Source organism: Salarias fasciatus, chromosome 13 (assembly GCF_902148845.1).
Source record: "Salarias fasciatus chromosome 13, fSalaFa1.1, whole genome shotgun sequence".
Lineage (NCBI taxonomy): Eukaryota > Metazoa > Chordata > Actinopteri > Blenniiformes > Blenniidae > Salarias > Salarias fasciatus.
The window spans coordinates 24,904,169-25,170,466 of NC_043757.1; the positions used below are offsets into that span (position 1 = coordinate 24,904,169).

The 266,298-nt window shown below is 45.4% G+C and overlaps 6 protein-coding genes across 7 annotated transcripts; 4 read left to right on the forward strand and 2 right to left on the reverse strand.

Moving 5' to 3' along the window:
• Positions 1 to 3,677: 3,677 nt before the first annotated feature.
• On the forward strand, positions 3,678 to 40,985 carry sertad2b (SERTA domain containing 2b). 2 transcript variants are annotated; one of them, XM_030107231.1, is made up of 2 exons: positions 3,678 to 3,778; positions 36,289 to 40,985. In XM_030107231.1, exon 2 carries the CDS (start codon positions 36,293 to 36,295, stop codon positions 37,538 to 37,540), a length of 1,248 nt encoding a protein of 415 aa, XP_029963091.1. In that variant the 5' UTR covers positions 3,678 to 3,778; positions 36,289 to 36,292; the 3' UTR covers positions 37,541 to 40,985. The 2 variants fall into 2 exon arrangements, with proteins under 2 accessions (XP_029963091.1, XP_029963090.1); XM_030107230.1 differs by lacking the exon at positions 3,678 to 3,778 and adding an exon at positions 25,394 to 25,547.
• A 4,424-nt stretch (positions 40,986 to 45,409) lies between these two features.
• On the forward strand, positions 45,410 to 66,673 carry slc1a4 (solute carrier family 1 member 4). Its single transcript, XM_030106940.1, has 9 exons — positions 45,410 to 45,927; positions 52,531 to 52,573; positions 54,175 to 54,240; positions 55,970 to 56,136; positions 56,221 to 56,454; positions 57,069 to 57,263; positions 57,352 to 57,486; positions 58,037 to 58,291; positions 66,662 to 66,673. The coding sequence occupies exons 1-8, from the start codon at positions 45,410 to 45,412 to the stop codon at positions 58,275 to 58,277; spliced, it is 1,599 nt and encodes a 532-aa protein (XP_029962800.1). The 3' UTR covers positions 58,278 to 58,291; positions 66,662 to 66,673.
• LOC115399520 (stromal membrane-associated protein 1-like) lies at positions 62,891 to 153,287 on the forward strand. The gene is made up of 11 exons (XM_030106941.1): positions 62,891 to 63,182; positions 77,488 to 77,621; positions 78,586 to 78,671; positions 81,585 to 81,654; positions 93,242 to 93,316; positions 96,683 to 96,757; positions 120,479 to 120,539; positions 134,467 to 134,579; positions 147,532 to 147,727; positions 150,581 to 150,798; positions 152,997 to 153,287. Exons 1-11 carry the CDS (start codon positions 63,065 to 63,067, stop codon positions 153,123 to 153,125), a joined length of 1,275 nt encoding a protein of 424 aa, XP_029962801.1. The 5' UTR covers positions 62,891 to 63,064; the 3' UTR covers positions 153,126 to 153,287.
• A 3,211-nt stretch (positions 153,288 to 156,498) lies between these two features.
• On the reverse strand, positions 156,499 to 198,281 carry b3gat2 (beta-1,3-glucuronyltransferase 2 (glucuronosyltransferase S)). The gene is made up of 4 exons (XM_030107343.1): positions 197,731 to 198,281; positions 178,122 to 178,266; positions 166,017 to 166,165; positions 156,499 to 156,624 (listed from the first exon to the last, which is right to left on the reverse strand). Exons 1-4 carry the CDS (start codon positions 198,271 to 198,273, stop codon positions 156,538 to 156,540), a joined length of 924 nt encoding a protein of 307 aa, XP_029963203.1. The 5' UTR covers positions 198,274 to 198,281; the 3' UTR covers positions 156,499 to 156,537.
• An 18,581-nt stretch (positions 198,282 to 216,862) lies between these two features.
• On the forward strand, positions 216,863 to 225,192 carry ogfrl1 (opioid growth factor receptor-like 1). The gene is given in 8 exon segments (XM_030107372.1): positions 216,863 to 217,064; positions 217,066 to 217,101; positions 219,164 to 219,250; positions 219,365 to 219,443; positions 219,725 to 219,803; positions 220,532 to 220,598; positions 221,701 to 221,846; positions 222,889 to 225,192. Coding segments are annotated over 8 exon segments (1,176 nt in total). The 5' UTR covers positions 216,863 to 216,932; the 3' UTR covers positions 223,439 to 225,192.
• A 9,498-nt stretch (positions 225,193 to 234,690) lies between these two features.
• LOC115399377 (E3 ubiquitin-protein ligase TRIM39-like) lies at positions 234,691 to 236,337 on the reverse strand. Its single transcript, XM_030106702.1, has one exon. The coding sequence runs from the start codon at positions 236,335 to 236,337 to the stop codon at positions 234,691 to 234,693; it is 1,647 nt and encodes a 548-aa protein (XP_029962562.1).
• Between the last annotated feature and the right edge of the window lie 29,961 nt (positions 236,338 to 266,298).

Consider the following 266,298-nt stretch of genomic DNA (forward strand, 5'->3'; position numbering starts at 1 on the left):
GTCGTCTGCACAGTTAGCCGCCAAGTTGGCTCTTGGCCGTGGGTTTTTTGTTGTTTTTTTTTTTCCCCCAGCACAGCAGCGGCAGCCTCTCGTCAACAGGCTTCCCTCTGAGGCGTTTCAACAAATTACTAGCGGTAAATGAGCAAGATTGCGCACCTCCTCTAGCAACTTTAGCGTTGCAGAGTTTGCATTCTGCAAAGCTCGGCTGGTTTTTCCACACCGGCCAAGCTTTGGTGAGACGAGCAGCCGTTCTCGCATTGTCACTCCTGTTGCCTCTGCGCTGGATGCGACGCTCATGGAGAAGGCAGCCCGCTGCAGTGTGGCGCTCCGCGCCTGTCGGCGCCACCTCCCAGAGAGGAGGGCTTCTTCATCTTTCGTGTTTAACGGCAGCTAGCATCCCATTCGGTTGCACTACCGGGTATTATTGTCACCGTCACGTTGTCTTCACTTAACCCTGTCTTCATGGATCCGTGTGCTTCTTGCAGGCTGAACGTGGCAAAGGACCAAGGGGGGGGGGGGGGCAAACCGGACATGCAGCAGAGGACTTGTTTTTCCTGAAGGACTCAATTAGGAGCCTTTCATAATTTTCATCATTTGTGTTTTTATTTATTTATTTTTTTGTGGGGGGATTGATCAAGGGGGGAGGTTTCACAGTGTCGATTTTTGTCTTGTTGTGTGGGGGATCCATCAAGGGGGAGGGGGGGCGGTGGTGTTCGTCGTGTGTGTTTGTGTTGTGGGTTTTGTTATTGGGTTAGGGTTATGCTGTTCAAAGTTTGAGTGTTTTGTTTGCGTTGTATTAAAATACTTTTTGAAGTTCATACCCGCGTGAGGTGTCTGTTATTTAAAATGCACTACAGGTCAGTCCTCCATTCGCATGATTCTGGTCATTAGCCCGGCTGTCCCCGGGCGCTCTCCGCAGCTGCCCACTGGTCCTGACAGAATGCTTCGCCGGCATCGATGGGTGGGTTAAATGCAGAGGAAGAATGTCCTCGTCCATTCACACTGCGTGTGTGTGTCTGTATCTGCGTTGAACTTTGTTTCTCTGTTGGTTTTGTTGGTTGGAGCAGTCAGGTGACAAAGCAAAAGGTGAGCATTTTGATGTGCTACACTCACTGTAGACAGGCCTGCTCCCAGTCGGTCTGGGGGACGTGGACACGGGGCAGCGGTCATTGAGACGTGACTTTTAGATCCTTCGATGTCGGCCCTTCCTGTCATTGTGAAGCAGAATTCACCAAGCGTAGGATAGTTGACCCACTTCATGGGTGGAGATCGCGTCAAGAGGGTCTCCAGCTGTACATTCCCAGGAGGATCTGACTTGAAGTGCCAACGCCGAAGCCATCATTACACTAAACCACGACTGATGCTGCTGTACCTTTTATGTAACTCTGAAATTTACAATCGGATGCTGTCTGACTGATGTAAATACTTAATTTTGTTATTATTAGGTTGTGTGTGTGTGTGTTAATGAGCCTAAATGGATGGAGACAGTGCAGAACGCGGAGCAGCAGCAGGCGGTGGAGGCCTGCAGGCTGTGTGGGTGGAGGATTCTGCAGCTCCTCCACATCCTGCATGCGGTGGAGGCACAACGGCCACAGCTGCTTTTTCATTGTCATCGAAAATCGGATGAGTTTGATCCTTTTTTCAGCTGGAAACCTGTGTCTTGGATGGACAGGAGTTTGTGGACAAATCAACACCGTCGAGTTCTTAGTTATCAGAAATATGAACACGAAGGGCAAATTATTTCTAAACCAAATCTGAACCCTGTCAGACCTGAGCTCTTTTAGTCAGATTCTTAAAGCTCCGTTTGGACATTTAAACTCTGTGTTTTCTTGCATTAAGAAAGGTGGAAATAGATTCTTTTTAGGGCTCTTTGTACTCACACCAGCTCTTAAATCCAGAGCCAGCCCCTTTGATGTCATTTGGGATTATTTACATTATAGCAGGACTCTTCAAACCCACCGTACTATTTCAAATGTTTGCACCACACTCTTTGTAAGTTTCAGGGAAATCAACATCACCAAAGTTAAAGATCATCTATCATCTCCGTTGTTCATCTCTCTGATGACGGCAGGGTGCTGAAGACACACCAGTCACTGATCATTTGAACTGCATGCATCGAAGACTGTGATCGCAGGAACAGGCCACATGGTGGCGCACTCCCCTCGCTGAAAGAGGATATCCGCTCCACTGGACGGAGGCATGGATGGATGAATTATGAACGCTCAAGATTAATTATATAAAAGAAAATTACAGGAAAAACTTTCAAGAAGAAATTATATTCAAAGCTTGGGTTTCATGGAAAGATTGTTTATTTGTTTTCAAGTTAGTATAAAAAAGCTACTTTGAATCAATAATGTATGATACAGTCATTTTGAAGTTTTAGACAATTCAAAAACACATATCTAATGTCAATTTAACTCAGTTTTATCCAAACTATTAGCCTAATCTCACTGTATAAACTATCACAATATAAAAAAAATCCTGTCATTTCCGTTAGTATTTTACTTTTAACCAGATATTTCCAATCAACAAAATTAAATACATTAATATTCTGTAATGTTAATTAAAAATACAGTTTTCCTTCGACTATGCAGAATATTGTCATCTATCTATCTATCTATCTATCTATCTATCTATCTATCTATCTATCTATCTATCTATCTATCTAGGTGAGCATGGACCCGCCCACTTTCCTTTTATGGGCATGAAGAATTGTTTCCGTGCACTAACCAGGCTGAGGCGGTCGGAGGTGGGAAGTGGGAAGTGGGAAGTTGGGGTGGTCACTCACTGTTCGGGAGCTGCGTGACCGCGCGCCCCTGTCCTGCTCTCCCATTGGCTGCCTGGCTCCGTGTGGGCGGGACATGACGCCTCTGACTCAGCTGTCTGTCACCGCCGAGGCGTTCATGGACTGTGGGAATACACGATCACCTCACAGTCGTGTCAGAGTGAGAAACAATAAAGTGAAAAATCATTCATCTGTCCAACTTTTCAACAAGACACGGTCACGGTGACCAATTTAACCCACATGCATGTTTTTTGTGTGAAATACAGAATATTTTAAGAATATTTACCCCCAAATAAACCCGTGATATGAGATTACTTCACTGGTAAAGAGCTGATTGAATATGAATGTGTTTGTTTATGGCACATATTATCCATTTGGATTTTCTGTTGTCATGTTAACATATTACCTTAATATTTATGTACTTTGAATTTATGTTTTTTTTCTTTTCACGAGTTTGACCTCTCCATTGCCATATTACATAAAGTTGTTCATCCTTTTATTGTGTTCCATCTCGATTCTGTGTAAATGTTTTATTATTTTAATATTTTGTCTTGTTTGAATATCTTCTCAAATCTCCATGCATATATTTTTATTGAAATAATCATAACACCTTTAAATATGCATTTTATTATTGTTATTTTACACCTTCATTTTTTCTGTCTCTCTGTTTTTCTTATATCTGAATACATCTTAAGATCTTTAAAGTGTACCATAGAAGGTGTAAATACAGTTTAATTGATGCTCAGACAATAAAAAGGAGGAGGTGTGATGGGGGCGCTGCGCCTTTGGGAGCCGTTTTGTCCCACGACTCGTGAACGCAGCAGCAGCAGCGGCAGCCTGGTCTGTGGCTCCGGAGACGTCGCGCGTGCTCCATCACTGGCATTTCCTCCAGAAAGCCCTCATCGGCCGTCCCGATCCCCCTCAGAGGCGTTCCTCCCACACCTGCAGCTTTCCAGAGGAGCACCGTGCTGGACGGACCTGCCATAGAGGAGGGTGAGTGTCTCCAGCTGCGTCCGCAACTCTCCCGCTGGAGGAGGAGGAGGAGGAGGAGGAGGAGGACGAAGAGGCTTCTGAAGTTACGCTTCCGTGCTCTTCTCCTCGTGCGGTGCATCTGTCCCGTTCTTAAAGCCCGCGCGTGTCCAGAAAGTGGATGTTGAAAGGGAAGCTGTGCGTCCGGTGCGTCAGCTGTGCGCGCAGCGCGGACGTCCCGTTACGCACGGCGGCGGCGCAGCGCGCGAGACCCGACTGCGCCGCAGAGACACGCTTCTCTCGAGCTGACATGTTGTTAGTTAAACTGATGATAAAACCGACAGATGGACGTGATTTTTTTTTGAACAGATTCCCCCCAAAATCTGTAAAATGCAGTTAAATCATGTATAATTCGCTTTTTGTTCAATTCTGACTGCGGCTTAAAGTGGCAAATTATCGGAAAGAACCCAGTCAGTCAAGTCAAAAAGTTAAAATGATGAATTTATGTTGTTTATTGCAGTTTTATTTATCACAGAGCTGTTCGATCAATCTTGTTGAGTTTTCATCCCAGCATGACATTCAGTGATGTGCTGCTGCTGCCCGCATTATATAACCAGCTGTCTTTAAGCTCGATCACACACACACACACACACACACACACACACACACACACACACAAATGCACCCACATGCACACGCTCAGAGAAAGAGACGCCTGATGTGCTGCTGCAGAGCATTGCCCACCTGAGCCTGATGTTGCTGTGTGTGTGTGTGTGTGTGTGTGTGTGTGTGTGTGTGTGTGTGTGTGTGTGTGTGTGTGTGTGTGTGTACACTCAGGCCCTAGTGCCCTGAGATTTCGGGATATATGTTGTTTCAGTCATGCTATAATGGGTGAATGAACAATAAATCACTTGTTTCTTTATGGTTAAATGTGGTTCAGTTCGCTCTAAAAGTGAGTTTTCTTTCTCCTTCTGTAATAATCTCATACTTGACACAACTGGTCACTTTTCTGCAATGGGTTGCAGTGGTCTTGTGGTTGGATTTAAATGTTGTCCACCTCTTTAGGTGGTTGTCTTCTGTTTTTACCTGAACATGCAGCAGATAGCAGGAGTTATAGTGCCCCCTAGTGGTTGTCTTCAGTGTGACAGAAGCACAGTAGAAAGCCACTGGATGAAGCACTGGAGAACCATCATCCAGGAGACCAGTGCTTGGATTCATAATTCGATGCCATGATATTAAATGTACGACTGAAAGTGAGCAGAACTTGCGGCCCATCCGTGGAACGTATGGAGCGTGTCGGACGGGGGACAGGTGCTGCGTCCGGGCCCAGAACCGCTGCTGGTTCCTTCTCCTTTTAATGCGTTTGGCATTCAGTGTGGAGAATCTGACGGCGAGGGGAGGGAGAGGAGGGAGAGCTCTGCGAACTATAAATAGACGGTGGGAGAGTGGCTGTGATGATAGCATCACCACACAATAATCCCTCAGTGAGACCGGCGTTACTCCACTCCACCGCCCCGACCCGGAGCAGGTAGCGACTCCTGGCGCCCGTGCAGTCAGCAGGGTCCTGCGTGTGTGTGTGTGTGTGTGTGTGTGCGCGCGCAGTGTGTGTCAGTCGGACCGAAGGCGGAGGTGCCGGTGGAGGTGCCGGCGGTGTTCCTGCGATGTCGTGGGCTTGGCGCTGCCATTTGTTGAACGCCGTGCCGGACTCTCTCCCAGGCCCCGGAAGCGCGGCTCCGGAGAGGCGTCCGCCGAGGCGCCGGCGGACAGCGCGTTATTGTTCCTGCAGAACGGACAGTTGGCTAGTCCCACTCCGCCTTGGTGTTGCTATAGCGTTGCAAATTGCTATTTTGGGCCCGCGCCGATCGCTCCCATTCATTTTCTTTCGTACAAAGTTTGGTGACTCACAGATGCGAGCGTCTGCGGCTCGTCACGTTCTGCCGCCACGGCCATCAGCAGCGGGACGGGCTGTGCTTCTGTCACAAAGGCAGCGAGAGGTTTCTGAATGTGAAATACTTACGAGGAAAGTCAAATTCATCTGCAAAGTGGCTCAAAACAGGCGTTGAGGAGGCTTCTAATTGATCTCATGTAGGGTTTAGTTTCTATACTCTCTTCTACTTGGTGATTCTGTCGTGTTTGCTAACCTGTTGCTTCAGCCTCAGGCTCAGAGGTTCAGACTCTCCAGGAAGCAGGTTTTCTCCGTCCAGATGAGGCCACGATGCTAACGGATCGGGAATCCTTCGGCAGGTTTCACTGGAGGACGGCTGAATGGCGAAACGCTCCGTCATTAGCGCTGCTCCAGACGGCTAATGCCCCCGTTTCCCTTTAATCAGACGATGAAAATGATTCATGTATTTCACCTTTTATGTCGGAAGCCTTTGTGTGGCTCCGATAATCACCGCCGCTGTTTGTGTCGTGATCCTCGCGGTTATTTCCTTCATCCGCAATTAAGCCCAACATGTTTCTGTTAGCATGACTGACACGCGCCCGATGAGAAACTGATGAGCGACGGGCTAACTCTCCTGGTTTAGCTTTTGCGTTATTGTGTTTTAGCTGTGTGTGTGCTTGTGTGTGTGGCAGCTTCATATTCTCACTGCCTTCACTTGGAGCCCCACCCCTTCAGGCACTGACCTCCTTTTCATTATTCACACAAACAGCACCTTTCTCCCCCCACCTCGCTCCTCTTCCTCTTCTCTCCCGCACGGCGATCGCACGTCTGCGATCTGTGGATTCGGCGTTCGGTTTATCGCCAGCGCTCACGTGCACGGCTGTACCATGTGAAGACCGCCCTTTCTTAATTGCTACCACAGATGAGCGGCTCTGAAGCGAGCAGGTCCCAGGAGAACGGGGGCCGGGAGTCATGACACTCCGGATTCCACCGTCGACGCAAAGAAAAGTGTGTTACGGCCGTGGCGCACAAGGGCAGTAGTGGCGTTTCAGAAAAGTTGCGGTTTTTTTTACATTTTTTAATTATTTTTTTTTTAATGTATTACAGCAGCTGTTCTCCTGCTGGACCGACAGGATCGCTCAGTCATGACCTGAGGAAGGAGTGTGCAGCTCTCAGAGATCCTTAGGAGACAAGACAGAGCAGGCAGAGAGCCTGAGCACATGCACTGTTCATGCAAAATACACACACACACACACACACACACACACACACACACACACACACACACACAGAAGCACACATTCAGAGAGGGATCGGATGTCAGGAAAGCAGCGTTTGCAGAGCAGGCCTCTTAGCAGGAGCCAAAAAACCGAGTATTAATAATGGATGAGGCTGCACTCACATAGATAGATAGATAGATAGATAGATAGATAGATAGATAGATAGATAGATGGCGTTACATCACGTACTGCTGGAATCCCCCCTCCCACACACACTCCTGCTGTAGACTCACATCAGCGGCGTCCTCCTCGCTGCTTGTGTTTTACTGTCCAGAATGTCTCTCTGATTACAGTCAGTTGGTAAGTTGTTATAATTATTACCATCATATAAATATCTTATATTTCAAGTGAATGTACTCATTAATAAATGCCGCTGCTAACAAAGGCCTTCAGATCAACCACCCACGTTATCAAACTGTAAAACTTTTCCCAGCAATTCAAAAACTCTCACTGTTTCTACATGAGCAGGTCGATATTCTGTAGAGTTTAGACTTAAAATACGAAGGAAGGAAATCAGCAGTCTGAATAAATTTGGCTGTTTCATCCAGGATGTGTAATGGTTCGATCCATCTATTCTGAACACGCCTCCCGCTGTGAAATATGCTGAGTTTCATTGTACAAATCACCGAATTGTCTCCGCTTTTCATTCCTCATGGCTTACACTGGGCCCAGTAAAGTAAATGAGGTGATTCCTGTCCCATATAAGCACAAACTATGAGTTTTAGTTTTCCAGACTCCATGTTTGTATTTTACTCAACGGCAACGGGAATTATTCAACCAACGTCGTGGATCCTGATGTTTTAAGGGCAACTAAGTTGAGAGAAGAATGTCTGGAGTAATTTGAATAATTATTATTTCACAGAGCTCTGGGATCCAGCCGTCTGTGCTCAGTCATTCTGGAGTGGTTAATAAACTATAAAGCTCATAAAGCACAGCCCACTAACCGTTACCGATAGCAGGCCAGTCGACGCCCCCTAGTGGATGAAGTAGGAAAGTCTCTGCCGTTTACAGCACAGTGAAAATATACGGCAAATTAGCGAGGTTACTTCACATTTGAAACGGTTCATTCTTGTTTTAACCTAAAACTTGTTGTTCTTGAATATGAACCAACATGGTCTTTCACGTTATTCTGAAACATATTCATGATTTCATTCAGTCCAGACCGAACCCTGTCAGGTTCACCGTTTCGTGTGCCCGACTCGAGGAGTCCCTGTTGGGTCCGTGCGGACGGAGACACTGAGAGTTTCCTGAGACACTGACACGGCGCTGCCTGTTGAAATAGCAAACACTGAAAGTGGATCCTAATGATTTACATGCTTTATGTAAGAGTCTATATTCAGGACAGCCTGCCTTCCTCCAGCTTGCACTGCGCCGCATACAAAACAGTGGGGCGATTGTGGCGCGGCGTGGCGTACGAGGCCGGGGAGCGCACGGCGGGAACAGCCGGCCGTGGCCAGTGAGCGAGGCGGCGTTAGCGGGCCAGCCCCGATAGCGGCGTATTTGGCCGGCAGCCGCTGGATGATTACGGCCTAATGATTATATACTTTGTTATACGGTGCTGTGTCAGCTTGGCAGCCGGTCGGGAGGCTGATATCTGTGTCAGTGGTGCAGAGTAGCATTTGGGGAGATTATTGTTTGGGTGCCTGGCTGAATGATGATGTGTGCCATCGCCGTAATTTGGGCTTAGCGTGGAAGCGTGCGCGCACGGACCGGAGAACTCGCAGAACCCACATAAAACAGGTGAACTGGGACAGAATCCATACTATGCCGTCTGTGAAGGTGATGGAGTGATTCTCCACGAGCCAGATGGCTCCGTTTCAAGAGGGAAGGCGTGATTTTAAAGATTGGTCTCAAGCTAAGTGAGAAAATAAAGATCAGTTGTAGACGGAGCCTCCCACTGCGCTTCACAGAGCTCGTAGTACGGCGAACGCTTGTGCCCAAAGGCGAGAGGATCGGTCTTGGGATGTGGAGTTCACGTTAACCTTTAACGTGGCTGCGCTCTGCATCCAGGAGCTGATAACTCAACAGAAAAGCATCAGAGCATCAACACAAGTATTTAAATGTTCCTTTGAGGTTCTCTGTAATTCACATGCAGCCAGACGTTACGACAGCATGGCCCGGTTTTCATATCGCAGTGAAACTGTTTCCTTTATGAACATGAGTTCATCCACATCTTGGCTTATACACTTTGTCATTTGTCCACACATATTTGTTGTCCTTTGTCCTCAAATGAACAAAAACACAGCTGGGAAATGGGATTTCCTAACTCTTAACTGTCTCTTCAGGATTTAGGTACATTTTGCATCATTTACCTGAACAGGCAGCCAGTCATGAGCATGATGCTGCCATCGCCGTGCTTTGAAGGTGGTTGGAAGGGAATTTTCCTTTTTTCACAGATTTGAATATTCCTTCTGAATTGACACCGTGAGAAGTGTGTTTCATTCATGTCTGTTTTTTTTTTTTTTTCATTATTCTGTGGATTAAATCATTGAGATCAGGCCTGAAAGAGCTAGAGCCATATGAAATCCGTGTTAACGGAATCGCGGACGGAATCGCGGAAATGACCAATAAAAACGGAATTGGAATAAAACGCGGAATATTGCGGAATTCGTCCTAATCTGGTCTGGAACCTTATAGTGCAAAGCAAACATGCCGGGGGACCGCCCGAGCTGCTGCAATGTGTACGTTACTTCCACAGCGCTGCTAACATGCTAAAGCTGCGTTCACAACGCCAAATGCTTTCCGCGATTTTGCGTCAAAATACAATTGAAAACAAATGTGAACGCGCGTTCCAGCCACGACGAGACGCGATGCAACAACACGATGTCCAAGCGAGCTGCTCCCTCCCCTCTCACACATTCAAAAAAGTTATGAAACTCCACGCTAAGCGCTAAATACAGAGCAGAACAGTACACGGACTTTTATGCCTCAGGGGAAAAGCTTTTTTGTAAATACTGTCAACGTACCGTGGACTGGACTCGCAAAGACGCATGCGACTAATTAAAAAGTATTTCTTTGTTGCAGGACTTTAAACATTAAATGGACTGTTATATCCTATTAAATTGTGGACATTTATTCATTTCCACTTACCAGACACCTTTTTTATGGTAAAAATGAGCATAAAAAACAAAATACCAAATTCAGAAATATTAAATTGGAAAAAACGGAATTGGGGAAAAAATAAAACGGATTTCATATACCTCTAAAAAAACCTCACCTGACTCCGGCGTCTCTTCAGAGCTCTTCGGGGACCGAACGTCTTCGGTTTGATGAACGTGAACTGAGGTGACGATGGAAGTTAGTGCAACATTGCAGGGATGGCTGTGAGTTTTCATGACTCGTGGCTCTTAGGTGGATGTTTCTGTTCAATAATTCATTCAGAGGAAAGCCAGCGCATCGCTCTGCTGTGTACAGCGTGTGTGTGCATGCATGTGTGTGTGCGTGCGTGCGTGTAATTAGGTGTATCAGCGTTGTATTGTGTTTCCTTGTGTTCACTGGGACTGCTACTGGAGGTGATATCCGGTGTGAGGTCTTTGGTTCACGCTGGTTTTTCTTTTCTCGAGGCTTCTCAGGACGGATCCACACCTGGATTCACTTTAAACTAACGCTGATTGTCGATCAGGTGGACAGAACTGGAGCCTGCGTGCGCCAAGCTGCATTTCCTCAGTATGGACTGGATTTATTTTGGATCATATTCTTGCAGTTTTCCATTCTAGAAACACACTCTCAGCTTTTCCATGTTGTGTTGCTTCCCCCGAAAAAAGAAAGAAAAGAAAAGGAAAAAATCTCACTTCATTTCATTTCCCTGGTATTTGTTTGCTTGAGCAGTTTGGGCTGAAAAAGCTTGGAAGCTATAGCTTTTTTTTTTCTTTTTTTTTTTTTTCGTGCTGGTTTGGTTTGGATGAGAACCTTCTGTGCCAAAAGGAGAAAGTTAAACAAAATATTTGGTAGCCCGGTTTGTTTTTCTGCCCCTGCAGCCGCTGCCTCGCTCTGTCTGCCTTCCCTCCTATTTCAGAGAGATGCCTTTTATTTAGTTGTGCAATCGCGGCTCCATTTTAGTCTTTCTGCTTGAGCTGTCTGCTAAAACGAGCTGCCGTGGAGCTCGGTGTTTGTGTGCTCAGGCCGGGGGAAAAAAAACAAAACAAAAGAGAAGCGCAACATCCAGAAATAACAAGAATTCACTGTACGTTGACATCCATGTATCATTAAGATACCTGTGGTTGATATTTCTATACTCGTGTTATAATAAATTTAATCTAAATCGTCTTGTTTTGTGAGGGTCTCTGGGAAAGAAATGACTTTACGTACTTTTCATGGTTCCAGGTTTTGTCAAGTGAAAATGAAACGATAGACTGAGCCCCTAAAAATACACATAAAATTGGCGAATGAAGCTAAAATAACTAAAAACGGGTCATAAAAAAATAAAAATAAAAAACCTGCTTAAAGCTACTAGAACAACTACATAAAAAGGCAAATGTTTAAAATATAGTCATGAAACAACAGACATGGTATCTTTGAACAAACAGACGTTTCTTTCAATAAGTCGCCATGCAAACGTTAACTTCTCCTGAAACGTAAATGCAAAAACTAGTCGTCTTACCTGATTTCACACGCAGCGTCTCTAACTTGGTCAGCTGGAAAATAAATTCTAACCAGCAGACCTGAAGTCAACAGTAGCCACGTTTACATGGGGCCCGATAATCCGCTTGCAGGGTGGAGCGGATTGTAAACGCGTCATGTAAACGCCCGAGCGGATCCGCTTCACTCGGAGCGGATTTTATGTGAGATCTGATTGTAGGAGGTGGTGGTGTACGCCGGATCGATAATCCGCTCCGAGTCTCATATATACGGTCCTTGACAGCGAAGCAGATTAAACGAGGGATTATTTATTCTGCGCATGCGTCCCCTGGTACGTAGTGAGGTGATGATGTGCGCAGTAAACAGGAAGCAGGAAAGTCAAAAACAAGCAGAACTCGACGGTGGTTAAAGGAATAATCTTACGATTTTGGACCCACGCCCTTTCCCTATCATTGACAAAGTGAGACAAGCTCAAAAATACCTTTTTTGTGTCTGTGCGTCCAGTGGCTGGCTCCCAGCTGTTAAAACATCACAATGCACCTCCGAGGCATGATGTTTTTCCTTTCACCAAAAAAGTGACTGGTTTACAAAACTCACAGGGCGCACTTTTATACACTTCTACTCCTTCCGGCTGCTACTGCTGTGCACCGGTATATATCCTTCCACCGAGCACTGCGCATGCGCAGGTCTGTGTGTTTCAAAACATTATTTTAACGGGTTGAAAGGAAAACAAGCCTTTTAAAATAATTATAACCATTTGGATTTACTTCACGTGCTAATACGCCGTCCCCTGGACCACTGGAAGGAGTTTTTTGTCCACTTTCATCAGTCTGGCTATGCCTCCTATTGACCTCCACTAATTGAGCTAAGCTAACTATGATGCTAACAGCTGGGACCCAGCCACTGGACGCAGAGACACAAAAAAGGTATCTTTGAGCTTGTCTCACTTTGTCAATGATAGGGAAACGGTGTGGGTCCAAAATCGTCAGATTATTCCTTTAAGAAACACTTTTTTAGTAAAAATTCTGAGAGAACAAATCCTGGAGAGGCGAGATGACCGCAAATCGCAAAACAGCTAGTTGTTCAAAGAACTCCGAGGCAGACTACTAGCAGATCGAACAGCCGGTGTTATGGATTGACTGGTTCCCATATTAATGAGTGACCGTGGAATTCTTGTAAGAGCAGATGTTAAAGCAAGACTCATGAAAGACTCTACACTTATAAATTTACAGTAATTGTAGATAACGACGTTCACTAGAATGTCTACAAGTTTCAGTCAGTATTTCAACATCTGTTGGTCACAAGTTAACTCAGACGCCAGTTAATTCTACACATCGGCAGGTTGAGTCCCGGTGCTCTACACCAGGATGTGCCGGGCAGGGCTGGACTCCGGCCGGAGCAGCGCCCGCTCCTTGAGCAGCGTCTCATGAAGATGTTGGAACATTTTTTGAGCAGAGATCCAGCATACATGATGACCCAGACACATGCTGCTGACGCTGTCTTCTTCTTCTGTGTAACGACAAACTGAATATTCCACCAGTGACCTATTCCTTTCTGTGCACGCCTTCATAAAGTAGTGACTAAGAAGTTCCTGCAGGTTGTTTCAAACCTCCCGACACGATACGACTCTCAGAGTGACGACTTTCAGACAAGACGAACGGCAGCACGGGTCGGTTTATCAGCGCCGGCGCGCCGTATCAGCTGACTCGCTGCGACCTTGGATGGATTCGTTTTGTACGTAACCTCGAAGACCAAACAAAAAAGGAAAGGTGTAAGAACTGCGACTGGTTCGTCGGTTGCTGGTTGAAATCCCGATGGACTCTGGGTGCTGAAGAGCACCTTGAGCTTCAGGTGGATGAAGAGGTGTAGGAAGAGGAGGGAGGCTGCGTGTGTCTGAGGCGGTGCCGCGCTGCAGCCGAGCTGGGTCTGGCGGTTCCTCCGGGTTTCAGCGGCAGCACAAGCGCCGCATTGAACCGTGCGCATTGTGTGTCCTTTTTTTCAGGACCAACACATGTTCATCTGTTTTTTTTTTTCCCCCCCGAAATATGTCTTTTTGTGCGTGTGTGTGTTCTCAGAGCGGCGTGTGGACAAAGGGCCGGGTGTCTGGAGAGGGTGCTGGCCCGGGGGGGGGGGGGGGGGGGGGGAGTCTGCAGGGGACGGCTGGCCGGCTGGCTGCCTGTTTATGGATGTGAGTTTGGGAGGGCAAAGGTGGGGGAACGTGTGTGTGTGTGTGTGTGTGTGTGTGTGTGTGTGTGTGTGTGTGTGTGTGTGTGTGTGTGCGTGTGCGTGCATACATCTGCATATCTGTCTGCGTGTGTCTAGGAACACGCATACACTCATCTGCTGGTGAACCTGTGCGTGTGTGCGTGCGTGTGTGTGTGTGTGTGTGTGTGTGTGTGTGTGTGTGTGTGTGTGTGTGTGTGTGTGTGTGTGTGTGTGTGTGTGCGTGTGTGTTGCCTGCCTGTTTGAAGGCTTGTGTGTGAGTGTGTGTGTGTTCTTTTGTTTTGCTCTGGGTTGCTGGGTGATGGGACCAGCTGGGAGGGCTGAAGCCATTCACTTCCCTTCTGCTACCCTGAAGGCAGCCAGCAGGGAGGGAGGGCGAGAGAGAGAGAAGAGAGAGAGAGAGAGAGAGAGGGAGAGAGAGAGAGGGGGTCGAAAGAATGAAATGAAGAAGAAAAATCTGTGTGTGTGTGTGTGTGTGTGTGTGTGTGTGTGTGTGTGTGTGTGCTGTGAGGGTATCCACAGTAGAAAGGAGAGTTATGAAATAGGGCGAGCACAAATCAGATAAAATGAGAAAAAGAGCAAAAGTGGAAGTTTTGAACGCAGCTCGTCGTGAATGAAGAGATTCATGAAGGAAAGTTGGGGGGGCGAGAGAGGGAGGGAAGGAGGGAGGGAGGGAGGGAGGGAGGGAAAGTGTGTCAAGCCTGAATCGTGATAGAGCAGCGGCGCTGACTCAGCCAGTCTGGTCTGGTGTGGGAGGCTCAGCAGCCAGGGAAGAAGCAATAGACTGCTGCTGCGTGAGGATTACTACGTTCACGTTTCAAGAATTGTTCGGGGGGGAGGCATCACTTCCCATCTCTTGCACTGGACTAATGTTTGCTTTTGTTTTTCAAGTTGAGTGATTTAAAAACCAGATTCTCACGGAGGACAGTTTCACTTCATCACAGGATTTGACTTTTTTGAAAAATTTGAAAATTTGAAAATTCTGAAATTTCACCAGTTATTTAATATAGAAACGTTGTTGTGAATAACATCAGTGTTATTTTCAGTTAGCAGTGAGCGAACACGGCTTAATCACAAAAGCAATGAATGATGCTAAATGAAAAAGGTTGTAGGTTCAGAGCTTAGGATGCCTTCCACTGCAGCTCATGCAGACACACAGGAACAAGCCTAATTGGACAATACTATTTAAGTCAGTGCAGGAGTTACTTTCATCAGTAACTAATGCCTTTTCCCGGGGCGGTGGTTAGCATAGTGGGTCCATTCACAGCCTGTTTTCAGTGAACCTGGCGCCTCGTGGCTGAGCGCTACGCTGGGTTTGTAGCAGAGTGCAGCCGCTGCGTGGGCCGGGCCGCAGACGCACGTCTCTCGCGGCCGTCCCGCTCAGGTAGGCGTCGTGACTCAGGCCTCATAACTCAGCATGTGTCATAGACACTTTGAACCCCCCCTTCCTGTGAGTTTAGCTGTGCTCGGTTGTCTTTTACTCTTCCAGTATGACTGCTGACTCCGGGTGGGTGGAGCATGAAACTGTGAGTCACGGATGCTCTTCCTGTTTGGCCCCAAAATGAAGAAACTTCCTTCCAGACATGAATGCAACAGAGGAGAAGGATGAGAGTTTCATTTAGAAAAGTTGGGCACTTGATGAATGCAGCATCGGTTTTCAGTCTGAGAAGCAAAACTTTTGTTTTGCGGACAAAATTTTATTCGATGGAAAACTTCAAAAACGGCTCTTTTGATCATAACGTTTTCAGACTCTTCTGAAAGGTGTCCATCGACTCACAGCACCCACCGAATAGCCGCCCTCGTCCTACTTTTGGGTCGCCACCCATCGGTTGACACTCGCTGGTTCAGGGGAAACAGAAAGTGTGAATTCTGACCTTTAACTTCCAGCTGGCAGCTTCCGGTGTTGCTCTTGTGAGTTTGAAGAAAAAAAGCAGAGACGAGAAGCTGTGAGGATGTCGAGGCTGCAAGATATTCAGGAGTCAAGAAAGAGAAGCGAGAGGGAGAGAGAGAGAGAGGGGGACACTCTCCCTCTCTCTCTCCCTCTCTCTCTCTGGAGCTGCTTCCTTGTGTGCCGTGACTGGCCGGCCGGCTCTCTTTCTGTGGAAGATTAATGACCTTCCTGTTTTTCTGCTACAGTATCTCCCTCTCTGCAGAGTTTGCACTGCAGTTGGTTTTGACTCCGAGTGCATGTTTGAAACGAAAACCCGCCGCAGAAACCCATTGTTGGAGCGAGGGAGATCTCCCAGATATGCACGGAGGAGAAACGATACAACAACAAACACTCCTGTTGTTGTCGATGCGACTGCGGACCCGTTAATACGCCTGTTCACTCCAGCGCTTCAGAAAAGTTGCTCTTCCTTCCACGGAGAGCGATTGTTTTCGGTGGCTCTATGAGCGCCGCTGTGGTCTGAGCGGGTCCGGATCCCGGCGGTCCTGCAGCCTTCAGAGAGCCGGGCCGACCTGCGACCCAGTCCTCACCGTCAGTGTGTTGTTGTTGAAGTGGACAGAGGTATCTGTGTCCCGTAATGCTGAGCTGTTCCACTGGAATGTGTCACACTCACCAGTTTGCTATGGATGGTACACACACACACACACACACACACACACACACACACACACACACACACAGTTAAAAGGAAGGGTGAGCCTTTTTCACATCGCTCCCAGCTAAAACACACAACGGGTCTCTGTGCTGGAAGTCTGGGACGGCGATCACGGCGTCTCGCAGGGTTTCCACTGGCTCAGCTGATCTGCACAACGTCCCGCGTACACTTTTCCAACTTTCACTACAGATCACACCCGTCTGTGTGTGCGCACGCGCGTGCGTGCGTGTGTGTGTGTGTGTGCAGTTCTGAACTGCACTCGTGAACAGAAAGAAACGGAATGAAAGCGAGAAAGAAACAACCCGTTTTCCTGTAAGTCACCTGACACTGAAGGCGTCGCAGCAGCGGTGAACAAACACACCTCCTCCTCCTCCCTCTCTCCTCCCTCCTCCCTCCCTCTACACCTCCCTCCTCCTCCCTCCCGTCTTGTTTTCAGTCAAGGCTTCTCACAAGATGAGAAGTTTTGTTTGGAGTGCCCTCTCCGGTTGCTATTTTTAGAGCGATGTGCCTAAATTCTTCACTTCACACGCCGCTCAGAAACCCTTCAGCGGCGGCGTTTTATTCAGGGATGAGACAGGTGTTGTTCTCCTTTCTTCGCTTTTTAACAATAAAAGGAAAAAAAAAGCTGTAAAAGTGTGTGTTAGTCGACTCACAGAAGCTCATCCTTCCCCCAGCTCGGTGCTTATAGAGAAGGAAATCATACAGTTTTGATGATTTTCATCTGTGATATTCTGTCTTCCTTCCTCTGTGATGCCAGAGTCAGAAAATGACTCATTTCAGTCGTTAATAATTAAGATACATGTTTAAGATGTTGTTGAATATTCCGAAAAAAGCTGAAGAGTTTAATCATATTTTACTCAAGCAGGAAAAAAAACTTCATTTGCAGAGGACTATTCCCTCCAGTTGATGCTGAGATGCACCGCTGCCACTTTTTGAAGGACCAACACGAACATTTAGCTGCTTGCCGTTCTTATTTAAATGAAATAAAGCCTAATTCATACACAAACGATATGTTGGCAAGACCCACCTCGGTCCAGATGTGTGGAGGTGTCCACATGTGCCACTTTCGACCTCTTGGTCACACTTACTTACTTACTTACTTGGCCTTTAAACCCCTAGAGGGGCATAGGCCATCCACAACAGTCCGCCAGCGTCCACGGTCCTGGGCGATTCGCTCCAACTCCCTCCAGGTGTAGCCGGTCTGCTTGGCGTCCGCCTCCAGGTCTCTTCTCCAGGTGTTCTTTGGTTGGCCTCTCTTTCTCTTCCCCTGAGGATTCTAGGTCAAGGCCTGTCGTGTAATGTTTGTTGATGGTTTCCTCAGGGTAGGCCCTATCCATTGCCATCTTCTCCTCCTGATCTCTTCTTCTGCTGGCACTTGGTTGGTTCTTTCCCAGAGATCTGCATTACTGAGGGTATTTGGCCAGTGGATCTTTAGAATTCTTCGCAGGCATGAATTGATGAAGGTCTGGACTCTTTTGATGGTGGTCTTTGTTGTTCTCCACGTCTCTGCTCCATATAGAAGGACTGATTTGACGTTGGAGTTGAACAGACAGATTTTGATGCGAGATGTTATAAGGTTGGATTGCCAGATGTTCTTTAGCGCTATGAACGTTGTTCTTGCCTTCCCGATGCGGGCCTTGACATCTGCATCTGTTCCTCCCTGCTGGTTAATAACGCTTCCAAGGTAGGTGAACGTGTCGACCTCATCCATGTTGTTATCTCCCAATCTTGGTCTTGGTCACACAGTGTGTGACAAATAGTGTTCACTTCTTTCTTCTGATAACAAACAATACAATCCAAGACTCCTTTTTTGTATTCTTACGTGAGGTTGTCACATGGACATGAAATTTACAGTTTGACGTGGACCCACAGTGTTTCTATAATTGTTCCGATCAGCCTGAAGCAGTCCAGATATCAGGATGAATGAGTGAGTCACCGATGAGCCCGGGTCTTCATCGTGTTGCATCAACAGTGTCGTTCCAGCGTGATCGGCTCAGAAATACACACTTTGTCATCTTGACTGACGTAATAAGGTCACAAGACAGCAGCCAGTGTCACGGCCTCCTGACGGTTGCTTTGTCGTCGTGTAACTACAGCGGTTATTTATTAGTTCGTGCTTGTTTTCATGCATGGAACTGCAGCAGTTTGGCTGACTCTATTGAGAGAACTCAACGTACCTTAACTGGGTTACCCAGTTCATGAATCACATAATGAACAATCACATGCATTTTTTTTAATTAACCGAGAGTATCAGTGATACTTTAATCATGATTAGCATGTAGCATCACTGGTGTGTGAGCCCTGAAGCTCTTTAGCATGTAGCATGTAGCATGTAGCATGTGGCTCGCACTAAATCCTCCTGACCCACTAATGATGATTTTGTTCTGGCTCTGCTGGTCTGAATGTCTCTGCTGATTGGGTTGCTGGTTCCTTTACGGACCTCTTGATATTTCTGCAGAACCTAATCGTCTCTGATAGCAGCGGCGCCGGACGTGTTCTGGTGATGAAGCAAACTGCTGGACTCCAGACGAATCCTGCAGGTTCAGTGTTAACCTGCAGATGAAAGCAGCTCCACTGTGTTTAAGGAAGCAGATCTGATTTTTTTTAAATGGCGGCTCGGTGGGAGGCCCACGCTTACTTCCCCCTTTTTGAAGTGTGCGTGTGAGTTGGTTCACTCAGCCGGCGTTTGAAGTCTGGACGCGGCGAGGAGAGGGGAAGAGATGCGAGCGGAGAGATTCCGGCGGGCCGCCGCTTCCGCGTCCGGCCGCCGGTCGCGGCGGCGTGGGCGTCTGGCAGAGAGGAGCGGCGCTGCTAATTGTGGACGCGTCGTCCTATCAGGGAGAGGCCGTCCTGTGTGGGTGTGTGTGACGGAGGCAACAGCTGTGAGCGGGGCGGAGGTGGAGGGGGGGTGATGGACACTGAAAGAGACTGGTAAAGCGACAATGGGAGAGAATTAGAGGAGGGAGAGACAAAGAGAGAGAGAGAGAGAGAGAGAGAGGGAGAGAATGGGAAAGAAAGCAGATGGATGTTGCCCCCCCCCCCCCCCCCCCCCCCCTGCTCCCCACTCCTTCCTTCTCTCCATGTACGGCCTGCGAGCCACACCCATGTCTTGTGGCGGTAATGATATTCACTTCCCTCACACCCTCCACTCGTCTGCACAGCTGCTTTCTGCTCGTCCCTCGCTTCGAATCGCGACACTCTGTAGCTCGCCTGATTCAGAACGTTCAAAGCTGAACGACTGGAAGTGAAATCGCCCCCGTGATGGAGCGTTGACCCTCCAACTCTGGGGGTGATAACCAACGCAGTGCTCGTTAAAGCGTCGCAGACCGGCTCAGCATTTCCCCCAGAACCTTCAGAAGCGCCTGCGGGGTGGAGCCTCCTCTGTGTGGAGTTTGCATGTTCTAGATGTGACTTTGTGAACCGGTGCGCTCTGGAAACTTGAAGGTGGTTTTTAGCTCAAACCGTCTGTCCGTTTGATGCTGCGTTCACATCCATTTTCAGTGATCCAGTCTGGAAATTCAGAGGATTTCTTTGAATGTGTTTGGATGTTCTGTTCAGTAACCACACTGTCTGCTTCTGACTGAAAGTCACTGACTACGTTTACATGCAGCTAATATTCGGGTTCAGGTCAATATCTGGGTTTCTGAAACATTAGGAAAACCCCGTTTCCATGCTTTAACAGACAGAGTTCCCCCGTTTACAAGTCAGCGCATTCAATCAGGATATCCCTTTCCAAACCACGGCGCACGTCATGCTGTTCTCAAAACAAAACAGCTCTGACCGGAGCGGCTTTGTGTTGCCAGATTGGGTGGGGATTCCGCCAAAGCGAGCTTCTTTTTTGAACACGTTGGATGGGTTGATGAAATAATTATGTGTTTATGACGTGTTTTTTATCATACAAATTCGGTTTTAACGTGCATTTTCAACCGAGATGGAGGTTTGGGCTGCTTTCTACGAGTTTCAGATTTTTTTACGGCCTAGATCGACAGATCTGGCAACCTCCTCCACTGGACTGCAGAGGCAGTGCTGCGGTGACTCCGTTCTGCAGACGGAACGCAGACAGAATCGCCAAATTTCAGAAGGAAGCATGTGCGATGTGCGCGCTCAGAATAACAGTTCGTATCGTGCATTGCGGAAGCCTCACACGGACAAAAGTGTGGTGAGTTTCGCGCCTACTCTTTGCTGGACTCAAAAGACCATGATTCATTGCGGATGGAGCATGCGCAGAACCAAAAACAATGTCCCGTTACTCGATATCTGTTTACACGGCGGCACTTTCGAGTTTGAAAAGGAGTAACCCAGCGATCTTTATCGGGTTTTACAAATCTCGAAAATGAGCTTTTCCGGGTTTTGGCGGCTGTTTACATGGCCACGCGCTACTGGATTATTGCCAACATTCGAGTTTGAAAAGGGTTTGAAAAGGGTTTGAAAAGGGTTATTGGCTGCATGTAAACGTACTGAATGAATTTAAAGCGCTCAATATTTTCTTGATTTTAGTCGTGGTTTGTCAGTAAGTAGTGACGGTTGAAGATCAACCAGTTTAGAATCACTGCCAAGACCAACTCTAGAGCTGATTTAGACCTCAACGCCTACCCACTTTAGATGTGATTTAGACCTGATTTGAACCTTAACACATAGTTAGACCTACTTTAGACCTGATTTAGACCTTATTTAGACCTTAATACCAATGGTAGACCAACTTTAGATCTGATTTAGATCTTATTTAGATGTTGAAGTCTATTTTAGACCTATTTTAGATCTGATTTAGAAGTTTACAACTACTTGACATCTTAGCACCTACGTTAGGCCTACTTTTGACTTGTTTAAACCTATTTTCTTCCATAACACCAACTTTAAACCTGATTCAAACCTACATTAGTCCTGCTTTAGACCCGCTTAGACTTTAAGATCTCCTTTGACCTACTTTGACCTACTTCAGACTTGATTTAGACTGTTATACCTCCTTAAGACCTGCTTTAGATCTGCTTTAGACCCTGGAAACACTGCTGCTGCTGCTGCTGCTGCTGCTCATGGGCACCAAGGCCGTAGAAAATAGTTCTTCTGCACACGCCTGAGCAGATAGACACTAACAACAACGTCTGCCTCCAGAGTGTCATGACACCCGGTCCATGTTCTCCTGGGACTTGGCAGTTTCATGGTTCAGTCCAGCTTCCTCGTCTGTCCGTACGAATGTCCCTGTACTGCCAGTGTTAGTATTTACAGCGTATTCTTCTCTGCATGCATGCTTGCATCATTTCATTACAAAAACTGTATCAGGTTTTCATCCATTTGCATATGCGCAACCATTTTGCAGATCATCTCCTGGGTCCTGCAGATCAAAAAAGATTTAAGGTCCCTTGAAATTGCACACACTTAATAAAAAGGAACCCACAAGGTCCTTTGAATTATTGAAAACTTCCTGCACTTCACAAACGCCACGACTGAAACGGGAAGCGATGGCTGCTGCACCAGAGTTTAATAAACCCTTTTGATTTAGCAAACTGTTACGGCAGTGAGTAACAATTTGACAAATATGGATCCATTCAGCGCTCACGTAAACAAAGCCGCTGAGCAACCGGCACACATGAGCAACAGTCGACCGCTTTCCGCCCGCGTTAATTCATAGACGTTTGAATGTAAGCGCTCGACGGACGGAGTGATGGATGACGGCAACATGTAGCTTCATGCAGCTCTAAGCTGATGAGTGGGACAAGTGAACACATCGTGAGTCACACTCACACACACACACACACACACACACACACACACACACACACACACACTCACACAGAGGCAACCTGATACGTAGACCAAGACAAAGGCATCGTGGACGTTCAGCAGGTTTCACATGTGCTCTTTTATAGAGAATATCAGTCTTTCAGATCAGTCGTTGAGGTGTTTATGGTCCCAGAATTCCTGTCAAGCCCATTGATTTGACATGAGAGCCTGAATGAAGGGACTGCATGGCAGGAAAGCACCGAGTCGGAGAGAGAGAGCCAGAGACAGAAAAATAAAGCAAAGGAGAGGCAGATTTTTCACGGCGAACGGGGGGGAAGAAAGAGCGAGGGAGAAATAAATAAAGATAGATGGAGTGAGGTGGGAGGGGTGCTGTGGGTGCAGCTCTCCAGTTGGTGTTGCTATGGCCCTGCCCTCCCTGCTCACTGAGCCATTTCCTGTTTTTGACCTGAAATCTTTATTTAGAGCCATCCCTCCTCTCTGCTCGGCATTCATGAGTCAACTCAGGAGTCCAGAGAGATGAACGCAGGGCTGAAATCAGATCTCCATTCACCGCGGCGGCTACGCTGCGCGCGCACGCACGCTCACGTGCACGGCCGTCCCGCCCGTGCGCCACGCTGCAGCCGCCGCTTTCATTCAGCCCCAACTGTTCCCGTGATGCCGGTAGATTGAGATCCACTCCTGCCATTGAGATCCACTCCTGCCTGCACGCCGCCGCCGCCGCCTCTGCTGGGAGGTCAGTCGGCTGCAGCTGCTGGTTCGAGTCCCGGGAGCAACATGAGTCTGCCCCACGCTTTGGTTTGATGTTGAACTTTGCGCGTTTCATTGACTCTAAACCAGCAGATGAACGATTCCCAGTTGTGCTGACAGTGCTGAAGCACGGAGGCCAGACAGGAAGGACCCAGCGTAACCTCATTTTCCCAAACGATTAGAGCAAAATTAAGATGATGGTTGATGATTAAAATGCAACATTCTGAATCTTTCCTTTGTTTTAAGCTCCAAATGAAAAATTCTGCCTGAACTCACCCCACTAGCCTTTAACATCCTCTGGATCAGAGGTGTCAAATAGAAGGCTTGTGGGCCAAAGCTAGCCCACAAGCAACAAATCTCCATGTGAACTGTAAAAGTTTCAAATAAAAAATATTTTTAAACAAATTTCTTAAGAGCAGCGGACACAACACTGAGTTATTTTTGATGCTGGTTAAAGATAATAAAGCGGCTTCATCCTCAAAGTCACGCTTTGAGACCGAGTTGGTAAAAACATGCATAAAGTAACAGTTTTAGAAGCTTTTTTCTTAACATTCCACTGTATTTTGCACCTGAAGGTTTCGTTAAAATTGATTTCATGTTGGATTGTAATCTTCTTCTGTCGAAATTGTTTTTTTTTTTAATGAAAATATAGACATTTTCATCACATATATTCTTCACCACAGCAATGTTATTATAGCACTCTTTTACCGGTCTGGTCCACTCGAGAGGAAGTTGAGCTCTGTGTGTCACTGAACTGAGACGTGTTTGACAACCCTGTCCTACATGCTGTCAGCTAAATGGAGGTGGATGGAAATTTATCATATTATGATTACTCATCACAAATAGTAAATACCACTGTCACACATGAAACGCAACCAGAAAGTCCCATTTAAGTGGCACTCTTATGCTCCTCTTCACATTTTTTTACTTAATCCTCTAGAAATTGATTTTAAAAGCTTTTTCTGATTCACAACCCCAAAAAGTTTTTTGTTGTTGTTTTTCCGGGACCCCGTGCACTCTTCAGTTTCCTGTCAAAAACAAGCAGTATTTGATCAGAAAATCACATTTTCTGAACTTTCCAGAAGCTCTTTTTTAATGCAACAGTAAAGGATTGTAATTGGACACCAGCATCACCATGCCATTTGACAAAGCATGGTTTATTATTTTATCTTGTGCACCCTCAGACTGTACGGAAATGTGATAAACCTACTTCCAGACCCAACTGTGAGCCAGAGAGAGTGAATATTAACCGTTTGTAGTAAAATAAAAGAGTGAAATATGATATTTTGGAGCAACATTGACAATGTAGAACATATCAAAGCCCCCAAAAAATAATTGAGAATGTGTAATCTTTTGGTGTACCTGAGGCTTATTATTATTAAAGTGTTATTGTGCCGTATTAGTGACAGTGCAGTGAATTAAAATGAGTGTAATCCACTGCGATGTGTTTTTATACATGATAAAGCATGTTTAAAAGTATTATAGAGAAAACAATCACATGTTTCATCATTTCTATCTTCGGAAGTTGCTAAATGGGATCGGGTTTTTGTGGATTTGTGTGACAGATCATCTCCATGCCCTCTGGCACTGCTGTCCTAACATGTAAAGTATTACTATGGCTCACTTAAAGTATCAGGCATAAGTTTGAAAACAGGCACTAGGTTTATGTGTCAAATTTTCTCGCTTTATTTAATGATGTATTTTCAAGTTATATGCATTAATTGAATGAAGCAAAGGGCGCTTTACCTGCTGCATCAACCATCTCTTACACAAACGCATGATTAATTAAAACATGTATAAAAATCAGTTTTTTCATCACAGCTATTCAGAAACGCAATAACAACCCAAGAAAATGATTTGTTTAAAACAGATCTGATTACAGACTTTGTGCCAGATTGAATCTGGACTCCAAAAAGATGGAAATACTGTGATGTCTTGCAGGAACAACTGGGCAAATGTGTGTAAATGTGTGAAGAGGGGAGGAGGGAGAGGGGGAGATGCCCACTCCGTGCCCCGGTGGTCTCAGCTGGGGTTTGTTTGAGTTGTACTGGACAGCACTGTGCCATCTGCTGTGGGCCAGCACATAACATCATTAACCAAAGTCCACAGTCTCCCTGCTGACCGCTGATGTGAGGCGAACGGAGAAAATGAGGCTGACAGCAGCGGAACATGCAGAGAAGTGAAGCAGCGTCGTGTAGAAAATGGCTTCTGCAGGAGGTTTTAACTGTTTAAATGTTGCTCATATTTTAATTTTGAGAGAGAGTTGAGAGAAACTGTTACAGAATACAGCGTGCGTGCGTGCGTGCGTGCTCGTGCACGTGGGTGGAAGAGTGGGCGGAGCGAACGTGACGCCTCTCCTTGGGGCAGCTCGTGCTGCCTTCAGGTACTCCTCGGAAACTCAACACCCGGTACGAACACTCATTCGGCTACAAGAATACAGCGCCAAGAGTTCAAGTCGATTTTACGATTAATTCGTTTACTTTAAGGCTTTAGATGCGTTTATTACGGTTGGATGAAATAAAAGAACGCGTTTTGTGTCGAAATGAGACGGAGCGTCGGGGATCGCCGGGAGGGTCCGTGAAGGCAGCGCGGCTCCTGCGAGCGGAGGCAGCTTCTCCTCCTATCAGCGCCATTGTGTGTCAGAGTCTCCGGGAGCGAGGACGACCCGTGTTTCTGCCAGGACTGTTTAAATACCCCCCTCCATGTTTCTCGGTAGAACCCCGGCGGACCTGGATGTGGTGAGGCGCTGATTTTAATTTCCTACGGGTTGAGGGGGGGGGGGATCGAAGTCCGGAGGAGATGGCGGCGCCTGTCCAATGAATAATAGAGACGGCGGCGGCGGCGGCGCTGGCGCTCCGTGGAGCCGAGCGGGGTCAGAGCAGAGGGACGACCGCGGCTCCCGATCGCAAAGTTCCCCTGGCTGAATGTGCGGGGAAATGCCGCTGTCCGTGTCCTCTGCACTTCCACTGAGAGCCCCGTCTCGGAAGAGCTGCTTGTTGTTTACGGAGCGGCGGCAGCGAGTTGAGAAGAAACTTTTCATTCGCGAAATAACAGTGAAAAATGCTCCCGATCCGCCGAGAGCCACGACTGACGCGGAAAACACCCGCTGGAACTCACAAACACCGTCCGGTTAACTTACAAGAGCAGAATACACCTGTGTGTAAACAGCGTGTCGCCACATAAACACGTAATTACTCGCATTTGCCTCGTCGTGACCAGTCTGCTGCTGGAGATAATCTCAATAATCGCGATATATCGTCACAAACAGACACTTTTTTGATTCCTATCTGCTTTGTGGTTTGTAGTAATTCAGGCCATGGTTTTATATTTCACAAAACACAGCCACACAGCATTTGTTTTCCTCAGTTTCTTTTGTATTTCCATCAGTTGCAGAAGTTGGAGCATTTATTGGCTTTACTGGAATTTCATCATCATTGTTTCCTGATTTTGGCTTTTGTGGTTCTGACTTCAACAGGTACATAATGAAAATGAAACAATGATTTTCAACGCAGTCCACTGCACTAAGGCTTCTTCTGATTGTCCAAATGTGTTGACGTGGAATGATAACTAAAAACTAAAAGATACGTGTATCATGATAGTTGATATTGTGATAAATGTGTAATTTATCACGCAGCCCTTGTTTTCTTGGTTGTAGGTACACAGCAGCTCTTGGAAAAAAAAAAAACTTTGTACTAACATGACAAGTACCACTAAATGAACTTTCCTTATTAGTCCGTTTGGGAAAATTTCTTCTTTTTTTCTGAATTTAACATTTCTATTTGAAGGATGTGGAGATGCACATAATGGCGCTCCAGGGGGCTGATGGGGGTCAAGGGTCATTCTCAGTGGTGACCCGCCGGCTGTGGGATTTGAACCTGCATACTCCTGCTTCTCTAACCTCAAGGCCACCACCACCCTGAATGTTTATCCTCACTATTCGCTAGCCAAGTGCTAAAAAACCCAAACCGATTCACACCGAATTACTTTGTTTTCTTCAGATTTACATAATTAATTTTCATATATCTTGTGGTGTTCACTCCCGGTGTGGCTGTTTTAGAGTGAGAACGACAGGTTCTGTGTTCCTCATGTGGAGTTCTGGTTGATTATCTGTGTGTAGCGTGGTTGGGGCCATGCGCGGACGCTGCTGTGGAGTGTGAAGTGATGTTTGGAGACGGGGGTCAGCGTGGCTGCGGTTGGTGGGCCTCTGGTTTCATAACGCGGCTCCCGCTCGGGGGGTCTGGGCGGACCGTCCACTCCAGCAGCCACACAACGCACAGGCTCCTTTGATCGGGACCTCGAGAAGCCGGGCAGATGTTCTGCAGGGTTACACAACTGCACACGAGTGGGATTACCACGGCTGATGAGGCAAAAGGGACGAATCCTTGGTGTGTGTGAAAACCCTGTGATAGGTTCCTGAACTCCAGGTAGAAACCGCGTAAATAACAGAGAAATAGACCCACAGAAATGATCAGCTAACATACTTTATTTTATGGTAAAAGAGGATTGTTATAAGGTTAATTTATTATAGAGTTAATCATAAATCATTACTTTTCTACTGCGTGTGTATTAATGCCATCATTCTGAATGTCAGAGCTCTACGTTTTCCCACTTTACAAAGTGGAAGTTTCGAGTTTGACATTGTTCAGTCGTGTTGTTGCCTGGCTCGGGAATGGGACTTTTCCTACTTCGGAATTCCTCCTGAACTCAGTGTATGGCGCATTAACGAACCGAATACAGACTTAACTCCGGAGTGACTCGTGATACCACCTTGTGGCTGAAGGTAGCACTGCATGTACACTGGGACTGCTGAAACAACCTTTGAGAAAAGACGTTTGGTTACAACGCAGTCATGAGACCTTAAGATCAAATCTCTGTAATGATCTCCAGCTCAGAATTAAGTTTACCCCATAGTTTATTGAACATTTAATCACTGCTCCACTCATCATGATGCCTGAGAGAAATCCAAAAGTACAACCATCCTGAAAATCTGCACGGCTCCACGTTTGACCTTTCAGTAGCAGATATGTTTGACGACGTGTCTTGACAGCTTTTCACTCAAAATGATGGTTTTAGAAAAATTCCGTTTGAAGAAACAGAAACCTGTGTAATAAGTCCAGTCAAGATGACTTCTGTCATCGGGGGCGTGGACGCCCAAGACTAAAATCACAACTGAAAGTACAAACGCAGCTCTCCAAATGTCACTGATTACGGACCAGTAATGGATCATAAAATGAGTTTGCACCAGTAATTATCAGGTATGCGCTAGCGGAGCAGTTTGCAGTAATAGGTGGACACCTACTTGTTGAAATGGTGCTACAAACCAATCTGTGGACAGTGTGCTCGTTCAGATAGTTCCCCTCTCGGTTGTTGAAGCTAGCCGGGTTAAAGCGATCTGCGTTGCGGCAGGTGTCGCCGCAAGTCACAGAAACTTCCAGAGATTCCGCCGCTTTGCAACCTTCACTTACCGTTATGTCCAAATCCAACAGAAAGCACAACAACCAGCTGAACTGTTGTTGCGAAAACGCCCTCCATTTTTAATCAGTCATTCAACAAAATCATAAATTACTCATCTTGTTTTTAGTTTTTATGCCAAAATTTACCCCACATATTGGTGCATTTCTTACACTAAATGCCTGAAAGTTACAGACTGATGAACACCGGAGCAGCAGCGTCTGGGCTGCACAGGCTGCAGCTGCTCTGCTGCAGCGACGGGGATTATGGTGGAGCGGTCCGGGAGCCGCCGGGCACCGTGGGTAACGGGGGGCCGATTCTGCCGTCATCCGGCGCACGCTGCAGTAATAAGGCAGGTACTGCAGTAATAAGGAGGCTCGGCCGGACCGTATCGGCGCCGTGGATTCCTGAAGCTGGAAAAAAAGCGTCAGGCTGTTTTCTCCCCCGGTGGCTCGGCGGAAAGAGCGGGAGCGCTCGACGGCATGTAGACACGTCTGCTGACCTAAATCTGCTCTCTTCTTCTGCCTTTTTATTTATAGACTTCAGAGTGTGTGTGTGTGTGTGTGTGTGTCTGAGTGTGTGGATGCGCTGATGACCACATGCTCGCCGTGCATGTGTTCGTCTCGTTGTGAGTCACTGAGCGATTGTGTAAAAGTGACACGCCGTGTGAAATGTCAAGGATTGTCCCTTTAACTGAGGCCGTACATTTAATCCCGAAGAATGAGGCACCTGTCAGCTCGGACCGTACACACACACACACACACACACACACACACACGCTCACACACACGCTCACATTGTCACGAGTGCACCCAAGAAAATCTTTGCAGGACATTTCGGGACCATGTAATCCTGATGATGAAGGTTTTGTTTCCAAGAAATGACACATAAATCTCGTGTTTTGTGTCATTCTGAACATTCGATCAGACCCTTTTTCCATTTTTTTCTTTCTTTTCTTTTTTTTGGTGTGTCCTTCTGCAAACTGTTAAGATAAATGTTATTTTTTCCACCCGAATGTTTGGTTTCTTCTCCCAGTTACTGGACCGGATTGATGCATTTTTCCAAAAAGATGTGGAAAACTGTGCTTCAACGCAAGGAGCGTACAAAGAAAACAGCAAGTCACAGGATTTCCTTTTAAACGTCCAGCAAGTCCAGTGTGTTTTTTGTGAATGACACATAATAGTAATGCTCAATGAGGCTATTTTTAAGGAGAGCAAAGCCCATTTCAATATGGTGAAATGTGTATGATTTTTCTCAGTTTTGCGTCCCTTGTCCAGAACGTTGAGTGTATGATTGGTGCATAATGTTGCATTTTTGTCAAAATGATGAATAATGAGGCTTTGAGGCTGTGGGATGAATCGTTACACCTTCCAATCCGTCAGCTGGGAGTCAGAGGATCTTGGTATTTTGAAAGTTTCCAGCCTGGTTTTAGAGTCTCAAGCGGAGCTCGTCTTGTTCTGACATTCAAGCTCCGCTCCTCTCTTTGATTCCCAAGTTTTCGCCGCCATCACGGACCGTCTGAGGCCTTCGGGGAACAAGAAAAGTTTTTCTTCCTGGTGTGAAAAGAGATTTTAAAGTTTCTCCATGGATTTATTGTCACTTAAGATACTGGTTTCCAAACTTTTCATCACAGTTTGGAAACTTTGTGGATTTTAAACACCATTTTTTGCCTCGGTTCACCAGTCCAGAGTGTCCTTGGAGACGACCTTGAACGTTAAATCTCTTGCCTGGCTGCTCTGTTGCTTTTGGTGGTGTGACCGATGGAGTGCCACAGAGCCCGTGAAAAAGCTGTTCAAATTCACTTAAGCAGTGAAAATGACGTCCGGGACATGATGACGGCAGCAAGTTAAGTCCGAGAGCAGATGGGTCGATGCGCCACGTCGACGTTCTCCCCCTGCAGGTAGCCCTTCCGGCTGTGTGAAGACGACGAAAACTCCCCATTTAACACGTGCATTTTATTGAAAATTCATGCAAAAGTCGTCTTCGTTGTTATTGAAATTTGTTGGATTCTGTTGCAGCTTCTTTGGGACGTAGTTGTTAGATGTTTTTGTTTTTTCTGAACAACCCTGGACATTCTCACCTATGCAGCGCTGCACGTCATTAAAGAGCAGATTTAAATAGTGTTGCCTCCTGCGGGAAGCTTCCATTGAAAGTACAGCGCAGTAGCAAACCACACGTAGCAGCAGCTGTGTGGGGCTTCATCGTGACTGGGGGTCTGTCGCCGTTTCTTTGTCCCTGACTTCTTCCCTTCTTCCTCGCGGCGCGCTACAAGATCTGAACTGCCTCGTCTTTTACCCGATTTAAAGGATCCGTGCTCTCCGAGCATCCGCCGAGCCTCTTGATCACCGGGAGGAGCGGCGGTGTTTTGTAACCTCGTCTGTCATTATGTAAGAGAGCGGAGTGAATCCCCAGCGCGATACCCTGTTGACCTCTGTCATGTGAGCATTAATGATGGCGCGCGCACGTTCGTGGCACGCGTTTATTTTGGTCGAGTCCCCGCCTCCGTCTGTCCTCTCTACTTGTTGCTTCTTAGAAGACACTTTGGGACGCGTTTCCGCCAAAGCAGGAGAGCTTGCAGCACAGGTTGGGGTCAGAAATATAAGGCTGCAGGTCTTTTCTTGGAGAGTCGGCCGCTGCGCCTAACACACACACACACACACACACACACACACACCCAGCGACCTTTCCCACCGGGGTTCTACACCGCATGGCACGAACTCAACCTCGATTCTCTCCACGGAGGGTTTCCAGCAGTTCACTGCTGTCACTTCCGTGTTTCAGGCTGTGGAGAGCCACGCATGCTTCCAGAGAAACAACACACACACACACACACACACACACACACACACACACACACACACGCACACACACACACGCATTTTATTACCCCGCTGCTGCTATCTGCTTGTTTTATTGCACACCAATGCAAAATGAAAAGATTCTTGATGCTGGATCGGTCAAGCGGGTCTAAACATTTATATGAGCAGCGAGAACAGTAGTGGAAGTAGTAGTAGCACTAGCAGTAGTAGAAGTATTAGTAGTAACAGGAGTAGTAGTGGTAGTAGGAGTAGTGATAGTAGTGGTAATAGTAGTAGTAAGCGGTGTAACTGTATCGTCTTCGGCTGTGTGTGGAAACAGCTGTGACTGAGCTGGTCTGTTCATTCTACAACGCGCTCTTCCTCTGGTTTGGTCTGGAATGTGTTTACTAGTTTCACAATGAGTGTGTGAGAGAGAAAGAGAGGGACGGACACACACACACACACACACACACACACACACACACACACACACCCATACGCACGCATACAAACGTGCACACACACACCCGCCAGAGGAGTGAGTTAGGCAGTGTCGTCCTCGTGTGCGGAGCTGGGTGCACTACAGCGGCGAGCAGCAGAACAGTCTTGACTGCAAGTGCACTGCCGACTGGTGCACATACACACACACACACTCACACACACTGAGCATGCAGCACAGTGCTGCTGCATTCACACTCCTGCAGCAGCACAGGCACAGTGTCTGCACCTCGCTGCATCCAGAGAACCTGAAATAGCCCGATGGGGAGGCTTGACGGAGAGGGGGAGGGTGTGTGTGTGTGCGTGTGTGTGTGTGTGTGTGTGTGTGTGTGCGCAAGTCAGGCATGGAAACCAGCGTCTCCGGTTACAGGATCATAATATCACTGCAGCGTCAGTCCACTAACACTGCACTGCACACACACTTCCACGCACCACAGCGCCTGCTGGAGTAGTACGCTCAGTCCACATGTCTGTTTGCAGGTACAGTTGGCAGGCTAACACACACACACACACACGCACACGCACACACACACACGTATACACCTGAGCTCCCTCCTCAGTGGAAACTCTCCTCGCCATGATCGTGTGGCTACATTTCATTCATGCTGGCTGCTCCCGCTCCGTTCTTCATAATTTGACGGCGAAGGGCCCGCGTCTCCGAAGGCACCGGCCGTTTGTTTACAGAACACACACTCAGCCACAGCAGCCTGTCTCCGGCTCTGGTGGTGTGTGTCGGTGTGTGTCCCTCACCGAGGAGAGAATGCGTCTGCAGAGAAAGCGCAGTCTGCTTTGTCTGAGGACTTCGCCGATATCCGAGGCTGCGGGCGAAGTCGGAGACGGCTTTTTATTTCTAAAAATGTTTCCTGTCATGATTCGAATCACTCGACTGGAAACAAACGCCGAGGCTGAGTATTGATTGTTTTCTGGCGTCTCCTGCACAGTTTTCAGCTAAAGGAAGAGTGGAGGAAATATAGAAGATTATCAGGCTGGGATTTTGATCTAATTCAGTTTGACTGATTGCTCACTTTTGGGCCCACCATGGCTCAGTTGATGGAGCGGATTGTCTTCCGATGCCTCGGTTTGCTTTCCTCTCACTCACACCGTGTGTCCTTGACCCCGATTCAAGTGAAAACGCAACACTTTCATAGCGTTTTGGGTGTCTACACGATAACGGTGCTCAGAGCCGCTGAAAACGCAACTTTATCTGAACAGCTCTGCTTACGTGTAGACAGCAGAAACACCGTCTGGATGGAGAATAAACGTGAAACTCCGCTGAAAAGGAAGCCCCAAAACCATTGTGCTTCTCTCAAATTCTTCTCCTATGAACGTGGTCTCTGTGTCTTCCAGCAAAACACTCAATCCACACTTTTCTCCCGTGGTGCAAACAAAAATCCAAAAAACACAGATCCTGGAACTTTTGTTGCTTTGTTTCTGATTTGTTGAGGTTTTATTTTTCGTGTTGTCTTTTTTGTTTGAACAAAATCATTCCAGTTCCAGGTGATGATGCCTCCAAGCGGCTCAAAATGTAGTTGGTGAAAATAATGGTAAATCAGAGGAACCGGTGCAGCCACCAGTTCCCTGGCACCAAACCTGCTTTAACCTTCGTTTTACAATGAACCACACCCAGGATCTGCCCCACTTCTGAGTCTGGAGTCGGACTTGATCAGCAACCCAGGTTTACATTTACAGATGGTTTCTTCACTAACAGTGTTTTTTCTGTCTCTCTCTGAACAGTTTAAGTCTTAGCGGTTGTTGAAAGGCCCTTCCTGAGCCAAGATGACTGGGAGACTAAACAAATCAGCTGTGGTGTTGACCTTCAGACTATAGTCATAGCTGGTCACTCGGTCTCGAAGGTCTGAGGATTACCTCCACGGGTTGACCTTCAGGGAAAAGGCAGGTTTTTAGACCTTCCTCTACCTCCCGTCTGCGGAGCGCGGCTCTCCGCCGCGTCCTTCAGGCTCTTCTGAAGTGCAGGACGGTTCTGGACCCGCCAACTTCTGACAGTCGGAGGGGGGAAGAGGGCTGCTGCGACGAGAGGCGGCGTAAAGGGGAGGAGGATGAGGAGAAAATAACATAAAACGCAGAGGGAAAAAGAAAGTGTGAGCAGAGAGGAGGTGGAAGAGAAGGAAAGGGAAGAAGAGGATAATGAAGTGGAATGTAAGGGGTGGGGCACCTCTGGTATGTCAGCCCTGCGCTGTGTCTCCGTCTGTGTGTGTGTGTGTGTGAGTCAGACATGCGCAGCTGCTTCGGCTCTCAATCACACACCCGCAAACTGCTTTGAAACTATCTCTGGCGCTCTCTCTTTGATTCTCTGTTCTCCCTCTCCCTCTCTCCACCCGATTCGCCATTTTCCTGGAAGATCCTCAAGCAGCTGCAGAAAATATGGAAGCTCAGGCGTGATTTCACTTTCACCCGCATTGCAAACAGCAAAATCATTTCAGGGTTGTATTATCATGTGTTGGTTTTATGATTCAAAGTAGCAGCGTTCAGACGAGCTGGACGGACTGAGGCGTCCCGGCTCTCCTCCGGTCTGCTCCGTTATAAGGTACATGTCCAGTAGGAAGAATTATCTGCCACATGCTCGCTCTCCTGTCAAAGACACGGTGAATCTTTTTATACGACCTGCATCTGTTGGATGTGTGACACCTCGGGTTTCACATTTTAACTCATTTGAAGAGCTCTGTCCTTTTGGTCCACCAGCATAAGAATGATTGAGAAGGTCCGTGACGTTCGTTTGAAGTTCAGTTTCTCCGCATTACACCTGATACACCGATATCACTGATGTGTTTGTGGACGGCCGGCAAGATGAAGTGAGGTCCAGGACTCTGTGTGATCGGTTCATGGGTCAAAGTGCGGGTGGAAGAGAACGTTTAGGGACATTTTGTGATCGGAATCAAAAGAGTCCTGAGCTCAGCCGATACTGCTGGAGTACCTGCTCTGGAGCCGATCCCGGCCGACCGCGGGTTCAGGCAGGAGACAGCAGGTTGCAGCTCAGCAGTCCATCGCAGGTCGGATAAGGAAAGGTTCCACCTCCGGAGCCACTTCCAGAAAGTTGCGTTTTCTGTGACTCCAGGCTCGGGTGAAGAACACACTAACCCCGGCCTCATCGGATTCAAAAGGCCCGCCTCGCCTCCCGACTCCTCCATGAGGGGGCTGGTGGGTGGAGGCTTTAAAGGGCGGTCTGGTGACAGTCAGACTGTGTGTGTGTGTGTGTGTGTGTGTGTGTGTGTGTGTGTGTGTGTGTGTGTGTGTGTGTGTGTGTGTGTGTGTGTGTGTGTGTGTGTGTGTGTGTGTGTGTGACTCATACATCTGGGGTTTTGGTGCCTTGCTCAAAGGCTTCACACTTCCTCCTCTCATCTCTCCTCCTTTTCGTCTTCCTCCTCTTCCTTCCTGCACCCGCACCCAGCTGCACCGTCTCCTCCTCTTCCTCCTCCTCCTCCTCCTCTTTGTCATCTCTTTGGGTGAATTCCCAGCTGACTCCGTTTGTCATGGCAACCAACCAGTCGTGGTGACGGGGCCTGCAGCTCACACTTCCTGTGCATGTGTGTGCGCTGCGAGGAGACGCATGCGCAGTGTGTGTGGTTTTCTGTGTGTGTGTGTGTGTGTGTGTGTGTGTGTGTGTGTAGACAGCGACTGGCTGCAAGAGCCTGTCATCCTGGATTAAAGTCAAACGCACTGCAGCAATTCTTTCTCTCTCTCTTTCTCTCTCTCTCCCTCTCTCTCTCTCCCTCCCTCTCTCCCTCTCCCTCTCTCTCTCTCTCTCTCTCCCTCTCTCTCCCTCTCTCAGTAACTCAGTGTGCTGTTCCAGTGTGGCAGGAGGAGGGAGCGTGGGGGGCGCTTGGGCTTTAAATCTGGCCTATGATCCTGTGCTACAGCAGGGAACACTGCTATTACATAACTCTGTGTGTGTGTGTGTGTGTGTGTGTGTGTGTGTGTGTGTGTGTGTTCTGTAAGCTGCCGCTGCATGGAAGCAGCTTCTTGATTCTCGGTGGAAGAACCGCAAGGTTTTAGTTAAAGAACTCGATTCTCAACAGTTTGATGGTGTGACTTGATAATTTGGATTTTGTTGTATTAGTCTGACTTGTTTTCCTCTGGAAACAGCAGGACAGAATGAGCTCTAGTTTTTTAATTCTCAGTCACAAAAGTTGTGCGAATATACCACCAAACCTGGACTTTTCATTTTTAATTTAAGAAAGTTTTCAAACTGATCATGTGACTGGATTGAAGAGATCCGTGTGAGAACAGACAAACCCTGTTCATTTGAAGGAATACATTCACTTTCATGCGGAGTTTTCTCCAGTTAAATGCAATTTCTGGATACATTTCTATGGAAAATGTAGGCAATTTATTTGCCGTTCATATGAGTTAATCACACTCGTTGATAGGATTATCAGTCTTTTATTTTTGCAATTCCTTGCTCCTCAGACGCTCCATGATGCCCTCCCGATTATTACTGGATAAATTCTATTGCAGTTTTCACTACATTCCAAAGGCTGCAGGTTGCAGAAGGGATTGACTAAAGGCCAGAAGGACCAAGAACACTGAGGAAGTCATATGAAAATTCTTGACAAAGTCGTGACCTGTTTTTAGATTTCTAATCAATTGAACCATGAAATGAAGGTTCGCTCCAGATACAGAAGCTGCTCTTTATTTTCTCTCAAACGCTGAAATTGTGGCCGTGGTTCCAGCCTTCCTGCCTCCTGACGGCGCTGTCCTCTCCCGTCTCTTCCAGATATATGTTCGGTAAAGGTGCGAAGCGGAAGCTGGACGAGGATGAAGAGGGGCTGGAAGGCAAAACGCTGGAGGCGTCGGTGGCGGGAGGGGGGCTAGGCGCGGTCCCGGAGGGGCTCTCCAAGGTGTCGTACACGCTGCAGCGGCAGACCATCTTCAACATCTCGCTGATGAAGCTGTACAGCCAGCGGCCGCTGGGCGAGCCCAGCCTGGAGCGCCGGGTCCTCATCAACAACATGCTGCGGCGCATCCAGGACGAGCTGAAGCAGGAGGGCTCGCTGCGCCCGCTGCTGCTGCCGCCCTCGCCGCCGCCCGACGACCCCATGGACGAGGGCTTCCGCGAGGCGCCGCCGTCCTTCGGCGTCCTGGCGGCGGGCGCGCAGGCGTCCCCGCCCTCGGCGCTGCTGATGCCGGCCGCGGCGCCGCCGCCCTCGCCCCACCCCATGGTGCCTGCGGCGCCGCCGGCCTTCCCGGGCCGCGTGGAGGCCTGCCTCACGCCGGCCTCGCTGCTGGAGGAGGACGGCGGCGGCGAGTCGGCCTTCGGCGCTCCGTCCCCGCCCACTCCGCCGCTGTCGCCGCCGCCCGCCCCGCCCCCGCCTGCAGCACTTCTGAGCCATGCGCCCGCCGGCGTCGCCGCGCCTCTCGCCCCCAGTGACGCTTTCCCCCTGGAGTCGGGTCCTCCCACAGCCATAACCAGGACCGCAGCAGCTAATACTACGACCATGACTACCTCCCCAGCTCTCACGCCAACCGCCCCCCCGCCCTACCTGCCCCCGCCCCCCTCGGCCCCGCCCAGAGACTGCAGGACCAGCTGGGCCAAGACGGACACAGCGGGCGTCTTCCTGGTGGAAGGTCGCTGCTCCGAGCTCCGGCCGCCGGAGCCTCTTCCCGCGGCGGCGGCGGCGCCCCCCGCCGCCCTGGCGGACGTGTCGCCCTCGCCCTCCTCCCCCCCCTCCTCCGCCTCGCCCTCGGGGTTCCTCTCAGACTTGGCGCTGGACGACGTCCTGTTCGCCGACATCGACACGTCCATGTATGACTTTGACCCCTGCACGACGGCGGGGGCCGTGGGCGCGGCGGCGGCGGCGGCGGGCGGCGGCCTCGCCAAGCTCTCGCCGGTGGTGACGGCGGACGACCTCCTCAAGTCGCTGGCGTCGCCGTACAGCGGCCCCGCCCCCCAGGTCTCAGCCAATCAGCCTTTTAAAATCGATCTCACAGAACTGGACCACATCATGGAGGTGCTGGTGGGGTCGTGACTCCAGGACACCTCGGAGGGAGACACGGTTTGACTCCCACTTCAGACTGGAATGAAAAATCCGGGATGTTGTTTTTACTATTTTTGTTTGTTTGTTTGTTTGTTCGTTTGTTTTTAAACTCTCTTCAAAGGTCGGTAATTGTAAACATCGATGGTGATGTCAGTTAGTACTACTATGACAACTACTACTACTTCTACACAACACTGTGCATGCACTGTGCTCGCCTTTCCAAGTATGGAAATGAAGTTACCGGGAAACACACACACACACACACACACACACACACACACACACACACACACACACACACACACACACTCACACACATCTGTGTTTCCATGCCTGCGAGGATGTCCGTCAACGTCCTCCCTCAAACCGAACCTTGGTTTTAAGCCTTAACCCTGGAAGAGCAAGTGTAAATAGAAGAAGTGAAACTCTCCTGTCCGGACGGTTCGTGCAATCACTCTGTCCTTATGGGGACTCCTCACAGGTACAGGAACACACACACACACACACACACACACACACACACACACTCACACACACACTGTAATTATGGCTTTTAGCAGACGAGTGCCTTTCAAAGTGACCACTTATTCAATTCCTGTTTTTACAGTATTTTTTCTAGTTCTTTTCACTTTAACAGCCTATAGAGGTCACTCCTCAATGTTTTCTTTTTTTTTTCTTTTTTTTTAATTTATTGTATTGTATTAAAACTATTGTTAAGGAAGGTAATTTCTCATGATCAAATAATAATTATTTAATCTTTATCTTATTACAGATGCTATGTTTTATTTGTAAAGCGAGCATAAAGAGGAATACATTGTTTTTACCAGTGTGCTAGATTACATATTAGCTTGGCTATATAATTGCGCTTCTTGGGAGTAGCTCTGAAAACTCATCGCCTGGTTGTTTGTAAAACTCTTTTGGTAGAAGGAGACGTCTGTTCTTGTACCTATGGATTCAGTTCGGGGACACATTCATTCTTTCTTTTGTTTTTTTTTTTGTTTTTTATTTTTATCTTATTACTGTCAGGCACATAGTCGTGAACGAGTAAGTAAAATCCCATGAAGCACCAAAGTGCTGATCCTCACTGAAACCGTGCTTATCAACACAGGCGACCCTGCAAATCAGAAGAGATTCATACACATTTAGGATTTAGGCCAATTTAACTACATCAGTTTTGATCGCATCTTCACTGCTGGAATTTTTTATTTAATGTTTTGCAGGTTTAATTGATGCAGAATCTTTACAGTTACATGAACGTTGACCCTCTGAGAAACTCGAGAGCTTTCAAAAATATGACCCAAGCGAGGGGAAAATATTCCATCTTCTCTGTGAAGCTAACTTTCACCCGACTCTCCTCTCATGCAGGTCAATCCAGTGCAGTGTCTTTCATGCACTTTGATGCCAACAGTTGTAAAAACTGCCTGTGAATCTTGAAATATGTGTTAAAATCTCCTAAATGAGGAAAAATCAGACTCCTCAGTGTGAGCGCTTGTACCTTTTGTGACTGTTGAAGCCATTGGAAAGAGACTGCACCAGTTCCACCCGCACGGAGACATTGTGGACAGCAAAATTTGGGCAATGTCTTTCTAAACACCAGCAGTTATGAGAGCTAGTATTCGCTCGATCCAGCCGCCTGTGTTCATGGCCACAGTTTCAGAGAGAGTCCAGTGTCTGCTGGTTCATGTTTCTAAGCACCAATCACGTTGTTGAGCTGTATTCAGTTTGCACACGACTGTAGAGTAACTCTTTCACACGATAGTGGTCGGTCACAGCAGACATGAAATGAGCGCGTTTACAACAGAAGGAGGGGCAAACCAACCATGGCAGGTTGAATATTTTAATGAAAATACCCCTTTTTTTTTTTTTTGGTTAAATTTTTTGGTTTAGCAACACATGTGGCAGACGACCTGGAGCAGGGGCGTACAGTATTACATTTACAGTCCGGTGTGTTTACTTGTGTTTCGGATACGAGCCCTCACGTTGCCAAATCTCAGGGTTGCGCTCACGTCTGCTCGTTGTGCAAGTCTGGTTTTCGTGGCTCAACCGACAAACTCGTATTGCGGTTCTGAAACAGGAGCGGGCTGGGCTGAGTCCGGAAGTAATCCAGTGTTAAACCCGATACTGTGACCACGAGTTAGACCAGAAAAAAAGGTAATTCACATGTTTTCCAGCTCCAGACAGATTTTATTTGGGGGGAAAAATGCAAAACGCCTATTTCGGTCATAAAGGTTGCAGATTCCTGAGTTTGAGTTTTTTTGCTTTCTTCTTTTCGGGCAACTGAGTTTAAAACATACAAGAAGATCAGCAAATCATGTCATGGCTATGTTAAAAAAATACATACAAAAAACTAAATTTCTGGACAGAAGAAAGCAGCAAACTGAAGTCAGAATGAACCTAATGGAAGTATGACGAGTTCGTCTGCGTTGTTTGAACGCACCAACCCTCCCCCTGATATTCAGCTGATAAGAAGTTATTAGAAACGCGTCAGTGCTGAGATGTGCAGCGTTCATCCTTTCAGTGAACCGGTCGGATCGTGTTTTCTCACACAGTTCCACACCGGCTCCAGACCGAGCACGTAGCGGCAGCAGCAGCAGCAGCGAGTACAACTGTTTGCAGACGACTGTGTCTTCTTTCTCTCACTATGTTTGAATTTTTGGAGTGCTTGTTTTTTTTTTTGTTTTTTTTTTTTTTTTGTTTATGAACTTATTTATTCATCCTGTTTTCTCTTTTCTGTGTAAATATATTTATTTTTGATGTGAAGTGAACATTTGGATTGTAAATGTGTGTACAGAATGTGTGGTAGGAATGTACTTCAGGTAGGAATGTATCTGAGTGTGGAATAATGGGTGGAAGCCATTCTTTTTTATATATATATATATACACACAGGTTAGTTGTTTTATCTTGTTTGTTTCTGTCGATTTCTTTGTGGTGGCGGTGGTGGGAGGGGATGGCGGCCGTGATTCTTTTTTTTTTTTTTTAATTTTGTACTCCTTTTCGTCCATCACTTCACGCAGCAATACTCCACCCCCGTCCACCCTCCTCCTCCTCGTCTCCAAGCTTCAGATGTCAAAGACTCCAAAGCCTGTCACAGACGCTTCAATGCCAAAAGTTAATGTACATAGTATGAACAACATTCGAGCTCCTGAGACTTCTTCTTCTTCTGTTTGTTTTTTTTTTTTTTTTGTTCCTTTTTCTTTTCGATCAGTGTTTGTCACCGAATCGGTCCGAGCCGCAGACAAAGACTGACTGCAACATCCGAGGCTGATTCCCTCTACGAAGGCTGTATTTTACACAGACCTCAGAGCTGTGCCTTTTTCTATGCAATAGAACACAAACACAGAGAGAAACTATCAGATTTATTGGGATCCAAACATGGACTGTGGAGATATATATATATATATATATATATATATATATATATATATATATATATATATATATATATATATATATATATATATATATATATGAATGGACAGCTGTCTATGAAATTGAAGCAGTCTTACTTTTCTAGTTTTATATATATATATATATATGTATGTATGTGTATATATATATGAATATATATATACAATAAATTGTAAAAAGAGTATACCATGTCTGCCTCCTCCTTTTCTTGTTGTGTTGCTCATAAATCACACTCATATGTGCCGTATATAAAATAGAATACAGATACTATGTTAATCCCAGAGGGGAATGCCACATACAGAATAAATAGAAAGTGAAGTTAAAATATCAAATACGAATGGATGAAAAGTAAAGAAGTGATGATAATTATTATTATGTAAATGCTGAACAGCAACTACTGTAAGCACAATAAGCATCAGTCAGGGAAGAATTATAGAAAGTGTGTTTTATATACTAAATCATTCACTTTCTAATTTTGTAACTGCCCAGTTAGCTAAACAAGTTGTGTTAATGGGTTCAACTGGTGGCCCATGGGCTCTATAAGATCTTGGTATCGAAAAGTTGGGTCTTTTAAACTTGAAGTGAAACAATATTTTTTGTTTTTTCCCTCCTTTTGCGTCCACTGCTATGCAGGAGCGTAGTTAATAGTGTTTTTCCATCTGCATGAGTAGATGGACAATAACAAACATGGTGGCCTCCAGAGTGGCATGACTCATTACACAAAAGTTTCTGCTTCTGCGACCTCCAGAAGAGCTGTGAACAGTCCAACATGGCGACCTGCTGGTGTTTTCCTCTGGATCAGAGAACAGCATCATTGCTGTAAGTCTACTGGGCTAGTGTTAGGAATAGCATTGCATCAACACATCATCAGTAGGGTACAACTGACCTGTTTAACGGAGGTCTAAACCCTATTAGTGGGTGAACAATCCAACGCCTGGTGAATCAAGCATCACTTGAAAGCACAGTTGGACATATAGTCCAGAAAATTTTGGTTTGGTTTGGTTTAAGGGCTCCCGTCATCGTCGCCACCAGTAAACCTTAGACACACCACAAGGCCTGAATCAAACCCCCACACAGGGAGAAGGTGCAAACTGCACAGAAACCTCAGCGAGGCTGAAGGAAATCATTTGAATCCATTTTAAGGTGCACGCCCCCCATGCGTGGATCTGGACGTGCGGCGTGGGTTGGAGGTTGCCACGGCTCGCCTCCGACTCCCCAGACAATGCCTGAGCGGCCACCTGCTGCAGCGCTTCTATTTCCAGCTGTAAAGATGCGATGGATCCACGTCGCTGCAGTCCTCCTGGAGCGCCGCTGCCGCTTCGCCACGCGCACTTCAAAATGTTTCCAAATGAAGAAAATCAACCTTTTCTTTTCCTTCTTTAGAAAAGTTGTGGCTCGTGACATTAAAGTTTACTATTCACAATGAAAGATAGGGGAGTCCATTGAGGTGAATTCTCTTTCATGCCGTCTGAGAGTCACTGAACAAACAGAACAGACTCTCCTTTCTCCTTATTTTATTCTTATTCAGCAAAAACAATGTTGATTTTTTTTTTCTTTCCCCTGGGTCGTTTGAGAAAAGCTGAGTCTGGTTTTCCTGCAGCACAGAAGCTTCTTTCACCGGGAAGAGGCTCCAGGCTGAAGGAGGACCCAGACGTAGCCTGTTAGCCTCCGAAGAGCTAAAGACGACTAAATACCAGACTGTGACGAGTCTGCGCAAAGCAGAATTCAGAATTCCTCTTCTTCCTGAGGTTCAGACCTGCTGGGTTCTCCCGGTTCTCCGTCGGGACGTCTTGGCCTCAGTTCCACAGCTTCTCCCTGTTTTCTTGGTGTTTTCCTCCAGTCCGGAGCGGCGGCGGCGCAGCGCCAGCGTTAAAGAGCCGTGACTCCCGATCCGGAGGCCGAGGGTTATTTCCAGCATGCGGGACAGGCAGCTGTGAGGGGAGAGGGGGACGGCCCGTCTCCGCTGGCGGGAGGGGGGAAAAGTTTCACTCAACTTAGCAACAGTGGAGCTAAGGTCAGCGAGGACGGCCCAGACGGGCGGAGGGCCGCAGCGCCGCCCGCTGCTGTCGCCTTCCGTTAGAATGACGGCAGGCGGCTGCTGGCAGGTGCAGCGCCGCACGGAAACGCTTAAGACGCTCAAAATGTCCACATCCGGAGCTGGAGCGTGTTTTTTGTAACAGATTATAGTGTATTAGAGAAATATATAGCATGGATGCTAACAGAAGCTAATGTAGTCTCATGCGGAGCACACACACACACACACACACACACACACACACACACACACACACACACACACACACACGCACATGCTTGCAGCCCTCAAAGAACTTTAAACGTGTGTTTTTGGAGCACAGACGCTCAGGGAGAACATGCAGACTCCACACAGAACCGTTTCGAACCAGGGAACTTCTGTGAGGCGGGAGAGCAAACCCACTGCTCCACCGGAGTCTCTGAAGACACGAGAAACCGACGTTCACCTTTTGCGTGAAAAACTTCTTCAAAATGAAGCAAGATCCCGTAACCTTTATTTCTCAAAGATCACACACTTAACAGACTTTCATGAGAAGAGAAGCATTTTAACCATAACTGACTATGAAAAGACAAAAAATTATGACAAACAAGCATCAAAGCACCACGAAGAAAAACATGAAAATCCCACAAACTGTGTCATGATTTAAAAAGGACAAAACAGGAGCAGAAAAAAGTGCCATAAGTGCTGAAAAACACATTAAACTGTCACAAAATCACCTCAAAGAGGCACCAAAAGAGCATAAAGTAATGATTCACAATATGAAGAACCTGCAGAACGACCAGGAGTCACAACAATCACATTAAGGAACACAAAACCAACACAAACACACGTTAAAGTCACAACACAGAGCAGAAATGAAGACGCACAGTGATTCAAAAGAGCCTTTCAGAAGTTCAACGATGAAGGTTTCAGTTCTAACTCTTTATTTTAGTAGCTTTGGGTTCCCTTTTGACTTACATCTGCCCGTTTCTGCAGCATCCAACGTGAAACAAAGGAATAAAATAAATACATAAATCACATTCAAATTAAAATGACTGAATTAAAACCCTGGCCTTGTTTACAGTGGAGTTGGAAGAAGATAATCCATCATGTCTTCGTACCTCTTTGATCAGGCCTGTTATGAAAGAATCCTCCTCCTGCTCTGATGAACGCTCATTCCACCCTTTGACAGCGGCGCCCCCTGCCGGCTGAAGGCCGGCGGTGCAGTGAGGAGCGCAGGCGGACGGATTTAATGTCTGTCAGAAGCGTTTCATCATCCTGGAGCTGCAGACAAAGAAGGAGCAGCGTGAAGCTTCTGCTTTTCATTTCATTAACACGATATGTTTTCGTTCCTCACAGGAAAAGAAAAAAAAAATCACTTTAACTACAATTCAGCCAGATATTAACTCCAGTCTCTCTGTCGTTACGTTTTGATAAATATTTCAAATACAAGAATAAACTACAAAGAAATAAAAACACTTCTTTGTTTGTGAAATCAGTTGGAATAATTATTTGATATCTTTAGTGAGGATGGATTTTCTGTGACTGTCTGGAGCTTCAGTGTGGAGTTTGCATGTTCTCTCTGAGTATGTATGGAATTTTGGATGGATAGATGGATGGATGGATGGATGATGGATGGATGGATGGATGGATGGATGGATGGATGGATGAATGGATGATGGATTGATATGCATGGGCAGGTGGATAAATATTTGGATGGATGAACAAATGGATGAATGATGTATAGTGCATGATAGATGGATGGATGGATGACGGATGGGTGTACATGATGGACGGATGGATGGATGGATGGATGGATGGATGGATGATGATAGATGGATGTATTGATTGATGCATGGATGAATGCAATGGGCAGGTGGATGAATATTTGGATGGATGAACAGTTGGATGAATGATGTATGGTGCATGATGGATGGATGGATGGATGATGGATGTTTCATTGAAGTTGCCCTTCCCTCAGACAGGCTCAGATGTGTCCAAGCTGTGGCCTGCGGGCCAGTTTGACCCCTGACCCGTGCTGGATGGGACCCTCGTGCTCCAGGAGGGGGAGGAGGAGGAGTGGGAGGCCCGGTTATCAAACAGAAGGGGACCGGGTGGATGTTGGTGGGGAGTTTCTCGGAGTGTTTGGAAAAGCGCATTCCCGGTGATAACGGAATTCCTGCACTGCCGGGAAATGTGCCACACCGGCGCCGCTCTTGGCAATCTCCGGTGCTCTTGCATCATTTGCCCCCTGATGTAAAGCGGCCGCCTGTGTGCGCATGTTCCGCCGGCTCTCCTCCTCCTCCATTGGCTCCCCGCACGCCGCTGCTGCGCGCGCGCACCGCCGCTATAATAACTCCTCCGAGCCGCCGCTCGCTCTGCAACAAGGAGAAGCGCGTGTGAGGAGAGCGTGCGTCCACTCCCGACCCCAAGACAGATGGAGAAGAAGAGCGAGATCAACGGGCACGCCGTGCCGGGCTCCGACTCCACCGAGCGCATGGTGGAGAAGAGCGCGCGGGAGCGCGGCGCCGGCGCGCGGCTGCTGGGCTGCCTGAGGAGGAACCTGCTGGTCATCCTGACCGTGTCCGGCGTGCTGGTGGGCGTCGGGCTCGGCATGCTGGTCCGCGGCGCGGGGCTGAGCAGAGCGCAGAAGACCTACTTCGCCTTCCCGGGGGAGATGCTGCTGCGCATGCTGAAGATGATCATCCTGCCGCTCGTGGTCTGCAGCCTCGTGTCCGGGGCCGCCAGCCTGGACACGCGCTCCCTGGGCAAGCTGGGGGGCATCGCCGTCGCCTACTTCCTGGTGACCACCCTGATCGCGTCGGGCATCGGCGTGGCGCTGGCCTTCATCATCCAGCCCGGCGTGGGCGCGGGAGCGCTCAACACCAACAGCCTGGGGCTGGAGCGCGTGAGCAGCGACAAGGAGACCGCCGACTCCTTCCTGGACCTGGCCAGGTGCACGCACGCACACACACACACACACACACACACACACACACACACACACACACACACACACACACACACACACACACACACACACACACACACACACACACACACACACACAAGGTACGCACACACTGATCCACACAGAGCGCACACACAGGGTGCACAGCGAACCCCCTTATACAAAGAGCGCACATACACACACGCGCGCGCGCATTGTGCACAGAGTACACGCTCATTCATAAAGAGCACCAACACTCACACAGACTCATATACACAAGGCGCACGGCACGCACATACACAGTGTGCACACACACGCAAACTCATTCGCGCAGAGTGCACACACCCACACACACACCCACTCACTCACAGAATACACAAACACACACACACAGCATGGACAAGCGCGCGCGCACACACACACACACACACACACACACACACACACACACACACCTGTAACCTCTGGTGTAAATGTGTGTGCTGCAGCGCTGAGGGAACTTTTTCTCCTGATCAGGTTCAGATGAAGGGAGCTTGTCTGGTCTCAGTGAAGACCTGCAGGCAGAGCATTTTAATCTCCACACATCCCTCTGGTGGAGTCAAGTCTGCGTCTGGGAGGTGCACAGGTGGAGGTGCAGACACTGGGAATAAAGGGAGGTGACCCCCCCGCCCCCCGCCCGATCTGTCTCGCCTCCAGTACTGATGTCTGTTTGAACTTTTAGAAACAAGTAGTTTCCCAAAGCACCTGCTCCGTCCCTCAGAGAGCCTCTCTCTGATGGGTGAATCCCTGAAACCTCGCAGTGCGGCGGCCCGCTGTGCGAGGTTTCAGGGATCGAACCGTGTCATAGCGCGCCGCCGGAGCGGCGCTCTGACCCGGAGCGGGTCAGCCTATCCTGCGGCCCGTCGGCAAACAGCTCCCTGTTTGTTTTGGTCGGCTCTCCCTCCGGCTCTGCCAGGTCGCGACCTCTCAGGGGTATTCACAGGGATTCTCACGATAACAACCGCTCAGAAAAGTACCGGCTCTGGATCTGTACTCAAGGGTGTCAAACATGAGGCCTGTGGGCCAGGAATGCCCTGCAAGATTTTCCACTCTGGCTGGTCAAACAAATTGCACGAATTTCAAAGAGAACGCTGATCTTTTTTTTTTTATTTAAACAAATTCCTTCAGTGCAAGGTGGACAAAACGGCACTGAGACCTGAGCTGAGAGATCAGCGATACTGCCTTCAAGGCTAGCTGTTAGCTTCAAAGCTATTAGCTTCACGTTGTCTGAGAATTTTCAAAGTTGGCAACTATTCAAGGCAATAAATCAGTAATTGATTAAACCGAAGTTTGTCTCTTTCGGCGTTCAGTCGCAACTAAATGAGTAATCTGGGTTCCTGCTGCTATCCTTCATTCTCTGCTAGTCTTCTTTTACTGCTTTTATTCTAATTTTAATTTACATTCTGATCTACGCATCTTCATTCGGTGTGTGTCACTGGACTCGTTGCGTTCACAGGAGCAGTCCGTGCCTTTACACAGGACTTTTTATTCCTCTATAAATCTGTATGTAAACTCCTGAAAACTTTGCTCAGAATTGAGTTTGAATCCGAGATAACGAAACGAGTTTGTTTGGTTTTCAGGCCGTGTCTTGTCTTCCAGCTGTTCCGTCACCGTCTGGCAAAGATTTGAAAATATTTGCTTGTTGCAGCCGCGAAAGCGCTTTGAACTTGTCCCGCGTGGCTCTGCTTGTGCAACAGTGGAGCTCAGAGTGCAATGCAGGGACGTTCTGTTTTCAGCAAATCTCTTCATTGCCGATGCCACGTCTGCATCGAGCCCCCGTCACACCGGCTCACAATCCACTGAGGTCTCGACGTTACGCCAAGGAGTCGTCACAAATGATGGACGTTGAATTTCTCTCCACACCTGCTGAAAATCCCTGAACTTCGTCTCTTTTGTGTGTGCATAAGTTTTGCATCGTCAGCCTATAAATATCAGCATGTCTGCGCCTAATAATAAGTTCCCACAGTGTGAGGGAAAGCCGACAGCTGTGGCGGGAGCCGAATGGGGTGGGGGGGGGGCTGTACAAACCGAAGCGCAGGCCGGGCGCTGTACAAACCGAACGGCGTCCGCCGCCGTCAGCACTTTGGCTTTATCACAACAGCAGGTTGGGGCTCCGCCTCCGGGGGCCACGTCTCCGTCCGGCCGGACTCACACCTCAGTAGCTCAGTTGGTAGAGCAGGTCGTCTTATAACCGGAAGGTTGGCGGTTTGATCCCCGCTCCCGCAGGGAGTGTCGTTGTGTCCTTGGGCAAGACACTTCACCCACCTTGCCTAAGTATGAAAGTTGTGAGAGTTGGTGGTGGTGGGAGGGGCCGATGGCGCAGACTGGCAGCCTCGCTTCCGTCAGTCTGCCCCAGGGCAGCTGTGGCTACAGCAGTAGCTTACCACCACCCAGTATGGAGAGGATGAATAATGCAATGTAAAGCGTCTTTGAGTGTCCAGAAAAGCGCTATGTGAAACCAATGCATTGTTACTATTATTATTATTACCTCGGACGGTCTGTAGATCAGTAGCAGGAGGGTCGGTCAAGACATAAAATTGTTGGACTTTGGCATCACCTTTGATTTATTAGCGTCTAATTTGTGGCATTAAAACTGTCTCAGTCTGTTTTTCTCAGGTCCGTGAAGTGAAGGTGTGGAATCAGAAAGATCAAACGGCGGTTTAGTGACGTGTGCAGCGTGTTGGAAAGCTGCGGCACTACCATAAACAGTCATTGAGTAACTAATTAATCGTCTGAGGCACCGTTTACAAGGTGTTTTCACATTTTCATCGTGCTTTGGGGGCCCGTTTACACGACAGTCCCGACTAGACGTCACAGCAGGGTTTGACTTTTGTCGTGTTTCGGGGGTCCGTTTACATCGGGGGGGGGTCACACTCAGTTTAGCTCAGGGGCCACATGGAGGGAAATCTATTGGCAAGCGAGCCGGACCGGCAAAACCATGGTATGTAACTTAAAAACAACAACTTCAGATTGGTTTCTTTGTTTTAATACTGTCCGAAATAGTGCAAACACAACATCACTATTGAGCATAACTCACTTCAAGTTATGTAAAAATTCTGAGGACAAATAACACACAAACACACAATGCCTCAGTGATTCACAGAACTGTTCCACAGATCGCATAACTGCGTCACATTTGTCCTTCAAATCTGCATCACACCGCCAGTCAATTATTTCAAGTTGGATGTTGACGGGCAGATCAGAGGGATTCACGGTGAATGGCGAGTCTTTCTCCAGTTCACCGAAGATCTGAAAGCGCTGCTCAAACTCCCGTAACAGTCCCGTTATTTTATCTGTGAACCGCTTCATGACCGCGACACGCTGGGTCGCACACACGTTTCAGACAGCGGAGGTGAGCTGGGGCGCCACCGGAGAGGTGCGTCTCCCACAATGACGGCTTCAACTTGAAAGTGCGTACGCTGTCGTAATGCTGTGTGACAACTTTGTTGCGCCCTTCTAGCCGTTTGTTCCAGTTATTCAGCTGCTCGGTAACATCCACCATCCGTTCTTCTGAATGAAATCCTAACGCCGGTTTGCCCTTTCCTTCCATGAACTGTTCAATTTCTTCTCGTAAGTCATAGAAACGCGTCAGCACATCACCTCGGCTTAACCCCCTTACCTCAGCGTGGCACGGCGAGCCGTAGAGGTGGTCTTTCTCTCTGTCAGACCGACGGTGACTCCGGCTTCTGGATCGGATGAAATTCGCCGTTTGGAAGACCACCGTCATGACGTTATCCATGTTTAATGACTTGCAACACAAAGCCTCCTGGTGCAAAATACAGTGAAAAGTCCAGAAATCACAACACCTGCTTTTCTCCCGATCGTTGAAACACTCTGCACTCGGCGTCCACTTGTCTCTTTTTTGACAGCGACATGTTAGAGCAATGAGTAAAGTAAGAAAGCAAGTAAAGGTAAAAGCAGAAGCCGTAATATAAATTGCGCAGGAAAAATACATCCGATTGGCTCCTGCTCGACCTACTTGCGCTGCCCTGTATAAACAGTTTGCTTGCCTAACGCAATTTCTGTTGCGCCATCCAGTGGATGCATTTAGAACAGCAGTTTATTGAAAAATTGCAGAACATATACTTGACATAATCATCTCTCGGGCCAAATTAAATCCTTTTGTGGGCCTGAACCGGCCCGCGGGCCGTACGTTTGACACCTCTGGTTTACATGACAGCGGTGCTTGGAGCCACTAAAAATCATGTACTCATGTAAAATTCATGCACTCAAACTCAGCCAAAGCTTCACCCTCTCATGGGACGGTGGTCCAAACTGCAGTGACTCTAAAAAGATTAATCCCGAACCTCGCCTTGGTCATGTGATGGAAGGAAACCTCAGCAGAGATTAAGGAAAAGTAAAGAAGCGCCGGAGTGGAGCTGACATGTCAAACAGCTGAGGAGGCCCCGGACCGAGGCTGGAGGTGATGGGGGTCATGGGGTTAGGGGCTGAACCGGCTCGCTGTGGTCTGGGAATAAATGCGAGCAAAGTCTGTATTTCTTTGCACAATACAGTGTGTGAACAACGGATAACCTTACAACAAACACGCGCTGATACATCGAAAAGGCCTGCAGGCTTCCAGTAATCCCAGCAAGATTATCTTACAGTATGGAAAGAAAACTCAGCAGGGAGTCTATACAGACAGCGTTGTTATAACAGATTATTACGCGTCCAAACTTTACCGTCTGCTGAAACAATACATCACGAGCTGCTTTCAGATCAGGAAACTATCACCTGTTTTTTGTGTTTAAACGCTGAATGTTTCTCCTCCTTCATTAACCCACATCAAGCTGCTCTGAAAGGACGCATCCTGCTGCACCGCCTGACATCCTGTCAACTCACAACCACCTGATCTGTCATTCATTAGACCGCCAGCTGCTCACGGTCTGGATCTACACGTCTGAACGTAGACAGACTGCTCGGTCGCCCTGCGGTGTAGCCGCTAGCACATTCAGCTCATTCGATTTCAGGCTCAGTTTGCGTACGTTTGGGCTTCGTTGATGAATGTGCAACGGTTGAACATTGCAGCCGACCCCTGTGTCTCCAGAGTGAACTTGGTGAATTATAAGCTATGTTTCAACATGTTCACGGTGAGCGGTGACGCACTGATTAACCTGGTCGCCTCACTGCAAGAAGGTTCCAGGGTCAAGGGTTAACTCTGCTTCCTTACACCTGCTCAGGTAAACTGTGCAGACAAACTTCTTTTCCGGTGTGTTCATGAAAACACACCATTGAATCACCTTGCCTTTAAGCCAGGAGGTCTTTATAACCGAACTCTGGCTTACAGTTTGCGATTGCGTCTAATTAAAGATGAAACAGCAGATCGGAGTCTGAAAGCTTCTCTGTCAGTGAACTCGATCACCCGGAGGCTTCACCCGGACCGTCCTGGGAGCTGAGCCAAAACACAGGAAGTGACCGATGGCAAACCGATTCTGTCGTCCATTCACTCTTCAGACTCCTCTGGCACACAACCGCAAAACACTAGTTCTTTTTTTCTAGTGCCGTGCGGCGGTTTTTTGTTCGCCGAACCTTTAAAGAGCAAGTGTGTATCAGTAGGTCTTGAAAGAGAAATGGCGATCTGATGGTTGTCGCTGTCCACTGCTGGGATTCTGCTTCACTGGTCTTTAATATTTACACTGAGGGGAGGATTTACTGGTTCAGATGTCTCTAATCTGTGGATCTGGAGCTGCATGTGGCTCTTCAGCCTCTCTGTAGTGGTTCCATTATTTTTTCGAATTGCAAGCATCACCTTGGAAGAGACACTGAAACTAAACAGCTCATTCAAGGTTTACGTTGAGTTTCCAGCTGCATCTGAGAAAGCTAACCCTGAACAGATGAATACAACTTCACTTGTGTCTGAGCCCAGGAGAGAAATTCACAACTAAAACATTTTCATAAAACTTCTAAACGGCCTAAAGAAAACTGCAAAATCAGCTAAAAATGGTAAAATATCTTATAAATATCTGGGATGTTAGCATATAAAAGTTCAATAGCAACTAGGGATGCTACGGTAGCACAGTTTTTAAAGGACGAGTACGAGTAGTGACCTTTAGCTACGTTTAGCTTTAGCTGTCTATTCAGAGCACAGATTCAAGTACTTAAAATACCATTAAGCTGAGTTCATACTTCGTAGGCAAATGCTATGTGAAGGGTACACGTTGCTGTGAAACTCCTCTGCACAGCCTCTCGTCGCTGCTACATGCATTTCCACCAGCCTCACGATTTACTGTACACATTGGAGTCCGGGTATCGGACCTTACTCTGGCATCTATATCGGTGCATCCCGATTGATCAGCAATGTTAATGCAAAAAAATGTCATTAAACGTCACGAGGTCTCAGCTTCACTACCTGAAATCCAGCAAAACGGTCGGTTTAATTTTTGAACGACAGGTTCATGAGACGTGTTCTGTTCCTTCTGAAAAATATTTTCCGGCAAGAAAAGGATATTATTTTATGTAAGGTGAGGAAAAAAATTAAAAACCGGTATTGATTGAGGAAGTCCTCATGCTGGCTCATCAGAAAACTCTGGAAGACTCCTCTCTGACTCGCCTCTCTCTTCCCCTCACAGGAATTTATTCCCTGCAAACTTGGTGGCGGCGGCTTTCCGATCTGTGAGTAACAGCTTTTTCATCAACTCCTTCCACTTTTGTCCCTGACTTTCCATCTTGCCCCCCCCCCCCCCCCCCCCCCCCCCCCCCCCCACCCCACCCCCCTGCACTCCATCACCGCCTGCTGTTCTGTGCACGCCGCTCGGACGCCCCTCGGCGGTCGTTTACGGCGGCTGTAAATCCCCCCAGAGCCTCGCAGTGCCTCTTAATGAGGAGACGTCCAGAACAGCTCCCCCCTGCCCGCCCGGACGCCCCTCTTTCTTGTCTCTGACCAGCCGTTACCATGGAGAAGCCATTCCATTCCCGCCAGCCTAGCAACGCTCCTCGCCTCGCTCACTCTCCAGCACGGTCCGCTCCACTTCCCAGAATTATGATCGCTGTGTCTTCGGGCTGAGACAGGAGCCAGGAAAGTTCAATATTTGGGGATGCAGAGATGAAACGTGGCTCTCTCTACACACACACACACACACACAAACACACACACTGAGCCACTAAACCAGCTGCCTTAAATAAGCCTGGGAATTATGAACTGGCCTCCAAGTCGAGCTTCAAACTCAGCCCGGTCGCAGAGTCCAGTATAGCGCGGTGCTAACACCCCCCCTCCGCCGCCGCTGGTCTATACGGTGGTAGAGCCCTGTGGAACCAATCCAACTGTGGATTAAACCAAGAAAGCAGTGGAGAGGAGAGATTTACACAAAATGACAAGCGGCGAGGCGTTTCAATGGAAACAAATGAAGTGTGTATTGAGATTATAGACGTGGCTGACTTTGTAGTTTCGAAACCACGGCTGTGTCCTCCGCGCTTCCACGAACATACTGGAGTCAAGGCTGTCAGGCCTCATTTAGGGATGTTGGGAACCTTGATGTGATCAATGAGAGGGAGCATTGTTTCCTGAAAAGACCGATGGACAGTTTCCAGCTGGATCTCAAATCTGCACACACACTGATCATCGAGCGGAGAGAGCGCATTGGTACGAAGCGCCGGCACTGCTGCGAGAGGAAATTCACAGAAAGTTCTCAAAAAGTTTTCAATACTCAGCTCTGTAATTCAGTTTTGTTTAGATATAGCTGCATATTTTGATAAAACAGTCATTTGAAAATGGTGAAATAGCTTTTATCAAACTGTATTTAGATATTTTTTGACTAGAAATTAATTTCAGAAAAGCTGCATTTTCCCCCGTTTCCACAGAGACGGCACGTTTTCAAAAAGTTGTACTTTCCCCTATTTTCCATGGCGATGGAGTTGGAGCCTTTTCAAAAAGTTCCACTCGGTTGCAGTATTCAAAAAGTTGCATTTTCACCGTTGTCGTGTAAACAGACACCCAAAACGCGACAAAAATTTTACTTATTCACGTGAAAACGTTAAACACACAAATGGCTGATAAAAATACACCAACTCACTTGAGTTTCGCTAATAAACTGTAGGAAAAATGGGAGTGTTCTGGTTTCTTGATGTATCGGGCACCAGTAGTAGCACTAATGTCAACAAGCTTCACAATCATCACTATTTACTTATTTTTTTCACCGTTTACTGTCTTCCTTGATACATTAAGAGCGTTGACGCTTGGTAAAGATGTGTCCCTGTTTCTCTCCTCCATGCTGCAGTACGCAACCGGATACAAGATGGTCCCTGTAGGGAATCTCACCAATGGGACGGCGCTCTATGAAAAGGTGAGTCCGAGGAGAATCCACCACGTCCGTTGTGCACATTGAGAGCCAAACGCAGCATTTCTCAACGAGGAACATTCCGGTCAAGATTGAACATGTGAACTGACCACGTTATTGTACAATGTTACCAGTAAAATACATTAATAAATAGATGAGAAAGGTGTAGCTTGTGCACAGTGTTTTGGAATCTGTGAAAATTATGAAGATCCACTTTTTTAACAGATGAGTAGAAGTATCAGTACTAACCTTTAGCGATTTGCAGCTATGCAGACGACTGCATCTACAGTTCGCGTAGCGCACACTGCCCGATGCTAACTGTTGAAAGGGACGGAGCTCGCCCTATTTATAAATGCACAATCAGTCACAACGCACAAGAACAGTGAAGTGTTGGCCGTATAACAATCCACACAAAGGTCGAAACATCCTGTCACCGCCTGTCCTTGAAGCTTTTGACATTTTTGGATTGTTTGTATGCCCTGATGTCCCCACATTATGTTTCATACGTCTACTTACTACGGCTGTGTAACAAAGTGTTTATCAACATACATGACCAATTTAACAAAGGAGTGAAAACTCATCGTTTTTATGTTTTCGTTTCAGAAAAGTTTCACATTTACATGACAACATTTTGAAAACGATGTCGTTTTCATGCTGGGCCACTAGTGGGGGCTGTTGTTTGTTTTTGTAACGAAGCCACTCACACGTGCGCTGAGAGAAAAGTATGCTATGAACGAGCAATGGCAAGAACGCGGACATCCGTACGGACAGATGAGTTTGATATGCGATTCCAGGTGACTTTAAAACTCCCAGGAGAGTATGGACAGAGAGCCATTGTTGTGATGTCCGTTTACTCACGTATGTACAGAACTATGGCGTCGTTGACAAAAACGTCAACATAGTTTGAAAAAGTGCAGTTAGCTTCTTTTTCTGCCGTGATGACTGTCAGAGAGTTGGCACATTAACAGGTCATTTTGACCCAGCGGTCGGCTCTCTGAGCCTGTGAGGAAGATGATGTGTCAGTCTTTAGAGAGGACAGTCCGCCTGGCACCCGGCTCACCGTGCCACGGACTTGTACACCAGCAGCATCGTGTCAGCGAACACAAGGAGCTGACTCCTACATGTTCAGATGATGGGATTCAACTCAGTACTTCTTCAGTACTGTTCAGTAATTTAAGAACTCTCATGAAGTCAAGGGTGTCTCTACGATGAAGTAATTAAAGTGTGATGCATATTGATAATCTTCTAAATCCTGACGGTTCTCCCCAGTGGCCTTGGATTGCCCCCAGTGACCCAGTGGGAGGCAGCAATCGGGGGGATCAGGTCTTGGCTTCGGCCCATGGTATTTGTCTATCAGGGGTGGTGGCGGACCGTCCTATCAGTGCCAAGGGATGAAGCTGGCGAAGCTGTGGGAGAGCTCCGTACAATGGGAAGGGACTGAGCTCAGGATTTATACTTGTCCTTCTTTATTACCCATCATCCAGTTCACTGAATCCTTCAGCTGCCTCCAGACCTTTGCAAGCATGCACTCACACTTTTTGTCATTCTTAGTGGCCGATGAAGCCGTATTAGCTGCTGCAGTCATATTCACTGTTTTGCTTTGTTTTGTTTCACTTTTTATTCTGGTATTGATTGTATTTTTCTTATTTGGTTTTTTAGTTGTCTAGGCTCTTTAACTCGGAGGACCTTTACTGCACTCGGTTTTCTCTTTAAGTCATGTGACTGTGTGTTTTAGGTTCCGGTCGGCACAGAAGCAGAAGGCATGAACATTCTGGGTCTGGTTTTGTTCGCCATGGTGTTCGGCGTGGCGCTGAGGAAACTGGGAGACGAGGGAGAGGAGCTCATCCGCTTCTTCAACGCTTTCAACGAGGCCACCATGGTGCTGGTGTCCTGGATCATGTGGTGAGTGTTTGAGGGTTATTTTATGGCACTCCTCCGTATGTCACTGTGTTGATTGATTTGATTGAATTCCTCTGCTCCTTTCAGGTACATCCCCTTTGGAATCATGTTCCTGGTGGGGAGTAAGATTGTCGAAATGGAAGACGTGGTTCTCCTCGTCACCAGCCTGGGGAAATACATTTTCGCGTCGATCCTGGGCCACGTCATTCACGGAGGCATCGTACTCCCCCTCATTTACTTCGGCTTCACTCGCAAGAACCCCTTCAGCTTCCTGTCCGGCCTCATCACGCCCTTCACCACGGCGTTCGCCACCTGCTCCAGGTATCAGAGGGTCTTAAGCACCAGTTCCAGCTTGATTGCTTTGAAAAGTAAATGGACTCAGACATCTGCTGAGTTTTAAAAAGCTTACCAAGTCACATGCTGAGGTTTACTCTTGGCGCCATGAACTTTCCCCCCCTCTTCACTCATGGATGATCAGTCTGCCGTTATATTAACTTCTATCTGGTGTCTTCGTGTGAACCAAGGTAATGTTTCATCAGACTGGATCTGTTTGACATGTGGCCTGATTTAGGTTCTGGTTACAAGAGAAAATGCTAAACTTTTGCTGCGTTTTGGGCGTCTGTTCCCACGACAGCAGTGGTCAGGGTTGCTGAAAATGCTGCTTTTTGAGATCCAGTCCCAAGGTGGAACTTTTCAAATATGGAAACAGGAGAAAGCAAGACTCCCAGTCCAGATTCTCCTGGACTTGGTACTTTTATCGCTGACAGTCACTGTAATAGCAATCCAACTTGGTTGTCCGTCCATACAGATATCTACGTACCTCAATCAATGTTTTTATGTCACGGTAACAGTTGAAAATGTCAGACTGGTTTGTGTCTTGAGACTTTGTCCCAAGCCAAAGCCAGTAGTGTTGACGTCTGTCCTCCTCCCACCAGCTCGGCCACTCTTCCCTCCATGATAAAGTGTGTGGAGGAGAACAACGGCGTGGACAAACGCATCAGCCGCTTCATCCTTCCCATCGGCGCCACGGTCAACATGGACGGGGCGGCCATTTTCCAGTGCATCGCCGCCGTCTTCATCGCGCAGCTCAACAACACGGAGCTGAACGCTGGGCAGATCTTCACCATCCTGTGAGCATGAACTCGTGACACAAACAATGGATTCTAATTGTTTTTTTTGTTTTCTTTACCAATGTTGCTATCCATGTTCTTCCTTCAGGGTGACGGCCACGGCCTCCAGTGTGGGAGCGGCAGGAATCCCGGCCGGCGGCATCATCACCATCGCCATCATCCTGGAGGCCATCGGCCTGCCCACCAACGACCTGTCCCTCATGCTCGCAGTCGACTGGATCGTGTGAGTAAAAGCTGTTTGGCTCCAGTTACACTGCAGGAAAAAGTGTCTCCAGTCTTATTTGACCCTTGTAACTATCAGCAGCTCAAAATGGATTTTTTTTTTTCCAATTCCATCCAAGTGGACTTCATATATCCAAAACTCACAACAAAGACAACCTCTGAAGCCAGTCACATCTGCACACACATTAGGGACAGGGTGAAACAGTTTTGTGTTTTCCCAGCACGACGCTGCTTTGTTGCAGCAGAGTAAACAGATGAGCTGGTTAAACATGAACAAGCGGAGTCAGCTCAGGCTGGAAAGGCCGCTGTGAAAGATGATTGGCATGTGGCGCAAGAAGGCGGCCTTCAGAGCTCTCTCCTCCTGTTTGTTTAACAATGACATGCTGTTATTGTGGCCTCAGTTCACATAGATAAGAAAAAAACAGAGTAGAGAAACCATATTAATTAATTATTTGAAATGTCAATTAGCTGAGGAAAAGCAGCAGTGGCGAACGTTTGCACCCCCCCGCAGTGAACTGACAGTTGTCTCCGCTGCTCTCTCTCTGGCCCAGGGACCGGACCACCACGGTGGTGAACGTGGAGGGGGACGCGCTGGGCGCGGGAATCCTCCACCACATCAACCAGCAGGAGCTGAAGAAGCAGCAGCAGCAGCAGGAAGGAGGCGGCGAGCTGGCCGAGGTCCGGGTGGAGGCCGCCGCCAACACGGAGGCGGAGGAGGAGAGCTCGCCGCTCGTCACCCACCAGACCAAAGCCCTGGAAGCCATGCCCGAAGCCATCGAGTCCGTTCTGTGAACCGAGCCAGACTGGTCTGACCATTTCACAAATGAGGACAGGAACCGGCATAGGGAGAGTCTTTTTAGAGAACAGTGAACCCGCGGTACGCCGAGAGCTGAAACGTCTGTGTCAGCGACATCTCAACACATTTCAACACAGGTTCTCTTGGGATGTTTTTTAAAGGTTTCAACAAAGCAATCAGCCATAGATAGAAAGTGTCAACTCGACTGAAACATTCCCATTAATGTCATTTCTCTGTTTGTCTCATGTGCCATAAGTTTATATGTTAGGGTCGAGCAACAAAACTAAAGATGGATGGGAAAAAAAAAAAACACTGAAATATCCGTAACCTCTCAGAATCCATGACGGAAACGTGTATTTTGTGAAACCAGGGCAGTGGAGGCTTCAGTTTGCTGACAGCCAGCAGGCGACGTCAAATATTAACTCCTTCAGTGACAGGTTAGAGATTTGGCAGGTTTTTTGTTTTTTGTTTTTCAGAAGAAACTTGTAGTTATTAGTTACCAGTGCGGTAAACCATTTTCAATATCTAAAAATCCCATGATCCCCGAGTCGAAACAACACTCATGCAGCTGGGAAGATGGAAAGTTACCATTCAGAAAAGCCTAATTTCACAGATGAGTGTAATGATACAAAACTTGAAGGTGTAACGCTATTGAAGTGAATATACTTCACTTGGAGACGAAGCAAAATCCTGCTGTTCGCCGTTAGCTAGCTAGCTAACGATGAAACGATCTCACTGTGTTTACATGAACTGCAATAAAGCTGGCTAAGCTTGGAAAGCAGGCTGTTAAGCACCTGGCATTCAGCAAAACAGCGACCGACAACAAAATCAGATCGTTTTAGCTAACAGTGTTAGCATGCATTAGCGCTAGCTTTGACTATACCAAACAATTCTTTGATTCCATGAAAGTTCTGCAGCTAATGTTCACATTGAAAATTCTCCTAACTTTAGCTCATGTAACAAGATGCACTCCTTTTCCTTGTTTAAAACCAGTTTCACCAAGTATCAATAAGAATGTCTGGTTTCTTCTAACTTTACATTCTTGACAATTGTTTTAAATAAACTGGGATTTTTTTTTAGATTCACGGTGAACAGTTCAAACTAAACAGATGTAATTTGCTATGAGAATATGTGTCAGGAATGAACAGAAGTTAACCAGGAATTGAACCGTAGGAGCCATTATGATACAACCCTACTGTGAATTAGACGAAGGCATCTGGACGACCTGTCGATGACGACTCATTTACAGTTAGCTGCAAATTTTCTGTGTTTGTAGAATCATGAAAACACTCCAGTCTCCTTTTTTTTTCTCGGTTGTGATCGACGAGCAGTTTGTCGGAGGGTCAGGAGGTCTCGGCGGTTTGTTTGACAGACGGAAACATATCCTCAAAGCAGCCACTCGAAAGTCAAGAGCTTCACCCATCGTTTACACTGGAGAAGTGGACCAAATCTCACTGTGATGCTGTCTGGCGTTCAGCTTCAGGAGGAGCTGCTCGAGCTCCTGCAGCTCTCTGATCATTTCAGTAGGATAAAGAGGCCACGGCGGCCATGTTGACCCCTCAGGTCTCTGAAGACTTGACATGAGCCAGTGATCTCTGAAGGACGCCTGAAGCCAGTCTGTGCTGCCCTCAGCTGGTGACAGCGTGGAACTGCACTATCGCTGCATGTCTTTAGCCTGGCGTTCATTTCAAAGCTGACGAAGTGAAGGATTATTCTCCCGTCTGTGTCGTGGACGTGTTGGCGTTGCTGTGAGAGGCTCATGATGGCCTGCTGCTGCTGCTGCTTTAGTTGTGTACGACAGCGAGGATGTCGAATTTACCTGCTCACACTAAAACTTTCACAGGTCACTTTTCTAAGCGAGGGTTAGGGTTAGGGTTAGGGTTAGGGTCAGGCTCCTTCAGTACACCTTACCTGGTACAATCACATACAATGTGGCTCTTGTACTATAAATATATATATTTGATATTAATTTATTGTAATTGCTTTAACTTTTTGTATTATTTGTACTTTCTCCTTTTGACACTTTCCCTCAGTGCGAAACTTTTTATTGTTGCGGTTCACTTTTTTGAAATGAATCCCTCTGCCAGTGTTCTTGATATGTAACCTGTTAGATTTTATTTGTACTGTGATTTTCTATTGTGTAGCGGTAGCTGCGACCTTGCCTGTGCCACGCTCATGTCTAACACTGTACACCTGCCTCTGCGTTGTTGCTCCTGCTTCCTGTCATTATTAAAAAGGAGGATTGTTTTTCACGCAGTCCGACTCAGAGGACGGATTTTTGTTTTGTCGTGCAGTTCATTTCAGGAAAGATTCATGTTCAGGAGGCAATGTTCTGAAAACAACGTCTGTTTACACAGAAATGGCAGGAAGACATCGTTTTCATAGAAAATCTGGGGAATTGTGACTTTTCCTCTCTCCTCTCTGAAGACTTGAACAGATTTCCTGCAGAAATAATGCTTTTAAATTCTATCAAAACAGTAAACTTTAAAACTGCTAAAGATTCCAGAGTCCCATCTTTTTCCATCCAGCTCTGTCTGAAGAGAGAAAACGAAAGACTGAATGACTACAGCTCAGAATAACGTATGTATGAGCTTTCTACCAATGACGGGAATGGAAAGTAAACTCCCAGCCTTTTGGAAAATAGAGCTTCTCATTATTCATCATAAGTAAAAATGTCAGCCAGATCAATGCCGTGAGAGTTGGAATAATTACCAGATTACAGGTGAACCACATAAGACAAACACTGAACTCTCATGAGAACCATAAAAGACCAAAACAAGAGAAGAAATGAGCCAAAACCTCAAGGTAAACGTGCCCTGGGGATGAAAGCAAACAGCAGAGGACTGGATCAAGCTAGCCAGAGTCCAGTCAGCAACAGAGGAGCCGGTGAAGTGAGTGAAGCAACAATCCAGTTACAAATGGAGCTCAAAGGGGATAAAGAGAGTCTTCACACACACGGAATTGAATATCTGAAAACACTTTACTCATTTTTGAGGATGTATTTGGCAACAGGATTCTCAGGGATCCCAGGATGTGCTTCTGGGCTGGATACTCTTCAAACAAAAGACTTAAATCTCTTCAAAATTATGACACTTGCATACAAACAAGTTAATAAAAAGGAAGTGACTGAAAACTGAAAAGTGACTCTGAATCCAGATCAATGGCAGGAAGAGATCTGCTCCATGGAAAAACATGCGCCAGTTTGGATTCTCTTTGCTGTGATGTTTTGTTATATTATTTGAAAAAAAAAAAACCAAATTGAAAAAAGGAGCTGAATGAAAAAAAAAGAAACAAATCCTAGCAGTGTGACAGGCTGATAGAATCTATTTGAAATCTCACTGAGGCATCAATTCATTCAAATAATTTGCCTACTGACAGACTTTTGCAGGTTCGACTTGACTGATCTGACTACAAATTGATTTTTCTGGAAATTATGTCTATATCTGTGAATTTTAGAGTTAAAACCCTCCAAAAATGAAAATGTTTTTCATATTTCATTTAAATACAAAAAAAGTTTTCAGAATTTTTTTAAAGTGTTTATTATTTTCTTTTTCTTTTGTGATGGGTGGAGTGGATCTGGGACATCTGAGCGACCTCTTACATCGATCACAGCGACAGCACCATCTACCTTGACCATAAACCAGTGGCTGCCTCAGGTCGCCCTGCTGAAGATGCTTCAGAGTCCCGTGAACTTAGATCAATTAGTGCCTGCTAAAATAAGAAAGAGGGAAAAAAATCAAATGCTGTGCATGGATCACGAAAAAACAAAAAACACTTTTGCCTTTTAAAAATGTCCACGGATGTTACACCCAGTGCTGGTCTGAGATTTGGAGGTTTTCTGTGCAAAACACCTGAATTCTATCTGAGATTGATCAAAGCAGGAGGGTTACATACAAACGCTGCACCCATTATCAGCAGTATTAAAGGTCCCATTTTATGCTAAACTCCCTTTATCGGTGACATGTTGCTGTGTCTGAGGCCTCAGAATGAAGAAAGTCATTCTGGTCACCAAACAGTCCTGATAGTTTTTAACAGTCATCATTTCTGTGGCCTGCAGAGGGCAGCAACGAGCAACGATTAGAAACCGGCAGCATGAGCAGGAAAATCCCTCCACAGTGTTTCAGATGCTCAGAACACACTGCCGACGGCTGAATGAGCGGCTTTATTTCCACTGTGAAGACACAGAATTTTCTGGATCATGTCTTCATGTAGATTTGTGGCTTCTCGCGATGGAGTTCCATCTTTTTGGCCTAGAATGGGTTTGCCTTCAGAAGCAATCTGGACATATAAAGGAAAAAGAAAAAAAAACAGTGTGGCACCATTCACCAAGAGGTTAGAGGAGCAGAATTGAAAGTTCACAGGTTCATGTCCCACAGTAGACAGGTCACCACTGTGGGTCCCTGAGCATGACCCTTGACCCTTGAGCCCCAGCAGCTGTACCATCCCAGTATGTAAGGTGAAATACAGAAGATGAATCAACATAAATAAAAAATATACTTCAAAGACTGACAGAAACAGTGCTAAATGTTTGGTAAAAAGATAAAAACTGAAAGTTGAGCGTGAGGGACGCCGTGGCTGAGATTTCCCACCGTCCTGAACGCACCAGGGATGCTGCTGTCCTCCATCCAGGCACCTTGCTGCTAGCGGGTCGCAGCTACAGCCGCGGCGGCAGCACGGAGCGTCTCCCCGGGAATGTCCCAGCCCCTGTAACCGAGCCCCGAGCCGGAGCACCCAGCGCAGCCAGCACACCCCGGGCGGGACCCGGCTCCACACTGCGGGGGACATGACGACGCGATCGGAGAGGGAGAAAGCCCAGAAACTGAACGAGCAGCATCAGGCCATCCTGTCCAAACTGCTGCGGGAGGAAGACAACAAGTACTGCGCGGACTGCGAGGCCAAAGGTAAGCCCCCCCAGGACCCCCTCAGCCGGGCTGTCAGCCGCCTTCACCTCCACCTGACACCCGGGGAGGGGGGGGAGGCAGCGGCTCTCCGGGCGCTAGTAGCCGGTAGCTGCGCTCCGTGAAGCGGTGAGACAGGCAGCACCACCTCCGAGCGGCGGTTCGATTCCGAACAACAACGTGTCATTTAAAAACACAAATGTTAATTTATTTATATCTGTTTTGTGCAACAGGAGACACATAAGTTCTGGAAAGCATATATTGAAGATGGAATGAATGATAGTGAACGACATTTGTTAAAATCACCACAAAATATCACAACTTCCGGTTTTCAAAATAAAAAAAAAACTTCGCTCATAATATTGCTAATTGGTGAAGTAAATCAACAAGGAACACATTAGGTCAATTTTCTGCCAAGAGGGTGACTTACATAAGCTTTTATACCAAGGTTCCTACTTTTTCATTAAATCATTACTATCGAGTTGACTATTACAATGTCAACATGAGGCCAATTTCAATGAAATGCAAAATATCATGAAATGTCTTACAGATGTTTCATTATTTACATGTCTTCACAAACTCACACTGACGCGTGGCTTTGAAGCGAATGCTGCTTTGTAAGCTTTCATAACAACATCGCTGATTTTTCAGCCTGCTCTGTCTGCTACTCTAAGAAATTTATTAGAGGGGGAAAAAAATTAGAATTATTTACCAATTGCGTGGGAGATTGAAAGGCCGGATGGTACCATTTTCTGTTCAGGTATATTTAAAATTACTGGAATAGAGGTATTTTTGAATTAGAATAACATTTTGTTTTATTTTATAGTTATATGTGGGTCTCTCAGTTTTGGCTTTAACGTCAATATTTCAAAATAAATAATTAAATCTGTTACTCCTTCGGAAATCATGCCCTTATGTTTTCCATATTATTTTCATTTTCGTTAATATTTTGACTTTGTTGTTCAAGTTAACGTCTAACATTTCGATTCAAATTGGACCGCGCTCTTTTATTCTGAAGAGCATCGCCGTGTGCTTCCGGTGTGTGTGTGCCCGCCTGCGGCGGCTTGAAATCGGCTTGAAGCGTCTTGAAACGTCCCTCATCCCTCCGTGTCGGTGTCATGTCCTCCACTGGATTATTAATGAGCGGAAAGCGTGTCCTGTGCGGACACCGTTACCGGCGCAGCTCGCGGAGTTTCCCGCGCTGCTCCTCGTGCTCGCCGACACCTGCACAGCCTCCACCAAACCCCATTCACAAAATGAAAAATTCACTCCTGCCTCGCACAGCGTTGAAGATTCAGTTTGATTAAAGATGTTCCAGAAAACAGTGGGTGTTAACTATCAATTCGGCACAGGTGTAAGATGTCAGTTTGATTTAAGAAGCTTAAAATTCCCAGTTTTTGCAGTGGATTTTGAAGGGCTCCTCTCAGGGCTACCTATGAGTGGGATGCAATGGCTCGTGCGTCATCGGCGTGACAGTGTCTGACCCCCCCACCCCTCCCTCCCAGCCTCATGGATTTACCAGTGTTTTATTGTCCTCATTGTTTCCATCATCACTGCTGTCTGCTCAAGCTTCATCTTCACCTAAGTTTTTATGATGTGTGTTAAGAGTGACTTTGTCCTGCCTGATCCCCTCCAGAGGCCTCAGAAGGAGAGAGCATACATATCGAACATGTCTAATATTTGTGACTAGAATTCCTGCAGTTTGTGGGGTGCTCCGAGAGGAGCCGAGCACACACAGCGTGTGATCCCACACTGTGGCTGCCAGCCTGCCCACGCCGTCGTAATAAGCCTGGTTTTCACCCCCCGGTGCGCTGAGCAGCTCCCACTCACCAAAGCGTTGGTGGCACTGCTTTTAAAAATCCCCACCTCGGCTGTCAGCAGTCCCGTTTACATGCCTGCTTAAATCCCACTCATTATCGGATTGTAAGTGTCTCATATAAACACCGAAGTGGATCCGATTTCATTTTATTTTCAATCCTACATCGTCTTTCCAAGAGGCTTTATTTTATTTATTTATTTTTTAAACAAAGCTACCAGACCGACTTGGCAGCGTGACTTCAAATTTCAATGCTGGTTAATGAACTTGAAGTTAATAAAGCTGGCAGAAACCTCCGTGAGTGAGGTGGCACCTCCAGAAGTCGAGGATTTGAGCTGAACAGACTGATTAACTCTTGATAAATAGTCTTAATTGTTCATGTTTACTTCAAAATCACCTTTTTTTTTAAGAAGTGTGAGTCAGAAACCAACACATACTACTTTGGTGGTCTTGAAACCGTAATAACCAACACTGACGGGCTTCTCAAACCATTTGGTCCTCAAAGATGGAGTACTAATCAAGTAATCAATCATGATAAAGGTCATATTTGATTGAGAGTGATTGCTAAATATATTTTTGAAGAGTGTGTCTTAGCTTTTCTTGATTGCATTGGGTCTGTGGGATGAAAAGCCTGAGTACCGTCCAGAGGGTCCCGGTCTTTTAGGGTTTGGATAAACAGCATAACTCCACTCAGGAGGTCTGCCCGAGTAAATGGGACTGAAAATCAAATCAAACCTGACGTTTAACCTCCTTTAACCCCCCGGGTCCTGTCCCCCAGCAGCACTCAGCCTGTCCCTTCACTTCATGAGCCAGTTCACTGGAGGCCGTGTTCAGACCTCGGACAGCTTCAACCCAAGAAGCTCCCAGACTAGTAGCTCCTCTTTCTGGTTTCCTAAAGGTGTCTTCAGCCTTTGAGTTGGAAATTCAAGTAATTTTTCAAACACATTTCTATGTTTGTGCTGCTTAACATGAATAAAATACTGGAAATATTCAGTGAATCTCCTCTCTTTAAGTCAGCAGAAGGAAAACCTGAATTCCAGTGAAAAGGCAGGGACAGGATTGATTCTGGGCGTCTTGGTGACTTGGAGGTGGGTTTTGTTTTTTGGCTTTGTGGTTTCTCGGTGTTGTAAATCATGATCATCCAGAACGCTCAGTTAGGTGGTCATGATGGACAAAAGTAAAGCTGGCACAAGTCAGGAAGCTGAAGGGATTATTCAGATTTCATACTAACAATTAAGGAATAGGTTTTTTTACCCCGTCAGCAGTGCTGAAGGAAAGGAGAAGTTCCACCATTTTACAACCTAATTTCCACCTCCTGCAGGTCGTCCTGCGTTACAGGACCCAGTGACCGCCGTGACATTTCCTGGCCGAGCAGAGCCCGTTTCTGGCTGCTGCAGCAGAGGGCTTCCACTGAGGCGGCGAATTAGCATTTTATGGTCTGTGTCTCTTGAAAAGTTTAGAAAGAATTGTAACACGAAAACATTACCAAGTGAATTTAAACAATTTTTTGTAAACACTACAAATTTATAGTCTGAAATGTCAGCGACACTGTAACATTGGATGACCTTGAGGAGACTGAACTGAGGTCGTGAAGCGGTGGATCTATCGTTTTCTCAGACTCCTTTCGGTTTGGAAGCAAACGGTTAATCGAGGAAATATCTTCAAGCTGCTCTCCAGTCTGATTTATGCTTTCTGACTTTGCACCTTGCAGCCGAGGGCGTCTTCCTCACCGCTGATGTTCACGAGGCAGCAGCATCCAGCTGTGCCCTGTGACTCACGCTGGAATATGCGACAGCTATTTTTAGGCAGACAATACACCGATGTTATGGAGAAGCCTCACGAAGCCCAAAGTTTGAAAAATCCCTAGTTTCACTGAGGTCTGGAGAATCAGAGACCTGAAAGTTTAATGTGTGAGAGTCAGGCTCTGTTTACACGACAACGTTCTGAGAACAGTGTGTCAGCTTGTAATTTGTTCACTCACTGGACGCCTCACATGCGAGTCTGCACTAAAACATCCATGAACACGATTGTATTGATTTATAAGCCGCGCCGGCTTCACGGCTGATTGGACGGTCTGGGCGCAGAGCTCAGGTTACACAGCTCGCCGGGCTGCCGCTGCGTTTGTGGGTGTGGTGGTCCCGCTGTGACCACTGCAGCGTGGTGACTCACCTTCAGCTCCTGGCTGTAATTCCACCCTCAGATCTGCCTTCTGTCTGCACGCTCTGCCCTACATTTCCTCCTTCTGTGTGTCTCCGTTACTTTTTTCTGTCTTTGTTGGTCCTTATTCTTTTATTGCTGATGTGTGTGTAGCTCTGACCTTGCCTCTTTATTAGACGCTGGTTCTAGATAACTGAAGCTGACAAAACTGGAGGTTCTCTAAATTACATCACATGAATTTTGAGGTTGGGGCTGTTCTAATGTCACGATGGGATTAAGGTTCGGATTCCGTTTAGGTTGGTATTCCAGCTGAATTCAGAGTCAGATTGCAGTTTATGAATATAAATCAGTGTCATGTCTCCAAACTGAGTTTGTGTTCATCTCAGTCTGTGTACTGCTTACCGTCAAGACGGTCTCTCCTTCAGTTTTTATCAACTGCCATTTTTCCAGTTTCACTTTAAATGCTGCGCGCACACACACACACACATACACACACACACACCCTGGTGTGCCTGGCCGTGTGTCAGTGTTGTGATTTGTGCTCGTGCTGCTGCCGCTCGGAGCTGGCACATGCTCTCCTCGGTGCTGGCACAGCACATCTTGGCATGCACCCGAGGGGCACTCAGCACTTTGACGACCTGTCCTTCGTCCCACTCTTCTGTCTCACACACACACACACACACACACACACACACACTGAGAGAGTGTGAAGGGCAGGTTAGTCCTGCAGTGTCCTGTGACGGCGGCCGATGCTGCAGCCTCCACTAATTCACTCTCACATGCAGGGAATTTTATACACATGAAAACGTTTCAAGGGAAAATGCATCGTTTTTGTCTTTTTGTTTCTGGGAAAAAAAAGCAGTGTTTGTGGAAAGTTGTATCATCAGTGTCTCAGAGCATCATAGTCATGTAGTCAAACACCAAAAATGCAACAAAAGGTTTTGGTTTTCACTTGAAAACGTCCTGTAAATGGGGCCTAAATGACCAATCTGGCAAATTCTTCACCTAAAAAAAATCTGATATCTTAAACAAAAGATTTTGAAGAGCTGCTGTTGTCAGTGTGTTATCCTGCTGTAAGTCGTCCTCAGTGTTTTTCCATTGAATTTTGATGATCTTTGAAACCTGTTGAGCTGAATTTGCGGGTTGGGACCTCATTGGATTCATAGATCTGTCTCTGGGCGTGATTTCAGCAGCTGTTTGGCTGTTACTCCAGTTTATGTTCTGGGAATGAAGGGAATCCTCGACACTGCCTTTTATCACCAGCAGATGGACTCCTGACTCCACTTTCTTCATCCTTCCATCCATCCTTTCCCTGTTTGAGGTTGGCTGTGACACTGCTGTCCACTACAGGCTTACTAATGCTCTCTGTTTTCTATTATCTCTTATTAATATGATTGAACAGTTCACCTTCCAGACTGCAGCTGGTTTATTATTCCAGATAAGTTTGTTTTCTGTGTGTTTGTGTGTTTCCCTCAGTCATTATACCTCTGATTATGCTTTTAATGTCGTACCCACCTGTTCTGATGTCTGGAGCGTCTGGATCTTAATCCAGACATTAAGAACCGATTAAACTTTTAATAGATTTCCCTTCTTTTGGCCATTAAACAGTCGACCCACTCCTCCTCCTCCTCGTCTGGCGGTGCTGAACCTCTCCAGTGCTCCAGCAGGGAGCAGCACAGCGCTTCTTCCCAGCCTGCACCGCTCACCCTGCTCTGCCAGCCCCTGCAGCCTGCCACGATTTACACAGAGGATGTTTCATTAATTAGGAAATGGAAGTTCTTGAGCTGCTCTCAGCACTGCAGGCTATGAGGAATGCTTCACTTTCTCGCCCGTGGCACGATTCTGACATTATGCGGTGCTGAATTAAAGAAGCCCATGAAGTGTGTTATGGTTGGACACGAAACAAGTCAATCACTCATTTGAAAAAAGAAAAAAAAAAACAAAACAAAAGCCTCTTTGAGAATATGATTCCTCCTGCAGAGTCGGCTGCAAAGAAAAGCCGTCTTCACCTTGAAGTAACATGCAGTCTGTCTCATCGAGAGAAAAAGGTTTTTTTAAACAGTGTGCTTCAATAGTTACTCTGCTTATGGCTGTGAAACCGAGACCTTCAAGTGAATCCATTATCCAGGCTTTCCAAAACAATCATAACAGAGCGCTCCTGCAGATCTCCTGCACCGATAGTGAAGAAAATGAATATGAACATCAGGAAATCAACACAAGAAGGCCTTCTGTGTGCCGTAGGGCGCTACGAGCCGAGGTGGTCCGGACTCTCAGATCCCCACGACTCCCCACCGGAGATCTTCCCACTGCTACGCAAGGAAGCGTCTGTCTGAACACGGTCTGTCCACGGTGTTGTGGGTAATCAGACTTCCCGGTGGAGATCGGTCCTGACGTGCCGGACGATCCTCCATCGTCCCACAGTTCACTACGCTGAGGTTTTACCGTCGCTCTGGAGGCAGGCGAAGCAGCGACATGGTTTTAAAGGTCAGTGTGTTCTGCTCCGTTCAGGCCGCTGGTGTTTTTACTGCGTTTACCTCACGTCCAGTCAGGAGCAAAGGCTTCTGGGGATTAACATGTCAATAACCGCCTCTTTTTCAACCCTCCGACTCATCTTCAGCAGGCTCTGGATGCAGCTAAAGTCAAGCAGTCTGGATCCGTTGGCACGAACTGAGCCACCTTACTTGACTTTATGCCGATAATTGACAACATGAAAGATCAGTCCCACTGCGATGGAAACAGAAGCTGACAGTCGCCTGTTTTAGTCTCAGAAGCAAAAATTTAACTGAAAACTCAGTATTTCTAACTTTCAGGAGGCCAGTGTATGCCAGGTACAAAGCTTTTTAGCTGCAGTTTCAGTTTCTTTATGCATCTGAAAATACAAAAAGCAAAGGAATATAGTTTCATCGACTCAGAGTTACCTGAAGACTAAATCAAAAGGCCTTGAAATCAAGCAGAGCAGAGTGCAAAAGGAGCCATTCAAACTAAAGAAGCTGGAAAAGGTGGCCGTGACATGAGCCGGGACTGATTCCTAGGCACTGCGCTTCAGAACAGATCCAGACTGCGGCTTTATTAGCGGCGGGGGATTTTTTGCATGAGTCAGCTCAGCCCAGTCTGCCTCTCCCAGCCTCAAGGAGCCAAACTTTCAGCATCACCGCCGCATCCCCGAAGAGGGAGTCCGCCACGTTTTGTTCATGCTCATAAATGTTGATCGAATGAGCTCGCTGGGAATCGCACCCGTTTACACTTTTTTTTTTTTCTTAATCCTTCCAACACTCTCACTTATGAGTTGCTCGGAAGGATCCGGACTCAGCCGGCGGCGCCGGATTCAGAGGCAGGTCGCATGAGCGGCGCGGCGCAGATTGATCTGTGTGGAGAACACAACTCACCTGACATCTGTGGCTGCCGTTCTCACGGGGCTACACACACACACACACACACACACACACACACACACACACACACACACACACACACACACACACACCTGTCAGTCGGCGGCGTCCTGACTGTCCTCAGGTTGACAGTCGGGGCTTTAATTTCATGCTCCGCTGGCCGCCCAACCCAACCAGCCCCCACTCCCCTCCCCTCCATCTCAGCTGGAAAGTTCCACTGTCACTCATCAGGCTCCGGGGTGTGTGTGTGTGTGTGTGTGTGTGTGTGTGTGTGTGTGTGTGTGTGTGTGTGTGTGTCTGCATGTTACTCAGCTGGAATGACTCTGGTTGTGTGTTCTGGTGTGTGATGATGTCCATATTAACAGAATTGAGAATGTATGTGGTAAGTGTTGGTGTACGTGTGTGTGTGTGTGTGTGTGTGTGTGTGTGTGTGTGTCTGTGTGTGTGTGTGTGTGTGTGTGTGTGTGTCCTCTGTTATGGTATTCTGCACATCGTGTTGGAACTAACTTGCCTCAAAGTGTTTGGAAGTGTGTGTGTGTGTGAGAGACAAACTCATTTGTGTCTAATCAGGTCAGCAGTCTACAAATGAGTGTGTGTGTGTGTGTGTGTGTGTGTGTGTGTGTGTGTGTGTGTGTGTGTGTGTGTGTGTGTGTGTGTGTGTGTGTGTGTGTGTGTGTGTGTGTGTGTGTGTGTAGACTGCAGGGCTCTCGTCTACGGAGAGAACTGAACTCAGCTGTCTATTTTTACCCAAACTTCAACGCCGAGCGAGTGTAAAGATGAATAGCACCATAAAGCTGTCGCTGCGTGTGAATTATGTGCTTGAGACTCCCATAAACACGCCGCCATCGCTTTAAAAGCTGTGCGACTGCTGTTCACTTCGTGGCGGGGTTTCTCCCACTGCGGCTTTGATGCGGCGAGCGCCGCTCAACGCCTCGCTGTTTTCTGTTTTGCCGCCCATGTTAACGGGTTCACGCCACTGCGCTGCCTGCAGGAGCCTCCAGCACAAGCGGCGCCACTTAAAGTCTGGAATTGTGGGTTCGGAGGCTTGAGTCTGAAGAGTTTTCTACGTCTGAGAATCCTGGACTAAAACTGCCGGATCACTTGTTGTTGGTGAACTGAACTAGTTGTACACTTGTAGCGCCGTTACCATCTCCCGTACCGCTGTCCTCGGGCTTTCTCGCTGTATCTCAACCACGCCACTGTGCAGCCCGGCGTCTGGGAACAAAAAAAACAAACAAAACCAAACTCACAAGTGGATAAAAACCTGTTTTTTTGTGGTGCGGTGAGCCAAGAGCGCACTTTTATTCCTTTTTCACGCAGATGTGAAGTATTGAAATTGTTGACATCATATTTCACTGGGGTGTTCAGTGGAGCTGCACAGCTGTTACAGGTGTTCACTGGAAAATGTGAAAAAGGACCACTTTCAAATAGTTAATTAAAAAACACTACTGAGAGAAATTGGGTGCAGAATCAAGCCTGATCGGATGTGTAAACATTTAAAACCACAATTTATATAAAGTTGGTCTTAAATCAGGTTTTTCTGCTGCTGTAGCTTGTGAATAAGTGAAAGACTGCCGTGTGCGTATTGCTTTTACACCATTAGCCATTGTGCGGGTCTGAACAAGCAGTCCTGAGGCCTCTCGTTAGCTTCCGGTTCCTGGAGGGGGTGCGGTGGGGCCAGCCGTGACCTTCTCATGGACACTTTCCCTTCCTTGGGCTACTTTCAGTAGATACTGACCCCACAAGAGCTGCAGCTCGCTTGACGTCAATACTTGCTCATATTCCTGCTTCTTATTTGTCAGTGTTGAGGGCAAAATCAAAAAAGAGAAAACCTCTACAATTAACAAGTCATCGAATTTTCTTTTAACTGAGATACAAGGATGTATTAAGACTTGTTAGAAAAAAAAAACTTACTGATATTAAAGTTTCCGAGTCTCTATAGTTTCCACAACAACAGATAGTTGTTTTGGATTATTTTTTGAAAGCGGTCGTCTGAGAGCGAAGCCAATAGATGAGGATAGATAGAGTCCAGCTTACAATGGCTGAGCGGCTTGATTTAAGCTTAACGCTCCGCCATCCCTGCCTTAATGCTGCTCTGGGCCGTCTAGCGCATTAGTGCCACTGCATTAACACGCTGATGCTCTTAGCCGAGACCGGCGAGCCCACCGGAGTCCCTGCGCCGCCCCGCACCGTCCAGCCGCGACGCCACGCTAAGCTTCACGGTCTGGACGGCGGTGGAGCTGAGGGTGACGAGCCACCAGCCCGCTGAGATGATCCGACTGTCGTTTCCATGCCACCTCCTGTTCATCCCCATCGACGTCCAGCTGAGCCGGCCTCGCTCTCAGCAGCTTCCTCCATGATGAACGGCGACTTCCTGATGTTTGAATTGCTACGAGAAACTCTTAACCTGAATTCTAAAAATGGACTTCCTGCAATATTCTCTAATTCCATGGATTTACTGACTTGTGAAGCTGATTTTCAACTACTTTCAACAAATAAAATGGGATAATGAAGTGTTTTTGCTCCAAGGCTAAACAGCTAGACAGGGTTTCCCTGAGCTATTTTTCCATCAGCAGGCTGTGAATTGGTGTGTGCTCCCACACAAATGTGTGTGAGTCACTGGTTTAGAAGGCTACAAACGGCTTTTTCTCTCTCATCTCTGAATGTACGTGTCTAATCTCATTTAACCCAGATGAAGTTGAAGGTGTGACATAGTTTAAAGCTCGTAGCTTCAAGGTCCTTTGTTATAAAAACTCCACTTCATAACGCTTTTCTAACAGTCATCTCTGTCCCCGATATCCTGTGTTTGAGGTCCAAGAAGTGAAGAAAGTCTGTTATCTCCCTCTCTTTTACTGATACTCTCAATAGATTCAGTACAACCTGAAAAACAGTAACAGTTATAGCATTAACTAGCGTACGCTACTTGCTAACTGTAGCAGTTTTAGAAATCACTCAGCCGGCATCGCATCAGATTTTATTTGCTTCAAATCCTTACTAATCCATTTTCTCTGCTTCTAACATCTTTGAGGACAAAATGTTTTTGCAGTTCATGAATTTATGATGTGGTATGTTACGCTATTCCTTTGATGCACATCAACAAACTGTATAGAAGATGGAAACGTTGTCTCCCCAGACGTGAAGGGGTATGAATATTTACCTGTCTGGGTTTGAATCAGTCTTCAATGTCATAGTGTTGTTCTTGTAAATACATCTGTATTTTTAAGGTGCGTTGGTCTCATGTGCGATACAGTGTCATCACATTCTGCGTTACTGACTCACCTTCTCGACAATATGGACTCTGATGGAAAACCTCCTAACGACGGTGGCTGAAGTTACCATTCGAGAGGCACACGGTGAACCATCAGCAAGCGAAAGTGGACTACATGCTGTTCTTCAAGTCTTGTACTCTGACAGAGTGGACGTGTTAAACCGGACATAAGTGCAAAGACAACAAGGTGAAAATGAGGAATAAGTGTAGACGCTCACTGCACCTGCAGCAGTTTGAACATCGGAGCGGTGATGGGACTGAGTCCATCGCTTGGTTTGTTAAAGGCTTCATGGTGACAGGTGGGCCGTGTCCACAGTGTTAAATTTAATTATACAAGGAGAAAAAGTAGTCAAAGTTTTCATTATTTAATGTGACCCTGCAGTCAGCAGTTGCTTGGACAATCCCCTTTTGTTGTTCAGCGAACGGTCAGTCCTGCGGTTGTTCTGTTCGGCTGCCAGTGTCAGAAGTGTGTTTCAGATACACTCAGTGTCGTCTCAAAGGCGAGTTAACTGGACTTCGGTTCACACGGATCCCTTTTGGGCCGAACGCTGGGGGGATAATTCATCACTTCCTTCTTTCCTCCCAGCAGACGTGGCACCAACATGTGTCAACAAGGATAGAATTATGCTCTCTCTCTGCCCGAATGCTGTTCACTTTGCTTTTTCCTCACGCTTGTGGCCTTTTTTTCCTCGACTGAAAGTCAGAAAACATCCCAACAAGCCGGAGGAATGACATTTTTCTCAGTTTTTACTTGTAAATATTGAAGCGATCTTTAAACCCATTCTCTTAAATTTCACTTGGAAACAGAAATGCAGCCATTCTGTAGAATGTGTTCAGCCTAAACGATTCATTCAGACTCATTTTCTGTGTCTTTGTGCTTTTCAGGGAAACTGTAATCAAACGATTTGTGAGAGTGATTGGGACGCCGCATGAGGCGCCTTTGTAAAACCCCATTAAGCGAGTATTGAAGGGATTTGGGATATTACTTCCTGAGCAGTTTTGATAAGAAAGACTTGGGAACGTTTTGGGATAACCTGAAGTGAGAGCGCCGGCGCTCTGAAATACTAAACTGAGCGAGACGATTTCACCAAAGTAAAAACAGGCTTTGAGTGTTTACGTTGTTTGGATTTTATCTCTTCACATTAGCGTCTCGGCTTTCTGCTGGGCCCTGATAGTGCACTGTATCGGCACGCTGTGGCACCTTCCGGAAATCCCTTGTCAGTCAAACAGTTTGTTCAGACCGCAACTTCTCGGCTTCAGATTCTGTGGACGGGAGCTGTTCTGCCGCCGTGGATGTAGCTGCTCCGACTCTGCAGACTGCTGAGAAACTTACAAACTTAGAACTTCCTCCAAAGCGGTTCAATGTTCGTATTTTTGGGTCTCAAAAGAAACAGAACTGAAAGATTGAATTGATTTCTACCAAATAAAGACACATTAACAACAACAACAACAAAAAGAAACCGCCTTTAGTGTGACAAATATTGAGGTTTGCTTCCAGAATCATGACGGGCGAAGCCGTCAGAACGGCACGAGCACTGGTTTTGATCCCCTGCTCTATATACCGAGGACACACTGCGACTCCATTCCCTCTCAAACATCCTCAGCTTTCGGTGTCATGGAGCATTTTTTTTTTTTATCTGTCACGGTTCGCGAGCAATAAGGTCAGAACCTTGACATCCCCATTAAGGGAGCTCGGAAAGATCCCGTTAGCTCCGGCTAGCGGATAGCTCCGTCCCCCTCCCCCCTCCGCCTGCGTCCAAATGGACGACAATAACCAGAGAGGATGGCGGCTCCTTGAAGCCTCCCAGACGGCCTCTCAGAATAGACTCATGTCTGCGGCACCGGACCGTCGGAGCAACCAAAGATATGAAAACTAGAGAACCAGAAGATTCATCCAGTCATAGTCCATGTTGGGTAACGCTCTCATAAGTTTACGTATGCATTTGGTTTCAGTCATTTTATCCACATTGTACCTCATTTCTGATGTAAGTCCTCGGTGAATTAAGGTAGTATCAAAAGAAAAAAGACATTTTCATGATAATATCTGGTCTCCTGGTAGTGAAGAGACCACAGTGTTAGGTTGGTATTCCTGCATTAGTGAATCATTTACTGCATACATGATTCATACGTCCACTATCAAGACTCATACACTGTTGCAAAATTCTTGGAATTCTAAAAGTCGGAGACTTTCCATGAGAATCACCAGAAATTTAGGGGAACAAATGAGGAATTTACTAAAGTGAAGTTCGTCTGAGGAGGGTCAAAATCTGAGACGTGTCCTGTCTCAGATTTTGATGATACTGCGTTTATTGACTCTTTAAATAGATTGAAGAAATGGGGTAAAGAAATGGGTCTTTCAAAATGAGGTCTCCCACTCAGCCGAACAGCTGCTCCCATTGGATTCCCTGTTAAACTGAGGCGTTTTGATCCTCCTGTTCCCACAGTGCAGCACCTCGGGTGATGATTCTGAATGACACTGTTTGACATTAACAGTCTAATTTTAGGGGGCTGAACTCAAATCTTGTTGTCACTTTATTGCAAAAGTAGTTATACAGAATGGAATCCAAAATGGCCGCCAAATGAACTTTTCCTTGTATTTTGGGCAGTAAGTGTCTCAGTAGACCAGTTATATGTTTCTGGGTGAAGTTCTCCTTACAGATATGTAAATATGATTTTATTGTATTAGTTTGGACAGATATTTATGCTTGGATATGATGCCCTTGCTTCAAATTCCCATAATTCCCATTTGGAATATTTCCAATATTCCCCAGCCTAACTTTTCTGGAAATTTTCCATAAATTCACCCAACATTTTCCCCGCTTTGCGCCCCTAATACCGGGTTCCCCGGAGCGATGGGTGGCGGCTCGTGGCGGCTCGTGGCGGCCTTGCTCGCTGAGCCCAGCAGCTGGCCGATCTGCTGACAGACGGCGTGTCGACTTCATGCCGTCGACGCCAGATTTCCAGCCTCCCATCTGCAGCCTCAACCAAAAGAGCCGTCCGTTAAATCCGGCCGCAGCTGTCCGGCTTCAGATGGCCTCTCGCGCCTCTTCGCCGCCTCAGATTTCTGTTCTTGGCTGACAGCGGCGGCGCCCTACATCGTCCCCGCCACGGGTTTACTTGCCTTCGCTTCTCCGTGCTCCAGCGCTCACTACAGTAGTGAGGAGCGGTCACAGGATCCGCTGGAAATCCCAGGAGCAGCAGCGGTTTGAAAAGAAGCTGGCACGGCGGCGGCGGCGCCCGCGGCGGCGTGTGCAGGCACGCGCCTGCTAATCGATGCCGCGCTGGATTCATTCCTGGAACCCACACGAGCCCTCATTGTGGGGCGGCGCGTGGAAAACCGGACCCCGGTAACGTCAGGAGCTACCTCCCAGGTTCTGAAGCGGCGCTTCAAAGAGAATACCCGCCGCTTGTTTGCTCTTCCGTTTCACTGCCGCGTTTTACTCATTCATCGCTTCCCGCTGCTCCATCCCTTCCGCTGCTTTGAGTTTGCTTGCAAAGGAAGTCTGAGGCTCGATTTAAAATGTGTCAAATGTCTGGGATGGAGCGCTCCTCGCCGCCGCGGCGCTTCAGAGGCAGTTAAACTGATAACGCAGCGGGAGTTCTGCATTAAAATTTGAGCCGTCGTAGCTTTAAAGTGGAAACTTCATTCATCCCCTCTCTTCCCTCTGGCTCCAGGTCCTCGGTGGGCCTCATGGAACCTCGGGGTGTTCATGTGCATCCGCTGCGCCGGCATCCACCGCAACCTGGGGGTCCACATCTCCAGGGTGAAGTCCGTCAACCTGGACCAGTGGACACCGGAGCAGATCCAGGTACGGAGCGTGGCAATGTCATATCTAATGACATTACCGATGTTTAGAAAGCTTTTATATGTTAGAAATGGAAGTTATGGTCGATCAGAGTCGACACAGGTAAAACAGTTCTTACTTGGAGATGGAGATCTCGAATCACTGGCAGGTTGATGACATTTGGGAAGAAAAGAGTTAAAAGTTCCATCTGCTTCAGTACAAAGTTTCAGTTTCCTTCCACAAAGGAAGGAATCCGTTTGAATCTCTGGATGACTATCGTTTCCTCCCTGTTTCAGGTGCAACTAATTTTATGAAAATTCCAGTCCCAATTTAAAGGCGAAAGCTGTGTTTTTTGTCTATGTTTATGAAAATATGCTAAACATTAGCAGTGGGAGAACACGTACGTTCGTATGGACGGACAGCAAAGTTGAATTGATAATACGGCGACTCGTAACTCTAAAACTGGTGCGGCCGTGTAAACGGACACCCAAAACACCAGAAAAGTTCTCTAGAAAGTCAGTATTCCCATTTATTCAAGTATGACGATAAACGAAAATGAAAAAATCGTCCAGTTCTCATCTTAAACGACTCAAAAGATCCAGTTTTAACAAACCCGGTGAGCGTTTTCAGGACTTGTGAATGCTTTGCCACCGATCCATGAATCAGACCATAATCAGCACGTGGTCGGCTGTGCTGCGCGTCGGATTGATTCCGTCACACACGAGAAGTGATGGCGGGCCGTTAATGTGTGTGTGAAGAGCGTGCGGCTGGTTTATCCCGTCGTCCAGCTGCGTCTGCAGTGAGGTGTGTGTTGGGTGTGATTAGAAACCCCTCCGAACGATTAACTCTGGATGTCTGATGATTCCGACTGTATCCTCCACTTCTGCCTCATGCATCACTCTGCGTGTGTCTGTCAGTGTGTGTGTGTGTGTGTGTGTGTGTGTGTGTGTGTGTGTGGAACTCACCGTCTCTCCCTCTCTCCCGGCAGAGCATGGTGGACATGGGGAACACCCGCGCCCGGCAGCTGTACGAGGCCCACCTGCCGGAGAGCTTCCGGCGGCCGCAGACCGACCAGTATCCTCCCTCCGCTCTTATCTTTCCATGAAAAACTAATTTTCTCGACACGTCGGGGTGAAAACTGCCCGCCGCCGCGCCGCCGCATGCAAACGACCCGAATTAAAAACCCGCCGCTGATGCAGAACCCGCGGCGTCCCCGCGCAATTTGCATAAAAGCTCCCCGTGTCCCCATATATGTCAGCGGATGTTTACACGCCAATCCGAAAGCGGCCCGTCTCTCCGGATATTTGCATGCACACCTGCTGCGTCACCATAAATATGCATGGAAACTTCTGACGCCGCCGGCTTTATTTTTGCCCCCGCCGCTGACTGAAGGCTCTTGGTGGCTTTGTGAGGATGTCTTCGGAGCGCACACCTGGAATTAGAAACATGACGTGATTTATTTTTACTGCTTTGAAAGCCGGGATGAGTTTAGCTGCCTGTGACAAGAATGGTAACACCGAGCAAATGAGAACCGAGGAATTCAGACGTAGAAGGCGAGCGAGCGACCCAGCGGCATGATGGTGCCTCCGCCGTGTTTTTTCAGTGAGCTAGCGTCGGGGGTGTTCAGCTCCTCTGCAGCAGCAACCCTGAAGCTTCATCTGTTGAATTTATTGTTAATTTACACTCAGGGTGGTTTAATCTCCCGGATTAAAAACAGCTGAGTAAGATAAAACAACGGAGTCAGACATCGCTTTGAGAAAAAGACAAAAAGGAAAAAAAAGAAAAAGGAGGAAAACCAGGATGGGTGGCGTTAGCAACGTGAGTATCAGGAGGAAGACTGCTTTATGTTGATCTTCAGGAAGACCTCGCTGCAGAACATTCAGTACAAGTCTGTGATGAACGGGTGAAGTTATGCACTCTGTTGTCCTTTTTCCTTGTAAAGAAGGATGAACTCGTCACCGCTGTCAGTAAATGTCAGCTTCGCCTCCGGCTGCAGATCGTGGTTCTCGTGGAGAAACCCTCGGCGGCGTCTGTGCCAGCGGTTTCCAGTCTGCCCTTTTTCCCCGAGACGAGACGAGACGAGACAGCTGTGCGGCGAGCGCAGCGGCATATGTTCATCTCCTCACCGGCAGGGTGAAATAAATAATCTCCCCGTCTGAAACGCTGCCCTAATGCCCGATCTGCTATCTGTTTGCGCGGGTGGTCATCGTTCTCCACTCCTCTGAAGTCCATTAGTTGTTCTGGCGGCGGCGCCGCCGGCTGAACGCGGCAGATAACAGACCCGGGATTAGGAGCTCCGACGCCTCGACGGGCGCCGCCGCTTTTGTTGCTCGCCCGTCGTTCTGTAAAGCGCCTACTTACAGCCCCAGCGTTGGTAAAGTGAGCCGATGGGAGCCGGAGTCCCGGCGGGTCTGCTGGTGTCTTCAGATGAAACCTTCATCGTTAGTGAGTGTTTCTCATCCAGCAGGCGGCCTGACGCTGGATTAATGCTCACAGCTGCTTCTGTTGTAGCCCGACGAAGCCGCCGGGCGCATTAGTCAGAGGCCGGTGTCTTCGGTTGATACGTCCATCGGTTTACCTGACAAACGTCTCGCTGCCGACCGGAGGAGAAACGATCAGTGCTGAAGGACAGACCTCGACATCCGTCTAACTCTGGAGTCTCCAGCCTTCATGGCCAACAGAGCTGCTTTCGTCATTTTACACCATTATAGCTGCTGTAGCTGTTTAAATACGCTGTGAGTTTTATAATAGTTGGCAGGGTTTTAAAGACACAATTTTTTCCCCCTTTTGTGTTACAATTTTTATCTTTTTTTTATTTCTTTTAAGATTCATTTTCTTTTTATTCTTTTTGTTTTCTTTCTTTAATAATTTTAACTATTTTTTTCTGCATTAGTTTTGAATGCTCTATTTCCAGCCAGTTCCTGCTGTTCTAGCTGTTTTAACTGTTTCAATTGTTTAGCTGGAGATTAAACCGTTTTTGAAAATCAGTGATCAACCCTGATGTATCTGGTTCATTGAACGGTTTGTCAGCGTTCTCTTTGAGATGCAGGTGGTTTCCACGCTGCTGAATGATGCTCAGTGTATTTTGACGTCTTCCTACAGAACCGAGGCTCCGTTTAACACGGCGACGTTTCAAGTGAAAACATTCTTTTCATCAGTTTTGCATCAATGCAGCATTTTGAAGTCGACGTCCATTTCCATGCATGTAGGGCGCTGTTGTTTACAAATGCCGTTTCTAAAAAAAAGTTGCGCTTTCGGTGAGTCTGAGCGCCGCTGTCGTTTAAACGGACCCTCAGAAAAACACATCGGAAGTTTTCTGTTTTCACTGAAACACGCGACACGCAGCCGAAGAGAGTGAAAAACGTTGCGTCGGCCCTGTGTTCTTTACATGTGTTCTCGTACACGCAGAGCTCCAAGCGTGATGCAGCTGTAAACGCTCAGAAGGCTTTCTTACAGATGATTAAAAACATTTCTTATTTTTTTATATTTTCATCCACATTTTTGCAAATTTGTTTGCTTCTGTAAAGACATCCGTCTCCCGTTTCATTCCATGCCGTCTTGGGTTATCGCTGCAGATCTGGTTCCGCCGCTCGTCCTCGTTTCACCTCCTCAGGAGTGGTTCGGACGCCGCCGTCCCCGGAGACCGGCGGCAGACAGCTTTCCTTTTGACGCGGCCTTCTCTGATTGGAGTCTCTGCTGGTGATGAAGTTGTTTTTCTCTCTCTGAGACAAGCAGTCCCGATGCATTAACCCCGTCACGGTCTTCTCAGGTCCGCCTCGTGTTCCAGACGCCGCGGCTGAGAGCAAGCCAAACGCTGATGTGACGCAGACTGCTTAGAAAAACACTTACTTCACACTCTCGAGCTCTTTTCTGTCCTCCTCTTTCTCAGGTACAACTTAATAAACATGTTTTTTGTAAATGTGGATTTTTTTTTTTTTGTAGCTTGATGACTTTGTGCATTTCCAGTCCTTGACCTTTGACCCTCAGAGCCGTGGAAGTCTTCATCCGGGACAAGTACGAGAGGAAAAAGTACTACGATAAGGAGGCCTTGGCCGCGGTGAGTATCAGCAGCGCCGCTTTACATCTCATCAGTCCACGCTACTGTTTCGAACCGATCGAACTCACCTCGGATCGAGTCAAGACGCAGACCAAGACCAAGACTGTGCTCCTTTCCCTGTTTATCTTCTTTTGAGTCCTTTCCAGTTTTTCGTTTCCTCGCCAGCGCCGCAGCTTTCCGCCCTCGCTACTCTTGTAGGCAGGGCGGTGGCTGAGTGGTTAGCGCTCTTGCCTCACAGCAAGAAGGTCCCAGGTTCAATCCCCGGACCGTGCGGGCCTTTCTGTGTGGAGTTTGCATGTTCCTCCCCGTGTCTGGATGGGTTTCCTCCGGGATCTCCGGTTTCCCCCGTCAACCGATAACATGCACCATCGGTCAATCCTCCAGTCAGGTGATTCTGACCATTAACCTGACTCCACATCTGGAGATGGGTCCCCGGGCGCTCCCCGCAGCTGCCCACTGCTCCATACGGAATGCTTCAGTGGCATCGATGGATGGGTTAAATGCAGAGAACAAAATTTCGTTGTACATTCACTGTATAATGACCAATAAAGTACCTTACCTTACCTTACCTTACCTTGTCTTTCACTCCTCGCGTCTTTTGAATTAATATTTTTTACCGTCGCTGACCTCTTCCACGCTGTTAATGTCTCACTCAGCCGATGTTTGCTCACTTTAAAATGTGTGCGGAAGGCGGCGGAATCCCCTTTCCGCCCTGATTGCAGCCCAAACTGCAGGCGTGCGGGATCTGATAGCGAGAGCCGCGGCGGGGAATAACCTTTACAAAAAAAAATACTATCATCTGATACAGGTCTTTATCTGGAAGTAGAGATGTCCGCGGACGTGATTGTGTCGAGGCCGAAGCTCTTTGTGTGGGTGAAGAAGAGAAAAGAGTGCAGTCATGTGGGAGTCTCTATGGGTGTGTGTGTGTGTGTGTGTGTGTGTGTGTGTGTAAGTGTGTGTGTGTGTGTGTGGGCTGCTGAGTTATGCACGGCAAGCATTAAGCATTTCAGATCCTCATGCACTCAAACCAGAGTCTCCTCTTCTCTTTTTAATAGAACGCTGCAAATTCCAGCATCAAACACACATTAACTGTAATAGTGAGCCTTGATTAGAATAATTGATTTTACTCATTCGAGGCTTTGTGAGTCCAATTAATCAGATTTTAATCACAGTTAAATTGTTAAACTGGTGGATGAATGCATCATTAAATAGATCTTGTTTAGTTATTTGGGATTTTTCTTTATTTAAAAGGTTAAATGTCAGAGTTTTGTGTCATTTGGAGGTAAATGTTGGAATAACCTTCACATCAGCTGGTGGCTTCATGTCTTATTTACACCAAGACTTGAATTTATTTTGATATCTGTGGATTCATCGTGGTGTTTTCACCACGGCCATGCTCACATCCACAGATTTTTAATCAGAAGCTTTTCTTTTCTGTAATTAACAAATTGTAATGAAGTGTTTAAATCCCAGACCTAATTAAAAGCTCTCATTTAAACGACATTCCCACAAACGTGTCGCGACCATTAATGGCTATTTGTGGGTTTCCAGTCACACAATGTCTGACCAGGAAGAAAGTGCATGGGAATATGCAATGCATATGTGTGATTGGTCAGGAATGTGAAGTGGGCGGGGCTTATGAGGAAACATGAAGCTGCTGATGTTTTATTTTGTTAAATCTCCTCCCAGGAATTTTTAAAGTTGGAAATAACCCAAAAAGAACTTAATTTATTCTTGTTTTTTATGCGTACATTTCTTCTTCCAAAGTTTTAACCAACTTTTAACCCTTAATGGAGTCTTGAAAACACATTTAAATGCTTAATGTATGGATTTAAAAATCCATTTGACAGTTTAACACTGAACAAAATGTGTTTAAATGGTAACTTTATGTCCTCGGAGAGCTTTCCCCGTCCTGCTGTCTCATCAATGTGTCTCCGGCACAAAAAGGATTTTTTTTTATCAGAAAACTGATGTGTAATTGTTTTACCTCCAAACAGTAACCTTTAAAGAAGCATTAAAAGCTGGATGCCACCTTTATTGTCAATGGAAGGGTTAATCAGAGGATTTTTTATGAAATAATGTTCAAGTGTGCAGTCTTTATCTCAGTTACCCACGTCTCTTCATGTCCTCTGTTTTTATTTGGAAAGGTTAATCCTGCCTTTTGTGCTCCATTTTTTCTTTCCCTGCTCTTAAATGCCTTTGAGAAATCACACAGTTTTGTTCCAGAAACACTGGAAGCAGCCACACATGGTGGAACCAGGCCCCCTCTGCACCGGGGAGCCTGGGTTCTGGTCTTGGCGCCTGCCGTGCCGTTCGCAGGTCCTCCTCCGGCGCTTGTTTGTTTCGCTGAGGCGTCTCTTCCAGTCCGGGTTCACCACGTTCTCCTCCTCGTTTCTCTCCTCTCGCGTCTCCCTCCGGTTTCTGCGGCTTTCTCTGAAGCGCCGCCAGCAGCCAGACTGTGATCTAGGATCTGTTTCTGCCTCCCACACAGACGGCTCGGCTTTTATATGCAAATTAATTATTAAAAACATCTCATTATCACTTTAAGCAGTTTCACGCAGATGGAGGAAGAGGAGGAGAGTGTGGCTGCAGTAACCCTGAGCGTGTGTGTGTATGTGTGTGTGTTGTATCTTTTTTTTCTTTGTTTGACTTGTTTGTTGTGGTTTAGTGGAACAGAAACAGTTTGTGTGCCTCACTGCAGTTACATTGCTGTATTCGTGGCTGTATGGGTTGAGGTCATTTCAAAATAGTATATAGAGAATTAAAAATGGAATGAATCATTCAAATTCAATTTTAATATTTATTTCTCCCACTTCCAAAACAGTCAGTTGGTTTTAAACACTTTTCAGCTGCACACTGGAGTCACACCGAAACAAGTATCAGTTTAACGATGAAAGAGTTAGGCCCGAATGACGTGTTATTCCCATACAAACGTGCACAATATGCATATCAGGAAATAAAAAAAGTGCACATTGATTAATTATTTTTTCATCATCTGCAAATTCAAAACGACAGATGATTTCAAATAGGAAACACTGTCCCTGATTCAGAGGAAGATGCTCTATAATCTGGATGTTAGAGAGAGGAAGATGCTCTATAATCTGGATGTTGGAGGAGGAAGATGCTCTATAATCTTTATGTTTGAGAGAGAAAGATGCTCTATAATCTGGATGTTAGAAGGAGGAAGATGCTCTATAATCTGGATGTTAGATAGAGGAAGATGCTCTATAATATGGATGTTAGAGGAAGATGCTCTATAATCTTTATGTTAGAGAGAGAAAGATGCTCTATAATCTGGATGTTAGAGAGAGGAAGATGCTCTATAATCTGGATGTTAGAGAGAGGAAGATGCTCTATAATCTGGATGTTAGAAGGAGGAAGATACTCTATAATCTGGATGTTAGAGAGAGGAAGATGCTCTGTAATCTGGATGTTAGAGGGAGGATGATGCTCTATAATCTGGATGTTGGAGGAGGAAGATGCTCTATAATGTGGATGTTAGAAGGAGGAAGATGCTCTATAATCTGGATGTTGGAGGAGGAAGATGCTCTATGATCTGGATGTTACAGGGAGGAAGATGCTCTCTAATCTGGATGTTGGAGGAAGATGCTCTATAATCTGGATGTTAGAGGGAGGAAGATGCTCTATAATCTGGATGTTGGAGGAAGATGCTCTCTAATCTGGATGTTAGAGGGAGGAAGATGCTCTATAATCTGGATGTTAGAGGGAGGAAGATGCTCTATAATGTGGATGTTAGAGGGGGGAAGATGCTCTATAATCTGGATGTGAGAGAGAGGAAGATGCTCTATAATCTTTATGTCAGAGAGAGGAAGATGCTCTATAATCTGGATGTTGGAGGAGGAAGATGCTCTATAATCTGGATGTTACAGGGAGGAAGATGCTCTTTAATCTGGATGTTAGAGAGAGGAAGATGCTCTATAATCTGGATGTTAGACGGAGGAAGATGCTCTATAATCTGGATGTTAGAGGAAGATGCTCTATAATCTGGATGTTAGAGAGAGGAAGATGCTCTCTAATCTGGATGTTAGATGAAGATGCTCTATAATCTGGATGTTAGAGGGAGGAAGATGCTCTATAATCTGGATGTTAGAGGGAGGAAGATGCTCTATAATCTGGATGTTAGAGGAGGACGGTGCTCTCTAATCTGGATGTTGGATTAGGAAGATGCTCTGTAATCTGGATGTTAGAGGGAGGAAGATGCTCTATAATCTGGATGTTAGAGGAGGACGGTGCTCTATAATCTGGATGTTGGATTAGGAAGATGCTCTGTAATCTGGATGTTAGAGGGAGGAAGATGCTCTATAATCTGGATGTTAGAGGAGGAAGATGCTCTACAATCTGGATGTTAGAGAGAGGAAGATGCTCTATTATCTGGATGTTAGAGAGAGGAAGATGCTCTATAATCTGGATGTTAGAGGGTGGAAGATGCTCTATAATCTGGATGTTGGAGGAGGAAGATGCTCTCTAATCTGGATGTTAGAGGGTGGAAGATGCTCTATAATCTGGATGTTGGAGGAGGAAGATGCTCTCTAATCTGGATGTTAGAGGGTGGAAGATGCTCTATAATCTGGATGTTAGAGGAGGAAGATGCTCTACAATCTGGATGTTAGAGAGAGGAAGATGCTCTATTATCTGGATGTTAGAGAGAGGAAGATGCTCTATAATCTGGATGTTAGAGGGTGGAAGATGCTCTATAATCTGGATGTTGGAGGAGGAAGATGCTCTATAATCTGGATGTTAGAGAGAGGAAGATGCTCTATAATCTGGATGTTGGAGGAGGAAGATGCTCTCTAATCTGGATGTTAGAGGGTGGAAGATGCTCTATAATCTGGATGTTGGAGGAGGAAGATGCTCTCTAATCTGGATGTTAGAGGGTGGAAGATGCTCTATAATCTGGATGTTGGAGGAGGAAGATGCTCTCTAATCTGGATGTTAGAGGGTGGAAGATGCTCTATAATCTGGATGTTAGAGGAGGAAGATGCTCTACAATCTGGATGTTAGAGAGAGGAAGATGCTCTATTATCTGGATGTTAGAGAGAGGAAGATGCTCTCTAATCTGGATGTTAGAGGGTGGAAGATGCTCTATAATATGGATGTTGGACGAGGAAGATGGACGTCACGTTTTAATGCTTTTAAAGACTTTAGTGGCCTCTTGTGTGTGTGTGTGTGTGTGTGTGTGTGTGTGTGTGTGTGTGTGTGTGTGCGCGTATCAGTGGACTAAATTGCCATTGACCACCTGTTATAAAAAGAACCCACAGATCCACTTTGAGCTGCTTTCCAGTGCGATTTACAACCACTGTGAAGAAACCGTCTGTGATATTAGTGTTCACTGCTTTTTCAGCTATCTGGAGAAGAATCAGAACAAAAATGTATCTGAGAAGCAGAAAAAAAGACCTGGCAGTAGGTTGATGTATGCACGTGAGAGGGCAATGTGTGTGTTTGTGCGGCTTGTGGAACAGCGTCGCTGTATCTCCAGTTTTCAACCGTTAAGAAAGGGAAAAGCAATTAGCCCTGAGGCTCGGATAGGAAGATAAATTCGCTCCTCGACTCAAATGTATCAGGAGTGCGGTGAGGTCCAACTTATCCACACACAAACACACACACACACACACACACATTCAGTTGCTAATTTTACTGCAGCAGCCTCCTGGTAATAGACACTGTGGAGACTTTTTCCTTTCCAGGTCCAAGGCCAACAGCAGCTTCAGGGAAAGCTGCCAAAAACATCCAGTGCAGGAGCTGAGGACTCCACTTGACTCATTTACCAGTATTTTTTTTATCTAAACGTTACTTTACACCTCCTAAAGTAGACCTTTCTCTGAATCTCCATCCGTTTTTATTGACAAATTACCAACATACTCACCTTTACAGGTACAAAGTTTTAAGCAAATTATTGTTGAAAGTGAATATTTGGAACATTCAGTGTCTGATATAATAATAGAAAAAAAGACAAGCCCCCTTATTGCAGAGTTTTTGTTGGATTTGCTTCAAATGACGCAAACGTTTTTGTAAAACTGCTGTTTTGAACTCTGACGTTTGAAAAGACGAAGCCGAACGGGAGCGACTGAGGCTGTGAGGAGAACGTATCTGCTCGCCGGTTCGTGGCTCTCCCGTCTGTCTTCGCCGTCCTCGCCGCTGTAGGTTTTCCGGCTGACCGTGAATCACCGCTCTGGGAGAGCGCAGTGGGATTCCATCGCAGCGCCTCTTTAATCCTCCCGTTATTGGCGCGAGTCTCCCGCTCGGCCCCGGCCAGCGCCCGCTCTCACACTACAAATGGCGCCGTTGAAAGGCGGCCCGGCAGACAAATTTCAGTTGAGATGTTAACCATCTCTCTCTCCGGCTATCGGCGCTCGCCGAGCCCGACCACAGCCTCTATCTCTGACTCCTAATATCTATTCAACCTCTGCTCATCCTCTCTCACCCGGCTCCTCCTCTTATCTCCCCTCTCTTTTTTCATCCCGCTGTATCCCTCCCTCCCCTCCCTCCCTCCCTCTTCCCCTCCAGCCTCCTTTATCTTCATCATCGGCCCATCTGTGCCTGCTTAGTGCTGTGTCGACATCTCTGGCAGCATCAAAGTCGGAACAGGGGGAAGTTTTTGAAACGGAGTGCAGAGAGGAAAGAAAGAGAGAAAGGAAGAAAAGCACAAACCTCTAAAAGACATTAGCAGAATAAGTAGGGAGGTAGGAAACACTCTGAACTCGCGTCTCGGCGTTCTCGCTGCGCCACCACGGGCAACAACAAGAGCAAACGGCCGTTTGATGGTGTAACAGTTGAGGGGGGGGAAGGATAGAAATGGAGACGAAAACACGTCTCTGTTCAGCCTTCAGAAAGGGAAGGCGTACTGTAGTCGGCGCCGGCGTCACCCCGAGGGCTTCAGAGAGCAGAGGAGGAGGAGGAGGAGGAGGAGGAGGAGGAGGAAGGGAAGGTTACTTTCCTTTTGTGATGCAACCTCTTCCTCTAAATGCAGTTTTCTCAGACTGATTTGAGCAGTGAGATGCCAGAGAGGTCTGGTTTGTGTCGTCGGCGGCACAGAGGAGCGGATCTCTGCCGTTCCTCGTCTTGTTTCTGCTGCGGAGGTTTGCTGTTCGACCTTCTCGCCCGTACTGATGCAGGTGCTTATAAAATGCCATTACGTCTAGTTTACAATCCACAAATGAATAAGAAAACGCCTCCACACCACGTCTGCGCCGCCGCCGCGTCACCCCCAGCAGCCTGGAAGGCTCCAGCATGAGACTGTCGCTACGTACCGGAGGTCTGCAGCCGTCCCGTCAAAACACCCGTTTTTATCACTTCCCACCAAGTAAAATTCTTCTGGAGCCACAAAACACATTTAATCAGGCGCATCCAGGATATTTCATGACTTTTCTTTTAGCTTATGTTGCCATTTTTCGCAGTTTTGATGTTTTTAGTCTTTAACCGATTCAGCCAGTCTGATTCTTTTAGCTATTTTGACTTTGGACCATTTTTTCTCTTCATGTTTGCCATTTCAGCCTTTTGACCTGTTTTTGCTCCATTCTTGTCCATTTTGAACATTTTCTTTCTGTTTTTTGTAGCAATTTTAGAAGTTTGAAGCCTTTTTTTGTAAATAATCTGAACTATTTTAGCCTGGAGTGTTCTTGAAAAAAAAAGCCAGGCATGCAAATAAAATTTTAAAAAGATGATAATAGGGTGAAAACGGTTCTGCATGTAATTTCCAGGAATCTTCAGAGAGCCACTGCGGACGGACTAAAGAGCCATCAGCAGGTCCCTGAAGTGTCCTGAAGACTGTAGACCGATACAAGGATCAATTAGATTCAGGTCAGGCGTTCACACAGGACACCTCCTGTTGGTGGTTGATCAGATCAGTGAAAGGCCCGTTCACCGCCTTCTGAATGCTTCTCCTGCTGCATCAAACTCTCTACTCGTTTCCTTTGATCTTGGCCGCGTCTCAAACCCAGAGGGTCAGTAGGAATAAGAATCCTGGGAGCTGGATCCCCGGAGAGGAAGAACGCCACATGGAGCCGTCACTCGGCCGATCAGGCCAGCGAGCCTTCATATCCTCGCCCTGTCCGGCAGCGCTCTGATCGACACGTGGTCGTTTCGTCCAGACCCAAAGAGTCCGCAGAGGACTGCAGTCGTCGCCTGTCAGTCATGGCGGACGTTTCACTGGAGTGAAGCTGGTTGGACGTGGTCCTCTTCAGTCTGCTGATAATGGACTGCGGTGAATTCGGCACAGCGCCTGTTGGTTTAAATTCAAATCTCTGATATGATCACGCTTTTTAACTGAACAACACTTGAGCTTTCAAGCAAGTCATTTGGCAGCTTCAGTCCAGCTGGTAACGGATTGGACCAAGGCGTTATATCCTTCATGATGGCTGTCTTCATCAAAATCAGTGTTGACACTGAACTGAAGACCAGGTATGAGATTTAAAGAATTCATCTTCTAGTGAAGCTAAGCCCAGGTCAACATGACGTTTCAGGCGAAACATATTGATATTTTTCTTGTTTCCATTTCAGAAAAAACACAGAAACCTTCTGAAATCGATGTAGTTTTTATGTCGGACCACTAGTGGGTGCTGTTGGTTGTTATTTCAACTAAACCACACACACATGCATGAAACAATGACTTTTGGCCGTCAAACCAGTGACAGCAACACTTTTGCTTGCTTTTGTTTGTCATTTTCCAGTGTTACAGTGTGTTACAGTGGTACAGTCTGTGGAGCCAGTCCGTTTCAGCATTTCATATTACAGCTTTTTCCCTGTTGGACATATTTTCTGCACGTCTGAGAGACAAACAACAAAAATAAGTAAATAATACAAAAAATCCCAGAAATAATAAAAGATTTTGTGTCAAAATATATATATATATATATATATATATTTTTTTTTTTACCTAAGGCTGGCCTTGTGGGTCTGGAAAGGAAGGAAATTCATGTTTTTGAGTGGAACGTCAGGAGGGAAAAGATTCAGATACAAGAAGTTTGTCAGTTCTGATCAAGGAAAACCTCTGCACTGCTGCAGAAACCGGACAGTGTTGTTTCATTCTTTCAAAGACGTCCCTCAGACTGCTGCTGATAAAGTCTGATAAAGTTGCAAACAAACCGTTTTCTCAGAGGTGGAACTCTGAGAACAGTCTCAGCTTTCAGTCGAGCGCCGCGTTAAACCCAGCAACAGGCTGGATAATGTACACAGAGAGTGACTTACTGAAGACGATGTGAGACACACACAGTGCGCTGCCATGCGCACATCCCCAGCAGCATTAGACACACGGCGATGTTTAATGTCTGCTGCTGACTGGTTTACACTTCTTATTTGATAGTGGAACGTGTGAGAAAGTCCTGTAATCTGTAAAACTGGTCGCTCGAACAGAAGCTCGAGTGTTTCTTTCCAAGTCGTCCTCAAAGTAAGCCATCTTGGCTCGGTCTGGCGCCTCTGCAGCTGCTGAAACTGGGAGTTCTGGTTTCATGTCTTTGAGTAAATACCTCATTTCTCCCATGATCCACCAGCGTGTGGATTTATTTCTTTCAGAAATATTGAATACGCTGCGGCTACATCCCCGTCGCAGCTTTAAATGTCTTAAGCGCTCTGGGAACGTACTCTTTGTCCTTGTCATTCTCATCAAAAGTGCAAAGAATTCTATATTTCGGTGTTTTAATGACCTGATTACTGGCGCCGCTTTTTTCGGAATAACGAATGAGTTCAGCTGTTGTGCGGAGACGAGCCACGAATCTTCAGGGAGGTAGCTGAAGCCGCCGTGCGTGCGGAGAGGCAGCAAACAGCCAGATGGCAAAGAATAAACACGGAGGAGATAAAGACGAGGGCAAGGTAGCGTCAGAAGCGTTTAGCCGAATCTGTTAACTGACGTGTCTGCCTGCAGGCGGGAGAGCTTCAGGAAGCCGAGCTGACGGGATCTGGCCCGCCACAGGGTTTTTCAGGGCAGATTGGAAATGGCAGTGATTATTTCAGAAATTCAGTTTTCGTTTCTCGCCTCGCTTTCATGATAGATTTAGCGCTGCGGAACGCATTAGCACGGCTTTTGAATTCCGTCAAGTGTCCTGCACACGAGAGCGCGCTTCCCGCAGATCCCGTAATGGAAGCGAACCCTTTCTCCACTTCCTCCTCCGAGGTTTTCTCTCCGTTCCCTTTTGTTCCTCCGTCCATCTGGCGCTGTCTGCGGAGAGCTACTGTACAGAGGAGGAGCGTCTGTGCTCTTTAATGAACAGGCTGCTCTCATCAGGAGCGCTTCGACGAGTAGAATACAAATTGTATGGTTTGCATGTTTCTTGAGTTTGTTTTAAAACCATGCAGATTTAGATAGGACGTGACTCTTATCACAGATGGAGGTTCCAGCGATTTGTGACCATGTACAGCTGAGGAGGTGGAGGTTCAAACTGCTGGAATCCTACAGCCGTGCAGTCATGCACTCTTCCCTTACCCGACTCAACCAGAGATTGTTGCAGATGTGTAGCAGACTTCTAGTTTTTTTTGGCTGATCTGTTCACAACCAGCAAGACCCAAAATGATCCCCGGCCTTTCTGGACAATATTCATGCTGGAGGGTGGAGAGGAGATCCAGCTAAACAGGATGTGAAATCTAGTCACCTTCAGACTAGAATATAACCAATGAAGCCATTTAGCTCAGTTTTCCAAGCACCATTGATAAGTTGGAGATGTGTGTGAGGTTCCCATTCACTAATTATCTTGAATCTATCGACCTGCGGATGTCCGGTGGCTGCGTTCAGTAACAAACCAAACCTTTTGACTCTGAGGTCCAACTGGTCCATGATCCGACCAGCTTGTGGTGTCGCTAACGGGCGAGCTGGCCCTCACTGTTCCAGCCCCATAGCTAAAACGTAATCAAACAAAACGTGTTAGGATTTTATAGATTTGAGCATCATAAAACTGTTGTTTCCCAACAGAGTATTTTGTTATTTCCAGTCGTTGAATTCAACGACGACAACTACCAGGCTCTCTGACGAGCTGTTTGAGAAGCGGCTTCCCCACTGCGACAACCTGACGCTTATGAAGGAGTTTGGTAACTGGTGGCTGAAAAACCCAACAGCAACCCTTCGTTTCCCTTCTCCGGAGTTGGAGGGTCATGGGAAGACGCTGTTGCTGTGCGATTGCTGTTTCCTGCTCTGCAAAGCTCCCTAATAAACAGAGAGAGAGAAAAAAAAAACAGCCAGCATGTGAAAACAATCGGTTCTTGTTGCAGAGTTCAATTTGAGCCCTGCTCTCGCAGGTCAATGGCAGGTTAATGGAGGTCGCCGCCGCTCTCTCTACCCGTGTGTGTGTGTGTGTGTTGGTGGGGGTGTGAGCCCCATTGAGATGCCGTTCACTGAGCGCAGCTGCCGGGCGGAATACAACCTCGGCGCTCAGCGTCTGCCGGAGCGGAGAGCTCGCTGCTGTAGCGGAGAAAATCCTCCCTCATTCCCGCTAATTAACTCACTTCTCCCTCTCTCTCTCTCTCTCTCTCTCTCTCTCTCTCTCTCTCTCTCTCTCTCTCTCTCTCTCTCTCTCTCTCTCTCTCTCTCTCTCTCCCCCCGTCTGTCTCTCCTCACGTCGAACTCTGTGTCTTCCAGCAGAAGTCGTCTGAATCCGCCGCTGCCGCCGCCGCCGCCTCCACCTCGCCGTCCTCCCAGGCCGACAGGAGCAAACAGGAGGTGCCGCTCTCTTCCTCACTCTGGCGTTTGACCTTCTATCTGTTGAATAGAAGGTCTTCGTTATGTGTGTTGTGGCTGATTTTCTTTCCTCTTAGACTCTCAAGAACAGATGTTTCATTAGGAGTTATAAGTTAATATAAAATGGACTCCTGCAAAATGAAAACCGGTCCGGAGCAGAGTGTGGCGTCGAGCCGTCCGGCTGCAGGAGACGATGCCGTTCTGAATAATTGATGAATACGGACTCGCAGCAGAACCGTCTGTGTTACTGACCACTTCCATGCGGTTTGGCTGATCTGATTACAGCTGGATCCCAGTGGGTCTGAAGTGCATCTCAATCCATCTTTTAATGTGTTGAAGCGCTAGTTCACTGAGATTGACTTATATAAAGTTTTTTTCTTCTAGACTTTTTTCATTCTCAATGGCAGAAGTTTCAAACTTGAAACCTCGACTTTAGTCAGACTAACCAGAATCCTTTGCTGTGTCTTTGTTCCCTTGGCCAAGCAGGCAGGAACTGATTAGATAAACAAAGTCGGACGCGAAGCCGGCATGATACGAGGAGGTGGATCCCGGCTGTAATTTGCTGTGTTATATTAGTGATGATCAGACGGGAGTATAATGGCCTGCTAATGCTGCCGACGCAAATTGGGCAAAGCTAGCCTCATTAGCTCCTCGTTAATAGAGCCAGAGACTTGGCGAGCGCCAGAGTCTCAGAGATAATACACTCCAGCGTTCCGATGGATATCTCAATAAAACTGCACGCAGAACACAGCAGAGCGTCTGTAAATCCACAACCAGGAGTGTCGGTCTATTAACAGGAGGGGACAGATACGGCAGCAGGCCTCGCTGCTCGCTATCTCCAGTCGCCAAGCCTTTGGAGATACCATCAGTAATGAGCAGAGGAGCGAAATGAAGCGTTTTCACCCTGCGACGAGGCTTCACATTTGACCCCAGCTCTGTCCAGCAGCTTCATGGCAGGCTCTGAACATGTCGTGATGCTAGCCCGCGATCTGTGACCTTTCTGGATTTCCCACCAAATACAAAACCTGCTAATTATTATGACATAAAGAAACAGCGAGACAGACAAAAGTCAGGTTGCGTTCATTGAGTTTGTGGCCATTTTTAGAGATTTTTATTTCTTTTTAATGGTTTTTTCCTCTTTAGTCAGCCTTTTTGTTTTCTTGTTTCCATGTTTTTCATTTCCTGGAAAAAAACAATTTATTTTATCATAGGCTGTGAGCTGTCCAGACTTCGATTTGTGACCTGTGGGGGGCAGTAATGTGCCATCGCTACATCGCGTCTGCAGAAGAAGAGTCTATCAGGGCAGCCATGATGCCGTCAAAGCCTGAAGATATTATCGTTAAAGACGCTCCCGCCACTTTCAAATCATTTCAGCAAACCCGTCGGTTCAGACTGCAGAGCCACAGGTTGAACCCCGCTGTGTGCAGAACAAGCTGCCGGCTCAACGTCATGGAGTAACAGCAGATTGTTCCTTCTGATCTGCGTGACTGTAAATATTGATGGCCCGGTGCCGCCGCTCATCGCGTCCTCCAGACGAACGAGCGGCGCTGCGTGAATCTCGATTAACCGATGAGCGGCGGGCAGAATAATCGAACTGAGAGCCGAGCCGCAGACACACACAGACAGTTATTGTTACCTTAATGGCTGGTTTGCAGTCTTCAGCCGCTGAAGCAGCCCTCCTCTCTTTTGGCATCCTGGCAGCCGTTAGCCGGAGTCTCATTTACATCCAGCGGAGCCAGACAGAGGCATTAACCTGAAAACACTACATCAAACTCTGCGCACGCTAATAATGTCTGCACATTAAATCTGCATTGTGAGTGCATTAAAATCACATTAAGAAAGAGGATCTAATTGTTTTCTACCTGCCATGAGGTGCGGAGAGTCTTTACCGGGGGTATTGGAGCTGCCGGCTGCGCGGCGTCATAATGGTGATTTAATGAAGGAAGCCTGCTTCTGTCTCTGCTCCTAAGCAGAATTCTGTGTTAATTACAGGAGAGAAACGTGGCGGCGGAGTGCGTCAGCGTCACGTCTCAGCATCGACTTGCTCTGTGGCGTCGGCAGCGTGGAGAACAGAGACATAATTAATGATTTATATATGTTATGTTCAGATTGAGCCTGTTTTGTATGAATATGCATCATGATCCTGAATAGTTCCTCCGGTTTTAAATGAGTTTTTTTTTTTTTTTTTTTTTAATTCTGATTCTGCGGATTAGAAGTAACTGGGAGGCTCTCCACCACACCAGGGGGTCCAACATAAGGCCCCGGGGCCAAAACCGGCCTGCGAGAGGCTCTAATCCGGGCCACTAAACCAACAAACATTTAAAAAGAAACATAGATTTTCTTGAACAGACTCCTTCAGAGTAACGAACAGAACACTGAGGGAGAGCTGGTTTTTATTATATTTCACTTTATTTGACATCAGGAGGCTTCATTGAAATCGGCTTCATGTTGAGTCATTTTCTCTAGTGAATATTTGGTTTTACATAAATCTTGACATTTTCATCAGGTTTATCTGCACCACAACAGAAACAAAAAAAAAAACTTTAAAGTTTAGATTTAAAAGCTATTGTGACGGTATTTTAGCGGTCCAGCTGTTTGTGGCTCCTTTGACACTCCTGCTTTACACACTTCTGCTAATACACTGTGAGCAGACAAACAGGTTTCTACCAGATGATACCGAATGCTGTGGTTTCATTGCAAACACAACCAGGAAACACAGGAAACATACATTGTTTGTAATGTCTGTGCCGATGCGGTGCAACTTTCTGAAAATAAAGCATCACATAGTTCACCACATGAAGCTGGAACAACAGAAATAAAACGGGAAACTCAAACTGGCTCCAGCGTCCAAGCAGGAACCAGTTCCAGCCGTTCATTTCAGAGACGTGAGCTAGAGGAACAGCAGCCCTTCACTGGAGACGTGTGGCTGTTTGAATCGACGGCTTCAGACGCCTCTCTTAAAGAAGACATCAGAGGCGTCGTTTCCTTCTGATCGGCTCGGCTTTACCTCGGGCTTTCATGTCGCTTTGTCCCGCCAGGCTTGTCATACATGAAGAGCGCCGATGCACTCGAAGGGAAAGTCACTTCTCCGTGTTCCTGTCCCGTTCCATTACAGTCAGCCGCCACGCCGGGGAGGCGTGCAAAGATCTGAACCGAAGATGTGGAAATTCCGCTCATGTGCAAATTGGTAGTTCTAAGTACAGAAAAATGAATTTGGTTGAAAGTATCCAGATGAGCGAGAAAGAGACTGTCAGATATACCAAACTCTAACCCTACTCCAGGATGAGTACGAACCTTTAGATACTTGCTCACTGCTTACAGGAATCCTTTTTTTTCTTTTTCCTGCAGAAGGAGCGTGAAAAGAAGAAGGAGGAGAAGAAGAAAGAGAAGGACACGGACAGAGTGGAAAGACACAGCACAAAGGTACGAACACGACAGGCCTTGAGAAGCCAGTGACTGACGCTTAAACCTTCAGTCGCTGGAGAGAGCTGAGAATGGCGGCGATCCGGAGGTAAAACTGGGCGATGTGAAGGTTTTCCTTCAGGAATTGGAACTGTCTGCTTTTGTGTTTGTCATCAGAAGTTCATTGTTAGAATCTGACAGCGCTGCGTCAGGAGAAGACGCTGCCAGAAGCTGTGAGTTTGGCGTGTGAATATATGTATTCGGATGTATGGTTTTACTTGTGCTCGATGGCCCTCTGTCACGTTTATTCCTTCTGTCAGGCGTACGGAGCGACGCGTCCTCCGGTATCAGCCCCTGTTAATCTTAGCATTCATCGTTGACCTTGAAAAGTGGTTTGTGAGCGAGCCTCTGGCTCGGGGAAGAGACGGGCGACGCCGCCGCCGCCGCCGGCGCTTCGTGTGCGTTGCTGCTCAGACATGGTGAAAGGCTGGAGGACGGCGGCGAGAGGCGCCGCGTTGCTTCCCGCCCGTGTGTGACGAACACGCAGTGTGTCACGGCGGAGAGGCAGCGTCCTCCCAGTCCTCCGGGGAGTCGGCGCCGAGTGTGACGAGTCCCAGTTCACTGTGGTTTCAGCGCCGCCGCGATGGCCGTGGAAACGTTTATGTTCCACTCCGCTGCGTCCCGAGTCTTCCACGGGAAGGAGGTGGACTTGACCTGTCTGGATGTGGATCAAAATAATAACGGTGGGAAGGGGGGGTGAAACAAATACAAGTTACATCTATGAAGTTGCTAAAACCAAAAATATCAGAATCGTGACTGAACTGGAACTTGTTTTTTAACATTCCCAAACTTAAAGCGAGCCTAACCCACGCACACGGCGGTGACTAGACAGGTGAATATCGGCTGATGATATCGGACCAGTTTTACTGATCAGACTGATACTGATATGTTAAAAAAACTAGCGATATCAACCGATGACGGCTCTCATCTCTATCAAAACAGTCTACTATGGCAACACTTCTCTCAAGACATTTCTTTTAGAAAAAAATCAATGTTGTCTTTGAATTTTCACAGTTTGCTTGTTTGTTTGGCCAGATTTTAGCCTCTTCTAGGCCCGTTTTAGCCCACGGGCCTTATGTTTGACACCTATGTTCATAGTTGGCATTGATGTCAGTACATAAATAACTGCTTCACCTTTGAAAATATTTACTGTTATTCCAAAAATCTCAATACACAGGAGTTATATATTACATATAGATGTATTTCTTATCTAGATATTTGATATAAATGCATTAAGTTTAGCCTGAACTTGTGAAAATAAAATGACATATTGAAGCACTACATTTTTCTGCATGATGTTTGGCATCTTGCTCATTTAGATATTTTCTGCAGTAACTGGAAATAAACACGGTTAAATCTCAGCGAGCCGGACTGAATGTGCAGCAGCAGACCAACGGCGGTCCGACTTCCTGCCCTCCGAGGCTCCGTGTGCATGACAACATCTCAAGTGAACACAATGAGCCTCGCACGAAGCGGTGAGGTCAGTGTGTGTGTGTGTGTGTGTGTGTGTGTGTGTGTGTGTGTGTGAGAGAGAGCAGGAGGGCGAGCGTTGGGGTGAATGTGTGTGTTTCTGGGTCATGGTTAGTAAATTCACAGTATTCCTATGGCCTTCGAAAGCACTGAGGGAATAATGCGAATCTCAGAGGTGTGTGTGTGTGTGTGTGTGTGTGTGTGTGTGTGTGTGTGTGTGTGTGTGTGTGTGTGTGTCCACAGGGAGCTGGAATATAGGCTATGAGCGAATGTACCGACAGTAAAATGTAATTTCACTGCCCCGTAGTGTTTCTTTCTATTCATAGCTGAAACTCCACTGACTCTCTGAAACCCTTTCAAATGTTTTGCCACATTTCTCTGGTATTTGTTAAACTCAAGAACACACTGATTAGCTTTAGCTGACCAGTTAATCCACCGTATGTGGAGAAATGAATTAACCCCAAAAGTACTGATATTTGATATGGAAGAACTGGCAGCAAAATCACGAATCGTCACCAATAAACTGGAACTATTGAGGTTATCAATGAGCTTTTTCTGTGAAATATGTAGAACCCATGATCGTGTTCACCTCCAGTGCCAAGCCAGGCAGCGTCCAGAACCAAGGGACACTTGGGCCAATGTCCAAAATCCAGAACCCGTCGTCGAAATAGACCGAAGCCGAGTTTCAAAACAAAAGCACTTTTATTCTGAAAGCCTGTAGAGCTCCAGTGGCCCGGCATAGTGTTTTGGTCTGGAGAATCAGTGACATTTTCTCGTCCAAACTCATGTAGTCTCTGAGAATTGTATCTGTGACTCCTGAAAAACCCGATCCCGCACGTGGAGGTCGTCTGACCACTTCTTTAATGTCGCAGCTCTGAACTCATCAGACGATCAATATCCATCAGCGTGTCTCGGTTTCTCCCTCTCTTGTCCGTTCAGACTCGTCTGCTTCACGGTTGTGTCTCCGTCTTGGCGGACGACTCGCCGCTAATCGCTCCCGCCGTGTCGCTGGTCTCAGGTTACTGTTGTGGGAAAGTATCCGACGACAGCGCTCTCCTCCAGCCGCTGAAGACGATCGGCGCTGAAACCAAATATCGCATTTTATTGTAATGGAATGAAAAACAATCAGCATATGATTATGACCGATCGATCTGGATGAAATTACCTCCAGACGTTACGCCGTCTTCCCGTACGGACTCAGAGCCTGGATCTGAGCGCTCACACAAACACTCCTGACTGCTCCGAACAGCAATGCATATTTACCTCGGCTGCTCCAGTAATTATTCCGGGTAATAAAAGGTTCAATCGGTCCCGTCGGCCTCCTCTAATTGGACAGTTGCTAAAATTAGAGCTGCAGTTTTAGGATAACCTTGTGAAGTATTGCGACTGCAATCTGATTTTCCATAACTGCAAACCCTCGAGTTATAACGTCTCCAGGTGGAAATACGAGCGTTTTCCAGCCTGACTGCAGCGATGGGCGCTGCGGTGCCTCGGAGAACGTTCTGGAAACTCTGGTTTGAGTCGACCGCCTCAGAGCTGCTGCAGTTTCTTGTAACTTAGTCTCCTGAATGTTCAGCACCCGAGGAATTTACAGGTTCTCACTAATGTCATAAACTGCTGCTGATTTTCCAGTTGTTAGAGTGAAGGTTGAGTGGCTCACTACACCATCTGGTGGTACAAAGTGGTATTGCAGCAGTATTTGTTTGTTTTTCTTGTGAAGGACAGTATGATATTTAACCATTTAGCATGTTTAACTGAGCAGACTCATTGAGCAGCTGCTCCTGTTCTCTTGTTGTTCACTGATTGTTCCATATGTTACAAAACTATTGTAAAAGATCTAATTTTCATCAGTGAAATCTGTGTTTCTTCATTCCTCTACGAAGGTGCTGCAGGAGTGCACGTGTTTGCATGCGTGTGCACGGAGAAATGTGGCATTGTTCGACTCCTTTCCATCCATCTCCTCCTTATCGGCTGTAGTCCTGCAGCCAGCGAGCCCCGGTGTCAAGGAGACGTGTCAGGACTGAGTGTGTGTGTGTGTGTCTGTGTGTCTGTGTGTGTATGTGCGTGCGCACGCTCGACACTTGTTAGTCCAAGTGCATGCTGACGTGCTGAAAGCTGTTTAATCTTCAGGATAGCGGGGAAACATGCTGACAGGCATGTTTTCTCTCTTCCCCTTTTCCCTCACTGTGTCTTCTCTCCTTCCATTCTCACCCTTCGCCGTGCACACGCCCGCCGTGCACGTGCCCGCCGTGCACGTGCTCGTCATGCTACGGCACCACTGCGCCTGTCTGCCCCACTGATCTGCCAGAACAGGAGAAAACTTCTATCTACTGACCTAATTTGGGCTGTTTTTGCCCTTTTTTTTAATCCCACAGTATTTTGAAATTGTTTTTTTTTCCCAGTTACAGAACAAAACCAGCTCCATGATGGGAAAATAGAAAACAATACTTTCAGAGATCATTTCCCGTAGAGCATTTGATAGCACATTCAGATGCAGATGTTCTGAGGTCTGCTGTTTCCTGATGCTATCGAATAGTCAGAGTTTAGCAACACTGCGATCCTCCGATCTGCGCAGCCTCACACGGTTTTACAGCCTCACCGTAATAAACATTAGCTGAGCTAATGGAGTCTCTCATTGTGTTCAGTTACATTAGTTACCGCATTTACTCGATAATGTGGATGGGAGCTCCTAAAAGAAATAGATTAGTGCAGTGAAAATAAAAAGAAGCTGCAACAAAACACCTAAACTACCCTCCTGCGAACAGAAAGACGTGACTTATCCAGGCCTGCTATTGTATCGCAGCTGCTGGAGCTACAGGCTAATGCTAGAAGAGTCTTCAGTGCTGCATTCAGGGTGACTGGGAAAATCCAGAATTAATGAGACGTTCCTTTCGTTGCATTTCGTTGAGACTTTCGTTGCATTTCCGGGGGTCTGTTTAGCGGACAGCAGAGTGTGGAGCCACGGAGAGAAATGGTTTCCAAGGTGGAACTCTTTGAAAACGCATCAGCTGGATTGTCTGCATTCAGCAGTGAAGTGAAATTTCTTTCCAGATCAGTGTTTCATGTCTGACTGACCTGATCGCGCCGCATGATTCTTAGAAAACTCATTTTCAGGATGTTGGTTCAGCAGCAGCTCCTAAAGCTCCAGGTCCCATTGAACCAGTTTCATAGTTGTGCTGCTTTAGGTTTAGACTTTAGATCTGACGTTCTGATCAGTTTTAATCTGAAGATGTACATTTACATTCCCTTTAGTCTTGACTGAGTTTTATTTTGAAAACTATTAGACTTCCGCCATTCCTTCTTTTCCTCACTTGATGAGGTGTTTTTCTACATCGTTCCATGGAAATGCTTTGTTGCTGAAAACAGGTCGGTGGTGCGGAAACGGCAGGCGGGCGCAGCACCAGAGGTCTGCCAGGAGCTAAATGCGTGTGCGCCGAGGACGCTGCGTCTCCCGGAACGTGTTGAATCTGTAATTGACGCCGTCTTCTTTCCGCCGTCGATCAAGCATGCCAACGGCTGAGTCCTCCCCCCTCGGCGTGCCGTAGCGCAGGTGTTCAGCCAGATGTTGAGCAGGCGCCTTGACAGCGCGTCAGTCTGAAGCCATCATCGGCTCGGTCCCTTAGCGGTAGTTTCACTCGTACATCATTTGTGAGGACGCTCCTCGTCTGGATCCGCCCCGGGCTTCCCGATGCTGGGACCCGGCCCCCGATCCTGACGGGAGCGCCGTCGGGTCACGTGATGGCGAGCTGCGATATGAGCTAATCAACAGGAGCTGCCTGAGAGGCCCATCGTAATGTGCTGCCTCATTGTCTCTCCGGCCGGCTCCGCTCCCGCTGATTGGTATTCACTGCGAGCGTCTGGCAGCGCCGCCGGAGCCGCCGAATGAAAGGTTGTGGAGGTCGAAGGCTGATGGCGGCGCGGCGGGGGTTCAGGGATGGCGCTCACGTTTGTTTAGCTGTACTTTTACTTTATTCGTCATCCATCACGCCGCAGATAACATGTGCGAGCGCCTCAGAAATAACAATAACTCTTCGCCCGTGCTCCGGGCGACGACGGGAGCTTCTGCACGGCAGCAGGGCTCCAGCTTTATGGGGTTATAAAACTTCTCATATCAGGTTTATGGCACTTTGCGGTAAAGCAACAAGACGTGTTTTATTGAGCGAGGAAGGAGGAATTTATGACTTCCTGCTTTGAATATAAGAAACTTTATCATTACTGTTTTTCCTACAGTATTTACTCAGGAAACCACAGATCTCTGAAAAGTCTTGAAGCTAGCTTCTTTTCATCAGTTTGATCGTCCCACATTAAAAACTACATCTTTTTGGTGTAATCAGACGTCGTTTTCAGTATGTTGTCATGTAAACACGTGATTTCTCTAGAATGAGACATTTTCCTGTCAATGGGGCCTCAGTGGTCGTGGTCTGTAATCCCTGAGGTGCTCCTGCACAGATGTTGAGGAGACGAAGCTGATTGCGTTACTTGTCTCGTACATTTTGGCAGATGTTTGTCACAAACCGGAGACTTTCTGTCTTTATTTAATCATATAAGGACTTCCTTGAGGAATCTGCTCCTGATGTCTGGTCGTGGCCTGATGTGCTTCGTTATGATCCGTTTGTTGGGGACTTAAAGGAACTGAAAACATTCCTTGTCAGATTAAAAGTGTGGCTGATTGAGGTTCAGTCCACATTAATGGCATCCTGACTCCATAATCTGTAAAATCGGCTCTGCATTAATTAAACCTTCATATATACAGTGTGCAAGTCACGGAGCAGAACCAACATCTCTCTTATTTTTAGCTCGGAGATTCATGATTTTAAATTATGGTGATCCCAAATTGCAATTCACTGGCCGGCGCCTCGGCTTCCTGCGTGACTCCGGTTCTCATGCAGGAGGAATAGGAGATGGGCGGACGGATTAATTGGCCCCACAGGATGCTTTCCCACTTCACCTCAGTCCTCGTTGAAGAAAGTTGGGTCCAGAGAAGGCAGCTGCGCCTCTGCTTCGTTTCCCAGGCATTCGTTCTGTATCTGTCTAAATGCAGGGTTTGTGCTTTGAGCTTGTTTTCAGCTTGAACTGGTGTCGTTTATCTGCTTTTCTTCTTCTTCGCACTGTGGAGTGACTGGACAGACCACAGAGCCTCAAAAACACATATTCTGGACTTGTTGGTGTCAGAGATTATCAAACAATTTGGAATTTTACAGCAAAAATAAAAAAAAAATCATAATTTAGGATTGAAAAAAATCTGAGGTACAAAATGCAAAATATGTTTGAATGAAAAGTTGTGGAGACTGACTGAGGTGTAGACGAGCTTCTGAGAAGCTGCTCTGCCATAATGAAACAGTGCGCCTTCTGTTGGCTAAATAATAATCAATGGATGTTAGTCGTGCTTCAGGTGGTGACAGCAGCTCCTCAGAGGACGCCCGGGTCTCAGACGTTTCCCTGAGTCACTTCTTCTAACGGTCCCGGTGAGGCACGGTCTGATTGCAGACAGATTATCTTCACATGATCTCTCTCTTTTTTTTTCGGTTTTGTTTTTGCACTTAAGCAAACTCCTCCAACATTATTTCGACCTCCGCAAACCACCGAGACGTCCCCCACTCCGACTTAATCAGTATTTTTTCAGTGTTTTGCAGCTGAAGGGCAGGCGCGGCGTCTTGTCTATTGAATGTGGGGAGGAACGGCGGAATATGTTGGGCATTTTAATGAAAACATTGACTTCTCTGTCTGCCCAAAATAAATGGACCATTACAAAGCCACCAGCTGTTCTTTTTTAATAAAGAAATACTGAGTTTATGATATTTGAAGATGTTTTATTCGACACGAGTTTGACAAAGACACAGGTTGTGGTTTCTATGCAGACTGCTGGTCTCACAGCTACAGTCCAATACTAAGTAGTTTTCCTTCTCTGTATTCAAATCAAGAGTTTCCATTCAAGTTGATTGGGGTTGTCAACGCTCGACTTTGTCTCCTCCTCGCTTCCCATGCAATGCCTGCAGGCACTAATTAAACTACAGCAGCTGATTGGAAGCCGTGTGTGTGTGTGTGTGTGTGTGTGTGTGTGTTACCTCACACGCAGAACACTGAGGAAAACAATCCATCCGAACACCCACCGATCCATCTGCTTCCTCCGCCGAGGACAGACGTCGATCCCAGACTGAAAAGGAGGAGAAGTTATGAATCAGTCATCAATCAGGCCGTCAGCAGGTCTTCAGAAATCCTCCCAAGTAAAACTCTGACTTCTTTCCGCTTCCTTCGAAGTGAAAACAATGGCGGTGACGCAGAGGGAGCGGCGGGGGGTTCAGTTTGTTGATTTGTATTTGTAAGTTTGGAGCCGGGCTCCTCTCGGCGGGAGCGCTTCCCCCCGAGGCGATCGAGTCAGACCAGGTGAACGACCTGACGCGAGCCGACTCCAGAGTGTGCGCTGAACGCCTCGTGAGGCGACGCCGTCGTCTTTTCCTCTTTGCTGCTTCTGAAGAATCTTCTGATGATTCAGATTCAGTTGGAGGTTTACCTGAAGCTAATACCACAGTATGGTGGTGACAGTGCCGTTATGCAAAATAAAAAAAAAAACTTTTAATGGTGTTTTCCTATCAAAAAAGACTCTTATTAGACCCTGCCTACATATGAAAACACTTTGTTTTTGTTTTTTTGAGAAAAAATGTCCCATTTACACAGAAACGTTTTGAAAATACGCAGCAAATGGCAGAAATGCTGAAAAAGATGTCGTTTTCATGTTGGGTACTGCTGTTTGTTTTTGTGATGAACCCACGCGACACACATGACTGTAATAGATTACTATTACAGTAGCTGTCAACTCTTAAACTACCAAGTTCCAGGAGAATCTGGCCGGGGAGTCGTGACACTCTGGAGGAAAACACCGTTATCGTCCATCTGCTGAGCAGAAGAACTACTGAAGACCTTGCTGTCGTGGAAACTCACTCCCAAGACGCTACGAAAATGTTGTTTTGACGTCAGCAGGGACGAATGAACTCGCGCTGAAGCTTGATTCCTCCACGTCTGCTCTCAACATGGTGAACAAGCCTGCCGATGAAGAGATGCACCGTATCGAATCGTATCAGGAGTTGGTGATAGCAGGTGTTTTCAGCTGGATGATCCCATGAGTGGAACGCAGCATCTGCAAAGACTTTCCAAATAAAATAAGTAATTTTTAAGTACTTTTATGCATGAACTGCTACTTTAGAATAATTCAGCTGAAACTCCAAAAACAGCTTTTCACATGTGCTTCAAGTGGAACTCGGAGTTTGCGGGCCTCTGAAAGCTGCTCCTTCAGTCCTCTGATGTATAACATTCACACTAATGACAGCCATGTATCTGGAGAGTTGAGCTGTAGTTTGCTTTGACAGACGTCCAATGACGAGGCTGATATTTTCTGAAAGCAGGAAGATGTGAAATTCCCCCAAAGCGCAAGTTCGCAATTATTCCCTCACTTTACCAAATCGCACACGGTCCTGCCACTCTGTGTAATCTTCTCTCTGAGCTAATTGAATTTTTTTTCCCTTCTTTGACTTCACTCCTTTAAAGCCGGTTGAAGGCCCCCCCGGAGGCCTGGTGCCACTTTGAGAGCCTTTCCCTTCGGTTTGGAAACCGGACTCCTGCATTATCGCCGCGTCTCCGCATCATTTCTGACACGCCGGAAAGAGACGCTGGTGACATCTGTAATTTCCTCAAACGGTGATCTTCGATACCAACATGGCTCCAACAAACCGATTGGAGGAACGCCGCCTGTCATGGTGGCGCCGTTTGCCTCGTTGTCAGACGTTCTGTTGCGAAGACGAGAAAACAGCCTCGTCCAGATCTGAGCGAAATCACGGCTCCTGCTGGCTCTGTGCTGGATTAACAGCAAATGTAGATTCACTCTGCGGAGCCGAAACGAGTCGAGAGCAAGACGGCGAGGAGAGAGGACACAGTGTACTCCACACACACACACACACACACACACACACACACACACACACACACACACACACACACACTGCTTTAACAGCAAGGGGACTCCATTATCTCTTCAGCCCTCTTCACTGTCTCCTCACCTCCATTCATCTCCATCTCTCCTTCATTTACACCCCCCTCCTCCTCCTCCTCCTCCTCCTCCTCTTTGTGCCTCCCTGCTCCTCATTCTCTGCCTCTATTTCTCACTCTACAAACACTAAATCACTGTCGTCCCGTTAGACTCCCGGCGTATGTTTTTCTTTTTTTTTTTTTTCCTCGCCGGCCCATGAATAAATTATCAAAGAGAACAAGAGGCTGCTTTTCCTTCATGGAAAACACTGGTGCTTGCCTTTGTTGCTGATAGAAATGTGTGTGTGAGTGTGTGTGTGTGAGAGAGAGCGAGTGTGTGCATTGATGTGTCTGTGTGTATCATTCAGTGCAGGGATTTGGGGAGTGTGTTATCGCTAGGTGCTCTGTACATCTGGACTGAGTTGGGCTCTCAAAGGTACCCTGAGATTGGATGTGGCACACACACACACACACACATACACACACATCAAAACAAAGCTACAGCAGCAGCAGCAGCTCGAGCCTATCTGTGGTCGATTGGAGTTGGTTTGAGCGGCTGGTGTGAAGGGCAGCCAAAGAAGCAGCGTTCTGTGACTAATAACGTGATGCACACACACACACACACACACGCACACACACACACACACACGCACACACACAGATAGCTGTGCTCTCTGAGGTCTAGCAGTCGGAGGATCGATCGCGCGGCCACAAGGAGGCTAATCAATACGCCGGGTTTGCGCTGCTGGAGGAAGAGAATCAAACCTGTTTCCCTCAAGAGAAGCGCACATAAAGGCAGAAGCAATCATAAAACCACACGTGCGCCTTCCCCCACCCCCAGCACGGGAGCACAGTGGCACAAATACAGCAGCACAGTCCCTGCAATGCTATATACGACCACACACACACACACACACACACACACACACACGTTTGCTACATGGCGGTGCAGCACAGTACAGCTCCTTCCTCCCCAGACGCAGCGGCTCTGGGCCCCGGGGCCCCGGGGGCTTTGTGAAATACATCACACTGCAGATTTCCGGCCCATCACAGACGAGCGTCAGGGCTCTGCTGACGTGTGTGACGAAGACGACGCTTAACCTCTTTATTCTGACAGCCGTCAGTAAATATCGGCGGCGACAAGCGGCCGCGACCCGGAGCTTCTTTCTCATCGCATTAGAGAAGCTGAGGGGAGCCGCCATCAGGAAGTTATCAGTTAGTGGCCCGATTCGCCGAGGTGAAGCGCTTCATGATGAATTGTGCTGCGTTGATTCTGTTCTTGCACATCATGAGTTATTGAGCTAAACTTAAATGTGTCCTCAGTGTTTTTGTTGATGGTTTTTCACTCGGTACGATGCAAAAAGCAAGTTTGTCAATAAACGCCCTGTGCTTCCACTTAACTGAAACCTTGATGTGTAACAATTCTAGCAGCGGAGGGCCCAGATGTTAGTCTGATGTGCTGTTTTGTGATTAGTTTAACTCTACAGGTAAAGCACGTGGTTGAAACAGGATTTTATCGTCTTAGGAATACATCCAGACCCGCCCGTGTCTCTCTTGAGCCAACATGACGGTGCTGATGCACGTCTTTGTCTCAAGTCGACTTTCTGGTCTTCTAAATCACCCCACACCTTCAGATTCTCCAGAATTGAGCTGCTCGTGTTTCGACAGGGACCAGAAAGCAGGATCGCATCGGTTTTAAGGGCTTTAATTCCATTTGATGTCAAGCAGAGATCAGGGTTTGTAGCTGTTGTTGCGCCGCTTTACAGAGGTGCAGATCTGAAAATGCTCAAAAGCCTTAAAAATGAATGTCTGATGAAACCACCGAAGGTAATCTGGGATCAAGTTGAGTTCCAGCGGGGGGAATTATGCCGGCCATCTCAATGGAAAAAGGACAATTTACCCCAATTGGGACTGGATGGAACAAACACAGGACCTTCCTTCAAACCACAGCTGTTTGTGTTTGATCAGAAAAGAGGAATTAGAATTCTCAAGAAATCACCTTCATCTTATTTTCATGTTTTCAGTCATATTTATCATTTAGTTGTTAGCTTTTGTCTAAACACTCAAGGTTGAAGACAAAGATGGAAAAAAACATCTGTAGAAAACATCAGCTTCCCTTTTGGTTAAACGCTCAAACAAACCGATCATCAGAGATCAAGCGTTCCATTAACCCTCTGGACTCTGTTCACGCATCTGGAGAAGCTTATAAGCAGAACACACACTTTAATGCAAAAAAAGCCTCTCTGAGCTGCAGCTCATTCCCATCAGTGCTGCTGGAATCTCGTTCATGCTCAATCGTGCTCATTAATGGAGTCGTTACTAACTCACATTTCTGACAGTCAGATGAGAATCAGCTGAAAACACACACTGGAAGTCTCAGCAAACCTTTGTAGAGTTTCAACGATGGCGCTCGAAGCTACTGGTAACGCAACTGTTGGAGAATGAGGATCACTCTCACACCATCAGGGTTTTAGCCAAGCGACTTCTTCGACCTCCGGTTCCCCAAAACGTTACGCTGAAGGACACGCCCACTCTCACCAACCCCAGGCAGAAAGCGGGGCGGAGCTTCCAGGTCTGCTCGACATTCTGGGAAATTTTACATAAAGGTACTCAAAAGTTGCACATCTGATGTAATCAGCCGTGAAGACTGAGACCAATTGCCAGTTTCTTGTTGTCTGACTGTTCGGCTTTGCTGGTGATTCCATGTAAACAAGCTCACATGCCTGGCAGTGTGTGAAACACCGTCCATCCAGTTCATTCATACAGAGGCTTTAAGGAGGGACGCAAAAATCAGAGGAATGCTTCAGCTTTCCTTCTGCTGCTGGAATTAGAGTGTGTGTGCATGTGTGTGTGTGTGTGTGTGTGTGTCCCACAGACGCACTAAAACGTTCCTTGATCTCCAAAGTTTAAAACCAGCGAAAACCAAAGGCAGAGGCAGCCGACAGCTGGAGCAGCGTGCCATGCTGCCACCAGCGCGCTAATCCAAATCCTGCCCCAAATCCCACTCTGTGTGTGTATGTGTGTGTGTTCCTCAAATCCATGTGTGTGCAAGTGTTGAAGTTTACATCAAGTTCTGCACGCCGCTTGAACCGGGGTGTGTGTGTGTGTGTGTGTGTGTGTACGGCGCTCCTGAACGTGCGCGCAGCTCTAACCAGATTCTCCCTGCCTGGAAAGCTCTCCTGTTCAGGGACCAATCAGATTCCATTCTGGAAATATCAGGAGTCGACCCGTTAAAATCGCAGCCTGTGTGTGTTCTGTGTGTGTTTTCATTTGATTAAGTATTCTTTCCCTGAACGGCGTCGTCACGCACCAGTCGTCAGACCACACCGTGACCTTCCACAAACGCCGGAGTGTGTGTGTGTGTGTGTGTGTGTGTGTGTGTGTGTGTGTGTGTGAGTGTGTGTGTCTGTGTGTTGTGTTTACCTGTGCGTTACATGCACACACACACACACACACACACAGTGCCCTGTTTGCACGACGATGTTTTTCAGTGAAAATGCAAAACTTGAGTTTCCGTTTGGCTGCAGTGTTTGAAGTCACTGAAAGCACAAGTCTGAAAATGAATTTCAATGGAAATTCCTGAAAACGCTCCGTTTCCGTGGAAACGTTGCGATTGTGCACGTGCACAAGTAGTTCTCCTGCAGAGGCGCGAGTAGCTAGAGACTGAAAGAGCGTCATGACTCCAGGTCAGTCTCAGCTGGATGGAGGGCCGTCAGGCTCCGCCCCCACAGTTTTCTGTATTTTCATTTAAGAAATTCAAATGAGAAATAATCACTTATTTTCAGTAAATTGTGTGTTTAAATTTGCAACAACATATCGTGTATTAACTATTAGTCATAATTTTCTTGGGGGAAAAAAACCCTTCTGAGCCGTCTAGACGTGAGAAATTCTGCCCCAGCGGCCAACCAATCACTGACGAGATTCACGCCTGGCAACCGGAATTCAGCCAATCAGTGTTGTGGATTCCGATGCCTTGAAGGTGAGAAGATTGCTGACATTATTTGACCGAATCAAGTGAAGGGGTGAGATAGTGACGCTGACAGTGTCTGCCAGAAGGGGGCAGTCAACAGCTTTGTGTGAAAATGTGATAACTTAATAATTTATTTGTTTCCAATTTGACTCTAACCTTGCGTTAGGTGCTATTAATAGGGGTTTAACGAAATGGTCGACTCACGAAAATGATACGAAATACCAAACAGGACTCACGATACGAAATACTCACGATACAAAAGAAAATCCCCAACAGTAGGAAGTTAAGCAAAAATCAAATTTTCTTTATTTTATTCTTTATGCAGACATACAAAAGTAATGCTGCATCAATTCAAAATGAATTCACTTTGAAAAAATACAAAAACTGTGAAAATACAAACATAAAATCTCAATTAAAAAGTGCTTTATTGCTATAATAAATAGGATAACTACAGCAAAACTACATTCTTGCTGCCTGTCTTCAGTTCAAAACAAAATGCTTTTTGAAAAAGGAAAAATTGTAGTGTTTATCCTTGTGGTGTTTATCATGGTAGTTGTCCTCCCCGCAGTGTACGGCGAACTGTAGCAGGATATTTTGCGGTTACGGTTCTTGTTTTATCCATATTGAAACGAGTGTTTTGCTACGGTAGGCGAGGAGGGTCAAAAATCATCATTCTCAGTGGTGCGCGGCGCCGTTTCACATTTTCTATTTTGTTCAATTATTTCGTGCGTCTTTGAGTTTTATTTCGTCATTTTTTTATTTCGCGTGACACCCCTAGCTATTAATATTGGTAAAATAACAGTAATAATGACTACTTCACAGAGCTGTGGCATCCAAATATTTATGCTCTGTTGTTTTGACCAATTTCGCCCGCTAGTGGAAATACAGGAAAACTACATTCTCAGTCTTTCTTCCATCTCTTTCTTTCCTGCCAGCAGTTGTTTTCCCAGCAGGAACATTTTGTTTCTCTTTCTCTTCTTGAAGTTGATATTCTCTGAGAACCTTCAGACGTCTTCAGAACGAAGCCAGTCCTCCGCTGGACTTGGTTTTAATCTTCACCTCCACCTGGTGGGCTCGTCCCGTCACCGGCTCTTCTTCTTCTTCTCTCCCACCTCATCATGTCTCCAGAAAAGCCTTAAAACCTTTCATCACTCACCTTGTTGCACTCAAATGGAAATTACAGCCTCGACCAGAGCCGTGTGACGGTTCAGCTCCTTGATATTTTCAGCAGCAGTAAAGCAGAACTGCAGTAAGTAAACACTTCCAGCACACGTTTAGCCGTGTGTTGACCTTTTTAGATAATTGGCTCCGAATGCTGCACAGCGCTCAAATTCGGATCATTGCCCAAAGGGACAAAATATTTTAAATCAATTTTTGTGTGTGTGTGTTTATGATAAATAGAGGGAAAAAAAACTATAGCATAGTGCGGCTGCTCAGGATTCTATCGCTGTGGTGTTTTTAAACCTCCTCGTGTAATAACATGAGAAAAGACACTTCGTGATAATCTGTTGATATTAGATATATATGACATGATTTGCAACAGACATAAGCACCTCTGTAGAAGATAATGTTATCTTAATGTAAATGTTAATGTGTTTGTTTCATCACTTGCCCCTAATTTACATCAGCTATGAACACGCCATGGTTCTGCCTTCGTTTCAGTTTTATTTTATGTGTTTCAGTTATTTTCTTTTGATTTGTCTTTCTCAATTCTGCCCTGTGGCCAGCGAGTAATAAATGATGAGGGTGGTCAGTCAGTTTTGTTTTTGTTGTTAGTTTTTCACGGTTTATTTTTAATTATTTTTTATTTGAAGTGCTGTTGTTTTAAATGTTCAGAGAATGAATGCACACAGCTTCAAAACTTCATTTATCACACTTCAATCAGTCCTGTGATGATGATGATATATATATATATATATATATATATATATATATATGTGTGTGTGTGTGTATGTATATCACAATTATAATAATATATATAGTCCAGTATTACAATACAGCATTATTTCTGATGCTATTCAAAGGTCATAGCTGTAAATATAACGAATCTCTTCAGATCAATCTGAGCCTCGTCCTGAAGTGATGGAATCAGGTCCGTATGGAGGACAGTCTGGACGCTCCGGACTCCAGATGTCCTCACTGGACGGTCAGAGGACACACGCCGGTCTCCGTACTGATAGCAGGACAAGTATTTACACACACGGTGGAGGGAGTGTTGACGTCATGAGACGAACGTCCGTCTGTGTAGGATAATTTATTTACACACACACACGCGCACACACACATTCACTCACCTCTCGTCATCCCCTCAGTCCATCCTTTGTGTCTCATCTTCTGTTATCTTGCTCGTCATCACTCTGTATGACAGCCCCCCTCCTTCACCCCCTCATCTATCTTCCCTTCATCTTTTTTTTTTTCTTTTCGTCCTTTATCGTCTGTGCTCCCTTCTTTTCCCCGCCCTCCCCTCTCCTCCTAATCGCCCCTCGCCCTGTGTTGGCTCTCCTCTCGCTGACCCTCCTCGTCCTCCGTTTCCTCCTCGGTGAGCTCCTTCCTCCTCCTCCCTCCTCCAGTCTCCGGCATCCCTCGTTCATCCCGCCCCTGGCAGTTTTATTATTCTCTTTTATAGTGTTAATAAGGCAGCTGCCAGCCACCAGCAGACACTCCGCTCTGCAGCAGCAGTGCGTCGCCCCGCGTTCTGCTGCTGCTGGTGACTCTGCGGTTACCACCGGTGATTGTCAAACAGACGCCGGCGTCTGCATCCGCCGTTCTGCAGGACTCCGCCACAGCGCAGACACTGATTCATTTCTTACTAAACTTCCTACTCTGATTTCTTTTTTTTTCCCAAGAGCTCTTAGATCATGAGTGTAAAAGAACCAAGGTTCCCACTTACATGTACCCTACAAGGATTTCTGTTCTTTATGGAGAGAGAAAGAGAAGGAAAACAACCGATACCATCATTATCCAATGAACCAATCACCTTTCAGACCTCGTAAGAAACTAACCTGCAGAGAGTTCAGCAGTCCGGTGTGGTCAGCTCGCTGTTCACCCGGTGTAACGGCAGAAAACCCTTCCATACTGGATATTTTCTTACTAGTTTCCCAAATACAACGGCACTGCTTCGCCCACGGCGTAACATCGTATTGTGAAGTGTATATCTAGAATATCTGCACTCTGATAGATATTATTATGATTTTGAAAGCGAGTGTTTCCGTGGTTTGAAGGCACTTCCACAGACTGTTCAAGCTTCAGACCGCTACTGATACCTTCCACATTCTCTTGTTTTAGACTCCAGAAACATTTGACAGGTAAATAAAAGTACTTTAGATTCAAAGCCGCGTCTCCTGGAAGCACCGTTCCCTCCCAAATCTCCCAATCTCCAGCTCGCTGTCAGCTCTGCTGTGAACAGCCCCGTGTTTTCTGCCTCCCTCAGGTTTCCGTCCTCTATTTCCCGCCGTCCCTCCTGGGTTCCTCCTCGGTGTTTTTTTCCCCTCGCCCCCCCCCCCCCCCTTTCCCCCCTCACCAATTTGCAGCCCTGGTCTCTTTCCACACTGTTTGCTTTCCGCCTCCCTCTTGGTGTTGTTTGTTTCACTCTTCTCTGAGGTGGAGCCGTTTGCTTCGTGCACGCCGAGGAGGACATGTTGAGTCAGGCTGTTGAGCGGCGTCCCGATGAGTCGCTGACCCCGAGTGTATAAATGTTGAACGAGCGCAGAGGTTGGCAGCGTTCGTTGTCGTGTAGAGTCTTTTCCCATCGGGCATGTATAGGTCGGCCTCGCTGGGTTTTTCTGGTCCAAGTTAAAGCAGCAACTGAAGGGATGGTCTCAGTTTTTTTTTGCATTTTCGATTTGGAAATTTTTCAGAAATCAGAGCATTTTCCAAAAGTTGCATCTTCTGCGTGAACAGGAATGAAAGAGCACAGTCACACATGATGCCTTTGTCGTCTCACTGCAGCGTAAAACAGTTCACTTTTAACATTCACAGGCACATCTCACGTCTCAGCAAGGTTTCAGAAGACAACAGACAAAAACAGACTCCGCCAGATCTGTGCACCAAGTCTCAAGAACTTTCTCCTTTACTCTGCTGACAGGGACAAATCAAGTCGAAGACATAAAGAGACACTTCTGAAAATAAAAAAAAAATAAATCAAGTGTTCCTATTGTAGTGACAGCTTTCAGCTTTCTGTTCAGAAGTTGTGCTAAAAAATTAAAGTCAATCAAGAGTTCAGTCTCCTCGAGCATGAGAAAACTTTAAGGGGATTAGAAAAGAGTTTTGAAGGACTCTCTTCTAAAGTCAGCGTGTCAGAGTATTTATTCCTTTGAATAGCAAAAACTGGTGGTTTTGAAGGGTCAGTGCTCTAAATATTTGCATAATTACTGCTTTGGAGATTATTTCCACTGCTCATCGGGACTGAACAGTGGCGCTCCTCTTTTGCCTTTGTGTGTTCGGTCGTCTGCTTTTCTAAGACAGTAGAAGAATGCCGTCTAAGAATGTCTTCCAGACTGACCGGGGTTGCGGGGTTCTGACCGGGCCTCATTCAGAACGACAGCTAGCTTCACTCTAAACCTCCGTCACGTCGCCCTTCGTCCCTCAAAATGAGTGGATTGGCAGTTGGTTTCCTCAGTGGGAGACTCCCCAGTCGAGACCATACCTGTGCAAGCTCTCTGGTCCTTTCATGTCCAGGGTCGGATGCATCGGCGTCATCTCCACACTTACCCTTGGACGGTCTTCTGAAGGAGTTTTCTGCTGATAACTGCATGCTCATGGGTTAAGTAGTTTCAGAAATGCCAGTTTGGAGCCGCTCCGTTTGCTGCCTTGCACTTAAATCGCAGTGGAGAGCCGGGGTTCGATTAAGAGAATGGGGTCTTTTTTTTTTGTCCATTTCAGAAAAGTTGCTGATTGAGGTTTTGGTCCACCTCGTGTGAAGTTTGTGTTTTTAAATCAGCAGCAGATAAAAAATGTTGGAAAACAACTCTGGACCCTCTTCAGAGAATCATTGGCTTCATCACAGTGATGCACTGGCGCTGATGCCAGCATTACTTTTTTGGCTTCAAAATCTAATATTTTGTACAATTATCTGAGGAGATGATGACAGATTTGGTAATATTTCTATTTTACTCTGTATTTATTCCAGGGATCTGCTGAAATCACTGCTGAAATCGGCTGCTGATGGACAATTCCTGCAGATTTCATCATTACAAGGACCTTATTTCTTCATTTTATCGCTTTCTAGGCTGCCTGGAAAGCAGCGTTTTTCTATTCCGTCTTCCTCGCTGTTTGACCTGGTGTTCTGCTTGTGCCAGAAGTGGTCGGGAGTTAAAAGAAACAAAAAAAAAACAACAACCCTAAATGTCATGGCATGTTCCATCCGCTGTTTTGCCTTTTAGCTGTCGGCCCCGCTCCGTCCGCTCAGCATAAACTGCACGGCGAGGCATAAAAGCCAGACGCACAAGCTGCTGCCTGCTTTCAAACTGCCGCTCATCATCACATTCTGCACTTTTTATAATGCTACTATTTCATGCTTCGATGTAATTTGGATGCGACGGGTACCTGGGGGATTCCAGGTCCGGTTTCATTCGCCTAATAAATATTTATGTGCGCTGTTATCATTTCTGGCAGCGCACTTTCCTGTCTTGATTAATGTGTTGCCTCATGAGTCCCCTGATATTTACTCCTAATGCTGGCTGCAAGAGTGTTTAATAAATACCTCGCAATCGTATCATATCACTCTTGTAACATCAGAAACTTGAATTTTTTTCCCACATTCAGCTTCACCTGGAGATGTAACTCTCAAGTTATTCAATTATCACACAACCGCTTGAGTACTGGAGAATAATAGGGCTCAATAATGCCACGTATCAGCCTTTATTATAGTTAAACTGGTTGTGAATTATCTCATAATTTAACAAGCTAAAGACAAAGGATGCTATTCAAGAAATGAGGAACCACATGGTATTACACCTTGAACGGGTGAAAAATGTTTGATTCACTTTTCATAAACAGCCACACCTGCACCAGACAACTGAACGACTGGAACTGATTGTATTAGCTTGAGTTCTTTCCTTTGGCCTCGTTCACATGATGTTCTCAGGTGAAATGTAAAACTCTGGTAGCGTTTTGAAGGTTTGTTTACAGCAGTGCTCAGAGCCACTGAACTTTTTAGTTTTAGAGTTGAAAGTGAACGTAATAACTATCCAACTTGGTCATCTGTCCATAGAAACAGCCGTGTACTCGTTATTGTTAATATATATAGTGCGTGGTTTTCATTACAAAAGCAACCAACAGCCCCAACCCGCGGCCCTGCATGCTGACTACGTCATTTTTAAGATTTTCTACATTGTTTACTAAATTTTGCCACGTAAGTGCAAAACTCTCCAGAAGTGGAAACACAAAAACATGCATTTCCCTCGAGACCTTGTCGTGTCAACACTTCCTTCTTTAAACAGAAAAAGTGCTCACATTTGTTTCCCAAAAGTTAAACTTCGATGAGATTCATGGAAGATAAACAGCAACAAAACAACCCTGATAAACTACAAATCTGGAGTCAGCCGTCTGGCCTGATGGAGGTAGGATAAGGTTGATTTAGCGCTGCTCGTGCATCAAGCTGCTGAGGAAACAGGATAATGTTCACGTTTGCTCAAGATTAATGAGCCGCTTATCATGTGCAGGAAAAAAAGAAAGATGCTTTTTAATGAAGACAGCAGGTTTGGACCCTGCTGAAGCTAACCGCTCTACATCTGTACAGTAACTAACGTGCTTCTGTCCGAAGTGGAAACCCTGAATCCGGTAGTTTCTCCTGGCAACACTGGACGTCACATTGTCTCCTTTCTTCACACCAGAGGTCCAAACCAGCGTCTTGGCAGGATTGATCTTCCTCAGTCGTCTCGCTCTTCATGGTGTCTGCATTCCGTGATCGTTGGCCTTTTTTTTTTTTGTTTTTAAATTTTGTCGATATTTGTTGTGGTAAGAAAGACTCTCTCGGTTGGGCCCGATGCAAACAGACCTTCCCACGCTGGAAGAGGGCAGACGTTCGGCTGCGCCTCGCTGTCACTTGGCTCGTTCTGCCGAGAGCGCCGGGGAGGAAGTCGGCAGCGGTTTGTGCCCCCGCTCAGACGGCGTTGGGCGTGACAGCTGTCAGACGGCGGCTTTGTCTGCCGTTGATTTGACAGTGATCTGATTTGACAGCCGTCGTCGGACGGTTCGGTTTGCTCACAGCTTTTCGTTCAGACTCGGAGGGAGAGGACTCTGTTCACCTGTTGGGGGGGGTGGGGGGGGCTTCCTTATCGATCGCCGGCCTCCGTCTCGATTCCACGCCCTGTCTTCTGCAAACATGACTGACCCTGACAGCCAATCACAGTCTGTCGCCGGTCGTCCGACAGCCCGGTCCCTCGGCGTCGCCTCAGATAACTAATTACCGGGGATGTCCGTCCGCCCAGAACCGGATTGTGGGCAGGAAAACCCAACTCGTCCGTCAGTGTCTCGACACCATTTTTGGCAGCGTGTCGTTCTAAATCCCTCAGAACGTACGGCAGGGAATTGAAGCTTTTCATCCACAGTGACATTTAAGAGGGTTTTTTTTTTCCCTCCCCTCTCTCTTTCTTCTCTGTTTTGCAGCAGCTGTGTGGGATGCAGCGTTGAGGAGCTATGTAATCTCGATTTGGCATCACTGTCCATGGTCTGAAACGTCTTAAATCCGATGGACGGCCGTGCCTTCGTCAGTCTGACTTCGCAAATTCCCCTAATAGATTTAAAGGAGTGGAAGAGGGATATTGACTTCACGAAGAGGAGCATGATAATCAGTTGATATTTGATGGTAAAGCTCAGGACTCCCATGTTTGTGCATCAGAATAGGCGAGAAATGAACCTCCAGCTCGTCCATTAATTCTAAATTGTGGAATGCAGAGCGGGAGCATTACTGCTGCAGCGATATCCGCTCAGCTCGTTATTTAAAGCTGCTCTGTTTGATAAACTGACTGAATGCGTCTTCGCAGTATGTTTTACAGGTTTTCCACTTATACAAATGAGCGTGTCTGGTGTTATATATCAGAAAAATACCTTCAAATAAAGTTGAATTAACTGTCACAATAAAGGAAGTAATGTGAGAAATCAACAGAGTAAATACTGAAACCATTCCACTGCCTCGGTACGACGGCAGATACACAAACGATGAAGAACAGCACTGTGCCGTATGTGATTCTTCAAGGAATAAAAGACTGAAGACAAACTATAAAAGCGTCTCTAAGAAAAGCTAAAGACGCCCCTTCAAAATAAAAGATATCAGAGGCTTCTGGTGCTGGTTCTATAACATGTGTCAGTTTTTTGTAACATGTGTAAATCAAATTCCAATAACCGCCGAGCAGGAAAGGCTCGAAGCCTGAGCCCAATATTGGAATCACTGATCTGATGCATTGTGATTTATGCAAATAACAAAAGCAAGGCAGTGTAAAGTAATCACATTTTTGCAAACTCATAAAGAAAACGCCGCCGCAGAGAGACGTTTTCTCACTCCAACATCCAGCTCTAGTATGAAACATTTGACAGCAGTGTTTTACGCCGCGTGTGGCCGGTTCATCAAGACAGGAAGCCAGAATTAGTAAAGCTACCAAACAATCCCAGTCTTGAGCTATTAGTGAAGATTCCATGCAGTGTTTTGAGGAATGACTGAGCGTCATGTGGTGACTTTAAGTATATCAGTGATCTCTTGTAACATAAATGAATTTATTGCTGACTCACCTATTTTTCAGTCATTAGAACAGGTGGAGCAGAACTTTAAGGTTCTGGTACATTAGTGAATGTGTGTGATCTACTCTTAAACAACCACCCTGTTTCTATATGGCGCCAACTTCTTCTTCACAAAATGGCTTCCAATAGATCCAGACAGGGAGTGTGTGTGCGGCCGCCCTGCTCTGCTGGTCAATAGGAATGCAGAGCACAGACCGACACAAACGACCTTCCTGCGGCGCTTGGCGTCTCCGCTGTTCAAACTTTGCTGCAGTCCCAACACACATCGCGGCTTCACAGTCGATGCCTTCTTGATTAGGCGTGGACGCGGTAATTGTTTTCATTGCCTTGGATTGGAACGACATTGAATCTAATGTGGTCCATCGATCTTTTGTTGGGGGGAAATTGGGTTTGTTACCGGCGTTGTAGATCCCTCCTGGTCCACGTGTTCGCCGTTTATAGCCTCTCCTCTCCATCACTGCGTTGTTTTCCTCCACTTTCGCTCCGTCTCTATCTGTTCCCGTCCTCCGCTGCTCGCTCTCCCGTCTCGTCCAGCCTCTCTTCCACTTTATCGCCACCGAACACGCCAGCTTTCTGCAGCTTCTCATCCACGTTCAGATTAAATCTGTTCGCTTTGCTCCACATCGGGAACAGATACAACTGAACAATACATATGCACTGATTTTTATGTGGTTTGCAAGAAGCAAATATCAATTAATCATCAATACTGAGACAAACTATAGCTGTTGTTCTACTGTATATTTCAAGATTGCTTGGTGGCAGACTATAAATTTGGTTAACATCCAGTTAATGTGGTGTTTAGCTGTTGATCTTGAGTTTGGGAACTCCCTCAAACCTGCATCTGAAGCACAGTATTGCTATTTATTTCCTGACAAACCAGTTGGTTGTCAGAGTTTTTATGTTCCGGCAACTGTTGGCCTCGACGTTTGTTATTTATAGTCACAGCCAGTGAATGTTGGCGTTGTCTCACGGTAGCTGTGTTTGTCTGCTAGCCATTAATCACAGAGAGGCTGTGGATCAGCTGGTAAAAGCCATCATGTTCGTTACTCCTCCAGTCAATTTATAATATCTTTCTTGACGTCTCGTGAAACCAGGCTTGGAATTTAGCACACAAATCAAGATGTCGGCGTTCGTTGGCAGGATTGAAGCCCCCCTGATCAGCCTCTTAAGAGAGACTTTCATTTGGAAACCAGATGAATGAATCGATGGATTTCCTCCACTACAGGTTGCCCTCTGACCCACTCAAGAGATCAATGAATTAGCAGCCTGAAACTGTTAACATCCACAGTATCTCTGGCTTCAAGCTTGAGCTGAGGAACACCAGCGCTGATTCTCGGAGACTGGTCTGGAGCGGTGCTGTCCGATAAATGGCTCCGGATGATTGGTCATAACAGATACTAATACAGTTTATACTTTATATTGAGGCTAAAAAAAACCTCAGTGGACGTCAGTGTAACTTTATTTTTTTCTCTCTCCTTCCTCAACAGTCTGAGTGCAGACCCAGTCCCAAGAGAAGCCCCGAACCCGCCGTGGACCTGCTGGGCCTGGGTAAGACGCAAGGACCCTCCTTCCATCCAGCGTAATCCCCCCCCCGGGCGATATCACCGCTTGTCAGACTGCGTTTAAATGTCTGCCTGATGCGTCAGATATGCAGATAAAAGCGGTTTTATTGGGTGATGTAATAACGCCCTGGATTGATATTGTAATAATTGCCAGTTAAGCAGTGTCTGGTAATATCATGAGAGCAGTTTAATGCCGTCTGGCTTCATTTGAGTCAAGTACAGAGACCTTTGGCTGCATCCTGATGACTTTATCTACTTTATCTGACTGGTAATACATCGTCCATCCTCCATTTCTCTGAAGATTGTTCACATTTTTCCAGCAGTTTATCATATTATATTTATCAATCAGCATGTGCTATAACTTCATGGAAAATTACTCTGAAGTCATCTCAGCAAGTGAAAAAGCAAGTTGTATTTAGAATGCGTGGTCTCTGGCGATACGAGGTTTATATGGATCCACGTATCCATGGAGACCACGGAGATGCTGAGCCGTCCACTGTTCCACTGTCCGGACCGCGTGCTCTTAGACATGAGTGGTGTAGTCTTTCAGACAAACACACGTTCCTGGCAGGATCACCGCGGTGCTTCCTCCATCCATCCATCCATCCATCCATCCATCCATCCACATCCCATGGAAACAGCCGTACTGTTGCTGTCATGCCGTATGCTTTCGACCAACACTCCAATTAACTGTGATTCATTTTGGCCTGCTGGCATCTTGATTAAAACAGTCTATGAGTAAAATAGATGGAGTCTCTCTCCTGTGATCCCGTCTTCTCATAACACAATAAAGATATTGATTTACATCTGCATATACCGGCACAGGTTTGTGCTGATCATGGCAAATGAAAATTTTTCAGTGTGACTCTCTTGACCGTGGCTGTTTCTGCTCTTCCTTCACCTCCACCGAAGCTGCTGATTGGCTGATCGGAGAGTGACGAGGGCATTTCGGACAGCTGCAGCTGTGTCAGCATGCACTAATTTCCCGAAATATTTTGGAAGATTGAAATAACTTTTGTTACTGATTTAGTTCCTTTTCAAAGCCGAGAGCAGAGGCGTAAAAACCAGACTGAATGAAGGCGATGTGGAAACTGCGTCGCTGCAGAGTCAGAGGGGGATTTCAGGAGGAAAACAATCGAGCTCAGTGCATTTTGTTGAGTTTAACGCTTCAGGATTTAACGTGAAAACGGATGAACGAGGACATTAAATGTCGCTGAGTCGACAGAAAGAGAGCAGGCGTCGTCCTGGTTAAACGATACGTGGTGGAAAAAGAGCGCTTGAAGGAGACGCCACATGGAACCAAGTAACCACTTTCCAGACCAGACTGGACGATCAGAGGTGTCGAAGAGGTACAAAGAGGATGACAGGAACACCTGAGATCAGAACCGATCCGAAAATGTCTCTTAATTTCTGTTCCTCCATTCTGAAACGGTCCTTGTGCCTCTTCAAGCAGCAGTTTGCAGCGTGAGAGTCCCTCGCTTTTAATTTGGCATGTTTCACCGATCCAAACAAATGTCACACCTGCGATTCGGCTTTGTTTGCAAATCGCTGCTGCGACACGGCCCGCTGGTTTCAATCCCATTTACCTTTAAACGGCAAAGCTGTGGCTCCTCGTCCAGCTCGCTCTCAGGCAGGACAGAGTCCATTCCTGTTTTAAATACCAGCTTTTGACTATGAAATGATGCACAAAAACACAGGAGACAGAGAGACGGTGCACGAGATGACGCTGAATAATGTATAACTTTCTGAAGTGCTGCTAGCTTGTCAGCTGTGTCACGGCCACGTTGTAAAAATTGCTCTGTCCCAAGGAAATGGGATACGTTTACCACGGTGCCGACCAAATTCCTAAAAATCTGAGCTAATGTCTAAAATAAAAGTAACAGCAGGACTGAACGATTTGCTCAAACCAATGCATTGTTGGTAAATGAACATAGAACACTCAACAGATGTTTCAAAAGTCATCGTATCAGCTCCTTTTCAGTTGTTGCCAGTGAGGGACATGATCGACAACAATACCAAGGCTGGAGTTTCAATCACACTCTCCTGATACTTGGATTCAAGCTTTCATGGTTTTTACACAAAGTTTTGAGTTTGGCAGCAGAAACGGAGGCTCCTCAGACGTCCTCTGGTCCAGTTCTGATGGGATTGATGTCCCAGTTTCTTGTTTTGAATCGGCAGCAGGGACACAGTGAGGTCTTCATCAGATTCAAGCTTGGTCCTCTGCAGACTGTTGTTGTTTTAGTTCCTGTTCCCCCCCCCCCTCTCTGTCTCTCTTTCTCTCTCAATCACACCATGTTCAAAGTCATTTCAGTGACCGTTCTTCTTCATTCTCATGCTGAGTTTGAGCTTCAGCGTCTCGTCTTCACCGCCTCGACAGTCAACGACACGCTGAGGTTCTGCCGTGTGGAATTAGCCATGAAGTAGTAGAACATAATGAAGTGGGCGGTGTGTAAATTACACTTGAATAAGCCCCTCAACACATAATCAGTGACTTGCTGTTGCTCATGTTTACTCTATCTCAGCATTTTGCCTTTGTAACAATCACACACTGCGAGTTCTCTCTACTTCCTCATTGGTTTTAAACGACACGATTAGATTCTGAGGACGTCTGAAGGTGACACCACAGCCGGTAATAACACACATGCAGACCAGCAAATTCTTGGATATGAGTTCATGAGAGAGCTCATCACGCCGCCTCTGTCTCCTGCCCCTTTGCATTTTAATGGAATTTTCGCTTTATTGACAAACACGGCTAAAAGATTGAGAGCGCCGAGGATATGACATTCAAAAAAGGTCACAAGCTGGATCCAAACCTGTGACATTTGGAGTGCGCGGCATGTGTCTTGGCCCGTTAATCGCCGGGACGCTCCGCTCCACGTTTATTGACCTTAATCCCGAACAGCGATGATGCAGAAGACGCAGCGCGGTCCTCTCCTCCATAAATTTGTAACGTGGAACCGGCCCGGTGTTTCCCCGATACGCAGCCGTATCACGGCGGATCGAGCCGCGCTGACAGGATAACGGAGCTGGTAGACGTGGCATTGATCAGAAATTCCTGTCTGCTGCGCTGAAGGGTGAGAGTGGACGCCCCGCTATAAATAACCGGCGCTACACACCTCACAGCCGCGCCGAGTGGATGAGATTTCACACATAATCAATAAGTCAAATACGTGGCAGGATGGCTTCAGCCCATCCCCCTCCTTCCTCCGTCTAGTCCTCCATTCCTTTGGTAACCTCACGTTCCAGCTGTCCAGCCATCTCTTTCTCAGCCTGTTCTGGTTAATTCTTTTCACGAGGGACTGAAATTAAAAAAGAAAATACTAGAGATCCTTTAGAGTTGCATTTTTACAGCGATCATCAGTCAATTCTTCCTCTTTTACTGATGGCTTCCTCCAATACGTTAACCTTCCTGTGAATTATTACACTACACGTCCATAAATATAAAGTTTGCATTTGGCCCAGATGATTTAATATAACTTGAAGATTTGACTAAAGAGCATCATGATTATTCATATTTCCTAAAAGTCGAGGTCAGGATGAATTCAGGTGCATTCATAGCTGAAGACACCATTCCAGATGTAGGAGAAGATAAAAAACGTGGTGATTAATCTGTATTCCTGCTATTAGCTGTTCACACAATGACGAGCGACTGAATGGGCATCTCTTTCAAAAGGATGTCCACATACAGACCCGTCAGAGATGCTGTAGTTTATTTGTCACACCACTAGTAGGCGCTGTTATTTTTAAATTACAACCACACATGCATTCAGAAAACAGCACGATGTAAACATTCACCCTTCTTTGGACTGTGTCTCCACTTATGCAGATGATGATGTAGTAAATGTTCACTTTCTTGGTTCTAATAATCAAAAGAGTGAGCAACATGAACACTGTGGATCCACCATCATTATTCTCAAATAGAGACAAAACTGACCTGAATTGACCTTCGTCTTATCAATTAGCCGCACATTCAGTGCTGCCGTTTGTGCTTTGACCACATTAGATTCCCTTCCTTTACCTAAACGGGGCGATGCTGTTCCTGTTCCGGGAGATCGATGGACTGCAGGAAAAGTGTGTTTTCTGTGCTGTAGTCATTATTGCCAGACGACCTGGTTTGACTGTTGCTGATCTCCCGCTCACTTACGGTTTGAAAAAGTATAAAGAGTTCCTGTGATTGGCAACAGAATGATGAGAGGAGTCAAAGGTGACTGACCAAATGGGTTGGAGCTGTCAGAAAAGTTCCAGTAAATCAGAAAACACCATTTCACAGCTGTGCACAGAAGCATCTTCAGATGCCAAGATGCAGAGCCCTGGGGGAACAGGTTTACCAAAAGTGGTGTAATAAACAGTCGAAAAAAAATCATTTACAGGACATAGACAGCTGTCAGTGTGATGTCAATACTCCACAGAGTTGTGGCAGAGTGGGAGGGTGTAGCGGGCAGGTTGGAAGTGGGCCAGAGCGTTTAGCTGACTTGGGTTGCCTCCCTAGCCTCCCGAGTCACCAGATCCAAATCCAGCTTTGAACAAAAAAAAAGGTCTCTTGTAGGTGGTTTGGCAGCAAACCGATCTCCCGAGTGTGCGGCTGACAAATCTCCAGAAAACATGTCATACGATCATGTCGACATGGATCAGAATATCCCACTGGGGTTTCCAAGATTCTGAGGAATTCTCGTCTCCAAGACTTCTGAACGGAAGAGGTCAGACTCTTCAACTCTTCAACTCTTCATATCCATCAATCCGGTCAGAGTGTTATTTGAAAATGTCCCCTGCTGTGTGAGGATGTAAATCACAGGTGGGTTCACACTTTTAGAGGGTCCACCACAGACTACACACAGTGCCGAAGAATGCAATTACTTTTGAGCCACTCACGCTGGCTTCTCGGCATTTTCAAGTATTGTTCTCGTCTCATTGAGTGTCACTCAGAAAGGTATTAGTGCTCACTTTGTGTTACCCAACACAGAGTGATCCCTGCTTTGACTCCCACTCTGTTTATCACATAATTCAACATGTAACACTGTGAAAGTGCTGGCTTGTTTTGCATTATAGTCACCATGAATCCTGTAATAATGTTTGGAAATTTTGTTGCCGAACACAAAAATCAGCATATAAATGACTCCCCTTTCAGTTAACCAATCCATATCGGCGCTCATTCATGAGACGCCCTATGAGGCGCTATCTTACTTCCTTTATCTCTTGTAAGCAAACATACTGCACCAGCAGTGAGCCGTTTCATGTCCATTTTCCACTCTTCCTTCTCTATAATGACTCGTTCTGCCAGCCGTTAATGGTTGCAGTCGCCAACTGGGATCTTTTTCCGGACTCCCAGAGTTGCTCACAGGGGAGCGGGGCTGACTTCATTTCATGCCCTGGTTGTGACTTGTCTGTTGGAGGGAAAGGAGTGTTGTGGATTTACATATCTCAAGGTTTGTGGCTTTATATCAGGGCTTCAAAGCCTGAAACCCACTGGCAGGAAAGAAAGATTGCAGACAGAACTTTGACCAACGGAGACACAAAATCCCAAAATGTTTTCGCATGTGTCTGAGTGATAAATAATCTGCTGCCTCACAAGCAACTCTGGGCTTCAGAGCTCTCTCACATGTGAGCAAATCTCACCTTTACATGCACCAAGGTACGTTTTATTTGTGTGGGTAGTGTTTTTAGTGTGCCTAGTTCCATTTCTTTTCTCTTATAGCTGTGTTTAGATGTGAAGCTGCCATTCAGTGTCAATATACTATATCAGAGGCCTGCAAACCTCTGATCAGACCCACCATTGTAGATAATTATAATAATAATGAACTCACCCTGAAATAACCCTAATAGTATATAATCTTGCTGTGTTCATGAAATTTTGAAACAACAATTAATCACTTCAGATTTCTTTTATTTGACAAAGTTCTTCGATTTGAAAATCACATTTCTCACCTCAGCAAAGGAAGAGCGTCACAACTCAGACAGAAATGTTGTGATCTCTCTTCAGAGCCATTTATATCCTCTCATATATCAACTTCATCCTCTATGTTGTCAATAAACGGAAGACTTCTGATGAACTGGTGATTTTTCACCTCACCAATAGAGGAAACTAATCAGATCTCAGGAATAAATATTAAATTTTGTGTTGCAGTTCAAACTGTGATGGCCACACGTCTGTGGACTTTAAGTCGTGTGATAGAAAAACACCGAACGTCTCGGTGCCACGTGTCACAGCCCACCGACAGAGTTTTTCCTCAGCGTTTGCCAGGTGGTCATAATGTTCTGGGTGATGGGGTATACAGCACGAACATATTCCGCTTGAATCGAGCTGAATTTGACAAACTGCAAAGATTATTATTTCGTATCTGCAGTGCAAAGTCACAACACCTGCATATCTGAACGGTTTGTCCTTTTCTCATCAAATAAAGTGGCAGAAATTCCTGTGACTCACAAACCTGCAACACTTTGACGTGAACTCCTGATTCAGACGATCTGGAATGTTCCACCTCTCGTGGCGTTCGCCAGGTCCCGGAAACCATCCAGACTGCTGAATGAAGTTGCTGTGCGAGCGAAAGGTTCCCGGGTGATTATACAACACATCCGCTGGCCTGCCTGGACCAGCGCTGGTGTGTTTCTATGGTGAAGCGGAGAGCGTTCTCAAGAAGCGTCGCCATCCCATGAAAAGGGACGGTGGGCGCACTGCCCGACACGGCAGCGACGGGGAGGATGGTGGGGCCCTATTCTTCCTCTCCTGCTCATTTCCATGGCAATGGGTGAATGAGTTTTTGGAGAGAGGGCAGGATTAGGCTGGTAGGAGGAAACTGACGCTCGCTAAATCCACTCTTCTGCTTTCAATATGGGACGGTGTGACTCACCTCTCTGTCTCCTCAGCCCCCAAACCTATCATCACAATAGACTTCATTCTTTCAGTGGGGTATTTTATTCCTCCTCTTCCTATAAATAGGGGCTTATAGAGCAATTTACCAGTCTGAATAAAATCCGGGCTCATAAATGGAGAGGAGGAAAAACACGACGGATGGAGGGCAAAGATCAGTGGGTCAAATATTTTGGATGGAAGACGTGGCAGTCAAAGTAATTCTTCGAAAATCAGTTATGGTAAGTGTCTTAAAAGAATGTGGAGTGGTCTTCAAGGCCTCGCAGCGGTAAACGCTTTTCCTTGTTCCCCACTGTCTGGCTAAAAGAGCTCAGTCTTGTTCACACTTTAAAAGGGCTAAATTATGGATGTTTCATCACAGCGGTTATATAAATGACCTCTGCTGCGCACTTGTTCGCCCGCTCTGCCGGTCCCCTCCCATCCACCCCCCGGTTTATTTCTTCTCTCACACCGATTCACCTCACGCTCTCCTGCTTCTCCATCAGTCTCTTTGTTTATGTGTGTGTGTGTGTGTGTGTGTGTGTGTGTGTGTGTGTGTGTGTCGCTCTCGTGACAGCGCAGAGTGCAGCACACAGTGTGTCCTGACAGCTTCTCCTTCAGCACCATGGGAACGACTCTGTCGGCACGCAGTATTTCCATTATTGCTATAGCTTAAAACATCCAGCAGAATTTCATATAATACAGAATTAAATCCCTTCATGAACTGGTTACCAACTTTACCTCAGGTTGCCAAAATGTTCCGGTGACGGACACAGTGAGAAGCCTCTGAAATGTAGAATAACAGGACGTTTCCTGGAGCCTCAGAAGTCATTTTGACTACCTTAGGGGTTTCCCACGAGATGAAGGAGGTTTCTTTGCCACAGATGAAGCCCGGCAGTGTGTCTCCGGCACCTCGTGGGCCGTCGGGTCATTCCAGGGAGTTCACAGTATTCCCGCCTGACATTTCCCACCATCAACTGTAAGTGATGGAATTGGAACCACAGCAGGGCGGAAACCTCGTGAAGCTGCAGAGCGGAGTGACCTATAGCGCTGAGAGGCATGGCGCTCAGCGGAGGCTAATGCTCCAGTTACTCAGTAACCACTGAGTTCTGAACGTCCTCTCACTTTAACTTCAGCAGAAGAAACCCGCCACGGGATCACTGCCTGTGTTTCTACCAGCAAACAGCTGTATGACCGAGCATGAGGCGTCACAAGAGCTGCTAGGAGCGACTGTTTGGGCTCAGATGTAAAGTTTGCTTGTGGAGGGATTTTGGTAAAAGCTTGTGTTTTGAGCGGGGCGGTCCTGAAGGAAAATCTCAGTGCTTCACCTTACCTGGAAAACCTGGAAACAGTGTCTGAACAAACAGTCAGATTGCTGAAATAAGGATTCTTTACTGGGGAATTAGACTCAGCCTCTTTCTTCACCTATCTTCACTCAACGTTTCAGCTTCTTTGGTCTCTTTGGAAAAATTTAGAACTGTCGACTCTGTGAGGCTGGTTTTTGGCGAGGCGTATCTGTATTCAGGTATGAAGTCAGTGAAGCCGTGGTTGGGTGGGTTTGTGCTTTTTGAAGGGGAACATTACCTGCCTGACTGCTTTAACTTTCCAACTGTGAAGTTCTGCTTGTATCGGGCCGATGGCGAGGGGCCGTTTTCCTTTCTTCCGTGCCACGGATGGAAATGATTTTGTTTCCACCTGCCAGGTGGATCTCTGGGCTCTCGTCTGTGTGGAAATGGTACGGAGAAGACTATTTTCCATTGAAGCCAAAGGCCTCTATAGCCATGGTTGAATGAATTTAGGTTTGGTGCCTGCCAGAAGATTGTGACCCGTCAGACTGTGCTGACCCAGCTTTAGGGTTCAGTGTCGGGGGGTGTAGGGGGGGTTACAGTGTTTGACGGTTCTTCATGGGAAAAGTCTGGAGACCGGTTTATCTTTTTCAGCGTGAGCTCCATAAAGATTCGGTTGGATATGAGTTTGACTTTGAGCAACACCTGAAGAACATTATTTTTCCAAATTCAGAGTAGGCGGAATGATATGCTGGTTGTTTTTCTTTAGGCTGCTGCAAATGGATAGAATCACTGAAATAATGTCATAATGGATAGCAACGCTGAAATAATGCTTTTAGTAAAAGCTCCTGTGGATATAATCAGTGGAGATGTGGGTGCCTTCTTTTAAAGCAGTCCAGAAACACAGTTGTTCAGAAACTGGTTTATAAGACAACTGTATTTAATCCCTCCATATTTTCTTAATGTCACATAATTTCAGTATAATTTCTCAATTAATCATGACCCTGATCATGACCCGTCTTCCTCTGATTCTGATTGGCTCGCCAGTCGTCACGCTGCACGGTAAACACACACTAACCAGTCAAATCAGTGAATACACCGAGCCCTGTAATCAGAGGCAGAGCGGTGTGGGTCAGGGCTTCTTCATCCTCGGGTAAAAAATAGGCAATCTGACTCAGAGATGCTGCTGAGTGGTGCATCATGGGGGATTTGGAAGTAGGTGTACGCAGCGCTGACTGGAAAAGAAGTGGAACTTGTGCTACACCACTGGAAGTAATAACTAAATAACTGGAAGTTGTGTTAAAAATGCTGTTTATGTATTTTTTTTTCATAGAGATGTTGCTGTTAAGTTCCCGCCTCTTCAGTACACTCGATGCTTTTGAAAGTCGTTCTACAACATGAGGTTAGAGAAGGGCGAGCGATGGCCTCCCTTAATGCGGTCATACGTTCCACACTGTCCTTTGTAAATCTGTGTTAAGCATTTGAAAAAAAGCTTTTCTGCTTTTTAAGATTGCTTTTCACATTATCACAGAATCCCATGGTTGATAAAACTAAACTTTAATACGAAAGAAATCTAAAACCGAATCAGCTTTCTGACAGAATGTCATAAATATTTGCAATTACTGATAATTAATTGGTAAGTGCTAATACAAGGACAAGAGGAGAAGCATGAAATGAAGGGATTTTCATGGTGAAGCCAGCCACTGAAGAAGGGCCGTCATTAAAATTGTCTTAACAATATTCCCATTAAAAAGCATGGTAATTGTAAATTGGGTCGTGAGGAGCGCATTTGAAAGCCTGTGGGAGTATATAAATCTCATAATTACTCTTGCTTATGTATGTAAAGGTCAGAGTGAATATTTCCCAGTGTTTTCGCTCTCGCTGTTTTCAGATGCCCCTGCATCTGTTTATTAAAGCAACAGACATGCCTCCCTTTTCACACAGCCGCTCCAATTCATTGTGTGAATGCTGAAGGCATTCACACCTTTACATTCCAAAACTTTATTATTCTTCTGTATTCTTCCCCCATTTTTTGGCACGCTTCTCCTCCTACAAATTTTGTCCGATTTGAACCATTCATATATCAAATTGTGCAGCTTTTTAAGGACATTCCGGCTATGTTCTAACTTTTTTATATCTTTTAAACTTTTTGAAATATTTCAACTTTTGTGCAACTTTTTGCCCCATGTTAACGGATGGAGATTTTTTCAAACTTTGGAACCTTATAACTTCTTCAAATCTTAACCGATTTTAACCATTCAACTTTTAAAATATTCAACTTTTTAAACCCTTTCTTCAACCTTTTTAAACTTTTTCAACTTTGTTCAACTTTTTGAAATATTTCAACTTTTTGAAATCATTTTTAACATTGAAGTGGATGGGAAAACCCTTCAACTGACAGTTCAACTCCTTCAACTTTGAACCATTATAACTTTGTCATACTTTCACATTGACATGTCATTTTACGTTTAAAACGTAGGCATTTTTATCCTCTATTCAGGTATGTAATATCATTTCAAGATCTTCTACCAAATTTAAACTGTGAGGCTTCAAGTAAGGAGAGAATTTCAGCCTTTTTTGGAGTTTACAATGGGTGTGTATTGGAAAAGCTAGAGTGGGAGAGTGACAGTTAGAGTGGGGGAAGCTCTGAATTTTAACCAAAAAAAAAATTATTTTCTCGTCCGTACGGCCACATTTCTGGCTCAATCTGCACAATAACCCCTCAAAACGTAGGAATTTTTCTTGTGACCCGTACAATTGAGTCACTTTGTCTTTATCTCAAACGGTTCTCTCTCCAGGGGCATTTATTTGAGGAGAGTGCAGAATTTTCTCCCATCCGCTCCAAGGCATTTTCGAGACGACTGAATGCAAAACTTCACTCGTGTTCGCACAATCGCCATGGCTGAATGGATGATCCTACAGACATGATTCCTGCACCATTACATTCATGAAAGGCTTCTGAATCTGACTGTGTGAAAATCTTTTTCAATTTTGCCTTTCGGTCCCTGAGAAACGCCATTTCTTCAACCATGCGCACTCCATTAAAAAGTGCTGATTCACTGTCATGGCTGCTGTGCAGCTGGTCTCCATAGCAACAGACACACCTGTTGTGCTGCTGCTACTTGATTAGTCTGGATTTTTCCATTAAGACTGGAGCTCTATTGATCCTCTGTTACTCTGACACTGACTCCACTGCTGTTTACTGTTCTCTCCTCCATTGTCAATTTTTCAGTTTTTGAAAATGTTTCAGTTTCTTCAAGTGAGTTTAATTTTTTCAACCTTTTTCAACTTTTTGCAGTCTTTTTTAACATTTTCTACCTTTTCCAACTTTTTCAACTTTTTGCAGTGTTTTCAACATTTTTCAACCTCATTCAACGTTTTCCAACCTTTTGCAGTGTTTTCAACCTTTTTCAACATTTTCAACTTTTTACAGTGTTTTCAAACTTTTTCAAACTTTTTCAACTTTTTGCAGTTTTTTCAAACGTTTTTAAACTTTTTCAACAATTTTTAACTTTTTTACAGTGTGTTCAAACTTTTTCAACCCTTTTCAACTTTATGCAGTGTTTTTCAACTTTTTCAATCTTTTTCAACCTTTTTCCACTTTTTGCAGTGTTTTCAACATTTTTCCACTTTATTCAACATTTTTCACCTTTTTTCAACTTTTTGCAGTGTTTTCAACATTTTTCAACCTCATTCAACCTTTTTTAACCTTTTGGAGTGTTTTCAACATTTTTCAAACTTTTTCAACTTTTTGCAGTATTTTCAACCTTTTTCAACTTTTTGCAGTGTTTTGAACCTTTTTCAACTTTTTGCAGCGTTTTCAACCTTTTTCAACCTTTTTCGACTTTTTGCAGAGTTTTCAAACTTTTTCAACCTTTTTCAACTTTATTTCAGGGTTTTTCACCATTTCTTATTCAGTTTTTCTGCATTACAGTTTAACATTTTCAGCTCAGCATTCACACTTGCAGTTTCTTCAGGAACTGCAAATTTTTTCTAGTTTCACTTCAGATTCAGAAATGAAACTGAACATTGGATAAATAAACAATCAAGAAAAGCCCTCAGGAAGTAGTTCAGTATGCGTGTGTTGGTAGACGTGTGTGTTCACTCAGAACAGCAGTGCTGCAAAGCGTCCCTGGAGTCACCATTGTTAATGTTGGTATCATATTGTTCATGCTTTTTTATAATCCTTAATCTAATAAAGAAAAGTTCAGACTGCTTTTTTTTTTTTTTTTGGTCTTTGGATGTTTGCAGTCATGGCTTTCAGACACTCCATTATTTTTTTTTTTGTAAAAATGTATTAATCACAGCTCTGACCACAGTCGTGATTAATCACATCATTTGTGAGCTTGTAGTCAACACACAAAATCACCAATTTAATGATCACAAAGGTCTTTATCTGAATCTTTTAACTTGAGTGGAGCAGTTTCTCCTCAGAAAACTCTCAGCTGTGGAACTGAACCATCGACATTTTAAAGATGAGATGCTCAAGGGAAGGCCGGCCCCGTTTTCTCTTTCAGTCCAAAACATAGACAGTCACAGTAGGATTTATTTCTTCTTTTTTTTACATTTTAAGTCTTCAAATGAAGAATCTAATCATCATAATTCAAATGACCTGCACAGGGATGAAAAAAACGACGACATCTCAATGACAGTAAAGTGACTTTTCTCTGCTGTTTCTTTTCTAATGAAGTCAGTTGGCCTGGCCCTAATTCTGTGATTAATGGCAATTTTAAAAGATTAATCATTGAAAGCCTTCCAACACTGAGAGTCAAGCTGAGACGTCAGTGATGCCGCCGCCAGAGCTAGCTAGCTAGCATTAGCCTCAAAGCCACGCAGTCTGGGGGAGGTTCTTACTCCTCTTTTTTTTTTTTTGACTTTTCACTGTATTTTGCTCCAGAAAGTTTCATTAAAATTAACTTTCTATGGAGATTATAGTCTGTTTCTGTAGCAATTGTTGTTTTTTGTGAAAATACAGACATTTTCATTATAGATCCTACACATACACAACAAACAAGAACTTCAGAGTTTTAGTTTAAAGGTTTTTACGACACTATTTTTACATATTTTTTGCGGAGATGCTTCGACAGGAATCAACAAAAACCCTGATTTCATCCCTATTTTAGGAAATGTTGGGATTTTCCATGTTGAAGTGTCGTTTTGCGTTGCGGATTGGATTTGGGCCAATGAATCAGAAATGTTGTAGAAAATGGGAAAGAAAGTGTTGGCAGTGGATTATTTCTGTAGCAGACCTTTAGCTGTAATTTCATGAAGTCCTTTCACAAGTCCACTGAAAATGATGAGACAAATATAGTTCAGGACGGAAAAGGTCAACAGGAACAGTGAAAAACATCAACTTCAGTCGTCCGTCGTGGTCGTGGATCGTAACAATCCTGAACGGCGGGTTTCTCCAGTGAAAAGAGAGAGCTGACAGCCAGCAGTAGATGTGACTGCGGAACAGGAAGGTAAATCAAGATGAAACGCTTCAGGCGTCAACAGGAACCACAGAAGTGAGATCAATAGATGTGGGGAGAGGTGCAGGATGTTCTCTGTAAGTTTGACAAACACAAAGCAAAGATTCACACTTTCTAGGAACGTTTTATTTTGAGAAAGAACAAATTCAACCCACACAGATCTGCTGTTTTGAGGTTTTTTTTTTCCTGTGAAGGACTCCAAAACCACGCGTACTGCCGTCCACCTGCTGGAGCTCCACTCTGACTGAGGACGGTTCCGTCTGTAGATATTAAAATGTTAAAAACCGTCTGAAACGTTCCGTCTTCCTCCAGATGCTCCAGAGGGCGGCGGCGGCAAGGGCGGCGGATCAGCCAGCGAGCTGGACATCTTCGGACCGATGGTCTCCAACCCCCTCCCCTCCTCCAGCAACACACAGCAGGCTCAGGTAGTACACACACACACACACACACACACACACACACACCCTCTCTGGCTTTCATCAGCTGCTTATCACCACAGGCAGCCAGCAACACAGGGAGTCTGCAGAGACTCCCCTGATGACAACACACACACACACACCCACACACACACACATCTACACACACATACACACAAACACTCTGCCTCTCCTGTTGGTGGTGACACACACACTCTCGGAGGATCATATCAAAGCGGGCTGTCACACTCTGGCTCTTATTGAATTAATGTGGCCGATGTCCTTCAAAGCGGAGCATGTGCTCGTCTGAAGCCCCACAATGAAGAGAGCAGCCGGCAGCGGAGGGGATCAAGGAGAGCCAACTTACATTCCCAGAATGCATCAGGGGATTTCTCTGCTTCAGCCTCCCATTCAGGATCCATTGTCTGGATACATCAGGAAGAGTGAAAGTCATTTTTTTTTGTGTGTGTGAAAAACCTTTAGGAGTGTTTCTCCAAAGGAGATCTTCTTTATGCTCGATATTTTGAGGTGAAAATGAAAAACATTCCTTGCTTTTCACAGTATTTTCGTTCGCATCCAGCTTTGACTCCCACGATGTGTGACTGTCTGCAGCCAATCAGATGTCTTTATTCCTTCTCAATCAATCAAAAATGTCTTCATTTGTTGGATCTGAATGTAAATGTGCCGGTTGGACGTCACCACAGCGGTGGAGCAGAATCTCATCACTGAAATGTGTTTACGAGACGGTTTTTACAGTTTTCCAAGGTACAGAAGATAGTTAAAGCCGAGCAGAGTAAAAAAAAAATGAATAAAAGGAAGTAGAGATAGGCTGTGTCTGGTGTTTACAGCCATATTGGACCCCTTTCATTTTCTGGGTAAAGAGGAAAAGGCGAGCAGAGTTTTCCTCGGAATGAGAACAGAGAGAGAGCCTGGAGGAGAGGTGGATGTGAGGCCGCGTTTGACTTTATTTGCCAGATATTTGTCCTCATTTTTCCTCCCTCCGTCCCTCTCTCTCCTTCAGCGACTCGTCTCGACGGGGCGAGCGAGGCCGCTTGAATTAAACATTTGGGAGGTAGTTTAGGATGCAGTCGGGGTTTCCTCCAGCTTGACCTCCGACCTCCAGATCAAGCTGGAAATGAGGACTTGTGAACTGAGGCGGGAACGCACGGACCCCGCCATACATATATTTACTGGAGCGTCGACACGCAGTGAGAAGACGCAGTGGTGAAGCTCAGTGCTGCCTGGTGACTGGCAGAACTGCACTGGACCCCACACACACACACACACACTCACACACACTCGTAACCGAAGCCCCATGGGATCCGACCAATCAGCGACCCTGGCTGAGGAACAACCCCGCCCTGCTGCGGCCGCTCGCTCCTCCCGCCGGCTCGGTGCTCTCACCTTCTCGCTCACCTCCACTGCGACTTCCTCCTCCGCCGCTGGCTCCGCCTCATTTCCATAGATCCATTACCCCGAGATTCCCCTCCTCAGTCCGCTGAGGGCCTCCTCGGGAACGCCAGAGATCACACACTTGCACATTAAATTAAGTCGCCGGCAGAAGTCGTTTCATTTAGCTGCACACGTGTGACATTTATTATCGCTCCAGGTTCTTCTTGAATTTTGCTTCTTTTTTTTTTTAAATCAAAAATGATGCGATTCCTCTTCGGGGGTGTTGGTTAAGGTTTTCACAGACAGTAGATGTTTCCTTTGTGGCGGGATTTCATTGACCTCTCGATGAAATCAGTCTTTCCGTTGACCTGTTCTCTGAGAAACGCTTCATGATTTTGGTCACGGTGTCAGTGAGTCTCAGCATTTGAACTCGCGGTAACTTGCACTGCGGTCTTTGGTTTATAGAAGTCAGGCTCTGACGCGCACGGTGTAATAGTGCTGAAGCTTCACTGCAGCTAAAAGATGCCGTTGCTTTCTGTGTTGGAGGGCTTCAAGAAGTTTGTGAGTTTTACTCTTTCTGCCAGGTTTTCATGGATTGCTGGCTTGTCTAGCTTTTCTTTTCTCTCTGTTTGAAGCTCCGATGTTCCCACTGCATGACTCCCTTCAGTTCTCTTCTCTTTGGCAGCTCACTTTTCATTTTTTTTTTTCCACAGTAATTTATTTCTTTACAGTCTGTACCTCCAGCACTGCCCTCCCCTTGCGATTCATCCCTCAGAAATCTTCCGCTACATGCTGTGCCTGGATGGCCTTCACCCTGCTGCTTGTGCAGCATCTTTTGTTACCTGAGTGCGGGCCTCACCCATCAGTGTTTATTTAAAGCCACCGGAGAGGGACCCACAAGTCCAAATTGGTGAGCTGAAGTGGGGTTTAGTTACAGGGGCTGCAAGGCTACCGGAACAAAGCAGTGAAAGGAGGCGGGCGGCAAACAGCAGAGAGAGATAAAATCTACAGAGCAGGCATGTACACATGATCAGGATCCAGACCAGCAGGCAGAGTGCAGGCGACACAGAGCCAGCAGTATCCTGGTGTTTACATGCTGCTGCTGCTATTAGCAGAGATCCCAGGAAGATCAGAGCAGGCGGCTTTAGAGCCAGAGCTGGAGGAGGCTGCCGGTGTCCGTTTGGTGACTCCACATGATGTCCTGCCCTCTGTTTGGTACAAAAAGAAAAACAAAAAAAAAACACTCTAATCGAGGAGTCGGAGTCTTCAAGAAGTTTTGAATGGGAGCAGAATACATCCCACTAATGTTGTTATCCGTTCGTCCGTCCATCTGTCCATCCATCAATCTCATTAGTTGTCGGTTCATCCGTCCGTCCACCCATCTATCCATCTACTCATCCATCCTTCCATCTACCCAGCCATCCATCCCTCCATCCTCCGCCCATCAATCCGATTATCCATCACTCTGTCTGTCCACCCACCCATCCATCCATCCGATTATTCATTCGTCCATTCGTCCGTCCATCAATCCGGTTATCCATCCATCAGTTCATCAGTCCATCAATCATTGCAGTTGTCCATTCGTTCATCCGTCCATCATTCCGCTTATTCATCCATTGATCCATCCGTCTGTCCCCCCTTCCACCCATCCATCCAGTCATCCATCCATCCATCCGTCCGTCCGTCCGCTCATCCATCCAGGGTACACCTCCTTTTTTCAGGTGAAACTAGATTTCCCAGAAGCACTTTGCAGTTTAATTTTCTCAGACAAGCTGCATTCTGGTCGTCTGTGCTGCCAACGTTGAAACAATGGAAACACTTGCTCCTCTGAGCGTCAGCCGTCGTCGAGCATCGCTCAGATCCACAACCCGCAGTCTCACGAGCCCAACAAGCAGCCGCGCTCAACAACATGGAAGAAACGTGATACATCTGTTTCACCTCATCACCCGTCGCCGTCTGCACTGAACCAGGAAGTGAACCAGTCGTCTGGCCAGCTCGCATCGACTCATATCAAAATAAATTAGATCTGCTGCGTGCCTGTTTTTTTTCTCTTTCTTTCTTCCAACAACGGACAAACAAGCTCTGATTCTGCACTAACTACCAATTACTTCCCCGCCAGGTGCCGCGGCGATGGCGCCGTCAGGGCCATTAACGTCACAACTTACTGTCTTTTGGGTTTCGACTGGTTATAAATCAGTTGGTTATTTATTTTTCCTTCAGTTTTCATGGGTCCATCCAGGGAGTGAGTATTAGCAGGGGTGTGGACTGGAGCAGATAAGTGATCAGATTACGAGTGATTATCGCTGCAGCAGTGCCGGAGTGTCTGTTAATGGCCCGGACTGTTACGCAATCCCGACTCCACTGCGTGTGATTTAAAGCAGGCAGCAGGCAGGCAGCTGTCACGTGGCCCTCCGCCTCTGGCAGCGCTGTCTGTCTTCCTGACTGTATTATTTGAATGTCAGACAGTGCGCTTTGTTTCTGCCACCGTTCTCCATTCAGAGGATGAAACTCTCAGGCGTTATTCTTCTTCTTCTTCTTTTTTTTTTTTTGGCCCTCCTTTGAATATTATTCACCCAAATCCTGCAGAGTCATGTTCGTGTCGCGTTTGAAGTCATTGGAAGCGAGATGTTCTGACTTTGTCTTTAACTCAGATACATCTGCAGTTTTATGAAGACTCACACTACTACATGTTTTCTCTTTACATGACAAGATTTCAAGTGTAAACAAGTCATTTTTTGCATTCCTGTATCAGAAAAGTCTTGCGTTTGCATTTCAAAATCTTGAAACCGACGTTAAAAACAGTCCGGCAACAGCAGAGTCACAGAGAGAGGTGTAGTTACATTCTGGGCCGCTGGAGGGCGCTGTTTTGTGTTTCTGTCATGAAGCCACACACATGCTGCAGACAACAATATCCTGTAAACACGAACAATGGGAGTACACTGATATTTACTGGTGCGTAACGTAGCAGTGTTTCTCATGTATTCATGGAATCTGAGCGTTTTCAGAAAGTTTCATTTTCCCCTGTTTACATGGAGCCGATGCATTTTCTGTGCCTCGGGGCACCACTGTCCTGTCAGACACCCAAAATGCAATGCAGTTTACTCCCATGGATGGATGGATGAAGAGGAAACCATTCAAATCATTTGTAGACACAGTTCTGAACCGATTCTGTGAGCAGGTTCATTCTCCCGATAGAACATTCAGTGAAGGTGCTCGTCGCCCTCCCCACCCGTGAATCAGCCATTTCGAGCGACATTCCTGCCGTACGTGTAGCTTTGGCAGTCAGTACACATCCCTCGCCTCTTACAGACTCACACATTCATATACAGGGCCCCGAATTTGGGATTCAGCAGGCGGATATTGCTTTATAGCTGTGATTAGCTGGGTGCGTGAAGAAAGAGGAAGCCGGCAGCCCGCTGATTCGGGCAGCTATTAACTGGCATCAGGGAATGCTCGCCTATCTGCGCATACGTCAATTATAAAAATGCGATTACAGCCTTGTAGGAGGGTGAGGATTTGTGTTATCCCCAGCTTTCAACCCTCTCTCTCTCTCTCTCTCTCTCTCTCTCTCTCTCTCTCTCTCTCTCTCTGTGTCTCTCGCTCTCTCATTTGGCCTTCCTAAGTGAGGAAAGTGCACTTGTAAAATAGGTTTTTTACTCAAAGAAAAAAAAACTCAAAGGGATGGGATGGGCGGTGGGAGTATGAAAGAAGCAGAGAAGAAGTTTCTGTTCTTTGACTTCCTCGCAGATCTGTAATTTCAGGTGGTGATGGCTTCTAATTGCTGCCTGTAGACTAAATGGTATCGAAATATACTTTTGCGAGTTCAATAAGAGCAACGGCTTCTCTCAGCCATCTCACAGATATCCTACCTTTGAACTTTGCAAAGCTGCTGTCGACTCCTTCAACAGAATCATCGATTCGCACTCAGTCCATGTGAGCTGTGGCGGAACACCCTTTTTTCACGGAGAATCTGGTGCTCATTTCACTGAAATATAAGCTTAATTTTTTTTTTTGTCCAGGTTAGTGAAATCCACTTTAGCTTTCTGTCTGAAGCAAACGTTACCTCAGAAAATCCACTGTAGAATGATATATTTATCAAAAGTGGTACCAAGCGTCTTTTTCAGCCTTAGTGCTAATGTCTGGAGTTAATTGTTTTTGCATTTTCGTATAGAACATTTTATTAGAAGCAGAAGCTGATTGTGAACAAAATAAAAATGAGCTACAACAGCAAGATGCCGCTCTCTGGATATGTAGGTGTGAACTGAACTCCTCTTTACCTTCAGATGAACGCCCCCTGTTCATGTGTGTGTGCAATCATGGGAGGTGATCATTAGCACAATTACCCCCAAATCCTCCCACATGCTCTAACAGGACCTGTTCTGCTTCATTTGAAGGCAAATTATTTTTTTTCCTCCAAAAAAAGCCATCTGGAAAAAAAAACCCCAAAACATATCCATTCATTGTCTCCAGTTTTGCAGGATGAGATAAATCTAAAAAAGAGTACACATGGTTCTCAGCCTGGTTGTCACTGAGCTCTATCCTCACAAGAACAACGAGCATTTTGATTTAAAGCCAGAACGCGTAAAAGTTTTGCGTGTACACGGCATCGTTATTGAAAACAATATGTCAATTTACACAACAGCAGAAACACTGAGAATGATGTGGTTAGCATGCCAGGCCTCTAGTGGGTGCTGTTGTTTATTTCAGTTGTGAAACTGCACACACACACTCACACAAACAGAGAGAACAATGCCTTATAAACATTAACAGTGGGAGAACATGGACCAGGGTGACTGTCAGCTGTAAAACTACCAAGTTCCAGGAGAATATGGACCTGGGCCAGAACCAGGGGGATCTAGACTAGGACCAGGACCTGGACCAGGGACATCTGGACCAGGACCAGGACCAGGGGAATCCAACCTGGGACCTGGACCAGGAGAATCTGAGCTGGAAGTCTAGACACTCTGGAGGAACTCTAGAATTCTCCAGTCCATCCAAAGTGTCCGATGAGGACCGGGTTGCCAGACGTTGCTCAGATCTGTTCCCACGCCTGCCTGAGGCCCATCAGGTCCCAACCACACAACGAACCCCGTGCTGCTTAGCTTGTACTTTATTGTGTCTCGACTCCGCTGATGGCACACACTCATACAGCACATAGTTTTTAAAGGAACGTCGGGTCGTGCAGGTAAGAGGCAGACGCAGTAATGACAGGAATTGGATAATGAAGACATGAGTGGATTTGGCTGATGGAGGCAGATTATGGCAGGAGCAGTAATGGGAGCGGGATGAAGAAGGCACAGAGGCAGAGCGAAAACCCAGGCAGCTACTTGGTAACCAACAATCTCTTTTGGCCTTTTTCCTGCTTTTATAACTTCACTTGTCTCTCATGTCCCGGTTTTCTGAGCTGCTTCTTGCTGGCACATTCAGCGTGTAGCCAGGATTTTCTGAGGCAAGCTCTGCTTTTGTTTTGGGGTAAATTAGCACAAATCCTTCAGCACACACACACACACACTCTCTCACACACAGAATCTAATGTGTTTTTAAAGCCACAGATGGTCTATCAGAGGGGAGTATATGAGCATTTCAAGCAGTGATGGAAAACCGTGGGGAGAAAGATAGGTGTGTGTGTGTGTCTGTGTCTGTGTGTGTATGTGTGTGTGTGTGTGTGTGTGTGTGTGTGTGTGTGTGTGGCTGTAGAGTTCTATGAATAGCGACAGTGAGGAAAAGGCTGTCAGAGCAGTAATTCAGAGCTGTGGCCGAGCCCATCAGCAGCGGCGCGGGGCAGAAGAATGGAGCCTTGTTGCAGGCGGCTTTTCTATCACACAATGTGCTGCTAGGAGCCCCGGAGCACGCCGCGCACTATGTGGCTGCCGCGCACGGCGTCGCTGTCAAGACGGAGTAAAGGGCGGAGGCGCGCGGTCAGGCGCTCCGCCTCGGTTTTGGGAAGAGAAGCCTCGATGGCGCTTTACGCCGCGCTGCACGCCACCTGTTTAGCATTGGCAAGGAGGCTCCGGACGGCTCGGTCGTTCTCTCAGTGCAGACGAAGCTAGTGGCACACACAGACGCCGGATCGAGTGTGAGGCCCGTGGAGGCTGTTTCAGTCTGAAGCTGCTGTTTTAATAACAGTTTTTAGACGAGACTGAGGTAAAGTCAGCTGATTGACTTCATGTCCCCTTCACTTTACTTTGAGAGTAACTCATTTTTTCACTTCAGGCTGATTTGTATAATGCCATTCATAACGTTACATAACATGACGACTTCCCATTTAAACAGGACAGCTTATACCTCCAGCTGGCCAGAATCTGAGCCGCATCTCACTGGAAATTAAATCACTTTGCCAATTTTTTTATCAGAATCCTTCTACAAGTTTTTGGTTTATTCTGTTGAAAGACAGCAGTGAAAACATGATGGAACTGAAATCAGAACTGCTCCAGGTCTTTCTCCTCTGCTGCATGTCTGTCGCTCCCATCAGCCGTCCGTTCGATTCCGTCACTGGCTCGGTAGCCATGGATCCGGTTCTGTGCCTTGAAATGGTTTTTGGGTCAAACAGTGCAGTGCAGAGTGGTCAGCATATATCAAAAACAGCCAAACGGTGACCAGATCAGCTGGTCTCAGAGCTGCCGTCACACAGTCTCCAAGCTTTAAAGGATTTGTTGCCAGCGTCTCAGCACCGGATCCCTGGACACACCTGGAGAGGTTTAATGGAGTCCTTAACTGCTGGGGGGAGAGCTCCGCTCAGTTTTAGACGTAACGTTGTGGTTGATGGGTGAAAACGGCGCCTTTCTGTGTGTGTGCTGCTTTCAGCTGTCCCTAACTGTTAATGTGTTTTTCCACAAAAATGAAGGATTCCTCAATTCCTCAAGGTTTTTCATTCTGTTTTGATTGAGTGACGCAGCTGAGGTCCCGCTAAATCCAAGTTTACTTAAAGCAGCTGTCTGTAGCAGTGTCTCCGTTTTTTTCCTCGTTTCACAAAAAAAGGTGAAGATAAAACTCTTGAAGAAACTTGAAAATTGGTCAAAACTCAGTGAAAAGGCAGAAATGTGCAGAATCTTTATTCTTGACTTTGTAATTTTCTTCACATACATTCATAGTCAAAGTCATGTTCATGATTAACTCTGAAAGCAGCGTTTACAGACGGAGGCTGAGTTTCTCAGTCAGCTGTCTCGTCATCCCGCTCTCTATATTTAATCTACACAACGATGTTAATTCGCCTTAGACAGGAGATCTCCTTTGTTCAGGTGTAGCTCAGGCTAAGATGGTTTGTGAAGGTGTAAACAGCACCGCGTCTATTTTTCTCTGTTAAATGTGTGCGACTACAGCCGCTCTGACGCCTTCCAAAACGCTCACCCCGTCCCTGAACGCCTCCCATTCAAACCCACGCCGAGCCCCCGCTGCTGCTCCGCGCCTCAACCTGCTCAAGGACAAACATTTCATTTCAGCGAACAGAAACACCTCCAGAGGGACATTTCCGAGGGAAACGCCAGAGTGCTGCGCAGTGTGAGCTCCACGGTGCCTGAATCACTTAAACCTTGTTTTTCTGTTAAAATAATGGAAAACGTTTCCAGTAAAGAAAAAAAACATAAACTTGTTTTAAATAGGATGCAACCAGCTGGATAACAAGCATGGACATAAAAGAGATGATGTGTTGACGCGGTGGCCATCTTGGATGAGGATCGGCTTCGTAATACTCAACAGTCACTGCATTTAAAACTGGTTTCCCCATGCTGCACACAGAGCGTTATGATCCAGGATGGTTTTGAGGATAAACCTGAATCTGCAATATTTGTTAAACCCCGAATAAAATTAACATATTTTTAAGAGTAGTTTTAGCCGAGCAGGCGCAGTAATGATGAGTCAGTCGGGCTCAAGTGTTCCGGCTAATGAATATTAATCTGGATTGTGATGAAGGAAGCAGCTCAGCAGGATAATAAAGTGGTAAAGCGCTAAAAATACACACCTGAAAGTTATTCACGAAGTCCTCTTTTGAACGGGACAGAACCTGCTCCACCTCCATCCACCTCTTCAGCATTTCTCGTTCCTCCTGAACCCTCCTCAGAGGACGCCTCGGAGTCTGCTGAAGGTGTTTTTTAGTTGTGTGACTGAGTTCTGCAGACCGGGCGAGTCGGCCGAGGACGGCCTCCTCTCCTCGCCTCGCCTCCTGTTCGCGCCGCCGTTCAGGCTAATGTGCTGCGGCTATTAATAGGAATCTCCGTCAACACCTGCCTCACCTTAACTTGCTCCTCTGGAGAGACCGCGGTCCCTGAACGCAGCACGGCGGCGATGTGTAAGCTCAGATAATGGGGAAAACAGTCCGGTGAGAACATGTAGTTTAGGGTTAGTGTTAAAGCTTAGAACAGGGTTAGACTGAATTCTTTTTTTCCACGTTGTTTCTTTGCTTGTGATTTATTCAGGGCTATTTTTCCAAAAGATGCTGTTGGAAAACCTTGATTTTCAGCTGTACTGAGCGGTGGCAGGTGAAGCAGATTTTAGGCCCCATTGTTGGATTTTTCTCCGTAAAAGTGCCCAGAAGTGTCTGTGTTGCATTCCGCGCTTTTTTCATAAATGTGGATGAATTTACATGTCAACATTCCATGTGAAAACACATTGATTTTGTGTTTCGTATTTCCACTCACAATGTCCTTTAATAAACAGCGGAAGCACTGAAGAGTATGTAGTTAGCATGTTGGGCCACTAGTGGGTGCTGTTGGTTGTTTTTGTAAAGAAACACTGTAAATATTAACATTGTGAGTGCATGGACATTCATATGGTCAAATTATGAAATCTACCTGGGAGCCATGGCACTCTGGAGGCTGACGTTGTTGTTGTTGTTGTTGTTGTTGTTGTTGTTGTTGTTGTTGTTGTTGTTGTTGTCCATCTACTGAGCATGTGCAGCACAACTGCTTATTTTTAAGAAGTTGCATTTTGAGTGGCTGGGAGCGCAGCTACGCCCAGAGCGCAATGAAATTTAAGAAGCAGCTCATTAAACGGGGCCTCAGTTAAAACAACTAGTTCAACTCTCACATTTGTCACCTCGAGTGTGTGTGTGTGTGTGTGTGTGTGTGTGTGTGTGTGTGTGTGTGTGTGTGTGTGTGTGTGTGTGTGTGTGTGTGTGTGTCCATTCTTCCTCCTTGGTGGTTTATCGCTCCTCTCCTCGCCTCCCTTCTTCCCCTTCACATTCGTCCTCTTCACCCTACTTTCGTCTTCCTTCACCTCCCTCTTCCTCCTCCTCCTCCTCGTCTTCTTCATGGACTTTATTTCCCTCCTTTCTTCTCCCTCGCTGCTCGCTCTTCCTCCTCCTCTTCCTCCCTTCGCTTTTCTCTCGTCGGAGGGAGTCAGCGGAAAGAGACCGAGGCGAGCAGCGCTGCCTGCTAAGCAGAGCAGGACAAACACACTCGCTGGTGTGTGTGTGTGTGTGGTAATGCATATGCTGTGTGTGTGCAGTGTGTGTGTGTGTGTGTGTGTGCGTGTGTGTGTGCGCGCGCAGTGTACTCGTGACACTAAATTCGCTGTGTTTATTCACTGGAGAGCGAGCTGCTGGAGCCGCTGTTCATCACTCTGTCTCTCCCCATCTTATTCACGGAGTCCAGTGTCTGTCCCATTTCTGCACACACACACACACACACACACACACACACACACACACACACACACACAAACGAGCAGGTGTTGCTCTTTTTGTCAGCTCCATCCATTAGACATAACGGGTGTGTGTCTGAAGGTTTTCTTCTTTCTTTCTTTAATGAAGGTGTGTGTGCGTGTGCGTGTGCACGTGTGTGTGTGTGTGTGTGTGTGTGTGTGTGTATCCCGTCTGCAACAGTTCATGTCTTCGCCTCTTTGCAGCGGCCTAATTAATGTGGTCTGTCTCACTGAGCAGACGAGGCTTCTCCTGTTCGGTCTCCCTTCCTGTCCTTTATCATCCCTCCTTCCTTCACCCCCGTCTTTCCTGCTGTCCCCCCTCCTCCTCCTCTTCACCTGTCTGTTTTCTTGTTTTCGTGCTCTGATGTGCACCCTCTGTATTCTAAGCTTGTTGTCGTTTCAGGCTTACGACCAAATGAGCAAAAACAAAGAATGAAAAAAAAAAAAAAAAACTGTCGAACTGAGACAATTAATGATTTTGAAAAACCTCGAGTGGAGTCCAAGTGGGCCGCAGTGCCAGAATCTCTCGAGGAGGACGGAGCTGTTGCCTTGTCTATCTGGATTTCAATTAAAATGTCCACAAAGCCCTCCGCGCTCGGGGTCAGTTCACATGTAAATAAGAGCGACTTCCCACAAGCCACTAGGAGCTGGGTGAGAAAGTGTGGTGAAAGAGACACCCACCTGTCTGTCCATCTGCCTTCTGTCCCCGCTCTGTGGACGCTGGGGTCACAGGGTCAGCGGTGGGCAATACGTTTCCCTCAGCAGCCACTGTTCCCAGAGCAGCCCGGAGGCCCCGTTTCCTCAACATTCCGTCACGCTTCAAGGTGCTGTTGGGGATCGCTGTGGTTTACAGTGGTCAGATTTTATGTCCATCGAGGAAAAGGCTGGAAATCACTGCTCTGGAATCAATTTGATGGGTTTTTGCCTGTTGCTGCCCGTCAATAGGCAATAAAAATCCACCAATTAAAGTTCTACAATGAACCCGAATGAATATCTGGCAAATATTTCAATTATTCCCTCCATCCATATCCTTTACGTCTTAGTCCGTCTGCGATCATCAGTGCCTCAATAACAGCACATTATAAATGCCATGAAAACATACATATTTATTTTATCATTTACCAGTTTACTTCAACAGTGTAATCATTTGCAACTTGGACTTCGGAGTATTGTTTCTTCAGTCTTTGTTCATCCATCTTCTCACCAAACCAGCCTCACAGTGGCAAAAAAAAAAAAAATACAGAAAAACACAGATATCTCTGACTGGTCAAACCTCTCCCAGCTCAAACCGGCTCAGGGGTAAAACCCGCTCCGTCCTCCAGACCTTGACCCAGTTGGTTTTTCCCTTCGACCCCTGGAGGCGTGGACCACAGGCGCCGTGGCGTCTCATCGGGGTCAGTGGTTCTGCGTCCGGCTCCTCCCACATGTCCAAACGTCTCATTCTTTCAGGAAGAGTGATGCCCACCGTCCACCGGTCCCGGCTGCGCTTTCCCGTCACTTCTCTGTGACTCTTGAAAGACGCCGGCTCCAGGTGTTTCTCAACATGAAAAGCCAACTCGACGCAGGAGAGATTCTTCCCTTCGAGCTGCTCGTAGCGTGAAGAATCGTTTCCGTCTCATTCACAGCGGCTTCAAAGTCGTCCGACGCGATCCAGCAGGTTAATTAGTTGGTATAGTGTTCCCATTAAACAGTGAGCGGCTAGAATGAATGCTGGATTGTTTCTGATGGAATCAAGGTCTAATTCATCAAAAGCAGCTAATTAATGCTGCTCTCTTTCCTGATTGGGTAAATAAAAAGCTCCGGGCTCACTGCGGGATGTGAAAGAGGGTTTTTTGTTGCACGTGTGCAGAAAGCCGACGCATCAACTAAAAACCACGCTCCGGTGGAAACATGCATATTTCATCACCTCCATTTGCTGTTTTCTGTCCCACAGCCTGCTTCCAGTGCGGCGCCTGCTCAGGTGGAGGCCTCCAGCTCCTCCGCTGGGACGTCCTCCACCTCCACCGCCACCGCCACCGCCACCAAGGTGGAGGAGAAGAAGCTGCTGTCTAAAGACTCCATCCTGTCCCTGTACGCCAGCAGCTCGGTGGGCGGCCAGCCGCAGAGCCAGCCGCCGGCCGCGGGACAAGGTAACGCTCCAGTCCGGCTCCGGAGCGCACGTTCAGTGTTTCCAGAGAGTTTCATTTTCATCATCGACGTATTTTAGCGACTGTGCGCCGAGATCAGCGGTTCAATGAGTGTCGGAGACGCGTCTCCTCTGTGGCTGCAGCGACAGACAGCTGTTTGTGCCCGGGCTCAGATTGTGTTCTGCGAGCGGTGTGTTAAGTGTCTGGTAAACAAACGCTCATCAGTGGAAGGAGGGAGGAGGCAGAGTGTCTGTTTCAGCCGGGCTGCAGGTTCAGCTGTGTCTGCATGCAACTGCACAATCAGACCCCGCAAATGAAAAATGACAGGATTTTTAACATGGAACCAAATGGGAGGCAGAAGAGCTGGTAAACCCCCCCCCCCCAAGTCACATCTGGCATTTCTATAGTGAATCACTGCAGCGCTGCCAGTGATCTGCGGTCCGGCCGGACACCGCCGATGCTTCCGGCTGGAGGGACTCTGCATGCAGCTCTGTGAGCAATACGTCTGTTATTCATGCATCCATGAAGCGGAGCAGAGAATATCTAACCGGACGGCAACTTGCTACATAAAAGGCAATCCCTAATTTGACCATTTTCCAAACAGTTCAATTCAATTTCAAATACAGCAAAGTCATTTCAAGGCGCTTTTACAGAGAAAAACCAACAATTTTAGCAGCAAGTTCCAGGGCCAAACAACGTATCGTCACATTACTGTGCTGATCCATAAACAACAACAAAAGGCACATCAGACCCTGACGTAGATCTTCTCTCATTAAAACAGAAGTGTGACTGCACTGGAACAAAAGATCTTGTGGGTTGTTTGACTGGCGAGGCATCAGGAGTCGCTCGCCGAGTGAACTTTAGGTTCATTAAAAATACAACACAATGGATGGCCTTTAGAATGCAGGGCCGGCTGTAGTTTGGCTCCTGTTCTGCTGCGCTGACCTCCAGTGAGCTCGTGGACAATGCCAATCACCGAGTCGGGCTTTTTATCATCCGCAGAGGGTTCCTCCTCAGTGCTCTCCGGCCACGGCGTCCTGAATGTTGTTAACTCTCCAAAATGTTCAGATGGTTTCAAATCTTCCTGCTGCAGCCGTGACGCTCGGCGAATCAGTAATTGTTCCTCCAATAACCTCAAAACTGCTTTTCTGATAATCTTCTCTCCCTGATTTCTTCATTTGCTGGCATCAGTCAATCACCGTGAAAAACAGACATCGACATCTGCAGACCTGAACGAACGAGCCTTATGCGATCCCTGCCTTTAAAGGCTTCAGGCTGCAGAAACCAAAAGACAAAACGGAGACCCTGAAAGTCTTTGCCGCTGCTGCCGGTGGCCTTTTAAACAGTTTAATGTGGGCTTGTTGTCAGTGACGAGGCGTCCCTCTGGGGTGATAAGGTGATATCTGATCCTCTGTCTGGATAAATAACAAATCACAGCAAACACCCAGAACGGGAGCGAGCCGGATCCGTCTGCGGTGAAAGTTCTCTGTAAAGTCTTCTGCGGTGCTTCGTCTGTGTCTGCAGTGTTGGTTTGTTTTTCAGGAGAAGATCTCTTTTGAAAATTTGCATGGAAATTCAATCAAAGCGCTTTTATGAGACAGGAAATAAAAAATGTAGTGGAGGGACGATGAGGCTGTGTCTGCAGCGGGACGTTTATGAGCTCTCAGCAGAGATTTTCTCCTCCCGAAGTTGATGGATGTAATAAAATCATCATTTGTATGATTAGACTTACAATCCTGGATTAAATTCGATATTAAGCAGAAAACAATTACAGAATCTTCTTTTTTTTTGACCTTGAAACTTGCTGGACTCGTCGGTTTTCAGTATTTCCAGACACGTCTTGCTTCCCGCTGCCCTTCACTGAAACGTTTGTTGGCTTTTCTGCTGTTAACGGCGTAAAGCTGGAGGCGTTCGAATGTCGTACATGTGAACCGCCTGAGAAAGGTGTGCAGTGGAGAAGCACAAAAGTGCATTTCCTGGTGTGTGTGTGTGTGTGTGTGTGTGTGTGTGCGTGCACAAACACACCACATCGCCGTTACACACAGACATCCGTAAAGATGGAGGCGATGAAAGGCCAGCGCGCTGAAGAGCAGCCAGCTTCGCTCGGCGCTGCGTTTACCGGAGTCCCTGTGCAGCAGTGAAACCGGAGGAGTGTCTGCACACTGGCTCTGCGCTCCCAGCCGTAATGTGGAGAGACTGAAGTGCCAGGGCTGTTTACGTGTGGGCGGACGCTCGCTCGCTCGCTCGCTCGCACGTGCGCTCTACATGCTGTAACGCAAGCATGTTTGCAGCGAGTGGGAACGCATTAGCGCTCCGCGTTTCATGTTTTCTCCGTGCGGCGGAGCGGAGCCGCTCGCTGCTGTGCATATTGATCACGCCGTCACATGTTTACGCTCGTATATGCAGGATTAGGAGCGGAAATCGAGATGAAGGGCTCTCCGCCGGCTGATTGTCCTCCCTGAATCCCAATAAATGCCGATGGAGATCAAAGCCCGGAGAGCCTCGCCAGGCTAATGCCCCAATCCCTGACTTTCATCCGCTGTGCGGTGCGCGAGCGTGGGCCGTGTGCAACTATACCGAAGTGCTGCTCGCAAGGAAAATATAGAAATCCCCAGAAAGCAAAGCGTGGTGCGCAGCGCTGTTCATACCGGCTTTATAGAGATGTTCTTCTTGAGTCTGTATTTGTTGAGGATTTGAACACCTTGACTTCCATCGGGGCCATGTCAGAAGGGAAGGCGTCCTTCGCCACCGGATTCTGGACTTTTGACCATAACTTCAAAGAGTTTATGACTTTCCTGAAACTATAAATACCCATAATTCCATCTTAACAGCACCTACCTACCCTCCTCTGTGCAGGTGTGTTCATGGGCCAGCCCCAGATGCAGTTCGCCCCGCAGGGCTTCGCCCCGGCGATGGGCGGAGGCGTCCCGCCCGCCACCGTGATGGGCGGAGGGGCCGTGATGCCCGGCATGATGCCGAACGGAGGCTACATGGGCGTGCAGCCGCCGGGCGGCCAGCCGCAGAGCGTGTTCGGCGTGCAGCAGCAGCAGCAAGGCCAGTGGAACATGAACCAGGTAACTGGACCACCGTCCAATCACAGCGAGGCATGGACACGCCTCTTTTTTCACTGAACCTGCTGAGATCCAGTCAGAACGCTGTTGGAATATTTTTCTGTCATCAGTAGATCAGATCAGAATAAGACCTAATGTGGCTGAAGCTGGATTTACATGGAAATTAATACCCAGAATCTGCTTAACTCTGAGTTTGGGCCAATTCCTAAAATATACGCTTAAAATCTGCCAACACAGCAAGGACAAGGAGGATTTCCACCTTCCACTCCAGCAGATTATTTCCAGCACAGCAATTAAGATGGCAGCCTGAACATTTGAATCTGTGAAAAATGTTTAATTTATTGAGTACTGGCGGCAGGACGGGAACGTTCAGGCAGTATTATTCAGGTTTCCTCTGTTTTCTGCACTCCAGTCAGATTCTGTCAGTTTCTCTGACAGCTCATGACCTTGTTTTACGCTTAAATAGCGTCTCTTCTCCTCCTTTAACACTTTTTGTGAACAAACAGCTTCTCGTTTTATGTGATATCAGACACAGAGGTGTAGGACAGGAGAGCTCGTCCACCTGTTCAGCAGGACTCTCTTCTCCCAGACTTCTACCTGAGACTTCAGCAGGATTCACTTATCATCTGGAAACAAGTGTCGTCACCTTCTGCTAACTTAGAATATATATTGGCTGCATCGTGTCTGTTCGCCCTCTAGTGGACTAAACATGCAGAAACAACACGACTATCAGCTGCAGGCTTCATTCCATCACAAATCATTGTTACGAATTCAACAGTAAGGAATGAAATCTGAGTAAAGACGTAGATTCCCGACCTGGTCTCCACCTCTTCATAAACATGTTCTCCTCATTTGATCCTTCAACATTTCAGCGTTTCTGCCGTCAGTGAAGTGGCCATCCGCTCCATGACACACTTCCGTCGTCTGAATCGCGGTCAATGAACCGATCTCGCTCATATTTAACCACCGAAACGCCCCCAGAGGAGTTAAAGTGCAGTTTCTCTGCCGGTCAGGGATTCCATCCAGCAAGACGTTAATTACAAAGCCCGAAGTGGCGCCGGCACACCGTTAATAACAACGTGAGCCCAGTTCAGCGGGAAGTCAGCATCAGTCCAGGATTGAAACATCAACGGCTGCCAGACAAACCCTCAGAGTTCGATGGCGTTGGCCGACTTCTCAAACCTCGTCGGCTTCTCCGTCGTCGGCGCCGACCTGCCGACTGACGTCCGGCCTCCGCCTCCTGTTTGGTCGCACTCAGCTTCACGAAAAGTCTCGTCAGCATCGTGAAGACGCGGGAGGTTAATGAGCGATCATAAATCACCACCGGAGCACTCGCACACTTTTTATACCCGTCTTGGGGGGAACATTCAGGCTTTCCTGCAGCGGTGGCGTTTTCTCTGATGGTACGAGTGCAAGAGCTCAGCCAGCCAAGACCAGGACGGAGTCAGCAACTGTACAGCGTATTTCTCACCTCAGATGTTTTCAGAAATACTTTTTTCCTGAACTGCTTGAGTACGAAAACAGAAAGTTTGTGACCGAGCTGGCATGTTGGTGCAGGAGAGTACGGAGTTATTGACAGGAAACTCCCACCAGAGAACAATACGCTATAGACGCTAACAACGGGCGAACACGGACATTCGTATGGCCGGACGAGCACGTTGGGTTGTTACTATGGTGACTGTCAACTCTTCATTCACCGCTTCAAACCACCGGCCTGTCGATGTTGAAACGTAACGTCACCAGTCCTCATTCAACAGTGTGTGCAGGATGAGAAAAATAAGAGCTGATGATTGAGGACTGACTTCACACACACACATACACACACACACACACACACACACACACACACACACACACACACACACACACACACACTCACACACACACACGCAGCTCTCAGATGGCCAGATAAGCGAGCAGCGCTTTCATAATAGATAAGACAGAGTGGAAGCAGGAAGGGAAGTAGGAGGAGTCAGGGAGAGGTGAGGAGTGGGGAGGAGGGGATAATGAACAGGGAAGGTCGGGGGTGGAGGAGGGGGAGGAGGAGGAGGAGGAGGGGAAACCTTTCAGAGCGACTGATGGAGGACGGGGAGCAGGAGACGTCCCAGCGCCTCCGACTCCACAGAGTGACTGTATTTTTCTGTGATGAACTCTCTGACTCCCCTCCTGTCCCCCCTCCCCCCCTCTCTCTCCTCCCCCAGGTGACCCAGCAGATGTCGGGCGTGGCTCTGAGCGGCGGCGGGCCGCCGGGCGCCCCTCCCGCCGGCGGCTGGCCCGCCGCCCCGCCGCCGGCGTCGGGTCAGACCCTCAGCACCCAGCTGTGGAAGTGAGCGGCGGAGGGGGTTCGCAGGGTCAGCCGGTGGGCGTGTCCACCGCTCCGAGTCAATCACGCACAGCAGGGGGTGCGGGGGGGGGCGCACCTTTCCTCCGGTCCCTTCTCAAAGCCATGGCGCCATCTTCGTGGACAAAAAAACAAAGAAAAAACGAAAGTGCAGCGGCTGTCGTCTCGTGTCTTTATCACTTCTTTTCAGTTCTTTTGGTTTGTTTGTCGTTATTGTGTGAAGACGAGCGACAGCAGTCGGGCGACGACCCCCCCACCCCCACCCCCACCCCCCGTTGTCTGCCCCCCTCGTATTATATCGCCACCCAGGACGGATAGTTAGTGAATAGTCCTTCAGTCCCTGCAGTAGATATGGCTATCTTGTGGTTGGTCTATACCCCCCATCCCCCTCCCACCCTCTCTGCAGTGTGTAATGCCCCCCTTTACCCCCCCACCCCGTCCTCCTGTGTGGGACGAGCAGTACTGTATTCATGTGAAAATGATGTGAACCTTTTTTCCAAGCCTCCTCTGCGAAGACGAACACCGACATGAGTTTCAAGCTCCTGTGGAAACGGCCTCATCGCCTCCGCTGCAGGTTCAGTTTATTCCCACCGCAGCCAGGTTTACCGGCCGCACACACCACAGCGCCAAGACACCCCCCCCCCCCATCCGCAATCCCAACATTCACAGTTCATGGTCCTGCAACTTCAAAAAATGCACAACGAAACAGTAAAAGTTCTGAGACTGAAGATCAGGTTCAGTGTTTGTCATTACAAAACATTAATAGAGCAATAAAACCCTGAGCCCGTTAGCTTAGCCTAGCTTAGCATAAAGTCTAAAGAAAGGGGAAAATCACCAACCTCTCTCAGAAAATAAGAAAAAGTTGTATTTTTCTTTCATCAGAGTTGCTCAGAAATGGAACAAATTAATGTCAATAAATGTGTTATTTTTACCTTATAGCTTGATGTTGATGAGCAGATTTAACAAAATCGTTGCTGCACTTAATCTTCATTTAGCAACATGCTAAGCTACGCTAGTTACCTCCTGTTTTCCACACAGGGCATTTAGATGCTAATGTTCTCAGCCAGGAACTGGTTAGCAGGCAGCGGACATCTTCTGTCGATGGCAGGGACGCACGTTTTTACTCCACCCTGTTTCCTTTTTCATCAATAAAATACAATCAAAGCACAGGTTTGCTTCCTCACAGGGTCAGAATCGTAGAGAACTGCAATAAAAACAGCACAATGTGTAGCTCACAGAGCTATCCATCACACTGACTGACAGGACACGTCTCGCTAGTCTGCTTTATTGTGTTTCACTACACAGAAGGAAGAACAGACTTCATTTCTTCAGTTTTCCTCTTTTTGTGCAGTAGGAATTCCACATTAATAAACCTTGTGTTTATTTCTATTATCCAGGTTGAAGAAATTTGAGCCACGTTTTGCTTTTAGAACAAAGAAATAAAAGTGAAGGAAGATTTAATTCAACCTATTTGGGAAAAAAAATGTACATCTCCAGATTCTGTCAATTCAGACAAAATGTCCTGTCCTGGTGCAATAAACAGGCAAAAGTCATTTGAAGGTCGTAGGTCCCCCCCCCCCACATCCTTCCCTTTGCCGTGTGACCGTGTGCTCCGCCGTCCGCCATCTTTGTCGTGGTGTTTGTTCGTCGTGTGAAGAAGCACAGTTAGTCTCAGTAAATAAACCTGGACGACCGGCGGGGGAGGGGGAGGGGCTGGACGGAGAGCGGACCTGTATGAAAACTTCTGGAGGGGTCCCAGTTCACGCCCTCCAGTCCCTCAAAAAACACACACACACACACACACACACACACACACACACACACACACTGCCGAGATCAGCGTGCGAACACAGGGTCCCTCTGCCATGCAATAACAGGTCGAACGTCCTCCAGGTTTATTTCCAGCGGGTTTTTATTCTCTGGTGCCTCGTAAAGACAAACAAAGTGGTTTTCTGTGTTCGTCTTTGTCCAGTGACTCTTAACCCTGTTGGATCTTTTCTTTTTTCTTCTTTTGATCCCGTTTCCTGTTCCAAGAGGGTCATTTGGAATAAAGGCTGTCGAATCCTGGACTGGCTCCTGTTTTCATTGTTCCGTCTCGCCTCGTCTCTCATTTCCATCCTGGATTCCGCTCGATTCCTCCGCTGGCAGGTGTGTTTTCTTTGTTGTCAGCCTGCAGATTTTACATTATTGATGACCGCCTGTCAGGAGAGACGCCGCCTGAAGTGGGTCACCCTCAATACACACCCGAACGCGCGGGCCGAAGGTCGCTCCGTTTTACCGGATTCACTCAGCAACCGCGACACGGGGTCCGCCTCAGTCGCAGCAGGTCGGAACCTCGCGCTCCGTCAGATCCGTCTTCTTTCTGTTTGTCATTTTCACCTGAACTGAAAACAAAAGAATCATTTACTGCCTGAATAAAGACAGGAGTGAAACACAAATCCTTTTTAAGCATTTTATTTTGTGAAAAAATGGATGTTGGTACACTTTGATTTATTGGGGTTTTCAATGGAGCCAAGGTCACCATTTATTTAGCCTAGCTTAGCACGAAGACTTCCAGGTCAGGAAAAGGGCTAAATGGTGAAAATGCAGACAAACTGTATTTTTTGGTGACGTTTCTTCACCACTAAGTGTTTTAGCTTCATAGACTTGAAATCATAAATTGTATGATCTTGTATGATGGCGAGAACCAAATGTGCTAGCATCGAATCGCATGCTTTATGTCCGGATTTCAATTCTCTTTTCTATATTTCAGTTTTTCTGATGACAAAATCTGAACAAGAGGAGTTTTGTAATTTATTTTCTCTCTTTCTTTTCCGTTCACCATCGTCGGCTTCACCGCCCTCCAGTCTTAATGCTAAGCTAGCTCGATGCTAACTGCATCCCGACACTGGTTTTCTATTTCATGCAGAGGCGTAGCATCAGATGAGCTTGTCTTCTGGTCCTTTCCTTGTCCGGGCTGTCAGCATTTTAACGGCGCTGTCATTAAACGCAGGTAGTTTCCGCCCGGCTGGACCTCATCTTCGTACGGCTTTCATGTCACGATGTCACAGTTAATTTGACGGCGATGTATTAATAATCAAAAACCACATATTAATGATTCAGAATGACTCACATGGCACTTTTCAGTTCAGCAACATGATATTTTACATTTAGTTGACTTTTTAATTTTCTTTTTTTTTTTTTTTTCACATCAGCAGGCTGTGGGTGGGGGGAATGAGCGGTCCCGGTCGCGTCCCGTGGCGTCCAGTTCTCACGCAAAGCCACGTTTTGACACACAGCCGGCATCGAGTCATGCAGCTCTTCAGAGTCTGTGTTTCCGCTGCGAGCGGAGTGTTTTCACCCAGCACGGAGAGAGAGAGAGAGAGAGAGAGAGGGAGGTGGGGCCGCCGCTCGCTCGGCCATCACACCTCGATCACCACTGTGTCCTTTCGGTGTTTGGGCTCGTTGGCGAGGTGCGGCTTCTCCGTGCGCGTGTGCCACACCAGCACCTGGAAAACAAAACGAGTGAAGTCAGAGGCAGCGGGAAACAGAAACAGGCTCTGAAGAGGAAAACAAACAAGCTGTTGTGCTCGGATAAACACAGCCCACAGATACAGAGTAAGACCAAAGACCCCGTCTGATAGCTTTTGGATTAAAGCGTCTGATCCCTGGGATTTTGTGCTCAGGAACTTTTTGTACCAGAAAAACTGTAAAAATCATTGGATAAATATGAAATCTGAGGCAATAAAAGATCGGAATTCAGCGGTGAAGTCGTTCCACGCCATCATGTTAAAGGTACTGAGAGCTTTAACTGAATAATTCATGGAGATGTGAGGCTTTTTGGAGCTGCTCTCCATTTCTTTATGCTGTAGTGAAAGCTGTGTGTAAATCTGCTGTAACTCTTACAAATAACACAAGATCACTGGAGCAGAGCTGGAGCGTATCATCCAGTAATCAAATCATGCAATAAAGAAACAAAGTCTTCGATGTTTTCCAGTGAGTTATCAGAACAGGATTACACTGAGGTCAACTATTCTGGACATTTTCCAGTCCAACACACGACCAACACAACAGGAAAAGCACCTACATTCACACCTGAGGCCAGTTTTAACCTGAGAATTGATCATGAAACAAAGTTTAGTTTGAGTTTCCCTTTAAAACTCCTCTTCCTCTTCACCAAAACTATCAGGATCATCGACCTCATTATTACTCAGCTGTGGCCTAGTTGGGAAATTGAGCTTTCTTGGTCGAGGGATCTCAAAAACTGTGCCAGCGATAAATGGATTTCACTTTTCCACTGATTTAGCGGCTCCCAGAGTACTTCGGAATGGTACATTCGCACACCAGCGGAAGGCGCGAGGCGCTCGCTCCGTCTGCTGGGAGCAGTTTGGGGTTCAAAGACACTGACAAATGGACAGACGGGATCAATCCTTCCACCTTCCCGCTGAGAGACGACCTGCTTTACCAGCCGCAGCCTGCAGCCACCAGTTAGATGGCAGGGCGTCCTGAACTGAACCCGTCTGAGCTGAAAATCCAAACAGTCAAGTCGGCTTCCGTGAAAAAACTTCAGAGAAAACACAGTAATCCTGCCACTATCACGCCGTTTCAAGTCATGAAGGTTTCATAGTTGTGAAGTCCATGAAAGGACGAGTGGATGAAACCATCTGGGAGGCGAACGACGCAGCAATGAGACGGAAACTCTGCCGGCGGGTTCCTCTTTTTGTTGACCAAATACGAGCTGTTACCCATCACCGTGCTGCTGGGAGCGACCTCTGTTCTGTATAATCACCCTTCAGACCCATAAAAGCAGCGTGATGAAGGAAATGTGAGCGTTTCAGTCCTTCGTCGACACTTTTGGTCACCGTCACACACCGACAGTGATGAAGCGTGAAAGACGTTCAGCCTCTGGCAGAGGATACTTTGGCTTTTTTTTAAAAGTAGATATTAATGGAAATAGGTAAAAGAGTCATAATGCCTTCAGTATTAAGTATCTTTGCATTTCTTCAAACACCGTCGAAACATGTTGAATGAAAACAAATTTGGCTGGAAGAAAAACGTTGTTCCAGCTGTAGCTGGGTTATTCCCACTAGTTTAGAACTTTAACTAATGAGTCCAAGATTCAGGTGTTTGACACACGGAGGAGTGATTTATTACAGGCTGCTGACGCTGTTTCTGGGCTTCTTCAGGTGGAACGTGTCTCTTTCTGCACACTGTGCTGCTAATTGACTCGCTTTGCATATTTAACAAGGCTAATGTAGCGGATACACACTCACACACTCACACACACACACACCCAGTCAGACATGGCCGCTCTGCAGCGATGTGCCCTCCCTGTTCCCCCGGACCTGCACCCCTCCGGTTCCCCTCCTCCCGGTTCTCTCCCTGTTTTCCTCATCCGTCACGTTCACTCGTTCCTCTGGTGGCCTCGCTCCGGCTCTCTGCCTCGCGGTCCTCTCTGCCTCCCGTCTCGCTCCTCCTCGCCTCGGGCGACTCGGAGACAAAAAGCTCTGCCAGGTTGGAGTGTTTTCTTTTTCTTTTTTTTTTAAGTGAAGCATAAGGAGAGGGCAGGACAGTCAGAGGAAGGAGTTCAGGCTGAGGTAGCTTCAAGCAAACATCCATTCTGAAGGTGACTCCCTGAGCAGCATCCAGAGGCTGATTTAAATCCCTGTTTACTTCCTGATTGGGGCGAACGGGTGACGGATGTCACACGCCGGCCGTTTTTCGCTCGTCGCAGACTGAAGCTTCGCCTTCGTCTTTGCGTTCTCTTTGTTGCCAGCCCGCCGTTTTCATTATTGATGACGGGCCGTCGGCTCAGACGCTCCCTGATGTGGATCTCCTCCCAGTCGGCCTGAATTCTTGAACATACGTCTGACCTGAAGGAACAGTGAAGGTGACCCAGGTTCATCGGCTACGGCAGACTGGACCTGTTAAACCTTCAACGGCAGAACCCTATGTAGTGTTTATGATGGCCACTAGTGGGTGCTGATGGGTTTTTGCAATTAAAAAAAAAAGAAAAAACAGTGCTTTGATGTGTTTTGGATGGTTGAGCTGAATAAGGCTCATATTTGGTTGTACTCTTAATTCTGCACAATCCCGGTCGGCATGAGGAAACCTCTACTGAGTAAAAATTCTCCCATAACCACTGATAAGGAGTGGAAGCCTCAATTTGAAAGTCACACAACCGAGAAACACAATACTTCCTGTGTACTTGATTATTCCACCAGGTGTCCTGTAATCAAACTCAGCCGCTGTGGCTCTGAGAATAGAGCAAACCAAGCCATGCAGAACGGATAATTATTGCTCTGAGAGCAGAAAATGTGAACTTATTCTGGATTCACCGCCACACGGTAATTGAAAAAAATGCAAATGAAAGTAAGGCTTTTTTTTTTTCTTTTTAAACAATCAATCCGTTCTGAATAAACTCGTTCGTTCCCTTTTCCAGGATCCAGCTACGTGGCAGGCATGAAGATCTATCCAGATGAAGCACTCTCATTGGTCTGACTCGGATTTCTAAGAAAAGAAAAATGACAGTTTGTCATTTAAATCAAGGCCAAACTGCTGCATGTGGGTCAATAAAGCTTCTGTTACCCAACATCGTGGTCCAGAAGTGAGACCGCATTACAAAAATCCTCACAGCGCTACAGACCCTGTGGCTTCGAGGTGAGTCCTTCAGGCCACCGTACTGAAGCATCACCGACTGATTTGTAAAAGCTCTGCAGACAGTCTGAGGATCACGTGACAGCAGAGCAGGCTGAATGTTGGTCTTTGATGCACTCGGCCGCTTCATCTTGAGAAGAATTCAGTTTAGCGGGAAGCCGAGAGCCGAAGCAGGTGAGATGGAGGGTCGTCTCTGGGGCGACGGCGGCGGACCACCCAGTCCCAGTCGCTCTGTTATCTCCTCCCTCCATCAATCCATCTGTCCATCCTCTTCTCTCCGTGCAGGCTTTTAACTCTGCTCTCCTCTTCTTTTTCCTCCATCTCCTTCCCCTCCTGTGCTATCATCTGTCTCCATCTGCCCCCCCCCCCCCCGCTTCTTGTCCCGTCACTGCTGTCTGTTGCCATTACTCCGCCGCTCTAACTACATTACGGCTCCTGTCAGTCGTCTGCAGACCCCGACCCGGCCCATCGCCACAGCACCGCTGCCCTACATCGTCAAGGTCGACGTTCAGGTTCAAAGATCTGATCCCTGATCAGATCGGAGTCTGCGGTCAGGGTGAGTCCGAGACAAAGACGGTTAGAAATGACCAAAAGGGCTTCAGATTTTACTCCTCCTGAGGATTTACCCTCAGTCAGATGGTCAAATACTCCACTGTTTTACTTTGATAACATAAAAAAAAAAAACAGTAGAAAGTTTTTCTAATGCATGAATTGGATGCTCGTTTGGGATTTTGTTAGTAGATTAAATCAAAGACATTTTGTCCTGATGTAACTCAAAGTGCACATAGATAAATTAATGTTTCAGAGAATTGAACACGAGGTTTCAGAGAGCATGAGGACGAACCTCAGCGTCTCAAATACATTCATCTGATTTTTTTGATAAAGAATGAGGAGAAGAATAATGCAGCTTCAAACAAAGTGATAGACTGAAGTAGAGTAAAAATCTCAATAACATAATAACACTGAAAAATAATCTTACTATCAGCCTTGAAACAGAGAACGCCTTGACTGGTTGTGTCCGAAGCTGTGAATCCACCTACGACTGCCTCTTGGAGGGAATCGGTGTGAATTCGGCTTGAACTGCTCCCACAAACACTAAATGTTTATTTTCCTGCGTCATGCCTGGGTGAAAAACGCTGCCATGTGTCTGCGCTGCTCGGAGGCCGGCAGGTGAGTTTTTGTGAGTTTGGTCCGGAGCCAGGCCAGCTGTTTCCCCGCCGCCTCCCGTCTTTATGATAAACCGCGGAACTCCGGCTACAGACCCACCGTGACGGCTCAGCCGGCTCTGCCAGCGACGAGCGTCAGCACGCACTGTACCTGCACCAAGATAGAAGTTTGACTTTGAGATGCTCCAGACCTGCTGCCATGAGCTGATGTTACTGACATGTTTACATTTGGGTTGAAACATGACTGGAGTTTTAATCAAACTGCACAGTACAGTTGAAGATGCTTTTATTTGCACTGATGTTTGTTAATTCACATGTTGTCCGGTTATTGTTTCTCAACCTGAGCTCTGGGAGGGATGGGAGCCAAAGGAAGGGATTCACCTGCTCTGGGATTTCAAAATTAGATCAGCAAAATTACAAGAAAACCAAAATAAGACTCTTCCTGGAACCTTAAGCAGACCGGAAAACTGTGCAGTGCTTTTATTTTGAAGGACAGCTTGCACAGCGGCAACACAAACATCTCGAAGCTCCTGCATCCTGTGTTTATTTTCTTCAAGTTGAGTTGACTGCTCCGTCATATTGTGCGCTCGCCCCTGCGGGCGCGTACTGATGATGTCACATCCGGGCGATGACTGATGACGGCGCCGCCTGCTAATGGCACGTCTTAATGCCGGCGGCAGGGCTCCTCCATTAGTGCAACGGGGCCGATGATGATGACCCTGGTTTCAACGTGGGGCTGTCTGCAGCTGTAAATGATGATCCACCCACTCCGGGGGGGGTCTGGGTCTTTAACCCCCACCCCCTCTTTGTTTTCCCTGCAGGAAACGTTTACCCACAATCCACCAGGGATTTGAACCACCAAGCGAGGTCAGTGGATTTTTATATATTTTCTGAGCTGGAGTGAGGCAGCACCTTGAAGAAAAACTGTAGCAATATCAGGATGGGAATATCAATTAAAGAAATATTTGAAACTGCAAATTTAACAGTGGAAAAACCCGCCTCAGTCTGATCCACTCATGCATTTTCGTTTCAGAAACGTTTAACGTTTAATGTATGACACAGTGTGAGTGAGGCTGTATTGTGCCGGGTCTTAAACGTCACTGTGATCCTGAAAGTGTTAGTCGTGCCTTTACAAAGGCCCCCAAACCTCCCCTCCACCCACAGGGAATATGTGTGAACACCAAGTTAAAGTAGCTCAGATTGCTTTTTATTTCCACGCTTCCCTTTTCCTCTAACAGCATGACTACCTGGATGATGGTACGTGGCACCAACACAACACGCATCGCTGCTGACACAAATAAAGCCTGGCAGCAGTGAAAACAAGAAAAACCTGCAGAAACCACAAGGAACATCTGAAAAAAAAAAAAAAAAAAAAAATCACGAGGAAAACGGCTCCAAGTGTCTTGTGGGTCTTGAAGCCCCAGAAAGCACGATATGAAACAGATCAGTCTAATCTGTGGGGTAAAGTGTAAGCAAACATTAAACAGTAATGTTATAGATCAGATCACCCTTGCTCTAGAGGTTGAAAAACATTTTAAAATAGTCGGGTTCATGAAGTCATGTTTTTGTTTTTTGAATTTAAGCGTGTCTGGTCGAAAACATCCTCGTAGTTTTCAACAAGACTGTTTCTCAACCTGCATATTTTACTTGCTGAACTTCAAACAGCACTTAATTTAACTGAAAATGACACAGCAAGCCACGATGACCCTGAACTGCCGTATATAAAAGGAAAGACACTGCGGGCTCGGTGTCTGGAGGTGTGGACGTTTCGCTCTCGTATTCCTTCAGAGGTAAAAAACGTAATAGGATCCATTTCTCACAAAAAAAGTCCTTTAAGGCGCCTCTGTGATGGTTGTCAAGAGGATGAGTGGCTTCATAAAAAGAAGTGCCGACAGGGGCTGTGGCCATTCCAGATGAGCTGCATCGATCTAAACTGTCTAAGCACACAACAAGAATTGATGGCGCCATAACGCCGTTTCTATCCAATTCAGAGCATGAGTGTCTAACTTTAGCCTGTTCCACCGCTTCGCCGCATGAGTCATGCTGCCAGTCGTAGGGAGAGATGCCCCATGGTTGGTTACTGCCGTGATGGGGGCCATTACTGTGACCGCAGACGTGCAGGAGCTGGAATACGACTGATGAATGGAGTTTTTATCAAACCCTCATCTGCGGCGTTCGCCTCGGCGCCGTCCGATAATGCTCTTATTAAAGAGCTCATCGCTTCTGCCACAGTCAAACAGTCGGCACTCTGAGAGCGGGACTGCAGAAAGGCCGTGAAACAAACGGCACATTTCTGGCATAAAATCCAGACGAAGCAGGAAAATCTCTGAAATGTTCCAGGCATTCAGTTTAGGGGCGAGCGATATGGCCACGTTAGATTGTGAAAGATTAGAACGTGTTGCCGCCCTGACAAAGCAGAGAGATCGTAGAATTGCCGGAAGGGTTCATTCTATATGTCGCATCAGAAATGATCACCTCTGATCTCGATGTACACTGAGCAGCAGACATGTAAAGACTAGACGCCACTTCGATAACTTGCTAAATACTATACAGATTTTAATGTGTTTTTTTCTGTAAACGTCATACATGCACATGTGGATTCCTGTCACTGCTTCTAGGAGTAACTACACACAGCCGTGACCAAGACGAGAGCATCCCAAGACCAAGACAAAATCACGACTTTAACGGACCGTGAACGAGTCAAAACCAAGAATTTGGATGTGGCCCAGAGACCATTCTGGAATACTACAGCACCAACAGAAAACGCTCACGCTTTGATGAAAATAACGGCAGCCGCTTGCAGACACTGAGGAGATTTCTTCCTACATCAAACACAATGATGTTGGAGTGAATGTGCTGAGTCAGCCTGACCTGAACGACGGGGCAGCTGTTTGAAATTCACAAGCTTTCCTCCAAAGCTCTTCTAGTGCTCTTTAGATCTCGACGTGATGGCAGCACACGTTTCATCAGGGAAAAGGATGAAAAAAAAAAAAAAAGAGTTGAGTCTGTTTCTATGGATAGTAGCGTGAAAAAAGTGTACCTGTATGCAGTTTTTAAATTAATCTCAGGGAGTCTATCAGAACTGAAACTTCAAATTTATGTATAATTAATTAATCAGTGCAGCCAAATGGACTATTCCACCATCCACTCAAAGACAGAAAACCTTTTGGAGTTTTACTGCTGATTTGATCTGTGACTGTGTGGATTGATGCATATTTCACCTGATAAATGGACAAAGGATTATCTTATCTTTCTTGAGGATCGTTGCCTATATGACATGAGATTCGAAGGTGAAAGTGAGGCTGAAGTGCCGGCTTGATCGTCTGTTCCCCACCTAGCTCTCAGCAGAATACTGCCCCAGGTTTTAAAAGCAGGTCACGAGGTAAATATAAACCAGTTGGGTTTTAAACACGTCATACATCAAGGTTAAAGCCTTTCTTTTCTGTATATGAATAAGTGTGTAGATAAAATCTGAGCTGCGTTACTCCGTAATGAAGGAAACCTTATTAAAGGCCTCATCTGAACCACAGTTTTTTTTTTTTTTCCCTTAATTCAATTTCACAAAGGACCCATAAAGGCTCTGTTTCATTTCCTGGATGGATATTGAAGCTGTTTAAAACACATAATTTCTCCGGTTTCAGCAGAGAGGAAATCTGATTAAGTTACACACATTAACACAAAGGGCGCAGCATGAGCATTAGCGGTAGCAGGAGGTCTCCTTAGGCCGCGGCTAAACCACAAAATACCAGCGTCACACAAAGAATGGAGATTGATTTGGAGCCTAAAAATAGGCTTGGGTTCCTGCTGAAGACATATGGTGAGAGTCATGCGCCTCCCGTGGAGCTAAATGGATTCATTAGTTTAAGGGCAAGTGTTTGGTTTACAGAGTGTGTTTAAACGGGTAAGATCGATGGTTTAAACTGGATAACTTTCTTTTCCCTGCGTGCTAACAAGTTCTTATCAATGTGAAGTTATAATACCGAGCCAGTCATGAGCGGGGGTTAGCATGCCACAGTGACTGAAGTAGCTATTTTACAAACATTTCAGATTAATTTACAATAAGATACTCACTAAAAGTACTATTTCTGAAAATACCTCGCCGTCATTAGCCTGATCCCTGTGTATTATCTTTGTCTTTGTTAGCCATGTGGCGAGCTGAAGCTAATCTTACTTTATTTTGCTAGTTACAAAAACTTTACACTCTGTGCGCAAAAAGTAGTATTTGATTAAACAAAAAGAGGAAGGGGTTAAGGGGAACTCGTGTTGACACTAAACTGGTTAGAGTCTTATGGTTATCAAAGGTGAATACTGTTAGCATGATGCTCATTAGCTTCCTGATGTGGAGAGGGTTGTTTCTGTTTAGAAAAACCAAAAAAGGTTTTCTTTTAAAGTTTCTCTGGACAAATAAATCAACTTAATTTATTAAATAATGTTCTGAAATCATGCTGCAGCAACAATATCTGTTATTATTTTTTTCCCAATGAAAATATATGGAAAGTGAAACAGCATCCTTGTTCCATATTTAACAGGCAGAAAATACCAGCACCTCTTTATTTTGTCTCCATTTTCACTTTTCAAATTTATCTTTCATGGCAGCATCACCGACATCTCAGCTATGCTCTCAGAGTTGTGTTCTGTCTGATACTCTTATGAGATTTGCTAAAAAATAAAAACAATATTTTCCCCATTCACTTGGTGGTTTGACGGGCCGGACCGGAGCCTCTTGTGGGCCGGTCTTAACCAGCGGGCCTCATGTTTGACACCCCAAACTCACTGGTCACACCTGTTAACTACAAGATTCGAGTGTTTCGATCAGACGTCTTGCCACGGGAGTATAAAATCAAGCTAACATTGGGGGAATGAGTCGACTTAACCTACGCTGTTAAGTATATGACTGCAGCGCTAACACACCAGCCTGGTCAGACATCTTTATGATGGATTTGTCTTCACCTCCGTGCAGAGCGAGTCCAGACTGAGTCCAGACTGAGTCCAGACCGAGTCCAGGCCGCTCTACAGCCCAGCGAACACGCCATGCTGCGGTTTGACATTCAGCAGTGAGTCGACGTCTGCACACTGACCCGTGTGCAGTTGTTGGCCTTGGGTTCCAGCTCAGTGACCTTGGTGATCTGCTTGAGGAAGTCGGACTCCTGCATCCCCGGCTGGGAGCCCCGCCGCTTGAACTGCGCCCGCGGGTTGGCCAGGATCACCTGGAGATTCACCGCGAAGCCTGAAGGTGAACAGAGAGGGGAAAAAAAGAGGTGAGGACTGTCAGCCGGCGTGGAAGAAAAACACATTACGAGCCTCTCATAGTCACAGCGGAAAATGACAGAGTTCATTAGTCTGTCTAATGAGTATTATGGGCTGATATAAAACTCATTCACCACGGGGGGTCCGCCATTCTGCCGCCATGATTGTGCTTCAGATGAGAGCGTCAGACAGAAGAAGCCGATGCGCCGTCGCAGAGGTGGGAATTAAAACTCTGGCCCGCCACCAGATTTAATCCATCTGATTATAAAAACTTGGTGACGGTTGACAACATAATTATAGAAACAAATTTGGAGGGTTGGAGCCAGTGCAGACTGCGAAGGAAACAATCGAAATCCCTGGCGCTGCGGCTGCACTTAACCTTGTGCCGTCTGGATGTGCTCGGAGAACACGTCATTCGCACATCCGATGTGTTGTGGAACCCCGAGGCCGGAGGTGGCGAGCGACGTCTTCCACTTCACCAACCCTTTGATATCAGAACGCAGCATCCGGAGACAAAGACAGAGGAGGGGAAGAGCCGAGCGTTCTTCCTAATGGCTACTCTGTCCCTATATTTGGCTCCTCCGAGAGTCGATTTGCTTCAAACGTTTCAGGAAAAAAAAACCCGGCCGGCTGCCCCCGCCTGGCGCTGACGGCCTGGTTTGTGTTCGTCCTCCGCCGGCAGGCTGCGGCTCGTCTGTCTGGCGTGACTGTCACAGGGAGTCATTCTGCATTTTTAACGACCGCCGCTTTTGGAGAGCCAGATCCGCGGCCTCAGACGAGCTTCAACTGCCCGGAGTCGCTGTAAAACTGCAGCTGCTGACTGTCAGGAAGGCGTATTTCAACGTCAACAAATGGTGCTGACTGGTCCTCGGCCCTCTGCGGTGCTCCGGCGGGCCGGGCACGCACGCACACGCCGTCGGATGGAAACCCGGCCTGACCTCGGCCGTATCCTCACAGCACACACACCAACTTTCATTGAAACACACGAGATTACAGGACTGGTAAGTTTTGTTTATGCCTCAGTATTAACTGTTTCTCTGTGGTAACTTCCTCATTTCCTCTAAACTAACGACAGCTAATTGATAAGAATCACAGACGAGGTTGAGAAAGATGCTGCTTTTATGGATTTTCTGTCGTAATTGTTTTACACTAGTGTCACACTTTTCAACTGAGTCTCATTTTCTAGCGTATAAGAGTTTTTATTTCCACTTAAAGATTCACTTCGCAGCAACACATGCATGAGCAGGTGCTCAGCGATCCACATTAGCAGTTACAAAATATCCTTCAACGGCATCCCGGGATTAAAAATCTGTGCTTCCAAACTGGAAATAAATGCCACAGATGCTGCAGATGCCATGATGAGGCTGTTGATGCTTCATTTCCACTTTAAAAAGTGTAAACAGAAATTGCACTGCAGGAATCCTCTCTTTAGTAATGAGGTGAGTAAAAAAAAGCTTCTTGAGTCACCTGCAGGTATCATCAGCTACACCTGGTCCTGTTGGGTATCAATATCTAGTACCTGAAGGAACCAGTTCATGGTCTGGAAGCCAAACGTCTTCTGACCATTTAAGAATCTAATCAGACGAATGTGAAAGGAGAGTGAGAAGTCAGAACTCTGCTTCAGGGTCGGCCTCAGCTGTAAGGACGAATAACAGGATGGATGAGTGACCAGGAGAGGTACGGAATGGACACGAATGATGAGAGATGGGTTGATCGGGTGAAAAGTCAGAGGCACGTCTCCTCTACCGTTTCAGCTTAAGTTTCAGTTTCATTTTCAAATATGTGCTATAGCGAGACAAGGAGGAAAAACACAATTTTCAAATTTGAACATCTTAATGAGGCTACAGCAACGCATACTACTACAACCACCTATCCGGGGTGGGGGGGGGGGGGGGGGGGGGGCGCGTGGTGTTCCTCTTGTTGATGTAGACAAAAGTAAGATTTCAGAATCGCGTGTTTGAGTGTATTTTTCCTTAAAAGAGCGCAATTGAGGGAGGTGACTGAATTTTTCACTTCTGGGGGCTCATACAGAGGCTCTGGGAGGCAATATGACTGTAAAGACACCTTTTTAAAGTGAATTTTGCATAATATGACTCCTTTAAAGATATTCAGACTGGATCCAGTCATCCATCACTTCAACACTTTGGGATCTTCAGAGGCAAAGTCGGCACATTCTTCCTTTGTTGGTTTTCTACTCATATTCCAGCTTCTTCCCAGAATCTAAAGATCCTTGAATTGACTGGCGACTCTAGATTCTGGGATGAGACGTTAAGTGAAGAAGATAAATGATCGGAGGACTGAGGTCCCGCTGACATTTAATTTGCGAAAACTCAAAACCTTTGTCGTGTTTTCGATGTGCATTATGTGTGTCATCATTACTAAAACAACCAACAGTGCCACCTCGTGGCCCGGAGTGTTTATACGTCATTCTCAGTTTTTCTGCCGTTGCCATACAAATGAACATCAAACATGTTCTTCCAACTAACTTTACAAGAGCCGATCGTTGAAGTCTGTCTGCTGTTATCGTCCCCAGAAAAAAGGAAACCGTGAAGAAAACATGCTTCGACAAAGTGGTGGGGTCAACAATATACCTTCATTTGATTTACATTCATCAGGCGCTGAGAGGTGAGGCTCGTGTAAAGTAACCTTGGAGTAATGAAAACCATGAATCACTTTAAAGTGGATTAGCCTGCGTCTGCTCTTCACTGAGCAACAATGAAGCCCGGAAAGTGCAGTTTTACACATTTTATATGGCAGCGCAAAGCTGACTTCACTTTCCCATGTTTATTAGAAGAAAAAAAAAAATAAAAACAAACTCAGAGATAAGCTTCTTATTTTTCAGTATCTCCCTAAATAGAAACATCTTACCCAGGCTTCTAAGTTTGTGTATTTTCCCTTCAAAATGTTGACGTCACCATTATTGAAAGAGCGACTTGGAGAAGTTTATAAAATCCTCCACGCTTTAGTGCATCATGTAGGGCACATTCTGTCCTAACCTAAACTGAAATGAAGTTAAAATAACGGTTTTCTGATTAACATTACAGTGGAAACATGCACTTTATTTTGATTTCATTTTATGACTTTATTTTGATATGATTTAACTGCTGTTAGTGAAACGTCTCCATTATTCAGAGGAAAGGTCGTCATTCCTGGAGAACTCTCCCTGTAACAAATTCAAAATACTAAAGCGTTTCTCTAGTTAAGACGTAACATTCATCACACTGAACTTGACTATTAATTCAGCATTTTGTGTCTGAACCACAAAGAAGAACAACAAAATACAGTATTAGGTCTGCAGGGAACACTCCAGTCCGAATGCTTCAGCTTTTAAATCAGCTGTAATGCTTCAGACCCAGTGTTTCCCTTTCTGTTCGTGAACCAGAGCTCACAGCACCATTTCTTTCTTTTTGGTGTTGTTTTGCCTTCCAGACCCCCCGTCCCAGCTGGAGGACCCCCCGCCGGGCCGAGAACAAATCCCATCAACACCTTCTTCCCTCTGCTCCACCTGCTGAGCAGCCAGTTGTCAGACGGAGACAACAGAGCGCCGCTTCAGACGGAGACGCCACCAGAAACACTGAAAACACCGAGTCTGGCTCATCTTTACACCGCAGCCATGAGCTGTGTCAGCACAGGCGTGGCTTAGCTTAGCGTTATGTAGCTGTTAGCTTTGCTCTCTGTTAAACTCAAACAGAGAGTTTATTAAACGCATCAGGTGCGACTGGCGGTAAACGAGTTGAAACTGGAGTGGAGTCCCTAAACGCTCCATTGTAACAGTGTAAACTGAAGTGTGGGCGTCTTGGTGTTCGGCGCTCGGAGGGACGGTGAAGTTTCCCGTTGTGAGCGTGACAGGAGAATATTTGCAGAAACCAGCGCTATCCTCCCTGCACAAGGTCTCGGCATAATTACTGAATATTTATTTATGCAAATGCTTTGTGGGTGGCACGCCTCGGCAATCAGCGCCTCGGCGTGGGAATTCACCCGGCAGTAAACATCCGCCCCAGGCCGCTCCCATCTCCCTCTCCGGCCCTTTCCCGCGGACGGGCGAGCATTTCCGAGGCCGCAGCTATCCCGGGGCGGCGACACACGGCCGGCGGACACGGCAGCGGTCCTCCGAGGAGCGGCGGAGTCAGAGCGGGTCAGTCTGAGGAGGAGGAAGCTGCAGACATGCAAACAGCTTCGGCTGATTATCTGCTCCGGGGCTCTGCAGCATCACAGGCCAGGCCAGAGCTCCGAAACACACCGCCGACGGAAACACAGCAAATGTGAAGACTCCACTCCGTGCAAACGCTTTAATTCCACCATATTTTACTCCCGCAAACCCAGAAGAAGGTGAATCTCCATTTTTGCACACAAAAACCGATATGATACGCGCACGGCGTTTAGGTTAAGCCGGAGTCAGGCCCATTACGGCTGTGTGAGCGATACTGCAGGCTAATCACACAGATAAATGCAGCTCAGGTGGAGCCGATAGATACCAGAGCAATTACAAGATAGACATCTCCTCACCTGTAGCCAGACGCTGTAACATGGAGATGGCTGCTATCGGAGCCGAGCAGGCCCAGAGGGACTACAGACCAGAATCTGGGCCCACTCTGGCCCGCTTTACACCTGATCCACATCGGCGGGCCTCAAACCTCACAACATGGGTGCAGAAGGTGAAGCACTGATGGAGAAAAACTGGTTTGATTCACCTGCGTGAGGCTCTGGATGAAGTCAGGAAAACCTGGAAGCTAAAGGTTATTTTTCACTTATATTTGCAACAACAACAAAAAACTAGTGGAAATCTGTCCACTGCATGAGGAAGACCACTGCGTGACCCTGACCACGGCCTGAGGTCTCAGTGATACTCAAAAACCAGCAGAAACACTTAAAATGATTTTAAGGGGATAAGACTGGAATTTTCCTTTACCCTGTTCAAACCTAGAGCTTTATAAAAAGCAGAAACATTCATCAGGTCAAAGGATTTAATCCCAAGAATTCAGGTTTATTTCAGAACATGTGAGATCACTTGAAAGAGTCTCCAACAGGTTCAGTCCAGGTCTGGTCAGAACCCTTCAGGTGCAGTTTAAAGAGCTCAAGACAATAAAAACAGAGTAGTTTGCAGGAGTAGTTTGATGAGTTTAGGATTTTTTAGAAGTGCTAAGTCCAGTTTGAAGGATCTTGTTTGAAGACTCGAGTTCTGTTTCAACGAGTCCTGATCGGGTCCAAAACAGCGAGATGAAAGTACAGTAAGAGTTAAGTTCCCAGCCTCCATGAGAGTCATTCTGGTTTCTGGAGTCTGGGTCTGTTTTAAAGTCTTCACCTTCTGGTTTCAGAATTATTTTCCATTATGTGGATGTTTAAAGATGAATTACTCGGTCTGTTTACTCACTGGGCCTGATTCACTGAGATTCGGTACACAGAACTGGGATTTGTAGGTAATTCACTGGGAATAACGCTTCAAGTGCCATTAAACGGGAGCAAGCTTTAGATCCTCCTGGAACAGACACAGACAAACACTATAGCCTGAATTCTACGAATGAACTGTGATTAACTGCATTCATATTTGCAGAGCATGAACGCACAGTGCATGGAAACATAAACGGAGTTCCGTCTTTTGCCTGGTCCGTTTTGGTCATGTTGGTTTTCCACATGGAGAAACAGTCTGAGTTCAAATAGAATGAAAGTCATGCTCTCCTCCAGACCTTGACATTTAGCCATTCCTTCGACACTCTGGAGGCTGGAGGTGGCTTCAGGCCACTGGTTCTAATGTTATGGCCGATCTGAGGATCATCCCTGCAGCGGAGTGTCACAGTAACTGAATTAAGAAATGTTTTGTTTTTACAGTAATCGGCCAACCTGGACCTGGACCTGAGTCCTGTACTCCCCCGGCTCTGCTGTGTTGGTGCTGTGCAGAAGCGTCTGCAGGAGCATCTGCGCTCTGCGGGAGCGTCTGCACGTCCTGCTCTGCAGGAGCGTCTGCACATCGCACTCTGCAGGAGTGTCTGCAGGAGCGTCTGCAGGAGCGTCTGCAGGAGCGTCTGCAGGAGCGTCTGCAGGAGCGTCTGCGCTCTGCGGGAGCGTCTGCACGTCCTGCTCTGCAGGAGCGTCTGCGCATCGCACTCTGCAGGAGTGTCTGCAGCAGTGTCTGCAGGACTGTCTGCAGGAGCGTCTGCGCATCGCACTCTGCAGGAGCGTCTGCAGGAGCGTCTGCAGGAGCGTCTGCAGGAGTGTCTGGACGTCGCACTCTGCAGGAGCGTCTGCATGTCGGGCTCTGCAGGAGCGTCTGCAGGAGTGTCTGGACGTCGCACTCTGCAGGAGCATCTGCACATCCTGTTCTGCAGGAGCGTCTGCACATTGCGGTCTGCAGGAGCATCTGCGTGCCGTGCTCTGCAGGAGCGTCTGCACGCCGCGCTCTCAGCTCCTACAGCAGTCTCTCCTCAGCTCAGCGGCCAGGTATCAACAGCGGGGTCACTCGGGGTTAAACACTTTCATGTCCCCATCTCAGGGAGCGTTCCCAAGGCACAAGCACCACTTCAACCACGGTCTGTGCAGGAGTGTGTGTGTCTGTGTGTGCGTGTGTGAGGGTGTTATTTACTCCGTGCACACGCGTGTACTTTTTTTTTTTGCAGCTGGTTGGTTCTTTTGGAAAATTGCACAAAACATGCATGGTACTTGTGTGATCTGAAGTGCCAGCAGGTGCACCCTGTGTGTGTGTGTGTGTGTGTGTGTGTGTGTGTGTGTGTGTGTGTGTGTGTGTGTGTGTGTGTGTGTGTGTGACATCAGACTGAGGTGAATAGTCCTCCACACTGTCATTGTCTGGGCTCCATTGTGTCTCGCTAAATGAGACAGAGCAGTGATGGAGGGAGGGGGCGCTTTAGTGGCTCGCTAACAATACAGCGCAGTATAACACAATACTATTAGGACACGCACTGGCACTCATTCAGCGCTCTACACACAAGCCCATTGTAAATCCCATGAATAATAATTTAAGAGAGAATAAAGTTCAGGGCTCGACGCCGCTGTTGTCCTCGCGGAATTTCAAGCAAAAAAAAAAAAAAACCGCAGCGTGATGCAGCAGAGGCAGTAAATCTCAACCTCACAAACCGACAGTGTAATTATACAGAGCGGCGTAAAAGTGAGGCTGATAATTACAGCGCAAGTGTGTGTGTGTGTGTGTGTGTGTGTGTGTGTGTGTGTGTGTGTGTGTGTGTGTGGGGGGGGGGGTAAAGAGAGAGACGAGGCGGCCCTGGATGTGGAGGGATGAGACGTCGAAGGAGCTAGAAAAGGTGCGGGGCAGGTGGAAAAGTCTTGTTATCACGCTGTAATTAAAGTTATTCCCGGGAGTAAACATGTGCGAACATGTGTGCGAGTGTGTGTGCAGGGTGTGTGTGTTTGGAAAAGGGTAACAAGCATGCAACGGACACAGTCACTATTTCTGAATCCCATTTTAAGAAAACCTTCCTCTGCAGAGATGCTGAATACACTGTGTGTGTGTGTGTGTGTGTGTGTGTGTGCGCGCGCGCCCAGGTGAAGTGGGATAACGAGTGGCGACCGGCAGGGTGTTATTATTTGGTCAGTGTGATGAATTATTTTCTGGCGGGGTCGGGGGGACGCGGTGCTGATCGCTGCTCTGATTGGATTCTTCCTCAGGAGATATGAAGACGTAAACAGACTGATGGGGGCGTCTGCTCGCTCCTCGCTCTCCATTAGGGGGTAATAACCACACGGGCAGGGCAGGAAGCTCGCTCACCGGCCCAGATGCAGCCACATCGCTGAACCACACAACTCCAGACAGGTCCAGAGCATCGTCGAGCCATCTGACCGAAACCTTCCAGAGTGTTGTGTTGGGTTTCAGGTGAAAACTTAAAGGTCAGTTGGAGCGTGTTCAAAAAAATCCCACTTTTCAACATTTCCATGGAGATGGAGCATTTTCAAAAAGCTGCATTTTCACACGTGTCCTGAGAGATGGAGTTTGGGTATTTTTAAAAAGTTGCATATTCCCCCAATGTAAGGGAGATGTGCATTTTAGAAAAGTTCCACCTTGGAAGCTGTTTTCAAGAAGTTGCACCTTCAGTGGCTCCATTGTCGTGTAAACGGAGCTTCAGCTGAAACTGTCCGTGGATCGATCTGTAACACGCAGATGGAGACGCCTACCATTGAGGGTCTGGGCCACAAATAGTCCAAGAACCAAGGACGCTTTGACACCTGGACGTGGAGCGATGGAGAACCGAGTCAACAACAATCTGCTCTACCGACAGACCAACCGACCCTCCTCAGCAAACTCCGCGACGCCTCTCACGGTGGATTATAGTGTCTAACAGTGATGCAGCTCCTCTCTCCACTCGGTCTGGTTGACGTCTGCATTAAAGCTCCTGTGATGAACTCAGAATGGAGACATCTCCAGCCTCAGCCTTGAATGAAGTTGTTTATTCACAGTAATGTTCGGCTCTCCCGGGGAAGCTTTCATCGAGGTTAAACATCGGCATTAGGAAGATGTTTGTACATCCAGCAGACATGAAGCACCATTAAAGCTCATTCATGTTTAAAGTCTGTGGACACTGGATGTTTATTATTCACACTCTCACCCACAAAAACCCCGGGAGGAAATGTTCCACTTTAACATCTGATTTCCAACTGTGATCGGTCAGTAAAACAGTTTTACCAGAGTTTTATTTTGTGCGTGTTTGTTTCTCTCGTGAAAAGCTTTCTGCAGGCAGACATCAGGTCAGAGCAAAAGGAAGGAAAACACTTAGTGCTGACGGTAGACGACAGCTCTGAAGTAATATTCATTTGGGCTGCTGATAATATGAAAACAGGTTCGTTTCTTATTTGATTTTAAAATAAAATAAATAATGGTTCTAAAAAACTTGAGAGAAAGTACAAATATAGTAGATTCTATCACTTCATCAGCCATTGAAACATAATGTGTTTCCATGTTAGACAAAAGAAAATAAATGTTTAAATACAGTATACAGCAGTAAAGACGCATCAGTACTGATTCCAGTATTAGTCTGTTTTTATGTTTTAGTGTTTTTGTTAACAGATTCTAAAAAAAAAATATTTTCAAAGTCAGCTTTTATTTAGAAGTGACGTCTGTGTTGTATTTGCTGCTGTATAAATAAAGTGGAATTGAATGATTAATGTCAGAGTGTAATATTGAAATTCATTCCAAACCAATAGAATTGAGCCAAAAGTATCCTTCAAATTTGGCTGAACTGCAGTTTTCAGGTCTAATCAGGCATTCGAAATAAAGAGCAACCATCCCCATCACAACCACTACATATAGATAAACTACTAAAGAAACAATGCTTAGCTCATATTTCTTTGTTTTCAAGATATTGCTGTTGAAAAAAAGGCAATAAACCGATGCATTTCACTGAATAGTGCACCAACGTTGTAGTCCGTATATTTGCCGAGACAGTTTTGGTTCTGTATGATCATCTTCCATTGATTTATGATTTGCAAACTGGTACAAATAACCACGATAGAGGGAAACAGTGACTTCTTGTGGTCAAAGTCGATATCTGCTTATTACGCTGAGGATGAGGTGGAGTCAACTGAGCGTTTAATCATATATTTAAGTCATTATTATGTACTGAAGATTTACAAACTGATGCTCAGACTTATTTGACTGATCGAGTCAGTCTTTCGTGTTGCATCTAAAAACACTCATTGGGCTCGACTCGACTGCTTCCTCTTGTTCGGATTCCTCCAGGCCCGTCGCCGTTTCACTTGACGCCCTGCGATCCTCCGCGGTGATTTATCTCAGGAATAAACAATCAGGCAAAGCAGCACAGCAGCTCCTGTGTGGAGGCGCAACAGTCAGAACATTAAATTGGAAAGACGAGATCTCATTTTATGGCAAATTAATCCACGAAAAAACAAAAAAGCCCAGTGGAAAAGCTTTCTGATCTGCGCAGGTGAGTTGGCAGACACAAAGAGCAGCTTGTATTGTTGTGGCTTTCTTCTCTGCTCTGATGAAAGCCAACGTGGCGAGGCGCCTCGGCCGGCTGCAGCGGTTCTGTAATCAGCGGGCTGATCGATAAAGTCTTTTCATGTTTCCACAAAGCAGCGAGGGCTTTAAAGACAGGCTGAAATTGCATATTTCCCACCGTTTTCCGAGCGGTCCTGATTCAGCCACATGGCCGGAGAGTCAGAGTCGCTCCTCTCCCAAACATCCAGATGTGAAGTACACTCAGAAAAGATCCAGCGAAGACTGGAAGCGTCTGCAGCATTTCATTACCACGTTCATTTTTCTCTCATGTACTCTTTGATTTTCTTGATTTCTGACTTCAAATGATTCCACTTGCCAATCACTCATTAATTAACCGAAGCACGGTCGTGATTTAATCAGAACTGGGCAACAGAGTCTTCTAACATGAAACTCTGACCTTATTGGGCAATCTGAGGCATCTTCTCACATTAAAGAATCTGAGAAGATGATGTCGTGCCCAAGAGCACATCAATAGACCAATCAAGTCCGAAATCAGAGAGCAACCTGTTCTAGCACCAGCGTGACAATCAATGAACAATAAATGAGAGAGACTGTGCTGGCCTCCCGAAATGAGACTGTGAGCCTGATGGCCGAAAACTCTCATTCTCCTTTCAAAAACCTTCAGAACTTCCAATAAGAAAAGAACCTGATTCACTGAGATCCTGCATGGAGCGACTTAAAAGACATGCTCATGCAAATAAAGAGTCGTTTTACAGATGATTATCTAATAATATCCACAACAGGTTCCATTAAGCACAAACAGGAGTATTCCAATGAACGTTTTTGATGTGTTTTCACGAAAACAATCTGACATGACAGAGGTGGAAGCAAGTTATCAAACACATCTGAGAGTTACAGCAAATAAATCTGAATATAGCTAAAAAGAAATACATCAGTGTCAAAGCTGTTTCAGAGATTCAGAAAAGATTACCTGGCCTGAGCGAAGGTACAACACAGCAAATATCTTATAATAAAATCTATAAAGAAAAGTCGAGGTGAGCCAGCTGACGAAACGTCTCTCCACAATCACAAAGGCGTCTCTAAAAATGACGTGATGCTGAACAAATCAGACATCTTCAGATGTTGTGAATCAAACTGAAAATGAGAATAAAAAGCAAGAAACCTTGACAAGACCATTGGAGTTTTAGTTTGAAGGTGAACACAGAATGGACCATTTCCAATGCTTGTCCTAAACTCTGGATAAGCAAAAATGAATTTTGATGAAATCTTCACTCACTAAGAGGAAATCAATCCTTTGGTGACAAGATTTGCCTGATGGAAGCAAAACGGTGCAGTTTTCACATCCAGACACCAAAAAGTCAGATTTTGTGGTCATAGATGTACATTTTAAACTCACTAATGGAAGACGGTTTTAAAATGGTGTGAGGTACAAAGGAATAAATCACAAGTGTCCTGCTAAATCAAAGGATGTGAAGTTGTCTTTTTTTTTTTAAGTAGAGCAATTGTTTTCTAAGTGTGAGGGTCACTGTCTTTTATGGGATTATCAATCAAGTGATTGATGAGGAAATCCTGATAAAAACAAATATTTGGAGTGGAAAAGCTATGAATGATGTTTTTCAAAACAAACATTTTTTTCCCCACTGGATGAGCTGTAGGTAACATGAAGATGAATTGATATACTGAAAGCAACGACGAGCATGAGCAGAGTTCTTGGTATTGAGCTCAGCTTACATTATTATGTCATGATATGATCCAGACTAGGAAATTCAGCCTTCAACTACACAACTGTAACCTGGTGTAGATAATCGATTCCCCACCTTTTTCTGGAGTCACACAAACTCTCCTATACCCTGTACTATTTCCCCCCAAAATAGAAGGAACAACAAAAAAAAAAATCCCTTAATACCCCTTGTACCCATTAAAAACCAGCTTTCTCAAGACAGCTGAAAAACAGCCACGTTCCAGATTATGGCTTTAGAAACCCACAGTTGCCTCTTACCTGCCATGTCGGTGGCAAACGGCCGGTCGGGTCTCCATCCGGTGTACCAGCCGATGACTTTACCTCCAGACACCAGGGGGCGCTCGTACGCTCTGCCGCCGACAAATCCCACGGGCCAAACCGACACGCCTCGAGTGCTTCGCATCTGCAGAGACCAAGAAAGAAGGTGGATTTACTTTGACAGATATGGTTTCATCCAGTGTGTTTGCTCATCAAAGAATGTAAAAAAAAACTTTAATTATACAGGCGTGACATTTCTTCATCACGTGTCGATAAGATAAGACTTCATCTGTAATCAATACCTGCCTTCTCCTGGTCAGAATCAAAGTTTAGACATTGAGAAAAGAGTACTAGACCAAACATGTGCAGTACAACACAAAAAAATTTCTCATAATGAAGTTTACAAATAGAAGTCATGAGGGGCCAGCAGAGAAAACGTCTCTCACCATATTAACTATATTTTAAAAAAAAAGATGCAAAAATAAACAATGCAAACATCTATTTGCCTGAACTCCTCTCTGAATCTGGAAGCTGCTCCCGATATTCCAAATAAACTGATTTTCATCGCTTTTGAAGGACTATTCAAACTATTTGTGTGCTTTGTGCACATACTTTGTTGAAAATGTACTTCAAGTTCAAGTATTGGAAGGACAACTGTCATCATTTTATGAATCAAGTTCATCCTCATCACAGAGCAAATGCTCGACCATCCACACACTCTCAACCCAGTCCGTGGGAGGAAGCCCGAGCAGGAATTAAAGAAAAGGAAAAAAGGCAAACAGAGAACACGCAGACTTTACCAAGAAAACCTTCAACGTGAGGCCAAAGTGAAAAATGCTACACAGCATGTAGATGTACAAAAAAACTAAACAAGTCATGCTTTATTAATCTCCTGAAGGAAATTCCTTTTCCACATTGACCAATCATACTTCTATGATGCTAAAGGTCTTGCTCAGGGACCCACAGCAATGACGTGTTTAAAGGGGGAATCAAACCTGCAAACTTCCAATCCAAGTCCGCCTCTCGAGCCTAATTCTTCAACTGAAAATATTGACTAAACAATTACTCCTGTCACATTTGACTTTTTTATTGTCAAAAACACAAAATTAAAGAAATACAGTAATCATGCCAAAGCTTTGGGAAAGAAATGGCAGCCATCTTGGAAAATGGAGATTGTTTTATAATTGTAAGTGATCAGTGTCATTTTAGACTCAGAGAAATTGTTCAAACTCAAATGAAAAGAATCTTTCTGCTCATCAACATTCAGCTCGACTTGCCAATGACAATAAGCTGCAAACGTTAACAGGAAGGGACGTCGGAGCCCCCGGAGGTCAGAATTCGGGCCTCTGACGTCAACTCTGAAACAAATTACTCAAGTGTCGGCGAGCGTGAGTGATTAGACATCTTTAATTTAATCTGAAATGTGGAGGAGAGCGTGAGGAGACTCGACGGCTGACTGAATATGAAGCCGGCGCTGCCTTCCTTCTCCACCAAGAATGAATTTGCACACAGCCGGAAGCAACCGAGGGAGAGGAAGACAGATAAAAGAGCGGCGACGCAGGGACGTGGTGGCCGGCCAGCGTTTGTGTGGAAGTGTGACACACATGGTGTGTGCACACATCGTGTGTGTGTGTGAGTTGGTTTCCTTCTCCCAGCCCCGGCCACCCTGGAGCCCGCTCGGTCAGAGAGAACTCGCCGTCGCTCACCCAAACCACCCCCAGCCAGTTGCTCACCGACAGCAGAACAAAAGCCAATCAGAGAGCGGCGCTGCGCCCAGACGCCGCTGACCTCCAGCCTTTAACGGCCACCGTGAGGTGCAGACGAGCACAGATCGCATTCGAGCAATCAAAGAGACGGAAAAGAAGACGCAGCAGGACGCTAATTTAAATGCTTTTACTGGAGAATCTCTGCAGAGAAACGAGACGTTCATTAACTTCCATTTCAAGTTTGATCAGTGTCAATGGAGACGGATGACGGCTCGGCGAGCGCCGCGTCGGTCCAATCAGGTGGGGGAAAGGTTCATGTTGATGTGGAGGAAACTGCCAATCTGCCACTGACAGCCTAATTAAATCATGTCTGCCTCCAGCAAAATACATTAGAAGGAAAAAACACACAGCGGCACGACTGCAGCGAGTCGGACTGTGAGGAACTGAATCGCTCCTCGAACGAGACGTGGAGGAAACTGGCTTCAGCTGCAAAACATCGACGTCAACTCCTCACTAACCGTCATCGTCATCATCATCATCATCATCACTTTGACGGATCTTCACCATGTAAAGCAGCCTCCATATATGCAGTAGAGAATGCTCGTAATCAGACACCAGCCTCATCAAGGACACAGACGAGTTGCATTATTCTTGGAGATTATGAGTCCAGTTTATGAAAATGAGCATGATGCAGATGTTAAAGCAGGTGTGTGACACATTTAGACCCCTAGAAACAATAATACTGCATCTTCTAGACAGCAATGGCCCCTGAGAATGAGTGAAGCACGTCCATAAAATACTGAACCTCATGAAGAGGAAAAACACAGATACGAGTCCGACTGGTGAATAAGATGCATTTATGAATCCAGATGTAATTTCTCTGCTGATAATTATGGTTCCGCAGGTTTGGTTCCAGAACCTTCTGTAAACCGTCATGCTTGTAGGCCACGATTAGCCTTCTTTATTCTACTCATCCACCGTGGTCCCAGATAGTATTTAATGCTACATTTTGATGTACAATTTGCTTCTTGGGCTGCTGTTCCTGAACCTCTGACGACGTCTGGTTAGCTGCTGCTAAACTAGGCTGAGCTTTATCCTCATCATTTACCACCAGTGGTGGTCCAAGTACTCAGTTTCATTACTTGAGTAAAAGTATAGATACTACCAGTGAAATACTACTCCAATAAAAGTAAAAGTTGTCAAATCAAAAATTTATTTAAGTAAAAGTAAAGAAGTATTTGCTTCAGAAAATACTTAAGTACAAAAAGTAAAAGTAAATCATTTAATACTGTGAATCATAATTCAGCCTTTTGTAAATTTATGTATATATAAATATAGCTCCTGCTCCTGTTCAGTTAATGCAGACATAAATGAAGAAGGAAGAAAGATTAAGAACAGAAGAAATGTATGTAAACTGTAAACTGTTTATTTATATTTTGTCAATTACCAGCCAGTGGTAATCACAATCAGATAACCCACGTTCAACTTTGTGCAACACATTGCAAAATAAGGCTAAAAGACAAATAAAGCCAGTGAAGGATCTTATACATCCGTAAATAAAACAATTCACTAAAATGGCACCACTGAAACAACACAAGTCGTCATCTTCGGGTCCTTGAAACTTTCATCCAGCAGAGTTTTTGCAGTCACGTGACCCAGGAGTTGGCGACCTGAGGACCGCCGCCATATTGGAGCGAAAACAACCAGTGATACGTGCTTTCATTCACATACAGTAGCACGCGTTCGGTGTTCTTTAACATTGAAAATGTCGACTGATAAGGAGAGTATGGATGTTGTTTTGTAGTCAGATCAAGTGGACAGTCTTGACGTAACACACAAAGACCGACACCGGGAGAAACTATGGATTTCAAGCTGCAGCAGGACCCGTACTTGATCCCAGCCGCCTGTTCCAGCCTGAGACTCAAGAACCCCCCGATCTGGAGTACGTGGACATTTACTGTTATCTAATCCACAGTTCTTCGGCGTACAGAAAAGCAGCGATGAAGGCGTACAAGAGCCTGGATTCATACAAGTATTTTGTTTTCGGCTTTTTGGGAACACTGAGACAACTCGGACAACTTTCTTGTAAAGTCTACGGTAGATCTGCCAACTTACATGTCAGTGTTAAACTCCAGCCAGAATGAACTTCTTCATCACAGAAGTCATTTAACCCGTTCGGCCCGACGGAGCCTGTACCGGGTCCAGCAGCCGTCTGCTCCACTTCAACGAGTGTAAACAGCGACTAAAATGCTGTGAGGATGTTTTCTTTCAATTGTGTCTCAAACAAGAAGCCTTAATCTCACTAACTGAACGCTCCAGCTGCACTTTGACGACCGAGTGTTTGTTTTATAACAACTTTAATATCCAGATGCAACAATTCGACATGCCCCCCTCGTACCTCCAGACACAAAACGCTACACAACGTAAGATTCGTTTGCTCCACCGCAACATATTGGATATCAAATGAAACTAGAAAATCTACACTTTAAGACGACAACAGGCAGAATATTATCTGAGCTGACCAGCTCCCGTCAGCGGCAAAACAAGCCAAAAACCGATCTTCACATTTCAAACCCAACACCTCAGATCGCATGTTTCTCACACACTTCTTCGCCAAATCTCAAAACTATTCACACCAAACAAAAAAAAGAAATTATGTCCCTACCGTTTTGTGGTCATTTTCCATCTATTCACGCTCTCCTCTGACCAAAATTAGCTGCATAATCCTCTGGAGTAGTGAAAGAGCGTCATGCGCCTGAATGTTTGTTTTCACTCCAACATGGCAGCGACTACCAGACGTGCATTGCGAGGCCGGGTGTGTGACGTCAGCTGCAAATAAACAGTGCGCGCTTGGGCCAGACGGCAACACTTCCTGTTGACAACCCATGTTTCAGTTTCAGCCACCTACTAGTTTGGAGTTTGAATAACAAATGAGTTTGAAATGTAGTGGAGCAGAAAGTATGATATTTATTTGCCAAATGTAGTGGATTAAAAGTAAAAAGTACTCAGAAAAAATTATATTCAAGTAAAGTACAGATCCTCAAAAAATGTACTTAAGTACAGTACTTAAGTAAATTTACTTTGTTACTGACCACCTCTGTTTACCACCCAGGCTGTCGGGCGGTGAGAATATATCCAGGCCGGAGTTTGTTTCAGTTGATGCAAATTGTGCTGAGATTTCATCCAAAGGCTGTAAATTAAAAGATTTGATGGCCTGAAAACAGAGAGAATCTGAGTTGTGGAGGAACTGCGATAAAGAGAAAACAGGAAATTGACTTTTATTTATGTAACGCTGTCAGAGACGATAAACTGCAACTTATTTATCTGTGAATAAACAACGTGACGTGGCTCGGCTTTATCTGTAGACGCAGTCGAATGAAAGAGAGCAGATGAAGTTAGCACTCCGACCTCCTTCCATCTCCAGACAGTTAAACCATTTTCTCCCTCATGTCTATTTTCACTTGCATTTCTCCTCCTCTTCTTCTTCTTCTTCTTCTTCTTCTTCTTCTTCTTCTTCTTCTTCCCACCTCCTCCTCGGCCCCCTGAGCAACACCAACAGCTTTGAAGCCCTCTCCCCGTTAATTCGGCGAAGCCCTGGAGCCCGCCCGTGCCACGCTGAAACCCTTCCCCCCTCGTTCCTCTTTGGCCGGAGTCTGCCTCTCTCGCCCGGGTCGTTCCTCAAAGAGACACGCATGAAAAGGGAAGCGGAGTCCAGATCATTCCTGGAGTACGATCGTTATTTTGGCTTAGCAGATAAGTCCTCGTTTGACTGCTAATGATCCTCTGGTTTGAATAGTGCGCCTCAAAGCGCAGCGCCGACCGACGCACTACAAAAGAGCGGTGCAACGGAGTCCGTGGACACGCAAACATTTTCACTGATCCTTCTGAACACCAGCATTTGATTTCTGCCTTCAGAGTCCACGGTTCCTGAATCTGCTTTTGAAGACCAGGCTTCCACCACGAAATGATGAGAACACACCGCATCCACGAACACACACGAAGGAAGAGCTACTGTCACTTTCCTCAGTGTCTTTAATGTCTGCAAGAGTTCAGAAACTGAATTCATGATTTATAGCCTGCGTTGTACAAAAAGATTTTTTTAATATTTTTTCCCTTTTAAAAGTTTTTAAAGCCAATATAGAGAGTTTAATCTGTAAAAATACATCTAATTAATACACAATTCAAAATTTCCACTGTCTTGTTTATGATTGTATGCATTTGAGGTGTTTGAGGAGGTTTAAACCAACTCAGCTTCTGTTATTGTGTTGAGGCGTTTCTTCAGCTGGCCTCCCGGGACTTTCATTTGTTGACTTTATATAATCTCACACTTTTGAGTGTTTCACCCATTCTCAGATCATGCGGCGTTTTTTGACAATAAAACCAAGCAGATATAAAGACAATATTTGTTTTCCAGCAGATTGTTCTAATGCAAGCATAATGCTGTGTGTGTGAGATGACCGCCCTGGTCGATGCTTGCAAACCAAAGGCCTTTTTAATAGATGTTATGAAGTATTCCCATAAATCAGGTGTTCAGGTGTTTTATATAAGCTGTGAGATGCAAAATTTTAAATTTGAATCACGGGGTGGGTTCAGTATTTGCAGCAACTTCTGGGAAATAATGCAAACCCAGTCTCAAGAAAAATGCTAATGCTTTGAGTAATGTTTGATTTGGTTTCCCCACACAGTAATTACATGTAGTTTATCAGCAAAGAAAAACACATCCATTAAATAGATTCTTAGGAGTAAATTCGACTGAATCCTGTCAGTATGAATGTCTTTTTTGCTGGATGCCTGTAATTTAACATCAGCCTCTTTGCATTGTCAGCAACTGTTGCGGAAAACAAGTTTGGCAAACCTGGAACAAATAACTAGGATTTTATCCTAGAACGATTGGCCGAACCATCTGGTAATCTCTTCATACTGTGATTCTTTGTCTTTGTTCCTCTCTGTATTTTTTCATGAGGTCTTGAACTTCCCAGAAACCACAGCAGGTTCTGCTTAAAGCTGCGTAAAACTTTTCTCTTCCTCACAGCTGTTGTATTGTTGCACTGGTTGGGCCGGGTTCTGGGGGATTAACAAGGCTCGTTTACAGAACTGAACACCACAACAGATGCAAAATCATCCCGTTGGACTGAAGAAGTTAAGATTCCAGCCATATGTGCATGCAGTTTGTGAGATTCAGTTCTGTAATTTTTTACATTTTCAGCCACTTGTAGCATTGGTTTTTTGTTCGGTCATCCTCATTTTACAAAGGAACTAACCTACTCAAGCTCCGTCTAGTGTTAAAAACAGTCAGGAGCATATTGAACGACCAGCTGTAACTGACCCCTGGACACATCTGCTTTAGCATTGAGCTCAGAGGTGTTCAGCAGGTTTCAGTTCAGGGGCCACATACAGGTGAGTGTTCAAATGGTGCCACAAAAACCTTGAAAGTTTAACTTCAGAGTTTTTTCTTTGAGGTGGTATGAAAGTAAAGATGCTGAATTTCACATGTTTTTACAAACTCAGACTGACAGCATGGCTTTTAGGCTAGTTTGTTAGCAGCACCGTAGCTAGCTTTGATAGCAACATTGCTGATATCTCAGCTCGGGTCTCAGTGTTGTGTTTTCTTTGAAATGTGTACAATTGGTGGATTTATGGGCTGGACTGGAGCCTCTTGCGAGCCGATTTTGGCCCATTGGCCTTATGTTTGACATCCCTGATCTATCCCGTCCAACAGCAGAGAAGGAAACTATTCAGTATTGAAAACACAGGACTCGACTGGACGGAGGAGTTCCTGTACCGTCTAGTCTGCCTTCACTCACGGAGCTGTTTCCACACGTAACTTCTACTGATTCCTTCATGTTTGAAACCAAAAACTGGAGCAGTTGCTTTGCGATCGGTTGCTTTAAGGGGTTTGTGTTTGCTGCTGTTTTCAGGAGAGTGTTTCAGTAACAGCTCGGCGCCTGTTATTTTACCAATCACACAGAAAACTCCCTGCTGTTGAAGTGTGTAATGTTTTTCCATTACATAACCTCGTTAAATTAGGTGTGTCTCACGCCAACGACTGCTGAGCTTCTCCATGCTTCATTAAAGGGGTGAAATAAAAACTGGATGTCGGACTGCATCGACGGCAGCTTCTCTTCCACTGTCTTTACAGCTCTTATGTATTTAGCGTGGCTGGATCGTGTCAAGTCTACAGGATCACGTTCAGAAAGCCTGAGGATAAACGTCTAATTAAATTCACAAGTTGGTGTCGGCTCCAATTTAAAGGACAAATATTTGACTGATCAGAATCGATTTTAACAACAGGATGGTAGGAAGCCGTCAGATTACAGCGGCTTCGGAGGAAGGTTATGAGACACTCCGTCTTCAGCATCCAGCGTCGACACCCGGCCGTCTCATCTACAACAATTCAATGTCACAGTGTTCGCTGGGAGCCAAACAACGCTGCGGGGTGACAGTGTTTCAACAGATGGTACATTATTCTGCTCGGTGGCGACTGCTTTAGCACACGCTGCTTTTCCTGCCGCCATCTGCAGATCACTGCTGGCACCGGGAAAAGTTTGTTCCACAAACCGCTAGTTATACCTTTATTTATACAGGGAGAGGCTGGCCGAGCAGACAGAGGAGAGCCCGCCGGCGGGCACGGTGAGAAAGAAATGAAATAATGGGATGGAAACGAGCCCGAACGGCGGCTCCGAGAAAATGAGGGAAAGCATGATTACCGGTGTTGAAATTATTAGGTCAGTTTAAACCTTCCATGCTCCACATACAGTATGCAAATGTCCATTGTAACGTACAGCATGTGAGGCAAACGTGACCCACATTCATTTTACAGGCTGTATGCTAACATAAAAACAGAGACAAACTGCTTGACTGTGGTGATTTTACTAAAATAGCTCAAATAAACACATTTTCATTAAAAGCAAATATGACGAACTGGAACCCACGCTAAGGGAGCGATGGAAAATCTGAAACTGACACTTATCTGCTGAATACTTCAGTAAATATATGTGGGATGTTCATGTGTGAACATCAAAAGATGTGTTTGTTTGTGAAGAAATACGGAAAAAATAAGAATGATGACGAGAGCTGAACTAATCTGAGATGTTTACCGCATTTCTTCTTTTCCTCACATGAGGATCCTGTGTTGTCTTTGGGATCTCTGACTGTATTGAGTCTTTAAATGTTGTGTATTCTTCAGGCTGCTGCAGAGATTCTCTTCACAGCCAATTGAAGAGTAAACCCGGAGCTCAGTTTCTGTTTTATTAATGGATTTTACTATCATCTCAAGGTTTCCAATACAAACAGAGTCAATTTAACACATTTCCCTGCGCTTTCAAACCTGTTAATTACTTCTTGTTCCTAAAACACTCTGTGCTTTCATCCAGGAAGATGATTTATTGTGTTAAAGTCCTATTCTGCAGCAGAGCTGCAGTCGCCACGCTCTGCAACAATCATGGGAGAGCGTGGAGCTGGGAAGAAAAAGAAAAATCAATACAACCTCGAATGTAATTCTTTGTATTTTGGAGAACACGTATATGTGTGCGTGTGTGTTTTTAAATGCTTATTTCTCAGAGGAAGTTAAGTAGAAATCCATATTCTTAAACTGATGTGCAAATAGTTTTTACAGTGGAAGGGAAAGCGCACAGACAATCATTTTCTGGCTGGCATTCGGCTTTATGAAATCAATAGGTTGTATTTATCACAGCAGATAGTCACAAAATGATACGGTTGTGAAGGAGAAGGTTTTATTTTATAGGAGAACAAAGAATGACAAAGCCCGGCTTCGCTCGGTGTCACCGCAGTGCAGGTTATTTAGCCCGAGTCTGTGAGCACAAACAACTCTCAGAAAGCCAGAAAGCACAGAGCACACTGTTATGATCAGCTCCGAAATCAAAGAACAAACTCCTCAGGTTCCCCGCGGGGACCCAATCGGGGAAGGGAAAACAGTAAAGGTTGCTGTGGGAGCACACAGTGGGATTTTGTGGAGATTAAGGTTTTTCTTCTTCAGTCGAGAGCTGCCACAACTCCAGGCGAGACACCTCTTCTCTAAATCTAACAGTTCAACAGAGTCTGCAGGCCCGGACCGGCTTCCTGCTGCCTGTGAAGACGATGCAGGTCCACACGGACTGGTGTCAGTTTGGTAATGTAGCTCTACTGTATTCTATTCAGAAGAAAAACACCTGACTCTCTGAGGTGTGATTAAATAAATGAATACGGGTCGCTGTCAATCATTCATACTCTTTATTCAGCTGGAAATAGCACAAAGGCAATTTAAACTCTGTTGGAATAAAAAAAAAAGTATATCAGTTCTAATAACTTTAGCATCAACGTGTCTGAAAAACACATTTTTTTCACAACTATGAATAAAATGTTGAACTCCACAATCCTTCACCTTTAAATTTGTTAACAGTTAATAATTTAATTATTAATCCAAATTCAAAATTAATAGATTGATATCAACCAATTGGCTATCATTTCCTATGTACAGTATACCAGATCCCAATTCTTTTAATAATTAATAACTATCATTGATAAACATTCATTATTATTGATAGTGAAATTGACCATAAAGTTGTTCTTCAACATTGTGGTCGCCCTAACCGGAAATTCCACACGAGTTTTGCTGTGCTGACCTTTCTGCATGGAGTATACATATTCTACTGCTGCAGCATGTTTTTCCATCAACAAGTGTGAATCTCCTCCTGCTCTTCTCCTCCAAGGTGTCCCCCAAGGTTCAGTCCTCGGCCCCCTCCTCTTTATTCTGTACCTGTTTGATCCAGTTCCACGCCTCCTCTGATGACATCCAGCTCTTCCGTCTATCTCCCATCCCACCAACTCAACCCTGACCAACCGCTTCGCTGAAATACAATCCTGGCTTCAAAAGAATGCTCTTAAACTGAGCTTCAGTTATCCTCAGTGAACCAAGAAAACTCACCAAACTCCACCTCTCTCTCTCTTCACATTCAATAAACCCTCCTTTTTGAGCTGTATGTCACATATGATCATCAATAAACAATTAAATCCAAACACGAGGGGAAACTGGAGAAATATATCCGCAACAAAGTTAGCATGAAATGAGCTGACACTGTGCCACTGATGAACTGTGAGACATGTCTTTGTTCTTTGTGGAAAATAGAGGGAAACCTGCAGCCACTGCACCACATCCCACCTGATTCTAAGACCACTGCATGGGGGATGGGTGCAATTTTACTATACATATATATATATATATATATATATATATATATATATATATATATATATATATATATATATATATATATATATATATATATATATACATATGTGTTTAAAACTGTGTTGACATTCAAACTTGCACTGCCACTGGGAAACTGCAAACCACTTCTTCCTGCTGCCACAAAGACAACCTGCCAGCAGCGTACCTGACCAGGTATGCTAAGAGGCTAGGCGCTAAGCGCTGTGCCTGTCGCGGTACGGTTTCCACACTGACAGCTGCCATGTAAACACGCAGCTTGTCCGAGTTAGCGACAGTAACTAAAGGGGCGGGGCTTGGAGAGCAGGGTAGAAAGGTACAAATTTGTTGACGTGAGGTGAGCAAATGGGCAGAGTCTTTAGCGTAATGTACATAAAAGGATTTCAGGGCTGTACTGTTGCATTTCGACGTTTTACCGTGAAGAACCATCCAGAGCACAAGGCTTAACAATCTCTATTTAGAAACATGGAATAAATCCAGTATTGCAGCTCATGTGACTTGAATTTACATGTGTCTAATCCAGCAAAGTTTGACAGAACGAGTTCCAGAGGATTTCACATGATTATCAGTCAAACCTGGAAATGATTACATGGAAACGTGACGTTATTCCTCGAATTTGATAAGACAGAGCTCCCTGCTCTGACTCTCACTGCTTCACGGACAAACCGCCGAAGGCCTTTCTTTGGCGCTCTGCATCAGTTTAGACTCCATGGAGGAGGACAGCGACGTGCACTACCATGCGTTAAAGAAGCCGCCGTCTCATTATCAATATGGATATCTTCACCGGAAGGCAGGCGCTGCTCTGAGATAACAAATAATTCATCTTTGTCGCACATGAAAAATAATTTCAGATGCGGCTGAGCGCACGACAAACCCCTAAGTCCTGACAAATTGCAGCACCGGCAGCTCAGTCAGTAAACGCGGGCTATTTACAAGTAAACAGAAGAAAATCTGGCGGCGAAAAGAAAAGAAGAAAAACAGCGGTGATGAGAGGAATCACATTTCATCGGACTGGCTGCCAGGACACTGTCTGGGAGCGCCCTGGCTGGCGTGGGTAATCAACTCTGACTCCCTCTCCCGCAAACAAATAGGTGAGAAGTGAATCGTGCGCACACACAGCAGAGACTCCTAATGACAGAGTATATGAAATCCATTATGGATGTTCTCGCTTCCTGCCTCTTTGCCCCGGAGAGCGAGCCGCCGTTGTGCTGTTTGTGAGCCGGGACCGGCGCTCGGGCTTCTGGGCCCGGTGCGATTTTAATCAAGCGTATTTTTATCAGCGCATTATTAATATGCATTGCAGAGGCAATCAGAGGAAGGGAGGGAAGAAATGAGCTGGGAGAGAATGAATGAATCAAATTAGAGAGGCTGAGGACCGGCGATGAAACTGACGCAATGGTGCATGATATGCGTGCAGGTCGAACGCTTCACGGGAGGATGAGGGGAAGAATGAAGAGATGGAAGTGCACGCACATTATGACGTGGGTGAAGGAGAGTGTCCGTCAACATATAGAAATATATTTCTACAGTCTATATTACTACAGTAGCTGCGTGTGTCCATATACCCAGCATGCATCACTGGATATACGCTCTGTGCACAACGACAAGTTCTATTAAAAAAAGATATTATTTTGTGAAGTAATCAGCTTTGTAACCCGAGACAACAATATCATCAGCGGGGTTGGAAGAAAGAAAGAGAGAGAGAGAGAACCTGGATGTTTTTGAAGCTACCTTCTCAGTTAGTCTGTCTTCAAATGCACAAAATATTTCTATCATGGTTTCATTTTTCTATCAAAAGTCCAATCATTTCCCCTGAGTTTCTTGTTTCATCCATCCATCAATCCATAAGATTGGTCGAGAAAGCTTTAGGACATATGCAAAGCTGATGGAAGTCTGAATGAAGCGTTATGAATGTTGAGTGTGTTAAAATGGTGGTATTTCATGTTTTTCTCATCTCAGGTAGATGGATTATGAAAAAAAAGATTAGCACAGTGATTCTGAAGGCTAAGCTAAGCCTTTGATGTCAGTGTGACAAAGACTGACAGAAATGATTGCTTTTATAGATCTTTATGATTATTGGTGCAAAGTGATTTATAAACCACTGGTCTGAAAGTCGGTGCATAACATCACTCGCGGTGACGCAAACCGAAACTGCAATCTATCGCATGTAAGCTAGCAGGTTTTCTGCAGGATCTTGGTAAATCAGGCCGCACGTCTTCTATCACTGCTACACCAATGTGAGTTTTCTCCCCCATGAGTGAACACAAACCCTGCAAACCCAAATCCATTCAGATGTGACAGGTCTCCACGCGGTCTCTGGAGGCCCTGTGCTCGGCTCAGGGAACCGTCTCTGAGCGCGTCCACAGCAGGACGACCGCAATGCCCGAAGACAGAATGTGTAAATTTCATTTGGGTAAAAATAGCTTCAGTGAATCTCTGCTTCTCCTCAGCGTGAATGTATCACAGCCATTGTTCAGCACAAAAGAATAAAGAAGACTTGATGAAAGGCTTTCGAATAAAAGCGAAAGTGGTTTTCCAACCTGCCAGTTCAAAAAGAGAGCATATTGGAAATGAGCAGCTGCATTCCACCTTTTACACATTTACACTGGCCCCGGCAGGAATTAGCGGGTTTCCGTCACCGTCCTCCCCCCTTTCTCGCCCAACCACAGACAGTTTCCCGTTGCGAGGTTTGACTTCTTTCTGCTGCTCTCTGCGACATTACAACCCTCCTACCGTTCACTTCTCCAATGACACTGTGTAATTAGGATAATTGCTCGCATTGGTTTGAGAAAAATTGAATTTCTCTTCTCGATCTGGTGCTTTTACGCCGCCAGTTTCAGGGACGGAGACACTGACATGCCTGTGATCTTCAGAGAATTTATCATGGAAAAAACTGAAATCCACTCTGACCTACTCACCCCTCCATGGAAACTCTTGTTAATTTCAAATTTGACATACAGAGGAAAGTGTATGGGAGCTCGTCCACGGAGGCCGAGCCGTCTCAATAAGAACTGAAAAGCTGCCGGCGGCTGTAATGAAGTTCCACCGCTAATGCACAATCTGAGAGGACATCACACCGCATCAGGACTAATAAATGAACAGTAGACCCAGCGTGGCAGCATCCGGGGAAGTTGTTCCTGAGTCACGCTCCAGCACAGAGCATTCGCCACAGTACCTGCTCCCTAAAATAGTCGCAGCGACTGCTGCCGAGCTCCCGCGGCCGGGGGGAGTTCAATTATTCAAAAAAGGTCTGACGAAAGTCTTGCCTGGCTGACAGACTGCTGCAGCGGAATCAAACAGCTCTGCCATGCTGCCGTCAGCTGAAAAAATCCTACACACTCAGAGTCAGCTTTTCAGGAATTAAGAGAGAGAGAGAGAGAGAGAGAGGGGTGAAATGAAGAAAAAATAAAGCACAGCTTAATTTTTGCTTATTACACAACCGAGTCTGAAAGGGTCGGCGCACCGAGGAACTGACCCAAGACGTGAAGAGCCGCAGTTAAAACTGTGGAGTCATTCCTGATCAGTGAGTCATTTCTTCGCAGTAGTGAAGATAATTCACCTTCATTAGAAAAGTTTCCTTGTTAAAGGATGAATTTATATTTTCTACCAATCTGTTGGTTTTGATTCACGCGTCCAAAGCATTCAGATCTACTGAAAAGCCTACAGACTGGGCAAAGAACCGCCCCAATGCCATCCGGTTGTACAGCGGGGTCGGAGGTCACTTCATCCTGCTGAGGTGTACTGCTGAACAGATAAGAAAAGATCTATTGAGGATTTTTCTGGCAGACATTGCGATTTCAATTTGATTTGTGGTATTTCTTGAATCACGCCTCAGTGAAATATTCACCCAGCATGCGTCTTATTTAAATTTCTTTTATGACAACTGAAGATGTAATAAAGCCGTCTTTGACTGACCCCCCCCAGCCTCCGCGCACAGTAAAACTCCTTTCACTACTCAAGTTTCACAAAACGACAAAGCACCAAATGAATCGCCACGGCCTCTTTTCCACAGTTTGAATTTGTCCGCTAGCTTAGCTCAGCATTAGCCTCAGTGACGGCAGATGCTAACGTAGCCTGAAACACCCCCATATGACCGACGTGCTGCTAATCTTTGGGATTAAATCCTCTTCTGGTTCTGCTGAGGCCGTTTCCACACACGTTTGATAAAGACGCCAGTTTGTTTTTGCTGAGTCTTCATGCCGTCGCCTGGACAGTAGCGGCACCGATTCATTAGCGTAGCTGGTAGGTCTACGTTGACACAACAGATCCTGGATCCAGAAGCTTTTGCAACCACATGAGCACATTGTGTGAAATCACAAAAGCTAGCTAGTAGTGTCCATTCCATCACTCTGCTCCTGAATATCATTCAGTTTCGGTCGGACAGAGGTGTCCTGTCTGGAACTGCGGACGGCTTTCTTTGAGAGTGTTAACATTTCTAAACACACTTTCCTTCCAGGACTGAAACAGATTGATCCTCTGGCCGCCAGCTTGTATTTTTGCTCAAATGACATCCTGGAAAAGTCAATAACATCCTTCATTTCAAATATGATGAAACCAATCTATACATGCTTTTTCATTGCTGGACAGCAAATTTATACTCTTTTGGCATTCATTGATTTTCCTTCAAACAGATAAATCCTTCCAGGATGTAGAAGGACATAATCTGTTAGGAATAACCTCAAAACCATAGACAAGGCCTCGACGATGAAAGCTAAAAGAATATGACTTCCTCTAAACTTTAACCATGCAACATTTACGTTTCTTCTTCTAAAATAACCCGAAAATCTAGGAAAATGGTGTATTGATTGAATTAAAAATGTTTTTAACAACATGAAATGAAGGCAGCACAGTGGCTCCTGAGGGCAAAACCACTTCAGGAAACCCGGAGGAAACTGTTTTCTGAGTGCCAATCCAGGCGTAATTGCATGGGCGGCAATAAACGAGCAGCGCTGCATTTTGCGAGGCTCTGCTGACTGCTGCGAGGCGACTCAGCCGTAGCATGTCGTGTGCATATTAAACCATGCCAAACCGAGACCTGGCTAATGTGCACAAACCAGGAACACGCCCTCTGGCTCCGGTCGTGATGCTAAACGCCTTTCCACCTGACTTCTCGCTGTGATCCAAGTGCCGGAGAGACCACGAGAGGAAAGCTGCAGACAGGGCCTGTTAAACATTTCCTACAAAAACCGATGTTTTTTTCAGAAGAAAGGGAAACGTAGGGTGGCTGTAACACATTTTGCTCATTACGCTGAGAAAAACAGCCTCGGCAGTAACTTTCACGTAATCAACAGCCCAGAATGAGGCTGATTTTGGCCTCGGCTGGAGTTCTTCATTTTTTAATTGGGCAGCTGCAGGTCAGAAATATCTCGCGTTTTGCCTCACAGTAGGAAAGGTGGAAGAAACGAAACAGGGATTCATCAGCATATAGGAGCTTCAGATGTTTCTGTTGCCTCATCCTGCTCTGGCCTGCAGGGATTCTGAACGTCCAAGGTGACACGACCTCCACTGGGCTGATACCGAAACTGTGAAACGGTTCAAATCTACATTTACTTTGTTAAATTTACTTTTTTTAAAAAAGATATTTAATATATTTTACACCATTTATTGTACTTTTTTTAGAGTAATGATAAAGATTGATTAATTTCCTCAGGTAACACATTTTTTTCACACATATTTTAAACATTCAGACTCCATTTGCACAAGCAAAAACATAATTTTTTGCGTTTTCGTTTCAGAAAAGTTTCACGTTTGCATGGCAACATTCTGCAAACCATGTCCGATCACACAGCAACGGCAGAAACCCTGCATCTTGGCCAGTGTCAGTAAAAGTATTCTATATAAAAATGTATTAGCAAGAGTATAAATGGAATAAATGAGATGGAAAAATCCAAATCGTCCTTTTAATATCTATGGTACATGGTAGTTGCTGCTGGCACAACAATAAAAAGTCCGGACTGACGGGTTGGAGGAATACTGTCACTTGGGGTCTTGCTGAAATGATATTTCAGTTGCTTAAACGTTGCCTTAGTCGTTTTATTTGCTGAGATGATGCAAGGGTTTCTAACGCGGAGTTGCCACCCACTGTAAGCACAGCTCCCGCCGTCAGGCCGCAGCCCTCGGGCAGCTTCTGCAGGTTATTACTGCTGTATGACAGACTATTATCTCTCTATGACAGGCCATTACCTGCACAGAGGAGCCGCGTAATGAAATGGGAAGGCAGAGGGAAGACGGCGTGCTATCAACAAATCAAACACATGCTCTTTACACCGAGTCTCGCCCCGCTCCGGTGGGTTCTCTCACTCCTCTGTTGCGTTCAGGGACACAGAGCAGGAAACACCTTCAATTAATGGTTAAATATGCAACAGGTTTTAATATGGTGTTTAAAGACATCACTCTCAAACTGTTGTGAGGTATAATAGATTCTTTAATATCAGTGAAAACGACAGGCTGTATATTAGACGGTATAAAGGTCAGCGCTGCTCGGGCTCCACGTTTTGCGCAGCTGTTGTTGGTTGTTGGGCGTTTGGCTCTGTGTGTAACTGTAACTGCAGCGTCCTGTCGGCACTGCAGACGCAGCAGCAAACCGGAGCCTTCAAGGCTGTTTTTCTTTTGAGAAATTAACATATATAAGAATAAAGCTCAACTTTTTAAAAATCTAAGGCATTTTTTATTTTTTTTTGCCACGTGATTCTTTTCAGCCCATTTTAATCAAAAAAATAGTTTGATTCAATCAAAACAAAGAAGAAAAGCATCGTGATGAGCTGAAGTGGTTAGCTACTTGCTCTCGAAGGGAGAAAAAAATGAAAATACATTTTTATTAATGATAAAAACGAACTTTTCCAATGCAACAAATACTGAAGTGACAGTGCATTAATGGACTAAATACCTGCTGTATAATCACTGAAATCTGTTTGATCAGATCCGCGGTTCGCAGCCCTGCTCTGCACTTTGAAGTGCTACAATTCACACAAAAATAACGAGATTTTGGGGCCGGCTCTGAGTGAATGGCAGCAATCACAGCGAGGAGCAATCAGCAATCAGAGGCATTCTTCTCCGTCGCCCGCTCGCTCGCTCACAAGAGTCGCTTCAGACGCTGCGATTGGATCGCTCCGGAAAGGTCACGACGCAACGCAAGTTCACACATATGAGACGCACATGTGTTTGTCAAGCTGCCAGCGCGCGAGGTGGACGGTCCCGCTCAGAGACTCCGGCCCAGTCAGAACCTCGTCCTGTGGCGACGCAATTAACCTGCTGCCCAGCGCTCCGGAGCACCAGGAGGTCCTCCGCCGTCTGTCAACGTGTGGCTTTAAAACCCGGGGAGCAGTTTTATCAGCCGGCCTATTAGCGGGGTCTGGAGCCTCCCCGGGGGGCGGCGCGCTGCTCCAGTGGGAACACCGACACACCGAGCATTTCACGGTTTGACTTCCTGTGAAGGAACGCTGCTCAGGGAGCCTCACAATGGCCTGTTAGCGAAGCCTCCGCCCTGACGGAGGAGACAATTAATCCATCCCTCCATCCGCCATCCATCCACTCAACCATCCATCCACTTATCCATCACTCCATCCGACATCGAGGGATTTAGCTGTCCATCCACTCAAGCATCCATACATCCATCATTTCATCCAACCATCCATCCTACATCCATCCATACATCAATCCATCTACTCAGCTATCCATCCATCCATCCATCCATCCATCCTACATCTCATCCATAGACCCATCCTTTTATCTGTCCATCTGTTTATCCATCCATTCATCCATCCTACATCCATCCATCCATCCATCCACTCAATCACCCATCTATCCATCTGTTCTTCCATCCATCCTACATATATCCATTTACTCATTCATTCATCCATCCATCCATCCAAACATCCATTTATCCAAACATCCATCCGTCCATCTATCCAACCATACATCCATCCATACATACATCCTACATTCATCCATGTTATCTGTTTATCCATCCATCCATCCAGCCATCCATCCATCAATCCATCTGTGTTCATCCACTCATCATTCCATCCATCCATCCATCCATCCATCCATCCAAAACCCCATCTATCCATCCACTCAACCATCCATCCAGCTATCTGTTAATCCATCCATCCATCCATCCATCCATAAGCTAAATAATCCTTTTCCACCCAGCAGCTCCTCTGGAAGCTGTTACTTCACAGAACACAAGTTGAACAGAGCTTTAAACTGCTTCTGCTTTAAACCATAAATTCATTAAATAAATTGAAATTACTGTTACGAATGAATTTACTATATAATACTTTAAACATCCTCTTCAGTAGAAACACAAACTGAATGAAAACATGTCATTATATATGAAACAGTTACAGCTTGTGATGATGTGTTCCTGAAAATCCATTGAAATAACACCAGCTGTTGATTCATTAGGTTACATCAAATTTCAACACTTTCTGTAGTGTAAATAACTGAAACACTTTTACATTGTACAAACACAACCATATTTTCAGAATTTTTGCTTTGTTTTGAACATGTATTAAGAATAATGCCAGTGCACTTTTACTTATAAACATGAATATACGGTAAGTAATATAGTTTATATAAGTATATATAATATTTGGTATTCACTACACGGGGAAGTTACTTGAACTTTGATCTGTGCAGTAATACTGGATGGACAGTGGGACGAGAAGTAACGCGTTACCTCCTCGAACAGCTCCAGGCTGTACGTGTTGTCGTCGTCGGCGAAGAAGACGACTCCGGAGTCCCGGCGGCCCCGGTGCTGCCGGAGCCACGCGAGCGCCGCGTTCCTCTGCTCGGTGGCGCGCGGCATCCCGGCGCGCTTGAACCTGCGGGGGGTGAACATGTGCAGGTGCGTGAACGGAACCCCGCACCGGGCCAGGAAGCGCGCCACCAGGTCGGTGCGCGTCGTGGAGTCCTCCACCACGATCCAGTGGAAGCGGGGCACCTGGCGGAAGGCGTGGGCCAGCCGGGTCAGCTCCGCCTTCTGCACGGGCCGGGTGTAGGTGGGGGTGATGGCGTAGATGACCGGCAGGGCGGACTGGTTCTGCGCGCCCCCCGCGCCCCCCGCGCCCGGCGCGCCGCCCCGGGCCGCGCGCTGCGCCCTGCCGGTCCGGCCGGCCACCGGAGTCCGGATCGCTCTCTTACTGTCGATGTCGATCATGATGATGACGATGAGGACCCAGGGCAGCAGGATGAAGAAGCGGCTGAAAAACACCGATTTCATGTCTGAAGTTACCGTGCGCGCGCGCCCGCTCTCACTTTACTCCATCACGGCGATCGGCCGACCGCAACTCCGAGGAAGATCTCCTGTCGACCAGCCAGGCGACAACGTCCGGCGCGCCGAGTCCGCTCCAAACTATCCCAAGCATCCGCTACATCCCGCGCGTCCCGGCGGGACCGGTCCTCCGGAGAGTCCCTCCTCCGCCTCCCCTCGGATGGGACTTCTGCTTCTTCTTCTTCTGCTTCTTCTTCTTCTTCTTCCTCCTCTCCGTCCTCTGCCTCACTCCTCCCCGATCCCCGTTAGATTCCCATGTCCGGCGGGAGGTTTTCCTCCGGTGGAGGCGAGGAGAGGAGCGGGGAAGCCGGCGCGGAGCTCCCTGCAGGCGGACACTTCCACCGACGTGCGCCGCCGACGAGCATCACCGGGCGAAGGACGGAGCGCAGCTCGGAGTGAGAGGATGATAAAGGCAGGAGGGGAGGAGCAGGTGCAGAGGAGAGGAGGAGGAGGAGGAGAGACGGGATGGAGGAGAGAGAGAGACAGAGAGAGAGAGAGAGAGAGAGAGAGAGAGAGAGAGAGAGAGAGAGAGAGGCAGTGTGTGCAGCCCATGCAGTTGTTTGTCGAGAATAAATTATTAAACCCAAATAGGATTTGATATGAGGGCCCGCGAGAGGTGCTCAAATCCAGGGGCCCCTCCAGGGACCTCCACAGGGGCCCCTTTGGCAAAAAAAAAAATACAGACGTTTTTCTCTCCACTTCCACTTCAAGCCAAGCTCTGATTTTTATCTCATCATCGTGACATTATCTATTCAGGTAAAGTATTGCACACAAGCACTGCACAAGGAGAACTGAGTGTGCACTGCACAGTGATCTACCAGGGACAGTGCTGGTTATTCAGTCTGGCAGCAGCAGGAGCGACAGATCTGCAGCATCTCAAACGGTTTTCATGTTGGGCCATTGTTATGAGGTGAGAGCGCGAACCACTGTTCCACAGTCCATAAGTTAAAACATCCCTCTTTTTGCTTCTTTTTGCTGTTCCGTTCCAGATCAAAGACTTCTGGCCTGACCTGCCAAAGATTTGGTCAAATAAAAATTGAAGACAAACCTGCACACATGAGGAAACTGATCTACTAAAACAACACGACCTCTACAACTTCTGCTTAAATGTTCCAACTTCAGTGTACAAATTAATAGTGTGTATTTAAAAGATTTCAATTTCCAAATATTAATATTTACTTAGTTACTATTAATAGATATAAATGTGTTGAATGCCTCAGTGATTCAAATTTTCAATTTAAATTAAAATTGAAACTTCAGAATTGCTTTTAATTCAAACAGATCAAAATATAAATACACCAAAGAAGTTAAATGTATTAAATTTAATCATGTTTACTGTATTTATCACAGTTAATATGATTCATATAGCCGGGAGTGTTGTGTGTTCTAAATGTACACAACAAATCCTTAAGACGAGGAAAGAATACGGTTTAAATGAATGTCTTCACTACATTTAGTGGGCTTCCGCACACAGAATCAGTACTGTGTCTGTACTGATGTATAGCAGCTATGATTAGATCAAGATCTCCTCAAATATCAAAAGGGGAGTCAAGTCTATGATTTAGGAGGAAATGATGGACAGTTGTCAATAAACAGCATGTGATTAACAGTCAACATAACACGAGAATCTTGAATTAAATAGTTTTATTACTTTCATAAAAACAGACCTTTGATTGAGCTGACATCTTTAAAGTCTATTAATTTAATTTATGTCTAATGATAACTACTTACCTGTAGTTGAAATTAATCATGCAGGAAAGAAAGCAATGTCTGTTTATTACCAGATTTGATGCTGATACGCATTATAGACATTCTCTCTGATTTCCAAGGTCAGATTTTACTTCTTGATTCAGGTACATCGAAAAACAGTCAGGCTATTAGAGTCTATTGTGGATGGATTTAAGAGTAATTCAGACCAATTAGGTTCAGGAACTTCGAGGCTCATTGGTCTCCTCGACTTCAGCCAAGAAGCGACTCATTGATTGGTAATTATGCACACAACACCGATCAAGAGATCTGTCGGGGGGAAATAGAGGAGAAATCGCTGAACCACACTAATAGAGTTGGTTCACATCAAACTAATTGCAGGCAAACAAGCAGATCATTTCACAGGATGAAAGCTCCTTTGATTGTTGGGGCTGGACGCCGATGCTGATGCTCAGCGGGGGTTTAGAAAAGCCTTTTCGCACCATTTTTGACACTTTGAGACTCACGTTGTTCTTAAACAAAATGACTTTTAGAGACCTAATGAATCTGCTGCTCAGCGATTTGGGTGAAAACCAAGTAATGGGCTTACTCAATGATAAATCACCATTAAGGGGCCAACGTGACGACAGCAAATGGTTTAATGGGCTCCATTCCAATAATAAATCGTCATGCTTTATCAACCTTGATTGGGTGCTCTTCCTTCTGTTCACACACAATGAACCATTTGGAAATGAAGACGATACATCAAGAGAGATGGAAGATGAAATGAGATCGTTCTGATCTAATCGGCTTCGGATAATATTATTGGCGAAGACAGAGGACAGACAGCCCTTTCATTTCATGGCAAAAACTCAACTTCTCTCACCAGATACACAAATATAAAATTCCAAATTATACAAATGGCGACCTGAAAGATGCTGTATGCATCATACACCAGTATCAGTGAGATCCACCGCCAGCAGATGTCTTCAAAATGACAAAGAAAAAGTTAAATTCCATGAGTAAGGGAAACAAGAACGATGATCAAGGGGTAAAAACCTGCAGTCTTCAAAGAGCTGTGGACAAGCGTATATTCATGATGGATCGCCCAATTGAGCAAAATGTGTTTTCAAAACAGAGATCAGGATGATCCAGTCCCTTCAGAGAAGTTGCTGACATGGTGGAGATTTCATTGCCAACAATTTTCCATTCACTGTCACTACGTACGCTGGAATTTGGGACCAATAGAGTTTAGCAGCAGTGTCGGTGTGGTGGGTGAAAATCCAGCCGCAGTTTCTTTACTCTGTTGCTGAAAACTCTTCATTGGCTGCTTTTCTCTGGAAACCCGAGTGTTGCTTTAGTCAATTTAAAGGTGAACTTAAAGTAAGAAAAAGCCCAAGCTGCAGCTGCCGCTCGTCACTGCTCATTTCTTTCCTGCCCGTCACGCTCTCCCCTCCAGCCCTGCTGCGATGCGTCCGGCTTGTGAGGCCGAGCCGCCCGCTACATCTCACAAGTCAGGATCAGATGTTGACAGGGTGGGATGGAAGCAAATCTGAGCTCAGTTTGTTCAAGATGCATGTTCAAACGTGTCTGGGAAATGCATAGATGAGCAACCAATTTCACTTTCTTCAGTTTCTTTCATTGATTCACATTTTCTCCATCTTTTGCTATGGTATAATTCACTGTTTAGCAAATCACCTAAAGTCAGCTGGGATTGGCTCCACCTGACATGACGAGGATCGTGCCGACACCATAGCTTAGAAACCACCGGTACGAACCTTTAGCTACTTGCTGATACTGAGAACTGAGTCAAGTAGTTTTAAAATACGACAGAGCCTAATTCATACTCCATTTGCAAACCATGAGAACATTTACGAGGAAAATATTTATGAAATCTGACTAAAGAAAAGTCAGAATTCTGGGAAATTTTTTAGAAATCTGCAAAAATTATTATAAAAAAAATGGCAGTGGCAAAAATACTTTATCTTACAGACATTATTTTGGGGTCAGTTCTAATCCTCTTCTTTCCTCTTCACTTGCTGAATAATTGATTTCTGTCACATTTAATTGTGTCACTCCGGTACAAACACTCTCCAAGGTCACTCTCACCCGTTCATTCATGACTTCCATCATAAATCATGAACGTCTATTAAAACTTTTACTCGTCTCCTCCTCATTGTGTCAATCTGTCACAGCAGTCAGTGGCTGACAGTCCCCAGACTGTTTTATTCCTGGAAAACATCCAAAAATAGTCCTGTTTTTGTCATGGTGAACTTTTCCATTTTCTCCGATAAGTGATCCTCCTGCAGACCCAGCTCCTGACGGCCCTCAGTCATCCAGCTACCGCCGGCGAACAACAGCCGTCGAACAAATTAGCCCAGCGTGTTGTTAATTCTCACAGCTAAGAAATGCTTCCCTAAATTAAATGATAATTTACAATAACAAAAGCTCTGCCAGATGATAATATGCAGATTTTTCAGCGCTCTGGAGACATAATTAAACCTCAACGGGGCTGAAAATAGAGTGTAAAATTAGACATGAGCCTAATGAAGAGCAGAGGATAAAAGAGGAGCGAGCTGATAATGAAGACACGCTCCTGTGCTGCTGAATGAAACAATCAAATGGATCATAATTAGCCTGCTTTTAGCTTGTTAGCTTCACAATTTAAGCTATCCAAACCAGAAGCTGTGCTCCAAGATTGACAGGCCCTGGAATTCACTGCTCGCCCCCTTGAGGAGAATCAGAGTATTTCACACCAGAGTTTAATTTTCTCAGTCAGAATTCAAAACTCTGATTATTATTTAATTTATATGAAGTTGACAGTGGTGGTATTCTTTTGATCCAGCCTGCATGAGACCATGTGTTCCTGTCAGTAACCATACTGCTAAACTACGTCATTGTTTCACTTGTTGTTTGTTGTTTTTACCTCTTTTAAATGTAAATAGCGTTGATGCTTTTAGTCCCTCTGTAAATTAATTACTGTGTAACGCAGTGAGGAGAGAGACAAACAAACGCTGTTGGTTCAATTCATCGTAATCGAAACTCATGACGCCTCCTGGAGAAAAGGTGAGCCAAGGAATTAAATTCAGTTCTCTTTCATTTCTATAGCTCTAAATACAACAGTGTCATTTCAAGGTTCTTCTGCAGAGGAAATCAATAATTCCACAAGAGCGAGCAGAGGAGACGGCGGGGACGAAAAACTCCTGTTCAACAGGAAGAAACCTGCAGATCCGGAGTCAGAGACCTTCTGCAGAACCAGACTAGTAGTGTCGGAGCATTGAAACCAATAAATGATGTTTCACATTGGTCACATTCATCTCATTCACTCAGTCCAGCCGCTGGGAGCAGCTTCACTGGCTTGCTCAAGGACACTTCAACATATGGACAGACAGGCCAGTTCTAGAAGTTTGAGTCGATGTTTAGCTGCTGTACACTGAGTTTTCAATCGTCACACACACCGATAAGTCACATGTTGAGTTACGAAGTCATATCGTATCATTCCAGCAAGTTTTCACTTTCATCACATAATCCCAGGACGGTCCTGTTTGCACCTTCTCCCTGAGGTTCCCCTGTGATGGATGGAGATGTGGATGATCTTGAATGTGTTGTGCATCTTGAACGGCAGTGTTTCTCTGCTTTGCTCAGAGAAAGGCTTAAACTCCATCAGCTCAGCTCAGCAGAGCAGGAGCACTTTGTCAAAGCTCCTGAATAAAGAAAAGCCCTTCACTCGTTTAGCTGTAAACCTCCGTCCAGATCAAACATCTCCAGGAAACAAGCCGGTCCCGGTAACATCTGAAGCAGTTCCTGTTCCCTCATACAGCCTGCAGATGAGCGGATCTGGACTTCCTGTTGATGTCAGGTGAAGAGGTCACATGACTTCTCGGTGTTTGGAGAGAGGAGGAAACAATCACCGCATATGCATAAGATTGTTTCTCTTCTGTTTCCTCCTCCTCTGCCTAAACACTCTGGTAGTGTTTGGTTATCAAACATCTGTCATCATGATTTTGTTTGTCAGCTTAGCAGTTAGCGCTCGGTCCAGAAGCAGCCTGAAATCTGGAAACACAAGTTCTCACACGCCATGTTTCTGACATTGTAGGCTGGTATCATCATGAGAATCAGATCTGGGTCCGTCGATAAAACACGTGTAACCGCACGGTCAAAAATATCAGATTTCTGCTCGTCTTGCGGGTTGATTCCGCAGCTGCATGGGCAGATTTAGGTACTAATTAGATGAAAGTGGAAGAAGCTGCTGCTGTGACTCATTGAGGATGTAAACGTTCACACAATGCGGCGCGGGATGTGAAGAAGGAAGCAGGATGCGTGGACGGATTGAGATGGAAACAAAGACAGAAAAGACACTTTGTGAGTGTTCACAGGTGTGCGTGTGTGTGTGTGTGTGTGTGTGTGTGCCATGAAGAGAGGCAGATCTACTGTATAACCCTGCGGGTCCCTCACTGTCATCTCCCTTCAAATATCTCTGCTGAGATCGATGACGGGAGACGAAAAGTACAAAAGGAGCGAGCGGAAGCGTCGCCGGCAGGAGACACTGCGAGACGAGGAGGCAAAGGAGTGAATGAATGAATGAATGAATGAAAGCAAGTGAGACAGTGAGGAAGAAAAAGAGAGAATAAATGAGTGTTGAAGAGAAAGGAGGAGGTGGCGCTGGAGAGACGGACGTGTGCTGGCGGCGGGGAAACGTCTTGCAGTGTTTGGAGGCAGAGCAGCTGAGGAAATGCCACGACCGGCTAACTGCGGCGCGCCGACACATAAATCACAGCCCAGCATGCAATTATATGATAATTCACAGTACAATTCAATTCAGGGAGGAGCGGGGTGGGGAGGGGAGGGAGGCCAGTCAGACCCACTCCAGACCGGCAGCTCCAATCGCAACACATTTGTCAACACCATTAGCATAGAAATAAGTTTCCGTCCGCCACTTCTCCAGATTGGTGGGCGACTTAATGCGCTGCGCGCCGGGATGAGGAGTCATCCACAGGCGCCGCTTGACATTTGATGGCATCGGCACGGAAAAAGTCAAGAGTGTAACACTTGGTTAGATGTTAAATTGCTCCGTCTCTTGACTCCTGACATTCTCCTAAATGTGGGAGGTGGCGGCGGACATTATTCAGGAGGCGTCTGAATAAATCCTCGATGAGGAGGAATAGAACCACCATCACCCTGACATTTAATGGATTCACAAAAAGATGGACGTTGTGTTTACTATGGTTAATGAAATGAGAGCAATGCGACGATAGATGATTGTATAAGTGAGGCAAAAACAGCCACAACATGTCATTCTGTATAATACGTGAGAAAAAAGCAGACGTTAGAAGGTGTTTGGGATTTCATAGCATTAAAAAGATTTTTTTTTAGTTTTCAAGCTAAAACACAAAACTTTCATTGCGTCTCGGTTTTCCGTTAACATGACAGAGTTGCTTGGAGTCGATGAAGATGCTATTATTTTTTTTGAAAACAGGATCTAAGGTGGAACTTTTTGACAACACTGACTCTGTTGTGGTGTAAACGGGGGGAAACTCTACTTTTTGAAAACCGTGCACACGCAACGCAGTCGGAGCAAATAGTTCTGCACATGCAGAAGTGTTGGATTGGCTTCAAGTTCATAGGAGAAACCTGGTGGTTGGACCGAGAAAACGTGTTGGGCTGAGTTGAGCTGACGCGTCGCTGGTCTGGTTGGGATGCAGCGAGAGGTTCTCCGGTGGGCGTGGCCGGTCATTCATCCACCCATCCTCCACCAGCTCCATCCAGCTGATTGGTACCGAGGGCGCTGGAGTCAGTCCCAGCTCATTACGGGTAAGTGCCATTTGGAAATCAACCAGTTTTTAAGGTGTAGATGAAATGATTCACCTCAGAAGGATGAGCACGTGCACGTGCACATCTTCCAGTAGAACCTTCCAGCTTTCATTGAAAACTGGGATTGTCATGAACTCTTTGATAACAAATTCCAGCTCCAGCAGCGTCCCATTAGCAGCGGGTCGAACCCGATTCTCCCAGCAGCATCTTAAAGGCAGAATTACACTTTATTGATTGCGCTGCAGTACAGAGCAGGAGAGAGTGTTTTATTTATGTGCTGGAGATTAACATGTGGCAGCGTGTCAGGTGGATGGGTTCATGCTGCTGGGTTGTTTTTTTTTTTTCTTGTCCTTGCCAGGTATGTTAATCACAGTTATTTATTGATATCCTTGTTTTGTTTTTCTCTAATCCACTCGTCACATGTTGTGCAGAAAGAGCACCAGTGAGGTGTGAGTGTGTAATCTGTGTGGGCTGCTACTCTATTAACTTTCTCTTTGTTGTGCCATGCAGAGAGAAAACAGTCAGTTCGACACTAATCAACGCTGGGGTTTAACACATTGACTGAAATTGATTTAACTGTACTGATGATTAAAAACTAGATTGAAGAATGTGTCTATTCATATTCATATTCATATTCATATTCACACACCTCGTCCCCTCAGTACATTTAGGCAGTAGAGGACGGATTTGCAATAATCCACAAGAACGGTGCTTGGAGCCACTGAAAACAACTTTTCTCTGACTCTGTACAAAGGAGAAAATAATGCACGTTTTTAAAGAAGTTCAGGCTCCATCTCGGTGTAGAATGCAGAAACACTGTTACTGCACTTCGTAGTTTATCAGATTAACCCGGAACTGGTATTTTCAGAGCTTACAGTCACTGTAATATCAATGAATGTCCATTTACTTCCACTATTAATGCTTATGTGTGAAATCTCATGATAAAAGCAGACAACAGCACCCACTAGTGGCCGAACATGAAAACTACATCACTGTCAGAGTTTCTGCCTTTTCTGTGCGATCGGACGTCATTTTCAAAACGTTGTGAAACGTTTATGAAACGAAAACGCCCAAAAAACTGTTTTGACATCAAAGTTTGTGAAAATGGGGCCTGAGATGAATTCAAGAGGTCATAAGTGTCCCTAATATCTCTGAAACATTTATGTGACTCTTACACATTAACAACATTGAAAGCTGAAAACCTTTTATGTCCTTAGTGTGAAAAACCTAACATGACCGCTGCTAGAAAACAAATGAAAGCAGAAGCTGGATGCACAAAGACAGCATGAGGGTGAAAAACCTATAAAATAGGCTCGGTTGGTTTCAGAGGGTTGAAGACCTGTGGGACCATGCTGGTCTCTGAAGTATCAGTTTACCGGTGTCCACGGCAGGGTAAGGAATTCATCGTAACTCATTGTCCTGCATGTAGATCTAAAGCTTCGGAATCACTCTCTGGATGAGGGATGAGGCTGCAAACCCGGAATAAAAAAGCAAACCGCCAATCTAAATAATGTGAACTGAGCAGAGGAGTTGGACGTTCTTCATTCAGATGGAGACATCCACCTGAAACTTTGGGAAAAGACACAGGATACAGCTCCAGTGGTTCTCAGGTGCTCGCATTGGAAGCTGTTTGGGGTCCGGCGCCTCTTCCAGACACAGTTCAGCACCCAGACGAAGCCGGATGGACGAGAGAACCTCCGACCTTGGAGTGGAAGCAGGAGCAGCGCTACCAACTGAGCCGCCGCCATCCTGGAGACAGTCGAAGACAATACGCTGGCAAACAGAGAATGGAGAACCACGGCCGCCCATTGAAATGCCGGAGCGCTTTGTGTTTTGCGCCAAGCCGATCGTGTGCAGCAGAAAAAGAAAGGGCCGTTTGTCCCGCCGGGCCTCCAGCCTGTGGTCCACGCTCGCTAAATGCTCCTGTTATGTTGACATCAAAAGGACAAAAGTCTGTACCTGCTCACGGAAGCTTCTTTCGGTGGTCACGCTGTCAGCGGGGGGCGCCGTTAATGGCTCCCTGAGCAGCAGGACGACGCTCAGCGGAAACATACTTATTCATGAGGTGAGATGGGCTGACCTTCCTTCAAAGGGAACATTAGCAGAAAGGCTGCGGCGCTTAGCTATTTCACAATGTTCCAACAAACTTTTCTCTTTTCTCGCCTCCTTTTCCCCCATTTCCAGTTGAGTTTGCGGTTCTAATGATGTCTTTGGCAATTTTGTTGAAAGCTGAATAATATTGGGCTGTTCGACGAAGGCAAGGGAAGAGTAGAATTTCCTCTTTTGTGTTCCGAGCAGAGGCTGGGCAGAGAGCTGGATCCACTCTCTGCTGCTGAAATCAAATCTCCAAGAGACGGAGCTTCTCCTTCTAACCACGCAGACCGGATGAAAATGCAATAAAGACTCTGCCCGACCGTCTTCCCTGTTTATCATTTTCTCTCTTTCTTTCTCCGCTCGTGGCTTTTTTTGGCTCCTGGTTTCGTGTCCCACCCCCACGCCCTCCCCACCCTCCATCTCATTCTCTTTTCTTATTCCATCCGATAATAATCTCCCTCTCTCGCTCTCTCTGGCTCTTCCGGAGAGCGTCGAAGCGGCCTAAGCTGATTTGTTTGAGAAAACAGTGCAGAGGCCTGAAGAAAAGAAAAGAAAATGTGAAGACATTGATTAGGACGACAGGATTAGCGGAGCGCCTGTCTGAGAGCCGTTAAAACACACGTACTGTATGTAAGCATCTAGTCTGCATGCTAAAGCGGTAAAATCGTCCAACTTGGACCGCTGACCGCCTCCCATCAGCCACTGCAGCCGCTTCCCTCTGCTGGCGCTGCGCCTGCTGCCTGGACAGGAGCTCGGACTCGGAAACGGGCGCTCCACCTTCTCGCTGTCTGCGCAGTGACATTGATGGCCGCGGCTCTGCCAGCGTGTCGTCGAGCCAGGACAGGAAAAGGCTCCCGAGCGTGCCCGGCAACCAAACAAACCGCTGTTTGACTAACCTTGAATTACTGGCAGTATCTCGCTCTATTAGCATAACAGAGGAGACCTTCCCTCCAGGAACACGGTGTCAGTGTGAGCTCCGTGCACGGCGCGTGCACGTGACGCTAACTGCATGTCGGGCTTTGGCAGAGTGATTGTGAGGGAATCTCACCGGCAGCAGGACATTTAAATGTGTTTGTTTTTTCTTCCTGATAGCTATTTTTAGAGTCTTTTTCACACATCGACACAGTCGTGCACGAATTCAATCGCCACGAGAACTGATATCTGAAAAGATGCTCAGCCATCCAGATCATGGCTCCTGTAGTTTTACCCAAAAGGCGACAGTTCATGTTTAGTTCAGGAATTTTGAGAATCGTTGGGACTCCACAACGCAATCTGACCAGTGGAAACGTTCACATAAAAACCAAAAAATATCAAAAACTAAAAAGTTTTCCATTTGAAAACAACAACAACAACGTTGTGAGCAGCTTTTTCTAAACTCATGGTATCAGTTTGATGCTGAAGCTTTGTGTCTGATCGGTTTTCCACTACAGAAGTAGCGGCACAAAAACTCTTCTGTCTGTGTTCTCTGGCCAACATGCTGGACCTAAAATGAGACGTGAGTGCGCAGCTGGTTCCTGGCCCGAGGAGGCGGCTTTCCTGATTCGTGCCGTGCGCTTGTGGAGCAGTCGTTTGTTTTGTTTTTTTTCCCTCCTTTATGCACAGGTCAGTGCTCCCCTCACTGTACTGTCCGGCATAAATAAACCAGTGACGTGATGCTTTTTCTCAAAGATTCCAGACGATGCTGCTTGTTTTCCATTCTGCTCTGGAGTGGAAGTGGAGTAGAGTGGATGTCTCATCAGGAGTGTGACAGGTGTTAATATCTCTTCTGCTGTATTTCCTCCTCTTTCTATCCATTCTCAACACAAACATGCTGGATCCTAAGAACTTTATGGATTTTCTGGAGCAAAGTTTCTCATTAAATAGTTCAGTGTTCGAGGCCTTGATTTCATTCATGAGTTTAGGCAGCATTCCAGTCTGCTCTGTCACGCTGTCCTTAGTGAGATAGTTCCCAAATATGTCTTCAAATCGTTTGAAAAACGATTCCTCGCATTTCTTTCTTGCTGTTCATGCTCTTTCTGTGGCTAAGCTCGTCAGGCCGCTGAAGCCACATGTCGATAAGGACCCATAGCTCTCTTTCAACTTTCAACTTTGCTGAAAGTTGTGTTGTTAAATGGAAAAGAAAGAGCAGCGGATTGAAAACGATGTCCGTTTGCATGAAAACAGCAGAAACATTGAAGACTGTGTAGTTTTCAGGTCGTGCCACTAGAGGGTGCTGTTCTGTCCTCACTGCTTCTGATCTGCCAGCCCAGCCCTTCACTCTAATGTCTTCACTCAGTCTTCAGCGTTGTCCTTCACATATAAACCCACTGACGGGAAAAGCCTCGGGCACTGAAGTGAATTTTGTCTTTTCTAACTTCAGGCATCAGAAAGCTGAGAAGAATCAATCCACTGCTTCACGCAACTAATCAAACACTCTGGAAGTATTAATTAGAGATGTTTATTTGAAATGTACCCTTTAGTCATTAGAATGCGATAGCATTAGGGGAAAATACATATTTCAAGTATTTAGAATCTGATCTATCTGATATCGCGAAGCATTTACATGAAAATGTTCATTTTCACGTTTTTAGCCAGTTCATCTGTCAGCAGTTCATTTTCCAGCCATCCCGCAGGCCTGATTTATGGCTGGAACATCCTCGCCTGTTGCTTAAGTGTGTGTAAACAGGTCAGGGTAGACCGCGGCCCCATCCGTTATGCTGACACTTAGTCGTTAGCCATGAGCCCCACTGTCGGGCTGAGAGATTAGCTGCTAGCGCGCCGCCGCTTAAAAGCTCCGGGGGAACAGGAAAACCCGGTCCAGATTCGACAGGATGCGTTTGAGCGTAGTTAGAAGTGAAAGTGGTGTGGCGCGTGACAGGTTTGGTGGAAGCGTTATTGATGAGCGGGGAGTTTTACCAGGCGGCGCTGCTCCTTTCACAGAGTGAACCATCTCAGCGGTCACGTGGGGGGAGGCCATGTTTCCTGGCCCGGGCTGTACGGGGCGGTGGACGAGTGGGCGGAGGAGTCAGACGACTGGTCGCGTCCACCCGGAGTGGGAGGCTGATTTATGTGAAGCAGCGGGCCGACAGCAGGCTGCAGACAGTCTGGAGGATGAGCTGGCTGCTCCTTTCATTTTCACCCAACACTTGTGTGATCTTCTGCTTGGAAGGTGAGAAAAGAAAAACAGCTCCCTGGGTGTTATAAGTTCAGTTTCTTCCGCTCGATTGATGACAGAAATCCCCACTTTATATGACAATTTTACACTGATGTTACACACTCACGGCAGCACCTCCCATAACGGCGGCGTCGCCACACTGCCGCCACCAGGGACCCCGGTGCTACCAAGGACGCGGTCTCCTCTACGGGTTAATCCCCAGATCCAGAGCCGGAGGTCTTATTTGTGGCAGCAGCGCTGCAGCGGCCACTGAGGCACATCGAGAGGAGCCCTGCTGAATCTGCTGAGTCACAGGAAAGCAGCTCGCCCCTCCGGACATTTAACACAACCGGGATACACACAGTGTGTGTCTGAGAGAAGGTGAAATTGAGGGAGGTAAACGAAAACACACATATATACACACTGAGTGGTAATTAGACTTTTGGAGGAATGTGGCCGTGTTGAGATTACATTACAAAATCAAACTACAGCGCCAACTCGTGGCCTGGCATGCTAACTACATTGTCTTTAGCATTTCTGTTTCCGCATAATTACAAAACTTTTCTGAAACGACCCGTTTTCACCTGAAGCATTATTGGATAGACGGCTTCGATTGTGACTGGATGGTTTTTCACGTCCTCGGTGGATGAAATTTGAGTTCCTTCTGCATCGCTTAAAGGATCCAAGATTCCACTTTAAAATCTCCCAAACAGAAGTTATCCATGATTAATGCTCGGTTGTATTATTAATAGAGTGTGCCGAGGACCAGAGTCTGCACATCTATTTGTACTGACAGCCCGTTTCTGTAGAATTACCAGCAGGACAAATTGAAATACGGAATCTCTTATCGTACTTCAGCTGTGGAAGTTTAAATAGTCCGGCATTTTTCAAGCTGAGGGGATTTCTAAGAAAAGAGCTGCTTTTCTGACATTTCGCCAGAAAAATTGTGGGTTAGAGAAGTCGGGGTGAACTGAACGAGCTGTTTCAAACGCATGTGACACTCTGGAAATGAAGTCTTGACCCCAAATGGGCTGAAATTTAAATACACAGACACACTCCCAAAAGAAAGCCATCGGCTGGACTCAAACACGTAACCCTCCCGCTGTGAGGTGAGAGTGCTGACCACTGCACCGGTTACAGGTCCTGATGGGAGGGATGGGTCGACCCGGCACATGTGGTCGTAGAGGAGAGGAGTACGATTCCCGCCCCGTCTGGAAGCAGGAGGGGAACGTTTCCTGCTCTGAGCTGCAGCGTGGAGAACCAGGACCTCTCCCCCCCAGCAGAACCTGCTGCTCGCTCACACACAATTAAACGTGCTTTCACACACTCTCCAAGAATCTCCAGTTACTCTCAGAGAGGTGGCTCGATGGTTCTCCAGTTTTCGTGAAGGTGTTCCGATGGGGACGTGAAAGTGTCTGAATATAGCGAGAAAGTCTGAAGGATGGAAACACTGACACACACACAGAGGAACGTGTGTGTGTGAGGGGGTGTGTTCTTGACTGAATTAATGTGTTTCTCTTTTATGGAAAGTTATTCTCATATATTCTCAAAGTACGGTAAGCAATCCAGCAATGTTCCAGAAGAATGGTTAATCACTGACATGAAATATTGACAAACTCATCTGTTGCACTAACGTTCATAGCATCTGTATTGTGGGCCGAACATCGCAGTACCAGCAGTCACCACGAGGGGCGGTATTGAGGTTAGAAGTACAGAAGAGAAATGATCGAAGTTCTCAAAGTGAGAAACTTCCTTCAGTATTCCAAGATGGCAAAAGCCATGTTGACATGTGCAGCGACAGCTTCACATGTCAATCTGGGATTTCACTCAGTAAATCCGTTCGGGGAAGGAGGGACTTGCTGCAGAACTCTTTGTGTTCATTGGACGGAGGACACCGTGCGCCCACCGTTTGGTTTCAACCAGTCACCACAAAAAACAAAACAAAAAATGACATCGACAGACACACACACATCTTTGCCATTTAAAAATGCGCAAAGCGCCTCTCGCTGATCGTTTTTCAAAGAGGCAATAGAGGATTCATCCCAGACAGATTTAATCGCTGTCGGGGCATCCATTGTTTTCACTAGTCATGCTAATATTATTAGCAGTGATGCGTGATTGGTCCGAAGGAAAAAATTCCGAGCCCGAGCGCATGCGCACAAGCGGTGCAAGATGGATTCTCGTGGTGTGTGTGAACAAATACCGTGAGAACTCAGCTTGCCGGCAAGATTATCAGTATTCACCTGGGCTGAAAACCAAATGTTCTTCTGTTGACTCAAGAACTGGATTCACTCCGAGTTATTTTCCCATGAACCTCCTCTTCATCTAAACCTGTGATTTAAGAAAGTCTCTGTGTTTTTCTTTAAAATGCAGCAGAAAGATTTCATTCATAATGCCCCTGTTATGCCCTCTTCAGGAGGTTCTTTCTTTCACACCGGCCTGGTACTAAAGGATCTGCAGCCGCAGGTAGAACCTGGCGGGTTTCTGCTGGTTCTGCTTCTTTAAATCAAATGATTCTCAAAACCAAGAAGGTTTGCAGTGAGTGGTGTTCATCTAATTCTTCATATTACAACAGTTTCAGTGAACCTCAACTGTCTCATCAACATTAAAGCCTCCTGTTTTTAATGATATCTCAGTGTTAGATCAGGAAGCTGACTTCTGATTGAGACGAGATTCTTTAAACGCTCACACAGATACCTGGGCTGCTCTCTGTTTTACACTGTACCGTGCAAATCGATCATTACTGCATCTCTCTGAGCTCCACCAGCTCTCCCTGCTGGCTCAGGGACTCTGCTGTATGAGGGAGAGACTCTGGTCACGATACAAGCAGAGGATTAGATAGGAAATGCTGCCACCTGGTGGTGGATATGAGGAAGTGCACCCCACCCCGTAAAATAATACAACAGAATAGAAAAGAAATTATTAATAACAATAAAAACATGTACAAGGCTTATTGGTTATGAAGTACAGAACAAGTGAAATGACAGAAAACAAAGCAGACATTAATGACAAAGTGGAGTTCTGGAGTCTTACTGCCACAGGAAGGAATGATCTCTTGAAACTCTGCTGCCCTTTGACCCGGATGGATCTCAGTCTGGACCTCCCTTCTGTCTTCAGTTGTCCTCTTGTCAAGCTAAAGATGTGTCCTAGTTTCCTGGTTAATGTTGGTCATTAGATAATTGTTAGCATCTCATCAACAGCTGTAGTCCATCAAGATGGAGGTGGACCCTCTGGAGGGGTCTCACCCCTCACTTTGAGAACCACAGATTTAAACCAGACTTTAACAGATCAGTTCTTTCAGCTTCGATCATATCATCTAATCTCACAAATCCCTGTTTTATCATCAATATCAGGACTGATTTCTGGAACGCTGATGGCTGGTTGGTGTGAACGTGAGATTAAAGGATTTGTTCTCCATATCGAATAAGAACACGTCTTTGTTCTGGGGCTGATGGGAAGAGGGAGCGACAGCCTGCATGCTGATCACGGTGCGGCCGCGTCGTAACGTCAGATCCTATCGGAGAAAGCAATAAAGCGCTTGCAGGCGGCCTTTACGGCCGACACAGTATGGAAGCAATAAAGCAGAAAGGATGTAGAGACACAAACGGCAGCGAGGAACTCCACAACGCACCGCTGATTCTGATCCACAACGTCTGATGGTGGGGTTTTCCGCCTTTCGGTGTTGTTGATGGAGGACTTTTCTGTCATCTGACTGGAAAATCCAACAACACAGACACAAGCTCCTCATGGTTTGGTTTCATTGTCAGAGCCACAAAAGGCTTTTTTCCCCCTTTATTATTCCACATCAGATTTGCTGCAGTCATGCAAACGCCGCGCCAGCGTCTCACTTCCTGTTTAGGCCAACAGAAACTGCCGTGAACAGATTTTACTCTCGGTTGAGTCACACCGCAGTTTCTCTTCATTTCCACATCTTTTTCCGGCGTCCAGCGAAACTGGTCCAGCTGTGAACTCTGTTCAACCAATCTTCAACCACAGCTGACCCGAGAGCCTGGAGCCTGGTTCAGGTTCTGGTTCAGGTTCTGGTTCAGGTTCTGGTTCAGCCTCACAGGGGTTGCACATGACACATGCACATGACTGTCGTTTGGCTGTCCATTATTTTGACTTCGCCTTTTTAGCTGTTTATTTAATGTAGCCAGTTCAGCTTATTGAATATTTGTCAGCTTTTCTGGCCATGTTGACATTTCCAGCAGTTTCGCTCTTCTCAAGCCACTTTTGATAATTTACCTGTTTTATCTGTTCTGGCTTTTTTGTAGTTATTTAGCTCTTTTAGACATTTTAGACTCATTTCATAGTTTTTTAGCTATCTAAACCAGTTTATCATATGTCATGAAATTAAACTGGTCATGTTGGCTTTTCCACCCTTCTTTCTTTTCTTTTTTTTTGTTGTTGTTAATAAAATCATCTCCTAATGAGAAATCTCTCTCTTTAGAAGAGATATTGTGCTTATGTTTAAGACAAGATTCTTTAAAAATAAACTTCTGAGATGCTATACAGAATAATCAGTTTGTTTGAAGATGCTCAAGTTGCAGGTTGCATAACTGCTGCACACTTTATGTCTGTTAAATATTTTTTATATTTAATTATTTGTCTTTAATCTGGATAAATCAGTTTTTAGTTTCTTATTTGATATGAGATTGGAAGTTTTCGAGTGGGAACAGCTCTGGTTTGCTCCGACATCGATCCTCTGCGTCCAGCAGTCACGTGACGCAGCTCTGGTCCTGATGCTGCTGTAAGCAGCTCAGTGTATGGAGTGTGGTTGTGCCACACACCGAGACCAGCGTACAACCAGTGCCCCAGTTCCCCACGAGCTGTGAAGTGTTGAGTGCCTTCATTCTCTGCCTCAAATCACTAATTTACAACAGGAGCTTAATTTTTTCAGTCAATATGCACGATGCTAATGTGTACCGATGCAGTCATGGTAATATTAATTTTTATTTTGAAAACAAAGTTACAAAGTGCTTCACTCATTATATAATGGTGTATGCAGCATTAAGTTTAAAATTACTGACATTTCCTGAAGCTAAAATAAACGTTAACTTATTGAATGCATTAGAAAAAATACATGGTGCTAGATATCCAGATGAAGGAATAAGATGACAGAAAAACATTTGACTGGATAATGAGAATTTAGAGATCAGATCAGACATAGATATAGTCTTTTCAAATTGAAAAACTATGTTAAGTACACAACATTGATTTCAAGTAGTTTTTAAACTTTTTCTGAAATTAAATAGTTAAAAGGATATTTTTCACTTGAAACTGGGCCGCAGTTTGTGACGGAATTACAGTTTTAGATGCGGGATGTTGAAGACTTTGTATTGTTATATTTGTATTTTCTAAAAACCCCAGTTCTTTATTTTTTATTGTTTTATTTCTTTCTACATGGCCTTGTATTTGACAACATTATGTGTAATTAGTATATCATTGTCTTTAGGAGTAGCTTGTGTTGATATTGTTCTATTAAAAAAAGGGACTGTATACTAGTTCAAGGTGAGGCTGAGTCAGGTGCGTGTGGCTTTCCCATATGTGACCGCGATGTTAAAATGTTGATACCTATAATGAATACAAAGCAATAATATCGCTTAAAGTGAGAATGGAGGATTAAATCACAGAACATATAGGTTAGATTTGACTATCGAACATGTTTCTTTCTTGTGCTGGTGGTCCACAGCGGCTGTGTGTGCGGCTTTAAGAGCGCCTCCTGTGTCACGTTTCCCGCCCTCATACCCGCAGCATCACCGCCGCTGATGTGGAAATCCCCCCGTTCCGTCTCCGCGTCTCCGCCGAGCGGGGTATAAAGCGTGGACCATGTAGCGGCTCCTGCGGACAAAGAGGACGGAGGACGGAGGACGGAGCGCTTCCGATGGGGAACCTGCTGGGCAGCTGGCGCTTCAAGGAGCCGAGCACCGTGGAGGAGTGCGACTCGACGTGGGGGTCGGACTCCGAGGACGACAGCGGCATCTCTGAGTCCGTCAGCCCGGCGGAGGGCGAGCGGGGCCGCGGGGCACGCCTCCGGAGACACGAGCCCGCAGGTACCGGGGCGGGGGGCCGGGGGGCCGGGGGGACCGGGGCCGGCAGAGGGGGCGTCTCTGCGGGGCTGAGTCCGGCCACACGCCGCTGACTGAGCGGGGGCGCAGCCGCAGCATCCGTGTCACACACACACACACACACACACACACACACACACACACACACACAACCCCCCCCCCAGGAAACACTCTTTGATATTTAAAAGAATATTAAAATACACATTTCAACCCTTCAGTTAATGTCTTATCCTTCATTTAGTTGGTTGAGTTAAATATTGAAATTATAAAAAAGTAAAATTTAAATATATTTGAAATATTGAAAAAAGGCTGCATATGATTGAAAACCTGGAGTTTTGTCTCATTATTTATTTATTATTTATTCATTCATTAATATTCATTAATTTCTTTGGTGAATAATGTGAAATTAGAGTGAAGCACTTTCTAAAAATGTTTGCACATTATACTTAAATATGAATTACATGAATGCAGATGACAGATTATTCATAAATAATACACACATCTCATCGATCGTAACGCCGAACAGGTACAGGTCAGGCCCCGTTTACACCACAGTGTTACTCAGCTGCTGAAAACTCAAGTTTTTGGACAATGTGGAACTTTGAGATGAGAGGCCGATTCCGTCTCCGTGGAAACGAGGGAAAACGCCGCTTTTTGAAAATGCCTTGATTTTGTGTAAATGGGGAAAATGTAGCAGCATATAGTCGAGCTATTTTCCCTGAAACTGCAGTTTATGATGCTTTTAAAAACTGAATGAGATTCGGAATTTATTTTTAACTATCTCAGCAATTGCAGCTTTCAAAGCCTTTTGCCATCTTTTTACTATTTTATCAATTGAGAAAAAAAAAATGCAGAATGACTGAGCTATGCTAACTTTTTTAATTAGTTATTAATTTCCCTCCTTTGGCAGTAAATGAACAAATCTTTACTGTTTCTTCCAAAGCATTTCTTTAGTGGGATTTCTTCCTTTGGGACTGAAAGGACACGTTTGTCTCCAAAACGACTGAAAGACACCTTCTTATTTCCATTCAGCTGTGTAAGCAGTGCGGCGGGGGCGGCGGTAACGTGGCGGAAACGTGGCGGCGTCTTTCAGACGCGCTGACAGGATCGTTTGCCTGCTTCATACTGTGTTGTAATCTTGAAACCAGCTCTTTAAACTGTTGTGAGAGTCTGTGCAGATCTTCAAGTCTTGGTTTTGCATGTTGTATGGAGTCGTATTTGTGCCACGATCCTGAGCGCACAGTTTGAAACTCTTAGCACAGTAAAAAAAAAAAAAAAAAAGCTAGCAAAAATCTATTCTTTGCTCAAAATTATATATTTTGTTTATGTTTGCAGCTTTCCACATGCGCACACAGTCATGGTGTATTTCACTTCAGTTATGGAGTTCAACAATTAAACAATCAGACTGTATTTTAACACACAAAACCACAAAGTCCTTTATTTTATATAATTTGATAATTAAAAGTATTCATAGAAAATGCATTATAATCCAGTATAAATCACAAAACTGCAGAACACTATGAAGGCCGTGATCCTCCGTCTCCTCCTCTTCAGGACGTTTATCGTCTGTTATATCGTCCGGTTCTGCTCGATTCTCATCCGTTTGAGAAGTGAGCTTCACTTCGCTCCTGAGATTGGAAGCTGACGGTTCTGGAGGTTTTTTGTAACGCTCTCTCAGGCCAGTCGCTTCCTCCTCCTGTCAGACCATTCCACGTTTCCTCCTGGAGTTTGTCCAGGGTGCTGATTTGGAGCTTCAAAGAGTCGGTGGAAGCATCAGGGCGCTGTTGAGCGTAACGCTTCTTGGAAGTTCACTCGACCCAGATTACATTTCAGAATGGGTTTGTAGCACAGCGGCGCCGGCGGGAAGCGTCCTGCTCTGCTGGGAGGAAGAGATGGATGATGACAGCCCCCGACCTCAAAAGAGAAACTCGCCGCACCTGTTTGGACTCGAGACGTTCCAGATATTCCAGACCTCAGACCTCAGACCTGCTTTTGAACCAGTTCTGTGTTTTTAATGTTCTTTCTTTGTTTTTCTTCCATTTATCAGCTGACTGACTCCCCAGAGTCCGCCCCCAAGATGAAGAGGAGTTTCTACGCCGCCAGGGACCTGTACAAGTACCGCCACAGCTACCCGGTACAGCCACGCACACACACACGCACACATCCACACCCACACACACACACACACACACACACACACACAAATGCAGGTCTCCTTGATCTCTTTGCTCTTTGTTTTTGTGTGCAGAACTACAAAAAGTCCCGGCAGCCCAACGAGTACCGCAACCTGCGCTTCTACCTGAACAAGATCCCTCTGGTACCGGATGGTGAGATGTCTCACACACACACACACACACACACACACACACACGCACACACGCACACACACACACACACTGGAGAGCAGTGATGTTGTCTCTCGGCTTAGGGAGTTTTGTTTGGCTAAAGGTCATGTTTGATGGGGAGAGCCCAGGAGATTACTCCACTGATGGGTTGTTTGAACATACTTAGATACACACACAGACACACACACGCGCACACACACACACACACACACACACACACTCGGAATGTGTGCAGCCACTGATCGGCCCCGGTTTCCTCTCAGGTATCTACATCGAGGAGATTCTTTCCAAGTGGAGAGGCGACTACGACAAACTGGAGCACAATCACACCTACATCCAGTGGTGAGGCCTTTCATCTGCGTGGCGCGGCGTTCTGATGGCTTTTTTCTGTGTCAGGACTGCCGGGGGTTGTAGGAGTCGACATGTCACAGTCTCCTGATTTGATCCAGTCGTCGGGCAGAAGTGAACAGAAATAGCAGAGATGATTTGATTCACCTGTGGCCACGGAAGTGACTGAAACACCAGAACTCAAAGATCTGGAGAGCTGAGCAGATACTTTTGGCGATCCAGTGCATGTGCAGAGTGTGTTTAGAAGACAGGAAGCGAGCCCAGAGTGCTGTGTCTGCCTGACGTGTTGTGTGTGCAGCATCCAGAGACGACAGGAAGTGTTCAGCCGACCGAGAGAACGCAGCGGTCTGGAGGAAACGCTCTCTCGGGGTGAAATGTGGGATGTAAATTAAGTTCCTCAAAAAAGAGGAAAAGAAAGAAGGCCGTGTTGTGTTACTGCACGGCGTGATGAGACCGAGAAGAAGCTGGTTTCAGATTACGAGCACGTGGTGCAGCGTGCCGACAAGACCGTCCGGTCAGTCGCAGACGAGGCAGCAGCTCAAACAGACGGAGAGACAGTAAAAATCCCGTCTTCACACCGAGCTGCTCAGTTCAGAGGAGGGTTTTAGTTTGGGTGTTGCAGTTGGTTTGTTTATCTCCACGCATCTTGATGTGCCTTCATCGCCTCTTATAGCAATCAGCTGATCCTGTCTTGTCTCCCTCCCTCCTCTTCCATGCTCCAGGCTGTTCCCGTTAAGAGAACAAGGGCTCAACTTCTACGCACACGAACTGACTCAGGACGAGATCAAAGTAAGAGGAGGTTCAGTAAACCGGACGGTCTCTCTGCAGCGGGTCAGGACCGCCGCTTGTGCCTTTGACTTTGCTGCAATGGGAAATCCCATCATGCCTCCTTCTGAATTTTTAATACACCTGTTCTGCCTCATGTCCGCAGTGTTTACCACGGTCGAGTGGTCGCATCTCAGATTCAGCGTGAATCTTTAAAGACACACAGAGCGGCGTTCACTGGGTCTGAAGATGGCTCATTCAGTTTTCCACTGAAATGAGACCAAACATCCAGTTTAAAGGTGCTGTAGGCAGGATTTTGCTAGTCAGTGCTAATTTTTCTGTGTTTTCTTTGGATTAAATGTTAGAGTATCCACTGATAATCCTTTAGGAGTGTAGCATAATTGCACTACCGCGAGGGCGCAGCGTTCCCATCTGTCTCTGTTCTGAGCTGAAAAGGAATCTCGACAGCTCCAGGTATCTTTGACCAATCAGAAGAGCCCATGAGGCTCTAACCGTGATTGGTCGAGGGGCATTCGTCGCACGTTCTTGTGGGAGGGGTTTAACTTGCGTGAGGGCGTGATGTCAGAGAAAACAGGACAGGATTGGCTGTGCTGGGTTTCAAATCACCATCTTAGATGGGTCAAATCGTCATCTTGCTTAGGTAACCCTAAGCAAGATGGCGGAGATGCCGAATCCTGCCTACAGCACCTTTAAGCTTTTTTAACCCAAAAGTCGTCTGCTGTTTTGGTGTTTAACTGAAAGTGTCATGTCTAACATACTTATTACACCATAATCAGGCTGCGATTTGAGTGAGTGAGTAGAGATTATTATTTGCCTTTATATCTTGACAGTAATGGGCCTGATTCATCATTTTAAATTGAACGCATATCTTGTTGTGTTTTGTGTGTCTGTTAAAATGCAGCTTTCTGAAAACATGATTACTGATCTAACAAAATCTAAATCTTGAACAATTTCACCAGAAAACAAGTCGTCTGTTATTTTCTAACTATGCTCAGAAGCGATCTGGGCGAAAACCCGTCCGTCTCACTCCGTCTGATCAGCTGAGGTCCGAACAGGAAGCTGCCGCCGGCGGGTTTTTCTGACCCGCTGCGTTTCATCCCGTCAGGAATTCCAGAACACCCGGGAAGCCAAGCGGAGATTCCTGGCGGCGTACTCCCTCATGCTGGACTTCTACGGCATCAAGCTGCTGGATAAGAGCGGCAACGTGGCTCGAGCCTCCAACTGGCAGGAGCGCTTCCAGCACCTTAATGAGTGAGCGCGCACACACACACACACACACACACACACACACACACACACACACACACACACACACACACACACACACTCACTCATGGAAACAGCAGCCTGAAGGTATAAAATTGCAGCCAGTTGCTGAATCTGAGTCCGTTCGTAAACAGTTATTGGAAAACCCAGCGCAATTTAATTGTCCCTCAAACGTACTCTGGCCTGTTTTAAGTCTGTGAACAGGTGGCTGAAGGGTAATTTAGGGAATGCCTTCAAACCCACCTCCGTGGCTTGATGGCCTGAAATCAGTCATTGTGTTTTCCTGCCAAAGATCCATCCGTGACAGAGCGCGACATTTTCTCCTCCCGCCCAGCACAACCTCTCCAGTCACTCACACCTTCCAGTCCTGTGTGTCCGAGGCTGATTGTGATCTGAAGCACTGGAAGAAACAACAAATCCTCTTCCATCAACCATTTCATTTAATTTCATTTCATTTCATTTATTTGTATATTTGTTTGGAACAGTGCATGTTAATGAACATAAAAGTAAACATGCCAGATTGTAGCCAAGAGGCTAATTTCCATCTGTAGTCCCAACGGGCTGGGGTCAGGGATTACAATACATAAAAGAAACAAACGTTTACATTAAAATTTTACAGTTGAAACAATATGAAGACAAAACATATGACACATGGAACAAAAGGAAAAAGACAAAGAACAAGACAATACAAAATTATACAACATAAAAACAAAGAACCAGCTGCTTGTTGCATCTCTTGTTTTCAGTACCCCACTGAAACAGTGAAAACTTCATTAACTGCAGCTTCCAGAGGCCTTTCAGGCTGACTTTACTTTGACCAGTTGGTATTGTGAGAAAAGCGACCGACACATCTGTAGGCCGGTCTATGGCTGATCAGTGTCTCTTATTTTCCTTTCATTCAAAAATTGTTCAGCTGGATTTCAGTGAATTTTCCATGCAGAAGCAAAAATGACTGAAATGAAGCTGAAGTCGCTTTGGTGTGAAAACAAAATGAAGAAATTTCAAATTTTCTTCTTTGTTTTTAAAGATCCCACCACAACTACCTGCGGATCACGCGGATCCTCAAGTCCCTGGGCGAGCTGGGCTACGAGGCGTTCAAGGCCCCTCTGGTGCGCCTGTTCCTGGAGGAGTCTCTGTGCCAGAACACCCTCCCCAACATGCAGCACAGCGTCCTGGAGTACTACGTCTACACCATCCGCCTGCCGGCCACCCGCCGCCGCCTGCTCCGCTACGCCCGCCAGCACTACAGGCCCGCCCACGCCTTCCTCTGGGGCCCGCCGCCCAAACGGCGAGGCGACGGCGCAGGCCCCGGGGGAAGTGTGGGCGGCGCCGGGAGCAGCGGGATCAGAGCCCCGGCTCCAACGCCGGAGCAGCAGAGGAGGAGGGAGGAGTCCGTACCTGCGGGGAGCGGGATTATCGTGTCTTCCCACGACGCCATGATGTGCCAGGACCTGGCTGGAGCGGCGCCCAAGGACTGTGGCGGACCTGGGTCCCACATGGCCGGACTGGAGGGGGCACTGATGATGGTGGGAGTGAGAGGAGAGAGGAATGAGTACAACGACTTCGTTCCTCTGTAGAAAAATCAAGTTCTCACATCAACCGATTCTCATGTAGAGGTGATGTTCTGAAAGGCCCTTCAGAGTCCTGACGCTGTCAGGACAGCAACAGCTCTTCACACGTGGTCAGTCGCAGTTAAGTTTAAGGGCTTATCAATAAACAATAATAGTTCTCAATTGCCAATACTCTATAAATATTCCTGATTAGGGCTGCACAGTATCTAGTGAACATGCAACAGGTTATGATTGGTGTTAAATACAAACACGTATGCAGATGATGTTAATGTGTATTTTGCATGTAGCTGTGAATTGTGCAGCCCTAGTCCTGATTCGATTGCGATTTGTGCAGTTGAGGGTTCTCCTCATGAGCCGGCCCCCAAGGGCCAAATAACCCGAAAACCATCGAAACCAGAAAAGATGGGTTTCTTCTCATCAGGGCTAAAGCCAGACGAGCCAACACAGAAAATTGCCTTATTTAAAGTTTTCGTCTGGAACTGAAATGTGGTCACCTCGAGAACCTTCTTTCAGCCACAGGTGCCCCCCGATTGGTCGGCTGGTGTTGCGATGGCTTCAGGTATTAAAGTTGTGCGTACTTATGAAACGTTGTAGCGGGAGCTCGGCAACACGCTGGACTCTCTCTGTACAGGTGCTATAAAGACGATGAGACTATTTGAAGACGGGGATTTTTATCTTTTTCCTGAACATGTGAAATGACTTTGGAGGAATTCCATGGACAGTTTGTCAGCAATATTTTGAAAAATGGACTTGAAATCCTCCATCTGATGTTAGCAGCAGGCACAAGCCAGGGACTCCTCAAGTTGAAGGTAGCTACTTTCTCCGAAAATTGTACAGAACTGTAAAGCAAAAATTAAATCTTGTTTGTGACTTGATTTGTTGACCTAACAGGTAGGAATAGAAGAGCTTTTTCTGACACTTCAGTCGGTGAGGTAAAATCCTCAGAGATGAATAATTATAGTATATCAATAAATGGCGTTATTTCTGGTGAAATGCTTTTATATGTGGTGTCACTGAAAGGCCTTCTATGCTTACCTGGGGCCGGTTAGTGGGAGTGACGTTGGCGTGATCGGACGGGTGTGTGTTGCACTTTTTGGACAATCTGTGTCTTCCTGTTGAAAGCGCTGTAGGTGTGTCTCCAAAAGGCTGCGTGGCATTAACATGACGAATCGCTCTCATATAACCGAACGTTGCAATAATCCAGTTATCAGCATGTAAGATTCTGTGTAGTTTGGTAGAGATCAGAGGTCTGCAACCTGCAAACTGCTCAAACCTTCACTCCGCTACAGCTCACGAGGAAAACTACAAACAAGCTAACAGTAAAAAATGGCTAATATAGATAAAATAGCTAAACCAGCTAAAAAGGAAAAAAAAAAAAAAAACGATAATCAAATTAAAAGGGAAAATAACTTAAATTTGGTAAAAATGTAAAATTTCGGAAGGACTAGCCTACAAAGCTATGAAAATAATTGAAAGAGTTAAGACCAATGGAAATGATAACTACAAAATAACTGAATTTGAAATTGTAAGAAATGCTACTGGAATCAAAACCTGGAACCATAACCTGTCAGACCATTCCAAAACCTGGAATCAAAAAGATATTCAGAACGGCTAGAAACTGTGAAGCAACTCAAAAAAAAAGTAAAGAGAATTCTTGGAAAATGTTAACATGACTAATTTAGGTAAATTGCAACAAAAAAAAAAAAAAAATCACAGTGACTCTAATCTATTGAAATGGATTAACATGGTGAAACAGGTAAGTGGACAAAGCTTAAATAAATAATAAATAAATAAGCTAAAAGGTCAAACTGACAAAAAAGCTGAAATGGCAGAAACAACCTTAACTACTTAATACCATAACTTAAATAGATTAAAAAAAAAACAAAAAACGAGGTATTGGTAAACTGTGTCAAACAGTCTCTTGGAATGCCTAAAAACTGAAGAAGAAGATAAAAAAAAAGGTAGTCCATTGCTGTCTCTTATAATTATCAAAGTTTGGAGAGACAACCTGAGATACAGTTTTTAAAGATGATATAAATAACTTTTTGAGCTGAATTTTCTGGTTTATGGTCCAGGTGTATTATTTCATTTGGTGAAAAGTGGATGACTCCACAGCTGAGCTCATGCAGGTTTCAGACTTCTGCATTAGGTAATTAATCCTTTACTCATTTAAAACTTTCTAGGGCTAAACTTGTGAATGTGCAGAGATCGACGTTTTTTTCTACGACCTTCATCAGCTTAAATAATCATGCACAAATAGACCGCAGTACGTGTGCACAGGTTTAAATAGGAATTATAAGTAGAATATAGATGATTAGTCTGTCAGTGAAACATTGGTCAACTCGCACTCTGCGCACGCTAATCTCATGTTCTTCAGATTATACCGTAACATTGTTAGCATCTGTTGGGATGTATAAAGTCTTAAGCTGTAACTCCTGCACAGTGAAGCTGATCATTGTGAGATGGGAGCCGACCACCGCGGGTTACCAACCGTCACCAGATTAAAAGCCATGTGACACTGGGACAGGCGTATCTGAGATAATTGTAATGTGAACTCTTCAGGTGAACCTCATGGCGACGTGTGTCTGGATTATTAGCATCCGGTATGTGTACGTATGCGAGTGTGTGTGTGTGTGTGTGTGTGTGTGAGTGCGTGATGTTCTTAAGTGCCTCTTTTGTATTTTTTTGATTTTGAGTGTTTTACCTTTCCTGTATTTTATTTCATTTTTTGTACAGCAGTTTTAATATCATCATTATTATTAGAGTTTGTGTTTGTGTGACACGGTGGGATTATTAATGTGCAGCTGCAGCAGGAACCAGTCTCTAAGAACCGATATGGATCAATACTATATAATACTTGAAACTGTTTGTATCTGACTCATTCAATAAAAATGTGATTGTTCCACAGATTATTGTTTCGTTGCATTTGTTTTGCCCATGAATTATGGTGGTGAAACATGCATTATTGATGATACCTAAATACAGTATATTATTTAAAAAAAGTTAAATTCTAAGAAGTCTTTCGTCTCAAGAGGAGATGCTCACAGATTGCAGCCTAATCTCCAGGAGTCATCTGATTCTTACACAAACCGCTCAGTGTTTTATGACCTGAGGTGAACAGGTGAACAGGTGGGTGCAGAGTCAGTGATAAGCCGGGAAGTCTCGGTTGAGAAGGTCAAACCTTACAATCTCCTGTGACATAAGAAACTTTGAACACAACTCAAAACAAAATGAATCACAGTTTCGAACAATGAAATCTCTGACGTTCTTCCTGTTTAATTCCTTCATTTGTGACCAATATGATCACAGTACAAAAAAAATTACAATAAAAACCCCACTTGAATAGTGTGTATGTGTGTGTGTGTGTGTGTGTGTGAGCTCTCTGTCACTCACACATTCTCACCAGTAATTTTGTCCAGTTGTCACTTCAGCAGCATATAATGTGTGTTTTTTCTTCTTCTTTCCCTGGTGTGTGTTTTTACTGACACTTCTGCAAATTTTAAAGTTTTTTTTTTTTTTTCACTGTTTGTCTCTTTCTGAAAACCATTTTGTTTCAGTGTTTTTTTATTATTATTTGTAAATCATGTTGTCTACTCTCTTTTAGGGCTCCTATAACATTTTTAAATCTTGTTGTTCTTTTGCTTTGGATCTTTTCTCTTTCTGTAGTCTTCTTCCAACTTTATTGCTAAGATTGAACAGTGTCTGACAGTTACTTTTTGTAACTGGTTGTTGAAAATGGTAGTTTTGTATCCTTTCCTGGGACATACAGGACTTTCTGGTTCTGTTCTCCATTATTTCTATCACAGTGGCTGGTTCAGAAGATGTGGCAGCATTCCAAGTATCTGCACTGTGGAGGTATTTCAAAAAAATAAAAATAAAACAAAAAACGAATGAATGAATGCATGTATGAATTTAAAAAAAATAGGCTGCTTCCTTCACACTGCGGAGGTATCCACAACCCTTCATAATTATCTTTTAGGTCATCATATCAAATAAACGGATATTCCAAATCCTTCAAGAACAGCAGCAACGCAAAGCAGTAGTGAAAGCGACACTCGGAGACTGGAAACGACTGTTGTGTGTTTCTGTGTGACAGCTCACCTGAGTGAAGAGACCAACTGCCAGACAGATTTGGCTCTGTCATCTATGTTGTTTGCTCCTGGGCTTCTGTCTCCATATCAGCAGAATAAACACCAGTGTGTGTGTGTGTGTGTGTGTGTGTGTGTGTGTGTGTGTGTGTGTGTGTGTGTAGTTTTCCAGCACTGTTGCCGAACAGCAGATGGCATCTCCATGTGCTTCCTGTCCTCCCGTCCTTCATTTCCTCCCAGCATGCCGCTGCAGCGCCTCTTTAAAGTCACATTCCTACCAGGTTCCATGAAGGCCGTATCGGCAGCAGCAGCAGATTCTCTTTTCACGAACGGGGGCCGACGGTTCCCCTTCTCCTGTGTCGGCAGACGCCCCTGACGAGGCCGTACCGTGATGTTTGCTTTCTGCTGGCAGCTCAAGGAAAGAGCCCAGAAGAAATATGAAAGCTACAAACACACCATCTGCAGAAAACACACTCTGACAGACCAACAGAACTATTGAGATTTTTTAGAGCATCGTCCCCAACTAACTGAAGCAACTTCAACTGAATTTACACAAAGCTTTAATAATGTTTGACTGGAACATTGATAAGACTGATGTAACAGTGACAGTAATCAGGCTCTACTTTCAGTAAGTTGTGTAACAACGAAGAACTTCAAAGTAAAGTTTTATAGGTTATAAAGTAGTAAACTGAAGACGTCAGGATTTATAATATCTTTCAGCTGCTTGTTTCCACGTGCCGTGTTGACCTCTGCCTCCGATCTCAGTGTTCGTCTCCCTCCTCATGACCTCCGTCTCTCTCGGTCTGTGAAGCCTTCTTCATGTTTTAGGTTTCGCTGTGGTTTCACTCTGGCCCACAGCTGGTCATGTTTGGTTTCGGGGGATTTCCTCGGTCTGTGTCGCTGGTGGCAGGAACTGAAGTGCACACACACACACACACACACACACACACACACACACACACACACACACACACACACACACACACACACACACACACTGGTGTTTATTCTGCTGATATGGCGCCCTCTTCTGCCATGTTAAACAACCACACTTCTTCAACTATTCCCCTCTGCTGCCCCCCACCCCTACCACAACTCTGTCTTTTTTCCCCAAGACAGGTGCCTGTAAGTGGCTGCCGGGGCAGAAAGGAATTTCCCCTTGTCAGACTAATAAAGGCATAATTCATAAAGAACAAAGTGCATCATATGGCGCTGCCCTGTGGTTACAGTGGCGATGGTTACGGCAACAACACAACAATAAAAAGCCGTAATGGAAGTTAATCAACAACAGAAGTAGAAGTGTACAGCAGTTTGATAACAGAAGACTTAATGAAACATAAGCAAAACTCTGCTGACCCTTTGCTCTGAGCTTCCTGCAGCCGCATGTTTGGCAGGTTCACAAATGAAGTTTTTAAATCATGACAAATGAAGAAGCTCCTTTGTGTACTACGAAGTCCCAGCAGTTAGCTGGGATTGGCTCCAGCTCCCTGCGGCCCTGCACGGGTTTAAGTGGGATAGAAGATGCATGAATGGATCAGTTGCAACACATCTACAGTTTCTCCTCACTCCACTCGGAACAGATGAGTGAGGGGAATTCAAACAGCAGGTGAATGCACGGCACTCATACTTCATGACTCTTCTCAGAAATGTCCAAATTTCACACATGACTGGTCGTGCTCACTACTGCTTTACCTCCTCTTCAGTTCCTCACGGGTTTCTTTGTGCTTTAAAACAAATTAATGAAGAATAGTCTGGACAGTGATTCATCCAACAACAACTCTGGTTGCTTGATAAATTCTTCTGAAAATGAACTTTTATTTGTTGGAGTGAAATTGAACTTTTACAGATTTTGTCGTATTACATCCACAAATCTAAATGTATTTTATTAGAATTGTATGTGATAAACCAACCACAAATAAACAGGACAGACAGGTTAAGCCTCGTTTCCACGGCGCAGTTGGTGTTGGTACAGGTCGGGTCGGGTCGGTAAAAAGCGTACCAGGCACAAATCAATTTTGCGTTTCCATGGCGCTGGGTTATGGTTGTAATGTAGGCGGGGTGATGGACGGCCACGGTACGACGCAGGATGTGACGTCATTACACGCCGGCAAACGCCAGAATTTGTGAAACATGGAGGTCATTGTGGGACTCGTATTCTTTCTTTTTGCTTCTTTGAGACGGGCTGTGTTTTTACAAAGGCTCCAGGCAGCAGAAGAGCCGCTGCCAAGGAAAGAACGAGAGTTGTGGACGTGGCAATGATAAGGCGGAGACATCAGACGAGGAGTGAAGCAGCTCTGAGGAGCTCTGCTCAGCTCCTAATGTTTTAATACTCGAATAAAAATACTTTTCAGTGAAGCTTGAGGCTGTGTTTCGGTCATGGAAATTCAGTAACAAATTATGAAGTCATGGAAAAGTCATTGAAAATCATAGGTGAGAAAGTGTCTGAACCCTGTTTACTCTATCTGGATATTATTTTATGGTCACTTTATAACCTCCAATCAATCATGGACACTTCATTATACACTCATTCTGTTGCACTAAAACATATCTGTATATATTTGTATATATTATAGCTCTTGTTATATTTTAGTAGTAGTAGTAGTGTTATAGTTTAGATCTGTTGTATATATTAAGTTAGATCTTTTCTTCTTTTAGATTTCTATAACTTATTCTTTATTTGCAAATATCCTCATTTATTTACATCCATTTGTTCAACAAGCCTCCATAACTAAATGTCTCCATGGTGAGATAAATGCAGTCTGTTCTGTTCTATATCAAGCATAGACATAACTGGGTAACATTCAGAAATTTTTCTTACAGACAGAACAGTTTCCTGTTAGAGGTTTAGTTTTAAACTAGTCTTAGAAATTGTGCAAAGGCTACATCAACCTGAGGGTTTTACCCTTCTGAAGATGTGTTGTTGCAATAGTAATCCCCCCCCACCCCCCACCCTTCCGTAGTCACCACCCCCTTCCTTCAAAATGGAAGGTTTTTACCATTTTCCTTTCCACAATCATGTAAGCTTGCTCATGTGGAACTGTTGGATTGTTATCTGTAAAAGTGTCAAGAAATGACTGTGTTGAACTTGGCATGATAGGAATAAAGCTGAAATTAATTGAATGGTGTATTGTGTTATGTTATATAGTTTTAATGAACATGCATAATGTGAAATAATGGTAATGCTTAAATAACTGTTAAAATCCATTTGTATATGATGCACTTTATTGTTTTGTAAAAAAAAAACAATGTTGCTTTAAAACTGATACATTGTTGCGAACTCGTCAGGAAAGTTCTAAATGACATAATCATCTAATTTGCATAGCTGCTCATTTGCATATCTCGGTCAAACTAGATGATGACATCATTTAAAACTGATACATTGTTTCTCCTCAGTCAGGAAGGTTTTGGTGATGTCATCATATAGAAAAATGGAGCCATATTGGTGTAAAGTGTGTCATGTGACGTGACAGAGAAACAGCCACAGGGCCCTGATCATGAGTGCATATAGAGATACAGCCATAGATAATAACCCTGTAAACGGAGGAACAGGCATCTATTGACATATATCTATTCTCTTTTAATATTGTTTCACAAATGTAGAAATGCTATCTAGTTACAAATCGGATTGGTGTCTTTTCTCATATTATCACACAGCAACATTTCAACTGGTTAGATTATTGTAGCATTTCCTATTTGTCATTTATTCTATCAAGTATCTGTCTATTTCATGATTCATATATTCAGTTTTAGAACAAATAACTGAAGATGCTTCTTAATGTTCCATTAAGAGGGGATCCAAATTCTTTTAATATCAATACTTTTTTGTTTTTATAGTCAGTATGTTTTTATGCAGTAGTTACTTTATCTAGTAATTACTTACTTTTAAAATATCATAACTCAGTTACAGTCAGTTACTTTTTTGATGAAGTAACAAGTAACTATAATTGATTACGTTTTAAAAGTAACTTGCGAGTGAAGTGTGAATTTCAAAGTTCGCCCATTCTGTTGAGATTAATAGACCATCATCCTAAAAAAAAAAAGTCAATCTGACTCATAGATCTTGTTGGATGATCTGCATCTGGGTGATTTAGAAGTGGGCATCCACAACGCTGACTGAGGAATAAGTTCATATACCCTACACACCTCCTGGACGACACTGACTGATGAGCTCAAGATAAAAACGGCCATGCTGTTTCATTTGAAAATTCATTTACAAAGACTGAATCTCTGGATTTTTGTTTTGTTGTTGTTTTTGTCATTGATATGAAATAAACTGGAATTTATTTTATCACTTTACTGTATTCTTGAAGGGCCATTTACTCAACGTTTCAAGTGAAAAACAAATGTTTCAAAAAAATATTTCAAAAAGGTTTTGCGTTTTTTTTTTAGTTTACACAGAAATGTTCATAAAATGAAAATTGTTCTTGTCATCTACTGAGCATGTGCAGAAAAAGTATTCACTGGCTGTGATGCACAGGTGCAGTAGCAGCACTTAGTGAAGTTAGATTGGTGTTACTGGTAATCTTTTTCATTTTAAGATAATTGATGATAATATAAATCTCATGAAATGTCGGTCACATTTTATGTAGTTTTGTCTAATTTTGGAAATATTATTTCTAATAATGGATTGTTTATATGAGTTAAAATGGCCACTGGCATCATTTGTCCTGTTTTACGGGAACCTTATCTGTCTGAGATGTGTTAAAAAATAACTTTCTGAGTGTTGCCAGTATTTTATGGGGCCTCTCATTATCTGACTTATGAGCACAAGTTAAAGATTTTGTTTGTTGCGTTATAAACCTCTGCATATGAAAAACCCATGAGAATGCAGTGATCCTATATAGTATATACTGCCTTTAGTTGTGAAAAGATATGAAAGAGTGGTGAAAAAACTAAAGTGTTCACAAAGATGTATTGTATGTTTAAAAGAAACATAATTCAATGGAAGGATAATAACCAGAATGGCAGAAATGAGGGAAGAAAACACAACTTGTAAGTCTCACACTTCCTTTGTCTCCTGTAGTCACGGAACAATTTAATTTGGAAACCATTCTCCATCCAGCCCTGTTACAGGTGTTGGAGTAAAACTGGTTTTTTGAGCTAAATTCTTCATGGTGCTGCTGCTACTGAAAAATGATCTGTTTCAGTGTGAGAATACAGAAGGTCCAGTAACTTCCCTCAGCTCTCATTATTCCAGCACACAGCTGGTGTGTTGTTGTGTTTCTGTGGAGGTCAAACTGAGGACGAATCCAGGTGATCTAAAGGGAGTTTTTATTCATCAACTGAAGCCCATGTTTCCAACATTCAGCAGTTTTTACAGACAGAACAATCATAAATGGATCTTCACAGAGACCTGTTACACTTCTTCCAACAGATTGTGTTTCACTGGATTGTAAAATGCAATATTAAATTTCCCCTTGAAGAAACCTTGAAGCTGGAGAGAAAAACTAATGTGTTCCTGTTGTGACTCAGCAGTTTGAAGACAAACAGACCAAAACATTCCTGCTCACAATGCTCCAAAATCACATGAAATTATCCTCATGAACTCTTTGGTTTTTTACTCTCAGTTCAAATTATTTATTACAAGTACTTGAAAAAATACATACAATTTAAAGAGAATTTAAAAAGAAAACCTGAATCAATAGATGTGTATTCGAAACAGAGTGGGAAGAACAGAACTTATTGAATCCCACCCCTTGTTCACCTCACTAGTGGTTCAAACAGCAAAACATATACATAAACCAACCAAAGTGTACGTGACAAAAATGGAACAAGGTGGAATGCTCATGGTGGCAAATCACAAAAACAACATGACATGGGTTTGGTGGGGAGGCAGAACTGGGTGTCATCAGCAAAGCAGTGAAAGAGGATCCCAAATTTATGGAAAAAGTTACCAAGTGGAAGAAGACAGATGATGAAGAGGAGGGGCCCCAGGACGGAGCCCTGGGGTACACCAGAAATGACGGGGGAGGGCTGAGAGGTGAAGGATCATTGTCTGTTCCAGAGTCTCACTTCACAAGCGAACACACATTTTTTGCAAATGGTACAGAATTTACACACAGTGAAATTTCCATATTCTCTCAGGTTATGTGTAATTTTTTGTTTCAAAAAATCTGAACGTTACTCTTCACTTGTCTTCAATCATGAAGGAGTTTTACCATGAATGAGACTCTGAGGAATCAGTTTTATACTCAAGGTTTAAAAAAATATTGGTATGGCAAAATATCGAGATACTCAGTTGCACAATATAATATTGATTTAACAGCTCTTAGTTTTGATTTTTATGAAAATAATTAATATTTTATCCATGCTGTGAATACAGTAGGACTCTCATGTTTCAGTTACTGTGTGAGTTAGCTGTACCTAGTGCACGTGATAATACTTCCATTGTGCTATTCTGTGTAAAGAGACTAACAGTTTGGGACGTTTTGACTCAATTTGCCCTTGGAATGATCTACATCGCCTTATGTGCATATACTGCAATTTGTGATATCTCTATTTTTATTTTTTAAAGAATATTCCACTATACTGTGATATTATCGTATCGTGACCTATCGCGATGCATATCATATCGTGAGGTCTATGCCAATACACACCCTTAGTTTATACTGATTGACTTCTCAGTGTTTCCTCTTCTCATCACAGCTTTACTTGTGTTGTTCAAACTGTCAGATGAACGTTTCTTTAGGTACAAACTGCTGCTCAATGAAATCAGAGAAATGTTCGCCATGATTCCGTTAATCTGTCACTTTTCCCCAGTAAAAGGTGCTGTAGGCAGGATTTAGCATCTCCGCCATCTTGCTTAGGTAGATGGCGATTTGAAACCCAGCACAGCCAATCCTGTCCTGTTTTCTCTGACATCACGCCCTTACGCAAGTTAAGCCCCTCCCACAAGAACGTGTGACGAATGCCCCTCGACCAATCATGGTTAGAGCCTCATGGGCTCTTCTGATTGGTCAAAGATACCTGGAGCTGTCGAGATTCCTTTTCAGCTCAGAACAGAGACAGATGGAAACGCTGCGCCCTCGCGGTAGTGCAATTATGCAACACTCCTAAAGGATTATCAATGGATACTCTAACATTTAATCCAAAGAAAACACAGAAAAATTAGCATTGACTAGCAAAATCCTGCCTACAGCACCTCTAAGTTATTGCTGGTGATGTTTAAGATCAGGCAGTTTGATTGACAGGACAGATGATCAGAGGAGCAGAGTTTTTACCACCGTCATTAAGACAAGGACCGAAGAATGGGAGGAGTTTGTCAGTGAAGCAGCAGCCAGTGAAGGAGTAGATCAGAGCTGCAGCATTTACATCATAAAAAGAGACCAGACCCTCCTCATAATCCACAAACACCCCCACCTTCTCAGGAACAGACTTCAGAGAGAGATCAACATCAGTATGGTTCTCACAAGCGAAGCACGCATTTCCATTTCTCAGCTTTATTGTCCAGAAACCTTCATCAGGACTCATTGTGATCTCTCCTTTCCTGATGATGGACTCTTTGCTCACTCCTAAATTCCATTTAGTCTTTCCTTTAACCTGAACCTCAAAGTAAAATTTACCTGAAGAGAAACTCTTTTTTCCTAAAACATTAACAGAAACAGAAAATCTTTTTGGGTTGTCTGGAAGATCTTTTCTCATATCGCCATCACTCACTTGTTTTCCATCATCAGACAGGATGAGATCAGGATGAGCTGTATCAGGATCAAGAGTCACATCCACTGCAAACTGCTGCTTCCTCTTCAGATCAGCTTGAGACCTCATCTTCTTCACCTCTTTGCTGAGAGTCTCCTCCAGCTGAGCCACAGCTCTCACCACAGTCCCCTCATATGATGATGGACGGACGCTGACCTCTGTCCAGTCCTTGGTGGGTGGAGCAACTTTCAGGGAGGAGAAGCTTTCAAGGAGGTGGAGGTGGTCTTCAGAGAGGAAGAGTTGCTTCACCTCTGAGCTCCTCTTCGTCAGCTCACTGATCTCCTCTTCCAGATCTCTGATGAGACCTTCAGCCTGTTTCTCTCTGGCTTCCTCTTCCTCCTCCATCCTCTCCATCAGCTGCTTCAGGCCTCTCTCAACACACTCCTTAAGAGCAGTGAACACCTCAACACCTTCTGCTTTCTCTCTGTCTGCAGCAGCTTTACTCCTCTTCACACACTCTCTGATCTCCTTGATCTTCACTCGTCTCTCCTGGATCATCTGCTGCATCTCAGCCTCTGTCTCCTTCAGCACCTTCTTCTTTCCTTCAGCTTCTACACTCAGCGGAACACATTTGAGAGACTTGTGATTCGAAACAGTGCACATCATGCAGACATATACCTGCTCTCTCTTAGAGAACAGCTCCAGAGGTTTATGGTGCTTCAGACACATCCTGCCTTCCAGGTTCTTCACAGGTTCCATCAGCCGATGTTTCTTCAGGACTGGCACTGTCAGATGAGGCTCCAGATGAGTCTGACAGTAGGAGACCAGGCACACCAGGCAGGACTTGAGGGCCTTCACTTTGGTTCCAGTGCAGACGTCACAGGGAACTTCTCCTGGTTTGGCAGCTTGTTGCTCTGAGCTGCTGCTGGCTTTGGGATCCGCTTCATATCTGAACTGAGAAACAATCTCAGAGATGAAAGTGTTGACGTTGAGTTCAGGTCTTGTTCTGAACAGTTTTTTACACAGGGGACAGTCACAGATGTTTTTAGTGTTCCAGTGCTGAGTGATGCACTTGCTGCAGAAGTTGTGTCCACATGGTGTGGTGACTGGACGATTGAACACTTCCAGACAGATGGAGCACAGCAACTGATCTTCAGAGAAATGACTGCTGGGACCAGACATCTTCACACACTGCGGACAACATTTATTGAAAACACTGTTAGATATTTTGATAGTGAACAATTCCACTGTTTCACATCACTTTATCTGACTGTTGTCAATCACTGATCTCTACACATACATACTAGATCGTTCATTAATGTCAGACTGGCAACTCAGCCTGCAAGTAATGTTTCACCCTGTTCACACTCCCAACCTCAAAGTGACAAGTACAGGGTGCTGCTGGCTGTTTTTAATGTCTAACTCAAATTTTATTGAGTAATAATCATGTTTGGAGTGACCTTTTTGCTCAATAAATCCAGCTGTGATATAATGTTCAAAGTCTACCAGGTTATAAAAACCAGATATGACAAACTTTGAAAAGAAGGAGCTTGAATGATTTTCTTGTTTCCAAACTATAAATAAATTTATTGACAAGCACAAACTTATAACGGACAGTCAGTATGGTTTTAGAACGGACCGATCAACATCTCTGGCATTAATGGAATTAATAGAAGAAATCACAGACTGTATGGATAATAAAAAAGTAGCAATAGGACTATTTGTGGATTTAAAGAAAGCATTTGATACCATTGACCATAATATATTAATAAAGAAATTAGATAACTACGGTATTAGGGGAGTGGGGTTGAGTTGGATATCGAGTTACTTAAGAAACAGGCAACAGTTTGTACAGATAGGGAATCATAAATCAAAACTGATGAATATTACATGTGGGGTACTGCAGGGGTCAGTATTAGGACCAAAATTATTCATAAGAATAATAACTATAATAACTATATGGTATGTGTGGGTATATATTATGTATTTATAGGGATATCTGCACGGTATATGTATACATATATTATGTGATGTCCTATGATGTATGATTTTAAAACTTGTTAATAGTTAAAAAGGGGTAGGAATCTCTAAAAAGTGTTTACTTCTTCCTACTCCTTTTTTCGAACTGTGCTGTTATGTTGTTTTTGTTTGTTTTTTTTTTTGTTTGTTTTTTTCTTTTTCTTTGATTTGCATTAACTTTCCTTTTTATCTTTTTTCTTTTAATACATGTTCGAAAAATAAATAAATTCATTCATTCATTCATAACTAATCACTTTCACAAATTTGCAACAACACCATTGTGTTCATTCACTGTTTTTTTTATACATCATTGTATATTGCATTGCATATTTATATTGCATTCACAGATTAAATTTAGTTTTTGTCACACACACCTTGAAAAGGACCTGAGAAGTGGACTTGTCTGGACAAAAATGGATATTTGTTCACCTTCTTCATCAGTTTCCCGAGAGTCAGTATAAATGTGATCAGTTGTACTCACCAGTGTTGGAGTCGGTGTCTGTCAAATTCCAGATGAGCTCAGGTTAGATTTCTTCCCAGAGAAACACAGAGACGTGTCTGAACTACAGCTCTGACTTTATCTTTGACTTTGACTTCCGCAGTGTGACGTTGGATTTCTAGTGTCTCCTCCTCCTAAGATTGCAGCTCTGTTAGTATTTGTTTCCTCCGTCAGCTTCAGGACTGCTGTCACATAACATTTGCTGCTATGGTGACCTTCGAGCCAGTTACTGTCAGGGCTGAGTCTAGACAGGTATAAATGAGACAGAAATGGAAAAGTGGCAATGGAGACAGGAAACGGGTGGGGGTGGAGCTCTGGAGCACTGCTTTTGTCATGTATTTTGATCGTACTTTGTCAGTCCTCTACCCTAAAACCTGTCTAACCTGGGTGTCCCACCTAAAGGCTGATGTTGCTCTTAAGTTCTATGAAGCCTTAAGACCCCTGATCACAATAAGGTGACCATTTGGAACTTTTTGTAGATCACTTTTCTCTACATGAAATATAAGGTAGGGTGAAAGAGCAGAATTAAGGTATGCCATGGTGTCTAGAAATAGCAGTGGTATCAGTTTCATTGCTGTAAAAAAAAAAAAAAAAAGCCTAATTAATGAGTGTTTATCCAGCACCTACTATCTGCATATGTGGTTGAGTTTTCAATGAAATATTAGTACAATATAAAAGTCATTGTAGGTTATAATGTTTGTCTTAACTGTTTGTAAAGATTTTCTTTCTCCTTGTGAGTCCCCCAGCACAGAAGTTCCCTTTCAAGTTTCAGTCTTTTCTTGCATTTGCAGCTCAAACAAACCAAAAGCACCACCTGAAGAGCCTCCCTGGCTTTCCTCCAGACCACCCCAATCCTGTCTGCCCAATGACACAAAAATCCTGCAGACTGTCATCTGTCTCCAGTCTGCTGAATGTCTGTGTCCGATAACTCAGCCGCCAACCACCTGGAGCAGCTCCTTGTTTAAAGCTGTCCTACCTAATTCTCTGGATTTGCACTGTAAACTATGCCCCCTTCTTCGTGCCACTCTCACACAGTCCCTCCCTCTCCCTCTCCGGCACCTCCTCCGTTGTGTGCACGAGATTGCGCACACGTACATGCAAGCGGCTGCTTCCTGCTCAGAGGACGACAAATTTTGCGCGTACACTCTTTGTAGAGGAAGCTGTGGGCTGGCTTTGTCTGTGCTAAGCCTGCCCCTCCTCACCTTGAAATTTGATTGGTGGATCAGAACCCGGACCGTGCTAAGACAAGGCAACTTCATCTTCCAGGTTTTGCCAGGATAAAATGCTTGTTTATTAGGCTGAGAGAGCTAAACGAAGTTTTTGAACTAAATGACTACCATTACATCACACTGTATGACAGTAAAGCCAAATTTACTGTAAAACAAGAAAAAAACTCGATTACCACAGCTTTAAACCCCGCCAGCTACTGGGAGAGGTAATCACTGATTACTGATCACAGGTGTCCCTCCTTACCCCTCTCCAGTGGTTTCCCTGAGGTCTGCTTCACAACCTCTCCTCCACAGCTGAACTCAAACCACACCCCACCACCACTCCGTTGTTTCAGGAGATGACTGCTAAAATAGTTTCTGAATATGAATTTTTCATGTGGCAGCTCAGAAGTGGAAATTCCAATAAAAACAAAGTTCTTGAAATAGAAGAAATGACTTCTGCAGTTTGAAAGCATTTTGGGTCCATCCAAATGACAACAGAGATCCAGGAAAAAACATATCACCCTTGGATTATGCCAGAAAATCATCCAGTGGTCTTTTTTTACACAGCTGGAATCAGAAGAGTGAATTACACATAAAAAACAAAGAAAAAAAAAGATGAATTGGGACTCCCAAAAAAGATCTAATATGAGCCACATGAATTTGTTATATGCATTCAGAAAAATAGCTGGAAAGGCAAAGTTTCATGATGGAGCAACATTTACCTTATATGTGTTAAAAGGTGAAATGTTTCACCTTATAACATGACTTAAATTGTTACAATGAGAGACATGATTGAATGAGATAAGGTATGAACATGGTTAATGTCATGAACACTGTAACTGACCATCAAAAGGATGCTGTTATGCACAGTCAAACATGGTGCTCACACAGCAGCGTGGCACACGGTGTAGCTATACCTGTGTTGCATTATGTTGTCAGGTAAATGAGAAATTTCAACAGTTGAATTGGCCATAGCACATAGTCACGGTAATGCCATATACCCTAGGAAAATGTGGGGAACATTTAATAGTACTGCACATGATCAAACTGACTGAGACTGTGCAGTAGCATTTGCTGGTTTCAAGACACAAAGCACCTGCACTCTGAACTTTCTCAAAAAAGCAATGCCTTTTGCTTGGGCATCGTTGGCCTGATGCCTCGGAACAGGTCAACTGCAGCATCGTCATTGTCTGTCATCTCAGAATCACTGGATTTATTATTGATGGTCTGTGGTGCAGCTTGTCAGTTCATGGTGACTTGTCCATGTGATGTCAAGCAGCCTTTATAGACCTGGTGCATCAAATTTATTGAGCACATACTGTTGGTGAAAAAACTTGTAGAGTCAATTAGATAGGCTCAGACATCTTTTTGCACAAGGGCCTGCTGTCATTATGAAGAGGTGGTTGGAGGGATCCTGCTTGGATGCCAGGTGGCACTATCACTGGAAGTTCAGAGCATCACAGCAGTGCCTCCTTGGCCATATCTGAGAGGAAGGCATGTGCTCATATGGTCAGAAAACACCTCCACTGTCTCTCACATCAACCACCAGGGTGACACCAGGTCTGCTCAGTTGCTGCAGGCCTCCCAGCAATTTCTCAAGTGGGCTGCAACATGTCTGGCCAGACAGCGGGTCATGTGTTTGCCATGGACCTGAACCCAATCATGGACTCCCACTCCCATGAGAGATATGTGCCTCCACCCAGGGGTGGTGCACAAGATTTGGGATCTTTTCTGCAGGATGGGGGTCACCTCAGAGGAACCACCCAAATGTCCATATGGTTTTCCCTGAGGGGACCCACCAGCCTCTGGGCCAAAATTTGCTGGCACACCCTTGGCCAGACGGTCTCTGGTTGCGCGTTTAACAATAACTTTATTTACACACGTTCAGAGAACAACAGAACAACAGGCAGAGCAGACAGAGCAAAACAACAGTGCCTCCACATGGCAAAAGTACTGCACTACAACACCTCTGTCATACAACCCCCTACTTTGCCCACTCCCTGCAGTGCCAGAGTGCTGTGTCACTCAGAATCCTTGTGATCGCGCAAGAAGATTTTGGAGTCGAGCCTGTGGTGACAACAGAATTTAATACCTTTCTAGGGTCACACAGGGGTCACAGGTGATGTTGTTGGTATTCATACTTGAACTGTTCGTGCACAAATTGAACATGGTTTCAGCATCACCTTCTGGCGGTCATCCGGGATTCATAGAACCGTAGTTACATTCTTAACTTTGATGGAGCAGTGACTTTAGTTATGGATGATCTGTATTCTTATATTTTTGTTGTTATGTTGTCTAAATGGTAATACTAAATAAACACACTAATATTTTGCCCTTGATGCAGACCTGCAGACATCTTTTGAATGTGGAATTCTTTCTCCTCAAACTGGATGAAACACTTGATGTTCTGATGCTGCATGCAGCTGAATAAAAGAATGAATTTTGATCTGCTGTTTGTTCACTCTCCAAAAAAAGTTAAAGAAAGAATTTAGGCTTCAGAGACCAAATCCCACACTGTGGTCAAGATATTGAAGGTCATTTGTTGTTATTCATTATATTTTTATTGTACCGATGTTTTCTATCCCCTGTACTATGTGCTGGATATATTCATCAGAATCAGAATCAGCTTTTATTGACCAAATTTGTACATGACAAGCAAGGAATTTGACTCCAGTTCGTCACTCTCTATGATAAGAAAAAAAAAAAAGTAAAACAAACAGCAACAGGATATAAGAGAAAAGAGAGAATTGCTGAAAATTATATTAGCGAATGATAATATCAATAAGTATCAATAAATATAGAAATGAATGATAATATAAATGATAGTATAAATAAATATAAACATTCTGACAAAACACAACATCTAAACATATTTTGGAATGCATACACACACACGCACACGCACACGCACACACACACACACACACACACACACACACACACACACACACACACACACACAGATCATCTGTCCTGTCAATCAAACTGTCTGATCTGTTTTTATCATTAAACATCACCAACAATGAATAAACTGGTGAGAAAGTGGCAGATTACCTGTGGTTCATGAGGAAGATGAGGTAGATTCACAATCTGTTAATGAGCTTGTTGGACCGTAAAATATTCACCTTTGTTTGTTTGATCAAATCCAGATGTTCAGTGTGCACTAATTTCAGTTTTTTGTTTTCAAACCTTGAATATTTTACCAGTGCTTTAATGAATTTAGACAACCAGTCTTTATGACCTCTTCTCCAATATTGTGTAGAAAATAGCATGTGGATTGTTCATATAACTGTAAATGTCTAAAATCTCTCAGATGACTGTGTCCTTCAGCTTCATGCAGTTGACCAATCCTTCAGAGATCTTTTTCGTGTGTTGCTTCTTTGACAACAGCTGATGTTTCTTGTGAATAGTGCAGTCAAAGCATTTGGGTGTTTTCTTAGTCAGTGATTCTACAGCTTGGCTTTCATTAATTTAACTCTGATTAACAGTTTTTGGAGTCACTGGCCTCAGAGTTCATTTATTTCTTCCAACAGGTCTGAGAATATTTAATGGAAATGTTCAATGAAGACATGAAATGCTGCAACTGTTTATGCACGCACAGTAGGAGTGTAACGGTATTTGTATTCGTCCCGTACTGTGACGGTACGCGGGTCATGGGTCGGTACACACAATCACACGACTAATATATGAGTGAGTGTATAAAAAAACAAAGAAAAAAAAAGCGAGTCCTGATTCCAACCTTAGGTGGCGGTAATGAGCCCAAAAGCTGCCGGCAGCCACCATTACCACAGAAGAAGAAGAAGAACAAGCAGGTCCAAACATGAACAAACGAAGAAGAAAGTACAAGTGGAATGAGAGATGCAGGAAGACCCGCCAGTCTCATATATATCTGTCGCGTGGGAAAGCTTGGGAAAGATGCTCTGGTACATTTGTGAGCTTTTATTACTTTTTCCTCACTGTACCGAAAAATGTATCGAACCGTGACCCTTACACCGAGGTATGTACCGTACCGTGGCTTTTGTGTACCGTTACACTCCTAACGCACAGGTAAGCAGTATGAGCTCACACACTGTTGTTGACAAACTATTCATTGACGTTGCTCTATGTGTCGGCTTTCCAGAGAGAATTCACCACGATTTGGGAAGAGAGTTTGGCAACCAGCTAACAAACCAACTACAAAAGAGCTGTGACATGTGTGGGTCCCACACAATATGTTACCACCCCTGAGGTAATGGGAAACGTGAACTGTTATCAATGCTCTGCACCCTCACAAGTGAACAGAAGGCTGACTGGAAGAGCTCAATGACAAAAATGGTGCATGCTTTTGTGACAACTGGGATAAAGATTTAGTGTTGGTGTGTAGGGTTGATTATTGTGAAGTTAAAGCTATAGACCAAGGGGCCAGACAACGCCACCCTGGGAGTCACACCCAGGGAAATGTGTTGTTGGGAGAGAGATAGATAGGATATTATATGTCAAACGAAAGATTTATGGCCCCCAATAAACCCCTCCCCTTGCCATTTGTCCACCATTTGTCCAGCGTATGTCCACTGCGCATTTGTCCCCCCCCCCCCCCCCCCCCCCCCCCCCCCCCCCCCCCCCCCCCCCCAAACTTCCTTCCGTCTGAGGTCTTTTGAAGTTTTTACGACGGGTTAGGTGTTGACACATCTGAAGGGATGAGAAGGAGCCAGACAGTCGGTTAGAGGGGGTGAATTTATATTGTACCTGGAGATGGCGGAGAAACGTGTTATGAAGAGGTTATATTACAAGCCGAGTCATCATGGTAGTTTCGGCGGGGTAGAAAGAAAGAAAGTCAGGGTGGAAGATGTGAAAGACTTTTTATCATCTCAAGACTCCTATACTCTGCATAAACCGGCTAGGATACATTTTCCAAGGAACAGAGTTTTTGTTACAAGACCTCTCAAACAGTTTCAGGCAGACCTTTGCGATAGGAAGACGGGCTCACCTTTGAGCGTGGTTGAAAGATTTAACCGAACGCTAAAGTCTAGAATTTCACTGCTGAGAACACTAGACGGTACGTGGAAGTCCTACCAGACTTAGTAAAAAGCTATAATAACACTCACCACAGTAGTATAAAAATGCGCCCGGCTGATGTGCTGAAGGGCCTTCAAGTGTTTCACAATTTGTACGGTACGCCTACACCACGAGACAAGAGAAAACAAAAATTTAAGGCAGGATTTAAGGTCGGCGATGTTGTCAGAATATCCAAGTTGCGAGGGGCCTTCAATAAAAAAAATACGAACAGAGTTTCACGGATGAAGTATTTACGGTGTCAGAATGCATTCTGCATACTCCGCGTGTATAAGATTATGACGGCGAAGTGATCGAAGGTTCATTCTGTGAGCCGGAGCTGCAGAAAGGGAAAAAAAATAGACTCATTAACATTTAACTCATTAACATTTCTCATTCATACAATTTTCAAACAGTCTGTTAGATATTACATTTTACTACAAACAGATATGTCCGGGTGTCTGTAGCACTTTAGGTGGTTATATGACCTTTTTAAAGCTCTCCAGAGGTGAACCTAAAAAATTATGATCTAAACAAGAAACTCAGGTTTCATCTTAACATGTAAAGCAAATAATCAAAAGTGTTACTATTTGTGACCTGAAGATAACCAAATCTGCTCCTAACTTGAAATTTTAAGTTACTGCTCTCAAAACTCTGAAACATGTCGTGTCCTTTGTGATAAGCATCGTGAAATTCTCTGATATTTCCCAGTTAACGTGATCACTGGAAAACCTTCACATCCACCCAAGTTCTAATATATAGATCTGAAAATACAACTCAAAAGGAGGTAAGGTTTTTAAAAAAGTGTATAAAATACAAGAAAAGGTATAAATGAATAGTAAAATCATTCAAAGACAGAGTCTCATTCTAAATATTCAAAATAAAGCCACACAAACTTAATCAGGAAGCGTAGACACGCGCTTGAATAAAAAAAGAATAACTGGTTGATAATTTTCACAAACTCAAATTCAATTTTCTGTATAAGAGACAATAATGATGTTGTCGATGTACGCCAAACAAAACCGAGTCAGCAGGTCATGTCAGCTTTGAAAGCTGCTGTCTCACAGCTGCAGCGTCGACGGTTGGACTGTCTGAAAAAAAACAAACAACGTTAATCTTGTAAAGCGATATTGTTGGTCACAGAAGGTGAAACTAAACAAATCCTATGTATTCCTGTGTACAGCAGAATACAAATACACAACTGTGTACCATTTCACTCTGGCTGCTACTGATACTAAGATAGCATTAACATCTGGTACAACCGGAGTTAAATGAATGACGCTGAAATTTATTTATTTTTCCTGTGCAAATCTGTACTTCTTTGTTCCTGGTTTCAAAAATGGGGTTTATCGGTGTGTTGTTTGGAGACAGACATGACACTCTTCAGTTCAGCAATGATTGAACCACTGGTCTGATCCCCAGTTCTTTTTCCTTTGATAAGAGATACTGTTCAACTCAAACAGGATATTTCACATCGTTAATTGTTGCTTGATAAGGTTCCACAGCCAGCAATCCTACATGATTTGCGAGGACAGATTTTCTTCCCCTTTCTAACAAATCCACAGAAACATTACAAAAGAACAAAATATGACAACCCCTTGTAAGAGCAGCATTTATATCAGAACAAAGAAAGAACAAAATAAAGTGCTTAGTTTAAGAAACAAATACAATCATCAGCTTTACATACCTTCTCCTGTAGCAATTTCTTTTCTGAACAGTCTCAACCAGCTGCACAAGAAACAGAATTTCAACTCAATATACATTTTCTCACTCTTTTTCTACTCTGACAGACAGTGATCACTCCGTACTGCAGTTTGCGCCGCTGTTTTAGGTGGCGTAAAGATTAGTTGTGCGTCAACTCTTGCCTGTATCTTGTTTATAGCACTCCCTACATATAACGTGACTCTGTTGCTCGTCTGATACTTTAAAACTGAACCATCTCTGAATTACTGAGCCACTGTTTTTTGTTGTTTTTTTTTCTTTTACTGAATGGGGTTTTTATTGGGGTGTTGTTTGGAGACACACAATGACTCCTCGTGTCAGCAGTGATTGAACCACTGGTCTGACCCCATTTCTTTTTCCTCTGATCAGGGATACTGTTTTAACAAACAGGATATTCCGCATAGTTAATTGTTGCTTGATAAGGTTCCATATCCAGCAGTCCTACATGATCTGCGTGCTGCGTCCATAATTTAGATGGAACAGACGCTCAAACTGACGGAGGTTGTAACAACACATCCAGCTGAATGAACCTCTGCTTTCATTGTATTTTGCAGGATTTTAATGAACAAAAATGCAAAGTGTCCTCATCATACGACCAAACAATAACATTTTAGTTGCTATCTTCATCATCTGGTTGTCTATGGAGAAACTGGTAACAAATGTCAAGCATTTTAGTCCCAGTGATCACTTGTAACTGCACTTTGAAGTTTTTACGATGGGTTAGGTGTTGAGGAGATGAGCAGGAGCAAGACAGACGGATAGAGGGGGGTGAATTTATATTGTACTGAGAAAAGCGTGCCATGAAGAAAGTTAGGGTGGAAGATGTGAAAGATTTTTTTTATCATCTCAAGACACCTGTACTCTGCATAAACCAACCAGGGTACATTTTCCAAGGAACAGAGTTTTTGTTACAAGACCTCTCAAACAGTTTCAGGCAGACCTTTGCGATAGGAAGACGGGCTCACCTTTCCTCCTCTCCTCTCTTTCATCCTCTGGTTGTCTATGAAGAAACTGGTAACAAATGTCAAGCATTTTAGCTACTGTCCCAATGATCATTTGTAACTGCACAGATGAATGGTTCAATGTTTCCGTGCACATCTTTTAATAATAACATCAGTCCCTCTGGAGAGACAAACAGTATTTGTGGACTTTCTACTCTGTCCGAGAATGGTTTATCTACTGGTCTGCTTGATAGAATGCTAATGTTCTGATTCCCTCTATTGGGAACAGTCAAGTCACCACATCAACATTTAGAAGAACAGAGGCTGCTTTCTGCCAAACAGTGAAATACTGTCCTACCGTCTGATGTATGTTTGGAATGTTTTACTGTTACTCACTCTGGAGCACAAATTCTATATAATCTTAATTTTGATAGCATATCTTTTTCCTAAAAATGAAAACATTTCTAAATCACAAACACATGTTGAAATTTCCAGCCATCTCTCTCGACCGGTAACAGTTCTGACAGCGGTTCTCTTGGAGGGACTCCAGAAATGCTGACAGTTTGAACAGTGTCATTACTTCATGGACAGTATATCTCCTGTTGACGAATACAAGAGAGAAATGCACCTACATTTCCGAGAAACTTTTTTGGTTTCCCTTTAATGTTTAAACAAATCTTTGGTATTTTCTACCGGTGTATTTGAAACTTGTGCCTGAATAACCATCATTATTATTATTATTTGATCACCGTCAGCGTACCAGTTCTGTCGGCCTCTTCATTGTGTAGAAGTTTTTCTCTCCACAGAAAGGAAACTGCTCTCTGTTCTGGTGTAATGTTTGTCTTTGGTACTTGTTGAGTTTTGGCCTTGATTCAACACTTGTGGCACTCCGGTGGGTCTAGCTACTTTAGCTTCATCTCTTTTTTTTCTTTTCCTTTGCTCACAGTCTCTGATCATTGAGGTTTCTTCACCCATGCCAGTGTTTGGTCATTAGTATAACGTATTATAATAACGTCAGCCCCTAAATCGTCGTTGATTTGGTCTCATCCTGTCTCGTCCTCATCCGCTGAAGCCTGGTTGTGTTGATACAAACGGTCTATACTCTCCCAGAGTTGTGTATTGTACAGCATGAATCTTAGCTTTTTTCTTTTTTTTGCAAACAATCCAGTTGCATCTAATTCTCTAGTCCTTTTTTTAGTAATTCCACAGGACTCAATGAAAACACGTCTGGGGCTGCTAATTCTTTAAAGTATCAGCATCCTGTGTTCCCAGTCCATTAATGATCATTGACACAGAGAAAGGTTCAGCTTTATGCGACACTTTTAATTTTACCATTTCTTTCCAACATTGAAGAAATCTTTCTGCATATTCAGACACCTGTTCATCAGTCCGTTTCTTACAGTGAAGTACCCGTGTTATCACATCTGCTAAAGTAAGAAGCTTTTCCTTAACTTTGTCATGTATCGTTCACCATAAAGTCCACTCATTAGAGAACAGGAATTCCAGAGCAGTTTTTCAGCATGATCTATTTGCACAGGGGGGTTACTGACTCCATCGTAAGAATAAAGATGGGTTCACTAAGGAGCAGGAAATGGCTGTAGTACAGGCCTGCAAGAATGCCCCGGAATACAACTGGTCCCCAAAAAACAGCAAAACGGGTCGATACTCAGATGCTTTAAAGAACAAACGAGGGAATCTAATCTAACTTATTTCTTTCATCCGTTTGTCAACTTCTCTGATTGACCTGACCGTACTAAATACACATTGGGAAAAAACTCTGTGGAAAACCACAAAAGCGTCAACTGACGCAAACAAATGGCTTTAGCACCTCTGCATGGTGAGGCTGTAAGGCCTTATTTGTACTCACTTCCAGAATCAGCACCTGTAGCGAGCTTCAAACACTCACAGCCAGACCGAGCATCTCTACAGGCCTGATGTGCTTCTCACCTCCAGAGAATCATCGTCAGCGTCCAAGTTCCTTCAACTTCCTTAAATCAGACACAAAAATACGCCTCTCTCTGCTTTTCTTCACCTAGACAGGACGCCACACTGTCAAATGACTTCCTCAGATCAGAACACACACACACACACACACACACACTTACGGTTGGGTCGTAAATGGTTCGTCAGATGAGGGTAGGTCGATGAAGGGGGGGGCGAATGCTTTTTTCAACCACCGTTTGTCAGTCATGTTTTTACAGAAACACTGAGAAAACCAGATTCTTTTGTTGTTGTTTTATTTAAAAAACACACACACATAAAGCAATTTTTCTACCAAGCAGTAGGGAAGAAGGATTATTATTGCAACAACACATCATCAGTAGGGTAAAACTAACCTGTCTCATGACGGACATGAAACTGAAAAGGTACAAGAACACACAAATTAAAGTTTCTTTAAAATTAAGAACAGTATGCCCAGCTACAAAGAAATGATGACATGCAAAACTAAAAATAAGATTAGATGGAAAAAACAATACAGAACACATCAGGACAGCTCCAGGCCTGCCTCAGTTCTCATTCCAGCATTCTTTCACAATTCCAAGCTCACCAATTTTCACAACATCCAGCCCGATCAGATTGTCGTACACATCTGCAAAAGTTTCCACAAACTTTTCTTTGGATCTCATCTCTCTCAGCAACGTCTCTGCCACAGTTTTGACTCGCACATCGTCGATTTTAATGTTGCGCATGAATAACAAACATTGAATAGCAGGAATGAAACGGTCGGTACACAGTTTTTCCATCAGACGGCAAAAGTGAGTTTGATAGAAATATTCGTCCACCTGCTGTAAACAAGGATGCTGTTTCTCATTCGGATGTCTGATCTGACATCCGTAGCAAAGCTCTTCCCGGTACTTGTGAGTCACAATGTCCAGCAGATGGATGACCGCTGTTTTGACGGTTTTGATGATGGCCGAGGGCATCCACCCGTCCAGCTCATCCTCGGATTCCTCAACCTCTGGAGTGTCAGGAGGCGAAGATGCTGGTTCCGGCTCCACAAAATCCTCGGGGATTTGGGATTCATCCACTTGAAGGTCTCCGTCGTCAGCGCTCACCTCACTGCTTCGATCCTTATCATCTCCCAGGGACCCTGGATCCGGGTCACAGGTCTCGGGAATGGTGTACAGCGAACGAGAGGGACCCGGCTGAGAGTCAGGGTCCGGGGAGATCAAATTCGACGATTCATCCGCAAACATGTTGATCGGGTACTCCACCAACGGAGTTCTGCTCCACAGCGGATCGATGAGGACGCGAGAGCTGGTTCTACGGATACTCCTGATGTTCTCCATATCTTCTTGATGTGGAATGATCGATCGCAGTCTTTATAATGTGTAGGGTGGCAGGAAGGTCCGTGGGGCGGGGTTAAGCAGAAAAACTGGTAGGATCGTGGACGTGGTGAACTAAAAGCTGGAGGATTGAATGGAGGCCGAAGGAAACAGGTTTTTTTTAACCGCTAGAAGATCTTTCCAGTAGCAGCAGCTGCGAAAGAGTGAGCCGATTTTATCGTCCGGTCCTCCAAACCTTTCCTTCCATGCGACCAGCGGGACATTTAGCAATGTATGGAATACTCCGCAGCTGGTATTAAAGGTCTCCAAAGAAAACTCCTCCGAGCCTTTTTTCCCTTCGTAGCAACAAATGCAGGCGCGAAAGCACATAGTGCCTGAAACACCCGCTCTGGACGGCCACGCAATGCTGTAAAGCACTTTTTTTTTCCAAGAAGGAGACCCTGTTTGTGCATCACCCTCCACGGACTCACGCTTCAGAGGCCGACCTGGTGTCAGCGTTGGATCGACGGGCTTCGCGCCACCTTCATCAGGGTTTGCCCGAAAATGTCGAACAATCATGTGATACAGTACACCCCAGTCGTTGGAGTTCAGCATCGCTATGGAAGGTACAGCTCCCTGCTTTTCACCCTCGCCTCGCTGATAGAGGCAAAGCTCCCCCGTCGTATATTTGAATACGTAGCCCCATGCACCACGCCGCCCGTACGGTTTCAGCGGCCATTCTTCCTTCAACGATTCCGATGGACGGAGCTGGGTCCGGAGCAGGTGCATCACATGCTTCTTGGGCGCATTCGGGATGATCGGCGTCTCTTCGTACACCATGATTGGTGTGTCCCGGATGATCGGTATGTGAATTCTTTCCTGAGCCATTTTTTTTCTTCCGAACTCTGTATTTGTTAATTGGACTGATCCAACAAGGGCTTGATGTATTTAACGACGCGTATAAATAGAGACCCTTCTATAGGGAGCCCCTTCTATAGGGAGGGCGAGAGGAGGGCCCACAGGACTTCAGCGTTTTTATTTTTTCCTCCTTTCCCCCACCTCCACTGAGTCAGCATGGGGGAGGGTGTGTGTGTGTGTGTGTGTGTGTGTGTGTTCTGATCTGAGGAAGTCATTTGACAGTGTGGCGTCCTGTCTAGGTGAAGAAAAGCAGAGAGACGCGTATTTTGTGTCTGATTTAAGGAAGTTGAAGGAACTTGGACGCTGACGATGATTCTCTGGAGGTGAGAAGCACATCAGGCCTGTAGAGATGCTCGGTCTGGCTGTGAGTGTTTGAAGCTCGCTACAGGTGCTGATTCTGGAAGTGAGTACAAATAAGGCCTTACAGCCTCACCATGCAGAGGTGCTAAAGCCATTTGTTTGCGTCAGTTGACGCTTTTGTGGTTTTCCACAGAGTTTTTTCCCAATGTGTATTTAGTACGGTCAGGTCAATCAGAGAAGTTGACAAACGGATGAAGGAAATAAGTTAGATCAGATTCCCTCGTTTGTTCTTTAAAGCATCTGAGTATCGACCCGTTTTGCTGTTTTTTGGGGACCAGTTGTATTCCGGGGCATTCTTGCAGGCCTGTACTACAGCCATTTCCTGCTCCTTAGTGAACCCATCTTTATTCTTACGATGGAGTCAGTAACCCCCCTGTGCAAATAGATCATGCTGAAAAACTGCTCTGGAATTCCTGTTCTCTAATGAGTGGACTTTATGGTGAACGATACATGACAAAGTTAAGGAAAAGCTTCTTACTTTAGCAGATGTGATAACACGGGTACTTCACTGTAAGAAACGGACTGATGAACAGGTGTCTGAATATGCAGAAAGATTTCTTCAATGTTGGAAAGAAATGGTAAAATTAAAAGTGTCGCATAAAGCTGAACCTTTCTCTGTGTCAATGATCATTAATGGACTGGGAACACAGGATGCTGATACTTTAAAGAATTAGCAGCCCCAGACGTGTTTTCATTGAGTCCTGTGGAATTACTAAAAAAAGGACTAGAGAATTAGATGCAACTGGATTGTTTGCAAAAAAAAGAAAAAAGCTAAGATTCATGCTGTACAATACACAACTCTGGGAGAGTATAGACCGTTTGTATCAACACAACCAGGCTTCAGCGGATGAGGACGAGACAGGATGAGACCAAATCAACGACGATTTAGGGGCTGACGTTATTATAATACGTTATACTAATGACCAAACACTGGCATGGGTGAAGAAACCTCAATGATCAGAGACTGTGAGCAAAGGAAAAGAAAAAAAAGAGATGAAGCTAAAGTAGCTAGACCCACCGGAGTGCCACAAGTGTTGAATCAAGGCCAAAACTCAACAAGTACCAAAGACAAACATTACACCAGAACAGAGAGCAGTTTCCTTTCTGTGGAGAGAAAAACTTCTACACAATGAAGAGGCCGACAGAACTGGTACGCTGACGGTGATCAAATAATAATAATAATGATGGTTATTCAGGCACAAGTTTCAAATACACCGGTAGAAAATACCAAAGATTTGTTTAAACATTAAAGGGAAACCAAAAAAGTTTCTCGGAAATGTAGGTGCATTTCTCTCTTGTATTCGTCAACAGGAGATATACTGTCCATGAAGTAATGACACTGTTCAAACTGTCAGCATTTCTGGAGTCCCTCCAAGAGAACCGCTGTCAGAACTGTTACCGGTCGAGAGAGATGGCTGGAAATTTCAACATGTGTTTGTGATTTAGAAATGTTTTCATTTTTAGGAAAAAGATATGCTATCAAAATTAAGATTATATAGAATTTGTGCTCCAGAGTGAGTAACAGTAAAACATTCCAAACATACATCAGACGGTAGGACAGTATTTCACTGTTTGGCAGAAAGCAGCCTCTGTTCTTCTAAATGTTGATGTGGTGACTTGACTGTTCCCAATAGAGGGAATCAGAACATTAGCATTCTATCAAGCAGACCAGTAGATAAACCATTCTCGGACAGAGTAGAAAGTCCACAAATACTGTTTGTCTCTCCAGAGGGACTGATGTTATTATTAAAAGATGTGCACGGAAACATTGAACCATTCATCTGTGCAGTTACAAATGATCATTGGGACAGTAGCTAAAATGCTTGACATTTGTTACCAGTTTCTTCATAGACAACCAGAGGATGAAAGAGAGGAGAGGAGGAAAGGTGAGCCCGTCTTCCTATCGCAAAGGTCTGCCTGAAACTGTTTGAGAGGTCTTGTAACAAAAACTCTGTTCCTTGGAAAATGTACCCTGGTTGGTTTATGCAGAGTACAGGTGTCTTGAGATGATAAAAAAATCTTTCACATCTTCCACCCTAACTTTCTTCATGGCACGCTTTTCTCAGTACAATATAAATTCACCCCCCTCTATCCGTCTGTCTTGCTCCTGCTCATCTCCTCAACACCTAACCCATCGTAAAAACTTCAAAGTGCAGTTACAAGTGATCACTGGGACTAAAATGCTTGACATTTGTTACCAGTTTCTCCATAGACAACCAGATGATGAAGATAGCAACTAAAATGTTATTGTTTGGTCGTATGATGAGGACACTTTGCATTTTTGTTCATTAAAATCCTGCAAAATACAATGAAAGCAGAGGTTCATTCAGCTGGATGTGTTGTTACAACCTCCGTCAGTTTGAGCGTCTGTTCCATCTAAATTATGGACGCAGCACGCAGATCATGTAGGACTGCTGGATATGGAACCTTATCAAGCAACAATTAACTATGCGGAATATCCTGTTTGTTAAAACAGTATCCCTGATCAGAGGAAAAAGAAATGGGGTCAGACCAGTGGTTCAATCACTGCTGACACGAGGAGTCATTGTGTGTCTCCAAACAACACCCCAATAAAAACCCCATTCAGTAAAAGAAAAAAAAACAACAAAAAACAGTGGCTCAGTAATTCAGAGATGGTTCAGTTTTAAAGTATCAGACGAGCAACAGAGTCACGTTATATGTAGGGAGTGCTATAAACAAGATACAGGCAAGAGTTGACGCACAACTAATCTTTACGCCACCTAAAACAGCGGCGCAAACTGCAGTACGGAGTGATCACTGTCTGTCAGAGTAGAAAAGAGTGAGAAAATGTATATTGAGTTGAAATTCTGTTTCTTGTGCAGCTGGTTGAGACTGTTCAGAAAAGAAATTGCTACAGGAGAAGGTATGTAAAGCTGATGATTGTATTTGTTTCTTAAACTAAGCACTTTATTTTGTTCTTTCTTTGTTCTGATATAAATGCTGCTCTTACAAGGGGTTGTCATATTTTGTTCTTTTGTAATGTTTCTGTGGATTTGTTAGAAAGGGGAAGAAAATCTGTCCTCGCAAATCATGTAGGATTGCTGGCTGTGGAACCTTATCAAGCAACAATTAACGATGTGAAATATCCTGTTTGAGTTGAACAGTATCTCTTATCAAAGGAAAAAGAACTGGGGATCAGACCAGTGGTTCAATCATTGCTGAACTGAAGAGTGTCATGTCTGTCTCCAAACAACACACCGATAAACCCCATTTTGAAACCAGGAACAAAGAAGTACAGATTTGCACAGGAAAAATAAATAAATTTCAGCGTCATTCATTTAACTCCGGTTGTACCAGATGTTAATGCTATCTTAGTATCAGTAGCAGCCAGAGTGAAATGGTACACAGTTGTGTATTTGTATTCTGCTGTACACAGGAATACATAGGATTTGTTTAGTTTCACCTTCTGTGACCAACAATATCGCTTTACAAGATTAACGTTGTTTGTTTTTTTTCAGACAGTCCAACCGTCGACGCTGCAGCTGTGAGACAGCAGCTTTCAAAGCTGACATGACCTGCTGACTCGGTTTTGTTTGGCGTACATCGACAACATCATTATTGTCTCTTATACAGAAAATTGAATTTGAGTTTGTGAAAATTATCAACCAGTTATTCTTTTTTTATTCAAGCGCGTGTCTACGCTTCCTGATTAAGTTTGTGTGGCTTTATTTTGAATATTTAGAATGAGACTCTGTCTTTGAATGATTTTACTATTCATTTATACCTTTTCTTGTATTTTATACACTTTTTTAAAAACCTTACCTCCTTTTGAGTTGTATTTTCAGATCTATATATTAGAACTTGGGTGGATGTGAAGGTTTTCCAGTGATCACGTTAACTGGGAAATATCAGAGAATTTCACGATGCTTATCACAAAGGACACGACATGTTTCAGAGTTTTGAGAGCAGTAACTTAAAATTTCAAGTTAGGAGCAGATTTGGTTATCTTCAGGTCACAAATAGTAACACTTTTGATTATTTGCTTTACATGTTAAGATGAAACCTGAGTTTCTTGTTTAGATCATAATTTTTTAGGTTCACCTCTGGAGAGCTTTAAAAAGGTCATATAACCACCTAAAGTGCTACAGACACCCGGACATATCTGTTTGTAGTAAAATGTAATATCTAACAGACTGTTTGAAAATTGTATGAATGAGAAATGTTAATGAGTTAAATGTTAATGAGTCTATTTTTTTTCCCTTTCTGCAGCTCCGGCTCACAGAATGAACCTTCGATCACTTCGCCGTCATAATCTTATACACGCGGAGTATGCAGAATGCATTCTGACACCGTAAATACTTCATCCGTGAAACTCTGTTCGTATTTTTTTATTGAAGGCCCCTCGCAACTTGGATATTCTGACAACATCGCCGACCTTAAATCCTGCCTTAAATTTTTGTTTTCTCTTGTCTCGTGGTGTAGGTGTACCGTACAAATTGTGAAACACTTGAAGGCCCTTCAGCACATCAGCCGGGCGCATTTTTATACTACTGTGGTGAGTGTTATTATAGCTTTTTACTAAGTCTGGTAGGACTTCCACGTACCGTCTAGTGTTCTCAGCAGTGAAATTCTAGACTTTAGCGTTCGGTTAAATCTTTCAACCACGCTCAAAGGTGAGCCCGTCTTCCTATCGCAAAGGTCTGCCTGAAACTGTTTGAGAGGTCTTGTAACAAAAACTCTGTTCCTTGGAAAATGTATCCTAGCCGGTTTATGCAGAGTATAGGAGTCTTGAGATGATAAAAAGTCTTTCACATCTTCCACCCTGACTTTCTTTCTTTCTACCCCGCCGAAACTACCATGATGACTCGGCTTGTAATATAACCTCTTCATAACACGTTTCTCCGCCATCTCCAGGTACAATATAAATTCACCCCCTCTAACCGACTGTCTGGCTCCTTCTCATCCCTTCAGATGTGTCAACACCTAACCCGTCGTAAAAACTTCAAAAGACCTCAGACGGAAGGAAGTTTGGGGGGGGGGGGGGGGGGGGACAAATGCGCAGTGGACATACGCTGGACAAATGGTGGACAAATGGCAAGGGGAGGGGTTTATTGGGGGCCATAAATCTTTCGTTTGACATATAATATCCTATCTATCTCTCTGTTGGGGACGCACTGATGGACAGACCCAGCTAAGGCATGACCCGGAGTCATGTTGTCTGCGAATACTGTCCCCCGTCATGAAGGAGACATGACCCCCGCTGTGGTGGAGACGCAGCAGACTTTGAAGCTCTCTAGAACAAAGAGAGAAACTTCTTCCTCTCAGCAGGAGGCCACCGCCATCTTGTCCCCAGAACCTGAAATGGCTGCCCATCTCCTCCACCATGTGCTTAGAACAAAGAAACCCTCATGTAATGGCCGCTTATCTGTCCTCACAGAACAAAGAAGCCAGATAAGGGTGCAATACCACTGCCAACCTCACGAGGGCGCTCGTGAGGCTCCTCCCCAGAGCAGAGGAGGGAGGACTCAGATCGCCTTCTGATTGGCTGAGCGACCGCCACTCAAAAGTCGAGATCCTGCCCTCCATCTTCAGAGTTCTAAAGGAATTTTATCCAGGAAGGACGCACAGCCGTCCCTCCAACGGATTATACCCGGTACCGAACGGACCCGCTGGCCGGGACTTTTGGGACCAGTTTCTCTTCACCGGTGAACCCCCTTTTCCCAGCGGAGCAGAACGGCAGGGACTCCCCTGGAGCGGACCGAGGACACCAGCCGGACCGCACCGCTGGAGCTCAGCTCTCCTCCCTTCTCCTCCTCCTGCAGCCAACCAAAACCCAACTGAGGACCCGGACAGAGGAACCGGGACCTCTTCCTCCACGTGGACCTCTCCAAGAGCCCGAGGTTCTGTTGGACGCAACAGAACCCGATCGAGATCAGAGCGACGGCTTTGATCTCCCCACCGAACACCTCATCAGCCACAGGACCCACAGCAGCAGAGAGCCGCTCATTAAAGCCCCATCACACAAGGTTTGAGACCTGGGCTTTAGGCAGCTTAGATAGTGGTGATGATTCAATGCTTGTGTGTTTTTATTGTGAACCAGGACTGAAGCCATTCATGATATATGCATTGTTGTTTCCTTTGTTTCCTTTCTTCATCTTGCTCCGTCTCTCTCTCTCCTCGTGCGCCCCCGTGCGCACGTTCACGAGCACGCGCTTCCTCCCCACAACCCGCAAGATGCTGGCTAGCCCTGCATCTGTGCGTGTGAGGTAGGAAGACAGGCTCATCTTCCTCCGCCTTTCCTCTTTACTAACCCGAGAGTAGGGAATTGAACAGCGCGGTAGACCTCGAGTCGAGAGCACGCACGCGCGCCGCTCGCTCTCTCTCTCTCACTCCGCCCCTCCCCGCTACCCCTCCCGTGGTAGCCGGACAGGGACCGTCGCTCCGCTCTCACTCAGTTCGCGGAGCCCAGACCCGGGACCCAGAGAGACTCCCCCGCTCTCTCATCCTCTCTCCCTCTCTCTCTCATCTACGCAAGCGTGGATCGCGGGGTCCACAGATGCGCTGCCCGTCGGGTGTTCCCTCATCCTCTCTCTCTCTCTCTCTACCGCGCATGCGGACACCCACGCGCTGACTCCTCAGCGATCCACACACTCACGAACACCCGAGCGTGACCCCAGTCACGCCTACTTCGTGAGTGACTCAGGATCGACTCCTGTCGCTTCGGGTGGCCCTCTGCCACACACACACACCCACGCTCACGCCCACAATCACACACACCTCCTCTTCCTCCAGGAAGAAGGACCACACAGCCGACCCCATCGGGCCATGCTCCGAAAGGGTTAACGCCCCTTCCTGTGCTTCTACAGACGCTCACACACACACACACACACACACACACACACACACACACACACACACACACACACACACACACACACGACTTGCAAGTTTGAATGTTTTGTTTAGTTGATCATGTGTTAATTAGTAATAGACATTGTTAATAAACGCTCATTAACTGAACTGAACATTCATGCTTCTTTTTGGATGTCTTGTGACAAATGCCCATGGTTGGACAGTCTATGCTCGATCTCACACCTTCTCTGATAATTTAACGGTTGTTTATCCAAAGATTAACATCCAGTTTAAATTATCTTTCCATCTTTGAGACTGAAAATTGGTAATGAATGTTCCTCTGAAGAGGTGGTGCCCCGGAATTATCAATTAAATAACCCACCGGTTTATTTAATGCATAATTCACAACTTCATTCAGCTCATTTTCTGTAATTTACCCATTTCCAGTAATTGGTAATTTGTGGCATTATTGATTAATTAATAACACCTGGTTAATCAATAACTTAATGGTTGAATCACTCTGTGGTCTACTCCATTCCCAAATAACTGATTATTTAGCATTATTAATGAATAAATAACCATTTATTCTGATTAATAATAATTGATGTTGGGTTAAATTACTTGGTGCTTCACTTTAAACAGTTTATTACGCCGTAATTGATTGTTATTGGTGAGCCACTGTTAATGACCTGCAATTATTAATTGGTAAATCAAAATTTACCCAAATTAATAAGTAACTAAATTCCTTAAAGTAATCAATTACTCTCAGTAATCAATACTTTAGTAATTTATTCCCAATTACCAATCGTAAACCCCAACAGTGTATTTTCTAAGGGTGCCCCTTACGGCACCCAGGTCCGTACTAGAAGAAGCAAGAAACGTGGTTCCGTTCATAGAAAAATAATCTTTTTATTAAATGTCTTAAATCTCAATCACACCCTAAAATGGAGGGACAGAGAGGGGAGCCCAATCAGAGGCTGGCTTACTGTTGGGGCACAGTGTAGGAGGGGAGACGAGAGCCTCGAAGGGATCACCCCAGACACACGTGAACACTTTCACACGCCAAAATAAAGGTGAACACACTCAAACCATGGGGTGCACACACATCAAACAGGAAGAAGACACCACCGCCCGGGGACACCTGTACCACCACCTCAGCTTCTGGAAGGGAGGAGAGGGAAAGGAGTTATTAAAAAGAGGGGTTTCCTAATGGACACACACACACACACACACACACACACACACACACACACAGATACACACAGATACACACACACACAACAATAATCAAAAGAATCAATAATCAGAAATCAATAGAACACAGGTGGTGGGCAGCCACAACACAAGTAAAATAAATAAATGCAATGGACTGTAAACTGCCCCCACCTGTAATTAATATGAACAATACTTATTTCTTTTAACAGAAAACGGGAGGGGGGGAGGATCGCCCCTTTACAACAAAGGAAAATTAACCAAGAAGGGAACAAACAAGAGAAATAAAAGAAATATGCCATCACACGAAAAGTAAAATTAACAAAAAGCAAACCAATTATGTGATGGCATAACCAAAAACAAACAAATCAGACACATAATATAAATAAGACCACCTAAATAAGAGGGGTGGAAAAGAAATAGTGGATGACTCTCGTTCGTACTCATTCACACCATAAAAGCGATTGTAGGCGGCACATTGCCTGATAATTGAGTCCGTGGTGCTTAGGAAGGACAGCGGTAACTGCGCTGCGTGCAGGTTGTAAACTGGGACAGCTGGGGGGAGACCACGCAGTGGTCCAGCAGACCCCGAGGAGCACACGTAATCCAGAGCAGCAATTATCGTTGCGGCCGCACGTCAACGCAAAAGCAGTCGTACTCCAACAAAGCAGCGGCAGAGCGCCCGCAAATAGCATCCGTCTGTCCACCCAAAAAGGGAGGAGGCGTGGTGTCATGGAGGTAATCACCGCAGTTTCGTAGTAGCTCAGCCCAGGAAGCTGTTCACTCAGAGCCAAGCCGAGCAGTAACGCCTCACTCAAAGGTGAGCAGAAACGCAGAACCGGAAGAGGGGTGCCCAGGGGGCGGGACATGCTCTCAGTCCCAAAACAGAAACCAAGGAGCACAGCAGAGTGCCTTTATAGCCAGCTCCCCCTGCTGGGATTGGTTGATTACTGCAGGCCACATAGGGAAACCTCTTCCTGCTCCACGTACAACTACACCCACTGTGGAATCACAGGGTTCTCTCCCAATACTTGCTCCATGGAAGTTCACCACGCTTTCCAATAGATCTGCTTTTCAATCGACAGCCCAGAGAGGCAAAAGAGACTTGCACTGAATATGTACAGAACTGGCAAAACCGAATATGACAAGCCTATGAGATTGCAACTAAAACAGCATCCTGAGAAGTTCTATGAGGCAAGAAGACGGGCAGACCTGGTAAACTGCGGTTCTATTGGGAAGCTAAAGTGCTGTAAAGACTGGGTAAGGTCCCTACATTTTTCACCCAGCAGGGGTACTTAAAAATTGTCCTGTGCTGTCATTTTTGTATGTCAAACTTGGGTCACTGGGGTAAAATAATCTTAGGGTACGATGTTGTGGCTGAAAAAACTATCTCTGGACATTAGTATCCAGTTTGTTCAGGGGCATAGTTTGTGCTGGGCATAGGCGAACTGGGGGGCCACCAAGGGCGCAGTGTACAAGAGGGGCGCCAAATTGCCTTCCCAAATGTTCTTTGACAGGTGGGCAGTTATTATCAGATATTATCCTTCGCCCCCTAGTGGGCGCATAGAAGAATTGTGCATTCAAATATAGTGAGGGACACAAGGTGGCGGAAGCGCACCCCAATCGTTGAGTTGTTGCCAGTGGGAGCTGTGCTAACTTTGTAGCCTTTTGGATCCACTGGATTCTTCTGCCACAGAGCTTCTGGGCTGGTTAGGAGATGTATCATGGACCAGAGGACTGTGGATTATTCGGGGCCGTGAGTATTGATCTGCCGCTGGCCCACTCAGTCGGTCTCCTGCGGGGACATGCACCTCTGAATTTGGGAAACTTTGGGGGTTGTAATTTGGACATTAAGGAGCATTTTATGTTTACTGCCTTGCATACCGCATTGTGCTGCGTTTTCTGTAGAATTTATTTTTAAGGAGCGCTCGAGTGACGAGAGGCTGGTTTTTTGTTGGGAGTATTTTTCTATTAGAATAAATGCTGACATTTGGGCTCAATGTTATGTTTCTTGTCTATCTAGTAATCACCCCTGCTGATTTGTGCATATCCACCCATGACCTTATAAAAGCGTAGTGACAGGATCGCTTTGGACAAAACAGGCGAATTGTTACAGTGCCTGTGGTGGTGAAGAGAAGGAACATTGACGGCCCAGTGTATGATTTAGCACCAGAGGGAGGAGAAAAGTGTTGGGTGGTGCACAGGAACCTTCGACTCCCATGTGATCCTATGCCCTTGGAGAAACCAGAACCCGTTCCTGTAAAACAAGTGAGGAAAATGTAGACATAAAAAAAAGAAAATGACAAAACTAAACCAGCGAACCAGAGGAAGACTTGGAACACTTGGAAGACTTGGCTGTGGAACACCAACAAATAATATTGTAGTGTTACGACACTGAAACAAATACTGGGAACTACTTTTTCTTTTGAGATCACTACGCCCAGACGTCATATTTAGTAAGTAGTTCTGTCTTAGCAATCTTCGCATAAACAACTCAATCTCGTAATTTTGCATTAATATTTCACAGCGTAGTGAATGTGCAGATTATAACGTGTACATCAAAGTGTTTTGGGGTTGTTGGATTGTGTATTTGATGAGTTTGACGAGGGGGAACAAAAACACTGTTCACCTCCATTGTGTCCGTCCCAAAAACCTTCCACCTCTGAATAAACAACAGCTCACCTTCACAAAATGACTGTTCGAAATGACTAAGGAATTGCGCTAAATGGGCCAATTTGCCAAAATGTTGAAGTATCGCTTTAAGAGCAAGCGCCAACCTCCACTGGTGAAAAATGCAGCCAATGCAGAAGTACAGAAAAGCTGGAATCAGAGCCGCTGTAAGTCAATTGGGGGCCCTGAGCACAACTGCTTTACAGGGCCCCCTCACAAAGCAGGAACCCTGTGTCAGTTTGATCAATTACCGTAATGTCACTGTTTTTTTCTTGCTTTAAGAGGAAAAAAATGTTCCATTAAGTCAAATTAAGCACACTTTGAAAAAAAGAAAAATCGAATAGCTGTTACAAACCACAAGTATGCATCTGATGTTAGAGTGTCATTTCCTAAATGAATGGTAAAATGAGTGATTTTTACTGTTTTACTGCAGTTTTTATCCACAGTGGTGTTCACATTTCTACTTTCATACAATTAAAACTTGAAATTTTTAATCCATGGAGATTTTTGTATGAACTATAGTTTCATATGTTCTAACGCACAGGGCGGCTGCTGGGCCCCACCACACACACACACACACACACCACACACACACACAAAACATGCAATTCCGAGTGCAGTTGTCTTTATTTCTATTTGAAGCATAATGGAGATATTATAAACTTTGAATCTGAAGTGCATGAAGCCACTTTTGCATTTATCAGGCCAAACAATCAAATAAATAAATTAAAGAAAATTACCACCAAAAAGCATAAAGTTCTTTGCAATGGCTCCTACATAAATAACAGAAGAACAACTTACTTTGTTAAAACAGTATTGTCAAGTATTTTAAAATATTTCAGTAAACATCCTTAAAATTTAAATGGAAACATTTTACCTCTCCAGAGGCAGCAAAGGCTGTCAAACTGATTAAAAAAAAAAAAAAAAAAAAACCCTGACAAAATAAAGCCCCTCTTGCATTACCAATGCCAAACAATTGAATAATATTAATACAGCCATAGTATAAAAGATCTGTGCAATGACTCTTTAAAGCTAGGGTAGACGATGTTGTCCAAAAGCACTTTTTGTCATACTGAGTGAAATGCTCCTTGCCCCCTGGGAGAAGTCATTACATTATGTGGACGGAAAAAGGTGCGGAAAAAATCTGACAACTGTAGCGGCCAAAGGACAGTAAAAAATTCGACCAATCGGAAGGCGCGGACCGCTCTTAAGGAACCAATCAAATCCCTTCGCCGTTCTCCCAGCCCCCTGCGCGTACATTTCAATGGCGTGCACTGGCCCTGGTTCAGTGCGCGTGCGCGTTGCCAAGGCGCTCTCGGCGCTCGCGGCTCGCGTGAAAAATAGAACGAAGCAAAGCGGGCACGCTGTGCTCCAATGCGCGTTGTGTGCGGGCAGTCAGAAAGGTTAATAACATTGGAGGTGATCACAAACTCCGTGCGCGTGGTGCTTCCGCGCGCGTGCACTTCCGCGTCCAGTGCGTTCGCTCCCAACGGGAGCTCCTCCAATGGGGTGGGAGCTGGGCGGAGCCTTGGGGAGACGCTACATTCGTGCTACATGCTAGTTTTCTAAGATCGTCGACCCTAGCTTTAATTAGTCATACATAAACAGAAGAACTAATCTGGTTACTCAGCATACTCAAGTAAGCATCGGGTATTTTTGTGCAAATCATTTTTTTGTAAATAACCATAAAAAATAAAAACATTGAATTAAAAAATAATCGCTGAATCATTCAGGGAAACTTCAGAGCTGCAAAGAGAGCTTAGATGTGATCAGTCTATGTGAGAAACATCCTGCAGTGGAGCAACAGCACAATAAACACACTTTATCTTTACAAGGCTCTCTTCATTGCTGTCTTGCCTGAGAAATCTTTGCTGATGCTTTTAAGTAAATTTTTATGAGAAGATCAATGATCATCAGGCAGGTGACTCAGTCTGTTTTGGCCCATTGTGGATCTCACTTTAATTTGTGTAAGTCCAAGTTTTGAAACTGAGGCTCCCCACTGGCATACAGTGAAGTTAAATAGAGTCTCAGTGTGACGTCAACATCTGGAAACAGACTGTAGTGTGAGCCCTCTGACAAGATTCAGCAGTGACCCTGCTGAAGTGTTCTACTTCACGAATTCTCTGAATTGTCCAATTCCATCCATTAAATCTTCACCTTTATCCTGAGGGACTCAAATTTTTACCATTGTAAACTAAGGTGACACCATCACCACCACCACCACCCCCAGTGCAATTACAAAAACAGTTGGAGGAACCTGATAACTAGACATGAAATACAGTTTCTTTGTTTAATGATGAGATCCTTTTGTCGTTGAATTTACATTCCATCTCAGGGTGTTTTGTGGTCTGGGACCGCTTTTTATTTGAACAGATATGAAAGTGTGGTGAAAAAACAAAAGTGTTAACAAAGATGTATTTTATGTTTAAAAGAAACATATTTCTATGTGAGAATAATAAACAGAATGGTAGAAGTGAGCGAAAAAAACACAACTTGTCTGTCTCACTCTTATTTTTCTCCTCTTGTCACAGAACAATTTAATCTGAATAACAAGCTCGATCCAGGCCTCTTCCAGGTGTTGAAGTAAACTTAGTTCGATGGACTAAATTCTTTTTGGTGCTGCTGAAAAATGATCTGTTTCAATGTGGGACTACAGAAGATCCAACGACTTCCCTCAGCTCTCATTATTCCAGCACACAGCTGGTGTGTTGTTGTGTTTCTGTGGAGGTCAAACTGAGGACGAATCCAGGTGATCCAAAGGAGTTTTACTCATCAACTGAAGTGCATGCTTCCAAAATTCAGCACTTTTTATAGACAGAATGATCATGAATGAATCCTCACAGACACCTGTTATAATTCCTCCAACAGATTGTGTTTCACTGGACTGTGAAATGTCAACATTAAATTTCCCCTTGAAGAAACCTTGAAGCTGACGAGAAAAACTAATGTGTTCCTATTGTGACTTTGCAGCTTGAAGACACACAAACTGAAAGATTCCTGCTCACAATGCTCTAAGAAGACATGAAATTATGCTAATGAACTCTTTAGTTTTTCAGTCTTAGTTTACATTATTTATTACAAGTACTTGACAAAATACATACAATTTAAAGCGAATTAAAAAAAAAAACCTGAATCAGTCGATGTGTACTTGAAATGGAGTGGGAAGAACAGAACTTATTGAATCCCACCTGTCGTTCACCTCTGTAGTGGTTCAAACAGCAAAACATATCCATAAACCAACCAAAGTGTACATGAAAAAAAAATGGAACAAGGTGTAATGCTCATGGTGGCGGAACCACAGGCAAATCACAAAAACAACATGACATGGGTTTGGTGGGGAGGCAGAACCGGGTGTCATCAGCGAAGCAGTGAAAGTGGATCCCAAATTAATAGAAAAAGTTACCAAGTGGAAGAAGATAGATGTTGAAGAGGAGGGGCCCCAGGATGGAGCCCTGGGGTACACCAGAAATGACGGGGGAGGGCTGTGAGGTGGAGGATTTGAGCTAGATGAACTGACTACAGCCTGAGAGGCAGGAATGAAACCAGTGAAGCGGGCAGTGAGCAGTACCGATGGAGGAGAGTCTACTGAGGAGGATGAGATGAGATCGTGTCAAAGAACGCACTCAGAACAAGAAGGATGAGGAAAGTAAACCTGAATCAGCTGCTTTGAGAAGGTCATTAGTGATCTTGAGGAGAGCTGTCTCAGTGCTGCAGCGATGACAGAAATGGTGAATAATTATGAATAATTGAGAATTATTATTATTACAGTAATTATTGCAATATTACAGTGTTAATATACTCTGTCAGTATGTTTTGAACAGATCACTTATTTATTTAAAAGTGCAAATTGGCTTTATTTTGAAAGCTGTTGTGATGAATATTCAGACTGTTCCAGAGTCTCACTTCAAAACGAAGACACATTTTTTGCAAATGGTATGGAATTTAGGCACAGTGAATTTTCCACATCCTCTCAGGTTATGCCTTTTTTTCTTTGTTTGTTTTCAAAAAGCTGAATCTTACTTGTCAATATATAATATCGATTTAACAGCTCTTAGTTTTGATTTTTATGAAAATAATTCATATTTTAAACATGCTGTGAATACAGTAGTACTTCCAAACCTCTCTGCGATTGACTCATGTTTCAGTTGCTATGTGAGGTAATTGTACCTATACTGCATGTGATAAAACTTCCATTGCGCTATTCAGTGTAAAGAGACAAACAGTTTGGGTACTTTCGACTCACTTTGCCCTCTGAATGATCAATTTAAAGGTGTAATACAACATTTTGATTTCCGGGTGGATCACCTAAATAATTGGTGGGTCTGTTTGTCAATCATTCTGACGAGCTGCTTTCGTAAGGCGGTTCTACGTGTTTGCACCCAATCAGCTTCTCTCTTTTGCGCATTCAGAGTGTTTATGTAGCCGGTGAGCTTCTGAGCTCGTACCTACCGATGGCGAGTCTGACATAATGAAACTGTAAC

Coding starts and splice junctions, on each gene's coding strand:
- LOC115399520 (XM_030106941.1), top strand. CDS start 63,065: ATGACGACGCGATCGGAGAGGGAGAAAGCCCAGAAACTGAACGAGCAG. Junction 77,622..78,585: donor GGACACCGGAGCAGATCCAG/GTACGGAGCGTG, acceptor CTCTCCCGGCAG/AGCATGGTGGACATGGGGAA. Junction 120,540..134,466: donor CGTGGACCTGCTGGGCCTGG/GTAAGACGCAAG, acceptor GTCTTCCTCCAG/ATGCTCCAGAGGGCGGCGGC.
- b3gat2 (XM_030107343.1), bottom strand. CDS start 198,273: ATGAAATCGGTGTTTTTCAGCCGCTTCTTCATCCTGCTGCCCTGGGTC. Junction 178,267..197,730: donor GCCTGGAGCTGTTCGAGGAG/GTAACGCGTTAC, acceptor TGGTCTCTGCAG/ATGCGAAGCACTCGAGGCGT. Junction 156,625..166,016: donor AGGCCAACAACTGCACACGG/GTCAGTGTGCAG, acceptor TTTGTTTTCCAG/GTGCTGGTGTGGCACACGCG.
- slc1a4 (XM_030106940.1), top strand. CDS start 45,410: ATGGAGAAGAAGAGCGAGATCAACGGGCACGCCGTGCCGGGCTCCGAC. Junction 52,574..54,174: donor TGGCGGCGGCTTTCCGATCT/GTGAGTAACAGC, acceptor TCCATGCTGCAG/TACGCAACCGGATACAAGAT. Junction 57,264..57,351: donor GGGCAGATCTTCACCATCCT/GTGAGCATGAAC, acceptor TTCTTCCTTCAG/GGTGACGGCCACGGCCTCCA.
- LOC115399377 (XM_030106702.1), bottom strand. CDS start 236,337: ATGTCTGGTCCCAGCAGTCATTTCTCTGAAGATCAGTTGCTGTGCTCC.
- sertad2b (XM_030107231.1), top strand. CDS start 36,293: ATGTTCGGTAAAGGTGCGAAGCGGAAGCTGGACGAGGATGAAGAGGGG.